Here is a 264,594-nt window from a genome sequence, read left to right on the forward strand (position 1 = left end):
GCCGACCACGTCACAAGTGAATTTCAGATGTAGTTTGCCACAAGACTGACCATTTTCAATGTATAGTACACTTTGACCCACACAGGGCGAGGTTGCGTAGGGGAGGTCGACGAATCTACAGCTGACCTCCTCACAAGTGAATTTCAGATGTAGTTTGCCACAAGACTGACCATTTCCAATGTATAGTACACTTTGACCCACACAGGGCGAGGTTGCGTAGGGGAGGTCGACGAATCTACAGCCGACCTCGTCACAAGTGAATTTCAGATGTAGTTTGCCACAAGACTCACCATTTCCAATGTATAGTACACTTTGACCCACACAGGGCGAGGTTGCGTAGGGGAGGTCGATGAATCTACAGCTGACCTCGTCACAAGTGAATTTCAGATGTAGTTTGCCACAAGACTGACCATTTCCAATGTATAGTACACTTTGACCCACACAGGGCGAGGTTGCGTAGGGGAGGTCGATGAATCTACAGCTGACCTCGTCACAAGTGAATATCAGATGTAGTTTGCCACAAGACTCACCATTTCCAATGTATAGTACACTTTGACCCACACAGGGCGAGGTTGCGTAGGGGAGGTCGACGAATCTACAGCCGACCTCGTCACAAGTGAATTTCAGATGTAGTTTGCCACAAGACTGAGCATTTCCGATGTATAGTACACTTTGACCCACACAGGGCGAGGTTGCGTAGGGGAGGTCGACGAATCTACAGCCGACCTCGTCACAAGTGAATTTCAGATGTAGTTTGCCACAAGACTGACCATTTCCAATGTATAGTACACTTTGACCCACACAGGGCGAGGTTGCGTAGGGGAGGTCGACGAATCTACAGCTGACCTCCTCACAAGTGAATTTCAGATGTAGTTTGCCACAAGACTGACCATTTCCAATGTATAGTACACTTTGACCCACACAGGGCGAGGTTGCGTAGGGGAGGTCGACGAATCTACAGCCGACCTCGTCACAGAACCGAGAAAACCTGTGGTTTAGACCTGCCACTCGTCCCCAAACCAGGGGCCCCAATCCGCCCTCAAACGACGCTTTTAAGAGACCTCACGATTAAGGCTCCGCCAGTCTCCGAAAAGACCTGAGAATCGTATCAGACGTCGTTGGTGAAGCCGTGAGCTACGATCTACAGCAGATTGCAACCTGTACTGTCATTTGTTTCAGAGATGGCCTTTTCCACCTGGTGGAAAATTCTTTTCGGAGTACACACCAAGTGCTCATTCGCTTCGTTTCCCTCTCGTGTCGTTATTTCCCTAAGCGAGACCATTGTATGGACCCCATTACGTGAGGTGCACACTTCCCCAGCAGCGTCCCATACGTGCATTTTTGGGGCTGTAGACTGGTTCAAGTCAACCTACTACGCGAAAAACGCTGGCTATTCACGCGACGAATCAACGCAAGCGACCTAGACTGCAATAACGCACTAAACTGGTAGGAGAATGTCTGATTTCTTGTAAAGTTCTTCACTCGAATTAACAACTTCTGAGAGCTCAAAGTTCCTATTTACTAAGTAACTGTTGTTGTCTTACGAAGCTTTCAAAAAAATTATGTTAGTACTGTTCTGAATTACAGGTTCAATTGTTCGTTTTATGAAATGTCACTTGTTTCCACAACGATATTTTATCCAAATTAACGTTTATACAGCATTTCGCAGTTAGAGGACAGAGTCGTTGTTAAGAGTTTCTGTCCTGGCAGTGTTTGTAGCCCTTAGAACGACGACGACGAAAATGCTGACGTTGTTAGTTTCGACTCTGGCTGGGAAGAACAAAAGATGGCAAGGGGTATATTTCCAACTAACGAAGGAATTGAGGTCCGAAGATACGAAGAAATTTCGGAATTTCATGAGAGTGGACGTGGCCTGTCATGACAAGCTGCTATTGATGATACAAGAAGTAATTTGCTCAAGTGACACAATGATGCAAGAGTCAATTTCACCTTGTTGGTAGGAAGAATTAAACCATTTCTTACCGATTATTCGGGAAGATTCTGTCGCCGACTATATCCAATTTCACCTTCCTAGCACGCTGAAATAAATCAAAAGAAGCAATCAAATTAAACGTGAACTTTCGTCAGTTAATATGAGCGGTTCTAGGCGCTTCGGTCTGGCAACGCGTGACAGCTACGGTCGCAGGTTCGAATCCTTCCTCGGGCATGGACGTGTGTGATATCCTTAGGTTTGTTAGGTTTAAGTAGTTCTAAGGGACTGATGACCTCAGCTCTTAAGTCCCATAGTGCTCAGAGCCATTTGTAACATGTTTTAATCCGTTTAGTGCTTGTTTGATATGTGCCACTTCTATAATATGAAGCAATCAAAACAAAGAACGCTTTTAGCAAACAGTTCGCAATTCGCAGCAACCATTTTAAGCTAGTCGACGATGACCGACACAGCTTGCAGCTATTCACGAACAGTGGCCAACTCCTTTGTCTCCCAACACCCACAGGAACTACCCGTGTCTACAGGTGAAGTTAGCTCCTTCGAGTTTCTATTTGCAACACCTGCAAAAGTCAAATTGAGTTATACAACAGTAAAGCTTATGGCGGCGTGGAGTAAAATTAAAACGCTAACGCTAATGCTATAAAAAATGCGCAAACAGGTATAAATAGGTAATAAACACTATTCAGCACAAACAAATAAACAAATACTGCTGCCTTCTTTACAGAACAATCTAAGATACAGGGTTTAAGTTAAACTATGTGCCTAAACAGGTAAGCTACTGTTACTGGATCTGTTCTCAACTCGGCGGCTGGAGCTTTGCCTTCATCACAATTCCTCTAAAATTGATGGACTGGAGTAAATGTTCCAAGTTCATCTTTTAATTAGGGTTCTGGTGACTATCGCTTCAACCAACCATAGATTCTGTCTTCGATTTCTTGGCGAACATTTTGTCTCTGACAGCTGTAATTGTTAACCGTTTGAGTACTAGCGTTTTGTGCCTAAAACCTCCATTTCATTAAACTATTTTTAAGTGCCGGTGCCTGAACCCACCAATTATACTGCAAAACAGAGACACCTAGTGCTACACTAAGGTCCTTCTACGAAAGTCTTGCACGGCAGCAGTCACCTACAGTGTTCAGAGCAAAAGGCGGCATGGAGACTGAGACCTGATTGGGGACGAGGTCATTGACAGTGAAAGTAAATAAATGTATCTGAACTTATTATAAAGTAAATTTGAGTTTGTTCTACTGGTTTTATGAGTGGTTTTGAAATGAAACCACTCGAGCACAAATTATTTACTATATAAATTATTTATTAAACTGCAGGCCCATTTTTACTTGTTATTTAGGACTATAATTTGATTTAGGCACTATGCGTTCTTGGATGTTTAGAGGTGTGGGATTGTGTCTAGGAAAAATGCAAAATTGCTTTCAAATATGTCTCATGAAATAATGGGTCCAGTGGTTCAAAAGTGAAACCACAACCTCAAAACAATTGATTGTTTACTTTTTGCCAACCTTCTCCTGCATCCGTAGCTCACTATGATGATAAACGTCAATTTTGTGAAAATTTTTAAACCTTGCTCCAAAATGAAACCACATCCTTAAAATAATTGACTGTTTTGTTTTTGCCAATTTCTTCTTGCATTTGTTGCTTAATATGATGGATGGCAGTGATAAGAGTCGAGGGACATGAAAGGGAAGCAGTGGTTGGGAAGGGAGTGAGACAGGGCTGTAGTCTCTCCCCGATGTTATTCAATCTGTATATTGAGCAAGCAGTGAAGGAAACAAAAGAGAAATACGGAGTACGTATTAAAGTCCATGGAGTAGAAATAAAAACTTTGAGGTTCGCCGATGACATCGTAAGTCTGTCAGAGACAGCAAAGGACTTGGAAGAGCAGTTGAACGGAATGGATAGTGTCTTGAAAGGAGGATATAAGATGACCATCAACAAAAGCAAAACGATGATAATGGAATGTAGTCGAATTAAGTCGGGTGATGCTGAGGGAATTAGATTAGGAAGTGAGACACTTAAAGTAGTAAAGGAGTTTTGCTATTTGGGGAGCAAAATAACTGATGATTGTCGAAGTAGAGAGGATATAAAATGTAGACTGGCAATGGCAAGGAAAGCGTTTCTGCAGAAAAGGAATTTGTTAACATCGAGTATAGATTTAAGTGTCAGGAAGACATTTCTGAAAGTATCTGTATGGAGTGTAGCCATGTATGGAAGTGAAACATGGACGACAAATAGTTTGGACAAGAAGAGAATAGAAGCTTTCGAAATGTGGTGCTACTGAAGAATGCTGACGATTAGATGGGTAGGTCACATAACTAATGAGGAAGTATTGAATAGGATTGGGGAGAAGAGAAGTTTGTGGCACAACTTGACCAGAAAAAGGGATCTTTTGGTAGGACATGTTCTGAGGCATCAAGGGATCATCAATTTAGTATTGGACGGCAGCGTGGGGGGTAAAAATCGTAGAGGGAGACCAAGAGATGACTACACTACGCAGATTCAGAAGGATGTAGGTTGCAGTGGGTACTGGGAGATGAAGAGGCTTGCACAGGATAGAGTAGCATGGAGAGCTGCATCAAACCAGTCTCAGGACTGAAGACCACAACAACAACAACATGATGATAAACTCCAGTTTTGTAAAAAGAAATTAAATTTTTATATTATTAGGGCTCAAAGTGTTAATCACTCTCTCCACCGCATGGTGAAATTTAAGGAGATGGTGTAGGATTATGTGATAGAAGATTTATCAATAGACGCCTGTCGATCTGGCCGCGAAATATGGCCTTCCACAAATACAATGTGAATACTACTGGTGGAGAAGCAATTGCACCCCTATCCTAAACAACGTGTGCACGTACTGGGGCCAAATGACTTTGTACCGAGAATAAAGTTATTTTCAAGGATTATATTATAATGTAAGCACAGAAACTAGTGGTCGTCACTTTTAATGGTTACTATGAGCTTAAATTGTTGTTATGGTACAGAAGTGTCTTATGTCAACAAAAACTAAAGATTGATTTATGATCATTAGTTGCTTATCACGAAGTATTCAGTTTAAGGCCATCTACTTAATTTTGATCGTAAACATTTAGAACTCCATCAGTGTCAGTGATCTCACTTTATTTGGAGTATGAAGAAGTAAATAACAGCACTTGTTTGCGCTTCTGATTTAATGGATTGGATAACTCCGAAACGGTGGCGGTGGGTTTACACGTAATAAACTGCGCTAAGCAGGTGTTTCCAAGCGCTTAAAACAACTCTGCCCGATTTACAAGCGACAGACCAGTACACGAGAACTCAAAATAAAGCAGAATTAAAAACTCAAAGTCGACACATTATTCACAATTAAACAAAATACAAATGGAGTCTAAATTAACATTGGTGTTTGCGGGAGCGTTATTAGCACAGACTTCCACTTACATTTCAAGTAATTACGACTGGAGCACCAACTCTAAAAGGTAAAAAAGTTCCCACACTTCATTATCTGTTGAAATGTTAGCTCCCTCGCCAGTTGGTGGAACGAATTTATTCTTCACAGTCTCAGCACGAAATACGACAGTATTTCCTCCGAGACTGCATATCGGCATTGAACAATGTTTAATTAAACCAATATTGACAATTTCGATTGTACAAGGGTGGTTTGATAAGTCTAGTAAATTTCCATGAAGGATGGAACAATTTTGTTGTGTCTTCATGGTGGGTAAGCTTGATTATTCCAAGGATGCTATAAAAAAATTGCAAAAGCTTACAGTTCATCGCTGACAGCCGTCTGAATTGCTCAATGTGTCGACTGCGATTGAAAATGCAGAAAACCGAGCTTCGTCCTTCAGTAAAACATTTTCATGAAGGATTCGACTGCAGGACAAATCAAAACAAAATTCGTTGAAGGTCACGTGGACTCTGCACCATCACTGAAGAACATTTACGTTTGGGTCAATGAATTTAAAAGTGCTGGAACAAGTACCGAAGACGAAGCGCGCTCCGGCCGTCCAGGTGACGTCACCACGTTATGGTAATGCAAGACCGCCGAGTATAAAATCCCGAGATTGCTGAGACTGTACGTTTCTCAACTAAGCGAGTGTATAGTGTCTTGTACAGCGAATTCGGCATGGAGAAGATGTGTGAGAGATGGGTACCTCGACTGCTCACAGTCGACCAAAAACGCATCAGGCACCGAATTTCACCACAATGTCCAGCGAAGTTTAATTGCAATTCGGAAGTTCTTTTCCTCCCGTATGTGATTTTTGATAAAACCTGGATCAATCATAACGCACCAGAGTCAAAACGGTAGTCATGACAATGGAAAAAGGCTGGTGAAAGAGCACCGGAGAAGGCAAAGACCATTATTTCAGGTAGTAAGGTGATGGCCATAGTTTTTTTCGGATTTCCAAGGAATAATCTTCATGAACTACTTTGAAAAGGTAGAACCATGACTGGACCCTATTCCGCTTCGTTGCTGGATCGTTTGAAACTTGCTTTCGCTGTAAAAAGAGTAAGGATGGCACGCAAAAAAGTGCTCTTTCACCAGGGTCAAGCAACATCCCACACATGGGCGGGAAAATTGGCATAAGTACATGAATTGGGCTTTGAATTGGTTTACCAACCACCCAGTTCACCAGCTTAACCCAAGTGACTTCTACTTATCCCCTAAACTGGTACTTTGGCTTGCTGGGAAGAGATTTTCGTCAAATGAGGAAGTGCTAGCTGCAGTCAACGAGAATTTTTCAGAGTTTAATAGAAATTATTTTTCGGATCGGATGGAAAAGCTGGGGAAATGGTGGACCAAAAGCTTATGCCTCAAATGACACAATGTCGAAAAGTAAGGTGAGTTGTTTACGAACCCTCGTACAGCCATTTCCAAGCAATCAAGTCATGGACTCGTGTCATATGATATCCAAATAACAATCAGAACAAATGACCATGTGACATGTCACGAAACTGGTAAACATGTAAGACCGGGCGCCCACCGAAACGGAAAAAAAGTAACGTGAAACACGGCGTGCAGCTACATTCCAATGATGTAGCATGCGTGTGACACGATGCCAAGAGAAGCATTTTAGGGTTTTTCATGTGGCAGCGTGTGTACTTTGAACGTGGTGTTCTCACTGACTTCAGTTAATTAATGTTAATCATCGAAGTCTAAAAGACTATGTTAGGTACAGCATTAATGGCGTGCTAATATGTACCGAAATTGTGCTTTTAAATTGGTTAATATGTATCCCGAAATATTTCAGTCTTTGTAGAGAATGAGCAAGATGATTTTATAAGGTGAGTAGAAAAAGGACACCAGCTTCAGAGTCACAGGGAATGCGAGGAGTGGTTACCACACTAGATGAGGAAGGTCTGTAGAATATTCTAGTTAGTGTCGAAGTTCTGAGTTTTGGAAACTTAAATACATTGTGACGTGACTATAATCAAAGTGATAGTGCAAGCATTTTGTGTATTACATTCATAACTTCGTACATATTCATGATTACGTATAAAACAGATTGTAGACCAGCCTATTGAGAACTCACGTCAGACTCAAGGAAACCAACATACACCTACAAGTAATGCTATGGAGTTGTGAAATTATGTAGTTTCGTCCTTAGCCCAAGTGGACCATCGCCTTGGCAGGAAAAAGTATGTATGTAGCTACACACCAAAAGGACATGATATTGCATTACATCCACTAATTAGCATAGATACTTGCAGAATACTTTACAGGAAGCCATGTTAGGTATTTAGTTTCTTTCTCTTCCACAAATAAAGTGAATGAATTTCAATTACTATACCTGTCTCTGAAATTTCACTTGCAGTCTTCTCCCACTCATCTTGAGCGTTCCCTTTGCTGTATTCAGCACTACTGTGATCGTAAATACATTCTAAGACAAAAAAACGACGTGCCACGAAGGAATTATCCGAATGGGGCGGAAATCAGTAGATGTGATGTGCATGTACAGACAAACGAATGATTACAATTTCAGAAAAAATTGGATGGTTTATTCAGGAGAAAGAGCTTCATGAATCGAACAAGTCAGTAACGTGTTGGGGCCACCTCTGCCCCTTATACAAGCGGTTATTCGGCTTTCCATTGATTGACAGAGTTGTTGGATGTCCTCCTGAGAGATATCATGCCAGCTTCTGTCCATTTGGTGCGTTAGATCGCCAAAGTTCCTAGCTGGTTGGACAGCCCTACCCATAATGGTCCAAACGTCCTCAGTTGAGAAGAGATTCGGAGACCAACCAAGGTTGGGTTTGGCAAGCATGAAGACAAGCAGTAGAAACTCTCGCCTTGTGCCAGCGGGCATTGTCATGCTGAAATGTAGGCCTAGGACGTCTTGTCATGAGAGGCAGCAAAACGGGATGTAGAGCGTCGTTGACGTACCGCTGTGCTGCAAGGATGCCACCATGATAGTAAATGGCACACTAAACAGTCACTTCTGGTTGTCAGAGTCGTATGGCAGGTAACAGTCAGGTTATCATCCGACAGCTGTCTGCGCCATATGCAGACACGTTTTCACTGGTCATCGGAGCTCAGTTGAAAGGGGGACTCATCACTGTAGACAGTTCTATTCCAGTCAACGAGATTCCAGGTCGAAGACGTGTCTGGAGCGCCCTGGATAGCAGTAGGATACCAACCTAACTGTCGCCCGCCATATGACCTACAAGTAGCAGTGATGTCATGAGGAGAAATTTCTTTTCATAGCAGGACCCCTTTGATTGTCATTCGTGACACCCTTACAGTACAGCAGTACGTCGACAACATTCTACGATACATTTTGCTGGCCCTCATGGCAAGCCTTCCGAGGCTTACATTCCAGCACGATAACGCCCACCTGCAAACGGAGAGAGTTTGTACTTCATGTCTTCGTACTTGCCAAACCCTACCTCGACCAGCAAAGTGACTGGATCTCTCCCCAACTGAGAACGTTTTGAGCATTAAGGGTATGGCCTTCCAATTCGCTCAGAATTCTGATGACCTAAGGCGCCAATTGGACATAGTTTGGCATAATATCCCTCAGGAAGACATCCAACAAGTCTAATAATCAATGCCAAGCCGAATGACTGCTTGCATGAGGACCAGAGGTGGAACAAGAAATGTTGACTTGCTCAATTTGTGAAGCTCTTTCTTTTCAATAAAAGATGTAATTTTTCTGAAATTGTACATCACATCTGCCAATTTCCGTCGCATTCGGATAATTCTTTCGAGGTGCATTGGTTTTCGGGTTTTTTTCGGGTATATGTTGGTATTTCTCCACAAGACCAACAAAGTGAATATTGAACTGAGAATCGTCTCTCATTTTCCTCTGTACAGAAACAATTGCACAAACCAAAGCATAAACGATAGTAAACTGCAGGGGCGATTCTAGAAATCGGTCAAGGGAGGGGCTAATGGTTGGTAGGGGGTTCGAGGGGAATGGAATATCGCTTAACAAAAGCAGGGTGGGGGTCTTCCAACCGACAAATTGGTAAAACTTGGTTTTGCTTAAAGTAATTTTTGGTAACCGTTTTGGAGTTCAGGGTAAAAAATGTGTATTCATAAATAATAAGTTAAATGATATTTATTGGTTTAGATAGGAAGCTATTTGGTGCTGTTATTCTTTTGTTAAAATGTGTTTGAAATACATTGCAACCTATATTACTACAGAATTACAACAAAAAATATGTGATTGAATCTGTTGGAGTAATATATTCACTGATTTCTGAAAACATTTTATCCTGTGTAATACGATAATCCATTCGGGGAGGGGGGGGGGGTATAGCCTCCATAGTCACCCCCTTGCCACCGCCCCTGGTAAACTGTCATTAACACAGAGATGGCAGTTGGCAAAAGCCAACGTCCATTCACTTGGTACTGGCGAGCCATGCCTTACGACTCGCTTACATGGCGTCAGTCCTACAGACCGATCTCTCTGAGACAGCGTCCGACCGCAGTTGCATTATGTTACAAATCTAGCGTCACGCCATGTGCCGTATCAGTTGCCACGTCACTCGAGTGGGCGCCCTGCCTAACGACAACTGAGCACAACAATTGATCTCACTTGTGCTGATGAACAAACAATCGTTGCAGAGTGCCAGAAAAACCATATTCAAATATGCTGCTTGCAGTGCTTCCAACAAGTGTTGAAGTGTGTGTGTGGCGAAATGTTCACGCATCAAATACTATGAACAAGGTTTTTGTAACAGACGTCCAGTTGGGTTCAGATCTGAATAACTTCAAAATAAAACTCCAGACCACAACGATACGCCATCGTCTTTTGTTATTATATGCATAATTCTGAACCATTCAGTCTTTAAAAGTTCTCTTGTGTGTCACTCGTTCAGATGGCACTCTGTAGTGTACTAGATACATTTATACTCCACAAATCACTATGAACTGCAATGCGGAGGGTACGTTCTATTGCACAAGTTATCAGGGCTTTCTCTCGTTCCATTCACGTAGAGATCACGGGACGAATGCTCTCGAAACTTTCTCAGTATATTTTCTGGGATAGTTTGTGTCTGTCTTCAAGTGTCTGTCAGTTCAGTTCTTTCACGATCTCCTTAATTCTCACGTCGACCAAACCTGTGACCATTCATGCTACCCTGATTCGTGTCTGTTCAGTATTGTCTGTTAGTCCTACTTGGTATCGGTTCCAGATACTTGAACAACATTCTACGATGGATCGTACGAGCCTATTGTATGCAATCCCCTTGGTAGACCAAATGAAGGTTAGTTTTCTACATCTACATCCACGGGGATACTCTGCAAATCACACTTATGTGCTAGGCAGAGGGCTCATCGAACCACCATCACAGTAATCTTCTATTGTTCCACTCTTGAATAGTGCTCGGAAGAAACGAACACCTACATCTTTTCGTGGGAGCTCCAGTTTCTCTTATTTTTTAGGATGATCGTTTCTCCCTAAGTAAGTCAGCGTCGACGAGATTTTCCGCATTCGAAGGAGAAAGTTGGTGACTGAAATTTCGTGAGAAGATCCCGCCGTAACGAGGACGCCTTTGTTTTAATATTACCCACCTCAAATCATGTCCGTGACATTCCCTCCCCTATTTCTGGATAATACAAAATGTACTGCTCTTCTTTTAACTTTCTCAATGTACTTAAATTAAACCTATCTGGTAAGGGACCCACACCGTGTAGCAATATTCCAAAAGAAGGTGGACAAACGTAGTGTACGCAATGTCTTTAGAAGATCTGTTGCATTTTCTAAATGTTCTGTCAATAAAACACAGTCTTTTGTTCACCTTCCTCATAACGTTTTCTATGTTTCTTTCCAATTTACGTGGTTCTTAATAGTAACTCCTAGGTATTTAGTTGATATTACGGCTTTTAGATTTGGCTGATTTATCGCGTAACCAACGTTTAACAGGATTCGTGTGGATGATCTCATACTTTTCACTATTTGGAGTCAATTGCCAATTTTCGTACCATACAAATATCTTTTCTAAATCGTTTTGCAGCTCGTTTCGATCTTCAGACGAACCACAGTCTTCCGTCTGCTTTACACACAACAGAGTTCATGTAATCGTTCCATTTCATATTGTTACACCCTTGTATTTGTATTATTTGACTGGTTCCAAGTGTGACTCAATGATATTACAGTCATAAGATACCATGTATTGTTGTTCTGTGAAGTGCGCAATTTTACACTCCATTTTTGAACACTTAACGCAAGTTGTCAGCCACCATATCACTTTGAAATCTTATCAATATCTGATTGGATATTTGTACAGCATCTTTCAGAAGGTACTTCAACGTCATTCATATCTATGAAAAGTCTGAGGCTCTTTTACTATTAATATTGTTCGATAGGTCATTAATATAGAAAATGAACAGCAAAGGTCCCAACACACTTCAGCACAAAAGCAGTAACAAACAATTTCAAGTCTTTTCTGAAACATTGTGATGGATTAAAACTGTGTTCTAGACCACAACACACACTCAGCTAATTACATTTCAGGAGCAGTGCTCTGACCAATTGAATTTTCCAAGCATGAGTTATGACTGCCTCTTGCACCACAACTGCTTCAAAATCCCATATGCAATACGGTTTGCAATACTGTATGATATATTCACCCACTTACTGCTAAGCCTCGGCTGCAATTCTTGTAATGCTTACACTGCATTACTTAAAAACTAAAAGAGCTGTAACATTACCTATTATGTGTCTCGGCACCACTTTCAGCTAATCCATCTTGACTTATCAAGCACCAGCAGGTGGGTGTGAGTGCAGTTGCATCTCTTAGCATTTAAATCTAACAGAAAGGAAATGGCAAAGAGGGGAGAAACATCGTAAACTTGGTAATCTACGTTTATATTCACTTATAAGATTTAACTAACTAGAATTTTCCTAAAATGTAAAGTTACTACCGCCCTATTTAAATTCTTTAAGTATGGAAGCTGATTACAGATGACTACTGTGGGCTGTCACTTATTGTCACAAGGTTTTTTTAAACGAGTACTCACGCCACTGCCATTCTAAAAAAAAAAAAAAAATCGCCTCCATAATCTTTTATGTTCTCTCACTGAGTTGCTCCCATTCAGATTTAAATGAAAGTTACAACAGAGAAAAGTATGTATTGTTAGCTTTGGCCGCAGTGTACCCACTCATAAACAAAATTCATGACCATTTGTTCTAGCCACTCAGGTATCACGCCGTATGGAAAGCATAGTAGAGGAGTATATGCTCCGAGCCAAAGTACTCATGTCAGCATCAGCATTCAAGGAATCGGTGACATCAGCATCCTCGGAATCACTGATGTCAGCATCCAGTGCTCACGCTGTCATACACTTATACACTGAAGAGCGAGAGAAACTGGTACTGCTGCCTAATATGGTCTACGGCCCTCACGAGCACGCACAAGTGCCGCAACACAATGTGGCATGGTCTCGACTAATGCCTCAAGTTGTGCTGGAGAGAATTGATACTTTTAATCCTGCAGGGCTGTCCATGCACCCGTAAGAGTACGAGGGGGTGGAGAGCTCTTCTGAACACCAGGTTGCAAGGCATCCTAGATATGCATAATGTTCATGTCTGGGGAGTTTGGTGGCCAGTGGAAGTGTTTAAACTCAGAAGAGTGTTCATGGAGTCACTGTGTAGCTATTCTGGACCTGTGGGATGTCACGTTGTCCTGCAGGAATTGCCCAAGGCCGTCGGAATTCACAGTGGACATGAATAAATGCAGGTGATCAGACGGGATGCTTATGTACATGTCGCATGTCAGAGCCATATCTCGACATATCAGGGGTCCCATACCACTCCAACTGCACGCGCCCCACACCATTACAGAGTCTACACCAGCTTGAACAGTCCCTTGCTGACATCAGGGTCCACGGATTCATGAGGTTGTCTCGATACCCGTACATGTCCATCTGGTCAATACAATCTGAAACGAGACTCGTCTGATCAGGCAACATGTTTCCAGTCATCAACAGTCCAGTGTCGGTGTTGATGGGTCTAGGTGAGGCGTAAAACTTCGTGTCGTGCAGTCCTCAAGGGTTCACGAGTGGGTGTTCAGCTCTGAAAGCCCATATTGATGATGTTTCGTTGAATGGTTTGTACGCTGGCCCAGCATTGAAATCTACAGCAATATGTGGAAGGGCTGCACTTCTGTCACGTTGAATGATTCTCTTCAGTCATCGTTGGTCCCATTCTTGCAGGATCTTTTTCCGGCCGCAGTGATACCAGAGATTTGACATTTTGCCGGATTCCTGATGTTCATGGTACGCTCATGAAATGGTCACATGCGAAAATCCCAACTTCATCGCTACCTCGGAGATGCTGTGTCCCATTGCTCGAGTGCCGACAATAACACCAAGTTCAGGCTCACTTAAATCTTGATGGCGTGCCGTTGTACCAGCAGTAACTGATCTACAACTGTGCCATACTATTTACATACCTCTGTATTTTAATACGCATGCCTTTATCAGTGTCTTTGGCGCTTCAGTGTATCTTGCTGAAAACAGCATTAGTATTGCTGGAACTCTGACGTCATTGCATCCAGACAGTTGCGCCACGGCCATGACATCACATCACTGCCCTGTAAAAGTCACCCCTACAGTGCATACCCAGCCACCTGCGGCGCCCTCCCTCCCCCTCCACAAAAAAATGGTTCAAATGGCTCTGAGCACTATGGGACTTAACATCTGAGGTCATCAGTCCCCTAGAACTTACAACTACTCAAACCTAACTAACCTAAGGACATCACACACATCCATGCCCGAGGCAGGATTCGAGCCTGCGACCGTAGCAGTCGCGCGGTTCCAAACTGAAGCGCCTAGAACCGCTCCGCCACACCGGCCAGCTCCCCTCCACAACAACTCCGTGCCACGGGAGCGTGCTAATTAATTTGTGCGTGGTTCTGTTTAAACAGGCAAATGGCATTAAATATGTGTGAAACGCTGTGGGACCCCAAGGCGCTAATGGCGTGCAAATTCAGCCTCCCAGCCTTCGAGCAATTTTAATTTTCACAGTTTGACTGCATGAGTGCCTCATTTTCTGTCTGATTTTGTTAAGCATGAAGCGCTGCCAGCAGCAGCAGCTATCAGCTGGGACGAAGAAGTCTGGCAGTAAATATTTTTCAATTCTTAGTGGTTATTATTAGCAAAATCCACCAGTCTGGATGTGCATGTCACAAAAGTCCAACACACCATGAGGGTAACAGATAAATGTTGTACTACTTCCACGCGTGATAAAGCACTATTGCATGTATATTTTACAGACACAATGACCTATTGTGATAAATTAATACCGTTTGGAAAAACTCTTTATGCATTATACATTTAATATGTTTATACTTACGTTTCGTCGTTATTGTTAATTATTATGATGTGGTACTGGAGCAGGACATGGATGTGTTCTGAAATGAACTATTGCTCATCAGTGGCAGCCACTGTCCACAGGATGTCTTCCCAACTTTTCAGACTTGTTGTTTGACTGTGCAGTGGCACAGCCTCAACAGCAACTGTCCACTGCCCAAAGAGTCCCTAATCCAATGCTGGTAGAACTGCTCCACTAGGACACAGAGGTGTTACACGACCTACTATTGCCTGAGACACAGCTAAGCCTTCTGCGTCAAGTTTATTTGGATGGTCAAGCAGTCAGGAGGAATGCAGCATGTCACTGCCCTCTAAACTTCACCCCTGCAGCGCATACCCAGCCACCTGCGGCTGACAAAGATTGGTTGTTACTGTCATTGTCAGCGGTAACTCAATATAGCCCAAAACTGTTTTTATTTTCAGCCCTATCAATCAATAACAGCACACACACTTGCAGTTTCGCTTGCAGCAGGACAATATTGTAATTGTCAACTGTTGCAAATTTTTCAGTTGGTAGGAAATTCGTAGTATTAGTTATACACTTGGAGGTTTGGTAGGGTGCCAAATCTAGAAATTCGTAAATTGGCTGCACAACTGGAAAGGTTGCCAAATCCAGAAACTGATAAAAATTGGTTGTCAAATTGGCAATTTGGTATGATGCCAAATCTGCAAATTGGTATACTCTGTATAATTGGTAAACTAGCGCCATGCCTGTTCATACCTCACATGCTCTCCAACTGCACCACAAGTACACCATGCACATGCCTCAATGACACCACAGATACATCATGTATACAATGTACATATACCACACATACACCACACATATGCCATAGATATTTCATACATATACCATGACAGATACTTTGACAGCGTGAAATAATGATGTCATAGTACTGTCCGCAAAAAACATTTTTCTAGTCGCACTCAAACTGGAAATTGGTAAAATTGGCTGTAAAATTGGCAATTTGATAGGACACCACATTGGAAGTTATTAAGATTGGTACAAGAGAGCAAAAAGCAGATGTACCAGCCAAAAAAAGAATTGGCAGGTATGTAAATACAGAGTGTCCTTAATTAAAGTTCCATATTCAAAACGCTGTAGGGAAAGAACCACTGCTCAGAATGACATCAAATTTGAACAGAAATTTTTGACAGAGATGGAAACGACGTGAAACAAAAAAATTCACCAATAGTTTTACCAATAGATGGCGCTGTAAGCATCAGAACATTCACACCAACAGACGTGCGGTAAATGGCTTGTAACAAATCTTGGGATAAAGTGATATATTTGTTCTGCACAAGTACTTCCTAAACACAGGTAGAGGGGGGTTGAATAATTAATGACTGTCTACCTGAGCACATGTACCTGGTTTTCCTACAGAGGCTGCTCTCATCTCCTTGCACTGCCTATGTCTATGGTCCTTAATAATTATTATCTAACATGATGCAGAGCCATTAAACACACAACGCCAACTTTGGTAGAATCCAGTATATTCCGTTAAACACACACACACACACAGGGTTGGGCTGCACTGTTCACAATTAACATTACTCCACAAATGACGTAGCCAGTATCTGCATTCCACTCACGCAAATTTTCTGATGTACTTGGGTTATTGTTTATACCATTCACATACTTGCAGCACAGAACACACAAGAAATTCACTGAAACTTCCTGGCAGATTAAAACTGTGTGCCCGACCGAGACTCGAACTCGGGACCTTTGCCTTTCGCGGGCAAGTGCTCTACCAACTGAGCTACCGAAGCACGACTCACATCCGGTACTCACAGCTTTACTTCTGCCAGTATCAGTCTCCTACCTTCCAAACTTTACAGAAGCTCTTCTGGCAAACATGCAGAACTAGCACTCCTGAAAGAAAGGATACTGTGGAGACATGGCTTAGCCACAGCCTGGGGGATGTTTCCAGAATGAGATTTTCACTCTGCAGCGGAGTGTGCGCTGATATGAAACTTCCTGGCAGATTAAAACTGTGTGCCCGACCGAGACTCGAACTCGGGACCTTTGCCTTTCGCGGGCAAGTGCTCTACCAACTGAGCTACCGAAGCACAACTCACGTCCGGTACTCACAGCTTTACTTCTGCCAGTATCCGTCTCCTACCTTCCAAACTTTACAGAAGCTCTTCTGCGAACCTTGCAGAACTAGCACTCCTGAAAGAAAGGATATTGCGGAGACATGGCTTAGCCACAGCCTGGGGGATGTTTCCAGAATGAGATTTTCACTCTGCAGCGGAGTGTGCGCTGATATGAAACTTCCTGGCAGATTAAAACTGTGTGCCCGACCGAGACTCGAACTCGGGACCTTTGCCTTTCGCGGGCAAGTGCTCTACCAACTGAGCTACCGAAGCACGACTCACATCCGGTACTCACAGCTTTACTTCTGCCAGTATCCGTCTCCTACCTTCCAAACTTTACAGAAGCTCTTCTGCGAACCTTGCAGAACTAGCACTCCTGAAAGAAAGGATATTGCGGAGACATGGCTTAGCCACAGCCTGGGGGATGTTTCCAGAATGAGATTTTCACTCTGCAGCGGAGTGTGCGCTGATATGAAACTTCCTGGCAGATTAAAACTGTGTGCCCGACCGAGACTCGAACTCGGGACCTTTGCCTTTCGCGGGCAAGTGCTCTACCAACTGAGCTACCGAAGCACGACTCACGTCCGGTACTCACAGCTTTACTTCTGCCAGTATCCGTCTCCTACCTTCCAAACTTTACAGAAGCTCTTCTGCGAACCTTGCAGAACTAGCACTCCTGAAAGAAAGGATATTGCGGAGACATGGCTTAGCCACAGCCTGGGGGATGTTTCCAGAATGAGATTTTCACTCTGCAGCGGAGTGTGCGCTGATATGAAACTTCCTGGCAGATTAAAACTGTGTGCCCGACCGAGACTCGAACTCGGGACCTTTGCCTTTCGCGGGCATGTGCTCTACCAACTGAGCTACCGAAGCACGACTCACGCCCGGTACTCACAGCTTTACTTCTGCCAGTATCCGTCTCCTACCTTCCAAACTTTACAGAAGCTCTTCTGCGAACCTTGCAGAACTAGCACTCCTGAAAGAAAGGATATTGCGGAGACATGGCTTAGCCACAGCCTGGGGGATGTTTCCAGAATGAGATTTTCACTCTGCAGCGGAGTGTGCGCTGATATGAAACTTCCTGGCAGATTAAAACTGTGTGCCCGACCGAGACTCGAACTCGGGACCTTTGCTGTGGCTAAGCCATGTCTCCGCAATATCCTTTCTTTCAGGAGTGCTAGTTCTGCAAGGTTCGCAGAAGAGCTTCTGTAAAGTTTGGAAGGTAGGAGACGGATACTGGCAGAAGTAAAGCTGTGAGTACCGGACGTGAGTCGTGCTTCGGTAGCTCAGTCACATTCTCGCTTCGCGCGTCGGGCGACTAGGTCGTGCTCTTAGTTCCGCCTCTACCGTAGCACAGCGTGTTTTCCTCCTGTCAGTTTAGTGCCGTGTTGGTCTCCGTGCGCGTCGCATCGCTGGTTGTCGGCTGGTGTTTGGTGTTCGTGCGGCCCTTCCTGTCGCGGCGTCGTCTCTCGCCGTGATGTCCACCATGGTTCCCACGAAAGTTCCGCGTACAGGTACAGTCAGTTTTACCTTTGACAAATCCACGCGTCACGTCCAGCCCGGTTCTTTGGAGATACATGACTGGTTAGTCGATACAGTTAAGGTCACTACTGATCAGGTGCATACCGCATATTTCGACAGCGAATTATATGTGTTTTTTGTTAAGTTTCTTGACCCGCTCCAGGTTGATAGACTACTTTCTCGTCATGGTTCTCAGGTACCCTTTACGCACCGTGATGGTTCCACTAGTATGGTTCTCTTGGCAAATGCAGAAGTGATATATACGAATGTTCGGGTATTTAACCTTCCGCCCGAGGTTGACGACTCTTTTCTGAAGTCCGTTTTGCTTCCTTATGGGGACGTACGCCATATTCGAAAGGAACGCTGGTCTGCTCAGCACCGCTTACAGGTATATAGTGGTATTCGGTCGGTGGAAATGGTGGTCAAAAAACCTATTCCTTCTCACCTACAGGTATGTGGTTATAGGGTCCATATCACGTACAGTGGCCAGGAAGGAACATGTTATTATTGTAATGAAACTGGTCATTTCCGTACTAATTGTCCGCGGCGTGTGGTGGTATTAAAACCTACATACGAACAGCGTAAAAAATTGACTTTAGCTGATCTTCTCCCGCAAGGATCTCGGACTGAATCGCTCACTGTTACTGAGGGACGCAGTGATCCGTTGCCCGACAACGGCCGTGATTTTCCCCCGTTGTCCTTGAGTAGGGATGTAGCTGCCCTTAATTCCGATGTTCCCGCGCTAATTTCTCACAACAAGCGTCGGCGAACACAGGATGATGCGGCTGATGAATCTTCCTTATTGGCTCGCCCTTCCGATGGGCCTCCGGTAAAGGACTCTCTTTCTCAGTCGGAAATCGTGGATGAGGAAGCCACAGGTGCTATCACGCCTTTGCAGAAGCTCCCTGACACCTTATCTGACGTTGTTCCTGCTACCGCGGCAGCCTCTTCGGAGACGCCCGTGACGGAACCTGCTTCTGGTTGCCACGTGTCTTCTCCGGTGCTCTCTGACACTTCTCCTATTGACTCTGTTTCGCATCCCCCTTCTGGAATTTCTGTCGCCCCCTCTGGGTCACAGCCTCCTCCCATCAAACAACTGATTGATTCTCCAGAGCCAGTGGATCCCGTTGTTATTCACCAACTGTCCCACCGTGAACCCATGTCTGCGGACGAGTGGGATGTAGAGGCCTCTCTCTCGCAATCTGACACGGAATGTCTGCATGATGCTCCTCCGCAGCCGAACGCTGCAGCGTCGGCACCGCGGAGCCGCAGTCGAATCCGTAAACAGCCACGGAGAGCCGCGTCACGGCCGAAGAAAAAGCAGTGGGAAGATGAGGGTTCTGTTTCGTAGTTTTTCTCTCTGTGGTTCAGCGCTTGTTTCTGGTATGATTACTGGTATGCTGCTCCGTCAGCTGACGGCTCTCTACCGATCTTTGTTTTTCTTTCTAGGTTGAAGTTCCATGCAAGCATTTACATTTCTTACTCTGAATATTAACAGAATATGTTCTGAGCTTCGGCTCGCCGCTTTGCGACAGTTTATCTATCAGTCTGGGGCAGATGTTGTTTTTTTACAGGAAGTCCTATTCGACCAGTTTTCCATTCCTGGGTTCTCGACGTTTTTTAATGTCGCTTCCGAACTTTCTACGGGCACTGCCTTGTTTTATAGAGAAGGCATTCCGTTGATGAATTTCGAAGTACTCGACAGTGGAAGGGGGATCGGGTGCACGTTTTATGATCTCAGTTTACTCCTTCTTTATGCCCCTTCTGGTTCGGGTTGTACTACCGCACTCTCGAGTTTCTATAAAGAAGAAGTCATTTACCTGCTTCGTAAATCCCCGACAAAGATAATTTTAGGTGGGGACTTCAATTGTGTTCTACGGCCGGTAGATCAGTCTCCTAATTTTAATTTCAGTAAAGAACTCGACGACCTTGTGCGCTCCTTGCACCTGCGTGACGTGTGGGTTTCTCGCTATCCTACACTTGTGCGACATACCTACTTTACTCCCACGTCTAGCAGTCGCCTCGATCGCTTTTACCTTTCCGATTCCTTGTGTGGGCAACTTCTGGCTGTTGATGTGATACCAGCCTGTTTTACTGATCATTGCGCTGTAGCCGTTACGTTTAATTACGAGCGACAACCGGTAAAATTGTTTCGTCCTCCTTGGATGCTCAATATCGCGTATTTGCAAGATACCTCCCTTGGTATCGTCCTGGAGGACATTTGGACTCGTTGTTCTCGTACTATGGACCGGTACCCGTCTATCGTGGCATGGTGGACACTGTATGCAAAACCACACATCCGTAGGGCTCTCATGCGTTTTGGGGCTGCGAAGGTGGCAGAAGATCGACGAACGCAAGAATTTTACTATTCTGTCTTACGTCAACTGTACGATAGTGCTACGCATGCTGCCCTCCGGGTTACTGATATACAGCGCATCAAAGCCAAATTGCTGCAGCTCAAACGCATTCAAATGGAGGGCCAGCGGACGAGGTCTCAACCACGTTCCTTTCTACAAGAGGAACTGACGTCACTCTACCATCTAGTCCGTTTACGGTCGCGCCGGAAACGTGGGTGCCTTGCCTCCCTCACAACCGCTGACGGCCGCGTGTTCACCTCTCACCGTGACATTTCTGACTTCGTTTACACCTATTTTACTGATCTGTACGATACTCATGTCCCGGCGGAAACCTCTCTTGACGACTTTACCTCCTTGCTGCCTCGCGTCGTCACTCCTCAATTAAACGACGCCTTTCTGCGTCCCTTTCAGAAGGATGACATATATGATGTTGTTGCAGGATCGCAGTCCCGCAAGTCGCCTGGATTAGATGGTATTCCTAAGGAGTTCTATGTTCAATTTTGGCCGCTCATTGGTGACACCTTAACGTCAATGGTAAATGAAGTGATGCGGGGTGTCTCACTTCCTGCTCCTTTTCAGGAAGGCAGAATGGTCCTCCTCCCGAAATCCACAGGTCGACCTGCAATTGATTCCCTCCGTCCTATTACTCTCCTTAACTTTGATTATAAACTTGTCGCTCGAGCAATTAATATCCGTCTCTCTAAGCTGCTCGATACCATTATTGCCGCCCACCAAAGCTGTGTGCCTGGACGCACGATACTGACTTCCGTTCTCGAATGTCGCGATGTAATCTCGGTGGCGGCTGCCGCTAATATCCCAGGGGCTTTGCTTTTTCTTGATTTCCAAAAAGCGTTCGATCGCGTCAGCCATGATTTTTTATCGAGAGTGCTCACCGCTGTCGGCTTTAATAATGATGCTCGACAAGTCTTAACTAATCTTTTTACCGGTTTCAGTGTCTCGGTGATTGTGAACGGTCACCCTACCCCCCGGATATCGATCAGACGGGGGTTACCCCAGGGAAGCCCCTTATCCATGTCACTTTTTGTTCTATCCTTAGAGCCCTTACTTCGCCATTTCACCACGCACTTACGTGGCTGGAATATATTGGGGGCAATTTTTGCAGTCCGTGCATACGCCGATGACGTCATGGTTTTAGTACGACATGCCGAGGATATACCGCGGCTTAAGGATACCTTGGATTCATTTTGTGGTCTTGCTGGTGCTCGCATTAATGGTCGCAAATGCACGTTCCTGCCGTTGAGAGGCTTTGATCATGTCGTCATTCCTTGGGCGACGGTTGTCGATCGCCATAAGACCTTGGGGATCATAGTGGATCGTAATCCGATCAAAATGGCGGCACTAAATTGGCGTGAGGTTACGAGTCGTGTTCACGGGGCGATCCTTGAACATGACCGCCGTTCCCTTAGCCTCCTTCACAAGGCACGGGTTTTAGAGACCTATGTCTTCAGTAAAATATACTACGTTGCGCAGGTCTTCCCGCTTCCCGCGATGATGGCCCGCAGGCTGAAACAGCAGTCTAGTCGATTTCTGTGGCGCCGCCATGTCTTCCGTGTCCGGTATGAAGTTGTGGCCAGGCCTCGGAAGCTTGGAGGATTGGGTCTTTCAGATATCAAAGTGAAGACGTCCATCTTATTTGCCCGCCGCAATGTTTTAACCTGTACGCGGGCTCCGCATTCAGTCACCTCTCGTTTACTTTCCCGCCTCCGGCCGGCCAGTCTGACCCCTCCTGTTGATGTTGGACGGATTAATCCTAAATTGCGGCACATTCGTGAATACTTTGTACTTGTCAGTATTCTGGGTGCTGATATACTTTCTATGACGCATATTACTACCAACATGCTACAAATCCGTTGGGGTACAGCATGTTTCCCTTCTTCTGTTGAACTTGCTTCCCCGTCAACGTCATGGAAAACGGTCTGGTCTCATCTTAGTCTTCCCATTTTGCCGATGGAGATTGTTTCAACGTGGTATAAGGTCATTTACCGTCTGATACCTACTGGTGATCGTCTTTTTCGTATTGGCCTTCGTCCGACTGATCAGTGTGAGGAATGTCATCAAACTGACACCTTACTTCACAGGCTAGTTGCTTGCGGACGGGATCATTGGCTCTGGGTCCGCCGTCAATTAGCTTTTCTTACTAGAGGGCCTGAAACCGCATTCCCAGACGACATCTTCTTACATCCGGACATCTCTTATTTTCCTCAGACGAAAACGAACACGATTGTCTGGCTCTTGGGTTACTATGTCCATTACGTCATTGAAGGCGGTAATGACCCAGATCCCCGCGTTTTTCACCATTATTTGTCAACTGCGCATTGGAAATGGCAGCGGTTACCACAATACCGAACGCTTTTTGCGAATATGCTTTTTCTTGTGTTTAACCGTCAAGGGGTTGGTTAAGTTCCCCTGTGATTCCTGTTTCTTCCCTGAGTTCGAGTCCCCTCCCTTGTTGTATTTTTTCGTAATTTTTTTTTCTCTCTCTCTTTTGCATGTATATATATACACACCCAAAATTCATACGGGTGGGGTAACGGGTTGGTCTTCCCCTTCAGAAGAAATGTTTTATTTGTGTTTCACCTAATTTGTTGATTTTCTTTTTGCAGCTAATATTAAATGATGATTTGACTATGGTTGTCTGAATTCTCGTGAAATATACCAAGTCAATCTGATAATAAAAAAAAAAAAAGTTGGTAGAGCACTTGCCCGCGAAAGGCAAAGGTCCCGAGTTCGAGTCTCGGTCGGGCACACAGTTTTAATCTGCCAGGAAGTTTCATATCAGCGCACACTCCGCTGCAGAGTGAAAATCTCATTCTGGAAACATCCCCCAGGCTGTGGCTAAGCCATGTCTCCGCAATATCCTTTCTTTCAGGAGTGCTAGTTCTGCAAGGTTCGCAGAAGAGCTTCTGTAAAGTTTGGAAGGTAGGAGACGGATACTGGCAGAAGTAAAGCTGTGAGTACCGGATGTGAGTCGTGCTTCGGTAGCTCAGTTGGTAGAGCACTTGCCCGCGAAAGGCAAAGGTCCCGAGTTCGAGTCTCGGTCGGGCACACAGTTTTAATCTGCCAGGAAGTTTCATATCAGCGCACACTCCGCTGCAGAGTGAAAATCTCATTCTGGAAACATCCCCCAGGCTGTGGCTAAGCCATGTCTCCACAGTATCCTTTCTTTCAGGAGTGCTAGTTCTGCATGTTTGCCAGAAGAGCTTCTGTAAAGTTTGGAAGGTAGGAGACGGATACTGGCAGAAGTAAAGCTGTGAGTACCAGACGTGAGTTGTGCTTCGGTAGCTCAGTTGGTAGAGCACTTGCCCGCGAAAGGCAAAGGTCCCGAGTTCGAGTCTCGGTCGGGCACACAGTTTTAATCTGCCAGGAAGTTTCATATCAGCGCACACTCCGCTGCAGAGTGAAAATCTCATTCTGGAAGAAATTCACTGTTCAGAAGGTGTTTCATAAGTCAACGCAGACCACAGTTCTTCCTGCCAGAACTAAAAAATTCCGTTATTTATTACACGACCGTGTGCATGACCAAACAGCAACACAGATGTTTCAAATAGTCAGTATGTAATATCCGAAATGAGGAATAACCTATGCTCGTGATATTCAGATAGTCCAACCACGCCGGCCACGGTGGCCGAGTGGGTCTAGGCGCTTCAGTCCGGAACCGCGCGACTGCTACGGTCGCAGGTTCGATACCTGCCTCGGGCATGGATGTGTGTTATTCCTTAGGTTAGTTAGGTTTAAGTAGTTCTAAGTTCTAGGGGATTGATGACCTCAGATGTTAAGTCCCATAGTGCTCCGAGCCATTTTTTAGTCCAACCACACATGTTGCTATTAGAGTCAGTCCAGTCTACATTATCTTCCCATAACAATTCCGATGCGGTTGGTTACTGACCTCCCAACATGGCACATGGGAACGCAAATTGTCATCTTTTAGATAAATATTAATACTGAGTGATGAACGCTGATATGAAATGTAAAACTTGCGTCACAAACATTTTTCATTACATCACAATTACTTAAGAAATGCCTGGTGCAGTCACGGCATCAACACAGCACGAAGCCCACACCCCATGGCAACCAAGCTCCGACTCTTCATGCACTCCACCCTCGCTAGAAAGGCGGTTATAGATAAGTCAGTAATACAACAATATGATTGCATTCCTACATAGAAATGTTTAACAATCCTGGAAGAAAACTGCAAAAAACAAGAAAAGAAGACCGTCTAACAGTGGGTGGAGTGGGGTGTAGAGGTGTGAAATACCCCTCCCTCGAGTACTGCCGTGGTTAAATGATGACGACATACCAACACCTTGACACCTAAACTAAACATCAAGAAACATAATATCACAATACATACGAAGGAAATCAAATACATGTACCAGCCTGCCTAATGTGCATCCCATTACAAGAGGGTATAATTACAAGCACAAAGATAAAGAAAGCAAACGCAGTGGAATACAATATTATTTAAGTTTCTGGAAAAGAAAATACAGATGCATAAACGCTATGTAAGACCCAGTCATCTAATATACCTTTGATACTGAATAGGAAGAAAAAGTTATACACTTACACAACAGCACTTGGCCATCCACACAAGAAAACTTCCATTACTCAAAGAACTGCTAGAGAGAAAGGTGGGGAGGGGTTCATGCACTGCAGTGCTGCCAGCTCGCAGATGTAGACTGCCACTGTCACAGCATACAGTTCTCACAACACCCAGCCACTAGACTGCTATCATTGCCTGACAGTAATACGTGCACATCGTACATGAAACAAGTGTAACAGTGACCTGTCAGTGCTACCTTACTCCTAAGCTACTCATGATACATACAGCTTATACCTACCACTAGTAGCCATAGCACCATACTCATTAATATGAAACAAAAACACATGAACTCAAGTAGCTTTAGAAAACTTAAAAGTGGCCTGTGCATACTGAAAATATTGTGCTCATCAGAAATATGCCTTATTTTCTCAAACCCCAGTAGTAACTAAAATACTAAGAAAACTTACTAATGAAATTAAAACACCATCAATCTGTCTCGCTCTCGCGCGACTGCTACGGTCGCAAGTTCGAATCCTGCCTCGGGCATGGATGTGTGTGGTGTCCTTAGGTTAGTTAGGTTTAAGTAGTTCTAAGTTCTAGGGCACTGATGACCACAGATGTTGAGTCCCATAGTGCTCAAAGCCATTTCAACCATTTTTGTCTCACTCTCAAAGAAAATACACACATGCAACAGACACCATTAAATACACAATACATAGATAGAATATCAGATTACTCAGCAATGTTAAAACTAATCACTGTTATCCACTATCACTGTAGTTGAGTGTCCTCACGTATCTCTAAACACACAAACTGTTCACACAAGAATCAACAAACTTCTAAATACTAATCAAAGGCTGTCAGTGTGCTTAAGTAGCCAATTACATTATTACATACATTCCAGAATTAAGTCACTTTACATGAGCCAAAAGCATTTGTCGCTAATACTGCTCGCAATGGCATGGTTTGATGTTCACCATGTGCTGTTTACCCTCACATTTACTAGATTTCGCATCTTTCAACTAGACAGTGTTTGGACACTCGGTGTCTTTACACTCAATGTCTTTACGATATGGACCCTTGTAATCACGATGAAACTTCTGTATCTCTTCATTCACCTTGGTTGAATGCATATGAGTCATAATTAATACTGGATCCCCTATCTTAAATTTGATGGGTCACACTATCGTACCATGGCACTCCTTTCTCTGTTGAACATTCTCTCACAAACGGCTCTGAGCACTATGGGACTTAACATCTGAGGGCATCAGTCCCCTAGAACTTGGAGCTACTTAAACCTGACTAACCTAAGGACAACACACACATCCACGCCCGAGGCAGGATTCGAAGCTGTGACCGTAGCAGTCGCGCGGTTCCTGACTGAAGCGCCTAGAACCGCTCGGTCACCGCGGCCGGAGAACATTCTCACATAACCGTTCCATAGCCAACTCGTAATTTTCATCCCATGTTCGTTCCGCGGCTGGGGAGCTACTCAAAATCTCCGAAAATATACTTTCAGGCAGCTGGTTAAATATAATTTCGCACGGGGTGAATACTGCTGCATGAGGCATTTACATTTTCATGTTTACTCCCTAATTCGCAATTAAGTACCTGGAAGAGTGTTCATCAAATCACTTTTAAGCTGCTTCTCCATCGTCCAACTCTCGAACAATGCGCTGGAAAAATGAAGCCTTCGTTCTCTCTGTCAAGCTTTGATTTCTCTTATTTCATTATGATGATTATTTCTCCCTACGTAGGTGGGCGCTAACAAAATATTTTCACACTCGAGGAGAAGGCTGGTGATTGAGATTTCATTGGAAGATCCTGCTGCAGCAAAAAAATGCCTTTGTTTTAATCACTACCATCCCAATTTCTGTATCATATCCATTCCACTCTCTCCCCTATTTCGTGAGAACACAAAAACATCCGCCCTTATTTGTTTTTGATATTGTCTGACAATCCTATCTTATGTGGACCCCAAACTGCACAGCAATACTCTAAAAGATGGCACTCTGTTAATCACTCCCTCAAAGTCTTCTATGTATTCCATCCACTTACTGAGCTTGTGCAGGTAATATGTACGAATTACGACATCACCAATCCATTTTTCTCCATTTTTGTACCACAATTAATGATTTGTTATATTGACTAGTCGATCGTTAAATGATTTTCATGCTGAACATCTTGATTACCTCCTACACTGCTTCAACTCGACTGCGGGAACACATTTGGCCAAATGAAAAATGGTTCATGTTCTCTCACCTGCAGTTTTTATTCTTTATCATCCCTGGCTCACTCGAGAAAACCTGCTTATGCCTCTTCAGGAACTCATTCAGACTTCCTATGTGCAACCTCAACAAGAAGTTCAAGATCCATTGCTTCTTACACAGTACTGTCGAGTCTGTCTTTGCAATACTCCGTTGTGTGAACTGCAAATCAGTTAAACAACATAGCTCAGTCGTTCTTCTATCTTCCCTAACATTAATTCTTCCTTCAAAGTCGATAACTGCTTCCTTTCCTTTCTGTTGCACTTCTACACAACCTCTCTCAAAATTCAAGCTAGCTTCCTGCTCCGTTAACCAATCAACACACAAAACTATGGGCAATGCTAACAAATGCCAATACATTACGAAATTCACCATTAAGCCTCATTGTGACCAAGATTTACTCCTCAATTACTGTGCTTTTTGCACCCGTAGCACCCGCAGTGCAAATTCTAAGCACTGGAAAATTTGGTATCTCTCTTCCCTGCTCTAACAATTTCGTATAGCTTCTGGCACACAGAATAGACATGGCTTCCTGCGCCGACCACAACATCTATCCAGGCTCCAAAAATATCTGCTTCTACTACAGACTGTATAATTTCATTATACTCATTATCATATACCCACATTAAATCATCAATTATGCCATTTTTGGCGCCTCCCTTGCATACTGACATGACTGCTGGCCGTATGTCATTTGTTCCCGGCCGGGCCACATCAGGAATGTCGCCTAGTTTACCGTATTTCCAACACACCGCACCATGTCATGGTCATTGTTTACATTTTATCCCCTGTCAACTCACTCGGTCTCCTCAATTGTTACTCACTCCATGTTCCAGTAGCCATAACCGCCATGTTGTCCTCAGTAGGCTCTGCGACCTCAAAAACTGCGTTCAAATCTTCCGCCAATCTCTCGATTCCAACGCTGGCCGTTACACAATTTATCATTGCGCGATCACATACTAGTTTCTTTCGCCTTTCCATCTATCACGTTTACCTTCTTCTGTGCCTTGTTGTTCATACAACAAATCTAGTTGTCCCCAGGCTGACGTTATCACTTCTACATCATCCTTAGGAATCGCTAGTAATTTCTCCTGAATTGCTACCGGTAGTTTACACCTGAATAATTATACTATTCCCTCTGTCTTGATCGGTCAGTCTAAGAACATGTTTCTTACTTAATAATACTGAAATAACTTCTTTAGGTGCTAGTAACGCCCTTTATCAAACCTCCTACCTTGATATAAGCTGTTTGGAATATTATTATTCTTTCGTGGAGACCAGGACTGTTTTAAAAATTCATTTTTGAAGCCCTCATACTTATCCCACTTATGTCCAATCTTCATCTCCAGTTACCCTCTTCACCCTTTATTCTCGATGCAACGAGGCGTATCTTCCGCTGTTCATCCCGTAATTCAGGTAGCAAACCATTAAATTGGTCTAAATAGTTTCTCGGATGCCATTTTCTGTTTGAATCAAAATGTCTAAAATTCCCAATACTAAGGAAGACCTCATCATCTTGTACACCAACTATGCTGCATCTTGTTATGTCTCCGCTGCATAATAACGACTTCATTTTTAACCTGTTTTTCAACCAGTGATTGTGACTTACTCACATCATTACATACTTGTTCTACATGATCTACGTAAGCATCTTTGTTCAGCACAACGGCTTGCACCTTATATTTACACTCCTGCACTTCCCCATCCGGTCTCTCAAAATGTTCGTCATAAGCTGCAACCTTCCCTCTGAGCTACTGATTTACTTCACTGTCTTCAGATTCGACCTTCTCAGAACGTTTTGAATAATCTTCGGCCTGCTCATCTGCGCAAGCTATAAATGTGTCGATCTTTGATTACGCTCATCACCCATCTTCTTTATAGCTGTAATATTCTGTTCCATTTGCTTACTATTCTCTCCTGTTTTCTTAGCAATCTCTTCAAATTCCTTCTTCAGCATTTCCATCAGTATTGCGAACATGTCAGACTCAGACGTACATTCATCTCGTCTGGGTGTACCCAGAATAGATGACCATTCTTCACCTGGACTCCTCATGTCCGACAACAAAACTACAGTCTCCTATACAAGAATCTTCCAACATTTACTTGCATGATGTTTCGCCCCTATCGGATTATTTTCGTCCGACAAATCTACATCTACGTCCCTGATCATCGCAGCTGCATAGATTTCATTATCTGACATTCTGAACTAAAATATGTCACATGAGCAAGAAAATGAAGTATGGTTGGAAAACTAAATCACAGTAACCCTCTTGCAGCCCGCCCGGTTAGCTGTGCGATCTAACGCAATGCTTTCGGCGCGGGAAGGCGTGTCGGTCCCCGACACGAACCCGCCTGGCGGGTTAGTGTCGAGGTCCGGTGTGCCGGCCAGTCTGTGGATGGTTTTTAAGGCGGTTTTCCACCTGCCTCGGCGAATGCGGGCTGGTTCCCCTTATTCCATCTCATTTATTCTTATTTATACTATGTCAGCGATTGCTGCACAAACACTTTCTCCGCGTACGCGTACACCATAATTACTCTACCACGCAAACATTGGGGCTACACTCGTCTGGTGGGAGACGTTCCCGGGGAGGTCCACTGGGGGCCGAACCGCACAATAACCCTGGGTTCGGTGTGGAGCGGCGGTGGGGTGAGTAGACTGCTGTAGCCTGTTGTGGAGTTGTGTACCACTGACTGCTACGGCGGGGACGTAGCCTCTCCGTCGTTTCTAGATCTCCAGTTCCATACAATGCAATCCTCCTACACAGTACAAAAATCAGAAAAAGTCAATTTCAGTGCTGTAACTGTTCAACGCCGCATTTTGTAGTGAGAAATTTGTTGGTTGGTTTAAAAGGAGCGGGAGGGGGGGGGGGGGGGGGGGAGGGACCAAACTGCTAGGTCATCGGTCCGGCTGAGAAACACGCCAGATACAAACAGAATCAAATGTCACAGAAATTTAGCTATATCTACACAATGTATTCAACTCTGATTTCGCGTTGTGTTAACAAATTAGTGTGGGCTACAACGTAGTGACTGGGCAACGACATTCACATCAATGTACTGGCTGACAAATGTAAATATATAACATCAGTATTATAAGCTGCCTCAACTATATTCAGTTATCACTATTTGCATTTTAGTGAAATTACCTAAATAAGATCTGTATTGCCTCTCAGTTACGCTCCGGTGCTTCAATAGTGCGAGGGGATTGCACCACTGTGTAACATTTCCACTATTGTCTTCTCAGCAGCGTGTGCAACCCTGACAATGCACCAGCTCAAGACGTCGCAGTGTTGATCAGTACTTACACCCGCTAGCCGTCCAGCAAAATGCAGCAGCGTAGTTGTTCGCCAAGCCATAGATGCTCTCCTGTCGCAGGTGACGTAGCATACAGTAGCAGACTTCTTCCCGAACACAGGTTCTTTGTACTGTTCTCTTAATACACAAGTAGGATCGCTGTTACTTAAACTCCTTAGTCTGCACCATGCACAGTCTGTCTGACGACACACAACAATCCGAAATTGTTCACTGTTTGCGTTCATTGTTTAAAGTTCTTTACAGTTTCAGTTTAAATAATCTGCATGTTATCAAAATTCAAATGGTTCAAATGGCTCTGAGCACTATGGGACTTAATATCTGAGGTCATCACTCCCCTAGAACTTAGAACTACTTAAACCTAACTAACCTAAGGACATCACAAACATCCATGCCCGAGGCGGATTCGAACCTGCGACGTAGCGGTCGCGCGGTTCCAAGCTGTAGCGCCTAGAACCGCTCGGCCACTCCGACCGGCTTGTTGTGAAGTACTGACGTTATTGTTGAAGTAATATTATACCATTCACATACTTGCAACACAAAACACACATGAAATTCACTGTTCAAAAGGTGTTCTATAAGTCGATGCAAACCATAGTTCTTCCAGTCAGTACTAAGCAATTACTCCATTCATTACACAAGCATGTGTATGATCGAATCGTGATGCAGATGTTTCAAATAGTCAGTGTGCAATATTCAAAACGAGAAAGTACCTACGCTGGTGAAATTCAGACAGCCCAATCATACATGTTACTTTCACGTAGAACTCGTAATTAAAGTCAGTCCAGTCCAAGTTATCTTCCTGAAACCATCCCAATGCGGTTGATTATTGACCTCCCAACTCAATAAAAAAGAACGAAAATCGTCACACCTGGATTAACATTAATATTTAGGGGTGAACACTGATATGAGATGTACAACCTGGCGACAAACATTTTTAATTACATCACAATAACTTGGGAAATGCATGATGCAGCCACAGCATCAACAGGGCAACCAAGCCATGACTCTTCATAAGCTCTGCCCTCGTCAGAGAGGTGACTATCGATATACCTTAGGTACAACAGTATGCTTACAGGCTGTTCCTCAGTCTCCGTCCGAGACGCCCAACGAGACTGTCTCCATGAAGGATCGTGTGCTTCTGGTAAATCTCTTTTACAAGAACGGTAACTGCGCACCAGTAGTCCTGCAGAAGTTCTGGAGATTTAAGGTTATGAAAAAAGGAATTGACCCCATGTCTGCTAAGGGTCTGGAGAAAATGATTACAAAATTCGAAATAACAGGTTTTTATGAAGTATAACATGGCAGGGGGAGGAAAGTAGTTAATCCGACGTGTGTCGAAGATGTGGCCACAGCATTGCAGGAGTGGTCGAATGGTGGTGTGCAAACATGCAGTGCAAGGAAAATTCCCCGAACGTTGTACGAGCCTGGAACCACGGAGCATCAAATCCTTTGAAACCTCCTGCGTTGCTATCAGTACAAATTCAATACGCGGAGTTGCATAATGTGGGCAGTAGAAAATGTGCATGCACATCAACCGGTACCACTTCATTCTGCAAAGGTGACTGTGTGGTGTGGGTTGAGAGTATCGTTTATCACAGAGCCTCATTTTTTCGAGGAGACGGGTCCTGCGGATATTGTTACCTCCACCGTCACTGGTAAAAACCATAGAGTAAATATCTCTGGAGTGAGCATTCACATGCGCAGAACAGATTTTTTGATGTCAACATACATTGCCGGCCTGGTCACGTGTTCTCAGGACGTCGTGTATGTGTCCGTACAGCGCCCTGTATATTTCGAATGTCTCTACATCCCTAGTACAGACGGATTCTTTTCGCACGTGTCGTGGATTATTTATATACGTTGCGCAGACATTTTAACAGTATCCATTTGATACCGGGAATAAACCAGCTACGTAACTTTTAAGGGCAAGGATATTGCATTCTGCTTCTTTGGAATAGGTGTCACAGTTCAGATGCACTCGATTTTTGGTAGTTTTCGGTATGATATGGCACTTTATAGTATTACAGAGCCTGAAGTACATTTTTGCAGTGATAGTCTTGCAAAACGACTTGAGAGTACACTAGTACTTTTGCAAGTGCCCCAAAAACCCCGAATTTGCCAACATTAGCGATTCGTCCTTTTTTCTGCTATTTCTGCGTATTTATTTTCTTGTTTTTGCGACCTAAGGCACAATTTTTCTTACTGGTGACACTTTGAAGTGCCGGCCGGCGTGGCCGAGCGGTTCTAGGCGCTACAGTCTGGAACCGCGCGACCGCTACGGTGGCAGGTTCGACCCGTGCCTCGGGCATGGATGTGTGTGATGTCCTTAGGTTAGTTAGGTTTAAGTAGTTCTAAGTTCTAGGGGACTGATGGCCTTAGAAGTTAAGTCCCATAGTGCTCAGAGCCATGTTTGAACACTTTGAAGTGTTTATTTAACGCATTTTACGTACTTGCTCCCAGTTTATTAAATAAATAGTAGACTGAGTAAGTAGGGAGAAAGAAGGCGATCGGAGAATAAATGTACTGTAAAGCAAATACTGTTGGTCATGCAACAGTCAACCCATATAACACCATTAAGGAAAGTGGAAACTGACACAAATGAAAGAGTTTGGGGACATGTTTGCTAATATTTTACGCTTCTTAATGAAATGGTGAAGAAAATAAATTTAAGGCAAAATACACGAAAGAGGATGATTGTGTACTTTGATTAGCTACACTATCGTGTTTTTTATTTGATTTGTGCAGAAAATGTATTTAAGCTGAATGCAGAAATTGGTAGTAGGTTATGTGGAAAATTAAAAATAGTTGTTATAGCATCTACCTTCAGCCACACACGTCAAACTTTTTCTCTGTCTAAACATTCCTCTTCAAAGTGTTTTAAACATACTTCGGAATATTTTGTGGGGACAAAATTACTCCTCTTTATTCTCTGTAGCCACATCTTTACTCGCTGTTCATCCTTCGGGAAACTAAAATATAAATCACACAGAATCATTCTCCATATCATAGACACTCTTAACATGGTCCCCTTTATACTTTATACTTTATACTTTATAGTAAACAAAAATGTTTGGACACACATATTATACGAAGACAATTACAGACTCCCACTCTATTGAATTTATCTGTCTCCCGTCTTTCAAACCTATACACATAATCGACAAGTCACTGATAAATGCATGGAGGATAGTATTTGCTGAAACAACTAACCATGCCCTTTTTCTGTTCCACTAGCAAATTTACGAGAGGAATCGATTGTTTGTAAGCTTTCGTACTAGCCGTAATATCTATTATATAGTCATAAAATCGTAGACAAATAGGTCTACAGAATCAAGCCTTAATTATAATGCGTCTCGAAATTTTTAAACATGAAAAGTTACTATCCCTCCTTTCACATATTTTTCTTAGCATCCGTAGCAACAACAGTAATTAACCACAACTATTACACTATCAACAAACGGTGAAAACACAACAAAAACTCTTGATATTATAAACTTCAAACTCTGCGGAAAGCACACACACACAGCGAAGTCCCGAAAACACGTGACTATCCTGGTTTAATGTTGACAACATGCACAGAACTCAATGCTCACTCCAGAGATATTTACTCTATGGTAAAAACTATAAGTCTTTTGCATACCAACATCACTCCAAGCCCAGAGCAGTGTTGATATGTGTGTGTAGAAATATTTTTATGCAAGATGGCGCTCCTGTTCAAACTGTATAGCAAGTGAAGAGTCTGCTGCAGAGGCATCTTGGAAATGCCACAATTATCAGCCGCCGTCGTCGTCCCCCTCCTCCCCCCCCCCCCCCCCCCTACAATCTGGCCGTCCAGATCGCCCAATTTTAATCTGTGTGACTTCTGGCTGTGTGGTTATCCGAAGGATGTTGAATTCAGTGCTCCAATTACGAACGTAGCTGAACTGAAGCCATCCATTGCGCAAAGCATTCTGAACGTGACCCAAAACACTCTGGCCTGTTGTGGAACCTGCTGTTTCTCAACTTCAATATGTGGCAGAAAACGGTGGACAATATACTGAACATATCTTTTGCCAATCTCTCGACAATTAGAGGCCAATGTCATTCTGTTTTTGGTGTCGTGTTTGGCCCCAATACACTCCGCTGCAGAGTGAAAATCTCATTCTGGAAACATCCCCCAGGCTGTGGCTAAGCCATGTCTCCGCAATATCCTTTCTTTCAGGAGTGCTAGTTCTTCAAGGTTCGCAGGAGAGCTTCTGTAAAGTTTGGAAGGTAGGAGACGGATACTGGCAGAAGTAAAGCTGTGAGTATCGGGCGTGAGTCGTGCTTCGGTAGCTCAGATGGTAGAGCACTTGCCCGCGAAAGGCAAAGGTCCCGAGTTCGAGTCTCGGTCGGGCACACAGTTTTAATCTGCCAGGAAGTTTCAATTAAAAACAGATCTCATTTTGCTTTTTATGCGGTTTTTGACCCCAGGACGATTAAAAACCGATTTTCGTCATCCGATGTGGTACAATCTTGTTATGGAGGATGTGCTTACCTAACAATAAAAAAAAAAGTGTGTCATATGTTATGGGACTTAACTGCTAAGGTCATCAGTCCCTAAGCTTACACACTACTTAACCTAAATTATCCTAAGGACAAACACACACACTCATGCCCGAAGGAAGACTCGAATCTCCGCCGGGACCAACCGCACAGTCAATGACTGCAGCGCTTCAGACCGCTCAGCTAAGCCCGCGCGGCCCTAAGAAGCAGTGCCAGAACTGTTAACTGCCGAACTTGTGCAATCATGTACATTGAGTAGTACGGATCAAACAATTTCCAGCTCAAACAATAGCCAGCGTATTGCGATTCATATGTCATTTTTAGCCAACCCCATTTACATAAGACCCTTACGATGTCACTCTCAGTAGTGGTTCTATTTCTACACCGTTTTGAAACTGGAACTTTCATTAAGGACTCCCTTTATATCTGTTTTGGCAGATGCGTATTTACAATAAATGTTCGAGTGCTGTGTACTGAAAACCGCTGGCGTCCACATGTGCTGCAGTAAGAGACAATTTTTTTAAAAAAAAGGTGAGGTGAGATACTTTGACACTGTAGTGTGCGTGACATCTTAATATACTCCGCAAATTTGCGGTAAATATTAATGTATGATGATTAGATATGAAAGTGTGTGTAAATTCCATACAAAAGGTGTTAATGTGTATGTCTGTGTCAAATATGGAGGTAAAAAAAAGAAGGGAGATGGCAATACAGGCTTACGCTGAACGTTGTTTTGAAGCCAGGGTAGGCACGGCCTGCCGCCGTTTTAAGTAGCCCAAAACATTATTAGACTACTGTTTACGCTTGCTGCTTGTTCATTATTTCTGTCGTGTGCGCGAAACAACTATTTTAAACAATAAAAATTGTAGAGCTTATCTGAATAACATAGTGTCATGAAGAAATTTCGAATGTTTTTGTGTTCTTCAATGCATATTTGCTCTAGTAATACGAGACATTTGGCCTAGTTAACGTAAATTATTTTTGTTGCTACATTTCGGATAACCATAAACAGAAGAAAGTGATGTGAAAAGCATACTTTCGTAATCCACTTTTACTGTATTTGTGTCAATAGCCAGGCCCGGATCTATCGGGGTGCTAACCATCGTATCTGCCCAGGCAGCAATTTTGGGAGGGCGCCAAACTCATATTTTTGTAGGAAAAACCTTTTTTCACAAAGTGTCTAGCATCCAGCGCACGTTGGTCTACCGATTATTCATATTATTTTGAAACGCGTCCCTGTTGGTTTTTGACCATTTTTGAACATGTTCTAAGTTGATTTCTGAACGAATCATACGCTGGTTTTGAATGCGTACGTAGTATACGCGATGTCTCTGCCAGGGGAACCCCCTTCGCATCTAGAAACAGAAAAGTCTCCTGCAGACAGAAGGTGACGGTGCTATACGCGTTGAGCTGAATAAATCCGAACGGCTGAATGCCAATTGCGGTTCGTTTATGTTGTTGATTGGGTGTGCGAATGATCAGCGTTGTTATAATTATTCTCGGTGTAAAAAGTTACATGTTACCTCCTCGGTGAAAAATATTACATACACTCCTGGAAATGGAAAAAAGAACACATTGACACCGGTGTGTCAGACCCACCATATTTGCTCCGGACACTGTGAGAGGGCTGTACAAGCAATGATCACACGCACGGCACAGCGGACACACCAGGAACCGCGGTGTTGGCCGTCGAATGGCGGGCGCTAGCTGCGCAGCATTTGTGCACCGCCGCCGTCAGTGTCAGCCAGTTTGCCGTGGCATACGGAGCTCCATCGCAGTCTTTAACACTGGTAGCATGCCGCGACAGCGTGGACGTGAACCGTATGTGCAGTTGACGGACTTTGAGCGAGGGCGTATAGTGGGCATGCGGGAGGCCGGGTGGACGTACCGCCGAATTGCTCAACACGTGGGGCGTAGGTCTCCACAGTACATCGATGTTGTCGCCAGTGGTCGGCGGAAGGTGCACGTGCCCGTCGACCAGGGACCGGACCGCAGCGACGCACGGATGCACGCCAAGACCGTAGGATCCTACGCAGTGCCGTAGGGGACCGCACCGCCACTTCCCAGCAAATTAGGGGCACTGTTGCTCCTGGGGTATCGGCGAGGACCATTCGCAACCGTCTCCATGAAGCTGGGCTACGGTCCCGCACACCGTTAGGCCGTCTTCCGCTCACGCCCCAACATCGTGCAGCACGCCTGCAGTGGTGTCGCGACAGGCGTGAATGGAGGGACGAATGGAGACGTGTCGTCTTCAGCGATGAGAGTCGCTTCTGCCTTGGTGCCAATGATGGTCGTATACGTGTTTGGGGCCGTGCAGGTGAGCGCCACAATCAGGACTGCATACGACCGAGGCACACAGGGCCAACACCCGGCATCATGGTGTGGGGAGCGATCTCCTACACTGGCCGTACACCTCTGGTGATCGTCGAGGGGACACTGAATAGTGCACGGTACATCCAAACCGTTATCGAACCCATCGCTCTACCATTCCTAGACCGGCAAGGGAACTTGTTGTTCCAACAGGACAATGCACGTCCGCATGTATCCCGTGCCATCCAACGTGCTCTAGAAGGTGTAAGTCAACTACCCTGGCCAGCAAGATCTCCGGATCTGTCCCCCATTGAGCATGTTTGGGACTGGATGAAGCGTCGTTTCACGCGGTCTGCACGTCCAGCACGAACGCTGGTCCAACTGAGGCGTCAGGTGGAAATGGCATGGCAAGCCGTTCCACAGTACTACATCCAGCATCTCTACGATCGTCTCCATGGGAGAATAGCAGCTTGCATTGCTGCGAAAAGTGGATATACACTGTACTAGTGCCGACATTGTGCATGCTCTGTTGCCTGTGTCTATGTGCCTGTGGTTCTGTCAGTGTGATCATGTGATGTATCTGACCCCAGGAATGTGTCAATAAAGTTGCCCCTTCCTGGGACAATGAATTCACGGTGTTCTTATTTCAATTTCCAGGAGTGTATTACCTTCTCGGTGTATCCAAGGAAATGAAATTTTGACAGGAAATTTTTGCCAGATCGCTACACTAGTAGCTGCCAGTAGCATAGGCCGTGGTTAGCAAACGCTTAAGTTCTCTACCCAGAATAGTGCGGGAAACATGTTTTACGAACACGTAATAACGCCTAACCGGAGAATAAACGCGGGATAACTAAACTGGTGATTCTGGCAGGCTTACTCAACTTAACTGGAGAATAAGTTTTGTGAAAAACAGGAATAGCCACAGAATTAGTGATGATAAGATTTTTTGCCACAACAATGAAGGAGAAGAAATGGGGGTATCAGACAAATTATATGGAAGAACACGACGAGTCCAAATTTATATGAAAATTTCGTAATACTAGTTTTCGATCTGATGCATGAGAAACTGGAGCAAATGAATGAATTGTGAAACTTCTACCTACGATAAAACTTTTTGCTTGTAGGACAACTAATAGGTATTTTATATTGGTGCTTCGTGAATTATATTCTGTCGTGTTATTTATGTAAATGAGGTAGATAGAAATGACCATTTGTGCCAAAACAGTCTCGCTTATTTAGCGTGTGTTACAACTCCTGCCACATTAGTAAGGCCTATTTCGTTTTATCTAGCAGACAGTGACAAAATAGACGTAATGAAATAGGGAAACCACGTCAGTCTTGGGTGCTGTTCGTATTAACAGCTTTTTCAGTATTAGACAACGACATTTTCAATTTTCATGTTGTAAAAAGTTTGACGAATTTAGATGAGGTAACGGAAAGGAAAGCACTCCGTGTAAAGCTGTAGCAAGATTAGAGAGAAAAGTGCTGGGACCTAAGGATTTAAGAAATGTGTACCGTCTTGTTTGTCTCTTGTCTTTACTGGTTTTATGTTTCCTACATTTAATTGTATCTCACACAAAAGAGAAAGTTATTAGCTAATAAGCGATGAAGTGTGCAAATTTCCTGACGAGTTATTTTCTGTCAGTTACAAATAATTCCACCCAGCATTAATTGTGAGTTTTTTTAATGGTGGGGGGAGGATGTCAAACCGGCCGACTTGGAACGGGAAAGTCACCACAGGCCATTTTAATTTCCACTGTCCTGAATATAGACTTGATGGCTTCCATTACAGAATATACGCGTTTGAATTCCACAAAGCGAAATACAGTGGTGTGCGGAAGACCAAATAACATGTCTTACATTTCCTTCAACATATATGTTTTATATATCAAACTGTTCAGTAAGATGTGCCATGCAAAATGAACATATCTTTCGGAAATATCGTAGACCCCGGGCTGCCTATAAGTGAAACTGGAGCTCCAAACCCAACGCTTGTTTGCTTAGTGGCATCAGTACTGCTCCTTGTTAGTTATACACTACTGGCCATTAAAATTGCTACACCACGAAGATGGCGTGCTACAGGCGCGAAATTTAACCGACAGGAAGAAGATGGTGTGATATGCAAATGATTAGCTTTTCAGAGCATTCATACAAGATTGGCGCCGGTGGCGACACCTACAACGTGCTGACATGAGGAACGTTTCCAACCCATTTCTCACACACAAACAGCAGTTGACTGGCGTTGTCTGGTGAAACGTTGTTGTGATGCCTCGTGTAAGGAGGAGAAATGCGTACCATCACGTTTCCGACTTTGATAAAGGTCGGATTGTAGCCTATCGCAATTGCGGTTTATCGTATCGCGACATTGCTGCTCGCGTTGGTCGAGATCCAATGACAGTTAGCAGAATATGGAATCGGTGGGTTCAAGAGGGTAATACGGAAAGCCGTCCTCGATCCCAACGGCCTCGTATCACTACCATTCGAAATGACAGGCATCTTATCCGCATGGCTGTAACGGACCGTGCAGCCACGTCTCGATCCCTCAGTCAACAGATGGGAACGTCTGCAAGACAACAACCATCTGCACGAACAGTTCGACGACGTTTGCAGCAGCATGAACTATCAACTCGGAGACCATGGCTGCGGTTACCCTTGACGCTGCATCACAGACAGGAGGGCCTGCGATGTCGTACTCAACGACGAATCTGAGTGCACGAATTGCAAAACGTTATTTTTTCGGATGAATCCAGGCTCTGTTTACAGCATCATGATGGTCGCATCCGTGTTTGGCGACATCGCGGTGAACGGATATTAGAATCGTGTATTCGTGATCGCCGTACTAGTGTATCACCAGGAGTGATGGTATGGGGTGCCATTGGGGTCTCGGTCACCTCTTGTTCGCAATGACGGCACTTTGAACACTAGACGTTACATTTGAGTTGTGTCACAACTCGTGGCTCTATCCTTCATTTGATCCCTGCGAAACCCTACATTTCAGCAGAATAATGCACGACCGCGTGTTGCAGGTCCTGTACGGGCCTTTCTGGATACAGAAAATGTTCGACTGCTGCCCTTGCCAGTACATTCTCCAGATCTCTCACCAATTGAAAACGTCTGGTCAATGGTGGCCGAGCAACTGGCTCGTCACAATACGCCAGTCACTACCCTTGATGAAGTGTGGTATCGTGTTGAAGCTGCATGGGCAGCTGTACCTGTACACGCCATCCAAGCTCTATTTGACTCAATGCCTAGGCGTAGCAAGGCCGTTATTACGGCCAGATGTGGTTGTTCTGGGTACTGATTTCTCAGGATCCATGCACCCAAATTGCGTGAAAATGTAATCACATGTCAGTTCTATAATATATTTGTCCAATGAATACCCCCGTTCATTATTTGTATTTCTTCTTGGTGTAGCAATTTTAATGGTCAGTAGTATAATTTCAGGTTTCAACTCGTATGCACGGCATTTTTAGTGTTCACGTTTGCAAAAACTTATGTACGTGTTCTCTGCTAGCCCCTTCACGTGTGCATTGAGGAAAGAAGCAAGCCATTCTATCGTATGCTGTGCAAGTCAACAAAGTGAATGATTATTGAAATGCCAAAGAAAAAGAACTGCATAGAGGTGTACCGCCATCCAAAATGGAGTTCCTGTTTTATTAGACTGTCAATGCATTAGTCTTGCACTGGTTCACCCATTTTATCACTCTGAAATCTTACCTGTCGTTGTTGTTGTGGTCTTCAGGCCTGAGACTTGTTTGATGCAGCTCTCCATGCTACTCTATCCTGTGCAACCTTCTTCACCTCCCAGTATCTACTGCAACCTACACTCTACTGAATCTGCTTAGTGTATTCATCCGTTGGTCTCCCTCTACGATTTTTACCCTCCAATACTAAATTGGTGATCCCTTGATGCCTCAGAACATGCCCTCCCAACCGATCCCTTCTTCTAGTCGAGCCACAAACTCCACTTCTCCCCAATCCTATTCAGTATCTGATTAGTTATCGGATTTTCCCCTCTAATCTTCAGCATTCTTCTGTAGCACCACATTTCGAAAGCTTCTATTCTCTTCTTGTCCAAACTATTTATCGTCCATATTTCACTTCCATACATGGCTACACTCCATACAACTGCTTTCAGAATCGACTTCCTGACCCATAAATCTATACTCGATGTTAACAAATTTCTCTTCTTCAAAAAAGCTTTCCTTGCCATTGCCAGTCTACATTTTATATCCTCTCTACTTCGACCGTCATCAGTTGTTTTGCTCCCCAAATAGCAAAACTCCTTTACTACTTTAAGTGTCTCATTTCCTAATATAATTTCCTCAGCATCAACCGACTTAATTCGACTACATTCTATTATCCTTGTTTCGCTTTTGTTGATGTTCATCTTGTATCCTCCTTTCAAGACACTTTCCATTCCGTTCAACTGCTCTTCCAGGTCCTTTGCTGTCTCCATTAGAATTACGATGTCATCGGCAAACCTCAAAGTTTTATTTCTTCTCCATGGATTTTAGTCCCTACTCTGAATTTTTCTTTTGTTTCCTTTACTGCTTGCTCAATATATAGACTGAATAACATCGAGGATAGACTAAAAACCTGTCTTCACTCCCTTCCCAACTGCTGCTTCTCTTTCATGTCCCTTGAGTCTTATAACCGCCATCTGGTTTCTATACAAATTGTAAATAGCCTTTTTCTCCCTGTACTTGATCCCTGCCACCTTCAGAATTTGAAAGAGAGTATTCCAGTCAACATTATCAAAAGCTTTCTCTAAGTCTACAAATGCTTGAAATGTAGGTTTGCATTCCCTTAATCTATCTTCTAAAATAAGTCGTAGGGTCAGTATTGCCTCACATGTTCCAACACTTCTACGGAATCCAAACTGATCTGCCCTGAGTTCGGCTCCTACGAGTTTTTCCACTTGTCTGTAAAGAATTTGTGTTAGTATTTTGCACGTGTGACTTATTAAACTGATCATTCGGTACTTTACACATCTGTCAACACCTGCTTTCTTTGGGATTCGTATAATTATATTATTCTTGAAGTCTGAGGCTCACCAGATGGTAGAGTTTTGTCAGGATTGACTCTCCCAAGGCTTCCAGAATGAGATTTTCACTCTGCAGCAGTGCGCTGATATGAAACTTCCTAGCAGATTAAAACTGTGTGCCCGACCGAGACTCGAACTCGGGACCTTTGCCTTTCGCGGGCAAGTGCTCTCAGGTAGGAGATGAGATAATGGCAGAAGTAAAGCTGTGAGGACTGGGCGTGAGTCGTGCTTCGGTAGCTCAGTTTGTAGAGCACTTGCCCGCGAAAGGCAAAGGTCCCGAGTTCGAGTCTCGGTCGGGCACACAGTTTTAATCTGCCAGGAAGTTTCTCCCAAGGCTGTCAGTAGTTCTAATGGAATGTTGTCTACTCCAGGGGCCTTGTTTCGACTTAGGTTTTTCAGTGCTCTCTCAAACTCTTCACACAGCATCATATCCTCCATTTCATCTTCATCTACATCCTCTTCCATTTCCATAATATTGTCCTCAAGGACATCGCCTTTGTATAGACCCTCTATATACTCCTTCCACCTTTCTGCTTTCCCTTCTTTTCTTAGAACTGGGTTTCCATCTGAGCTTTTGGTATTTATACAAGTGGCTCTCTTTTCTCCAAAGGTCTCTTTAATTTTCCTGTAGGCAGTATCTATCTTACCCCTAGTGAGATAATCCTCTACATCCTTACATTTGTCCTCTAGCCTTCCCTGGTTAGCAATTTTGCACTTCCTGTCGACCTCATTTTTGAGATGTTTGTATTCCTTTTTGCCTGCTTCATTTACTGCATTTTTGTATTTTCTCCATTCGTCAATTAAATTCAATATCTCTTCTGTTACCAAAGGATTTCTATTAACCCTGCTGCCTTCACTACTTCATCCCTCAAAGCTACTCATTCTTCTTCTATTGTATTTCTTTCCGCCATTCCTGTCTATTGTTCCCGAATGTCCTCCCTCACACTCTGTACAACCTTCGGTCTAGTCAGTTTATCCAGGTCCCATCTCCATAAATTCCCCCCTTTTTGCAGTTTCTTCAGTTTTAATCTAAAGTTCATAACCAATAAATTGTGGTCAGAGTCCACATCTGCCCCTTCTTCCATGTATACAACGTCCTTTCATGATTCTTGAACCAAGTGTTAGCTATGATTAAGTTGTGCTCTGTGCAAAATTCCACCAGTCAGCTTTCTCTTTCATTTCTTACCCCTATTCCATATTCACCTACTATGTTTCCTTCTCTTCCTTTTCCTACTATCGAATTCCAGTCACACATGACTATTAAATTTTCGTCTCCCTTCACTTCCTGAATAATTTCTTTTGTCTCACCATACATTTCTTCAATTTCTTCATCATCTGCTGAGCTAATTGGCATACAAACTTGTACTACTGTAGTAGGCGTGGGCATCGTGTCTATCTTGGCCACAATAATGCGTTCAAAATGCTGTTTGTAGTAGCTTACCCGCACTCCTATTTTTTTTATTCATTGTTAAACCTACTCCTGCATTACCCCTATTTGATTTTGTATTTATAACTCTGTATTCACCTGACCATAAGTCTTGTTCCTCCTGCCACCGAACATCACTGATACCCACTGATCTAACTTTAACTTATTGAAACGTCCCCTTAGAAAAATTATACATGACTGTGCTTAAATGGACACACAATAATTTTAGCACAACATAATCTAACTTTCAAAAATCACTATAAAGAATGGCCCTGACTAACATTAACCTATACATTTCACAAATCACTTCCCTCACAAAAATCTTGGTCACTCCAACTGCTGCAATACAGCGAGCACCTCTACTGCCAGCTAAATAAAAGATTCAAACTACGGAAGGCACTAACTACTGATAGGCATAGTTAGCGAATGAAAGATTTTAATAGAGAACAAACAATGTATTTACCTTAGTAGTCATAATATATATAGTACTTCATGACATCCAGTCTTACAAATTACAAAACTCCGCCATCTCTCTCCCCACGTCCACCACTACTGGCAGCTCACCTCCAACTGCGCAACGCTACGTGCTGTTAACATCCAGCTGCCCAACACTACAATGGCGAGTATTACAACAATGCCAACCAACCACTGACTGCACACAGCACAACCAGTGATTTTTCATACAGAGCGCTATGTGGCGTTACCAATAAAAAAATCTAGACAGCCTATTTACATAGCCCCCCTGCTCCCCACAAAAAATTTTAAAAATTGTTTTGGGCAATGGCCAATAATGATTTGATAAAATTTTTCATAATTACAATAACAAAGACATCAAATGCACACACTTATTGATACAATGTTGGTAAAAAGCTAAAATTTTCTCACAGTCCATAAAGACAGCACTGATCATTCATCACAGTAAAATTGCAGTGTTTTTCTCAAAGTCTGAGCAATAAAAGAAATTGCACTTGGAAGTAGTGGATTTCCATGCAGTCTTGAAGAAGTAGTGTTGTCCTTCCAACCAAAGACAGTGCTGACTCTTGACATGCAGACAGGTAATGGGCCACAGCAGGGTCAGTCGACGTTGAAGACTATCGGTAGGTAGGTCATCACAGAGCAGACCCACTGTGGTCCTGGTAGAGATTACTGTTGGTGGGCCACCAGAGGTGCAGACCCATTGCAGTCCTTGTAGAAATAGTGGCATTGTGGATCATCAAAGGTGCTGACCCACTGCAGTCCTTGTAGAAATAATGGTACTGGTGGGTCATCAAAGGAGCACATTCAGTGTAGTCCTTGTAGAGACGGCCAGCAGCCATCTGTTGCAACTATGCAGGTGTACAAGCACCATTGAAGAGTCTTGCAGAGAATACAGCAAGTCCATAAACCACCACTTGTCCACTCACAAAGAATTTGTTTGAAATGTCCTTAGAACCAGCAATTCTGTTATCCAGTCCCTTGCTGAATTATTAACACAAGTCCAAACACTATCAGTCCCTGCTTCTCACATATTGTCCATATACTATGGCCAACAGAAACGTGTGCAGTGAAATGTAACTTACAAGTTGCTTAATTTGATGAACTGGTGTCAATTACAATTTTATAACATAAGAATACAATAACAAAGGTACAAAATACATCATTAAAAACATAATAATACAGATAACATTTGTAGTAAAACAGGCTTTACAAAAGAATAGAAATAAACATGCATATCAGTGTTACCAAAATTATGACATAAGTACATACATAAAGATCAGAATAACTTTTGAAACATAAACTTCACACACGAGCAACAAAACAGAACAGATAAATAATGTCTAAACATGTTTACAAAGTAAATAACATATTATCAGAAAGATTCTACAACGTAACACAAAGACAGGAAAAAAAAATTCACATAGCATAATAACACAAAATATGGGACAGGGTTTGTTTTCAGTGTGACATTAGATACTGCAGTCCAACCAAAAACTTCCTTCTGTAGATCTTTCGTTGTATCTCAACATTTGTTTCCACCAAAAATATCCTGTCCAAGCATGCTTTCTGTATTTTGTTCACATCCTCTTTTAAAAATAGTTTTTCTCCACTGTACACTACTTTTTTGGCCAAATCATTTTCTTATAACTTCTCAATGCATTTCTTCCAATTCCTCATAGTTAGTTTCTTATATAGTCTACCCCCTCTTAAGCTAACTTAAACCTACTGAGCTCAGATGCTAAACTAAGGGACGAGGCAATGCAACAGCACAAAACAATTAATACAAACAGCAATGAAAAAAATTGAAGTTGTCAAAGCAGGCAGCAATATTACAACTAATATAAGGCAATCAAAAAAATGGAAGTTGTCAAAGCAAGCAGCAATATTACGACTAATATAAGGCAATGAGCAGCAAACAAGAAAAATAAGTCAGTCGTAAAACTAGCTTAACAGAGTAATACAAAGTGAAATTTAGTAGCACTATGCCTGGCAAACAGCAGCGCAACAAATGCAATAACTTATATCTAAACATGACAAAGCTCAAGCAGAAAAATATTACAGTAAAGACAACAATGCAGATAAGGGAAATGTATATTCACATCTTAATGTCTATGTCATTAAAGTGGTGCACCACAAAAGCTAATTCTACAAAAAATTACCAAGTAGTTGAAAAGAAAATTAAGTATGCACTGACTGTTATTAATCCCTTCTTATTGTTCTTTCTTTTCGAAGTGCTCCTTTTTCGAAGAACGTGGATCATAAAATGATTATTTAATAGACCTGTTGACAGAAAGTGTTCACATTAGCAAATGCATTTAACTTTATTTTATAAAACCAATGCTGCAACACAGCTGGAAACGAGATATCAAATGAAATAAGCAACTATGAAAGGCAAAGCATAAAAATATCATTCAATAGTCATGTGACATTTCATAAGTTAGTACAAATTCTCTCAACTCTCGTAGAAAACGCTTGTCATTATCAGGTGTGTAGATGTAAATAAGTATCTTTTCCAAGTAATGAGCGTGTCGTTTTTGCGATGCTTTCTACAAAGGAATGTAAATAGCGAGGATAATGGCCTCTTTCTTTTCCTTGTGCCTCTGAAAGGCACACACTAATGGCTTGTTTCCAGGTGGCTGTCGCGTAGCTGGGTGCCCACGAAGCATTATGTGCACGTGGTCACTTAACTTTCTTACCGAAATATTCACGACACCAGTTTCCGCTACAGTGGCAGTCTCATATAAACATTTCACAGGTCAAGAATTTGCGTTATTGATCTGTAGAAACAAAATCCTATTGATATAACAGTGTCCAAAAAATTTTCGTCGTCATTGTAATACATTCACGCATTTACATACATTTCATAACTCTTAAAGTACGATTCTAGGTTTACAACAACCTTTTTCACAAACCAGAGTCCCTAACCACTACTCATTATTCCTTGCTTTATTACACATATACATATTCGTAGACACTTCTTCAATATTTCATCATAATAAATACGTAGCATAATCAAATTCCTCATATAGCATCAGCTTATTGATTATAAACATACCGCAACAGCGTAATACACATCGTCATCATAACATCATAAAACCTCAGCCAAATCTCAAAATCGTCGTAGCTTCCTCCAATAATTTCAAAACCTAAAAAAAATTCTCTGCTCTTGTCAAAAGTGTCATCTGCTTCAAACGTACTTTAAAAATCATGATCCCATACCAAATACATCATTCAAAGCTCTCATAGTATCACAATGGTTCCGAAAAAATATGAACAGTTCACAAAGTAGAGACAAAATACAGTTTCATAAGTGTCAAGTTATCCAACTGTGTAATTGTGTAAACATGTGTCACTGATGTAGTAAAAAAAAAAATGTTTGTCTCTCATTTAAATTATCAGATATCTGTGTAATTTGTGTGTTAGAGAAATATGGTACCGATGTGTAAAGCTGTATAAGCAAATACCATATTAGCTAGGGCTCCTTGTGCTTGCCAAACACATGGTACACAAAGTAAGCAGGTAGCCCCCAGAGGATTAATGTAATTATATCCTCAGGTGTTACAGATTACAGCAACGGAATGAAATGTATCACGGAAAACTTTCTTTGTAATTCAAATATGTTGAAAAATTAATGGTTTAAGTACAAACTTAATCACTCAAATGCGTGTCCTTTAGCGCTAAATGTGCGTCTTGCTGTACGACAATCTCTGTGGAAGTGTCGTAGTTATTGTCCTCCGAAAGCTAAGTTCTGCAGAAGTCAATGTAGTTACCTCATGATAAACGAAAGTGAAATGCTTTGCGTATAGATATCTTAGTTATTACGCTTATTGCCGTGATGAAGTAAGTACTGTACTGTACGTATTGTTGTGCTACAGAAAAGGCTGTCTCATTGTAGCTATACCACAAACGTTACCACTAAAACATGATTTACTTTCCAGAATAATACAGAAAAACTGTGCAGATATAAAACAGATACAGTGCAAAAGCAACATTGTAAATTGTCACTCATTAGTAGCGTCGTGATAAAATCGTGTAGGTGTCACATAAACTAACCACTGAGTCAACTGGTATCTCACAGAAAGTACTTTAAATCCAGAATGTATTTTCAAGTAAACCAAAATGTTGCATTAAAATCTCATTAGCAGTACTGGTAAATGTTCTAAGTATGTCACAGCCTTATAGTCGTTACGTAATCGTGCACCTAACAAGCAAGAATGTACACGCACAATAACACTGTGACGTCTGTTCACTATAACAATGCATTCGTAATTTCTGTTTAAATAAGTTATCTTGGTTCTTGACTGGATATTTAACTTAAAACATGATTGCATGTTAACAGATTCTAAGTCTGACAAATTGTACTAGTAGCGTGAAGTGAAAAATTTTATGGCAAAGACAAAGTTAAAAAGCAGATTATCTTTCAATAAACGGTTTTACATGTGAAATGTGGTGTAAACCTTTACTCTTCCTAGTACGCAGAGTTTCAACTTCAACGCAATTATCATGTGGTATACGTCGGATTCTGTAAGGTCCATAGTAAACTAGAAAGAATTTGTGACTCAAGTGTTTCTTCTTTTGTGACAATGAATGAGCTTTAATGAGAACTTTCTGACCAATACATAATTTCTTTGCATTTGCTTTACCGTGTAATTTTCTCCTTTTGTCTGCAGCAGAATTTATATTTTTAATAGCCAAATCAATTATGTCTTTGTGTCGAAGTTTACGTGTATTCGGAAACGGTACAAGCTCTCTGATTCTGTTCGGTGGTTCTTTATTCTTCAGTACAAGAACAGGTGGTAAAGCAGTGGAGTCATGAGGCATTTCATTCAGCACGTTTTGAAATAAGTGTAAATATCTGTCCCAATGCTGATGCTTTCTGTGACAAAGTCTGCAAAGCTTATTGATTTCTTTCATAATCCGTTCAGACGGGTTACAATGTGGTGAGTACAACGAAATAAAAACAGATTTGATTTTATGGTTACGAAGCATGCGTGACCAAACAGCAGATCTGAATTGCGGTCCGTTATTTGAAATGACTTTACTAACATGTCCAACTTCACGTAAGAAATTTTCAACAAAGGCGTTGGATACAGACCATCCAGTGGCTTTACGTAACGGAGTGAAAAAAACAAATTTTGAAGTAAATTCAACAGCGACCAGAACCTACGAAAATCCATTAGATGTTCTGACAAGCGGTACCAAGAGATCAACAGCAGCGAATTCTTTTAATTTAGAAGGAATGATAGGAAACAATGGAGCACGATGCGAGGCAGTAGATGGTTTCGCCTTTTGACAAAGTTTACAAATAGACCAGACTCTTCGAATTCTCTTTTCCATAACTAGTCGTTCGAAGAATATGATAACACTTTCGTGGACCAAAATAAGCATAGCTGAAATGAATGTACCAATGAGCTTATTAACGAAATCGTTTGGAATGCAAAGTACCCATAGCTTGTCATCAACAGTGCAGCGTTTGAACAGTATGTTGTTCCTAACCAGATAATAATTCCGAATCTGTGTTTTTGTCTTTTCATGCCATTTACTTTTGATGTCTTTCCAAATCGGATCTTTCATCTTGTTCATGAGCAATGTCCTTTAAAGATGTGGTGATGAAGTTTTCCAAGGCGACTTTCTGAATGTAAAGAATACTGAAATTTTTATCGAGGTTGCTTTCTGTGATACTTTTCTCGAGCCCAGCCGGTGCGCGTGACAGTGCGTCCGCAACAATGTTCTCCTTGCCGGGAATGTTGACTATTGTGAAGTGGAATTCTTGCATAAACAATGCCCAACGTTTTAACCTGTCATGATTTAATTTTGAAGACATAAGAAATTGTAATGCACGATGATCACAGTATACTTTTACGTGATTATCATAAAGAAAGAAACGGAATTTGTTAAATGCCCAAATTAAATGCCCTAATTCAGTAACGGAATAATTTTTTGCAGATTTTGTTAGCACTCGGCTAGCAAAAGCAATGGTTTTCTGAACAGTAATGTCATTTTCTGTGGCTTCTTGAAATAAATGGGCACCAAGACCGACTTTAGAAGAATCCGTGCTAAGGTAAAAATCTTGTGAGAGATCTGGATGAGCTAGTATTGGCGCGTTAAGTAGCGATTCTTTCAAAGAATTGAATTCCAACTGTGCTTGTTCGTCCCAGTTCCAAATAGTATTTTTTCCAGTGAGAGAACAAAGTTTTGGTGTAACTAGAATTTGCATATTCAGAAAACGACGGTAAAAATTTACGAGACCTAGAAAACGGGGGACTTGTTTTTTTGTGGATGGAACTGGAACGCCTCTGATTGCTTCTAACTTTTCAGGATCCGGCTGAATGCCTTCAGAAGAAATAATATGTCCCAAAAACTTCACTTTTGTCCTACCGAATTCAGACTTTTCCAAGTTAACTGTAATTCCAGTTTCTGCAAAAATACGTAACACGCTGTTGAGGATACGATTATGTTGTTCCCATGAGGCTTCTGCTATCAGAATATCGTCGACACATAAGGTGATGTGACGTTTTAAGAACTCAGGTAATATGGAATTTAGCCCGCGAATGAATGCTGCCGAAGAAATGTTCAAGCCAAAAGGAAGTTTCCGAAACTGATATCAAACGCCAAAACAAAGGAAAGCTGTGAATATTCTACATTCTGGATGAAGTTCGATCTGATAAAAGCTGGATCTGAGATCAATGGAAGACAATACTTTCACACCATTAAAATTTTGAAGAAGTTCTTCCAACGTTTGCGGCCTGTCTGTTTCAGGAATAATGATAGTATTGATTTGTCTCGAATGTAAGACAAGCCTGATCGACCCATTTTTCTTCTCAACAACATGTAATGGATTGTTGTATGAACTTACTGCAGGCTCAATAATGCCCTCGTCAAGCATAGATTGTATTTCTGTTCTAACACGTTCCCTATAATGTGCTGGAATTACCTATGGTCTAACACAAAATTTAGTATGCTCACGAACACGAAATTGGTACTGAAATCCCTTGATTGTTCCTGTTTTGTGGGTAAAAACTGTGGAATGTGCTTGTCAAATCTCAAAAAGGTCCTGCCTATCAGTGTCATTACAATTATCAATTTTTTTAATTTTATTCTGAATTAACTCATTGGTTTCAAATATGCCGTCGATATCATCCCTGTCAGTACTTGCAGAGTGATTGTTAGTGTCTAGTTCCGTAGAAAATTCCGAACTGTTGTCTAACAGAAGGTAAAGCCGATTAATTTCCTCGTCATGGTTTGAGAGCCAATCTTCAAATCTCAAAGCTATTGACTTACCTTCTTTCTCTAAACTTATTTCGGCATCGTGAAAGTTTAAGATTGCTTTGTATTCATTCAAGAAGTCTACTCCCAGTAGAATTTCAGTCGACAATAATGGAACAACAAGAAAGTTCATAGAGAAGCCGTGGCTTTGACAAAAGAATTCTAAGTTGGTCTGTTGACGTACATCTACACTTTTTCCAATGACTGCACCTTGTAATTTAATCTTGCGTAACGGAAGCGTGGGGCAATCGTTCGATTTGTTGCATTTGCTAAAAGCTGTTTCACTAATTACTGAAATGGGACTGCCTGAGTCAAGTACTGCCGTAAATTTTACGTCATTTACAGTAATGTGAATCACAGTATAAGCAATGTTGTTATGTTTTACGTCGTGTTCCTGGAGTAATATGTCCCTAATGTCTTCCATTTTTACGTAATTACTAGCTACGGCAGCTGCGTCGTCAGTTTCATGCGTACGTTTTGTGGCTGCCAGCGGTATGAGTCATTGCCTATTGTGTCTTTGTTATTGGGATTTGGAGACCTAACTTCTACAAATTCACCTTGTCGAGAGGGCCCTGCTCTGTTTGAATCCCGCCAGTTCTGCTGCAATTCAGGTCTGTCGTTACGATCATATCGTCTGTCGTCATGTCGGTAGATTCCACAGTTTCTTTCTTGTCTGTCACGTGGTGGAGAATTTCTCCCTGAATCGTAACTGCGCGCTGGACCGTTGCGTCTTAACTTATTCTGTCTAGCTTGATAATAATTATTTTGGTTTCCATATTCTCTGTTTCTCTGATTGTCTCTGTGATAGTCATTACCGCGGAGAGGTGATCCTTCCCTGTAATTATTACTACTCTGCCAACGGCTGTCATACGGTTGGTGTCTGTTTTGGTCACGATTTACGTTGTACAAATAGCCTTGTCGTGTATTATTTCTGTCATCGCGGAATTGTGACAGGTGTGACCTGTAATTGTTGTGCTCCTGTTTTCGCGTTCCGCGATTGTCAGTGTCAATTTCCAATTCTTGTAACAGTCTCTGAAAAGCTTCAATGTCCTCTTTGCAACGTCCTGCCAAAATAATATGTCGTAAATGTTCAGGCAATTTGTTTAAGCAAATGCGGATGAGTTCTGAGGGGCTGTATGGGTTTGAAAGATATTGTTTCGTATGTAACATGTCTTCAAAATATTTCACAAGACTGGAAAATTCAGATTGTTCGAAATGTTTCATCACAATGATGCTATGTTTTACTTGATCTTGTGTAGCTTGAGACCAATATGCTGAGAGTAAGGCATGATAAAATTCTCCTTCACTGTGACAATCGTGAATGACCGATCGCATTCTTACAGCTGATTCATTCTCCAAGTAGCCACACATAAATTCTAATCTGTGCTCTAATGACCAGTTGGGAGGAAAACAATGAGAGAATTGATGGAGCCACGCTTGTGGATGAATGTCGTTGCCAGAATTCTTAAATGTTTTGAATTTACGTGCAGTAATGAACAGCTTATAGTCAAAATCATCGTGTCGGCGAGTAGCATATCGGTCATTGTTACGTCGTGTCGGCGGTTCCATCTCAAAATTCGGTGCACCTTGCCAATTTCTTTCATGATTTCCGAAATGCCCTGTGTTATTATTTTGTGGCTTTTCCGTATTTCTAAGTTCCTCTTCCCGTGTTGTAGCGCGAGTGTCCTCTGAAATATGTAATTTTTGTATTACCTGCGTCAACTGATCTTGTACTTCCCGGATTTCTCTTTTGTATTGCGTATTAATTTGATTCTGATTTTGTTTGAATTTCTTAATTTGTTCATACTCTTCTGTGTCAATGATGGCTACAGGTCTTGTGTCATTCAGATCATCATCTACCTTTGCAGATAAATTACTGAACAAATCCGAAAGTTCGGCTACTTTCTCCGATAGTGAACACATTTCCTCAGTGTGTTTTTCTGAACCAAGTTTCAGAGTGTCCATTTGTGTTGAAATCGAATCTACTGTGTCCTTTAAGTTTTCCTGAGTTCTTGCAAGTTGCGTAACCGAATCGTTGGATGCAACTGAGACTATTTTAGCTTGCAAGGTGTCGTGATTTTCACGAACAATAGTTTGCAGTTCTTTTATGGCTGCTTCGTGATTCTGTAATGTATTTTCATGCCGCGAAAAAATAGGTTGAAAATGCTCACAAATTTGTGTTTTTACGTCATTACAGATTTTTTGACATTTCGATTCAATGTTATGTAACTCAGTAGTTCACGTATTTGTTCAAGTGTGGTGTCTAACATCCGAAGATTTTGTTCCATTGTGTCTAACTTTTGAACCTTTTGCTGTGTTTGTCTCTGATTTTATTCCATTTGTTGCATTAATTGCAATAATAATGTATTAGTGTCGGGAATCTGTTCCTCTATGCTTTTCGGCAGTGCATTTGCACCGGCAACATTCCCATTCTGACAAGCAGAAAATGTGTCTTGACTTATTTGAGAAAACGGTGAGAACGCAAAACCTGAATGTACAGTATTTGCAAGATTGTGTCTTATCATTTCGGATTCCTGACGCGAGCTGTTGCCGACCGATCGATCGATAATGCTTCCCTGTTCACTAATTGTTTCACTGCCTACACCATTATTTGCAGCCCGCTCCATTTCCCTATGCACTATTACCAAATTACTACTTTGAACATTAGTTAATTCATTACATGGTGGCGCTAACACACTGCTTTCCTCTTCACTGTCATTTCTCATTGTACTTTTGAGCCTAGTATTACGTTTTTCACACGCCATTATTGTCACAATATTCCATACGACAACACAGAAAAACACAATTTGAAGAGCAAAAATAAGAGAACACATTAACATAGCAAATAATATCTAGTTAATTGCAGGCGCAACTGCGAAATACTTGGTGCAACTCTACATGCATGCCACAACTTTTTACTGTACAACAATGAAAGACTACAACTACAAAGGACATTCTCTCTACAATCACGCGCTAGCAATAAACAAAATCTACACTAATTACACAAACTACAAGGAGAAAATCAGAAGATTCCACTGAGGTATCCTCGGCTAAGGGTCGACATATGAAACGTCCCCTTAGAAAAATTATACATGACTGTGCTTAAACTGACACACAATAATTTTAGCACAACACAATCTGACTTTCAAAAATCCCTACAAAGAATGGCCCTGACTAACATTAACCTATACATTTCACAAATCACTTACCTCACAAAAATCTTGGTTACTCCAATTACTGCAATACAGGGAGCACCACTACTGCCAGCTAAATAAAATATTCAAACTACGGAAGGCACTAACTACTGATAGGCATAGTTAGCGAATGAAAGATTTTAATAGAGAACAAACAATGTATTTACCTTAGTAGTCATAATATATATAGTACTTCATGACATCCAGTCTTACAAATTACAAAACTCCGCCATCTCTCTCCCCACGTCCACCACTACTGGCGGCTCACCTTCAACTGCGCAACGCTACGTGCTGTTAACATCCAGCCGCCCAACACTACAATGGCGAGTATTACAACAATGCCAACCAGCCACTGACTGCAGACAGCACAGCCAGTGATTTTTCATACAGAGCGCTATGTGGCGTTACCAATAAAAAAATCTAAACAGCCTACTTACACTATCCATTTCTCTTTTTAAATTTTCATACCTACCTGCCCGATTAAGGGATCTGATATTCCACGCTCCGATCCTTAGAATGCCAGTTTTCTTTCTCCTGGTAACAATATCCTCCTGAGTAGTCCCTGCCCAGAGGTCCGAATGGTGGACTATTTTACCTCCGGTATACTTTACCCAAGAGGACGCCATCATCATTTAACCATACAGTAAAGCTGCATGCCCTCGGGAAAAATTACGGCTGTAGTTCCCCTTGCTTTGAGTCGTTCACAGTACCATCACAGCGAGGCCGTTTTGGTTAGTGTTACAAGGCCAGATAAGTCAATCATCCAGACTGTTGCCCCTGCAACTACTGAAAAGGCTGCTGCCCCTCTTCAGAAACCATATGTTTGTCTGGCCTCTCAACAGATACCCCTCCATTGTGGCTGCACCAATGGTATAGCTGTCTGTATCACTGAGACACGCAAGCCTCCCCACTAACGGCAAGGTCCATGATTTATGGGGCGGGGGGGGGGGGGGGGGGCGGTGTTCTGGGATTACAACTCGATTCTGTAGTATGCCCTTTCCAACTCAATTTATTATTATGGGATTACAACTCGATAATAAATTTAGTTGGGAAGGGCGTACTACAGAATTGCTGAAGCGGCTAAACCCGCTTGTATTTACAATGTGAATGACGTCAAATGTAGAAAGCATAAATATTAAACAACTTTGTATAATTTCATTCAATTATGCCATATGGGATCATATTTTGGGGTAACCTGTCAAACCAAGCAAAAGTTTTCAGAGAGCAAAGTGTATAATTATCTTAACAGGCACTGTTAGACAATTTTATATAAAAATGTCTGTTACATTTCAGTTCCGACATCACCTGGTAACACCAGTCAAGATTAGGTATTTTGTGTATGATTGCATAACTATATTTCATTCTGGTAGTGTATTAATGCTGTAAATATTAGCCAGTTCCAGGTTACTTTAAGTATTCACATGTCTTGACAATTTCTGACAAATTATTATAATCACGCGTTCTATGTTTTTTTTTTTATGTTATACTTTCTGAAATGTTCCACAGCCACAAGAATCATCTCATTTTTGGGTCCACAGAATGAAAACTCAATCTAATCTACTTGAATAGCTCACTTTGCGCATAGCACAGTTGTGACATGAGGCATTACACTTGTTCAGCCTATGAATAGAAACATGAGACACAGACATAAGAACAGCATTGGTTGGCTTACCTATAAAGCCTTGTGGTATATCTTCTCATTCCTTCTCATACTCATCCCTTGCACTCACATTATAAGCTTGGAATGAACCTTTTCTGTGCACTGTCTACTTCATCACTCAAAAGCGGACAAGTTGGACTTGTATATATTTAGGCAATTGCTTTAGGTTTCTTAATTTCCAAACATCATAATAACTATGGCCACTAAACGCAAGCTATGATGTGAGATTGTAAGGTGCAGAGGAATTGAAGCTTTCAACCAAATAGTTTATTTATGATTGTGTGATCAAGATTATGAATCATTTTTCTTTCCAATATTTTTCAGCAGAAACAATAATTTTTACCAAAGACTAACTTTAGCAACACATACACTTCTGCATTATTTGCATAAAAATATTTGTATAGAGAGCAATGCAAAAATCGCTGCACGTTTGACAGTGTTTCCCTTCCCCTCCTGCCTACCTCACATGGAGCCCTCCTAACCCCTGCAGACACGCCCATGTCACCTGGAAACGCTTGTTCCTGCAGGACAGGCTATACAGTAACCAGTTGGAGCCTAAGAAGCAGTTGTGATTGGCTGGCACCTGGCCCCTACCATTCAACTCGCTGAAACGTTAATCACAGAGTAATTTTAATCAGCTTAAGATAAATATAATTCTAAATCTCAGAATAATCTTTCTTCTCAACTTTACTAAAACGCTCAACTATACATGCTTGTTCATTTATACATCAAGCTAGTACAGCATTTTCCTATTAATCAAATGAGCCCCTTTCTTTATATATATATATAAATTTCTTACCAATCAAATAATGGAAAATCTTATACCCTCTAGGGGTGTGGGACTATATCACTGAGTAATGAAGGCACATAGAACTTCTAAGGTTTTTTAATCACACAAACACAGTAAATTTTAACATTTATTTTCAACTACGATACATTAATACAGGCGAAGTGTTTCAATTGAGTATGCTTTGTTACTACACTGTCGCTTTTTCAATGGTTTTCCTGCTTTCAGCCTATGGAGAATTGCTGCTGATGTCTCAAGATCCTTCATGCAGCTCAACTGTAACAAAATACATATAGAGAGCTTAGTTTGTAATAAAATGATTTCTTGAATCAGTTACAGTTAACAGCTATTTGCTTCAACTAAAATACGTGATACTGACAATGATCAATAATAATAATAATAAACAGCAACATTATGGGAGACAACTGGTTCAACAATTCTTTTACTGGAAGGTGAGGCAGGTACAAAACACAACAGCTAAAGTACAGAAGCTCAGATGGTGGAAAGGAGGATAAGGCAGTTCCAACTACTAAAAAGAGATATTAGGGGGACCAAAATGTAATGTCTTTTTTTTTCTGCATAAAATTCGAACACATAAAGTGCTAACAAGTCTTTATTTTTAATCAGTTATTTAATCACTCTCATTATGAATAACCTTTTGCCATCTAGTATGCAAATTTTCAATTCCAGATCAATAAAAATCCATTAGTTTTTGAGAAAAGTATCTGAAGATAACATTTTGGGCATCAATCACGTTTCACATTTTTTGTCACTTATAAAATGTTGTTGCTAATGGAATAAATGAAAACCCAATGGCGCAAAACTGGGCAAATGTGGTAGGCGAGGCAAAACTTCCCAACCCAGTTCATTAATTTTTTCCAGGACTTGTTCTGCACAGTGAGCTCTTGCATTATTAAGCTGCAAAATAATGCCTTTTCTGTTGACAACTGATGGGTACTTTAATTAAAGACTGATTTACTCAATCCAGTTGTTCACAGTAAAGGTCTGCATCACCGTTTGTCCAGGTTTCAGCACCTCAAGATGAACCATCACGTGAATAATCCACCAAACGCACAAAAGTGCCTTTTGAGGTGTAAACTCTGTTTAGCTGCACTTTGTGGTGGTTCATTCACTTACTGCCACTGCCTTTTGCATTTTATATGATCACAGAAGACACATTTTTCATCACCAGTGATCAAGCAATGAGAAAAAAATGCTTATGTGATCTTCCACTGGAGCAATATGTTGCACATGGTGCATCAGCTAGTTTTGGTTGTCTTTACCAATCTGCTGCAAATGTTCTTGGATGGTCAACCAAGGCTGCCTCCACTTCTGCTCATAACATGTTACTGTTTAATGCTGTTGACCTTTCTGGTCGATACAAGCCTGAAAGATCAACATTACCAGACTCTAACTTCAAAAAATCACCTCAAATGCACTTGGATAAACATCATAAATGTTTTTGTTTGCCTGTTGTTTACTACTCTTATGAAACTAAAAAACATACAATGCTACATATGTACCTCTTCTGGTGTTTGGCTGACCATTTCACCATCAATTGCAAAAAAATTTAAGACTCAATTATTTATACATAAAAAGTCACTAACTTTATAATGTCTTTGGCATGACTTTGAGGCACACAATGAGCAGATAAATGAGAATCAAATATTGACAAGTGCACAAACAATATTACTTTCTGGTCCACCTAACACAAGATGCACAGAGTACTAGTAAAAAATTCTTGGGAACTGATGGATAAATAACACAAGTTTAAATCTGGAAAAATCTACAGTGCAAATAGAAATGGTTAGTGTAAGCACATGTAAAAAAAAAAATTATAAAAAGGCTAAAACAGAGACAAAAAGGTAATAAAAAAGAAGAAGAAACCAAACAGTGAAATAGGAATTGACAAGATGGGAAGGAAAAAGACGATGGCAAGTTACTAGTTTAGCATCCTCAGACAATAAACTCCAGGATGGAATATCAACAATATAAGGAAAAGATAGATTGCTGTTTACTGTAAAGATGAGATGCTGAGCTGCAGACAGGCACAATAAAAAGACATTTACACATCATCTTTCAGCCAAACTCTTCTTCAGAAAAGGAAAAACGCACACACATTCATTCACACAAGCAACCACAACTCATGAACACATGACCACCATCTTCCGCAGCTCAGACTGGAACAGTACAGTCAAATAGAACAGAAGCAGCAATCTGGAGAGAGTGGAGAAGGGATAGCATGGTACGGGTGGTGGTGGAGGAGGGGGGGGATGCCATCTGGTGGAATATGCAAGAATTAGAGTGCCAACAGGTGCAGTGTCGGGAGACTGTGAAGTGGGAAGAATGGAGACCAAAAATGGGGGGGGGGGGGGGGGGGTAAGGGGTGAGATGGGTCAGTGCGTTGGCAGAGTGCAGCTCACAAAAAGGGTGAGGGGATGAGAACAGAGAGAAGTTGATAAGACAGAGGTGTGGAAACTGTTGGGTGGAATGTGTGGAGACGATAGGTTACTGTACATTGAAGCACTGAAGCCAGGACAGTGGAGAACACAAATTATCCTATACTCAGCCTAAAGTAACCTACTGTCCCTACACACTCCACCCAACAGTTTCTACCCCCTTCTGGCCTATCACCTTGCTCACTCTCCGACAATGCACCCCCTCCCCTCCCCAATCTCCTACCCCCCCCCCCCCCCACTCCTGTCCTTTCTCGCACCCCATTCCTTTTTCCCCTCCACACCTACCTGTCCCACAGCCTCCCAACATTGCTCTTGTTAGCAGTCCAGTCCTTCCTATCCCTTCCCCTTCCACTTCCATGGCCCCTCCAGATTGCTGCTTCCATTCCACATGACAACTACATTCTGGTCTGAGATGGCAGTCACTTGTGTGTGTGTGTGTGTGTGTGTGTGTGTGAGCGCGCGCACGCTGTAACATTACAGGACATATTGGGACATATTGAAGTATTCGATACTGTAGACTTTTAGGGGATGTCGATACAGATATGCAAAATGTAAAGGGAAACTTTAGTGATGTTTCAATATTGTACTGTGTCAATATTAGGACATTTTGCACAGAAAGAACAAAAATAGAATTAATGTAAATATATATTAGTGTTAGTAACCTATTTTTATTCAATTTTGTAATTATATTTCATTTTGTAAAAGAAAGACTCACTGTTTGCTGTAGCTATAATTAATTGTATAAATTATCAGTTTTGAGCTAAATTATTTCGTATAATATGGACAAGATACTTTTAAAAACTCACCAGCTAAAGAGAAAGTCTGTAAATGAACGTTTAATGCACACTTCTGGAACTTTCTATGGAGAAATTCTATATTATGATCGCAAAAATACGAAAACTTGTGAAAACTGTTTCATAACCTAATTTCGAAAGACTATTTGTATCAACAAAAATTTGCTAAAAAGATTTATTTACGTTTTGAAACACGATTTAAATCATTTTACATATAAATAGTTGTTCTAAATCACTCAAGAAATATCCAGAATCAAATGTCAAGATATTTCTGGAAACATCGGTACAAATCTGGTGAAGGTTATCCAGAAGCTGGTAGAAAAATGTTATAAAATCTATTTGGAAATTATGCTTGTAAGAATTTATATGTACTGATCCTTTTACTTACTTTAATCTGTACTAAAATTCTGTAATGTCTAATTTAGTTTTAAGTCGTGAATTGCTATTGTATTGTAAACAAAACGTTGTCAAAGACTCTCATTGTTTGGAAAGATATTAATACCCCTAGGAGTTGTCAGTGGCCAGTTCGGATATGCAGTGCGGTTAGCTCTGAGAGTCAGTTGTGGAGTCTGTGAAGTCTATCAATTCTGTTTGTAAATAAACGTCTGTAATGAAGAATTACTTGTTGTCGTCAATATGAACTCAAGACCTTTTGCACGAAGCAGACACCTCCTAATGCAACGTTTTAATTTGGTTGAGGAAGCTGGGATCGCTATAAGTGCAAACAAATTGAAGTGGAACGTTTTAATTTGGTGTTGAGGAGCTGAAATGTTATAACGCGCACACGCGCGCTTGCTTGTGCAAATGTGAGCACTGTAATTATGTCTCTGGCTTGTTTCTTTATGAACACCCCTAATAATTTCACTTCAAAATCTGTAATCCCTCCCTTAGCAAAACCCCATCTTATTATAGCTGAAATATCCATGGACACTACAGCTCATACCAGCTCTAGTTCTCAGCAACACCTTCACAGGTAGGAACACCTGCTGAGTCTAGCCCAAAAATTAACCTTTCAGGCCATAACCTCCCACAATTCTGACCTCCCCTCTATCACTGTTAACCAGTCTGAAATGGTAGTGTCCTCTTTATTCATTATCTTTCCCAACAACCTATCCATCTTGAATTATATTGAGTTCTATCTTCATCCTATTCCTCTTCTAATAACATTTCAATAGATCAAACCATTATCAATGATGTAGGTGTGGCAGTGTGAGGTAAATCAGTTGTCATGCAGTACCTGCTGTTGCCAACTTTAAACTCAGCTTTTCCTGTGCCCCTCTGCTCTTCCTGCCCTATCCTTTGTTTCAGACATTCTTCACTCTTCCCATCCTAGCCTCTGTTAATTGTATTTTTAACCCCTTCTTTGACCTCCTGTTCCTTCCTTGCTACCCCCTCCCCTTTTCTCTTCTTCCTCATTCCTCCTCTTCCCCTCAATCATTCCCAAATATTCTTTCTTCCAGGGCACTGTTTTTGTGTTCCCCTCTCCCCCAGTTACCTCCAATTTTGCAGCCCTCTTCAAATCTTATTATTCCCACTGTTCCTACCTTCCCACCTTCCTCAATCTGAAACACTACTTACAGTCATGATGCAGCATCATAAATAAGCCTTGACACTGATTAACTTCCATTTAAATTACGTAACTGATCAAAGATATTTGTGACTTTAATGAACAAAGTAACTATAGTGGAAGTTGCACTGCATGAATACTAGAGAATAGTAACACATCATTTTTCTTTAAGTTGGTAAAAATGGGCCAAATAAAACAGAAATGTGTATGTTTGTACTTTCAAAGATTTTGCTCTGAAAAAGGAACTGTAATTCCACAGTTCTAAAAGCAATTAACTTCATATCTGCCTAATCACAATCAACACTTCATCTAACAGTCAAGTGCTGGTATACCATCATAATCCTGTTCAAAGCCTAAGAGCCACTTAATTATGCATGTATGTGTGCATGAAGTATACACAAGTTCAAATATCTTTTCAGTTGATCTAATAACGTATAATATACAACTCAAAATGATACAGTCACGCACATCAGATATGAGCCAACCATTTTGCTACTGCTACATTATGCATTATTTGCTCAAAGTCTCATGAATTAGACAAACAGCTACTGGACTCACATTTTCAATGACAATCTGATGGAAGGCGGCAAGTAACTGGGAAACCTGGTTGTCTCTGCTGAGCAGCAGCTGCTGATAGTGAGCATCAAGCACTGCGCACGACCAGTTCAGCAGCCGAACATCAGTCACGTCTTGCTGCAGCTGGTAAACTAAATGACGCAGCAAAAGTAGCACCTCATCCAGTGGAAGAGTGCGCAGATGTGCTGTCAGTTTTGCATCACTCACATGAGCATTCAGAGCTAATTGCAAGAGATGTGCCCTACCAGGAGGACTTAATGGCTTTATCTTCATAATTTTGTTGGTTCCAGTGTCTGCATTATCATCCAGAACACCTGCAGCAACATAAAAAAAAGATATAAGCAATTCATTGAAAGAGCTAGTTACAAATCCAAATTCCAGTGGCATATAAGACTCACTGTATTTATAGTATAATAATTATTTTAAGCTACACAAAAGGGATTTCAATGTATTTCTTAGTTTCAAAATATAAGCCATGTAGCAAAAGTTGCATTTACAATATTGAACACAGTAAACAATAAACCAGATTCTGAACACTATTAGGCACATTTATTTTCACAGTCAAGAACTGGAAACAGAAAGAGCCACGCATGTAAATCAGAATCATAAATGTTATTCACCATATAGCAGAAATGCTGAGTCACAGATAGGCACAACAAAAAGACTCTCACAATTAAAGTTTTCGGCCATTAAGACCTTCATCAACAATAGATGACTGACACGCACACGCGCACGCACACACGAGAGAGAGAGAGAGAGAGAGAGAGAGAGAGAGAGAGAGAGAGAGAGAGAGAGAGAGAGAGAGTCACGCAAACTCTACTCGCGCACACGATTGCAGTCTCAGTCAACTGAAACCATACTCGAGCGGCAGCACCACTGCATGATGAGAGTGGCAACTGGGTGGGGGTAAAGAGGAGGCTTGGGTTAGGAGGGGAAGAGATAGTATGTTTGGGGTGGCAGACAGTGAAGTGCTGCAAGTTAGATGGAGGGCAGGGAAGAGATGGCGAGGGGGGGGGGGGGGGGGGAGGGAAGTAGTGGAAAAGGGGAGAAACAAAAAGATTCCAATGTGCCTTGCTGTGCTCTACAGTTTTATGTTATTTTTGTGAGATATAACAACACTACAGTGCTCATTTTTCGAACACTTAGTTTAGTAGGTGTTACAAATCGAGTTACATGCCAAATCTATGGATTTCAAATGCCTATTTACACACCTGAGCAGACTTCGGTATTAACTTTGTGTCTGAATAAAATTGTGTGTGTCAGATAAATTCACTTTCTAAAACTTGGTTCAAAAACTTTACATAAAACTTAAATTTGTTTCTCGTGTTAACTGTATCAATACTCATGAACAACTCAGGATATATTGTGTATTGTTGTATAGTGAATGCAGTGAAAGACATGGTTTGTGGTACAGCATCAGTTGTAATCTACATTTGAGCTTTGTACAGTTTTAACAGTAGTATTCCAGTTTAAAAAATAAATAAAAATTATAAAACATCCACTCCAAATTTCAGTGTCCAGCTATGTAAATAATGCATACTTTTGAAAGATACAAATATTGTGCATAACATATTTCATAGTGAATCAATACTTGTGATTAACAGTTACTGTAGCACAGTAACAAAGCAAAGTGGGCTTATCCTACTCACTCTTATACCACTCCTACGCCAAAATTACTTTATTTTTCCTTTTCTCATCTCTTTTCATTAGAAGAACATATATGATAGCTACATGAAATAACTTATTTCTTACTCAAGCAGCATTTCATTAAATTTCATTGTTCATTGTTTGATTTACTGATTGCTGGTGACAATAATATATTTAGTTCTGAAGGAACGATTTAGGTTCCCTTCTATGATCCTGAGGGGCATACATGACTATACAGGCACACTAATTGCTAGGGATAACAATAAATAATGGGCCCTTTTGGAAAAGCCACATGAGCTGATTCAGGGATATTATTCCTAAAAGCTAACAACTACAGCACAACAGAGGGCCCTTCACTCGTGGTGGAGCCTTTGAACAGGACGCTTCACTGATTGCTGGTTTTCAGTGTTGCTACAGATGGAGGCAAATGGAAAGCGTCACCACAGTTCTAATGGAAACTTTTTTTTTTAAGACATATTCTTGGTTTCCAATGATTCCAAACTGCCTGCATGTCAAATTTCAGTGCTGCTTGGAAACTGTTTGTTTCGTGTTTGACATAGCTCACTTAAAAGCCCACTTTCTCCGATTTTCAGAACTTATACATATGCAAAACTTTTGTGCCATCATTGTGTATTTCAATTTTCTGTTTCCAAAACTGTATGCTTTCACTTACTCAACCAGTCAGTTTGTTAATTATTCAAATTAGGAGACTCAACATTTTTGAGACTTCTTAGTGAATCTTGGGAATTCCCATGCACATTAAAACACTCTCATAAATGGTACCTATTTTTTTTATTTTCTAATTAAACAGCTATTGGTCAATCAATCTTACTTCACTGGCTACTGCACTGTTGTCACTTTTACTTTCGTCTTTCATGTTAACATTTTAAAATGGAATAGCTTAGTATTTTACCAGTCTGTTTTTTTTACGTAAATGCATGTCTATAGGTAGGTGTTGCGCACATAGCTGTAGTTACTCTCTAGTTGGTATTGAGCCACTACAGTCACTATGTCAGTATTTGGCAGTTAAAAATGTATGTAGTTTATGGGCATTCAACAGAGTGGTTACCATCAGTTAAATGTGTACTATATTTATCTGAGTTTAAGACAACCCCCCATTTTTTTTTAAGAGGCTCCTTCAGAAATTTTTATTTTTAACATGTTCTGACTACTCAAAATTACAAACTGTTTTACCGATATAAAGTATTTGCCTAAAAAATTTAACATTATACCTAATCAAAACCAATGTCATTTATTGATTGTCTGCATTTTGATAACACAAGGAGAATAAAATAAGCAAAAAAAAAAAGGTCTACGTCAATTTTTACCTTCGCCCTTTTCTAACTACAGTGTCCTGTGGTGGGATGGTGCATGCAGAAAAAAGGAAGGCACCCAGGGAACATTGCACAATGGAGGAAGTTTATTTGACAGGAAAGCAGGCAAGAAAACATGAACAACGGAAAACAGAATCTCTATGAAATAAAATAAGAGATTGTCCTGATCTAACAGAATAACTGCCACTCATTCAATAAAGCTCCAGGAAGGGATGAGAGAAAGCACACAGTCTGGGATCACAGTTCACTCAGATGCAGTCAGGTTCGGAATTGGTCATGATCAAAATTGTTGGTTGCACTCCCACTGTCTTGGTGCTATTGCATTGCATCACTGACTCATCACAGTACATGGATTCAGAGTTGAGTTCAGACTCAGCATCAGACTGCTGGAGAGGTGCAAGCAGCGGTCCTATAGAGGCCACCCGACATGTGGATACTAGGAAGTGTTCAGCACAATGTATCTTTGCAGATGTGAGATAATGCCGGCTGTGTTTGGTGACTGTAGTGCCCTTGTTACCACAGCAGTTGTCACAGTGCAGTGGTGCTGTACCAGCTGCAGGCATCTGGCAGGGTGGCAGTCCAAAGAGCGATGCTATGTGGCATGTGTGCAGGGTCATCAGGCACCAGCTAGACAATGCATTCCTCTTCCTTTTGGAGAGAGATGGTGAAGCCATCTCAACATGTAGACAGTGACCACGGTAGAGGCAACAACCACAGACTATCTAATTCAGTAATCTGTTGCACCCTTATTTTTAGTCATCATCATCATCTTCATTCGTAAGCATACTGGAATTCCTACTCATCCTACAGTATGCCATCTTCTGAGCCATCCACAACATTGGCTATGCAGTACTTTCTGAGGACCCACTGGCCCAGCATGGGTATTGAGAGTTTCTGTGACTTCCCACCTGGAGCGAAGGCTTGGTCTCCTTGGCAAAGCCACTCATTGTAAAGCTGTCTGTCACAAGTGAGCCTTAAAAGGTCTATTCAAAACAACATCCATTACTTGAAGTTGTGAGGTAATTATTACCTGGCCTGTGTTGTTATTTGCTAAGAGATCCTTAACTTGCTGGGTGAGATATCCTATCAACAAATCCAGCATCAAAATTTTCCTTCTATTAAGCAAAGAAGCCTGGTTTTCTCTTCCATATAATCTTCAAACAATTTAACATCAAGTCTTGTCATGCATCCCTTTCCTTGGCATCTAAATATAAATCCTGCTGGCATTTTTTCTTTCTACATTGTTTCCCTGCAAAGAATCATATGTTGTTTTTTTTGTTGTTTTTTGTGGCGCACAACTACAATGGTCATTAGCGCCTGACTAATTTAGGAATGTACCACGAGTCACAAGGTTAAAACAGCAACTAAAAGGGACAACACTATAAAAGACGTGTTAACAGGCATAGGATTAAAAAACTACAGAATAATCAAATGTCCTGAGACAGGTGTGTCAAGTTGATAAAACGAAGAACAGCGAGCAGCAGCTCCTGGGTCATCCGCTAAAATGGCATCCAGAGTACATGGCAGGCCAAGATCAAGACGCAGCACAGTAAAATCCAGACAGGACATTAAAATGTGGCGGACCGTCAGCAATTGCCCACATGGACAGAATGGCGCCGGCGCTGCCGTCAGCAGATGGCGATGGCTGAACCGACAGTGTCCAATTCATAGCCGGGCCAAAACGACCTCCTCCCGCCGAGAAGGACGTGAGAAGGACGTCCAAGCTGCGAGAAGAGGTTTCAAGACCCGAAGTTTGTTGTCCCTAAGTGCAGCCCAATCGGCATGCCACAGCGATAAAATGCGCCGACAAATGACCGTCTGATGAAGGGACACAACAAGAAGCCGTCCGAGGCTGGAGGACCGCAGCCTTGGCCGCGGCATCTGCAGCTTCGTTCCCAGGGATACCGACATGGCCAGGAACCCACATAAAGCTAACTGGAGACCCGTCGTCCACCAGCTACTGAAGAGAGCGTTGGATCCGGTGCACGAAAGGGTGAACCGGATACGGATCACTGAGGCTCTGGATGGCGCTCAGAGAATCGGAGAAGATGACATAAGCAGAATGTCGGTGGCGGCAGACGTAAAGAACAGCCTGGTAGAGGGCAAAGAGCTCAGCTGTGAAGACCGAACAATGGCCATGTAGCCAGTATTTGAAACTTAGTGCCCCGACAATAAAAGAACACCCGACCCCGTCATTGGTCTTAGAACTATCTGTATGAATGAAGGTCATATTAATGAACTTCGAAAGAAGTTCGACAAAACAGGAGTGGTATACCGAACCGGGGGTAACCTCCTTTGGGAGCGAGCGGAGGTCAAAGTGAACGCGAACCTGAGCCTGGAGCCAAGTTGGCGTGTGGCTCTTGCCCACTCTAAAGGTTACAGGGAGTGAAAAATCAAGGTGTTGAAGAAGGCGATGAAAGCGAACTCCAGGGGGTAGCAGGGCAGAGACATACAACCCGTACTGACGGTCAAGAGAGTCGTCAAAAAAGGAACGATACAATGGGTGGTCCGGCATTGACAGTAGCCGACAGGCGTAACGACAAAGCAGTATATCGCGCCGGTAGGTGAGTGGCAATTCACCGACTAAGCACGAAGACTCTCGACGGGACTAGTATAAAACGCTCCAATCGCAAGCCGTAAACCCCGATGTTGTATGGAGTTGAGGCGGCGTAAGATGGACGGCCGTGCAGAGGAGTATACAAAGCACCCATAATCCAGCTTGGAGCGGACGATCGACCGATATAGGCGAAGTAGGACGGTTCGATCTGCTCCCCACGATGTGCCACTGCGAACACGGAGGACATTTAGAGAATGGGTACAACGGGCAGCCAAATACACTCCTGGAAATGGAAAAAAGAACACATTGACACCGGTGTGTCAGACCCACCATATGAAACTTCCTGGCAGATTAAAACTGTGTGCCCGACCGAGACTCGAACTCGGGACCTTTGCCTTTCGCGGGCAAGTGCTCTACCAACTGAGCTACCGAAGCACGACTCACGCCCGGTACTCACAGCTTTACTTCTGCCAGTATCCGTCTCCTACCTTCCAAACTTTACAGAAGCTCTTCTGGCAAACATGCAGAACTAGCACTCCTGAAAGAAAGGATACTGTGGAGACATGGCTTAGCCACAGCCTGGGGGATGTTTCCAGAATGAGATTTTCACTCTGCAGCGGAGTGTGCGCTGATATGAAACTTCCTGGCAGATTAAAACTGTGTGCCCGACCGAGACTCGAACTCGGGACCTTTGCCTTTCGCGGGCAAGTGCTCTACCAACTGAGCTACCGAAGCACGACTCACGCCCGGTACTCACAGCTTTACTTCTGCCAGTATCCGTCTCCTACCTTCCAAACTTTACAAAAGCTCTTCTGGCAAACATGCAGAACTAGCACTCCTGAAAGAAAGGATACTGTGGAGACATGGCTTAGCCACAGCCTGGGGGATGTTTCCAGAATGAGATTTTCACTCTGCAGCGGAGTGTGCGCTGATATGAAACTTCCTGGCAGATTAAAACTGTGTGCCCGACCGAGACTCGAACTCGGGACCTTTGCCTTTCGCGGGCAAGTGCTCTGCCAACTGAGCTACCGAAGCACGACTCACGCCCGGTACTCACAGCTTTACTTCTGCCAGTATCCGTCTCCTACCTTCCAAACTTTACAGAAGCTCTTCTGGCAAACATGCAGAACTAGCACTCCTGAAAGAAAGGATACTGTGGAGACATGGTTTAGCCACAGCCTGGGGGATGTTTCCAGAATGAGATTTTCACTCTGCAGCGGAGTGTGCGCTGATATGAAACTTCCTGGCAGATTAAAACTGTGTGCCCGACCGAGACTCGAACTCGGGACCTTTGCCTTTCGCGGGCAAGTGCTCTACCAACTGAGCTACCGAAGCACGACTCACGCCCGGTACTCACAGCTTTACTTCTGCCAGTATCCGTCTCCTACCTTCCAAACTTTACAGAAGCTCTTCTGGCAAACATGCAGAACTAGCACTCCTGAAAGAAAGGATACTGTGGAGACATGGCTTAGCCACAGCCTGGGGGATGTTTCCAGAATGAGATTTTCACTCTGCAGCGGAGTGTGCGCTGATATGAAACTTCCTGGCAGATTAAAACTGTGTGCCCGACCGAGACTCGAACTCGGGACCTTTGCCTTTCGCGGGCAAGTGCTCTACCAACTGAGCTACCGAAGCACGACTCACGCCCGGTACTCACAGCTTTACTTCTGCCAGTATCCGTCTCCTACCTTCCAAACTTTACAGAAGCTCTTCTGGCAAACATGCAGAACTAGCACTCCTGAAAGAAAGGATACTGTGGAGACATGGCTTAGCCACAGCCTGGGGGATGTTTCCAGAATGAGATTTTCACTCTGCAGCGGAGTGTGCGCTGATATGAAACTTCCTGGCAGATTAAAACTGTGTGCCCGACCGAGACTCGAACTCGGGACCTTTGCCTTTCGCGGGCAAGTGCTCTACCAACTGAGCTACCGAAGCACGACTCACGCCCGGTACTCACAGCTTTACTTCTGCCAGTATCCGTCTCCTACCTTCCAAACTTTACAGAAGCTCTTCTGGCAAACATGCAGAACTAGCACTCCTGAAAGAAAGGATACTGTGGAGACATGGCTTAGCCACAGCCTGGGGGATGTTTCCAGAATGAGATTTTCACTCTGCAGCGGAGTGTGCGCTGATATGAAACTTCCTGGCAGATTAAAACTGTGTGCCCGACCGAGACTCGAACTCGGGACCTTTGCCTTTCGCGGGCAAGTGCTCTACCAACTGAGCTACCGAAGCACGACTCACGCCCGGTACTCACAGCTTTACTTCTGCCAGTATCCGTCTCCTACCTTCCAAACTTTACAGAAGCTCTTCTGGCAAACATGCAGAACTAGCACTCCTGAAAGAAAGGATACTGTGGAGACATGGCTTAGCCACAGCCTGGGGGATGTTTCCAGAATGAGATTTTCACTCTGCAGCGGAGTGTGCGCTGATATGAAACTTCCTGGCAGATTAAAACTGTGTGCCCGACCGAGACTCGAACTCGGGACCTTTGCCTTTCGTGGGCAAGTGCTCTACCAACTGAGCTACCGAAGCACGACTCACGCCCGGTACTCACAGCTTTACTTCTGCCAGTATCCGTCTCCTACCTTCCAAACTTTACAGAAGCTCTTCTGGCAAACATGCAGAACTAGCACTCCTGAAAGAAAGGATACTGTGGAGACATGGCTTAGCCACAGCCTGGGGGATGTTTCCAGAATGAGATTTTCACTCTGCAGCGGAGTGTGCGCTGATATGAAACTTCCTGGCAGAAGGTAGGAGACGGATACTGGCAGAAGTAAAGCTGTGAGTACCGGGCGTGAGTCATGCTTCGGTAGCTCAGTTGGTAGAGCACTTGCCCGCGAAAGGCAAAGGTCCCGAGTTCGAGTCTCGGTCGGGCACACAGTTTTAATCTGCCAGGAAGTTTCATATCAGCGCACACTCCGCTGCAGAGTGAAAATCTCATTCTGGAAACATCCCCCAGGCTGTGGCTAAGCCATGTCTCCACAGTATCCTTTCTTTCAGGAGTGCTAGTTCTGCATGTTTGCCAGAAGAGCTTCTGTAAAGTTTGGAAGGTAGGAGACGGATACTGGCAGAAGTAAAGCTGTGAGAGCCGGGCGTGAGTCGTGCTTCGGTAGCTCAGTTGGTAGAGCACTTGCCCGCGAAAGGCAAAGGTCCCGAGTTCGAGTCTCGGTCGGGCACACAGTTTTAATCTGCCAAGAAGTTTCATATCAGCGCACACTCCGCTGCAGAGTGAAAATCTCATTCTGGAAACATCCCCCAGGCTGTGGCTAAGCCATGTCTCCACAGTATCCTTTCTTTCAGGAGTGCTAGTTCTGCATGTTTGCCAGAAGAGCTTCTGTAAAGTTTGGAAGGTAGGAGACGGATACTGGCAGAAGTAAAGCTGTGAGTACCGGGCGTGAGTCGTGCTTCGGTAGCTCAGTTGGTAGAGCACTTGCCCGCGAAAGGCAAAGATCCTGAGTTCGAGTCTCGGTCGGGCACACAGTTTTAATCTGCCAGGAAGTTTCATATCAGCGCACACTCCGCTGCAGAGTGAAAATCTCATTCTGGAAACATCCCCCAGGCTGTGGCTAAGCCATGTCTCCACAGTATCCTTTCTTTCAGGAGTGCTAGTTCTGCATGTTTGCCAGAAGAGCTTCTGTAAAGTTTGGAAGGTAGGAGACGGATACTGGCAGAAGTAAAGCTGTGAGTACCGGGCGTGAGTCGTGCTTCGGTAGCTCAGTTGGTAGAGCACTTGCCCGCGAAAGGCAAAGGTCCCGAGTTCGAGTCTCGGTCGGGCACACAGTTTTAATCTGCCAGGAAGTTTCATATCAGCGCACACTCCGCTGCAGAGTGAAAATCTCATTCTGGAAACATCCCCCAGGCTGTGGCTAAGCCATGTCTCCACAGTATCCTTTCTTTCAGGAGTGCTAGTTCTGCATGTTTGCCAGAAGAGCTTCTGTAAAGTTTGGAAGGTAGGAGACGGATACTGGCAGAAGTAAAGCTGTGAGTACCGGGCGTGAGTCGTGCTTCGGTAGCTCAGTTGGTAGAGCACTTGCCCGCGAAAGGCAAAGGTCCCGAGTTCGAGTCTCGGTCGGGCACACAGTTTTAATCTGCCAGGAAGTTTCATATCAGCGCACACTCCGCTGCAGAGTGAAAATCTCATTCTGGAAACATCCCCCAGGCTGTGGCTAAGCCATGTCTCCACATTATCCTTTCTTTCAGGAGTGCTAGTTCTGCATGTTTGCCAGAAGAGCTTCTGTAAAGTTTGGAAGGTAGGAGACGGATACTGGCAGAAGTAAAGCTGTGAGTACCGGGCGTGAGTCGTGCTTCGGTAGCTCAGTTGGTAGAGCACTTGCCCGCGAAAGGCAAAGGTCCCGAGTTCGAGTCTCGGTCGGGCACACAGTTTTAATCTGCCAGGAAGTTTCATATCAGCGCACACTCCGCTGCAGAGTGAAAATCTCATTCTGGAAACATCCCCCAGGCTGTGGCTAAGCCATGTCTCCACAGTATCCTTTCTTTCAGGAGTGCTAGTTCTGCATGTTTGCCAGAAGAGCTTCTGTAAAGTTTGGAAGGTAGGAGACGGATACTGGCAGAAGTAAAGCTGTGAGTACCGGGCGTGAGTCGTGCTTCGGTAGCTCAGTTGGTAGAGCACTTGCTCGCGAAAGGCAAAGGTCCCGAGTTCGAGTCTCGGTCGGGCACACAGTTTTAATCTGCCAGGAAGTTTCATATCAGCGCACACTCCGCTGCAGAGTGAAAATCTCATTCTGGAAACATCCCCCAGGCTGTGGCTAAGCCATGTCTCCACAGTATCCTTTCTTTCAGGAGTGCTAGTTCTGCATGTTTGCCAGAAGAGCTTCTGTAAAGTTTGGAAGGTAGGAGACGGATACTGGCAGAAGTAAAGCTGTGAGTACCGGGCGTGAGTCGTGCTTCGGTAGCTCAGTTGGTAGAGCACTTGCCCGCGAAAGGCAAAGGTCCCGAGTTCGAGTCTCTGTCGGGCACACAGTTTTAATCTGCCAGGAAGTTTCATATCAGCGCACACTCCGCTGCAGAGTGAAAATCTCATTCTGGAGACCCACCATACTTGCTCCGGACACTGCGAGAGGGCTGTACAAGCAATGATCACACGCACGGCACAGCGGACACACCAGGAACCGCGGTGTTGGCAGTCGAATGGCGCTAGCTGCGTAGCATTTGTGCACCGCCGCCGTCAGTGTCAGACAGTTTGCCATGGCATACGGAGCTCCATCGCAGTCTTTAACACTGGTAGCATGCCGCGACAGCGTGGACGTGAACCGTATGTGCAGTTGATGGACTTTGAGCGAGGGCGTATAGTGGGCATGCAGGAGGCCAGGTGGACGTACGGCCGAATTGCTCAACACATGGGGCGTGTGGTCTCCACAGTACATCGATGTTGTTGCCAGTGATCGGCGGAAGGTGCACGTGCCCGTCGACCTGGGACCGGATCGCAGCGACGCATGGATGCACGCCAAGACCGTAGGATCCTACGCAGTGCCGTAGGGGACCGCACCACCACTTCCCAGCAAATTAGGGACACTGTTGCTCCTGGGGTATCGGCGAGGACCATTCGCAACCATCTCCATGAAGCTGGGCTACGGTCCCGCACACCGTTAGGCCGTCTTCCGCTCACGCCCCAACATCGTGCAGCCGGCCTCCGGTGGTGTCGCGACAGGCGTGAGTGGAGGGACGAATGGAGACGTGTCGTCTTCAGCGATGAGAGTCGCTTCTGCCTTGGTGCCAATGATGGTCGTATGCGTGTTTGGCGCTGTGCAGGTGAGCCCCACAATCAGGACTGCATACGACCGAGGCACACAGGGCCAACACCCGGCATCATGGTGTGGGGAGCGATCTCCTACACTGGCCGTACACCACTGGTGATCGTCGAGGGGACACTGAATAGTGCACAGTACATCCAAACCGTCATCGAACCCATCGTTCTACCATTCCTAGACTGGCAAGGGAACTTGCTGTTCCAACAGGACAATGCACGTCCGCATGTATCCCGTGCCACCCAACGTGCTCTAGAAGGTGTAAGTCAACTACCCTGGCCAGCAAGATCTCCGGATCTGTCCCCCATTGAGCATGTTTGGGACTGGATGAAGCGTCGTCTCACGCCGTCTGCACGTCCAGCACGAACACTGGTCCAACTGAGGCGCCAGGTGGAAATGGCATGGCAAGCCGTTCCACAGGACTACATCCAGCATCTCTACGATCGTCTCCATGGGAGAATAGCAGCCTGCATTGCTGCGAAAGGTGGATATACACTGTACTAGTGCCGACATTGTGCATGCTCTGTTGCCTGTGTCTATGTGCCTGTGGTTCTGTCAGCGTGATCGTGTGATGTATCTGACCCCAGGAATGTGTCAATAAAGTTTCCCCTTCCTGGGACAATGAATCCACGGTGTTCTTATTTCAATTTCCAGGAGTGTATGACACATGTGGAGACCAACTAAGTTTCCTGTCAAATGTAAGACCTAAAAATTTTGTTGTCTCCACGAATGGGAGAGCAACGGGGCCGAGTTGTAAGGACGGTGGGAGAAACTCTTTGTAGCGCCAGAAGTTAATACAGACCGTTTTCTCGGCAGAAAAACGGAAGCCATTGGCGACACTCCAGGAGTAAAGACGGTCAAGAGAACGCTGAAGACAGCGCTCCAGGAAACATGTACGCTGCGCGCTGCAATAGATGGTAAAATCGTCCATGAAAAGGGAGCCTGATACATCATCTGGGAGGCAATCCATTATTGGATTGATCGCTATGGCAAAGAGAGCGACGCTCAAAACGGAGCCCTGTGGCACCCCATTCTCCTGGCGAAAGGTGTCTGACAGGACAGAACTCACACGTACCCTGAACTGTCGATCCATTAAAAAGGAACGAATAAATAGAGGGAGGCGACCGCGAAAGCCCCATGTATGCATGGTGCGGAGAATGCCCGCCCTCCAACAGGTGTCGTAAGCCTTTTCCAAATCAAAGAACACAGCTGCGGTCGGGCGCTTCTGCAAGAAGTTGTTCATAATGAAGGTCGACAAGGCAATCAGATGGTCAACAGCAAAGCAGCGCCTACGAAATCCACATTGGTAAGTAGGCGTCGAGATTCGAGCAGCCAAACCAACCGAGAGTTAACCATTCGCTCCATCACCTTACAAACACAGCTGGTAAGCGAGATGGGTCGATAACTGGAAGGCAAGTGCTTGTCCTTCCCCAGCTTAGGAATCGGTACAACAATAGACTCGCGCCAGCAAGCGGGAACATCTCCCTCAATCCAGATGAGACTGTAAGTACGAAGAAGGAAACCTTTACCCGCAGAAGAAAGGTTCTTCAGCATCTGAATATGAATAGAATCAGGCCCCGGAGCGGAGGACCGTGACCGGGCAAGTGCATTTTCGAGTTCCCGCATGGTGAATGGGGCATTGTAACTTTCACAATTCGAGGAGTGGAAGTTACGTGGCCGAGCCTCCTCTGCCTGTTTTCATGGGAGGAAGGCAGGAGGGTAATGAGTGGAGCTCGAAACCTCTGCGAAAAAGCGGCCGAAGGCATTGGAGTAAAACTGTTGAAGGTGCCTGTGAAAGCAGCCCAGCTGGTTTTCTTGCTTTCTTTAAAAATACGAAGACACTGCACACGTAATCGCTTATAATTGATACAATTTGCCACTGTAGGGTGGCGTTTAAAGGTGCGTAAAGCATGTCGACGAGCATGTAAGGCGTCTCTACATGCTGCGGTCCACCCGGGGACCGGTACGCGGTGTGGAGAAGAAGTAGTGTGAGGGATGGAATATTCAGCAGCAGTGAGAATGACTTCCGTGAGGTGTGCGGCCTGACTATCGCAGCTCGTGAAGGTTTGATCCTGAAAGGTCGGCGTGGAAGAGAAGAGCCCCCAGTCTGCTTTGGAGATGTTCCAACTAGTTGAGCACGGAGAGGGGGTATGATGCAGGAGATGGATAACACACGGGAAGTGGTCGCTCGAATATGTATCAAAAGCGCATACCACTCAAACCGGCGTGCAAGTTGGGTAGTACATACAGAGAGGTCTAAATGGGAATAAGTGTGAGAGGTGTCTGAAAGGAAAGTAGGGGCACCAGTATTGAGGCAGACAAGATTGAGCTGGTTGAAAACGTCTGCTAACAGGGAGCCCCTCGGACAGGATGCTGGAGCATTGAAGTCTACAGTTAACAAAAATGGTGCAGGTAGCTGAGCAATAATTTGCAGCATGTCTGCCCTGGTAACAGCAGACGACGATGGAGTGTAAACGGTACAAATGGAAAATGGAAAAGTGGGGAGAGTAATGCGGACGGCAACTGCCTGCAGGCCGGTGTGCAATGTGATGGGATCATAGGAGATATCATCCCGGACCAGCAACATAACCCCTCCATGAGGCGGAATACCTGCCACAGGGGTAAGTCAAAACGCACAGAGGTGTAGTGTGCCAAGGCAATTTGATCGCATGGGCGTAGCTTCGTTTCCTGGAGGGCTACGACGAGAGGACGGTGCAGGTGGAGCAACAATTTCAAGTCCTCTAGGTTGGAGCGAATGCTGCGAATATTCCAGTGAATAAGTGCCATCGTGAGAAGATGAAGATGCAAGAAGGGGTCATCTCGAAGGCCGCTGAGGGCCCGGCTTCGAGCGAGCACTGCCGCTGCTAGCAGGAGGCGGACAGTCATCGTCCATTTGTTCTATAGGTTCATCGGCCATCTTGTGAAGATGGCCGGGAGGGGTAGCTTCCTCCGCTGGTGAACGGCCAGGTGTTCGGCTACCAGCGGTGCAGCCAGGCGAAACGGATGACAGCTTGGGGCGGCAACCGCTGGGTGGCGCAGGAGGAGAAATGCGCCGTGGCAGGGAAGGAGAACTGTGCGTCCTATGAGCCTTCTTGGAAGGTCGTTTTGTGGAAGGATTGGTCGATGGCTGAGAGTTCGAGGTACGTAGAAGGTCTACACGAGACGGTTCCTTCTTGAAGGCCCATGCATCTGACTTCTGGGTCTTCGTCCTGGCAGAAGCTGATAAAGATGCTTGTGTCGGAGGGGCGACGGGAAGAAGAGGAGATGTTGACCGGGCGACCTTAGCACTGGCCGAACGGACGACCGTAGTGCTGAAGGTCAGATCACATGTCTACGTCGCCACCTCCCTGGTAGTCCGAGGAGAGGTGAGGACAGTACTGTACTTCCCCGCTGGGAGCAAAGTGGGCTTCCTACTAGCAAATAGCTTGCGAGCAGCCGAGGTGGAGACTTTCTCTTTGACCCGAATTTCTTGGATACAGCGTTCTTCCTTGTAGATGGGACAGTCGCGGGAAGACGCTTCATGGTCACCATGACAGTTCACACAACGAGGAGACGGAGGTGGACAGTCACCCTCATGGGCATCCCTGCCACAAGTCACACATGTAGCAGCATTGGAACAAGACTAGCGAGTGTGATTAAAACGCAGACACTGGTAGCAGCGCGTAGGTGTCGGGACATAGGGGCGAACAGAAATAACCTCATAGCCCCCTTTGATGCGCAACGGCAGCTGAACACTATCAAAGGTCAAGAAAAGTGTCCGGGTCAGTACAAGGTCATTGTTGACCTTTTTCATGACCCTATGGACAGCCGTCACGCCCTGCTCAGCGAGGAAAGACTGAATCTCCTCATCAGTCAATCCGTCGAGTGATCTAGTATATACCACACCACGAGATGAATTCAAAGTGCGGTGAGCCTCCACCTGGACAGGGAACGTGTACAGGAGTGTGGCCCGAAGCAGTTTTTGTGCCTGAAAGGCACTCTCAGTTTCTAGTAACAAGGTACCATTACGCAACCTGGTACAAGACTTGACCGAGCCAGCTATGGCATCTATGCCCTTCTGGATAACGAAAGGGTTGACAGAGGAAAAATCCCTTCCATCCTCAGATCGAGAAACCAAGAGGAACTGTGGGGCAAGCGGTAGTACTTTTGTCACTGGTGGCTGGTCAAGTTTCCGTTTGTGGGCAGAAGTCGAGAGAGGAGAAGAAGAAGAAGAGAAATCCATTGCGGAGGAATCCCCCATGATTGCCAGCGTCTCCGATGGCGTGCTCCTTCCTTATGGGGACCCTCTCAGAGGGCACTCCCGCCTTAGGTGATTGTTCACACCTCAGGTCACACCTCCCGAGAAACGGACGGAGGGACCAATTGGCATGGTCGTAAGGTGTCAGCTCAGGCAATGACCCCTCCCTGGGCCTGTCCTTTACCAGGGGGTACGTGCATGTCTTACTTGTCTACCCAGGGCGGGGAATTACACGTTACCCCATCACCGGCTACGCGTGCGAATGCGCGGGTCGGCCTTCAGGCACGCACAGGGAGGAAGGAAGCAGAGGAAAAAGAAAGGAGAGAGGAAAAAGAAAGGAGAGAGGGAAAGAAAGGACAGACTGTTTCAAACGCCGAAGCGGAGACCAGAGAAGGAGAAGAAGGCAAGGAGAAGCGTAAGTAAGACAGTGAGATGGAGAAGAACGAAGAAAGAAACCAACCAAAGGAAGAAAGAAACCAGAAGAAGTGAAAAACCAAAATGAACGCAAATATAGGTCATGAAACCGTCCGGCTCCGGACGCAGGCGCTAACTACCCCCTTGAGGGGGAGGGGGTCCTTTTAGTCGCCTCTTACGACAGGCAGGAATACCTCGGGCCTATTCTAACCCCCGGACCCGCAGGGGGTAGAATCATAAGTGGGAAGCTTCCTCTCAACCGCTAGTGCCCTCAGCCTTCTCATTGTGAGAAATTCTGGTAGGAACACTTAATGTCCTTCACTTTGACAGCAGTATTTGAGGCATATCAAAATAAACTGGTGTCAGACTGGCCCATGTGGCTTAGCTAATAGTCATCCATGTTCTTAGATTGATGATCTGTATTACTACGTGGCTACGGACACCTAGACCCAGTTGCAGGTTGGTCATCTAACAGCTTCCAGTACTTCACATAAATAAGGGCTGAAGTAAAAAATTTAAAGTACTGACATGATCTATTTCTTAAGGGGATTAATCTTACATTAATCGTTTAGCATTATAAGTCAAATATTAATTCATAAAATCAAATATTGAACTTGGAAACTTTGTATATTCATCAAGTATTTGTCAATGAGAACACTTACTGACTTCCAACAACCCTTACACATAATTTCACACCTTTTCAAAACTTTTACCTCTTACACCATCCACAAAATACATTTTTGCTGTTCACGCTGTAAAACTTCAGCATGTCATGACATTCTAATCTCTACTTCCTCACTACCAGCTCTATTCACAACACAATATGCAAATGGTATACATACTCCACACAATGTGCCTGCAAAATTATCACACCACATGTTACAAAGTTCAGAAAATACGGCATCATCAAATAAGAAGTTGGGGGGGGGGGGGGGGGGGGCGGAGTTTACTGGTATGAGGCTGATATGCAATATGTTTTTCATCAAACGGCTATGGGAAGTCACTGAGCTAGAGCTAGTCTGCATTGTAACATAAGCCCCACTCTCTTCACCATCCTCCCTGATCAGCCAGCACTTGCTTTAAATTCCATAACATATGCAGTCAGAAAATTCCTCTATATCTCCAGTGCCAATAACTGTTCAGCTTGGGATGGATGGGCTGGTCCTTCCCAAATGCTTCTAAATGGGCTTGAAAATACTAGGCTGTGCTCTAGGGTGAGTGATTTTTTCCTGAAAGCTGATGTTTTACAACATCTGTTGGTAAGAAACTTCTGGAACTTCTTACAGCAAGGGGCACCTTTCAGGAGCACTTCTAGTGGGAGCAGAGCATGGCCAATGAAGAGGCCAGCATGCTGCTCCTGACTCTGACATGCTGAAAGGGTTACATATTAAAGAATTCAGTGGTGCATAATATTATTCTCGGGAGTGCAGCCGGATCATAAAGTCTTCTGTCCACAATATTTCTCCGCTCCAACTGGTCGCCATCTTCAGGTGAGAGTGCTGGTGCGCCAATCTCGCTGGAAATAACTTCCCAGTGCCAGTGGCGGCCACTATATAGGCCACAGGAGGCCCACAACGCGTGCGCGAGAAGGTGCCGTAACTGCCCCCTAGCACAAATAAGCATGCATGGGCCGCCAGTGGTGGAAACAGGCAAAATCGAGATATCGCTATAAAAAACTGAAAAATTTAAAAATTTTATTCCGACTATCGAAACACAGACCATAGTTTTTTAATGTCTGATAACACCGGCCCCAAGTCTTACTTAAAAGATAACTCTTGTCACTATTAATAAGATTATGAGATAAACAAATCTCTATGAATTCTTTTAAAACACAGTCCCAATAGCGAGATGTAGGGGCAACCATTTGTGTCTTGTCATACAGCATTCTGTGTCCCTCGGTGAGACAGTGCTCCACCACTGCAGATTTCTCAGGTTGGAGCAACCATGTGTGCCGCTGGTGCTCAACACATCAGTCCTGAATGGTCCGGATTGTCTGACCAATATAAGCCTTCCCACAGTGGCAAGGGATCTTGTACACACCAGGCTTCCTCAAACCCAAGTCATCCTTAACAGAGCCAAGAAGTGCTCTAATCTTGGCTGGCAGATGACAAATACGTTTGATATGATATCTTTTCAGAATTCTTTCTATCTTCCAGGAAATGCTAGCAGCAAAAGGCAGAAAAGCCACAGATTTGCAGGTATCTTATGGTGGTTCAGGTGAAGGTCCAAACTGGAAAGCATGGCAGATCTGTTTATCTGTATAGCCATTCTGCTTGAACACAACCTTAAGATGGTACAGTTCTTGTGTCAAGCTTTCTCCACCTGAAATGGCATAAGCACTTCTCGCTAACTTGATGCTAGGATGCACGGAATTAAAACGATCTAGGAGGCGGTCAAGAGCTTCTCTCCCATGATGCCACACCATAAATGTATTGTCAATGTACCTCCAGAAACAGGTTGGTTTTAAAGACACTGTCTTCAGCGCCATGTCCTCAAAATCTTCCATAAAAAGATTGGCGAGTATTGGGGACAATGGGCTCCCCATAGTTTACCATGGAGGTGGAAAGTGATCGAAAGCTTCCATTTCTCGATGTTCTGGTGTACAGAAAGGATGATGGGACACAGTGTTTATCGAAAGCCTACGCACACAGACCATTACCTGCATGCTTCTAACTGTCATCCATCGTTCCAGCGTACGGGGGTCCTGCAGACGTTGGCGAGAAGAGCTTATGCCATTTCAGATGGAGAAAGCTTGACACAAGAACTGGACCATCTTAAGGTTGTGTTCAAGCAGAATGGCTATACAGATAAACAGATCCGCCGTGCTTTCCAGTTTGGACCTTCATCTGAACCACCAGAAGATACCTGCAAATCGGTGGCTTTTCTGCCTTTTGCTGGGAGCGTTTCCTGGAAGATAGAAAGAATTCTGAAAAGATATCATATCAAACGTATTTTTCATCTGCCAGCCAAGATTAGAGCACTTCTTGGCTCTGTTAAGGATGACTTGGGTCTGAGGAAGCCTGGTGTGTACAAGATCCCTTGCCACTGTGGGAAGGCTTATATTGGTCAGACAATCCGGACCATTCAGGACCAAAGTGTTGAGCACCAGCGGCACACATGGTTGCTTCAACCTGAGAAATCTGCAGTGGTGGAGCACTGTCTCACCGAGGGACACAGAATGCTGTATGACAAGACACAAATGGTTGCCCCTGCATCTCGCTATTGGGACTGTGTTTTAAAAGAATCCATAGAGATTTGTTTATCTCATAATCTTAATAGAGACAAGGGTTATCTTTTAAGTAAGACTTGGGGCCGGTGTTATCAGACATTAAAAAACTATGGTCTGTGTTTCGATAGTCGGAATAAAATTTTTAAATTTTTCAGTTTTTTATAGCGATACCTCGATTTCACCTGTTTCCACCACTGGCGGCATGGTATGCTTATTTTCGCTAAAGGGCAGTTACGGCACCTTCTCACACACGCGTTGTGGGCCTTCTGCGGCCTATATAGGGGCCGCCGCTTGCATTGGGAAGTCATTTCCAGCGAGATTGTGCACCAGCACTCTCACCTGAAGATGGCGACCAGTTGGAGCGGAAATATTGTGTCATGAAGACTTTATGAGCCGGCTGCACACCCGAGAAGAATATTATCAATTATTACACCGGGAAAGCCTTCGTAGTCACATTCAGTGGTGCACTTTGGAGCTCATGCAGGCATGTATCAGTCCTTTGGGGGGGGGGGGGGGGGGGGGGGAAATTGAGGTAGCCCTCTGTGATGGAGCTTGTGTGTTTTGAAGTGGTTAACATTTTGCAGGTCAGGAGTTAGTGATCCTCCATAGTCAGCTAGGTGTTTTTCCTGTATGGAAAGCCTACAATGCATTTGAAAATGTGTACCTGTGCAAAGAGCATGAATTCTGCTGAAGCACTTTCATGACTTTTGCAGCAAATGTTGGGGTTTAGTGAGTGTGTACATGTTCAGTAGAAAGAAGCATCATAGCACAGTGTGGAGCCATTAGCCAGCTGGAGATACTTTTGGATAAAAGGAAGAGATTTGGCTAGGTTTAACTGAATTACATTTGTTTCCTTGGAAATTTCAGCTTGGTATTTCTGTGATCTTTTCTGCTGATTTTGAACTAAACTCTTTGTTTTGTTGTGGTACAGGTTATTGGTGGAAGTTGCTAGGAGGGAGTTAGAGGCAGTGTATGAACTGTTAGCACTGTGCGTACTCCAGTCCAGTGGTCAGATCCAGGCAGCTTCCATAGATATATATACCCTGTGCCCTAATGTCCCATCCATTGCAAAAGGCACCAGAAAATCCAGTTCATGCTTGAAGTAGAGGATAATGGTGGAATTCCATTCCTAGACATGGAAGTATACAAGACAATGGATGGCACATGTGGCACAGAGTATACCAGAAGCCAACATATACTTGTAAGTACTTACATGCACAATCCAATCACACCAAGCACAGAATAACTCAGTCATCCATTCCCTGACTACCTGCATGCAGCACCTATGTGATCCACACAATGTTAACGTCTGAGCTCAAAAGGCTATAAATGTGTATTTACCTTCTTGGTAAATACATGAAATTAATTCGCAGTTGCAAATATGGACAACCATCAACTGTATGGTGAAACAATGACAATGAAAATCCGGGTCGGATTGGAACTCAGACTTGGATTTCCCATTTATTGCAAATAGCTGGCTTACCATTAGGCTATCTGAGCATAACTAACAGCAAGATACATGGCTGACAACATATGGAATTTTGGGTCTGGCCATGAGTTGTGTTTGGATAGCCTAATGGTAACGTGACTGCTCATGATAAGCAGGAAATCCGGGCTTGAGTCCCAGTCCAGCATGGATTTTTATTGTCTTCGTTCCATTATACAGCTGATGGTTGTCCATATTTGCAACTGTGAATTAATTTCATATATTTCAAAGCAGATATGGTCGCTGCAGCGCTTGTTCCACTAACAATGCATCGTAATTTGGAATAACACTGACACTGTAATATCCTATTCTTAGTAAATCGTTACAACTCTAAATCAATTCACACAGCCATGGGAAAAAAATGAATGCAAGATGGGCAGGAAATCATCAAACTGCAGCAAGCATTGTACTTACCCTATGTGAAGAATGTGACTAACCAGACAGGTAAATACCTCTGTTGTGTTGGTGTCTAATCTGCCTTCAACAGCAGCTCCACCAAGGACAAGGTAGATGTTCTGCACACTGCAGATGTGTACAAGGTGGAATGGGAGTGTGGAGAAGTATACAGTGGTGAAACCTGCAGGCCAGCAGCAACATGCATACGGGAGCACAAGCGCTATATGTGACTTGGGGAGCACAACGGATCTATAGAGGCTGAACGCCAGCCAAATCATGGCAGGAAAACAAAATTTAATGAAACCTGTGTACTTTCCAAGCACCCAGGGATGGTGCAATGCAACATATGAGACACCGCTGAAATATTGAAACATCCTTAAAACACCAATAGAGAGGAGGACAGAGTCAGGCTTGCCCCATCCTGGTTGCCAGCCATTAGAGCCCAATAGGCCACAAAAACAAAATGAAACATGAGTGTTACTATAAAGTAATTGCTGCTGCACACCCTACACCCAACAGGAGGAAAACATGGCTTCAAACCTCATTTGTTGATGACTACCAATATAGTACACACTGTAAGAAGCAACAGGCAACAGCAGATTCTTACCCATTCCATCACAGTTCTTTCTTTCTATCTTTCACTTGGGCCTTTTGCCCGCAACGATGCAACGTCGACATAATTAATCAGATTTGGCAAGATTAATTTAAGGGGTGGCCAGATGCCCTTCCTGCCACCACCCCATACCCCCAGGACTGAATTAGTGTACCCCAATTGACTGTGTCTAGTGTAATCCATGGAATAGTGCAAAAGTGTTCAGATATCTGCGAGCCGGGTACCTGAAGCGGGACATGGGGACCAGCCCAGTATTCACCAAGTGGGATGTGGAAAACTGCCCAAAAACCACATCCAGACTGGCCAGCACACTGGCCTCCATCGTTAAGCTGCTGGACGTATTCGAAACGGGGGCAGTGCGCCTACCTGAGTCCAGGAAGCACCGCATTAGCACTCACGGCTAACCAGGCGGGTACTCATTACATCGTAGTAACTAACCTATTACAATAAATTTCTCATTCCTTACATCACAAGGGACCACTTACATCAATGATTTTTTTTTTAATTATGGCCCAATGTCATCCTCAGAGAGCAGTCATGGCAAAATATAAGTTACTCTGGACATAAAAATACACCGAGGAGGAGGGCACTGTAACCATGGCAAAAACATTTGTTTCACCAGTAATACGTTTTTTAAGTGTAATAAGGTAACATACCCAGAAAACTTTTATGTCAATTGATTCTGACCATGGAAGTCTTTGCAATCATAAAAAAAATATTCTTAGTAAGTGTAAATTGGTAGACATAAATACAAGCCATTGGAACTGGAGGTGCCTTCATTCAACAGAAGAGGAAAACTGTTGTGTGAAATGATAATACTGATGGAATAAGTAAAAAGAAGTAACACAAGTGATCAGGTTCAAAAAATGGCTCTGAGCACTATGGGACTCAATATCTGTTGTCATAAGTCCCCTAGAACTTAGAACTACTTAAACCTAACTAACCTAAGGACATCACACACATCCATGCCCGAGGCAGGATTCGAACCTGCAACCGCAGCGGTCGCGCGGTTCCTCACTGAGTGCCTAGAACCACTAGACGGCCGCGGCCGGCAGTGATCAGGTCAAGAAAGACAAGTGACAGAAGAGGACAAGAGAGAAGTCAATAAGAGATGGCAACAACTGAAAAATAAAAAAAAAATATCATGACTGTGATATGTAAAATATTTGATACAATAGTACAGGAATTTGTCATGCCACATGCAGGAAGTGGTAAGTCAACTAACTGGTTTTAACATGTTATGCATTTCCTATAGCAAAATATGTGAATAAGCACTGCCATCTTAGATTGCAAATGGGTGTCCTCCAACCTGTAAATACATTTTTATTATCAAGATCTAGGGATTAGTTTCATGGCTCAAAACTGGATTTTCCATTTATTCTAACATACTTTACTCTCAGGGCTTGACAATGCAGACTGTTAATGGATTAATTAATTAATTAGTCACTGGTGTACACATCTGGATTTAACTAGCCATGGATTGGAGTCTATAGTCAGCATTTGACCATTTTCTCCAGTGAAGAATAGAAAATTGCTGCTCTATCAATCAATGTGCATTTCATCTCAACATGATCACACTTAGACAAGTACTTAACCACTATGAAAATATTAATTCATCTTCCAATTTAACCTAATAAATTAATTTCAAGTTGTGACAACACAAAATTATACTAAATGAATGCATAACTGTGAACTTTACCATTCATTAAAAATGATGTGTCCCCATCAACAGCTGGCACACCAGAATCAAAAACTGTATCATTCGCTGACAGGCAGAATGATAATACTTGCACAAGGCCATCTTCTGGTAAGTCTGTGAGGTGTCTTAAGCACCATTCTACGCTTTTAACATCTTTCTTCTGTATCAGATGAGGCAGAATTTCACAAAATATTCTGGAAACAAAATCAAACATTATGCTTAAACAACTCTGTTGTCAAGTGTAATGACAATGATACAGAACATTCTCTTTAACTTTTAATATCATGCAGTAGTATGAAACCAACAGCATTCCAGACATTAAAAATCAGAAATAAATCCTAACAGCACAGGCTTTACTGTAAAATAGTGCAACTATTAACTTTTAGTCTATTACCCACTAATGAGGAGAGTGTTTCAAAACAATGGAAACACTTGTATTTCACAACACTGCTTGTTTGTGAAGTAATATCAATGATGTTGTGTGACCAGCATTTGTTGTTGCACATGAAGAAGCAGATGTGCAGCATTGTAGGTAGTATATTACATAGGTGTCCTCGCAGCTGGACAGCTGTGTCAGCTACAACGGGAGATCTCCGACTTGTGCAGTAATACTTACAAGGGAAACTTCCCATTGCAACCCCATCAAATTTAGTCTTAAGAGGGCCCCGTGGATAGCCTGTCAAAAACTGAGCACAGATCAAGCACGAAAACAGGAAGAAAAGGAAGCAAAATTGAAACAGTGAACAGTCCAAGCCGAAGATGTGCAACATCTAGTGAATTCGAATAGCCATGGTGTCATGGTTCTGTGGTCATGCTGTTGGACTGCAAGGCGGGAGATCCGTGTTCATATCTCACTTGTGGCCCATTTTCTTCTTCTTCTTCTTCTTCTTCTTCTCAAAATTGTGAACTGTCCATCTAGTCAGTGATGTGTCTATTTGCTGTATTCAAATTTGTGTCTGCGTTGTGGTGTAACATCCATTTGCAACAACGATGTGTAAGGAAAGGGGCTCCAGATGTATGTAGCTCCTATTTGTTCTACGCAAGTACCACAAGTTACGACTCCTACGTTCTATTTTGGAAGTTTTGGCTCTTGAATTCCTCTGTAACATAATTCACATCCATATATTTGTTGTTTTTATTTCTGTGAGAGGTCTATGCAGCATTTCATCTGCTCTCACTTTTCATCACATTTCCTTGCAACAGTAGTATATTCTTATGACATGACTATATTCTATAACCAATGCATAGTACGACAATTACCAAGACTACAGAAGGAGGAGAGAAACAGCCGACAAAAAGCTCATAATTTTGTGAAAACAAAGGTGCATCAGGCAGATCTGAACATAGATTTCCCACTTTGCAGTCCAACAACATGATCACACAACCACAACACTATGGTTCTTGACTTTGATCGATGTTGTACATCTTAAGCTTGGATCATTTACTGTTTCTACTTTTCTTCTTTTCTCACAGTTCAGTACACCTTTTTCCTGTTTTCATGCTTGATCTGTATTCCATTTTTGACAGGCTATCCAATGGGCTATTTCACCACTAAACCTGAGGAAGGTGCAATGGGGAGTTTTCCTTGTCAGCACTGCTCATATATTAAGTATATTAAGAGCAACAGTGTAAAATGTAAAGGTACAACAGGTGGCCTGTATCAATACACGGTTACAGTTTGACATATTAGTCACATACAGACCATCAGGTATGGGCATATGCTGAGGCAGACAAATATGGGCCACAGAATTGGTGATAGTCCTTTGTACGGAACCATCCTAGACTTTACATGAAGTGGTTTAGCAACACTCCAAAAAACTAAAGCAATGTAGCTGGACAGGAATTTGAATACTGTTTCCTGCAAATACGAGTTCAGAGCCTTAAGCATGCTACCTTCCAAGTCTCAGTGAATAGAATCATTTAACTTTACAAGGACTGCCAAAAAGAACTGTAGATGAGATAAGATGAGGGTTTAGTACTCAGCTGATGACTAGGTCATTTGGAATGGAGCAGAGCCTCAGGCTGCATATATTGGAACAGGAATTCATCCATGACCTCTCCAACAGAACCATCCCTGTATTCAGTTTAAGTGATTTAGGGAAAACACAGAAAACCTAAACCTGAGTGGTCAACAGTGACTGGAATCGTATTCATCCTGAATGCAAACATTGCACAGTTCACTCGGTAATGAGATTATGTGAAATCTGTCAGCATCAGCAGTAATGACTTCCTGCAATTGACATCTGATATATGCCTTAGAAGATGAACAAATGCAATAAGACAGTGATCTCAAAATTTCTGATTCCCAGTAGAATATGACAACAACATACATGTGACAGTGGAACGACACATATAACAATCACTGGAAGAAAAAAATTTTGTCTCATTTTTCCTCAAACATCTTTGAACACAGTTGCACCATCCTCAGTGGATATTCTGTATTTAATCATGTTCCATTTGGACTTACAATGTTTATGAGGTATCCTCATTACTGTCATCCTCAGCTCTTTAGAATTACTGTAGCTCCTCTGCAACCTTTCCCTTTTTTCCCACGGCTGATGAGTAGTGACTAGTACCTAAATATCTATGCAGTTACTCCCTTCCACATTTGTTTTTCATTACATATATTTCTCGGATAACTGAGTTTCTTCAAATGGAGAACACAGTAACATTTTGTACTGCGTTGTTTTTTAAAAATTACAAACAATGAGCTTTTTGATCATTTAAAAAACAGCCACTAACCATTCTTAACAGGCACCATTTCTGGCTACTCAAAGATAGTCATGCACTGGTTTCTTGAAGTCCTCCAGTGTCTCACAGCACTGGATATGCTGGTGTTCTTTTACAAAACCCAAAAGATGGTAGAATGCCATGCTATGGCTGCAGGGTGGAGAAGACAAATGCTCGAATTCCTAATTTTCTCCACAGTGACATAAGCAGTATGTTGCCAAACATCGTCCTGCTGGACAATCTTCTTCCCAAGGTTTCACTGTGGAATACTTAGACGTGTCTGGATGTAAAGAACAGCATTTATTGTTTGTCTAAGTCAAACAGCCAGATGGTAATCATCTGCATCCCAAAAGACTTTCGCAGCAGATCACACTGTCCTTACTCTCTTCGCAGATGGTGAATCCTCATGGTGCCATTCTGTACTTTGTCACTGTGTTTCTGGTTCACAACAACGGAATCAGTTTTCATCACCTGTCTCAATGTTCATCACAAAATCGTCTCCTACATTTCAAAATCTCCTCAGAACACACTGGGTGAAAGTTTGTATCTGAGATTTCCAGTCTTCAGTCAGTAGAAGTAGGATTCACCTGGTATAAACTTCTTGATAAACCAAAGTTTCAAAATTTCTTAAATTGCAATCTCACTCACAGTGACGTAACTGATTAGGTAATGAGCCTATCAACTCTTTTTCTGTTGTCTACTGTGAAGGCAGTTCAAGGATGACTGCTATAGGACTCATATATTATGCTTTTGTTCCTTCCTGTCTTTGAGATGTTTCACCCAACTCCTAATCCTGCTGGCACACAAGAGCATGTCTCCAAAACCACACTGAACTCTGGGACGAATCTGAGCTGAAGATTTTTCTTCTTTAACAGGGAATTCAATGGCAGCACATTGGACTCAGACCACAATCTATTGGTTATGAACTGCAGATTAAAATTGAAGAAACTGCAAAAAGGTGGGAATTTAAGGAGATGGAACCTGGATAAGCTGACTAAACCAGAGGTTGTACAGAGTTTCAAGGAAAGCATAAGGGAACAATTGATAGCAGTGGGGGAAAGAAGTAAAGTAGAAGAAGAATGGGTAGCTCTGAGGGATGAAGTAGTGAAGGCAGCAGACGATCAAGTAGGTAAAAAGATGAGGGCTAGTAGACATCCTTGGGTAACAGAAGAAATATTGAATTTAATTGATGAAACGAGAAAATATAAAAACGCAGTAAATGAAGCAGGCATAAAGGAATACAAACGTCTCAAAAATGAGATCGACAGGAAGTGCAAAATGGCTAAGCAGGGATGGCTAGAGAACAAATGTAAGGATGTAGAGGCTTATCTCACTACGGGTAAGACAGATACTGCCTACAGGAAAATTAAAGAGACCTTTGGAGAAAAGAGAACCACTTGTATGAATACCAAGAGCTCAGATGGAAACCCAGTTCTAACCAAAGAAGGGAAAGCAGAAAGACGGAAGGAGTATATAGAGGGTCTATACATGGGCGATGTACTTAAGAACAATATTATAGAAATGGAAGAGAATGTAGATGAAGATGAAATGGGAGATGCGATACTGCGTAAAGAGTTTGACAGAGCATTGAAAGACCTGAGCCGAAACAAGGCCCTGGGGGTAGACAACATTCCATTAGAACTACTGGCGGCCTTGGGAAAGCCAGTCCTGACAAAACTACCATCTGGTGAGGAACATGTATGAGACTGGCGAAGTGCCCTCAGACTTCAAGAAGAATATAATAATTCCAATGCCAAAGAAAGCAGGTGTTGACAGATGTGAAAATTACCAAACTACCCGTTTAATAAGTCACAGTTGCAAAATACTAACGCGAGTTCTGCACAGACGAATGGAAAAACTGGTAGAAGCAGACCTCGGGGAAGATCAGTTTGGATTCCATAGAAATATTGGAACACGTGAGGCAATACTGACCTTACGACTTATCTAAGAAGAAAGATTAAGGAAAGGAAAACCTACGTTTCTAGCATTTGTAGACGTAGAGAAAGCTTTTGACAATGTTGACTGGAATACTCTCTTCCAAATTCTAAAGGTAGCAGGGGTAAAATACAGGGAGAGAAAGGCTATTTACAAATTGTACAAAATACCAGATGGCAGCTATAAGAGTCGAGGGAGATGGAAGGGAATCAGTGGTTGGGAAGGGAGTGAGACGGGGTTGTAGCCTCTCCCCAATGTTATTCAATCTGTATATTGAGCAAGCAGTGAAGGAAACAAAAGAAAAATTCAGAGTAGGTATCAAAATCCATGGAGAAGAAATAAACACTTTGAGGTTCGCCGATGACATTGTAGTTCTGTCAGAGACAGCAAAGGACTTGGAAGAGCAGTTGAACGGAATGGACATTGTCTTGAAAGGAGGATATAAGATGAACATCAACAAAAGCAAAACGAGGATAATGGAATGTAGTCGAATAAAGTTGGGTGATGCTGAGGGAATTAGATTAGGAAATGAGAGACTTAAAGTAGTAAAGGAGTTTTGCTATATGGGGAGCATAATAACTGATGATGGTCGAAGTAGAGAGGATATAAAATGTAGACTAGCAATGGCAAGGAAAGCGTTTCTGAAGAAGTGAAACATGGACGATAAATAGTTTGGACAGGAAGAGAATAGAAGCTTTCGAAATGTGGTGCTACAGAAGAATGCTGAAGATTTAATGGGTAGATCACATAAGTAATAAGGAGGTATTGAATAGAATTGGGGAGAATAGGAGTTTGTGGCACAACTTGACGAGAAGAAGGGACCTGTTGGTAGGACACATTCTGAGGCATCAAGGGATCACAAATTTAGCATTGGAGGGCAGCGTGGAGAGTAAAAATCGTAAAGGGAGACCAAGAGATAAATACACTAAGCAGATTCAGAAGGATGTAGGTTGTAGTAGGTACTGGGAGATGATGAAACTTGCACAGGATAGGGTAGCATGGAGAGCTGCATCAAACCAGTCTCTGGACGGAAGACCATAACAACAACAACAGTAGGAATGAAACACAGATCAGCTGTTTTGTAAAGATAGCCTGTAGCCAAAAGATAGAAGTTAATAGTATTATTACTTTGCCAACATTTAGTGCAAATTTTGTAAATGGCACAACTATAATTAAACATGTTGGGAACTCTACTACACAGTAAATGGTTACTCTTACTCCTTCCATTATTTGGAATATACTACTACTACTACTACTACTACTACTACTACTACTACTACTAATAATAATAATAATAATAATAATAATAATAATATCATGATGTTAAAACACTTCTTTACACAGTTAAATATCACAATGAAATACAAATATTATATTACAACACTTTTGGTTAATGCTTTAAAAAATCAAGCATATTTTATGTTGCATCAGGATCACAAAATACTTCTTCCTTAACAATTTAGTATGCTATTGTACAATACAAGGACAGTGATATAATGCCACCCAAACCTTTCACACTACGAACACCAATTCTTACAGCCTTTTCAAGGTCATAGTTTAAAATAATCTCCATCGATGTGAAAACTGTATCACCATCCAAACAGAAACTGCAACGAAACCTATGCACTCAACATGTCACAATTCTGCTGTACAAGTAGCAAATAAAAGTAGTGAAATTCATCAAACAACATTATATACAATGCTCCAAGATAATGAGAAACCTCACCTTAACAGAAAAATGCCATCTCTGTCTGACCTGATTTTCCGATTATATTCAAGGCCTCCACACAAGATGTATCTTATATCCGGAAAATGGACAGATTTGTTTGTTTTAATGAAACTATTCTTCTCAGTTTCAGGAGCATAATCCAGCATTTAAGGGCATATAAAGGAACTGATGGATCATTTTACGTAGGCTCATTTATGTGAGCTGCTTGCAGCAACATTCTTGCAAGTATTGAAAGATGAGACAGGAACAAAGTTCATCATATATCTCTATGCCACAGAAAATAATCATTCTGACACATGAGGTATTAAATTATTTATAAAAAATCTCAACAGGTGCACAATAATGTATACTCTAGGCGATTAAGTAATGACTGACATTTTGGGAAAACATTTCGACTTTTATTCTTTAATCACAAACAGTTCTACAGTAGAGAACAGTGGTGCTAGCTAGTCTAATTGGAGACCTTAATTTCCTTCCCATGTTTCACACAAATACAACTGGCAATAAGTAAACAAGAAAAATAATCACTGACTATGTATATCATTTCAGGTATTATCAGAAAAATGCTCAACATCCTGTACAACTTACAGTGCCTGTGGCCAGCCATCTGATGCAACACCTTCCAGCCTTTCACGAATATGATTCGGTGCCGTGGAGAAGATATTCTGCGTTGAATCCACACTGGAGCCAGTATCACTGGTAGTGCCCCAGTCAGCCACAATAGCTGGCCGCAATCCAGCTTCAGAAAGAAGAGGTCGTGAAGTGCCTAGTAGGGCAGCGAGGCGTTCATCACCTATGTGAAATGGCACTACCACCAGGCTAAGGCCAACAGGGAGAAGCAGTGCCGACTGCACACGCCACACCTGTGGCCGCGGGCTGAACAGTTTGAAGTGCAGTCTTGATTTTACCAGTCGGAACTGCAAATTCAGCACCAGCATAAAGGCACCTAATGAAAATAAGGGAAAAAAGCACCCAAAATCAGTGCATAGCAACGGTGATGTACATTTGTTCAGTTTTTCCCCCCTAACTTGGCGAACTGAAATACTGCATGTCCCTAAAAATATCCAATAGTGAATCGTATAATGATAACAAAAACCTTAAGGCTGTAAAGCAGCCAAAGTCAACCTGGAAAAGTTTGCACTGACTTTCAACCATTCTTCTCCTTCAGGTCTCTCTTTGAGAGAGAGAGAGAGAGAGAGAGAGAGAGAGAGAGAGAGAGAGAGTACTCTGCTGTAATGATACTGATAGTTCAATACAACATCTCTGGAACAATGATAGCAACTTTTTTACTGATTCTGGCTCTGTCTAAGGTTTGGTAGAACCCAACCTCTGCATCTGCATTCTCTTTTAGGGCATACTCCTAAAATCATCATGAGTTCCATCAGGCAGCTATAAGCAGTACCAAGCCTTAGTAACCGAAATACATACCTCATTTATTCAATGAAAATAACTGAAAAGCACTGCTTAGCGATACCCGAATTTGACTAAAATCTCACTAGAAAAGCATGTATACGGCTCCAGTGTCATTAACTGACAATCAATATTTTTTTCATAAAATCTGAAACTGTAATCTGAAGGCACAGAAAACGGTCGCTATGTTTCTGCGGTGACAAACATAACACCAAAAAAGAATTGTTGTTGTTCAAAAAGCTTAAGGGGGTGCAACCAAGTGATGTCTTCAACAACTGCCAATATTTTCATCTACATCTACATCTACATCCATACTCCGCAAGCCACCTGACGGTGTGTGGCGGAGGGTACCCTGAGTACCTCTATCGGTTCTCCCTTCTATTCCAGTCTCGTATTGTACATGGAAAGAAGGATTGTCGGTATGCTTCTGTGTGGGCTCTATTCTCTCTGATTTTATCCTCATGGTCTCTTCGCGAGATATACGTAGGAGGGAGCAATATACTGCTTGACTCTTCGGTGAAGGTATGTTCTCGAAACTTTAACAAAAGCCCATACCGAGCTACTGAGCGTCTCTCCTGCAGAGTCTTCCACTGGAGTTTATCTATCATCTCATTTTGAGAGGTACGCAGAGAGAGGGAGCAAGAGGAGATGGAAAGAGAGATGGATGAGAAGGAGCTGGCCATATAGAGGGGACAGGTGTGGGAGGTGTATAGGCAGATGGAAGATGCAGATGATTGGAAAAGAAACATGGTGAGAGGAGACAGGTGGAAGGGATTTGGAGAGGCAGGTGGAAGGGGGGACATTGTGAGGAGGCAGGTGGAGAATGAAGTGGGTGTGAGGACCCAGGTGGAAGAGGGATTGTGTGTGAGGAAGCAGTTGGAAGAGGGAAAGAGGTGTAGCAGGAGGAAAGAAGATTGGGGAGAGATTTAAATTTATCCAGATTATTCTGCTGAAACTATTTCAACAAACTCTGATATAAATATGATATTATTTGAATACAAAAAGTGTGGAAGTAAGACATATCTACTCCACCTAGGGAAGGGATGAGAAAGGAGTGATACATAAATATCTTCTACTACATGAATGAGCACTTCAGTGAGTTTTTATCAGTGTGTTTCCTCATGGTTAAATGCCAAATATACATTTAACATCCTGTGTGGAATCGTATAGTCTACTTATGTGTGCATATATGTGGTGGTGGTGGTGTTGTTGTTGTTGTTGTTGTTGTTGTTTGTGTGTGTGTGTGTGTGTGTGTGTGTGTGTGTGTGTGTGTGTGTGTGTGTGTGTGTGTGATACAGGCTGCAGGGTGCTATGAATAATCTTAATGTTCCGTGATCAATCTCATGGAGAAAGCTTTCAGAGAGAAGCATGTCGTGTGCTGACTTGGGCACGTTTGCCCTAGAGATTACAGTAGCAGAGAGGGCTGTTTTGTATTCACTCCGCATGTATCCTGATATTGTTAGTTTATTCAAGGACAAGGGCTATGCTACATTCGTGTAGGACAAGCCAGATTTTGTACAAAAGATGCAGTGTTTACTATCCAATCCAACTCAGAGCTGATCCAACAAAAAGGGCTGAGAGGAAGACTAATAACCTCCTGAATAAACATTCCCTGTTCAAAGAGATTATCCCCCGCAGTTGGTGCTCCAAAATAATGTGTAGCAAAACACATTGCTATTCTGTTGAACACACTTGTAGGTCAGTGTGTACATCACATTAAGAACGCAGCAGATTTCTTATGTCAATTATAGGGACTATGTTTGAAAGAGTCTGATATTTCAGTGAGTCTCGATGGAGTCTCCCCACTCACATTCCTCTCTCTCATTCATTAAGTGAGGTTAGGTTCAGTGTTGAATTAACTAACTTAGTTCAACATATGTTGACTCCCACTTACTTTTTATTCAATGACCTGTTCCATAAACAGACAGATGGAGTTGTGATGGAGAGCCCTTCATCACCTATTATTACTGAGCTGTTTATGGGAGATTTCGAGGAACGTGCCCTGGAGTCAGTGGCTTTGAAACCTGTAGCTTTTTGAGATATGTAGATGATACTTTTGTTGTTTGGGCTCACGGAATTGAGAATTTAAACATCTTTTGAGAACATCTTAATTCAGACCACCTAAATATTCACTTCCTTGATGGAAGTGGAAAAGGATGGCTACCTTCCATTCCTTGATGAAAAGGTTGATGGTACATTGGGACGTGTTGTTTACAGGAAGCAACTCTCACTGATTTGGATGTTTAGGCTGATAATTGTCAGCAGCTGGCTCAGCATGGAGGTGTGCTTCATACCTTAAAACACAGGGCCCATGCCATCTCAGACCCTGAAAGTTTCTCAGCTGAGTTGGCCCACCTCAAAATCACCTTTCACCTGAAAGGTTACATTGAAAGCCACAGATCAGCTGAGTGTTGTGCTGCGGACCAAACACAAATTGAGTGAGTGATGAAAAAAATAATGAGGCCACAGCCTCACGTACGTTTCATTTCCAACAGGAGTGGTTGTATTCGTAGAAAAATGATGTGAAGAATGTTTTTCAAACACTATCTAAGATAAGGGCCCCTTGAGGGTCTCTAAAGGGTGATCTTAGTTTGAATACGGCAGGTGTCTACTGAATCCCTTGAAGTTGTAACAAATCATACATTGGTTAGACCACCAAGACTGTGGAGGACTGCTGGTGAGCCTAAGCATCACACACGCTTACAACAATGAAGCAAATCTGCTATTGCAGAATATTGCCTTGGCACCAGCCATCCTAAGTAATATAACAAAACGGACAATCTGGCATGTACTTCCAGCTGTTGGGACACCAGTTTATGCAGACGTTTGCTTGAATCCTGGTCGAATTCTCCTCCCCGCTCCAACCAAACAACAGAGGGACAAAATTAATGCTACTTTATCACCTGTTACAATTAAAATTCACTATCAATGATTATCAACATTTGTCATCTAAAGATGTGTGGCGACCCTTTCAATTGTGTCTATTTTATCTTTCTGTATGTGTCCTGCTTATCGAAGATTTAAATTTTCTTGCATAACACTCTGTCACTGCATTTGTGCCTTAAAAATGGCGAGGTGTACACCTGTAAAAATATCAGCGATTGTCAAAGACTTCACCCGCCTGTATTCACAAAAGTTATTTGAATATTTTATATGTGGGAGAAACTGAAGTTTCACAATATGATTATTTGCAAACTAGTGTGTTCATAATTTCTCCTTGAAGTTTGAAGTGATTGCATTGGTATTACAATAAAATGACAGAATCTTCATGAACAAATTTTCAAGTGCTGTGGCACATCAGTCTTATATGGGAATTTTCTCCCCACTCCAATGGTGTAGCAGCGGCTAACATGCTACAGCACACTGTAAATAACACACTAAAATTATCCCATTTCTCTTCAAATTAAGCCAGAAATCAAACTAAAATTACACCATTTCTCTTCAAGGGCAAGCCACGAATCACACTAAAGTTATGCCATTTCTCCTCGAATACATGCTGGTATGCAAATAAAATGGACAAAAATATGTTTTGTAGTGCTCTCTCCAATATGACTAGAAACCAGTATGCTATGATCAAGCGCTGAAATGATCATCAGCCACACTACGATGAACTCAGAGAAGGAATCCAGCTGTCCGTTTTCCACTGGGCATGCTCTGATATGGCGTCATCCCTTCCAGTCCTACGACTACTAAGTTGCTCACAGCACAAGAGTGGTATTTCTCTTTGAAATTCCATGTAACACATTCTGATTGCATAGAAGGGTATACCTCTGTAAATATCAAGCTGTCAAACCAACAAGACAACATTTGTGGACAAGAGCAAATAGAAAAAAAAAAAAAAAAAAAAAACATATTTAAAAATGCTGAAATTTTAATATGTAAGGCATAGTTTTCTATTGCAGAATCACAAAAATCACTTGACAGTGGGCTAGAAGGCTGAAACTAGTCATGAACAAACAAAATTAATACAGCAAAAGTGAGAAATGCCACCACCTTTTAGTATGAAAGTGTTTTCTGTAGGTTGTCTACTATAGAGACACTTTTGCAGTAGATCTTTGGAGGAGAAAGTGAGATTTAAGGAGACACATAGGTTTTTTCTGGATCTAAAGCTAAAAAAAAGGAGGAAATGGGATGAGACTCACTGACCTGGCTCAAGCTATGTGTTTAGAAGCAGGTACATTGCCCTTTCAAGTTCGTAGAATATACCACTTGAGTGATCCACAGGAACAGGTAAAAAGCTCTGTAAGGATCTACATATATAGCACGAGGGATATTTGAGCAGCATATCTCATAACGGTGTGGCAACTAAGCATTTAAGACAACAGACTCACAATTTTGTGGCCCGAATTCGATTCCCACTGGTTTATTTATTTTTTCTATTTCTCGAAGTGTTACACAATTATAAAATTAAATATATTTAAAAGTTCAATTGATATACATATTATTAATAAACTGAATTTAGTTACAATTACTGCCCTTGGAAATTTAAAGCCTATAGACGACCACATATGTAAAATCAGTAAGTGGGTCAAAATCACCTATTCATTCTCTCAGTGACACACAAGAGAGAGAAGGCCAAAATACTGAATTCGGTTTTCCAAAGTTGATTCACCGTGGAAGATCTTAACACTGTTCCTCCTTCCAATCGTCGTACAAACATTGAAATAGCAGATACCGAGATAACCAATCGCAGAATTGAAAAGCAGCTATAATCGCTTAGTAGTGGAAAGGCTAGAGGACCAGATGAAATACCTATAAGATTCTGTAAAGATTACGCAAAAGAACTTGTTCCCCTTCTAGCAGTAATTTATCGTAGATCATTTGAACAACGAAAGGTATCTAATGACTGGAAAAAAGCACAGGTCATTCCCGTTTTTAAGAAAGGTCATAGGACAGATCCACACAATAACAGACCTATATCGTTGACATCAATCTGTTGTAGAATTATGGAACATGTTTCATGCTCAAGAATTATGGCGATTTTGGAAACTGAAAATCTTCTCTATAAAAGTAAACATGAATTCTGCAAACAGAGATCTTGCAAAACTCAGCTCGCTCTGTTCCTCTACGAGATCCACAGCGCAGTGGACAACAGCGCTCAGGTTGATGCCACGTTCCTTGATTTCAGTAAGGCATTTGACACCATCCCGCACTGCCCTTTAATGCAAAAAATACGAGCTTACAGAGTACCCGAGCAGAACTGTGAATTGATTCAAGACTTTCTTGCAGATAGAATGCAACAAATCACTCTTAATGGAACTAAATCAACAGATGTAAAGGTAATATCCAGAGTACCACAGGGAAGTGTGTTTACAATACATACAAATGATCTAGTAGAAAGCATCAGATGCTCTTTAAGGCTATTCGCAGATGACGCAGTTGTCTATACCAAAGGAGCAAAGCCAGAAGATAGTGAGAATTTGCAGAAGACCTGCAGAGGATTAATGAATAGTGCAGACTCTGGCAACTGGCACTGAACATAAATAAATGTAACATATGATGTAAATAAAATAGAAAGAAACTTCCACATGGGAAAAATATATTAAAAACAAAGATTCCAAGACTTACCAAGCAGTAAAGCGCCGGTAGACAGGCACAATAAAATAACACACAAACACACACACAAAAATTCGAGCTTTCGCAACCGGCAGTTGCTTCGTCAGGAAAGAGGGAAGGAGAAGGAAAGATGAAAGGATGTGAGTTTTAAGGGAGAGGGTAAGGAGTAATTGCAATCCCGGGAGCGGAAAGACTTCTGCTTGTGTCTGTATATGTGTGTGTGTGTGTGTGTGTGTGTGTGTGTGTGTGTGTGTGTGTGTGTGTGTGTGTGTGTGTGTGTGTGAGCGCGCGCGCGCGCGCTTTAGTATATACCTACCCTTTTTTGCCCCTAAGGTAAGTCGCTTGTTCGACCACTACTTGAATACTGCTCAGCTGTGGGGGATCCTTACCAGATAGGGTTGATAGAAGAGAGAGAGAAGATCCAATGGAGAGCAGCGCACTTCGTTACAGGATCATTTAGTAATCACAAAAGTGTTACGGAGATGATAGATAAACTCCAGTGGAAGACTCTACAGAAGAGATGCTCAGTAGCTCGGTACGGGCTTTCGTTAAAGTTTCGAGAACATACCTTCACCGAAGAGTCAAGCAGTATATTGCTCCCTCCTACGTATATCTCGCGAAGAGACCATGAGGATAAAATCAGAGAGATTAGAGCCTACACAGAAGCATATCGACAAACCTCCTTTCCACGAACAATACGAGACTGGAATAGAAGGGAGAACCGATAGAGGTACTCAGGGTACCCTCCGCCACACACCGTCAGGTGGCTTGCGGAGTATGGATGTGGATGTAGATGTAGAAATGTAACTCATCCATGAAAGAAGTGGCTTATAAGGCGCTTGTTTGCCCAATTCTTCAGTATTGCTCACCTATCTGGGATCCCTATCAGGTAGGACTGATAGAGGAGATAGAGAAGATCCAGCAAAGAGCGACACATTTCGTCACGGGATTGTTTACCTGGCGAGAGAGCATTACAGAGATGCTAAACAAACTCCACTGGCAGACATTACAAGAGAGTTGTTGGGAATCATGAAGAGCTTTACTATTGAAATTTCGGGATAGCACTTTTCAGGAGCAGTTGGACAACATAGTACTTCCCTCCACATACATCTCGCATATTGACAACGAGGAGAAAATTCAAGAAATTAGAGCCAATATAGAGGTTTACTGACAATCATTCTTCCCACTCACTATTTGTGAGTGCAACAGGGTTGGAGGGACCAGATAGTGGCACCGAAAGTACCCTCTGACACACACCATTAGGTGGCTTGTGGAGTATGATGTAGATGTAGATGTTGTAGCACATCGGTAAAATTTTGCACAAGCCGCCACTGTGTTGGTGTCATCAGAATTTATGAAGCATGTAGCCCATGTAAATGATTGTCATTTTTATACTCTTAATTACCGTAATTCATAATTACCCTAACAGAAATACATGCAACAATAAACATATTTACCCTGTTTCTCAGTTACAAACAACTATTATTACACTGGGGTGCACTGTGAGTGCATATTCTGAAATTCCTCATCACAATCTTGAATATGGTATGCTGTAAGTTATCACAATTCACTGTGGTCAAAAGTTATTAACTTTCAAAGTTTTTAGTGATTTGCTAACTGCTCCATCTTGCAAAAAGTGCACATGCAAACAAGTTTGACATGTCAAAATTTTCTGCGCCCATACTGTTTGATAAAATGCCTCAACAAGCACTACATCTCTAATACTTGCTGTACAAACAGCATACGTCAAAAGTATAAAGGGCATTTTGCCTGCACCTCTCTCTCTGTGGTTACCCAGTTCAAAATCTCTTTTTGCTAACAATGTGCAGGAAGGGTCTACTAGACCAGCTTTGGAACCACATTACCTGAGCATTTGCTGTCTAAACAATCTATAGGGGTCATATGCCCATGTTACTCAGCACTACTGCCCTAATCTATTATGCAAACAGTAGCACATTACATGCTGTATTCATCCGAGGAGATAAATGTAAAAGTATGTGTGTGCATATAGAAAGAAACTAAGTGGGTACTATAAAATTTCACAGGGTCATTCTCAAATTTCAGGAGCTTGCAAAGTTACAATATTAATTTTCCATCACCAATAAGTCAAACCAGCTCGTATCCATTGGAGATAACAGTACAGTATAAAAACATGATACATGATGACATACATGTCAGACATGCCAGCCTAAATATGGGACTACTAGAAGGGCAATTTTATTTTACTGTTACAGTAAACATCAGAAAGATTCTAAAGCCCAGTTTGGTGTGAGTTTTGTAGTTTATTCAAGGAAAACTCTCAGTTCTTATCTGTCAAATTATACTGAAATGCAAGTATCTTTTTAAAAATTTCTCTTTCTGTTTTAAGTGTACTCATTAGGCTTACAGCTCTTTTTGTGTCCTGTCCTTTCTCCTTCAAGAATTAATAATCATAAAAATGATCTATGATCCAAAGCATCCCCAACAGATATTTCTGCTGCCTCTCCTTTGTACTTTTGAAGCGTGCCTGATCAGTAACTCGGATGAAAGTATAAAGCAACTGACCTTATAATAACACCAAAAATGACTCGGATGACATTGAACTCAGAAATCTGCATCATATAAATGTTAATGCCAGATTATATCACTGTCAAATAGGGCCCTCTTTGCATGGGGAAATTTCATGTAACAAGCCAATTTCAGCTGCAACTGTCAGTTCACAACCTAGTGGCATTACAAAACAACACTCTTATTTTGCACAAATACGAGTTTTAAAAAAGTAAATAATAAAGAATTTGTTATTAACCCAAAATGTGTGTAAAGCTCCAGCAATGTCTCTTCAATTTAGTTTCAGACTAATTTTTGCAATTATTGGGCCCAGGTATGGAAGGTTTACAAGGGAACACACTTTGTTACGAAATAGGCCTGACCGTGTGCTTAATGCAAATACTTCATTCTTATATGTTTCCAATATTTAAGTTTCCAGTTAAAGAATGGGAAATGTCACACAGAAGTAATAACAGCACAAGTCAAATAACTTTGTTTATAGTCTCTTTAGCACGTAACACATTTCCCTAACAATGCCAAAAATCATCCAGTCTCACGTAAAATTATGTTTGTTTCACATTCACAATGAAGTAACCATTGCTACAGTGTGTTTCAACTCTAAAAACAGGTAGTCATTAATCATAACAACCTTTTTATTTTATGTTTTGATATCAATGTGTTTCTCCATCAAAATTACTGATTAATAAACACAACACTGTTTCAACCATAAATCTTGTAACTAATCCCATGTGCCTTTTTGTGAAATAGCTCAATTATTCAAACACTTTTCTCCTACAGACTGATGAAACACATTCAACTATTAATTACAATTTCTGCAAAATTCTTCATACTGATTGACCTGCAACGTCACTGCATGCGATACCAAGACAGCATGTGACCACTAACATTGGGGCACAGAACTCCAAGACAATGTACCATCAGTGAAAAGGCACACTAAGCTCCGAAAGTTCCAGAAGGCAGCAATAGGTACGGAGTATAATATTGACATATTACAACATTAAAGATAGAAGTACTCATAACAAATGTCAAGTAAATATGTGAATATGTCACTCTTAAAATGCTGGGCTTGAAATGCTCGAAATATTTTATTTTATTTACTTTTTTTAATACCTGTAATGTTAAGTTAAGAAATTATCCGCTAAACACAAACCTTCTTCACTAGGATCTGCACCATACAACATTAAATATGTGCTACTTAGTGCCTTCAGCACAACTGGATTCTTGGTGTTGACACATGAGACTGCTTGCACAAAATTTCCGGGAGACTTTATGTCCGAGGTATGGAAGATGTTCAGTGAGAATAGTTTGCCATCACTCCCTGAAAACCCAAATGTTCATTTGTTCAAGCCTTTCAATAAAAACAGTGAAACTGGTATTTATATCTTAAAACATGTCCAAATACTCACATAAAGTGAAAATGTGGCAGGAAGATGAATCCTGGACAACTGTAAAGCCTTTTAAGGTTATGTCAGGTTCATCCCTGTTTAAGTTTACTTTTTGTATTTCATTCCTGGATCCAACAACAGGTGTCACATACAAAAAGACACCATTCTGCAACAAGAATAAGCACTAAGGCAACAAACTCTTACACTACGGCACTGTTGTACAAAACATTCTCGGACTTCTTGCTGTGGCAATTCAGGGTAAATACAGTCTACTACCCTGAATTAATGTGGCCAGAAGTCCAAGGATCTTTTATACAAGAATAAGTACTAGCACAGCCTAATTGTGTTCGTGTATGTTACTCTCGTTATTTCAGAGATACAGACGTAAAATAGAACTAAAATGCATAAGAACTGTTTAGACTGCCTTGTGCTTTGTACCACAAACAATATGACAAACAATGTATTATGATATGGAATGAGTCAGTATGTAACAAATCTGATATATCAGACACATCTTCTAAGTGCATCTGTGACAACTAAAAGGACATTATAGTTATACTTATCAGTTTTCATCATATGATAGTGATAAATTAACTTCATTTCTGATTTAATACAGCACAAATATCCCCCCCCCCCCTCTCTCTCTCTCTCTCTCTCTCTCTCTCTCTCTCTCTCTCTCTCTCTCTCCACCCCCCCCCCCCCCCCCTACTCTTTGCACAATACTGAAGCTGATCATTGGTTAACATGTGTAATTTTTCCTTACAGTATCATACTTGTGAAAGTTCCAGTTACTTCTAGACAATCAATTATTGTTGACAACAACAGAATAAATGTACTGTGAAGATGATGTCGGCGTATGCAGCTACATAAAGAATTCCACAATGGACACCACGTGTTACAAACTATACTGATGTGACAAAGTCATGGGATAGCAATATGCACATATACAGATGTTCGTAATAACACAATCAGAACGGTATAAAAGGGCAATGCATTGGCAGAGCTATCACTGTACTCAGACTCAGGTCATTCATGTGAAAAGGTTTCCGATGTGATTATGGCTGCATGAGGTAATTAACAGACATTGAACACAGAACGGTAGTTGGAGAAAGACACATAAACATTCCATTTAGGAAACTGTTGGAGAATTCAATATCCGGGATATACAGTTGTGATGGTTCACCTTCTTTATTTCTTCGTTTGTTGTCCCCAGTGTCGCCGTACTGCGTTGTAATACCGGCTGAAAAATGAGGTGTGGTAGTACAGCACTGACTACTTTAAATAATGTAGCCGACAGGTACATAGTTGCATTTCACAGCAATTTACTTGCACTGTTCAAAACCTATCCCCCCTCCTGCCACCAAATAATACACAGTTATATATGCCCAGCGCACTATGGTTTTAACTTTCCATAAGCCTCATTAATAGTTTGCTGGCAAACCTCCACATACTGCTACAGTAGTTTACAATTGAACATCTACGAGCAGTAAAAACCTAACCACAAAGTTCACAGTTCTTGAAAAATAGAAAGGTACGTATGGAACAGACACTGTCATTGTTTTAACACAAGGCCTAATTGTTTTACACTTATTTCACAGATGCATTGTTGTTGATCCAACCAATACGGCCGTGAACTGACTGTCTCTGGACCAAAAATCGTGCTCTTATATACCCTCACAATAATAGGTGCTGAAACTACACATTGCTCGAAGTTAAATTCACAGAAATTACAATTAAAACTTAACTCATTTGATTAACTGAATAGATCAGAAAATTGCTTTTTTTAACTGTTTTTTCTACAACATGAGTTGGGCTGAATTATTGTTTAAATGATGCAATTAACGTATATCGTTACACAAATTATACCTTTGATAAACTGTCAATTACTTTGGAATTAATTAAGGGCTGGCTTTGCTAACATATTTTCGAATAGAGCCAAATAGAACCTTTAAGAGTAGCATTAGTTGTTTCTCCAAATATTTATAATTAGTACAGAATTTATATTTGTTTATAGATCAACAACTGAATTTAAGTTAGTCCTTCAATGTTCCTTTAAGTTAGTCCTTCAATGAAAGTATAAATTAGGAGTAGTCAAAATAAATTAGAAAATCAATTACATGCATAAAACTAAGCACAAAATTAGATCTGGTGTTACATTCCTTAAAACTGAGGGCCAACTCTTCTCTTTTATGAAAATGCAGATTATACTCATGTATGTTAATGGCAATCAGTCAACACTGATAAAAACGAATTTAAGGAGTCAGATGGCAAAACAAGAGGGTAAGTAAACATATACCTACTTGCTTTGTCACACAGTGTCAAGTCTCCCCAGAAAACCACATCTGATGCATTAACTTTCACCAAGGGCAATACTCTCTTTCAAATTCTGAATGTGGCAGGGGTAAAATACAGGGAGTGAAAAGCTATTTACATACAATTTGTACAGAAGTCAGATGGCAGTTATAAGAGTCGAGGGGCATGAAAGAGAAGCAGTGGTTGGGAAGGGAGTGAGACAGGGTTGTAGCCTTTCCCCAAGGTTATTCAATCTGTATATTGAGCAAGCAGTGAAGGAAACAAAAGAAAAATTCAGAGCAGGTATTAAAATCCATGGAGAAGAAATAAAAACTTTGAGGTTCGCCGATGACTTTGTAATTCTGTCAAGAGACAGCAAAGGACTTCGGAGAACAGTTGAACGGAATGGATAGTGTCTTGAAAGGCGGATATAAGATGAACATCAACAAAAGCAAAATGAGGATAATGGAATGTAGTCGAATTAAGTCAGGTGATGCTGAGGGAACTAGATTAGGAATTGAGACAAAGTAGTAAAGGACTTCTGCTATTTGGGGAGCAAAATAACTGATGAAGGTCAAAGTAGAGAAGATATAAAATGTAGACTGGCAATGGCAAGGAAAGTGTTTCCGAAGAAGAGAAATTTGTTAACATCGAGTATAGATTTAAGTGTCAGGAAGTCGTTTCTGAAAGTATTTGTATGGAGTGTAGCCATGTATGGAAGTGAAAACATGGACAGTAAATAGTTTGGACAGGAAGAGAATAGAAGCTTTTGAAATGTGATGCTACAGAAGAATGCTGAAGATTAGATGGGTACTAATGAGGAAGTATTGAATAGGATTAGGAGAAGAGAAGTTTGTGGCACAACTTGACTAGAAGAAGGGATAGGTTGGTAGGACATGTTTTGAGGCATCAAGGGATCACAAATTTAGCATTGGAGGGCAGCGTGGAGGGTAAAAATCGTAGAGGGAGACCAAGAGATGAATACACTAAGCAGATTCAGAAGGATGTAGGTTGCAGTAGATACTGGGAGATGAAGAAACTTGCACAGGATAGAGTAGCATGGAGAGCTGCATCAAACCAGTCTCAGGACTGATGACGACAACAACAACAACAATGCAATGGCTGATGGCCTCCACTTACAGACGAGCAGCACAGTGTGAAATAAAAGTAGAAATCAATGTGGGAGTTATGATGAACAAATCCATTAGGACAGTACGGCAAAATTTGGCATTAATGAGCTATGGCAACAGATGAGCGAGATGGGTGCCATTGCTAACAGCATGACATCGCCTGCAGTGCTTCTCTTGGGCTCTTGACCATATCGGCTGGACCCTATAATGGAATGGCCAGAGGAGTCCTGATTTCAGTTGGCAAGAGCTGATGGTAGGGTTCGAGTATGGCTGCAGACCACACGAAGCCACTGACCCAAGTTGTCAACAAGGCACTCTGCAAGTAAAGGGTGGGCAACAATGGTGTGGGCTGTGTTTACATGAAATGGACTGGGTCTTGGTTATGTTTTGCTACTCTGAGACTTTCTGCAGCCATTCATGGGCTTCGTGTTTCCAAACAACAATGGTATTTTTATAGATGATGATGTGCTATGTCACCAGGCCACAATTGTTTGCAATTGATTTGAAGAACATTCTGGACACATCAAGCGAATGATTTGGCCATCCCGATCACCCAACATGAAACCCATTGAACATGGATGGGACATAATCGAGAGGTCAGTTCATGGAGAAAATCCTGCAACGGCAGCACCTGTAAAATTATGGATGGCTACAGAGGCAACATGGCTCAATATTTCTGCAGGGGACTTTCAACAACTGCCATATTTAATTGCTGCACTATGCCAGGCAAAAGGAGTTCTGACAGGATACTAGGAGGTATCCCATGACTTTTGTCACCTCAGTGTGTTACCTGTCATTGACAAATAAACACATTCTTCCAGAATAATTTTTTTGTTTTTTGTTTTAAAACATTCAGGCATAACTTTTTTTGTTAATACTTCCTACACTGTCACACAGTTACACATCTGTGTAATATAGCACTACAAATCAATAACAACTAAGTTGTATTCATGTACTTTAATAATATTATTAATAATTTGAAATGCGCACTCATCCATTCACTCCACAAAAAAGGGGACAAAACTGAACCAAATAATTACACGGGTATCTCACTCGTGCCGGTCACATATAAAATCCTATCCAAAGTTCTCATGAAGAGATTAGAAGAACAAGCTGACCCACAAATAGGAGAATACCAGGCTGGTTTTCGCAAGGGACAATCATGCATAGAACAGATCTGGAGTTTGTAAATGATTCTCCAGATGAGAAACACCCAAAACACAGTGGTCCCTTTTGTAGATTTTAAAAAAGCCTATGACCCAATAGAGTAGCACTCTGCTACGCGCTGAAAGAATTCGGCATTGACAGAAAGACAAGAACAACCATTCAGCAAACATTAACTCTCACAGTCTCCAAGGTTAAATTTATGAGGGATATCTCTGAGCCATTTGAAGTCCAAACTGGAGTGGGACAGGGTGACAGACTTTCACCATTACTCTTGAATATCATTCTTGAAAAAATTAATAACAGATTCAATGTGAAGTGCTTAGCTTTTGCAGATGACCTTGCAATCCTCACATATAATAGAAAAGAAGCTTCTAACGCCATAGAGAAGTTACGCAAAATTGCACAAAGAACTGGCCTGCAAATTTCGTATGAGAAAACCCAGCACATAGAAAGAATGCCACAAGACAAATTGCCTATTGTGACAACCCATGGGAAAATTGTACAAGTACCACATTTTAAGTATCTGGGAGAAATCATCCAGCCATCAGGGATCAAACTAAAGGCCAATGAGGAAAGAGTAAAAAAAACTACAGAAAGCATATAAACTCACGTGGAACTATTATAACAAAAAGTCCATATCCATTAATGCAAAATTGAGGCACTACAACACTGTCATACTTCCGGTGGCCTGTATGCATCTGAAACAACACAAATAGGTGGGCAAACTAAAATCAAAGGTATAGGGAAACAAGAAAGGAAAATTCTCAGGAAAATTTTTGGCTTGATACAAGAGCAAGGAATTTGGAAGAAGAGACCAACATCAGAATTATATAAATACACAGAGAAGATTACAGATACAATTAGGAAAAGAAGAATGCAGTTCTACGGACATATCCACAGGATGAATGAAAACAGAATTTCAAAGCGAATTCTTAGTAATCAACTCAAGCAGGGGAAAAACAAAATCAAAAGAAGTTGAAGAGGATCTCAGACAAGCATACATAACAGTAAACAATGCAGAAAATAGAACTGAATTCAGGAACATAATCAAAAAACATAAATTTGACACCACAACACAGAAGAAACCAGGATGCAAATGGACAGCAGAGCAAAAGAAACACAGTGAACATACGAAGAAAATTTGGGCTCAGAAAAAACAAACAATCATCATAGAGGAATTCACGCTCTCTTTAAATGGGAATAATCAATAATAATAATAATCTCTAGAAATGGTATTATTTTCAGTTTCCTAGTACTTGAAATGAGATGGGTAATGTGTTATGAATGTCTCTTGTTATGGACCATCCTACAACCTTTAGCCCTCATTGAAAGTGCAATATTTCCTAAATACCACTTGTTTTAATAAATAACAATAATGACAATTATAGTTAAGTGGGCATTCCATATTCTTATAAGTGATAACAGGAATATTACTCCACAATACACCAATCCATTTAAACAGCCCCTTTCATCTCTAAAATCTCCTGGCATCCATGTTGGAAAAGACACTAACCTTAAACATTTTGTAATACCTATGTACTTTTGAGTTCAAGTTCTTATCAATGCACATACTCAAACTTCTGAGTTTTTAATCTGAACTGTCACATAAGCTGCATCACTTGAAGCAGGCTGTATTTTGCAAAAAGTAAACTTTGTCCCATATCACGTGCTAAGTGATGATCAAAAGTGACACTTTATTTTGAGCAACTTAATTAACACATATTGCAGTTAAGTGAGCACAGGGCTCATTTTGAGTGGAAATAACTAACTTTATATGTTTATTGTACATTTGAAATGCTATCTGTAGGCCTAATTTTTGCAGCTCATAAATAATGAAAATTTGTGTAGTGTACAGTGTGTCAATTGGTTTGCAACTGTTTTTGGGCACTAATTTTGTTTCTCAATGTGCAACAAATGTGAATGTTACCATAGGGTATTCAGTCAGGAAGTGGTGAAGATTGTGGCTTGGAGTTCCAGTGGGGTGATTGTAGAGCAGAAAGCACAGATTTGTGCCTTTCAGGCTGCATTAAATTATGTGAAATTTGAACCAGATAGGTTGAAGGGAGGAAAAAGTCTGTGGGAACTGGGGAAAAGTAAGTAGTAATGGGCAAAAGGGTGAAAAGTTATACTGCTTCTTCATTTGCATTTTAGATTCCACAATCTAATAAATTTGTTGTGTCGCCTGAAATGGTAGGAGAAGAGCCTCTCATCCAACTGTAGGTTGTAGCAGACTTTTAGCAGAAAACTGAGTGTCAATGAAAAAGAGATTATGAAAAAAAATTCTTTCTGCTAGGTAGCTGATATGATGCAGGCATTTAAGACAGATGATACAGGACAAATCAGAAGCAAAATACCAGGTCACAAGTATTTTGAAACCAACAGCAAGCCTTAGCTTGTCTCTGTCCCCTCCCTGTATCCTCCTTCGTCTCCATCTCCACCTTCTTCATCCGTCTCCCTCTCTCCTCTCCCCACCCTCTCCCTCTTTCCATATCTCTTATATGCTCTATCATCAGAACTTCTTTCATCTAGCTGTGCAGCCGCTGAATCATCTGTCGAAAGATCTGCCTCACATTATCCTGATTATCCTGTTACCCTTTCCTTGCCTCACGATCGTTTCCCACCCCCACCCCACCTCAAACTGCCCACACAAGTTCTCTCAATAACTGATAACAATCAGTCTCGCTGTGGTAGTGATCATTTGGGTATCCATGTAAGTGAATGTGTATACTTTTTGTACAAAAAGAGCAAGAGCTTGAAAGCTACGATGAACACTGTTTTCTGTTACATGTATCTATGCCTCATACATCAGCCCACTATAGGTGGGAGATTCTTTTACATATTGTTCCGTGAACGTGTAGATCCAGGAATTTCCATTATTGTTGATAATACAGATGTCTCTCTCACTTCTCCTTAATTAATAAATAATTAATAAAGTTACATATCCTCTGAAAAATAAGAGCTCATCTAAATTTGATAGTATTTTTAACAGAGGACTAAAGTGTTCCCGCATAACAACTATTGTCATTCCTAAAATATGCACTGCATCACTAACTCAGAGCATTTTTCCAGTGAGACTGAAATATACCATCGTTAAAGCTGCGTCTACAAAAAATGAAATAGGACAGTGTCAGTAACTACCAACTGGTTTCACTACTGCCATCATTTCCCAAAAAATCTGAGAAGGTTGTATCATCTACCTGAGCAACAATAATATCCTTAGCAAATCACTGTTTCAATTTCAGAACAGTTGATCAACTGGGAATGCCAGTTATATATACGAGGTTTGTTCAAAAAATTTCGCAACGTTCAGAATTTCATGCCACTGGTGTGTTGAAGCAAAATGCGGTTGGCAACCCTATACAAGCCTGTGTGTAATGTGTAACTGCTGGAAGTTTCATTGTTGTATGTCTGTTAGTTATTGTTCAGTGCTGTATTGGGTAGAACATTGTGTCGCACAGTTTGCAAATTTCAAAATGGCAGAAGCAGAGGAGCAATGCGTCTGCATTAAATTTTGTATGAAACTCAAGAAAATCTTTACAATGACACACCAAATGATTCAGGAACCCTACAGTGATGAGTGATTAAACCATACTCAGTGTTAGGAGTGGTTCACATGGCTTGAAAATGGCAGTTAAATATGACCCTCATTCAGAACACCCTCCAACAACTATCAACGATGCTCGTGTCAGGAACATAAATGAAATTGAGCATGCCAGTTGGAGATTGACTCTCCAAGAGATTACAGAGGAATGTAACATTTCAGTTGGATCATGTCATGAAATCCTGACACAGCATCTTGGAATGCATTGTGTTGTCGCCAAGTCTGTCCCATGGCTCATGAGTCAGGACCAGAACGACCTTCGCCTTGCCATCTGAGATGAGCTTTTGGATTATGCAAATGAGAGTGAGATGTTTCTTAAGAGAATTATAGCCAGTGATGAGATGTGTGTCCATGGGTCTGATGTTGAGATCGAGGTTCAATCTTCACAACAGATCGGGAGAGGATCTCCAAGACCAGAAAAAGCTAATCAGCTAAGTTAAATGTCAATGCCATGCTCATAGTTTTATTTGACTTTGAAGGATTAGTTCATCACGAGTTCTTGCCACAGGGACAAATTGTTAATCAATGGTACTATCAGGACATGCTGCGACGCATGTGAGAAAATGTGAGAACGGAAGGGCCTGAAATGTGGTGAGACAGTTTGTAGCTCTTCCATGACAATAAGGCACCCGTACATTCATTGGTTTTGGTGCATGATTAAAGCACAAAAAATTAAATCACTGTGCTGCCTCATCCTCTGTACTCTCCAGACCTGACCTAGGTGGACTTCTTTTATTTTGAAAGTTGAAAACCACACTGAAAGGACAAAGATTTGCAACTCTTGATAAGATAAAAGAAAGCTCGCAGATGGCTTTTTGCACACTCCAGCTATAAACGTGCCAAGACTGCTTCCGGAAGTGGAGACTGCATTGGGAGCAGAGTATCAAATGTCAAGAACAGTGTTTCGAAGGACACCAGGCACAATAATTAAAAGGTAAACGTAGAAAAATTTTGTGGAGAAAGTTCCAGAATTTTTTGGATAGACTTCATATATTCACCAAATTTTAGAAGCATTCCACAAGGTTCAACCTCAGACACAGGAGCACATGGGTGCATTTAATGTACATTAAAAAATAGATTAAGCTGTCAGACAAGCCTTCATCAGTGCCTCTAAAATTCAAGTGCATCTTACTCAAAATTAATATAAAATTTCCAGTGTTTGATTTAAATTCCCGGTGGTCTTAAAAATGGCCATATATTCAATGCCACAGGAAACCTATCTCCATTTGGCAACACTGGATTAAAACAGCAACAGCAGTGCACCAATGTGACGAACATGAGTTTTGCAGGGATTCACAAGCTTGCTAACAATGTCTCCTCCCCGCCTCAACAACACACACCCAGAACACTGTCTAGCCTATGGTGCATCATTACAGTCTACGTCGCCAGTGAACTTGAACTGAAAGTGATATCAGGGTTGCCACATGTTTCCCCACATGAAATTCCCTGGTATTTCCCTGAGTTCCAGACAAGTTTTAGCATTTTTCCCTGACAAATTTTGAGATCTCAAGAGTAATTTAAGACATAAATTGGCAATCTGTCTTTGCAGCTACAGTACAAGAAACAATAGTGCAAACGGGGAAATATCTTAAAAAAACTCACAAGCAGATGGCGTTTCCTGATAGGACCAAAAATCTTAAGTACTAACATCAACACATTTTGCTAATAACTGCTTTTAGATAGAGAAAGCAAGTCAAATAGTATGTGTGCTTCATTAAGACCACCGATGTTATTTTATTTCAATAAAACATAACACATTTGGTGGCAAAAATAAGCATTTCCTTGGAGTACCAAGACAAATTTAAAATACCTTCACTGGTTTCAGAAAAGAATTGTATAAGGTGGGGAAGAATTGTGTAAACAAACACTGTAGATGATTGCCAATAAAATGTTGGTTCTACTATGTTCGTTACTGTCAGTTATTACCCACTGTATTATATCTATTATTGTACAAGTATTTTATCATTTTTCTTTCAAGAAATAAATGAGTACACAGCGTACAAACTGCCAGCGACTAACACAATTTTCTTCTTCTTATCATCCATACTTTCTAACATATAAACTACATTTTAAGTGCCAAAATGTACTAGAACAAATAAAATGTCAATAAAACGCCTTGAGGTGAGACGGTCGCAATTCCTGAAATCCACTGCTGATAGCCTCTGGCCTGCTGAGGACCACGACTGTCCTGGATCCATGGATGAACCATGAAAATCCACTGCCTTACACCATACACAGACAGACCCGGCCTGTGGGCACATCAGTGATACTAGTTCTGACAGGCAGGGCCTGCACATTAGTGGGAACTGAATGGCTTCAGGCTGGCAGACCTGATCCATTACAGACAATTGTAGAAATGGCCTGCAGTTTTGGCCCACTGTGGAAATCCACTTGTGTGACGAGCTACTCACTAGCCACAGATAGCACGTCGATGAAAGGAGACGAAAGTGATCAATGCATGCAACAGATAACTCTTTCAAATACTCTGAGAATCAATAATAATGAAGATGAGTAACAACTCACCATAAAGATGGTTGCTGAGCTGCAGACAGGCACACAGAAAAGACAGTCACACTCTCACAACTAAATTTTCAGCCATAGCTTTTGTCAGAAAACCAGAACACACCACATTCACACCATCACTCACACACAACTCATGCACATGACTGCCGTCTCCAGCCCCTGCATCTACAGTCTCCAAGAATCAGGTCCAAACAAACCACTCCTCACGCCTCCCAGCCTGTCATCGGCATCTGTTAGGCTAGTGACAAGAAGTAGTGGCAACACTGACTGCAAGCTGAGGGGAGTGCTAGGAAGACGAGAAGCAGCAATAATGAGGGGGTAGGGAAGTGGCGCACGTACTCAGCTGCATCCAGCCAATGACAATGTATGACACCTCACTAAACAAACCATTTCATCTACTGAGACAAAAACAAGATTTATGCAGTGCTTTTTCAAATTTCCGTGATATTTCCCTGATTTCCCTGACATGTTTGAAATTTCTTGTTTCCAGAACCTGTGGCAACCCTGGATTTAGGTTTTCGGTACAGTAAGCTTTTGTTGGTTCTAGTTTCATAATGGGAAAAAATAAATGGTAATCATATTATGAGGGCTAAAATTGAAAGTAATAGCATACACAGAAGTAGTTGGAAACAGAGCAACTGATCAGCGTTTCGGCCGTCCACCTACAGAGGAGGTAAAAAAAAAAAATATTCACTATTGGCGGTCTAACTTAAAAAAAAAAGAGGAAGACTAAATGTGCAAACAGATGACTGAAAGAAAAAATGGCCAAAACTAGAAGATGACTATTTTCAGGGATTTGAAAGATCAGTTCAGTGTTATAGATTAAGAATTCTTTTCGTCTTGCTTTGCAATCTAATAATAAAAATAGTAAAAATGTTATTTTTTTAAAAGCTGCTTAAAAATTACAATGTGTCCTACAGTCTGTAGCATCTTAGAGTCCATAAAATATGGTACATATGAATATAAAGTGACTCATTCCATACAACTTCCGACACTTTCTTGGACGACAAGAGACTGTGCTATGTTGGGTTGCGCAGCTCACATGTCTCTTCCAGTTGACCCATACGTTGTGTGTGTAGCTGATCCTCTACTCTGGGTCATCAAATACATTGCTCTCACTGTTTAATTCTTCTCCGAAGACTGTATCAGGTTAAAGGGAATAATATTAACCAGCTCTCTATTCTTGAAATAAATCATGTACTTGTAGAATCTTTTCAGTTCAACAACAATGTATTTTCAATTCTCATCTCCAAAGTAACAATTATTCTGTACAAGCTCCAGCAAGCCAACTGCTTCCAAGATAAACGTCAGAATTGACAAAACAGCCATACAATTACATAAGTGCTGCCTCATACAAAGCCAAGACATGGAGTAAGAGTCTCTATACAATACACACTTCATCTGTCTCTGTAACAATCCTCACGACACCACAAACCACAGAACATTATACAAACACTCTTTGACGTTTTTATGTAAATTCCAAGGCACTGCTGGTAACCACTTGTCAGGGCCGCTCATCTGATGCAGCTCCTGGCTTCTCGTGAGAGCTGTCCCTCCTACACACACAGATGAGTGTTTTGGTTTTGGTTTTGGGGTGCAAAACTGCTATGGTCATTAGCTAAGTCTGTGACTTAGGAAACGGTAAAAAACAAAAATGGAAACCAGCAGCAAAGGGAACGAAACTCAAAAAATTGGAGAAACTAAAAGCAGAAGGAAAGCTTAAAAATCCACTACAAAAAGGGGTTGGTTATCCCCAAAAAGAGCTTCAAATGACTGACGTTATCTCACTAGCACTAATAAAATCGAGAACTAGATCGGTCGAGTGCGTGTCTTCTGCTAAAATGGACTATATATCAGGCGACAGCTGTAGACGGGCGCGTAACGGAGTAAAATAGGGGCACTCAATTAAAAGGTGTCTTACCGTCCACAGCTGAGAGCAGTGGGGACAGAGTGGGGGAGGATCGCCACTTAAAAGATGTCGATGGCTAAAAAAACAGTGCTCTATCCGGAGTCTGGTTAAAATTACCTCCTCCCGACGATGGGTTCGGGAGGAAGAGGTCCAAGCACAGGGAAGAGCTTTCACATCTCGCAATTTATTATGGGGAAGTGTCGACCAATGTGCATGCCATAAAAGAACAACACGATGGCATAAAACACTCTGTAGATCGGCAAAGGGAATCGATCGAATAGCTGGCCGAAGAAGAGAGACTGCAGCCTTGGCCGCTATATCGGCCGCCTCATTTCCACAGATACCAACGTGTCCTGGGATACAGAGGAACGCCAACGAGACGCCCCCCAACTGGAGCAAGTGCAGGCAGTCCTGAATCCGGAGGACCAGAGGGTGGACAGGGTAGAGAGCTTGGAGGCTGAGGAGAGAGCTGAGAGAATCTGAACAGATAGCATACTGTATCCGCTGATCGCGGCGGATGTAGTGGACAGCCTGGAGAACAGTGTAAAGCTCCACAGTATAAACCGAACACTGGTCGGGAAGCCAAAATCGATTTGGGGTGTCGCCAACAATATAGGCACTCCCTACACCTAACGATGTTTTCGAACCATCATTGTAAATAAATGTGGCTTCCTTCATTTGTGCACATAGAGCAGCAAATGCCCGACGATAAACAAGTGAAGAGGTACCATCCTTGTAAAATTGACAAAGGTCACGGAACAGGCAGATCTAGGGACGGAGAGAAGGCGGTGCTGTACCCCAAGTTGTCAAGAAGGTTTTAGGAAAGTGGAAGCTCAGATGAATGTGGTGCAGTAAAAAGGCTATCTCACCCTCATCATCAAAATATTGGGTGTTCGAGACGGTGGAAAGCCAAGTGTTCCTCGAATCACTACATTTCCCTCCCTTAGCTCGAACACGCAATATTTTACACATATTCATCATGTACATTAATATCTATCACAACACTAATTTATATTTCAATCAATATACAATATATCTCTTTTAGTCCTTGTGTACTTAATACCTAGGTTTTCCTTTTCTTGTTTTTGTTCGTTTCAACAATAACTATCTGAGCATTTCACCTGATGTTGGAGTTAGTACTTTTACATCTAGGAAATATGCTGACAGAATTTTTGATTTCCAATCACAAACTCCAGGTGGCAAAGACTACTGATTGCCTCATCCTTTAGTATAATTCTCTAAACTACCTTTTCTTTAGTACTTAACAGTCTCGTTTCCTACAGTAACGTGTCTGGAGGAAACTCTGGAGAGAAAAAAAATGAACGTGTTCTTTCTGACACTCGTAACTCCTAATAACGCTGCCAATGCAAAGAATCCAAACTTATCAGAATAATCTCTATAAAACTGTGTGACTTCTGTCATGATACTGTCCTTCCCTTTAGGCACAGTACCTATACTTTATCTCCAGGTTGATGCTATGGATGCACTACCTCTTTCCGTTTTGGTAGGTACGCCTCTTTCTTATTCCTATATTCTATGGTACAGGTCAATCCCCTTCTTGGTGCCCCTGCCCGCACAGTATATGTCAGCCTCTCTTTGGTCTGCCTATCTTCCTTTTTCTTCATTTAATAAAAGCTGGGTGCGCCCCCCCTTATCCTTTGTGAGTAGGCCCCGTGGTTCATTGCCCTAGTATACATATTTATGTGTACTGTTGCTAAATATTACCTGGCAAAATTCGGTTCTACTTCACACTTCACTCTTACCTCTGGGTACCTTATTTGATGTCCTAGCATCCTCCATAACTTCTCAACTTCTACGCTTTCAGCAGACCTCATATTATATATAATTCAATATATCATACCTTTCTTTATTCTGTACTTGCCCTACAAACCATTAGAATAAATATTCAACTGATATTCCTCAATAATTACCACCATTAGTTCCTCCCTGGCTTATGCTCATTAGTTCTTCCTTAGTTTCTGCTCTCCTTCATTTCTCACACTTCCTTGTGCAATGTAGAACTGTCTCTGTTTTTATACCTACGTATAAATATATAAGAAGTGACAAAAGATTAAAAAAAGGGATGATGCAGAACCGACATATATCAACCATATAATATGTGCATCTACTCAAATGTACTTATGTCTTTATTGCTCTCCATCCCTTGGCAGTTCTGACATTACTTCAGGTTTCTAGCCCATCATTTTCATGTTTGCGTCTAAGGGTTCAAATGGCCATGAGCACTATGGGACTTAACATCTGAGGTCATCAGTCCCCTGTCTAAGTGTAATCTTGTGCGTATGTCGATGTGTGAATGTGCAGCCTGATTCTTCGGACTACTTATGTGAAATAAGTTGAAGGTTAAGGAAACCATGGAGAATGAGAAGGACTTCAGCAATAGAAGTATATGCATATGGAAAAAGGGAAAGATAGACCAGTACTCAGATGACAAGTAAGAAAGGAAAAAAATAGAGATGGTTGCTAAGATTGAAGGAGAAAAAGAAAATAGCCTGAAAGACAGGAAAACCCTTTCCACCCCCTTCCCCAGGATCCCTACTTTGCCAGTACATGAGTGAGAAGCCAGAGGAGGTATGATGTTAAACGTCTCCTGCAGAACGGACATTCTCACCTTCACCTTTGAAGCCCCCGAAGAAAAATTTTAGCAACATCTATAGAACGACAAATGATGAAGAATCAGTCACACTTGTTCATGAGGGTTATCTGAAAGGTGAGGTGTGTGTGTGTGTGTGTGTGTGTGTGTGTGTGTGTGTGTGTGTGTGTGTAGTAGTGTAAGACATGTCTTTACCTACACTACCCACCCCTTTCAAGATTGATACAAACCCTCCTATCTACACCACATCTCATAAAAGGTATAAATGTTCTATAAAAATAGAAAATTATACACTACAATAAGATAGTTATTTCATTAGTCCCCTCATATTATATTTTTCTTAAATCTAATATTCTATTCTGTTCATTCAGTCTTTAAGTCACTCTGTTTACATAGTACCATCACATTACACATTCTACCAGAATATTATTCTGTTCATTTCATTTTACATTTACAGATCACTGTTTATTCGTGATTCTCTTAAATTAGTCACAATCTTCTTGTAGTCATATTTGGTCACTCAAATACTAAAATGATAGGATAGTTTAAGAGGTTATGAATAGATTACAGAATAATTGAAGATTTGAAGGGAATTAGATGTAGGAAAACTAATGTGGAAGCAACACCGAAAACAATTCAGGAACCGACGGTCGTCACTCTGCCCGTTAACAAAGAATGTTAATGTCCCTGGGGAACAGATGTGAGTCCGCCCGGATCCCATGGATCTGACATTAACCTCACTTGAGCAAGAGCAAACCAGTACTTCTCTTTACATTTTGAGTGAAAGTCTCCCAACAGAAAAACAATCATCACTTTACTAGGTAACACAACATCAGATAAAGTTATTCTGTTTTCAACTTTGTCATGGACAAGTTTGAATTTCTTACACAAGTTGTCTATAACCTTGTTAGTATCATTCTGTTTGGAAAAAGCAACAGTTGCAACGTTTACGGAGATTATACTCTCAGTAATTCCTCGATCTATAAATCGCTCAAATGGTTCTGCCAGATTACTTACATTTATAATGCCAAATTTGACTATTTTTTCTTTGAAATTTTGTTCTAAATTATTTACTTGCATGTTGACGCATGCAATTTGTGATTGGACTATAGGAATCAGCTTATCCTATTTCTCAACACTCTCTTTCAGGGTGCACAACCTCTGCTTTACAGCATCAAATGTAACATTGGATACACGCTGAAATGATCCTAATTTTTTGACAAGTCCCATTTCTATGTTATTACATTTATCTTCAATGTCAAATTCTAATTTTTTAGTTAAATCCTGAAATTGCCCATTCTTTCTTTGGTTAAACTCAGTGAATAGTTGTTCAATGTGAGTATTCAAAGAACTGGTTTGTTCACTCTTTAAATCCAATTTCAGATTTTCTACCTTATTATTTAAATAGTCAAATTCAGTCTTTAACAAAACTATATTAGCTGCTTGACTGTTCAAGATTCTGCTTTGGCTACTTAAAACATCACTCTGAGCATCTAATTTGATGTTCAATTGTGTATTTACTGAATCTAACTTAAGACTTTGATCACTTAGTTCTTGTCTTAAAGAAGCATTTTGAGCATTTAAATCTGCTCTTTGAGCATCTAACTTAGCATTTAGTTCTTTTCTTAATGAAGCACTCTGATCACCTTAAAGCCGCTGACTCTGCTCTCTGGGCTTACGTAAATTCACTACCTCAGACCAGTCTGGTGCCTCCTTACTCACTGTTGTAACCATGGCTATTTCTTAAGTTTCCCCAGTTTTTTGAATGCTCTCCATGTCCCTATTGATTTTCGACCTAGTGATCATCTAAAACAACTTCACCTCTGAATGTACTAGCTACAGTAATATAGTCTCTGAACAGTTTCTTTTTTTCCCCCCCTACTCAAACAATTATTACTGTTCGCTCACCCAGTGTAGAGTTTTATGCTGCGGTGAATGGCACAGGTGCCGGCAGCGTCGAACGTTGGTTCCGGTGTTGGTGTCGGCGAGTGAACACGAAGTCGGCAATGGTTAACAGCAGCCGTTGCAGTCAACATCGGTGGCTGGTTACTGCATCGACGTCAGTGGCTGGTTACTGCGTCGATGTCGGTGGCTGGTTACTGCGTCGATGTCGGTGGCTGGTTACTGCGTGTGTGAGAATTGCTTCCTCCCCACACCCAAATCATCTTAATTGAAAAGTTGACATCTTCCCTCCATTCTTTTGACATTATTACCTTCTACCATCTTATGTTATGTTGCTTTCACAAATTTCTTCCTTTGGTTCAGTAGACACAACGCAATTACTCGAAACAGTTTCTCAGTCTTGTTATGCCTGGTTGCTATGGCAACTCAAATATCTTCTTCCCATTTTTGGCTTACAATTTCCCTTTCTCTTTCAGTACTATCACTTGGTCGCCATGTCCTAACGCTTTCTTGAATGACAAGAGACAGTGCTGTGTTGGGTTGCGCAGTTCAGGTCTCTTCCAGTTGACTTGTACGCTTGTGTGCAGCCGATCCTCTTCTTTGGGTAATCAGCTAAGTCACTCTCACTGTTTAATTCTTCTCCAAAGACTGTATCAGGTTAAAGGGAATGATATTAACCAACTCTCTATTCTTGAAATCATAGAATTCATGGAACATATTTTGTGTTCAGACATAATGACCTTTCTAGACTCAGAAGCTCATCAGCAGAAAACAGCAAGGTTTTAGGAAACAGCGGTCATGCGAGACACAGCTGGCCCTCTTTGTGCACGATAATGGCTCCCAGGTTGATGCCAGATTTCCCAACTTTCGAAAGGCAGTTCCGCACTGTCGCTTTCTCCAAAAAGTGCGCACTTACAGTCTATCTGATGACATATGCAGTTGGATAGAAAGTTTTCTAACAAACAGGGAGCAGTATATTGTCCTGAATGGGGTGACAACAGAAACAAGCGTAACATCAGGTGTGCCCCAGGGCAGCGTAATAAGTCCGCTGCTTTCTACGATTTACATAAACAATATGGTTGATGGTATTAACAGCAGCATTAGACTCTTTGCCGATGGTGCTGTAGTCTATAGGAAAGTAACATCACCGAAAGTTGTGAACAAATCAATGAGGATAACCTACTGCGCATAACAAGGCAAAAATCCCCATTAACGTATGAGTACAAAAAAAATGCCCAGTCTTTGGAAGCACTGACATCCTTCAAGTATTTTGGTGTGACTATTCAAAATGATCTCAAATGGAATGATCTAGATTACACAAGTAATGGGTAAGGCGAACTCTATATTGTGGTTTATTGGTAGAATCCTGAAGCGATGCAGTCCTTCAATAAAGGAAATAGCTTACGATATGTTAGTTTGTCCAGTCTTAGAGTATTGTTCGTCTGTATGGGACACTTACAAGATGGGTCTGATTCAAGAGATTGAAAAGGTCCAAAGAAGAGCGGCAAGATTCTTGACTGGTACATTTAGCCATCGCGAGAGCGTTACATATCTCACAGAAAGTTTGAAGTGGGGCACACTTTCAATTGCATGGTGCACTAAATGGAAGGGGCTGTTCACTAAATTCCGAAATCCGACCTTCTCCGAGGATGTAGAGCACATATTATTACCACCAACTTTCAAATCGCGCAATGACCACCATTCAAAGATAAGGGAAATTAGAGCTTGTACTGAGGTGTTCAGACAGCTGTTTTTCCCTCACGCAATCCACGAGTGGAACAGAGGGGGAGGGGGGGAGTTGTAGATGTAGAAATAAATCATGTACTCATAGAATATTTTCGGTTCAACAACAATATGTTTTCAACTCTCATCCCCAAAGTAACAATTATTCCGTACAAGCTCCAGCAAGCCAACTGGTTCCAAGATAAACGTCAGTATCGACAAACCACCCATACAATTACATACATGCTGCCTCATACAAGGCCAAGACATGAAGTAAGAGTCTCTATACAATACACGCTTCATCTGTCTCTGTAACAATCCTCATGACACCACAAACCACGGAGCATTATACAAACACTTTTTTACTTTTTGATATAAATTCCAAGGCGCTACTGGCAACCACCTGTCGGGGCCGCTCATCTGACACAGCTCCTGGCTTCACGTGACAGCTGTCCCTCCTGCACACACAGATATGTGTGGAGCAGTAAAAAGGGTCTCTCACCCTTGCCTCGTCATTAAAATAACGGGTGTTCAAGATGGTGGAGAGCCATGTGTTTCTAGAATTTACCACGAAATTCTCGAAGCATTACAAACTGATGATTAACTGTACAAATGATCCCAGTAACATTAAAATAAACTAAATGAAACATTTGCTAAACTGTATTTATTTATGCAGTAGCCACCAGATTGATCACGGGAGGCGCACATCGGCACAGCGCGTCACGGTTGGTAGTTTCCGCAAAGAGAGTCCCGTCCACCAGTGGGCACGCGAGAATTCGGCCGCGACCTCTGCCAGCAGAACAACAACAACAACTCGGGCAACACGGGCTCTGCCCAGTCAGTTCGCATCGGGCATGCCTATGAGACAGTTGCCGGTCTACTCTGAAGTGCGACGGAAAACGTGAACCGTGTTACTACACAACTGGCGACGAGTAGGGTCGTTCTTTCGCGTGTTGCTTCGCTGTTCCGGTTTCGCAGCTTATCCGCGGCATGGAGGATTTAGGGCGGGTTTTGGATGAGCAGCAGACGGAGCTCATGGCCACCATGAAACAAATGCTTCCGGCATTGCTCTCCACGCCGTCTGCTCCAGCGCCGTTCCCTCTCCCTTTCCCACGTATGATGAGATGGCGGAGGCAGCATTTCCAGGCGTTTCATGTTGCCGATGTGGAGGTATGTCGTGTTCTTTTCTTGTCTTGAATATCTCCCTCACTGTATCAAGTTTTGCGGCAGCTAGCGCCGTTGCAGGAACCCTCGTCCTCGTCTTTTGATTCATTGGTTTCATTACTGTCTTCATTATCGCTGCCGCACGCATGTTGTGGCGGCTAGGATCGAGTTCTATCAATGCAAGAAGCAGCCCCATCAGTCTTACCGGGCGTGGGCCGCTACCCTGCACGGTCTTAGTCGTAAGTGTCATTTTGTCACGGAGCAGTCGCAAGAGTCGTATGCCCACGTTATGGTGCGCGACGTCATTGTTCGTTCGGCCCCCGATAGGAAGGTCCGGCAACGGGCCCTGCAGTTAGAAGACCCTTCCCTCGAGGAAGTCCTGTCCATTGCTCAATCGTATGAAGTCTCTCACGCCGCCGGTCAACAGTCGGAAGCGTGGTGCGACGTCGCGGCGGTTCAGGGCAGCGCGGTCGTGTCCACTGCGTCCGGGGTGGACGACGTGCGAGCGGTACAATCTAACCCTTACGGCCGCTCCCGCACGGCGTGTAAACAGAGTTCCGGCCGCCGGCCCGTTACCGTCCTGTGCATCATGCTATGTACACCAAGATCGGTCGGAGTGCCCCCAGCATTGGGCCGTTTGGCGCAAATGTAATAAAAAAGGACACATTGCTAAAGTTTGCCGCTCAGCCTCGAAAGAATCGAAGGAAGCAGTTACAGAGGACGTGGACGTTGACATTCAGGAAGCTTCATCAGCCCAGACTCCCGACGCATCGGCCCACAAACTCTTGGTCGAGGTGTCGGTTCGGTCGCGCCGATTACAACTGCAAGTAGATACAGGAGCGACAGTTTCTTTGTTGAATGCACAAACTTACTCCAACCTTGGGTTGCCCCCGTTGGCGCCAGTTTACCGGCGTCTACGCGGTTATGGTAAACAGTTCATTCCCCTACTGGGTCAATTCACTACCGACATGATTTACAAATCAGTCACTCGGCCTATCACTTTTATTGTTGTCAGTGATGGGAGCTCCGCTAACCTTTTTGGCTTGGATGCCTTTTAAGCTTTCGGGTTTTCTATCACTGACACCATACAGCTGATCTCCGAAGACGTTCCTTATCAATCTTTAGAATCTTTGATCTCTGACTTTCCAGATATCTTTGAGGAGGGCCTGGGCGTGTTTCAAACTTTGAAGTTAACTTAACATTGAAGGCGTCAGCTCGTCCGTGTTTTCTACGCGCGAGACAGATCGCCTTGGCTCTCCGCCCTCAGGTAAAAGAAGAGTTAGACCGGCTGACAGCCCTCGGGGTTGTTTTTCCCATTTATTGTAATGAGTGGGCTTCGCCCCCCTTCATTGTCAGGAAACCCTCGGGAAAATTATGTCTTTGTGGCGATTTCAAGGCCACCATTAATTCTTAATTGGTGGTGGACACCTATTCTTTGCCTTGTGCTGATGAATTGTTCTCCGCCATAGCGGGAGGCCAATATTTTTCGAAAATTGATCTTTCAGAGGCTTATCATCAGATACCTCTTGATGAGGACTCCAAACGGCTGGCAGTTGTTAACACCCCGTTTGGTCTTGCCTTTACCAATACCAGCGGTTGGCCTTTGGAATATACAGTGCCTCGGCGATATTCCAGCGTTATCTTGAGCACGTCACGTCGACAATCCCTCTTTGTATTAATTACCTGGACGACATAATCGTCACGGGCCGCAGCACGACAGAACACTTGCATAACCTTCGCACCCTCTTTCTCAAATTCAGGTCCGTGGGCTTGCGTTGCAACCTGTGTAAGTCAAACTTCTTCCAACCGTCCATTGAGTATGTGGGCTACACAATCTCTCGGCACGGCATCCAGCCGCTAATAAGTTTGGTCCAAGGTATTGTCGACCTTCCGCGGCCCGCTTCGCTGAAGGAGTTACAAGCTTTTTTAGGCAAGATTGCCTATTACCACTGGCTCATTCCCTGGGCTTCCACCATCGCCCGCCCCCTGTACTGCCTTCAGCGCAAGGGTATTCCTTTTGATTGGTCACCTGCATGAGAGCGAGCGTTCACCTGGTTGAAAGGCCTCCTCACGTCAGTGCCATGTTTGGCTACTTTTGACACCAATAAGCCACTGGTCCTGGCTACAGATGCTTTGCAGTATGGGCTGGGGGCAGTCCTGGCCCATCGCAACAAAGATGGTTCTTAGCAGCCACTGGTGTTTGCATCTAAAACTCTTAGTCCCGCACAGACCCATTACTTCCAGGTGGAAAAAGAGGTTTTGGCCATTGTCTACACAGTTACCAAGTTTCACCCTTTCTTGTACGGCACGAAGTTTCAGTTAATCACTGACCATAAGCTGTTAATATCGTTATTTGGCCCTGCCTCTCAGATTCCAAATAGGGCAGCCCACAGACTACAGTGCTGGGCCTTGTTCCTCTCTAAGTACTATTATGACATTCATTTTCGCCCTACCGGACATGCCAACGCAGATGCTCTTTCCAGTCTTCCGGTGGGCCTGGATCCTAAGTTTGAGCGAGAGGAGATATGTGTTTTCAATTGGATGTGGCGTCCCGCCAAGCGGTTGATGGCTTGCCGATCACTAGCTCTAGAATCACCAAGGAAGCGGCAGCTGATCCGGTTCTCCGGCAAGTAGTTCGCCTCATTCAGCAGGGGTGGCATCTCGACCTCCAGGCCGGGTCTCAGACCCTCTTCGTAATTATTTTGTTCTACGAGACCACCTCTCCTTCTTGGAAGGAGTTCTCCTTCTGGCTACCGATGATACAGCTCCTCGCGTGGTTGTTCCTGCAAGTTTGAGAAGGGAAGTCCTCATGTTATTACTTGAGGGGCACCGGGGTGTTTCCCGTACTAAAACCTTGGCTCGCAGACAAGTGTACTGGACCGGTACTGACAGAGAAATTGAGCACCTGGTGGCCGCCTGTTCCCAGTGTGCGAGCCAACAGGCATCTCCCAGGCCAGCGTTCTCTTCATGGCCACCTGCGACCCGGGCATGGGAACGTGTTCACATCGATTTTGCAGGCCCGTTTCTCAATGGCTTTTGGCTCATTGTCATTGATGCTTATTCCAGATTTCCATATGTGGTTCGCTGCTCCTCAACCACTTCAGAGGTTGTAATCCAGGCACTAGCAAAAATATTTTCTGTCGAAGGTCTGCCAGTCACCCTGGTCTCGGACAATGGACCTCAGTTTATGTCGCAGACCTTCCAGGATTTTTGTAGGCGCATCGGTATTCGGCACCTTTGCTTTCCCCCCTTTGATCCACAATCAAATGGGGAAGCCGAGCGCATGGTGTGCACATTTAAGACACAGATGAAAAAGTATGTGCACGCATTTACTGCGGAGGAGGCGTCGACGTTTTTCCTGACGGCATACCGGACCACACCTATGGGAGAACGCAGCCCTGCAGAGCTCCTCCACGGGTGCCAACCTAGGACTCTGCTGCACCTCCTTCGGCCCGGTCCTCACCAGTCTTCGCAAAACGGAGTACCCGGCTTTCCACCAGGTACGTCGGTCTGGGCACATGGGTTTGGTCGCAATCCACGTCGGATACCGGCATTGGTCCTGCGCCGAAATGGCCGCCGGCTCTATACCTTGCAGACGGGGGACCAGGAGTTACGTCATCACAAAAATCAGCTACGTCCACTTTTGGGCACCCACCCTCCGACCCCTCGGGCACCGGCTTCCCCATTGCCGGCACCTGTGTTGGTTTCTCAGGGGACGCTACCACCCCTCCTCCCTATGATTCTGCCGCACTGTGATGGCTCTCAGCCTTGGCAGCCTCCAGTAGCTCCAGCACCGGCATCGCCATCGTTAGCGATGCCCCAGCGAGAGCCGGCCCCCCTCACAGGCCCGGTTTCTCAGCAGGCTGGTTCCCCGCCACTGGGTCTTGCCCTCCCAGGATAGACCAGGATCCAGAGTTCGACAGCCTGTCTCCCGTTCTGTCCCGGGTTCCGGTGGCAGGACAATGGGGGCCCTTTCGTGTGGGTCACTTCCAGCCGTATTCTAAGGTTCTGGCTCGAGTGTTGGCAGATCCCCTAGACTCCAGCGTTCCGATGGACGTGGAGGTCATCACTCCTGCATGATGCTCCACCTTCCGACGCAATGGATCACAGTGGCTTCACCCTCCCGAAGGAGGAGGAGGAGGAGTGCAGTAGCCACCAGAAAGATCGCGGGAAGCGCACATCGCCATGGCGCATCACGGATGGTAGTTTCTGCAAATAGAGTCCCGTCCACCAGAGGGCACGCGAGAATTTGGCCGCGACCTCTGCCAGCGGAACAACAACAACAACAACAACAACAACAGCAACTGAGGCAGCACGGGCTGTGCCCAGTCAGTTCACATCGGGTATACCTATGAGACAGTTCCCGGTCTACTCTGAAATGTGACGGAAAACGTGAACCGTGTTACTACAATTTAGTTATTTATTATCTTCTCTCGTACATTATTACTGCAATGAAGGTCAGTTCTTGTGCTGTACAGGAATAATTCAGTGTGTCGTATGCCAGTTTAGTTGAACTCCTTTCACAGACTCAATCAACAATTTTTGAACACAAAGTTTTCCTTACAATGTTTATTCTTTAGATATGATCCCATTCTGAACATGCTTATTCACTAGGCATAATCCTGAAGTTTCTTACTGTAGCTCTTTGTATTTAACTGGATATTCAGAATGAAAAGTAGTTCTGAGATACATACCTAAATTTCAGTTTGTGTAGAAAAAATGGGAAGCAACAGGAGCTTTTGAAGTGATGTGCTACAAAGGGATCCAATTTTGTTCACAGGCACCTAACATTAGCCTCAATCTGAGTATCTGCATGGTTCAGACAGAAGATATCAAGTTATGAAACTTAAGGAACAACTTAATTGCTGTATTTCATTCACGTTTTATTCCCAATATATTGAGAAGCAGGTTACCGGACTATGTTTTCTGTGACTGAGGTAAACCTATTCATGGAACTACAGAGTACATTCAACATTCATTATGCAAATGCACACTATCGTACATGACTGTCAGCATTCAGGAGCAAGTTTCACGTAAGTGATTAATAATAAAAAGACTTCTTAAAAATACATTCAGTACATATAATTACCTTTACAATGAACTGTCTGTTCACCTTAGGGTTTCTAACCATTAACGAATCACAACTTAATGCCTCAACATATTCACTATGTGATCAAAAGTGTCCAGACACCTGGCTGAAAATGACTTACAAGTTCGTGGCGCCCTCCATTGGTGATGCTCGAATTCATTATGGTGTTTAGCCTTGATGTCAACTTCCACTATCGAATGCATATGTTCACTCAGGTGCTGGAAGGTTTTTTGGGGAATGGCAGCCCATTCTTCACAGAGTGCTGCACTGAGGAGAGGTATCGATGACAATCGGTGAGGCCTGGCACGAAGTGGCCGTTCCAAAACATCCCAAAGGTGTTCTATAGCATTCAGGTCAAGACTCTGTGCAAGCAAGTCCATTACAGGGATGTTATTGTCATGTAACCACTCTACCACAGGTCGTGCATTACGAACAGGTGCTTGATCATGTTGAAAGATGCTATCACCATCCCCGAACTGCTCTTCAACAGTGGCAAGCAAGAAGGTGTTTAAAACATCAATGTAGGTCTGTGCCACGATAGTGCCATGCAAAACAGAAAGGGGTGCAAACCCCCTCCATGAAAAGCACAACCTCACCATAACACCATCGTCTCTGAATTTTACTGTTGGCACTACACACGCTGGCAGATGACGTTCAACGGGCATTCGATATGCCCATTCCCTACCAATGGATTGCCACACTGTGTACCATGATTCATCACTGCACACAATGTTTTACCACTGTTCAATTGTCCAATGTTTACACTCCTTACACCAAGCGAGGCATTCGGCATTTACCGGCGTGATGTTTGGCTTATGAGCAGCTGCTCGGCCATGAAATCCAAGTTTCCTCATCTCCCACCTAACTGTCATAGTACTTGCTGTGGATCCTGATGCAGTTTGGAATTCCTGTGTGATGATCAAGATACATGTCTGCCTATTACGCATTACAACCCTCTTCTGTCAGTCAACAGACGTCAACCTGCACACTTCTGTGCTGTACGTGTCCCTTCACATTTCCACTTCACTATCACATTGGAAACAGAGGACCTAGGGATATTTAGGAGTGTGGGAATCTCGCATACAGGCGTATGACACAAGTGACATACAATCACCTAATCACGTTTGAAGTCTACGAGTTCAGCAGAGCACTCCATTCTCTCTGTCTCATGATGGCTAATGACTACTGAGGTTGCTAATATGGAGTACTTGGCAGTAGGTGGCAGCACAATGCACCTAATATGCAAAAATGCATGTTTTTGGGGGTATCCAGATGCTTCTGATCACATATTGCATGAGCCTGTAAAAGCTAAATGAAAATTGATTTTTCTTCATCCAAAGTCAATTGTGCATCCTTTGACAGATACTTACAAGGAGCAGTCCCAGCAGTAGAATTGACTTTTTGAAATAATCTATATGGTGATGTATGTTAAGGTCCATGGAATCACTCCCTGCAGTCATTCATCGTGGTGGGCCCTCATTAGCGAGTAATCAATGAAAAAAATTCAAAATTTCACTAAAAATAGTAACAATTTACAGACCAGTTGTATAGTGTAATGGTTAAGGTAATGACCTCACATGTAGAAGAGTGTGGTTTCACACTTTGTTAGGCACTTTGAAATTATTTATTTTTAAATCTTTACCGAAATTATTTTTATTTTTATTTGATTAATTGGTTTAAATGCATTTTTTTTCCATTTCCTTGTCACCACTTGTAAGTCATTGTATGAAATATATCAACTGCTTTCATTTTTCTTCCTATCAGGCTTTTTCCACTTGGATTGCCTATTAATGAGATTTCGATTACTGTTAACTTTGACTTAAAGTCTTCCATTTCATCACTTTAAATTATTGTCCATGCAACTTCATTCATTACTTCTATTTCCCATTTTGCTTGAAATTTGTTTTACTTATAGTCCCTATTTTCCTTTAAAACATCATCCAAGTTATTTTGTCCATAGTACAATAAGAATTTATATTTTAAATGTTTATATGACCATTGCAATCCAAAAAGATGTACATCTTGTAAAGAAGAATACATTCTTGATACAACTGCACAGTAGATTATTTTGTCTTTTGTTTTTTAATCGACAAATCGGCATTTTCAAATGTTTACACATTAAGACAGATAAATAACACTAATTTAATTAACATGCATAAGTATTCCAAGTGAAAAAAAATATAAGAAGAAAAAATAAGAGCAACTGAAGAAGTTAATAAGTTGATTACAACAATGTGACAAGGAAACACAAATTTTAAAAAATTGTTTGTAAACCAATTAATTGCATAAATATAGTGACAAAAATCATTTTGACAAAGATTTTTAAAAAATAAAAAAGTTTCCATTGCTTGACGAGATTCCAACCATCCACCCTAGTCAGTAACTTAAATATTATAGTACTTTTTTTTTCTTCAACCAGTCCATAAATGGTTACTATTTTTAATGTTAAACAGCATCATGTGAAATTCCAATTTTTTTATTATTATTTTTTTTTTCTGATTATCCGCAAACGAGTGTCCACCAGGATGAATGGCTCGAACATGTGATTTCTTGGACCTTAACCTAAGACACCATATAGAGTATTTTTAAAAAATCAATCCCACCCACTGCAGTTAATTTATTTTCTTTTTCATTTTGCTTAAATCATCATGTGATATCCTACTGAGACACTAAACTCCAAGCCCCTGGATCTGGAGTGTGACAAATAGTCACTAGTTACAGTCCTTTGTGAAATCTTTCAGAGTGCTCATCATGACTCACTGAAATATCAACATGCAATGCCTAAAAAGTTTACTTTACCTCTCCTTTGGATTTCTGAGAAGGAACATTGCTCTTCCTTCTGTTATTTGATGAACTAAGAAACTGGCCTTGCTACTGCTGCTAATAAACAACTTCTTTTTCTACTTCTGATGTTGTTGCATTTAATCAGTGTGTCACTTACTTGCGACTTATTTCTTCTGTATTATGATTTTAGTTTCAGTGGTGGGCACAAGCAAACCAGAAATCTATAACTTAGAACTCCAGAAACATAGAATGCCACACACTGGCAAATCATGATATTTCCAGTATTTCCTGATTATATTTTTTGACTAGGGTTGCTTTCTTACCTGGCCTTATTTTAGGTATGTGCAACAGTAATTTTATACAATTCTGAAGTGCATGTCAGATTTCCTAGTTCTAGCCAAAGGCAGAAAGTATTCAAACAACACATGGAAAAAAAAGGTTCAGATTCCACAATATCTAATCCACTCTAATAGCACTCAACAGTTAAAATGCTACATTTCACTTCAGATCAGTGCTGAAATGAACTAATAAGTTATATTTTTTTCCAAATCTGTAATAGTTAGCTTTAGTTTCCCAAAAACATAACACCAGCATCCCATCATTATTGTACAAGGAGACTATTTTGTTCTAAGTTTCAATCACACTTCAAATTAACTATGTTACTATGACTGTCATACCTTTGAGTTACGCACTAAAAAAGTGACGTAATTTCTTCCTTCAGAGGATACAATATAGGAATCTTCAATTTCTTCATCTGATGCCAAAACTGGCTTTTGGGTGTCTTCTTTCCTTTTTTGCAAAACAGCATCTAATGGTAACACACAACCATTTTTGAAAAGAACAATGGGAGGTTTTTCTTCAGAAGATGACAAAATGCAGTTTATGGGTTCCTGAAACTAAGTTGAAAAACATTTAAACATTAGTGTTTTATACCTCACACTTACAGTATTACTAAAATGAGTACCAAATTAAGAAAAGAAATTTTAATGACCCTACCTTTATTTTATTTGCTTTATCCAACCTGTCATCATTCTCTGTCCATGTCCGGATTTGGTTATAGTGAAACACACCCACATACTGTTTGTTTGCTTTGTCATATATTACAGGTGATGTCAGTCTGCTTTTTGTGCTCCAGCTACCAATCTGCTTCTGATCTTGCAACTGCAAAAGAACAACAGTCATAAAAGTAACCATTGTAGCAGTCACAGTAGGAAGAGCAATAATGCTGACAGTAGTGACCAATTTATTTTTTAACTCATGTTGGAAGTATCATTATGATGACATGTTGTTACATGTAGAAAAATATCTGAAAAACATGTCATACTTGTTCAGTCGCAATGATTAATGAAACAAATCAAATGCGTGAAACTAACTGACAAAATCTGGGTTTCAGTACAATTCACTGTCCTGCCAGATCTTTTATTTCATAGTTTGTCAGATGCACTTAGAATTGTGATTCAAAGAAGTGGGTCCCCCCTGCCTTCCCCCTTGCTGTTATAAACGCATGTTGACATGCTGAGTTAGTCTTTCATGTTAGTCCTATTAGTTGATTTCTTCTTCTTAGTGTTTCGAACAGGCCTACTTTGGACCATGCTTGTTCAACTGCTGGGCTTTAATATTTGCCCAGTACTGTCACATCCACTGCCGATGTAACTCCTTCCTTTCTTCTGGTCAGGGAGTACCTTCCCTTCAGCTTTTGCTGAAACGCTCGGGCTTTCTTCAGGGTACGTCTCACAGACTATCTGTTCTTGAGATCAGTTATTCCCAATTCTTTAATGTCCTTTTCAGTTTCTGTCAGCCAAGTGGTGTGAACCTTCTTCTTTTGCCACAAGGTGAACAGACGGTCGGTCAATCTGTTTGGAGGCAATCTTGCAAAGTGACTACAGAGAGCTACCTTTCTTTTTCTAGCACAGTCACAGACCCTCTCAATATGTTCATAGAGCTCTCAGTTATGTCACCTTCTGAATTCCCATCTTCTTCTACTGGGCCTAGGATCTTCCTGAGGATTCTCCTCTCTCTGACTTCCAATTTCTCCATCAGACCTCTCCAGTTCATGGAAAGACATTCCATGGCATACAGGGCTTCTGGTCATATGACTGATGTGTAGTGCTTAAGTTTCAGGTTGCGTGACAGGCATTTTTTGTTGTAGGTTTTCTCAGTCAGTCGATAGGCTGGTTCCAACTTGTTGACTCTCATGGATAATGTTTTTTCTGATAGGTTGGGTTCAATGCATTCACAGAGGTACTTAAACTTCTCAGTCTTTTGATGTTTCCCTGGACTAACAACATTTCTCTGTTAGCTTCTTTGATGTTGGTGAAGAACTCTGTTTTCTCCAGCGACACTTGAACACCCACTTTGGCTGCCTGTTTTCTGAGGCAGTTTACCTGCATTTTTGCCATTTCAAGAGAATCAGCAGTCAGTGCCATGTCATCTGCAAAAGCCAGGCAATCTACAATCAGCCCTTAGTTCTTACAGCCCGGGTAGACACCACTCTGAGCACCCGAATTGGTCAGTTCCTTGCACCATTCTCTCACAACCTTTTCAAGGTTGACTTATTATTTGAAGAAAGCCAGAAAAATACGGAGTGGTAGCATGGAGTTGGGTGTCCTTACAATGCCTGAGGCTTTTATATGCCTACCTTCCACCTATCTTTTATAATTGTCCCTTCAAGCATTGTTCTTAGCTTTTAGAATCAAGTAATCCATCCCCAATGGGTAATACTTTACAGAAGTGTATTACAGTGGCTGCCTTTTTGCATGTTAACGTATCACCTGATGGAGTTCTGAGCAACCAGCCCATCCTCTCCATCTTCCATTAACAATTTCGTCTTCTTTGCCCTATATAAACCTGTAGTTCCGAAAGATAGCATTACTGGTTTTTGTTTAATTTTTTTATGTATTTTTATGTGCTATACTGAGCACTGCACCTTCTGAAGGTAAGAACAGACCAGGGCATCTTTCTCATGTATGAACCAAGGTGGTTCTTATCCTCCTTTAATCTAGTATGTGTAACAAATTTCTCATTGCAATTTCCCTTTTATACTGTTATTATTTTGTTTCTCTTTCAAATTCATAATCTGGAGAAAAAAAAATTAATCTCTACCAGTATACCAATTTGTTAACTTTGGTTTATGATCCTATTGTAAGTCTGGACTATTAGCCATGGCACTTTCCTTTAAGGGAAGCTGTAACTACGAGGACACACCTTCGAGATGAGCAGTCAGTCACAAATTGGTCAGTGCTCAGCTGGGACTCTCACCTGTAATTGCTTTTCTCAAAATTTCCATGTCACAGCTGTAGGTGGTACATATGAAATGTAGGTTTTAGCTTGTAACTAAAGAAAAGAATAGAGGTTGGCTATTGGAAAATATCATCTAGCATGCTTCTTACAAGGGGAGGGCATGAATTGGGAAACTCAGATTGGAATGAGGCTTGGTTGGCTTGTAGTTACCTAAAGGGTGTTACCCTGCAAGCAGTGGTAAAACACACTGACCAGCCAAAACGATTTCAAAATTTCACCCACACTTTCTACAGGGTGTACCACTTATCTTGACCACCCTAAATAACTGTTTGTCCAGATGCGAATTACAAAATGTTTCAAGCAAATGTTCTTTAGCCATCAGAGGAACATCAATCAGCGTGATTGCCTTCATTGTAGCTTTGTTATTAACAAAGATATGAACAGCGGTATGACTTGTTTAAATGGCACCCTGTATTTTTTATTCGGTAATTCATTTCCTCTCTTAAAGACCTATTCAAAAATGTTTTACTCTGGATTCCATGCTACAGCCAACTCTCCCACGTCATCCCCTATTACAGCACATCTATATCAACACCTTTTGTTGTGGTCTTCAGTCCTAACACTGATTTGCTGCAGCCCACCACATGCAAGCATCTTCTCCAAGTAACTACTGCGACCAACATACATTTGAACCTGCTTACTGTATTCATCCCTTGGTCTTCCTCTACAGTTTTATTCCTCACACTTGCCTCCAATACTAAAATGATTCCTTGATGTCTCAGAAAGTGCAGTATTAACTGATCCTTTTCTTTTTTACTAAAGTTGTGCCATAATTATTTTTTTCTCCCCAATTTTTTCCATACTTATTCATTAGTTACACAATTTGGATGTGGGAACAATTTTATGACAAAGCTGGGATGGACATGCACATCAGAAGAAGGCACTGGTGAGGATAAAATAACTTTTTAATAATTTCTTTACTAATACATCCACCATGTGACTGGTCGGAAGTGGCTGTGGATAGGCATGAGAGAAGTAATTCTTTCATGACCCCGCCAATTCATACAGCCATTCAACTCTATTTCTGTTTACACCTAATATTTATTCTGGCACTGTAGTGGCAGGCAACACAGCACAGCATACAGTGCACACATGCTGCTAGGGAGACAGCACACTGAGCTGGCATCTCTCGTATGCTGACATTGGACTGAGAGCAGTGGTCCAGCTCCACTTGTGGCTTTCTGCAGTGTGGAAGGTTGCAATGTCCCAGCGGTGTGGCAAATGGTGTTGCCCAGAGTTGAAGTCTGGACTGATGCTGAAGAGCACAGGTGGGTGGCTGGCACAGTGTTGGCTGCCCAGACTGGGCAGAAAGGTGGAGGTTACTTGTTCACAGCCTGGCCGCGCCAGTGGTGATAGCAGCAACTCTGGTTGACACAGAGTGGGCATCACATAAAACACTGATGGGTTGGTTTGGACGTACTTAAATGCTGCTACAGCTCACTGACTTTGAGGGAGTTAGTGTCTCAGGCCAAATTATCTGGAATGAATGCAATGACTGGCTATCATAATTAGCAGTATGTCAACCTACAGTTCTTCTTAGACTCCGATCTGGACTTGTCACATGGATGACTGTGATACAGAAGCAGTAGAAGCCCACTCAAGTTCTGGGTTCTAGCACCCCAGTACTCCATCGCTGGCTTCAAGTCCCATTTAACTTATATTTTCAAAGATTACTCTCCAAATACCTTAAAAAGATGATAGACTTAAATTTATATTAAATGTTGACCAATTCCTCCTTTTCAGAACTGCTTTTCTTGCTATAGCCAGTCTGAATTTTTAATCCTATCTACTTTGGCTATAATGTTGCTGCACAAATAGCATTTACAAATCTAATTCCATCAGCATTGTCTGATTTACAAGGGGCATCCAGAAAGCAAAGAACATTTTTCCATAGCAAGATATTCTTTAATAATAACAAAGAAACTGGATATACATGTTTTGGCACATACTTTATTTAATTTTCCACATAGTTGCCTTTGACATTAAAGAACTTGTCATATCCTAGTACCAGTTTGCGTATATCATCTTCATACTATGTAGCTCACTTCCTGTTCAACCTATGTAGCTCACTTCCTGTTCAACCAGGTCATGACAGCATCCTCCATGTCTAAATCATCTGTGAAGTGTTTACCAGCAAGGTGCTCCTTCAGTTTTGGAAACAGGAAAAAGTTCGATGGTGCCAGGTCCAGAGCATAGGAAGGATGCCCAAAGATTTTGCAGCAGGATTTCTCACGCAGCTAGGCTTTTTTTCTGCTGGGCAGTATGTGAAAATGCATAGTCATGCAACAGAAGAGTTCTACACAAGAGCTTGCCTCTTTGGTGGTTGTGGATTGCCCAACACAGACATTCATGAGTAGCACAGTATGTACCACTGTTGACTGTTGTGTTGCAATGAAATTGATGAGTAGGGCCACTTCACTGTCCCAGAATACAGACGCCATCGGTTATTGAGTTGATGCAGTTTGTTTGACTTGTGTGGTTTCTGTAGTGGCTGAGGATGATGCCAACCTATAGACTGTCACTTCACTGTAGCAATGTAAAGGGAAACCTATGTATCATCTCATGTAACAATATGGTCAGTGAATGTGTTGCCACCCAGTTCACAATGCTCCACGAACACTAATGCAGCACCCTTTCTCACAGCTTTCTGGTCATCCACGAGTGTGCATGGCACTCGCTGTGTGTAGGCTTTGTGATACCCTAAGTGCTGAGTGACTATTTCATGCACTACTGAACGACAACCCTCCTGACATTGACCATGCACAACGCTAATCATGAATTTTCAGTTCCCTACAATGATGCTATCTATCTTTTGTTTGAGCGCACCTGTTAAGATGGAAGGTTGCCTTGATCTCTCTTCATCATGAAAATCTGTTCTCCCATTCTTAAACATTAAAGCTCACTTTCAGACACAGACTGCATTTGTTACGCCTTTGCCACAAATGGTAAAAAGTCTCTGGTGGATGTCACAGAGTATGTTAAGCCCAATCGACAGAAGGAAAGAGAGCTAAGAACGAGGACTTCCTCATGGAGAAACAGCCACTAAATACGCCACAGAGACAAAGGAGGTCCCAAACTAAAAGATTAAATGTCTTTCACCATATTGCTACGATGGATAAAAAGTAAAATGCGGCTGAGAACCCGAACAGCCAATAACTCAGATGGCAGACAGACACTAGAACTTTAGTGTTTAAAAAAAGGCATTTGGTCAGGAAATGGCAAACCATGAAAGGTTGATGACGACAAGCACATAGACAAGATGGAACACCACCTAACAAATGACAATGGCTATAATGACAATGTCCAATACACAATCTAGCTAAAATGATCTCTTTGTGGCGAGTGGGCCAAGAGGAAGTCAGCCAAGTCATTGGGACAGGCTTAATTCCCCAGAGCTGGTTCCCTTGAAGACAAGGCCAGTGGTCATGCCAAAGTGACACTATCTGCCAACAGACGGCAACACGGAGATGTTCGGAAGGAATGGAAGAGCTAGTGGGCCAGGGTAGGAGGACTGCAGCCTTGGTTGCAGCATCAGCAGCCTCATTTCCTGACAGTCCGACATGACCAGTGTTGTAACTGCGACCGTTCCGGTTGGGGGGTTGCCAAAAACGAAAGTGCGGTGGGAACAAATGGAAATGGTCCACGAACAAACAAAACAGATGAATGAGAAAGGATGGACAAGAACAACGACTGATGACCGAGCAAGACCCTACGAAGAACAACACGCAAGAAGCAACAGGGTCACAAGTGAAAAGCCTCATGAATCAACAACGTCCACACGGAAACAAGCAAAGTAAACACGATGTCTGTAAGCAAGATATCAAGAGACTCACACAAATATCACTGAGCGAGAGGCAGGTGCTTAAATACATGATAAGGTACGTCACTATTGGCCACTGGGAACACGTGCTCCACCGTGGCCCCCTCACATTGTATGCAAGCCAGGAGCACACGCAGCCATGGCTTACGGCTGCAGAGACCTCTAGTGGTAATCGAAGTCCACATCATCTGACATGGATTCTAAACCTGCGGCGCTCGGTACCAGAACCAGGAACTCACATAAACATAAGAGCAGCTCCCTCAAGAGCGAGCTTGTAAGTGTCAGAGAGAATGTACCACTTGAGATGACAGGTAAGCTGGGCAGTGCGGAATGAGAGGTCCAAATGGGACTAGATGTTCATGGAGTCAGAAAAGAATGTGAGTGCTCCAGTATTAAAACAAAGGATACCTCTCAGACAGTTTCTGGAAGAGTCCCAAAGGGGTGGTGTACATTAAAGTCATTGAGCAGAAAAACGGATAAGGGAATTGACCAATAAGCTGGAGGAAGTATGCCCTGGTGATACTGAATGGTGTAAGGATGTAAACATTACAAAGAGAAAAGGTGAAGCAAGGAAGGAAAATGCGAACTGCAACAGTTTGCAGATGAGTGTTTAGTGAGTTGGTTTGGCTATGAATGTCATCCCACATGAAAAGCATGACTTCCTCATACACGGGGGGAGGTGGTCAAAGCGGACCAGAAGGAAATGCGAGAGGTCAAAGAAATCAGGATGCCACAATTCTGTTTCTTGGGGGCAGAAAGCAAGCGGATGGTGTGATTCCACAAGGAGGCATAATGCTTCCTTGCCGGATGAAGTACCGCTAATATTCCATGACGCGAAAAGGGGAAGAGGGAGGAAATGAAGGGTTGTCACTGTGGTGGCTGCTGAGTGCCATCCTCCAGAGACTCACTGCTAACAGATGAAGGTGCGGGAGGATCTACAGAGGCATCAGCATTCTCTCTGAATCAGTCTGCAGATTTCAGGGCAGGAAAACAGTAGGCAGTGTGCACCAGCAAAATGGAGGTTAGCTGGGTGAGGGTATCATACGGCGACACTATTGAAATCCAGGAAGGAGAAGACCGTTTGGCTCTGAGTTTTTAGATCTTTTGCGGTTGTCAAATGAAGACTCAGATGTTTGTTGGCTGGAGGGATGTAACAAGTCTTCGGAGGAGGAGATTAGTGTTTGACGTCCCGTCTTCAACGAGGTCATTAGAGACGGAGCGCAAGCTCGGGTGAGGGAAGGATGGGGAAGGAAATCGGCCATGCCCTTTCAAAGGAACCATCCCAGCATTTGCCTGAAACGATTTAGGGAAATCACGGAAAACCTAAATCAGGATGGCTAGTGACGGGATTGAACCGTCGTCCTCCCGAATGCGAGTCCAGTGTGCTAACCACTGCGCCACCTCGCTCAGTAACAAGTCTTCGCTGAAGCGTTCCTTTTGTCCTTTCCAGCCTGCCGGTTGTGAAGCAGGTGATTTTGCCATTGGGGACAAAGTTTGGTGGCATGACGCACAGCTGGAGGAGAAGCAGACAGGAATTCTAATGTAATACCGGGCAATTTTACAACTGCAGTGCTGAATTTGTGATTGCACATGAAGGGCTTTTGACTAGCCAACACCTTGCAAGTGACAGGGTAAGGTACTTTTTCCTTCACCTGGATCTCCTGGACAGCCCGCTCATTGAGATACACAAGACATACCTGGGATGAGGCTCCATGGTCGCCATTGCAATAATACCAAGGGGAGAAGTTGGCAGTCAATCGCATTCATGAGCATCCCTGCAACAAGTAACACATTTCGCCGTGTTTTGGCAGGACACGAAATTGTGGTTGTAATGTTAACACTGGTAGTAATGCATCGGGTTTGGAATGTTAGGTGGGACCATGATGACTTCATAGCCTGCTTTGATCTTTAATAGAAGCATGTTGTTGTTGTTGTCTTCAGTCCTGAGACTGGTTTGATGCAGCTCTCCATGCTACTCTATCCTGTGCAAGCTGCTTCATCTCCCAGTACCTACTGCAACCTACATCCTTCTGAATCTGCTTAGTGTACTCATCTCTCGGTCTCCCTCTACGATTTTTACCCTCCACGCTGCCCTCCAATGCTAAATTTGTGATCCCTTGATGCCTCAAAACATGTCCTACCAACCGATCCCTTCTTCTAGTCAAGTTGTGCCACAAACTTCTCTTCTCCCCAATCCTATTCAATACCTCCTCATTAGTTACGTGATCTATCCACCTTATCTTCAGTATTCTTCTGTAGCACCACATTTCGAAAGCTTCTATTCTCTTCTTGTCCAAACTAGTTATCGTCCATGTTTCACTTCCATACATGGCTACACTCCAAACAAATACTTTCAGAAACGACTTCCTGATACATAAATCTATATTCGATGTTAACAAATTTCTCTTCTTCAGAAACGCTTTCCTTGCCATTGCCAGTCTACATTTTATATCCTCTCTACTTCGACCATCATCAGTTATTTTACTTCCTAAATAGCAAAACTCCTTTACTACTTTAAGTGTCTCATTTCCTAATCTAATTCCCTCAGCATCACCCGATTTAATTTGACTACATTCCATTATCCTCGTTTTGCTTTTGTTAATGTTCATCTTATATCCTCCTTTCAAGACACTGTCCATTCCGTTCAACTGCTCTTCCAAGTCCTTTGCCGTCTCTGACAGAATTACAATGTCATCGGCGAACCTCAAAGTTTTTACTTCGTCTCCATGAATTTTAATACCTACTCCAAATTTTTCTTTTGTTTCCTTTACTGCTTGCTCAATATACAGATTGAATAACATCGGGGAGAGGCTACAACCCTGTCTCACTCCTTTCCCAACCACTGCTTCCCTTTCACGCCCCTCGACTCTTATTACTGCCATCTGGTTTCTGTACAAATTATAAATAGCCTTTCGCTCCCTGTATTTTACCCCTGCCACCTTTAGAATTTGAAAAAGAGTATTCCAGTCAACATTGTCAAAAGCTTTCTCTAAGTCTACAAATGCTAGAAACGTAGGTTTGCCTTTTCTTAATCTTTCTTCTAAGATAAGTCGTAAGGTCAGTATTGCCTCACGTGTTCCAACATTTCGACGGAATCCAAACTGATCCTCCCCGAGGTCTGCATCTACCAGTTTCTCCATTCGTCTGTAAAGAATTCGCGTTAGTATTTTGCAGCCGTGGCTTATTAAACTGATAGTTCGGTAATTTTCACATCTGTCAGCACCTGCTTTCTTTGGGATTGGAATTATTATATTCTTCTTGAAGTCTGAGGGTATTTCGCCTGTTTCATACATCTTGCTCACCAGCTGGTAGAGTTTTGTCATGATTGGCTCTCCAAAGGCCGTCAGTAGTTCTAATGGAATGTTGTCTACTCCGGGGGCCTTGTTTCGACTCAGGTCTTTCAGTGCTCTGTCAAACTCTTCACGCAGTATCATATCTCCCATTTCGTCTTCATCTACATCCTCTTCTATTTCCATAATATTGTCCTCAAGTACATTGCCCTTGTATAAACCTTCTATATACTCCTTCCACCTTTCTGCCTTCCCTTCTTTGCTTAGAACTGGGCTGCCATCTGAGCTCTTGATATTCATACACGTGGTTCTCTTCTCTCCAAAGGTCTCTTTAATTTTCCTGTAGGCAGTATCTATCTTACCCCTAGTGAGATAAGCTTCTACATCCTTACATTTGTCCTCTAGCCATCCCTGTTTAGCCATTTTGCACTTCCTGTCGATCTCATTTTTGAGACGTTTGTATTCCTTTTTGCCTGCTTCATTTACTGCATTTTTATATTTTCTCCTTTCATCAATTAAATTCAATATTTCTTCTGTTACCCAAGGATTTCTAGCAGCCCTCGTCTTTGTACCTACTTCATCCTCTGCTGCCTTCACTACTACATCCCTCAGAGCTACCCATTCTTCTTCTACTGTATTTCTTTCCCCTATTCCTGTCAATTGTTCCCTTATGCTCTCTCTGAAACTCTGTACAACCTCTGGTTCTTTTAGTTTATCCAGGTCCCATCTCCTTAATTTCCCACATTTTTGCAGTTTCTTCAGTTTTAATCTACAGGTCATAACCAATAGATTGTGGTCAGAGTCCACATCTGCCCCTGGAAATGTCTTACAACTTAAAACCTGGTTCCTAAATCTCTGTTTTACCATTATATAATCTATCTGATACCTTTTAGTATCTCCAGGGTTCTTCCACGTATACAACCTTCTTTCATGATTCTTAAACCAAGTGTTAGCTATGATTAAGTTGTGCTCTGTGCAAAATTCTACTAGGCGGCTTCCTCTTTCATTTCTTAGCCCCAATCCATATTCACCTACTATGTTTCCTTCTCTCCCTTTTCCTACACTCGAATTCCAGTCACCCATTACTATTAAATTTTCGTCTCCCTTCACTATCTGAATAATTTCTTTTATTTCATCGTACATTTCTTCAATTTCTTCATCATCTGCAGAGCTAGTTGGCATATAAACTTGTACTACTGTAGTAGGTGTGGGCTTCGTATCTATCTTGGTCACAATAATGCGTTCACTATGCTGTTTGTAGTAGCTTACCCGCATTCCTATTTTCCTATTCATTATTAAACCTACTCCTGCATTACCCCTATTTGATTTTGTGTTTATAACCCTGTAGTCACCTGACCAGAAGTCTTGTTCCTCCTGCCACCGAACTTCACTAATTCCCACTATATCTAACTTTAACCTATCCATTTCCCTTTTTAAATTTTCTAACCTACCTGCCCGATTAAGGGACCTGACATTCCACGCTCCGATCCGAAGAACGCCAGTTTTCTTTCTCCTGATAACGACATCCTCCTGAGTAGTCCCCGCCCGGAGATCCGAATGGGGGACTATTTTACCTCCGGAATATTTTACCCAAGAGGATGCCATCATCATTTAATCATACAGTAAAGCTGCATGTCCTCGGGAAAAATTACGGCTGTAGTTTCCCCTTGCTTTCAGCCGTTCGCAGTACCAGCACAGCAAGGCCGTTTTGGTTAATGTTGCAAGGCCAGATCAGTCAATCATCCAGACTGTTGCCCCTGCAACTACTGAAAAGGCTGCTGCCCCTCTTCAGGAACCACACGTTTGTCTGGCCTCTCAACAGATACCCCTCCGTTGTGGTTGCACCTACGGTACGGCCATCTGTATCGCTGAGGCACGCAAGCCTCCCCACCAACGGCAAGGTCCATGGTTCATGGGGGGGAATAGAAGCATAACAATATCAAAATGTGAGAAAAGGAGTGCATGTAGGTACTAAGGTTACATCAACCTTTTTCATTGCCCAATGGACTGCAGTGATGCCCTGATCAGAAAAGCAAGTTTGGATCTCTCCCTCACTCATATCATTGTGCAGTAGAGCGTAAATAGCACCATATTGGTCTCGAAATGAATGGGAGAGCCTTGAAGGTACATAGCAGCAAGCAGTTGTTGGGCTTAAAAACCACAATTGGTCTCCAAAAGCAAAACTCCAGTACGCAAACAAGAGCAGGATTTCACAGGGCCTGTAAATGCATCACTACCTTTCTGAATAATAAACAGATTAACCATAGTACAGGACTGATCTCCATCAGTATTTTATAACATGAGGAACTAAGGTGCAGTTGAGAGAGTATCTGAATCTTCAGCATCATGCCATTTACATTAGTAGACATAGAAGGAGATGAAGTTGATTGACTCACTGTGAAGAATTTCTCCATGATTGCCAGTGTCCCCGACTGTGCACTCCTTCCTCCAAGAGGGACTCGCCTGCCTTAGGTGATTGTTCACAACCTGGGTCACACCTTCTGACTCCTGACACGGGGGAACTATTGGCAATTTGAGAAGGTAACAGCTAAAGCAAATAACCACTACCTGGGCCTGGGTGTACCAGGGGTTATATGCAAAACCTACCTGTCAACCCAGGACTGGGAATTACATGTTACCCAGTAACGTGTTAAGCATCAAACATGTGGGCCTGCCTTCAGGAGCACACAGCAAGCAAAAAGAAACAGAGAGGAACTGCAAACACCAAAGCAGAGGAAGGGTAGGAGACGGAGAACAACGAAAGAAAGAATGACAGTAAATAACAGATGAGGGTCTGTCCTGATGTCAAGCTATTAAAACCTCAGAACACATTCCCACAACATCCCAGACATGTTACCCCAAGGAAAGGGGAAAAAGAATAGCAGAAGGATACTCACATAGCACAAAAAAAGAAGAGGAGCTGCAAAGGCTGGGGTCCCATGGTGGCCAAGCACGAATTTACCAAACAGTGGTGAGTTCCCCAGGTGGCGAGCAAGGATAATGGAATGTAGTCGAGTTAAAATCAGATGATGCTGAGAGAATTAGATTAGGAAATGAGACACTTAAAGTAGTTGACAAGTTTTGCTATTTGCACAGCAAAATAACTAAAGATGGTTGAAGTAGAGAGGATATAAAACATAGACAGTCATTGGCAAGAAAACAATTTCTGAAGAGCAGAAATTTGTTAACATCAAATATACACCTAAGTGTTAAGAAGTCTTTCCGAAGGTTTTTGACTGGATTGTAACATGGATGATAAACAGTCCAGACAGGAAGAGAACTGAAGCTTTTAAAATGTGGTGCTACAGAAGAATGCTGAAGATTAGATGGGTAGATCATGTAACTAATGAGGAGGTACTGAATGGAACTGGGGAGGACACATTCTCAGACATCAAGGGATAACTAATTTAGTATTGGAGATGGCTCAAATGGCTCTGAGCACTTTGGGACTTAACATCTGACGTCATCAGTCCCCTAGAACTTAGAACTACTTAAACCTAAGGACATCACAAACATCCATGCCTGAGGCAGAATTTGAACCTGCAACCGTAGCAGTCGCGCGGTTATGGTCTGAAGCACCAAGAACTGCTCTGCCACTGTAGCCGGCTAGTATTGGAGAGAAGTGCGGGAGGAATAATTGGAGAGGGAGACCAAGAAATGAATACAGTAAGCAGATTCAGAAGGTTGAGACTCCAATAGCTATCTGAAGATAAGTAGGCTTGCACAGGATAAAATAGTACGGAGAACCGCTTCAAACCAATATCTAGACAGCAGACCACCACCACAGCAGCAGCAGCAGCAGCAGCAGCAGCAGCAGCAGAAGCAGAAGCAGCAACAGCAACATGCTGTTCATAATAGCTCAGCTGCATTCCTTTATTACCACTATTTGACTCTGTGTTTATAACCCTGCACTCACCAGTCAGAAGTCTTGTTCATTCTGCCACTGAATTTCAATAATTCCCAATACGTCTAACATCAACCTATCCATTACCTTTTTAAGTTCTCTGACCCACCTGCCCAATTAATGGATCTGATTTCCACACTTTGGCCCATAGAAAGCTAGTTTTGTTTTTCCTGATATCAAAATTCTCCTTAGAAAGTGGTACCTGATGATCTGAATGGGTAACTATTTTACCTCTGGACTGTTTTACTCAAGAGGATACCATCATGATGTAACAAAGTCTCAGGAAAAATAAAAGCTGTAGTTTTCCCTTGCTCTCGTCGTTTGCAGCATCAGCACAGCAAGGTCATGTTAGTTGATATTACTAGGCCGGATTAATGAATAATCCAGACTGTTGTCCTGAAACTACCAAAAAAGCAGCTGCCCTCTTCAGGAATCACATGTTTTCCTGACCTCTCTACAGACTCTCATACACTGTGGTTGCACTTACAATACAGTTGTATGTATCACTGAGGCATTCAAGCCATCCCCCATCTTAGCAAGGTCCAAGTGGGTAGGAGTGCAGAGGTGGGGGAAGGGGGTGCAGATGTGCAGATGGGGGGGGGGGGGGGGGGGGGGAAGGGGAGAAAGATTATTTCAATTAAAAAGGAAAACTATATAGCTCATATTTTATCATATTAGGTCCGATACCTTTCCATAACCAAGTGATCTTCCACTCGCTCTAAATGACAATAAACTGAGAAAAAGAACAAGTAAGAAAAAAAATGTTTTTAGTGCTCTAATATCTCACTACGCCCCCCCCCCCCCCCCCAATCATTTCTAACTTGAATCATGCATTTTGGAATGAAATCTATGTGGCAATCAGTCCACATTGCTGATACCCATGTCAAACAGCAGCTGCTGATAGAATGCAGACTTATACATTCGAGAAAAATCTTCCAATAATGTCAATTCTCTTCCACTGTACAGCATTCACACACAAGGCAGCATAACATTCTTCAACATGTTACTGTGCTGCCTGCTATCAAGAGTTCCCTCAAATCTGTGAAGTACTTCTGCTCCTCTTACAGAAATCAAATCCCATTAGGAAATTGATAGCTGCCCACTTTGTTTTGTCATTGCTACATATTCTTCACAATATTGAGGCCCTTGCGGTCTATAAACCACACTTGAATCACTGCTGTTAGTGGATATTACCTTCTCATCAGTGCCATGGTCAGATGCACCTCTGCGAATGCCATCTGGTACACACATTTTCCTTGCTGACTTCCTGTCCCATGACTGATCTCTGCAGAGGTAGTCCAGCTTCAGTCAGCCTTCAGCAAACTGTGTCATTGGAACTGGGGAAGTTGGTCTCTTGCCGCAAATGCTTTGCATTTAGGAAGGAAAGCTGTCAGCTGTTATCCACAAACACTCTGTTCTCTGTTGTGTGCTCAACCTCTTCCTGTCTGGAGCAAGAACTCTATTGGTAGTGCCTCTTTCAACATAATTCCTTCACTATGTCTCTACAAACATAAATGGTACACCACGCCTCCTGCCAGCATCTCTACTCGAAAATCCACCATCATCAATCAGAGCAAAGACTCATCTCAAAGAAAATGTTTCCAGTAAACCACTGCAACTGACTGCCTGCAATGTGATTTCTGCTTGCCAGTCGTATACTGATGCCCGAAAAGGAGCACCAGTAGTGACTAACTGAAGGAAAACGTTTTTGAAACTTTTTGCTGCTTTAAATGTACCTGTAAGGTGAAGTGGCAAGGTGCACGGTACTAGTTATACCCTTACTCATTCACTGTTGGTCGAACTAATTTGCGATTAATTTATATGGGAAAATGTAAACAATGTTTGTAAACACTTAGGTACAATAGCTATTAGCTGTAGCCATACAAATCTGAACATTTCATACACCAAACTGAAAATGATTTCATGTTTGATTCTTTTTAAGCATAGCTCGCCAAAAATTGTTTTTGTGGTTGGAAATAAGGCACCACATGTTTCACTACCTTAACTATTTGGCAAAAAATACTTTAATTATAGCAAAGCCAGTATGTAGTAAATATGTAAATACTCAGACTACAGTGCAGCCACTTCTTGGTGTGGTAGGAGCAGTAACAGATGAACTGGGAGCACTTGTGGTGGTTGGCAAGTCCAATGAGGGTTGAGGTTACTACTGAGCACCAAATTAAATGGATTTTTAGTAGCTGTTTAAGATTCTGGAGAAATTAGCGAAAAAACAGTTTGTAAAGCTTTCACATAATAATCAGAACCAGACAGGTGGCCAAAAATGTTGGTTTGATAGAAAGGATTATGTCACACCACTCAGAAACAGATTGGTGAATAATCACGGATGTGCCACAGTGTATTTGAAAATCTGACCTGGAATAGTAAATCACATCTGTATTGCTGTAATCTTACATCCATCCTTACACACCAGGTGCTGGTAGGCTAAGAGGCAGCATAATATTAGGAATCAATGCCAACATGGTCACGGGCATGGGACAGGTTGGAGTACAGAATGTAGTATTCTTTACAGCAAGTAGAAATACAAGTGGAAATAGGGCAATGGGTATGGAGAGGTAGGATAAGTCAGTGGAGGTGCTTAATGGTGGAGATGACATAGTGGATAATAAACTGCAGATGATTATCCATCAGTACAGAGCTGCACTCTGTTACTAACCAAACTAAATTGCATTTGATGCCAATGTTTGTGGGTTTCAGGAAACATGAAAAAGCTTAATAGAGCTGAAAAGGATGGAGGAGTAAGATGACAAGTTTTGGGAGGGATTGCGAATTGTAGTAGGTTTTGCTGATCACGCTAGCTTCCAGATACAGAAACAGCGAGACAATGGTTTCCATTGTGGGACTCTTATAAGGTGGCTTTTTAACAGGTCATCACTGTACTCCATATCATCAAAAAGGTGATACCTACATCTGCAATAATAAGATTAAGTTAGAGTTCATGCTGAGATTGAAGATGTTTTCTATTCAACACTTGCAAACCTTGGATTTCTGGGTAGAGAATGGTGTGCTCCATTATCTCTGGACGCCATACATCCTATAAAACACAGCATGGCCATCAACCAGCTGGCAAATTGCTCAAATAGCCAGTGCCATTATGTTCCTAGAGGCAATTCAACAACACAACTGCAGAACAATCCACCAAAAACCATAAATGCAACATGTTCTTCCCAAACCCAACCTCCTAAACCACACCAACCCATCAACTACTACTCTTCCTAAACACAATACCCAAATTAAAACAAATAATACACATCTTCTACATGAAAAAGCAACAAATAGCAACAATAATATGTCACCAACACAACCTCTTGAATGGCCAGCCTAGAACTCCTCCAGATAGAATGCCACAAGCTGTTCCACCAGCAATGCCACATACTGTATACTTATTCTTGGTCCAAGATGCATACCTTCTCCACAAACAAAGTGCTTTGCATACTTTCAATAGGACCAAACAATGTAGGAACTTAATCATAGTCAAAATGTCAGTCCACTGAATAGTTCATTGTTAATAAGGTTTCTATTAGCTGCTTCTCTGTATTAGTGTGTATCATGCCTAGTTCTACACTCCTGAAGGTTCTTCTTGGTCATGGAATGTGTGGAACATAATGAATGAAATTTTTACTTATTTGAAACTGCACTGTCTGAGTCTTTATGGTATTAAGACTAATCTTGTTTGCTCTCAACTGACCTATTAAGGCCTACAACACCAATAGCTATTGAAATTCTTATAATGTACCATGAGGACCTATCCCAACTTTGACTGAGAAAAGGAGAAAATATAAAAATGTAACAAATGAAGTCACAAAAAATGAGCTTGACAGAAAAAGGAAATTGGGAAAGCAATAATGGCTAGGGGAGAAATGTAAGAAGGCTGTAGCAGCATGCATGACTATGGGAAAGTTAAATGCCACCTATAGGAACATCAGAGAGATCTTTGGAGGAAAGAGAAGCAGCTGCATGAATATCAAGAGGTCCAATAGCAAGCCAGTACTATACTCTGATTGAAATTAGATTTTGATTGATGTTTCAGTCAGATAAATGGTGGGGGACAACCGCTCTTTCTCTGGCACCACATGATTGCTATTTTGGCTATTCTATAGGTACATGCAGCACTTTTTAAAGCATAGCCGGCTGCACAACACTGGCACCACTGCCCCCACCACTCCAATCTGTGAATCACAAAGTAATTTTAATCAGAGTATAATCAAAGAAGGGGGAGCTGAAAGATGGAAGACGTATATGAAAGGGCTGTGGGAGAGGAAAAGAACCTGAAGACAGTATTATGCAAAAGGAGAAGGAATTCAATGAATATGAGGTAGGGGATACAATAGTGTGACAAGAAACTGACAGAGCACTGAAAGATCTAAAGTGTAACAATGCCCCTGGAGCAGATGACATTCCCTGACAATTACTGAGATCCTTGGAAGAATATACCACGACAAAACTGTTCTACCAGGTATGAAAGACATATAAGGTAAGTGACACAACCTGACACTTCCAAAAGTATGTAAGAAGGCTGGTGCAGATAGGTGTGAGTATTACCAAACCATGAAATAAATAAGTCATGTTTGCAAAGTACTGGCAAATTACTGACAGAAGAACAGAAAAGTGGTAAAATGGATTCTGGTGAATTGTAGGAAAATGAAAGGCAATACTGATCGGAGATGATGAGTTGCAGATAGGCACAATAAAAAGACTCTCATAATTATAGCTTTTGGCTGTTAAGGCCTTCATCAGCAAGACAGATATAATTGCACAGACACACACACACACACACACACAGACACACACATATAATAGAAAGAAACTTCCACATGGGAAAAATATATTAAAAACAAAGATTCCAAGACTTACCAAGCGGGAAAGCGCCGGTAGATAGGCACAATGAATAAAACACACACACAGAATTTCAAGCTTTCGCAACCGGCGGCTGCTTCGTCAGGAAAGAGGGAAGGAAAAGGAAAGATGAAAGGATGTGGGTTTTAAGGGAGAGGGTAAGGAGTCATTCCAATCCCGGGAGCGGCAAGACTTACCTTAGGGGGAAAAAAGGATAGGTATATAATCGCGCGCGCGCGCGCGCCCACACACACACACACACACACACACACACACACACACACACACACACACACACAGCCATCCATACATACACATAAATACGGTGGGCAGTATGTATGGATGGATGGATATCGCGCGCACGCACACACACACACACACACACACACACACACATACACACATATCCATCCGCACATACACAGACACAAGATAGGCACAATGAATAAAACACACAAACACACACACAGAATTTCAAGCTTTCGGATGGATGTGTGTGTGTGTGTGTGTGTGTGTGTGTGTGTGTGTGTGTGTGTGTGTGTGTGTGCGAGTGTACATCTGTCCTTTTTTTCCCCTAAGGGAAGTCTTTCCGCTCCCGGGATTGGAATGACCCCTTACCCTCTCCCTTAAAACCCACATCCTTTCGTCTTTCCCTCTCCTTCCTGAAGAAGCAACCATCGGTTGCGAAAGCTAGCAATTCTGTGTGTGTGTTTGTGTGTTTTGTTCACGTGCCTGTCTGCCGGCGCTTTCCCGCTTGGTAAGTCTTGGAATCTTTGTTTTTAATATATTTTTCCCATGTGGAAGTTTCTTTCTATTATATATATATATATATATATATATATATATATATATATATATATATATATATATATGAACCTACTACGGTGTCGTAGCAGGCGGAGAGGTGATACTCCGACGTGGCGCGTCCCCGGGTGGCGGATAGGGGTGTCCTCACCGGCTTGCCGGCGGATACGAGTGAAATAAAATAGCTCTCGCGGACCAAATGTTCAACCTCTATGGTTCACAACCATAGTTGTAATTCGGAGCTTGCTCCATCCAAGGCTCAATGCCTTCGATAGTCAAATATGGACGGAAATCTTTTAAGAAAATCTCCACCGCTTGGCACTACCCAAGGAAGACTGCACTCGGATATGGTGGGCAGTCACTTAAAAGATAAGTTGGACGAGTCGGAGCATCTAGAAATACTGAAGACAGACCAAAGACAGAAACAGAAATTAAAAATGAAACAAATAAATTATTTAGCAACATTTAACATTAACTCCCTGGCACAAGTAGGAAAATTGAAAATTCTAACTAATGAACTAGACAAACAAGGGATCCTAATAGCTGGACTACAAGAGATGAGGAATTCGGACCAGGTGCCCATGGAATCTCAAGGTTATAGAATATACAAAGGCATCCCAGGAGAAAGAGTGATGAAAAATTGTCCACAATTTGGTACGGGATTCATAGTCAACTTAAAAATAATTGATTCGATAACAGATTTCCAGGCCCAATCTCCTAGGCTCTCGACGCTAACAGTAAAAGCATCAAATAAAATCTATACAATAATTAATGCCCATGCTCCCATGAATGATAAAAACAATAGGAGAAAAACCAGAGAAGAGACGGATGAATTCTGGGACCTACTAGATCAAACAGTGACAAATATAAACAAAAATCATGGTAAAATTTTAATACGTGATTTCAATGCACAACTGGGCAATGAAAAGAGATACAGAGACATAATAGGAAAATGGCCGGCTCAAAAACGAACCAATAAAAATGGTATAAGATTAGTAGAATTCTGTAGAAACCATAACATGATATCAAAATCAACCTATTTTATGAGAAAAACCAATAAACTGAAGACATGGAAACACCCATATTGGAAAAAGGGGGAATGGCAATTAGATCACGTCTGTATGAACAAAAATTACCATAAAGAAATCCAAAATGTTAAAGTACTTAGAGGTGATGTAAATAAAATAGAAAGAAACTTCCACATGGGAAAAATATATTAAAAACAAAGATTCCAAGACTTACCAAGCGGGAAAGCGCCGGCAGACAGGCACATGAACAAAACACACAAACACACACACAGAATTACGAGCTTTCGCAACTGGCAGTTGCTTCGTCAGGAAAGAGGGAAGGAGAGGGAAAAATGAAAGGATGTGTGTTTTAAGGGAGAGGGTAAGGAGTCATTCCAATCCCGGGAGCGGAAAGACTTCCCTTAGGGGAAAAAAAGGACAGGTGTACACTCGCGCACACACACACACATATCCATCCGCACATACACAGACACAAGCAGACATATTTATATGTGTGTGTGTGTGTGTGTGTGTGTGTGTGTGTGTGTGTGTGTGTGTGTGTGTGTGTGTGTGTGTGTGTGTGTGTGCGAGTGTACACCTGTCCTTTTTTTCCCCTAAGGGAAATCTTTCCGCTCCCGGGATTGGAATGACTCCTTACCCTCTCCCTTAAAACCCACATCCTTTCATTTTTCCCTCTCCTTCCCTCTTTCCTGACGAAGCAACTGCCAGTTGCGAAAGCTCGTAATTCTGTGTGTGTGTTTGTGTGTTTTGTTCATGTGCCTGTCTGCCGGCGCTTTCCCGCTTGGTAAGTCTTGGAATCTTTGTTTTTAAAGTATTTAGAGGAATAGACATGGGGTCAGACCATTACATGGTGAAAATCAAATGCAAATTCACACCTGCAAAGAAACCAAAATCCAAATTTAAAATGAGAAAAATATATGACCCTCATAAACTAATAAACAATGATCAATATAAAGAACTAACTCAAAAAAATTGAGAAAACTGATAAATTAGAAGAGATAGTCCCAAAACTAAAAGAAATAGCCGAAAAAATTGCCCCACCAAACCCAAGGAAAAAGCAGCAATGGTGGAATGAGGAATGCGATAAAGCATTTGAAAATAGACACCAAGCATGGTTAAATCATCAAAGGCAGAAAACAGAGAAATCACATGAGGAATTGACTAAACAAAGAAAACTAACTCAAACAACAATAAGAAGTACTAAAAGACAATATCAAAAGAGCATTATTCAACAAATAGAAATAGATCATAAAAAGACAAATTCAAGGGATTATTATAAAATATTTAGTAAAAAACTTCAAAAATATGAACCACCAACACTCATGCTAAAAGATACAACCGGAAAAATAGCACACAACAATAAAGATAATGCCCAAATTCTAGCAGATGCATTCGATCAACTACTGAATGGTGAAGAACCAAAAGAACGGCTTCATACAAACACAGAAATGCCCATTAAAACTTCAACAGAATACATTGGTCCACCAAACATTAATGAAGTAAATCAAGCCATTAAAGAATTGAAAAATTATAAAGCTAGTGGCGAAGACCAAACATTTGCAGAGCTGTGGAAAAATGCATCAGAATCAAGTGAAGAATCACTTCACCAAAGTTTAATTAAAATGTGGAATGATGAAACATTGCCGGAACATTGGACAATAGCAGTAATACACCCACTACACAAGAAAGGAGATAGAACTAATCCGGACAACTATAGAGTTATCTCTCTCTTGGATTGTATTTTCTAGAATAATTTATAATTGATGCAAAGGTGATCTGGAAAAAGAATTAGGGGATTACCAATGAGGATTTCGACCATGGCGCAGCAGTCCGGAACAAATCATAACACTAAAATTGGTAATGGATATTTACAAAAGAAGACAGAAACAAATGATTATAACTTTCGTGGACTTTAAAAAAGTATTTGATAGTATTCACAGACCTTCAATGTTGAAAATACTACGAAATCTTGGATTACATCCTAAACTAGTGAAGATGATAAGCTTAACTTTAACAAATACTAAATCAAAGGTGAAGTTCAGAAGTGAAATGTCTGAAACCTTCACAATTAAAACAGGACTAAGGCAAGGTGATGTATTATCACCCCTTCTGTTCAACTGTACTCTGGAATATTTAATGAGAGAATGGTATAAAGAAAATTTAAAAAATATAAAAATTGGGTACAATAAAGACAAAATTTGCCTAAATTGTTTGGGATTTGCAGATCTGGCACTACTAGCCAACAACTTTGAAGAGGCTAGGGATCAACTCACAAATCTCCAAAATATTGCAGGAAAAGTAGGATTAACAATTTCATCTGAAAAAACAAAAATAATGGCAACAGACCCTCTTGCAATAAATAGTGTACAGATGTGTGGGACTGATATAGAAATTGTAAAACAATTTAAGTACCTTGGAGGAAATATAACCTATAACTTAAATGAAAAAATGTCCTGGACAGAGAGAACTAATAAATTATCAAGAGCCCAAAAAGTATCCAGAAACACATACAACAAAAAATGTTTGTCAATAAATACAAAATTAAAACATTAAAAGACTGTTGTCCAACCAGAAATAACCTCTGGAAGTGAAACCCTGTTTAAGCTAAATCAAAAGAACAACACAGACAAAATTCTAAAAATAGAAAGAAGAATAATAAGGACATGCATCAATAAAAAGTACCAAAAAGCAGGAGAATGGCATATTGTACCAAATGCAGTAGTATATCAGGAGATAGAACCAGTAACGGATACCATGAGAAAGAAGAGAATATCATTTTTTGCCCATCTATTGAGAACACCTGAAGACAGATTAATACGCAAAATTTTGGAGAAACTCTGGAAACAAAAACAACAACCTGTCTGGATAAAGGAAATAAAAGAAGACGTGATAGAACTAGACATAACGCTGGAGGACTTGAAAATGAAATCAAAACAAGCAAATAAATTAAAAAATAGAAATATTAGATTCTTGCCAAAAATTGATAAAAGAGAAACAACTAAAAGGGTATTTTCAGAAGAGGAACGAAAACAAAGATCGGATAGAATGAAGAAATACTGGAAAGCCAAGGAGGAAAAAACAATGAGAAATCTTAGGAAGACCGGAACGAAATTGACTGAAGTGGTCCAATGAGGCCGTAAAAGCACAATAATTATATATATATATATATATATATATATATATATATATATATATAGGGAAAGCGCCGGCAGACAGGCACATGAACAAAACACACACACAGAATTACGAGCTTTCGCAACTGGCAGTTGCTTCGTCTTTCCGCTCCCGGAATGACTCCTTACCCTTTCCTGACGAAGCAACTGCCAGTTGCGAAAGCTCGTAATTCTGTGTGTGTGTTTGTGTGTTTTGTTCATGTGCCTGTCTGCCGGCGCTTTCCCGCTTGGTAAGTCTTGGAATCTTTGTTTTTAATATATTTTTCCCATGTGGAAGTTTCTTTCTGTTTTATATATATATATATATATATATATATATATATATATATATATATATATATATATTAAAAACAAAGATTCCAAGACTTACCAAGCGGGAAAACGCCAAACGCCGGCAGGCAGGCACAAGAACAAAACACACACACACAGAATTACTAGCTTTCGCAACCGACGGTTGCTTCTTCAGGAAGGAGAGGGAAAGACGAAAGGATGTGGGTTTTAAGGGAGAGGGTAAGGAGTCATTCCAATCCCGGGAGCGGAAAGACTTCCCTTAATGGGAAAAAAAGGACAGGTGTACACTTGCGCACACATACACACGCACACATATCCATCCGCACATACACAGACACAAGCAGACATATTTAGCAAAGATTCCAAGACTTACCAAGCGGGAAAGCGCCGGCAGACAGGCACAATGAACAAAACACACAAACACACACACAGAATTACTAGCTTTCGCAACCGATGGTTGCTTCTTCAGGAAGGAGAGGGAAAGATGAAAGGATGTGGGTTTTAAGGGAGAGGGTAAGGAGTCATTCCAATCCCGGGAGCGGAAAGACTTCCCTTAGGGGGAAAGAAAAGGACAGGTGTACACACACACACACACACACACACACACACACACACACACACACACACACACACACACACACACACACAAGAAGTTGTTGAAAGACAGGTGAGGTATGAACGGTGGCAACTTGAAATTAGCGGAGGTTGAGGCCTGGCGGATATCGAGAAGAGAGGATACACTGAAGGGCGAGTTCCCATCTCCGGAGTTCGGATAGGTTGGTGTTGGTGGGAAGTATCCAGATAACTCGGACGGTGTAACACTGTGCCAAGATGTGCTGGCCGTGCACCAAGGCATGTTTAGCCACAGGGTGATCCTCATTACCAACAAGCACTGTCTGCCTGTGTCCATTCATGCGAATGGACAGTTTGTTGCTGGTCATTCCCACATAGAAAGCGTCACAGTGCAGGCAGGTCAGTTGGTAAATCACGTGGGTGCTTTCATACGTGGCTCTCCCTTTGATCGTGTACACCTTCCGGGTTACATACACATACATACGGTGGGCAGTATGTATGGATGGATATGTGTGTGTGTGTGTGTGTGTGTGTGTGTGTGTGTGTGTGTGTGTGTGTGTGTGTGTGCGCGCGCGCGCGCACGAGTATATACCTATCCTTTTTCCCCCTAAGGTAAGTCTTTCCGCTCCCGAGATTGGAATGACTCCTTACCCTCTCCCTTAAAACCCACATCCTTTCATTTTTCCCTCTCCTTCCTTCCTTCCTGACGAAGCAACTGCCAGTTGCGAAAGCTCGTAATTCTGTGTGTGTGTTTGTGTGTTTTGTTCATGTGCCTGTCTGCCGGCGCTTTCCCGCTTGGTAAGTCTTGGAATCTTTGTTTTTAATATATATATATATATATATATATATATATATATATATATATATATATATATATATATATATATATATGCTCACACACATGATTGTAGTCTCAGTCAACTGAAACCACCAGAATAGCATGGAGACCTGCATCAAACGAGTCTTCAGATATGTGAGAGAACCAGCAATCACCATGATTTAACTCCAGTCAGAACTTTGTTTGTAGGGTAATATACAGCTTCATGTGTGTACAGAATCCTTTACATACAAACCAAAATGGGAGGTCATTACCAAGGTCAGAATTTTTTAAATGATTACTACTAAAAATTCTGGAATGCAGCCTTGTGTGTTTAACTGATTGTAAATGAAGTTAAAGAGTGGTACCATCACGGTAGCATAAAATTTCAATACTCTGTTGGTAACACCATCACAGACACAACAAAAACTTTTCTTTAGGAACCTAGAGAGATATATAATATCAATCAGTTTTTACCAATAACCTGTTGCTAATGTATACAATGTGTGTTTTGACAAATGTTAAGGACCTACCTTTGATAAATTACTGTTAAGAAGTATAATTTTTTCTGGCACTGTAAGGCTAAATAAATCGAAAGATGAGGAGTCATTTCATGTCAAGTCAACCCAGCTGCCAACTTGACCATCTCCAATTTTCATTAAATTTGGTGTTCACTACACATGAGGAGAGAATGAAAAATGCCCAATTTCAGCACTGTGGCACAAGTATGACAAAGGAATGAGCACCCAAATTTCTAAAAATGTGTGCAAAATTCGAAAAACACTGCTCAAACGATATACAACTTGGCCATGTTAAAAAAGAAATTAAGGTCAGTGACCTTGAATATCTCAAAACGTATCACCTTCAAAATTTCTGAGAAAGATGTACTTGCTTCTTCATTGTTACACTAAACATAGTGAAAAATCAAGTTGGGATGTCATCTGGATTAGGACATGTGAGTTAATATCTAAAGCTATGTGACACAATAAAGTAACAGAAATTTAATGCAAACTGAAACAAAATGTCACAAGTACTGAAAAAAACATGTTAACTTTTAAAAAGAGGATGTAATAGCAATGCACAGTATGGCAATATGAACAGGCCAATTGCAAGTATTTGTAACACGCAAGGTAACAGCACAATCTCTGACCTTCAATGACACGAAACATGATACAACCACCCTAGACAAATATATGGAATGCATGGAAAAAACATTCAAATATCACAACCCAATGCAATGACAAATGCATCATCAGTAGTTACCAAGCCTCAACACTGAGAAGCATCTTCTGGTGAAAGGACATACATGTGACATGTTGCTGTACTCCCATCAACCTTTGTAAAAATGTCTATCTTGTCCACAGTAAAGACGTCAGGTTTCTTGGGGTACACCATGAAGCTGAAGAGCCATGTCGATGTAGGGAGCTTTTGTAACCCCACTGGTATATTCATTAACAATAAAAACACATCCAAGCCAGCAGCTACCTTCAGACAAACATACAGCAAACACAGTGATATCAACAGGGTATGAGTATTGTGGGTCTGTGTCAGATACTCATTTTTGATACAGGGTGAAGTGGAGAAAACATTCATTTGGATTTTTTTATGGCAAGTGGAAATAACGCAGTGCAACTAGTGGGTACCAAAAATAGTGCAAATCTGTGCTAATGACTCTTGAAAGAGAGGAGCTTCCTCACCATATTCCCTTTTGGTTTTATTATGAAAGTGATACACTGTAATGTTCTTGGAAAATCATTCAAAAAGCTACCTGGGTGTCATCATCTGAGAGGTGGAGATGCACTGCAGACTGGCATGGGAAGCAAGTCTCTCAATGGTACCCCAATACCATCACAAGGTCCTCTGCCATATGATGCGGCAGGGAAATGACACTCCAAACAGACACTGAAATCACTCTGATGAAAAGATATGTTAAGCAATGGCATTGTAAAAGATGAACACACACAACACTGTCATGTTTAAGGCATTCTGATTTGTTAACAAATGAAATGTGATCAACTGCACAGGTTCCTGGATGTCATTATAAACAACAAATGGATGAATAGAGGTCTGCGCATTGTTCCAGTGAACCCCCTTAAACCTCATCCTGCATGACAAATGTATAATTCTCTGCAAAATCACAAACAACAATGTATTCGTTGTTACAAGTGTCCCTTTCAGACTGAAAAGACTGTTGGACAGCTATGAAGCTGCAGGAGCTTTTTTGAATTCTTCAGTGAGGTTTCCCAAGAAGCCATCCACAAAACAGACATGTTTGGAGAGATGTTTTGTCTGTAGGTGTCCAATGTTTGTATGTCATTTCATCAGTTCCATTTTCAACAAGCAAGTCCTATAGATTATATAATGAAAGATTGTGCACTTGGGCAGTTCTCACATTTTGACATATAACATTTTGGCTATGCAGGATTACAAATGCTCTTGGACAGACAGTGTTTGTATGCATTAAGGTGACAGTTGACATCACCTGTCCAACATGAGCTTCACACTTTCATGAATACTGCAAAGACGAACACTATAGGTACTGGTTGTACCAGCCAGAACACCATTCTTGGGTCATAACTGGCAAACTTTGGATAATGCTACTTTCAGCTTTAACTCTGGATGCCCTGATAAAAATCATTAGGTTTTCCTACAGCAGTCATTTTTGTTTATGAACCCTGGAACCATTTCCCTTGACAGAAGCAAAAACCTTCTTCTCGGGCACATAGCGGCTTATATCCACTCTGTTGTAAAATTCTATGTGAAAGCCCACAAAATGTTCACTTAGGTCTCAGATTAGGAGTTCCTAAGATACTACATTCTTTGACCAATTATTAAATAGTTTGAGGCTTCAAATTCATTTTCAATCATTCGGATGCTCTCACTTTTCGGAAGAAGCATCAATATTTGATTCTTCTCACTGTTTGAAGTGCTATTACTAAATTATTCTTTCAGTTGCATTATACATTGAAGTGCCAATGAAACTGGTATAGGGACGTATATTCAAATACAGAGATATGTAAACAGGCAGGATAGGGCGCTGTGGTTGGCAATGCCTATATATGGCAACAAGTGTCTGGCACAGTTTGATACATCGGTTCCTGCTGCTACAATGGCAGGTTTTTCAAGATTTAAGCGAATTTGAACATGGTGTTATAATTGGTGCATAAGGTAATGATGAAGTGGAGATTTTTCCCATGTGACCATTTCACAAGTGTACCATGATTATACATGGAAGAATCCTGGAGATACTAAAAGGTATCAGATAGATTATATAATGGTAAGACAGAGATTTAGGAATCAGGTTTTAAATTGTAGGACATTTCCAGGGGCAGATGTGGACTCTGACCACAATTTATTGGTTATGAACTGTAGATTAAAACTGAAGAAACTGCAAAAAGGGGGGAATTTATGGAGATGGAACCTGGATAAACTGACTAAACCAGAGGTTGTACAGACTTTCAAGGAGAGCATAAAGGAACAACTGACAGGAATGGGGGAAAGAAATACAGTAGAAGAAGAATGGGTAGCTCTGAGGGATGAAGTAGTGAAGGCAGGAGAGGATAAAGTAGGTAAAAAGATGAGGGCTAGTAGAAATCTTTGGGTAACAGAAGAAATATTGAATTTAATTGATGAAAGGAGAAAATATAAAAATGCAGTAAATGAAGCAGGCAAAAAGGAATTCAAACGTCTCAAAAATGAGATCGACAGGAAGTGCAAAATGGCTAAGCAGGGATGGCTAGAGGACAAATGTAAGGATGTAGAAGCTTATCTCACTAGGGGTAAGATAGATACTGCCTACAGGAAAATTAAAGAGACCTTTGGAGAGAAGAGAACCACGTGTATGAATATCAAGAGCTCAGATGGCAGCCCAGTTCTAAGCAAAGAAGGGAAGGCAGAAAGGTGGAAGGAGTATATAGAAGGTTTATACAAGGGCAATGTACTTGAGGACAATATTATGGAAATAGAAGAGGATGTAGATGAAGACGAAATGGGAGATATGATACTGCGTGAAGAGTTTGACAGAGCACTGAAAGACCTGAGTCGAAACAAGGCCCCCGGAGTAGACAACATTCCATTAGAACTACTGACGGCCTTTGGAGAGCCAATCATGACAAAACTCTACCAGCTGGTGAGCAAGATGTATGAAACAGGCGAAATACCCTCAGACTTCAAGAAGAATATAATAATTCCAATCCCAAAGAAAGCAGGTGCTGACAGATGTGAAAATTACCGAACTATCAGTTTAATAAGTCACAGCTGCAAAATACTAACGCGAATTCTTTACAGACGAATGGAAAAACTGGTAGATGCGGACCTCGGGGAGGATCAGTTTGGATTCCGTAGAAATGTTGGAACATGTGAGGCAATACTGACCTTACGACTTATCTTAGAAGAAAGATTAAGAAAAGGCAAACCTACATTTCCATCATTTGTAGACTTAGAGAAAGCTTTTGACAATGTTGACTGGAATACTCTTTTTCAATTTCTAAAGGTGGCAGGGGTAAAATACAGGGAGCGAAAAGCTATTTACAATTTTTACAGAAACCAGATGGCAGACATAAGAGTCGAGGGGCATGAAAGGGAAGCAGTGGTTGGGAAACGAGTGAGACAGGGTTGTAGCTTCTCCCCGATGTTATTCAATCTGTATACTGAGCAAGCAGTAAAGGAAACAAAAGAAAAATTTGGAGTATGTATTAAAATTCATGGAGAAGAAGTAAGAACTTTGAGGTTCGCCGATGACATTGTAATTCTGTCAGAGACGGCAAAGGACTTGGAAGAGCAGTTGAACGGAATGGACAGTGTCTTGAAGGAGGATATAAGATGAACATTGATAAAAGCAAAACAAGGATAATGGAATGTAGTCGAATTAAGTCGGGTGATGCTGAGGGAATTAGATTAGGAAATGAGACTCTTAAAGCAGTAAAGGAGTTTTGCTATTTAGGAGTAAAATAACTGATGATGGTCGAAGTAGAGAGGATATAAAATGTAGACTGGCAATGGCAAGGAAAGTGTTTCTGAAGAAGAGAAATTGGTTAACATCGAGTATAGATTTAAGTGTCAGGAAGTCTTTTCTAAAAGTATTTGTATGGAGTGTAGCCATGTATGGAAGTGAAACATTGACGATAAATAGTTTGGACAAGAAGAGAATAGAAGCTTTCAAAATGTGATGCTACAGAAGAATGCTGAAGACTAGATGGGCAGATCACATAACTAATGAGGAAGTACTGAATAGGATTGGGGAGAAGAGAAGTTTGTGGCACAACTTGACTAGAAGAAGGGATTGGTTGGTAGGACATGTTTTGAGGCATCAAGGGATCACAAATTTAGCATTGGAGGGCAGCGTGGAGGGTAAAAATCGTAGAGGGAGACCAAGGGATGAATACACTAAGCAAATTCAGAAGGATGTAGGTTGCAGTAGGTACTGGGAGATGAAGAAGCTTGCACAGGATAGAGTAGCATGGAGAGCTGCATCAAACCAGTCTCAGGACTGAAGACGACGACGACGACGACGACGACGACAACAACAACAACAACAACAACAACAACAACAGTGATTATCAGGAATTCAACAAAACATCAAATCTCTGACATCTCTGTGGCTGGTAAAAACTCCTGCAAGAACAGGGCAACAATGACTGAAGAGAATCATTCAGTATGACAGAAGTGCAACCCTTCCGCAAATTGCTGTAGATTTCAATGCTGGACCATCAGCTAGCGGCAGAGTGTGAACCATTCAACAAAACATCATTGATATGGGCTTTCAGAGCCTGAGGCCCATTCATGTACTTCATGTCTGCTCGGCATGAAGCTTTACACCTCGCCTGGGCCCATCGACACCGACATTGGACTGTTGATGACTGGAAACATGTTGACTAGTCAGACTAGTCTCATTTAAAATTGTATACAGTGGATGGATGTGTACGGGTAGGGAGACAAACTCATGAATCCATGGACCCTGCATGTCAGCAGGGGACTATTCAAGCTGGTGGAGCTCTGTAATGGTGTGGGACATGTGCAGTTAGGGTGATATGGGACCCCCGATACCTCTAGATATGACTCTGACAGGTGACGTAAGCATACTGCCTGATCACTCACATCCATTCATGTCCATTGTGCATTCCAATGGATTTGGTCAATTCCAGCAACACAATGTGACACCCCACACGACCATAATTGCTACAATCTCCCTCGACATGAACATTATTGAGAATATCTGGGATGTCTTGCAACGTTCTGTTCAGAAGAGATCTACATCCCCTCATACTCTTACAGATTTATGGACAGCCCTGCAGGATTCATGGTGTCAGTTCCCTCCAGCACTACTCCAACATTAGTCGAGTCCATGCCATGTCATGTTGCAGCACTTCTGTGTGGTCACTGGGGCCCTACATAAGATTAGGTAGGTGTACCAGTTTCTTTGCCTCTTCAATGGGATTTCAGATTCCATAATATTGTTTCACCCTCTGCTTTTTCTCGTATTTATTTAGGAATACTTCAGACACTTTCTCGACCTTATTCTCTGCATATGTTTTCTCTTTGTCTCTTCTTTTCCACTGGTGTCTCATCAATGATACCAGACTATTAGTTAACTCAACTACATCATCATCATGGTCAATAGATGTGTGTGAGGAGTTACGCTGAGTTGTGAATCCTGTATCTTTCCACATAGTAGGTGTCAATTTTTTACTGCACCTATCACACATTTTGTGGTCTGTCATTATGCTACCAATCATATCAACATTTGTTCTCGGCATATTACAAGTGCTTGCTATTGGCCTGTTCATATTGTTACCTTACTGTTTATTGCTATCACACAGTCTTTTTCAAAAGTTGACATGTTTTTCGGTACTTTAAATTATTCTGTTGCAGTTTGCATTCAATTTTTATTGCTTTATTGTGTCATACTACTGAAGAAATAAATTAATATCTCCAAATTCAAATGTCATCCTAACTTGATTTTTTAATATGTTGTGTGATGTAATATGAAGGTGCAAATATATTTTTTCAGACATTTTGTAGGTGATATGTTCTGAGTTATTCAAGGTCACTGACCTTTATTATGTACATTATTTGAATATGGTAATGTTGGATACCTTTTTAAAGCTTGTTCTTAGCCGTTTCCAAAATTATCTGAAAGTGCTTCTATTTCTCTTAGAACAGACATTACAGCCATTTTTGTATGCAATGTTTGTCACAGTTTCCACACATTTTTAGACCTTTGGGTGGCCATTACTTTTGCCATACTTGTGCTACTGATTAACCAGATATATGTACAGTATTTAACAACCATTTTCTGACCATTGCTGGTGAATTAAATAAAAATTTAGTTTCTACAGGGAATCATAACTTTCTTGGCAAATGCCTTTCTGAGATAGATGTCTGAAATACTCCTCTGCGATACAGACAAGGGGGAGACTGAGTCAATAATTAAATCACTGAAGACTAAAGACTCACAGTTACGATGGCGTGCCTATAAGAATATTTAAGTACTGTGAAATATTTTTAAGTGCTTTATCTGAAAACTACCTTGAGCAGTTAAACAGAGAACTGACTCGTGGCGATAACATATTAGACCTTCTGGTGACAAACAGACCCGAACTATTTGAATCAGTTAATGCAGAACAGGGAATCAGCGATCATAAAGCGGTTACTGCATCGATGATTTCAGCCGTAAATAGAAATATTAAAAAAGGTAGGAAGATTTTTCTGTTTAGCAAAAGTGAGGAAAAGCAGATTACAGAGTACCTGACGACTCAACACAAAAGTTTTGTCTCAAGCACAGATAGTGTTGAGGATCAGTGGACAAAGTTCAAAACCATAGTACAATATGCGTTAGATGAGTATGTGCCAAGCAAGATCGTAAGAGATGGGAAAGAGCCACCGTGGTACAACAACCGAGTTAGAAAACTGCTGCGGAAGCAAAGGGAACTTCACAGCAAACATAAACATAGCCAAAGCCTTGCAGACAAACAAAAAATACGCGAAGCGAAATGTAGTGTGAGGAGGGCTATGCGAGAGGCTTTCAATGAATTCGAAAGTAAAGTTCTATGTACTGACTTGGCAGAAAATCCTAAGAAATTTTGGTCCTATGTCAAAGCGGTAGGTGGATCAAAACAAAATGTCCAGACACTCTGTGACCAAAATGGTACTGAAACAGAGGATGACAGACTAAAGGCCGAAATACTAAATGTCTTCTTCCAAAGCTGTTTCACAGAGGAAGACTGCACTGTGCTTCCTTCTCTAGATTGTCGCACAGTTGACAAAATGGTAGATATCGAAATAGACAACAGAGGGATAGAGAAACAATTAAAATCGCTCAAAAGAGGAAAGGCCGCTGGTCCTGATGGGATACCAGTTCGATTTTACACAGAGTACGCGAAGGAACTTGCCTCCCTTCTTGCAGCGGTGTACCGTAGGTCTCTAGAAGAGCGTAGCGTTCCAAAGGATTGGAAAAGGGCACAGGTCATCCCCGTTTTCAAGAAGGGACGTCGAACAGATGTGCAGTACTATAGACCTATATCTCTAACGTCGATCAGTTGCAGAATTTTGGAACACGTATTATGTTCGAGTATAATGTCTTTTCTGGAGACTAGAAATCTACTCTGTAGGAATCAGCATGGGTTTCGAAAAAGACGGTCGTGTGAAACCCAGCTCGCGCTATTCGTCCACGAGACTCAAAGGGCCTTAGACACGGGTTCACAGGTAGATGCCGTGTTTTCTTGACTTCCGCAAGGCGTTTGACACAGTTCCCCACAGTCATTTAATGAACAAAGTAAGAGCATATGGACTATCAGATCAATTGTGTGATTGGATTGAAGAGTTCCTAGATAACAGAATGCAGCATGTCATTCTCTATGGAGAGAAGTCTTCCGAAGTAAGAGTGATTTCAGGTGTGCCGCAGGGGAGTGTCATAGGACCGTTGCTATTCACAATATACATAAATGACCTGGTGGATGACATCGGAAGTTCACTGAGGCTTTTTGCAGATGATGCTGTGGTGTATCGAGAGGTTGCAACAATGGAAAATTGTACTGAAATGCAGGTGGATCTGCAGCGAATTGACGCATGGTGCACGGAATGGCAATTGAATCTCAATGTAGACAAGTGTAATGTGATGCGAATACATAGAAAGATAGGTCCCTTATCATTTAGCTACAAAATAGCAGGTCAGCAACTGGAAGCAGTTAATTCCATAAATTATCTGGGAGTACGCATTAGGAGTGATTTAAAATGGAATGATCATATAAAGTTGATCGTCGGTAAAGCAGATGCCAGACTGAGATTCACTGGAAGAATCCTAAGGAAATGCAATCCGACAACAAAGGAAGTAGGTTACACTAAGCTTGTGCGCCCACTGCTTGAATACTGCTCAGCAGTGTGGGATCCGCACCAGATAGGGTTGATAGAAGAGATAGAGAAGATCCAACGGAGAGCAGCGCGCTTCGTTACGGGATCATTTAGTAATCGCGAAAGCGTTACGGAGATGATAGATAAACTCCAGTGGAAGACTCTGCAGGAGAGACGCTCAGTAGCTCGGTACAGGCTTTTGTTAAAGTTTCGAGAACATACCTTCACCGAAGAATCAAGCAGTATATTGCTCCCTTCTACGTATATCTCGCGAAGAGACCATGAGGATAAAATCAGAGAGATTAGAGCCCACACAGAAGCATACCGACAATCCTCCTTTCCACGTACAATACAATACTGGAATAGAAGGGAGAACCGATAGAGGTACTCAGGGTACCCTCCGCCACACACTGTCAGGTGGCTTGCGGAGTATGGATGTAGATGTGCTGCACATGTTAGCCCTGTATTTAGCCACATTTGTAATTTTTCCTTTAGGATGGTCAGTTTCCTGATTAAAGTACTCAGTAGTAAAACTTCTCTATAAAAAGGGAGAAAGAGATAATGTAGACAATTTTAGACCATTTCTATGCCATCAGTGTTTGCTAAAGTTATTGAAAAGGCTGTGTATGTAAGGATAATTGATCATTTTATATCACACGATTTGCTATCAAATGTACGGTTTGGCTTTAGAAGTTGTTTAACAACTGAAAATGCTATATTTTCTTTTCTCTGTAAGGTACTGGATGGGTTAAACAAAAGGTTTCGAACGCTAGGCAGATTTTTTGATTTAACTAAGGTTTTTGATTGTGTTAATCACAAAATATTGCTTCAGAAGTTGGACCATTATGAAATATGGGGAGTAGCTCACAATTGGTTCACCTCTTACTTTAGGAACAGACAGTAAAAGGTCATTATTCACAATATTGAGAATGGCTGTGAGGTGGGGTCTGAGTGGGGTATGGTTGGGGTATGGTCAAATGGGGGTTGTCCCAGGGATCAGTGTTGGGGCCACTCCTGTTCCTCATTTATGTAAATTATATGACCTCTAGTATTACGGGTAACTCTAAAATATTTCTGTTTGCTGATGACACAAGCTTGGTAGCAAAGGATGTTGTGTGCAACACTGGCTCATTTTCAAATAGTGCAGTACATGACCTAAGTTAATGGCTTGTAGAAAATAAACTAACACTAAATCATAGTAAGACTCAGTTTTTACAGTTTCTAACACACAATTCAACAAAACCTGTCACCTTAATTTCACAGAATGGGCATATGATTAGTGAAACTTACAGGTCAAATTTCTAGGTGTTCAGATAGATAGTAAACTGTCGTGGAAAGCCCACCTTCAGGATCTTGTCCAAAGTCTTAATGCTGCCATTTGTACTATTCAACAGTATGTGAAGTGGGTGACTGTTCGACACGAACATTAGTCTACTTTGCTTATGTTCATTAGCTTATGTCATATGGTATTATATTTTGGGGCAACTCTTCCCATTCTAAAAGGATATTTTTGGCCCAGAAACAGGCAGTTCAGGCAATAAGCGATGTAAGTTCACAAACCTCTTGTTGATCCCGGTTCACGATTCTGGGCATTTTAAGATCACAATATTAGCTTATTCCCAAGAATAAGCAGCTTTCACACAGTTAATAGTCGGCACAAATCAAAACCTGTATTTGGACCGGACTTCCTTAACCACCTTGAGCAGAATGGTGTGCAGTGTACTTCTGCATCCATTTTCAATAAGCTACCACTCAAATTCAAAAATCTTAGCAGTAATACACACGCTTTCAAATCAAAACTGAAGAGTTTCCTCACATGTCACTCCTTCTATTCTGTCGAGGAATTTTTTTTAAAATTAAGCTGATTCTTGTTGTATTGTGACTGTGTTTACTTAAACTTATGGACTGACTTTTTTAAGGTTCATAAGCATTTTATTTTTATCCATTATTACTTTTATGTTGTAATTTCATGTACTGACATGTCCCATGACCTTGGAGGTTTGCTTCTCAATTTGGTCCTATGAAACTTGAAATGCAAATAAATAAATAAATAAATAAATACAAATCTGAAAAATGCCATTTTTCATTCTCTCCTAATATGCAATGAGCACACAATTGATAAAAATCAGAGATTGTCAGCTGTGTTAATTTAACATAGAATGATTCCTATTCTTCCAGTTTGCTTCTGCACAGTGCCAGAAAAATTGTACCTAATAGTAATTTATGAAATGCAGCTCGTCAAAATTTATCAAAATAAGTGTCGTGTACAGTCCGTAGTAAGCCCTAGTCAAAAAAGATTGACATTACATATCTCCCTAGGTTCATAAACGAACATTGAGGTTAATGCTTTCAGTACATCATAATTCCTGTTGTAGGTGGCTGAGAATGCTGTTTTATTTGCCTTGCTGTTATTGTTTCACATTTCTTTGTTTTTATGAAGTTCCTTTTGATTACGTGAACCACAGCTACTTGATAATGGTACATGTAACTACCTAATTCACAAAAAATTAATTTGAAAAAAAAAAGAAAGAAAGAAATATGTAAAATGAAAGTAACAAAACATGAAAACAAATGGATTTGTCATATGAATAAGTAATGTTTTACAACAATGGATGACAGTGGTTCTATTCATATAAAGTATGATACAGCATGTTTGGTGGAACATTGGTTTTAGACAGTTTAAAACAGATGAAGATGACAAAACATCAAGAAAGTTTACTGTGACAGTCTATCTACACATACGGAAATTAATGACACTACGTAAAGGGCACAGTCATTTAAAAGAAAAATACATACCTATGCACAGACAAGAAGAGAATAGAAGCTTTCGAAATGTGGTGCTACAGAAGAATGCTGAAGATTAGATGGGTAGATCACATAACTAATGAGGAGGTATTGAATAGAATTGGGGAGAAGATGAGTTTGTGGCACAACTTGACAAGAAGAAGGGACCGGTTGGTAGGACATGTTCTGAGGCATCAAGGGATCACAAATTTAGCGTTGGAGGGCAGCGTGGAGGGTAAAAATTGTAGAGGGAGACCAAGAGATGAATACACTAAGCAGATTCAGAAGGATATAGGTTGCAGTAAGTACTGGGAGACGCAGAAGCTTGCACAGGATAGAGTAGCATGGAGAGCTGCATCAAACCAGTCTCAGGACTAAAGACAACAACAACAACAACATGCACAACAAACTATGAACACGTGAAGCACCTGCTCTGCTTCTTTATGGGTCAGCTTTGTTTGGCTTTTATTTCTGTTTTGAGTCGGCACTAACACGTCAGGTCTTGAAAACAACATGACCCGTCAGTATATACTTTGAGATGCAATCTCATATACTACGTACTTTGTGCATGTGATGGTTCTGTTTGTAGCTATACCATATATAGTGTCAACTGTACAATGTTATTCATATGTATACAGTTCATAGTATTCTACCACCACACACTCAGTTCAACAACAGAACTGCACAAGACAGCATTTAATCCATGCATATATGTTACACACTTGTTGACAATTCGCAGGGACACATTTCTAATTCTATGTCAAGACAGACAGAAGTGCACACACATAACTACGCAGTAAATGTCATCTTTTAGGCTACTAGGCTGTTACTAAACTCAGAACATACATTTAATAGTGACTGAATTACTGCATAATGGTGAGTCATATGAAACTTAACAGAGATACCAAATACAATATGTAAACTGGTGTTTAGTACAGTACATGATTGCCATTCAAACTATGAACGTAATTCTGCTTTCCACTATAAGAAGGCAGTTCAGCACACTCCCATGAAAAATTGCTTGGCAGGTTACGGTACGAAACAGACGGTGTCAAGGAAGGAAGACAGGGCTAAAAGTCCAGTAGATTAAGAGGTCATTAGTGGCGGAATACAAATTACGTTTGGTATACGAAACCGGCATTGCTCTTTCGAAGGGAACATCTAGTAAGAAGGATTTGTCTGTTGACTTACATAGTAAAAACTAAATCATGAGGAAAGTGTGAACAGAAAACAATGCTAGATTCGAACCGCTTTGGTTTCTCAACCATTGTGTTTCACAGTACTTACCTTATATCTTATAACGATATTTCTCCCAAGTGTCACAAGCACAGTTCCGGGCTGGGAATCGTCTGTTACACCAAGTAAACTACTTTCGTCAATCAGTGGGCAAAGCCCATACGCAACACCTAATTTTGCCATTAATCACATGCTCTACACTCAGAATACGTAAACAAACCCACCGTGGTTTACTTACAGTAAACACTTAAATAATATCTTATGATGCTCTGCGCAAAGTTTCTTGCTAAATGGGCATGGCTGCCAATGGCTAGGCAGTGAATTTAAGCCGGGTTCACACATGCAACTAGTGGATTTCTGTAGTTGCACCGTTCATAAGGACGCCACAAATTCTGCGTAGTAGCACAGCTTTCCACATGGCGTCAACAGAAATCTAATGGGTGATTATTAATGTTATGGTGCAGCTTATAGCATTAGATTTTTGGAGAAATTTAATATATATCGAAAGGATAAGGAAATGGAAGTGGCATATTTGTTGCAGTTGACAAGACACTCAAATCCACCGAGAAATAAACTGAAGCTACATGTGAGACTGTTTGGGCAAGACTCAGTATCAAGAGCGGGCATAAAATAATAACTGGCTACTTCTATAGCCCACCAGACTCATCTCCTGATGTAAACGAAAAATTAATGAAAACTGCAATCCACTTGTACGTAAGTTCCCTAAGCATACTGTAATCATCCGTGGAGACATCAGTCATCCAACAATTAATTGGAAAAATGACAGTTTTGTTAATGGTCGGTGTATTAAGAAGTATTGCTAATGGTCGGAGTATTAAGACATCCTGTAAAAAATTTGACTCAATGCCTTTTCTGAAAAATATTCAGAAAAGACAGTTAGGAACCCACCACACGATGAAACAATATTGGATTTATGTCAACAAACAGAGCTGATATCTTTGAGGGTGTCCACAGTGAATATGGTATCTGTGCTGCTGTTGTGATAATAATGATTGCCAAAGTACGAAAGACAACTAAAATAAGCAGATTATACATATATTCAGTGAACTAGATTTTTAAAGAATCAGTAATGTCACATGTCAATGAGGAACTTAAACTTTCAGCACAGAACAGGATCATGTAGAGGAAGTATGGCTCAGGTTTAAAAGATTTGTTGGCCATGCTTTGGATAGAAATGTACCAAATGGAACTTCTAAACAGAGATTACTGTACAATAGATGGAAATCAAAGTGTAGGGCCATAGATAGAGAGTAATGTAGAATGAAACTTATTTGACTGTCAAGAGAGCAATGCGTGATGCCTTAAGTGACTACCACAGCAGAATATTGTCAAATGATATTTCACAAAACCCCAGCAAATAAGCCACGAACAGAAATTGAGGGTAGCGAAGCAAAGGCTGAATTTATTAACTCCGCTTTCAATGATCCTTTACAAAGAAAAGCCAAGAGAACTGTCCCAACTTAATCCTCGAACCACTGAAAAGGTGAATAAAATAAGTATTAATCCCTATGAGTGGCGTTGCAAAACTGTTAAAACTGATCAAAGCTCCAGGGCCCAATGAAATCCCTATCAGATTCTATATTGAATTTGAGGCTTAGTTATAGCCCATCTTCTAACTATAATCTATCATAGATCACTTGAACAAAAAACCGTGCCTAGGTCTTGGAAAAAAGCACAAATCACACCCGTCTACAAGAAGGGTAGTAGAAGTGATCCCCAAAACTACTGTCCAGGACCTTGACATCAATTTGTTGTAGAATCTTAAAACATATTCTGAGCTCAAATATAATGAGGTATGTTGAACAGAATGGCCTCCTCAATACCAGTCAGCATGGATTCCAAAAACATTAATCACATGAAAGCTACCTCGCACTTTTCTTACATGACACACTGAAGCTTTGGATCAAGGCAATCAGGGAGCTGCAGTATTTCTCGATAACAGAAATTATTGTCAAAAGTAGGATCATGTGGGGCATCAAGTGAAATCTGTAATTGGGTTGAGGACTTTTTGGTAGGGAGGATGCAGCATATTATCTTGGATCGAGAGTCATTGTCAGATGTAGATGCAACTTCGAGTGTGTCCCATGGATGTGTGCTGGGACTTTCGCTGTTCATGTTGCATATCAATCATCCCGCAGTCAATATTAATTGTAACTTCAGGAATTTTGTAGATGACACAGTAATCTGTGATGAAGTAATGTCTGAAAGAAGCTGCACAAATATTCAGTTAGATCTTGGTAAGATTTCAAAGTGGTGCAAAGATTGCCAATTTTCTTTAAATGTTCAGAAATGTAAGACTGTGCACTTCAGCAAACGAACAAAGCAAGAGCCCATACTGCTTTCTCTATTATCGAGTATCTGGCCAGACATTCTGTTATTGCCATCGGACATCCACCATATTCGCCCGATCTTTCGCCTTGCTATTTTCCCTTGTATACGCGAGTGAAAAGGCGACTAAAAGAAAAGCTTCATTAAAATACTGCAGACATCTAATGGGCTGTAACAAATAAACTCACAAGCATCACAGTTGAAAGTTTCACTGCTTGTTTCAAAGATCTGCAGAAACGTTGGCAACTGTGTATAGATAACCAAGAGGACTACTTTCACGGGAGCGAGGGTCATTACTTGGTAAGGGAAACTTTCAATCTTTTTAAAACCTATTCTGGAACTTTTCTGACAAAAGGAGTGTTGAAAAGAGAAGCAGCTGTGTGGACATCAAGAGATCAGATGGAAAACCAGTACTAAACATAGAACGTAAAGCTGGAAGGTTGAAGGAGTATATAGAGGGTATACATAAGGAAGATGAACTTGAAGGCAATATTATACAAATGGAAGGGAACGTAGATGAAGATGAAATGGGAGATATGATGCTGCGAGAAAAATTTGACAGAGTACTGAAAGACCTAAATCGAAATAAGGCCGTAGATTGGACAACGTCCCATCAGAACTTCTTCGCTCTGCGACCAAATGCAGCCCTATATGGACATCGGAATTTGCACAGCAACGTTGTGTGGTTTAATTCATCACCCAACCTGTCACAGTTCCACAACCAGAATAGAGTTTACTGTCCTTAAACGTATTTACCACAATCATAGCATTACTGATGACAGTTCAAAGTTCGTCACTTTCCTGTGTCAACTCGGATAGCATGCAGACCTTATTAGTGATGTTACATTCTCACCCCCAACTATCAGCAAATACGACGTGGTGAAGACTGTTCTCATGCAACGTCTTACCTGAACACCAGAAGAGCAACTACATCGAGCTATCTCTGACAAACATTTAGACAGTTAATTGATGTGACACTAATGCCATACCACACTTTGTAGACTGTATGATTGTAAAATTAACTTCTCAGTTACAATTAGCAGTGATCAGCTATGCCTTAGTAAGGCTACAGGCCAGGACTCAAGGCAGCCAGCAGCCAAACAGTACCAAGCTCTCAGAGACAGCTCTGAGGATATGTCATTCTCACCCATGTGAGTAACGACCTTCACTCAGCTAACAAATACGACTAGCTGACAGGTATACTTTAACTGCTGACAAAAAGATGTGAACACACCAATGATGATTCCAAGTACATTTCGGTGGTAAAGCTCATAACTGCACAGCTCCCTGAAACCACCGTAAAAGAAAGGCCGGTCCACAATAGGGGACCAGACAGTCACAAGAAGTCATGTCACCTGCCACCTCAACATGTAAGTCAATCTCGCTACACATAACCTTTGTACAACAGACTCTACATCTTGGCCCACACTTCTAGTTAATATTTTCTCGTCCACAGAGAATCTGAGGTTAGCATTATTCCAGGTGTTGCACCACCGGCAGGAAAAAATTTACCTCCCTTCCAGCTCTGTGCAGCAAATGCTACATACATCATACCTAAGGGACCACGCCTCAAACATTGGACTTTGGTTTTCTCTTGGAAATTTTCATTGCTGATGTTAACGAACCACTATTGGGAGCTGACTTTCTACGACATCTTCAGTTATCTCCTAATTTGTCTCTTGGAACTCTTTTGCCTCACAGTAGCGGACGTTCTTTCACCGTATTTACCTGTGTTCCACCATCCACGAAACAACCAGTGACTACAGAACTCAGCTGCAAAACTGTCATTTCAGTTGACACATGCAATTACTATCGATAGATTATTCAAGACTGCCTCTCATTGGCTCCGGAATTACAACATACTACCCAGCAATATTTTCATATATGACAGGAACCAATCCGCCTGATTAAAGAAAACCTCACAATATGTGAAAAAATTCGCTCATAAGCAGATGAGCTCACTACCACGCATATATATCTGGAACAGCTCACTCAGAAACATCCTCACCATATCACCATCCTGCTTCTCTCTTCGCAAATGAGCTAGAGGTTTCGGGATAGACTCTAGCACACTCACACACCACTGGAGCAGCTTGCAATAGCTTTATCAACGACTGTACAGGTCACTCAAGTGCATTCTTCTTCTGGTGTCCGTACACCTGCAGTATGTGTTTTCAACACCTTACATAATCTCCATGAGTGTTCCAACAGAGCATGACCAGTAATGGTACAGTTCATAAAATAAACTCCACACTGGGTCTGCCAGTCCGGCCTTGGGCCTCATCCACTCAGCTCATACCCAAGAATAACAGCACTTTTAGACTGTGCAACGACTATTAGGCGCTCAACTCCCACATAATACCCTTTCCCAAATATTCAGGAGTTTGTACTTTATTTGGCAGGTGCTTCAGTGTTTAGTGTATTCGATAGTAAGAATGCATATTTATAGATCCATATGAACCTCATGATGTGCCATTGACGGCTATCATCACCCTTTTCAGACTGTATGAATTTCTTTATATACCGTATGGTCTTACAACTGCAGCAAAAACTGGCAAAGATTTATAGACAGTGGTATTTTTAAATTCCCCTTCTGCTACATTTACTTGGATGACACTTAAGTTTTCTCTACTTCGTGAGAGAAGCACGAAGACCATCTCAAACTAATTTCCGACACTTTACACAAACTTGGCATCATCATCATCATCAGTGATTATAAATGTTGGCTGAGTCAGTCTCAAGTTATCTTTTTTTGGTCATTTGGTTTCCTGCAATGGCACACAGCCTACATCTCAATGTGCTGAGTTCATTCATCATCTGCCATGACCACAGATCTTTCATGATTTACGCCAGTTTCTTAGCACAATAAACTTTTATCGAAGACAGCAGCCTAAGGGAACTGCCACAAAGACAGCTTTTACAGACGCACTAGCAGTCAAACACACCCCAGGCAACAAGCATTTGACAAAATTAAAGACGGTCTTTCCAAGGATATTACACTGGCTCACTCAATATCTATTGTCAACTCACTATCAGCACAGACATGAGCAAATTTGTGACTGGTGCTGTCTTCCAACAGTCAATAGCAGGAACACAATGACCACTGTGTTTCTTCTCAATAAAGCCGACAGACTGATAACATAACTGGCCAGCCTAAGATAAAGAACTGTTGGATATGTTTTTATCAATGTGGTACTTTAAAGATAACATTGAGGGCGGACTTTTAGAAGTTTATATCCATCATCACCTCCTAGTGGATGCTATTCGAAATCCCGCAAAAGACTGTAGTCCTCAGCACTTTCGCCATCTGGACTTCACAGTTTGGAATTCACAATAGATGTCCAAAAAGTGCATGGTGTAGACAGTTTTGTAGCTGATTTCGTTTCGCAAGTAAGCACTCTTTCAATAGATACTGAATCTGATAAACTTGCAACAGTTACATGAACTTGTGCATAGCAACACAATGGCATTGTGCACAGAAAGCCAGGACGTTCTAGCCCTATGTGATGTCTCTCAAAGCCGCCTTTATCAACTGGTACCACGCATCATAAGATGAGCCATATTCAATAAACCACATGGACTTCCACATCTTAGAATTCATGCCATAACCAAGTTTGTCACTGACCACTTAGTCAGGCCAAATGTCGAGAAAAACTGTAAATGATGGAGGCAGGCATGCACTGCCTGTCAGGATGGCATGCACAGCTACGATTCGGTGGATACTCTATTCCTAAGGGCCGTTTTCAGCGCGTCCATTTAGATCTTATTGGGCTCCTTCCCAATTCAAATGGATATTGAAATATTCTTTCAGCGATTGACAGAGTAACACGTTGGATTGAGACTACACCAATTTTGAAAGAGCTGCAAAAGTATTTATCATCCAATGGATTTCTGGTTTCGGATGCTAACCATAAAAACAACAGAACAAGGCACTTTCGAGTCAGCACTTTTTACTGAACTTCGTCATGTATGCAGTGCTTTCGCTCAAAAACAACTTACCATACACAAAGAAATGGTCTTATAGATCGCTGGTACCATACTTTAGAAACCGCTTTCATGTGCCAAGAAGGGAAATGGACAGAGACGTCCTCCCATGGGTTCTTCTATATGTGTGTATGACTTATCAAGATAATCTCTCTGCAACTCCTTTGCAGAGAAACCCTCTCTCTTCTAGCGGATTTCATGGAACCTTCGCAACTGCCTACATGCAATGTATTGCTGCAACTTATCTGCAAAATCAAATGCATACCCAAAGATACCATCACCACAAGTGCATAGACCCCAGAAACTCTTGGCCTCTCCAGGACAATGACAACATAAAGCTGCGCTAAGATCTGTTCAACTGGCACTACACCCACCCCACTCAGGTACTCACAAAGTAATTAGATGGACGAGAGGCGACAATATCTTTGACATTCCGATGCACGGTAGACCAACCATTGTTACAGTCAACAGACTGAAAATGGCATCACCATGCATGATGCTACTGAGACGCCTAGAAACAAAAGTAATCACATATATAATACTCCACATGTTAATCTAGATGACAATGTAATTATAGTGTGAGGAGATCTCAGACTAGTGGACAACTTTCTTCTCATGGCAGAACAACAAGATCGGCAATGCGTCCATGATGGTACAGAAACATTCTCCCAACAATGCCAGCTCTGGTTGGAGATCAATCTGGCTTCCATCACTTACCCATATTCTATGAATAGATTTCTCACAATCATAGCTGCTAAAGGACACCCCCCCAGCCCTAACTTCTGTCATCAGAAAAAGACACATCCACTGCACTGACCCTGCGACCCCTCTCGCCTCAGCCTCCACCACCAACCTTCACTCTCTTTTTGGCCGACTTCATCAGCTACCGCTTCAACTCGTGCAGTACCACCTATTTTGACCCACCTCTTCTCTTTTGATTACTACCAGCCATGCCCCCACTACCTTCTTATTGCAGTGAGAAATGGTCCATGCATGCCTCTGCTTCTGCAGCCAGTCAAACCACTAGTGGTCATGCACACCTGTGTGAAGTTGAACACCAGCATATTCCACACGCCCCCCCCCCTTCTCGCGCCGACTGAGTATTGCAAGGAGGAAATTCTTTGGACAGCACTGCAGCTCTGCTGTAGCGACAATCTCTGACACAGTCAGCTCTATACTTGTGTTGTGTACGCTTGTATTTTCTATATATCTCTATCAGTTAATAAAGCGTAAATATTTGGAATTTGTGATCTGCTTTATGCCATCTGGGGTATCTCTACCTACAAGGTCCGTTCAAAAAAATTCTGGAGCTTTGTCCACAACATTTGTATACACTTATCTTTCACATATTATGCATGGTCTTTTCCGAAACAGATACGTTGTTCCCAACGGCGTTTCCACTTCCGGAAGCAGTCTTGGTATGCCTCTTGTTGGATTGACCAAAGCGCCGCCTGCGAATTTTTTTATATCGTCTATAGTTGCAAATCTTCGTCCTTTCAGTGAGGTTTTCAACTCTGGAAATAAAAAAAAATCTCCACGGGGGCCAGGTCTAGTGAGTATGAAGGATTAGGCAGCACAGAGATTTCGCTTTTTGTGCAACAGTCACGCACTAAACGGGATGAATGTGCGAGTGCATTATCGTGATGGGAGAGCACATTTTCTTACATGCATCGCAACACATCCCGATAGTGCCATTGATTAACAGTTTGTCACTGTAGCACGAATTCATGATGAACCAATCCTTCAAAGTCAAAGAAAACTAAGAAAAGTATCAGCATGGCTTTGACATTTGACCTGACTTGAAGAGCTTTCCCCAACCCTTGGTCTCAACATCACAACCGTAGATCCGTATCTCATTACCAGTTATGATTCTCTTAAGGGACATCTCGTTCTCATTTGCGCGATGCAAAAGCTCTTCACAGATTGTGAGGCGAACGCCTTTTAGGTCTTGACTCATGAGCCGTGGGACGAACTTAAAGCAACAAGATACATTCCAAGATGTGTCAGGATTTCATGATAATCCTACCGAAATGTTACATTCTTCTGCAGTCTCTCAGACAGTCAGGCTTCAATTGGCATGTATGGTTTTGTTGACACCCTTGACAAGAGCGTCGTCAGTAGACGTAACAGGGCGTCCTGAACGAGGGTCATCTTTTAACTTGTGTTCGGCAATTTGTGAACTGTGTGAATCATTCCGAGTATGGCTTAAGCACTCATCACTGTAGGCTTTCTGTATCATTTGGCGTGTCGCTGTAAATGTTTTCTTGAGTACACGCAAAATTTAAAGCACATGCGTTGTTCCTCTAACACTGCTATCTCGAATTTCGCAAAACTGTTCAACACAATGTTCTACTCAATGCAGCACTGAACAATACGTAACACACATACAACAATGAAACTTGCGGCAGACACACATTAAACACAGGCGTGTGCAGAGATGCCAACCGCATTTCGCTCCAACACATCATAGGCACGGAATTGTGGGTGCTCCAGAATTTTGGAACAGACCTCGTATATTTTCACTACATCTGTAATTATCCTTTGCTGAGAATCACAGAATGAAACAAACTCGAAGTCAAATAGCAACTCTACCTTTTTATAAGAAGCATAAAATGACCGAGTAAGGCCAATTCATACTTGCCGTCACGTCACAACAAGACATTCTACAGTGGATTTCAAATGGCAGTATTCGCACAACAGACGGTCATGTCGCGTCACATCACTCCACGTTACTGTCTTGGTTTTTAGGGATGAAAGTTTTGACGCTGCCGTCGTCTGCTAACATCGGAAGTTAACGTTCTTTCACCATACTCACTAATGTTATAATAGTAAACATGGTGTTTTTGTGTCTTCTTAATCTTTATTTTATTATTTTGCTTTGTTTTCGTGCCAAATTGCAAATGTTCTCTGGCCACATTATATTTTACAATTGATTGTTCTTCCATAAGCGACATCAGATATCTGAAAGCGAAAAATTATTTAGGTTTTACAATAACAGGACAGAGTTGACGCCTACTGTGTGTAAATAAGAACGTACTTGATGAACCAGTTTTCATTAAGCAACATTTTCAGGGAAGAAGCTCTAAAAAAAAGGGGAAATATACACTTTTTATGACGACATACTTACGTAAGAAGCAAAAGATACTGTATAAGGTAAATAAGCTCTCTCTCTCTCTCTCTCTCTCTATATATATATATATATATATATATATATATATATATATATATATATATATATATAATGCTTGAGGTGTTTGTACATATATCTTTTCGCTAGCAAAAAGATATTTATGTTTTGAAATTTGTTAATGTTGTTTCTCTTCTTACTAGACAAAATGGATCAACAACATACGTTATGAAATTTGCTTTAGCCGTTAATAAGCTTTATCATTGTTAATGTTAATTCCTCAATTCCGAACTGTCATGGAAATAAAAGAAAGAAAGGTGATGGCGCTATAGACTTTCGCTATACATTGTTTCAAAGACGGAGTAGGTGGGGCCAGCCGGCAGCATACGTAGCTGACGACTGTTTCTTGTCCACTATTTCCTTCGTGTGGACACACCAACTTTGTTAAATACTAAAAATTACAGTGCTTGCATGAATAACATAATTCCATGACGGTAATTTTGAATGGGTTTCTGCTCTTAAATTTATATTTGCTCTAGTTATGCGACACATTTTCCCTTGTTAATTTTACTTGCTTTTTCTTGATATATTTCGAATAACGAAGAGGAGAAAGAATCGTTTGAAAAGCATGCTTTCGTAATCCATTTATTTCCATTTTTACTGTATTTGTTTCGACTGCAAATGAAGCTGAAACTCCGAAACCAATGCTCGTTTACTCACTGGTACTGCCTTTTGTTCGTTACAGTTTCAACTTTCGACTCGTATTCACAATATTTTTAATGTTCCTGTTTGCAAAAAAATTTACCTATGTGTTCTTATCTTGTTCATAGACGTGTGGCATGAGGGAAAGAAGCGAGGCATGCTTCCGTATCTTGTGCATCTCAACGAAATTCCGCTACGGCACCCAGAGCGAGGGTATCTCTGCTGCTGCGTGTCGCTACCGCTGTCTGGAGACGAGTTCAGTGGGCGTGTGCACCTAGCAAAGTTGGGCTGTTTGCTGTCATAACAGCGAAAGCAAATTGTCGTGCCAGTGTGTGTGAACCATGCGCAAAGGAAGACGCGGAAAGCAGAACAGGACAATTGAGACCAGAGACGCATCGGTGACGTACTTGAGGGTCGACTGAGAGTGAAACCATGGAAGACGAACCAGGCATCTCCGATAGCCACCAGCTCATAGGCGACACCCCCGCCATCTCCAAAGAAGAAGGGTAGAGTATATGTTATCACACAGTCATAGAGCAGACCATCTACGATAGAGATGTTCCGACTCCACCTCTTTTTCCAGTATAGGCGGGATGAATGGTTGGACTTCCTCGGTACACTCGAAGACGCTGTGAAGGGAGGAATCAGCTCCAAATATGTGGACAATGACGATGTTATAGAGATTCGGTCTGAACTCTGGGCCGACTAACAGACTCTCAAGTCTTTTCTTGGCCTGTACATAGTTCCAGCAGTGGAGAAGATGCTACAAAAGAAGAAATGGTAGCAATCAAGGTGCTCCACAAGGGGGCCGCCACGGCTGTGTAATGAAAAAACAGTCTGCAGAGGGCTTCAGAGTGCTGGGTTTGGAGATGTGGCCATATGGGTACACAACAAAATCAACAAAAAGAAGCTCTTCATCTTGGCTGTAGACATAGCTAAGAACCAGCAAAGAAGAAAGGAAACCAAACAAGTCTATGAGCTGAACAACCTCACAGGCTTCAATGTGAAAGTGGAGCCTCTCCTGGCGAGACACTGCCACAGTGCTGTTCTCCTCTTGCTTCTCTCGCTTTATTTCTGAGGTTTGCCTTGTGGTTGTCATGCATCATAGTTCTTGTCAGGTGAGTGCATTAGCAAGCTTGCCAGTCTTGCTTGTCCATGGAAGGCCAACGACCAACCGACATGTGCCCAATGCTGGGGACCACATATCGCAAGCTGTCCTGGCTGTTGAATCTTTGCTGGTTGCAAAAACGCCAGCGACCTGCTATAGAAGAAGATGACATCCCAGGAGAGCTCAGCAGACATTGGACAAGCCAAGAGGAGACGCCGAAGTAGGCGAAAACGTGGCAAGAAAGCGACTTCGCCTCAACAGCAGAACAGAAGTGAAGCAGAAGCAGCCTCTACTCTTGCACAGCTGGCTAACCCCACCGTTAGTGAGAGAGATGAGGAGGGAGGGGGAAGCTGGCTGCGTGTGGCAGAACAGAGGCAGTCAACACTGGACTGCTGCCATGAAGACCAAGCCATAATGGGAGAAGGTGGTGCAACAACCAACTGCAAGCAAGACGTATGGAGCACTGATTTTGATGCAGGAAGTTGTAACCCAGTTGCTAATGGTGCTCCACGTGAATATGGAAGCCAACTGTCGCCTGCTACGGGGGACCTTCAGCAACCAGCCACAAAGGGAGGCGGGAGCCACTCAGACCAGCGAGCATGCAGCCACAACGATGTCCACGCAAATGGGGGACCACGCAGTATGCCAAATAAAATCACAGGTGGCCCAGACGACCATGCTGAAGACCCAATTCAAGATGGTTGCCAATCATGCCATCCAGATGATAGATATCGCCTGCAAGCCATGCAAAAGGAACAGATGACACAACCAAAGTGAGCAGGCTTACCTGAGAACAACTACGAGGCATGACAATCACCAAGGTAAACCTCACAAATGATGCAAGAGAAGCAAGAAGAGAAAAACACTGTTAACCTCCAGAGGAGGCAAGTTGCCGAGAAAGCTAGACAAACAGTTTATGCTACAAAGAGAGGACACATGGGAATACAAATAGAACACAAGCCAACCTACTCCAGAAGATGTCATTAGTTTCCTGCAAAAGACATTTCCTAAACATAACAGCTTTAAGCTAAGAAGCTTGATACCAAGGGGTTTAATAACAATTTTGAAGTTAGTGTTGACATTGAGCTAAGAGATAAAGTAATGAATATCGCTATATGGCCCAAAAATGTTAAGTTAAAGCATTTTTTATTCCGAAGAATGGCCAATATCCCTGTGAAATAGGCCCCTCTATGATAAACAGTTACCAGGAGTAACTGAGTGAAAGCAGATCATACACCACACAGAAAATCACTGCCATAGCTATAAGCAGTGCCACTGTATAATTTCTTAGGACTAAACTTGATGTGCTGTCATTCTTTATAGAAGAAGTGAAGCCAGATGTGCTGTGTCTATGTGAAAAACTGGTAAGTACATGGTACAAAACAACTGCTTACTTTGGTACTGTAACTATATATGCCAACAACAAATTCAGTAATAAAGAAACTGATTTGAAAAGCTACTCTTTAGACCTAGATTTAGAGTTGATGTCTTTGGAGTTCATAGATCTTAATATAATTGTTGTTTCAGGATACCATTCTAGAAATGGCAACTTCGAAATTTTTCTTCGTCAAATGGAATCTTGGCTGCACTGCTTAATGTGCTAGAAATAAAAAATTGGATTGTGTCGTGATTTCAGGGTAAACTTTGGTAAAGAGAGCACTAAGGAGAGAGAATTTATGAAACTATTAGCGAGTTATTGGCTATTTTTAGTGTGGTGGGTAATGATATTATGGCAAAATAATAAATTTAACACCACTTTATCATAATAATATATTCATTCACTTTGTAGTCACAAAATACAACAACACAGAACAGAACTACTGATATCTCGAACCACCACACAGCCCCCCCTCTGGGAGTGCGGAGCACGGTGTAGGAGCAAAAGAAGAAGGGAATTGCATTGAGAACGGAGTGGGATCTGAATAGGAGGGGAAGGGAGGGACTGTGAACGGTCACATACAGACAGAATGACAACTGACCAACTGACAGTATGGCATCCTCGTCGCTGAAATCTCGAATGGTGCTGCTGACAAAATTTTCGGGTAAATGAATAGCTCGGCCAAGCTTGAGGTTAACATCCTTAGATTTACATGCATGAGAAGGTGCACAAAAACAAACAAATAATCATTATGACATTGCACTGAGATGACGTCCACAAGGAATGCCTGTAATACATTTGGCTTTGCAGCCATCATATTCAGGTACAAGAAGTTCTTCTTAGAACGGTCGGAAAGGCAGCAGTTGCAAGATGATGTGATGTGGTGTGAGGTACTGATCACAGATGGTTTGTTCGGTACGGGTATCATGAGAAAGACCGCCTAAATTATGGTCCCTCTCCGTGGCTGGCTGCTGCATTTGGAAGTTGTGCGCCAAAATGACAATCTCCTGTTATCAATACTGCTACTGGTAGTAGTAGCTTTATTCATCCATAGATCTCTTTTTACATGGATATAGGACATGTCTAAGTATTTAAAAATTTAAATTAATTTTAAATAAGCTAATTCAGATACACATATATTTACAGACTTCTGCTTATAGACAATCATTAAATTTACTCCAGGTTTACAACACTTTTTTTTTATTAAATAATGTAATGCCACATTGTTCACTCGTATCTCACTACCACACAATACACACATTGTTTCATAACATTTCACTCACTACACACACACACACACACACACACACACACACACACACACACACACACACACACACACACACACACACACACACACACTGATGATCTCTGAGCCATTTTCTGTACTGCAACTTCCCATTTGCTATCCTGAAAAACTGAGTCAGCATCCCTCCATAATGAGTGAGATGTTGAGCTCAGAAAGAGGAAGAGGTGTTAGTATTGTGCTATGTATAGCTTGGGGGGTAAGTATTTCTAGAAAGGAAAAAAAAACATAAAGTAAAGCTGTTATGTGGAGTGTTGGATATTTTATTATCATTATTATTATTATTTATTTGTATAAAATTTTTATCAAACCCCTGCTTTGTTTTAGCTAAGTAATCCTTCAACGTATAAAATGTATTGCATAACAGGTACTTTTTAGCTGCCTTTTTAAAGAAGTGTATTTTGGCAATTTCTTTAATCTCTTTTGGTGATTTATTGCACAGTTTTATTCCTTGGTAGAAAATGCTATTTTGAGTTTTATGTTTATTTTTTCTTGGTAAATGTAAGTTGAGTCTACCTCTTGTTGCTTGGTCATGGCCAGAGCTGTTTGTGCAGTAATTACCAATGTTATTTTTGATGTGTACAACTGGATGGTAAATGAATTCACATGGAGCAGTTAAAATCCCACGGGGTTCTGAACAGATCTTTACGGTGAGCTCGACTAGCCTTTTTGGTTATTATTCTTATGGCTCTTTTCTGGAGTTTGAAAAATGTGTACATATTTTGTGCATTTGTTCCCCAAAAAATAATTCCATAGCTAAGAATTGAATGTACATATGAATAATATGTAACTAAAAGACACTGCATGTTACACACTGATGATAGGATTCTAAGTGCATAACATGCTAATGACATTCTGTTTGCAAGTACCTTTGTGTGTTCACACCACTTCAACTGAGAATCAATATTCATATCTAGAAATTTTGCATTTGTTACACAGTGTATAGAGGTGCCATCTACATTTAATTTAACATTGTTATTTTTCCTCTTCAAACTGAATTTCATGGCATTCGTTTTCTTTATGTTCAATGTAACTTTATTACTTATTGACCAATCATAAACTTCCTTGAGACTTTCATTTGCTTTTTCGGCAAGGAGTTCTCTTGAAACTTCCTGGCAGATTAAAACTGTGTGCTGGACCGAGCCTCTAGCGTGGGACCTTTGCCTTTCGTGGGCAAGTGCTGTACCAACGAAAGGCAAAGGTCCCGAGTTCGAGTCTCGGTCTGGCACACAGTTTTTATCTGTCAGGATGTTTCATATCAGCGCACACTCCGCTGCAGAGTGAAAAACTCATTCTGGAAGGAATTCTCTTGTTTTCTCAGTGACTATAATATTGCTATATGTATATGTATGTTTGTGTATGTATATGTATGTATATCAGGAATAGTATTGGTCCTAATATGCTACCTTGCAGAACCCCTATATTAATGTATTTTGGTTCTGATAAGTGTTTGGACAAACTAAAGAGCGTATTTACTTGTATCTCATATTTAAAGTATCGCTCAATAGCATGCTATCATTCCATTATTTCACAAGTGTTAATAACCAGCAGAATAATAAACAACTGCAAAACGAATGGGCAGACAAAGCACTTCGGTGATCTACGGATTGCACCTAACGTGGATGGTGGGCAAAGTGGTTCAGCTTTGAGATCAGAGCTGGTTCAGCAGTCTTGGGGACAGACATGTTGTTTGCTGCAACATCAGTTACGACTTAACTTGCAATGTCTAGTTTGTGAATAGAGCTGGTTTGGCAGTGTCAGAGGACAGACATGTTGTTTGCCATGGTCAGTGTTAGTTAAGACTTTATTAGCAATCTATAGTTGTCTGGTACATATAGTTGAAAACAGTGTGACAGTAATTATGGCGATAAGCAGTTTATTAATTTGTTGAAGAAAACAAATTATTTGTGACTCTAAAGTGGAATGTAATTGTACAGTTTTTCATGTTCTGCTAATAAGAAGTGACTGGCATCCCATAAAAACAAACTGATTGGAAACAATCATTTCTTAAATAACAGTTTCTCAATGAGAGTATCTTACAACCTCAACATAATGGATTCACGATGTATGTGCTGTTTTCTGCACAGGGGACAACCACTATAGAAGACTGCAGGTTGGTGAACTTTTATTAGAACTTATGCATTTCACTCAGGGTAGCGGAAGCAAATAGGCATGTCACATGTACTGCAATCTTAGTACAAATGAGATCAGGAGCATGTCATCTGCGACAACATGGAGGAGGTATCAAAAAGAGAAATACTTTTTACAAAAGTACATATAAATGTCACTTCTCTCTAACTCTCTCTTTTTTAACTTGGTGTATATAGCCTCTCTGGTGCAGAAAATCTTTGAAGTCGCAGTTCTTGGACATTATGAGGCTAGATTTTATTAGCAAGAACTGTAAACCGACTTTAGACGAAAAAATTCGGCAATTATGTCGCAAAATTATTGCACTGTATGATAAACATGCTCCTCAACGCACTGTTAAGGTAAAGAGAGCTCCCGCTCCGTGGCTCACCACTGCATTACGTCAGTTAATGAATAAACGTGATGCTGCACATAGGGCCTTCAAGCGTAACCCAACTCCCGAGGCGTACGAAGCTTATAGGAAACTCCGAAACAGAACCAAGCAAAGTGTGAGAAATGCCAAAATCAGACATGCCCGCTCTGTCGTATGCGGCATATCAAAACCTGCTGCACTGTGGAAAAAGCTGCGCAGTTTCGGTATAGGGAAGCGAAGATCTGACGCTGTTTATCAAGCGTCTGCAGAAGAATTAAACGATTTCTTCTCAACAGCTGCAAACTGCCACGCAGCGACAAATTACCAGCCCCAAGATATCAATCTCTCGAGAGACAAGTTTTTCCTAAAACATGTCACTACCGGCACAGTACACAAGGCAATTATGAGAATCTCTTCCGAGGCAGTAGGAAGTGATGGAGTGAGCATTGGCATGATTAAGAACGTCGTAGACACTATTATTCCAGTTATCACAGACATCTTCAACCTGTCTCTTGTCAGTAGTACATATCCTACTGAGTGGAAGCAAAGTTTAATTAAGCCTATACCCAAGACTGACAACCCTAAGTCGCCAGGTGACTACAGGCCGATCAGCATACTACCTGCAATTTCTAAAGCCCTAGAGCACATCGTCCATGAACAACTGATGGATTACCTCAACACTCATAACATCCATGACGAATATCAGTCAGGCTTTCGAAAGCACCATAGTACAGCAACCGCATTAATCAAAGTAACTGATGACATTAAACATGCTATGGACAGACGTGAAGCTACTATCCTAACACTGCTTGACTTTAGCAAGGCTTTTGACACAGTTGACTTCGATATATTACTAATTAAAATGAAACAGCTGAATTTCTCAAACAGCGCAATACAATGGTTCGACAGCTACCTCAAAAACAGAAGTCAACAAGTCATTTGTGGGTCGGAAAAGTCATCATGGAAAAGCGTGCGCTCTGGAGTTCCCCAAGGCTCCGTCCTTGGTCCACTACTCTTCTCACTGTACATTAATGATATTTCTTCAGTGATTCACTCCTGCAACTACCATCTTTATGCCGACGACATCCAACTGTACATAAGTGCAAGCCCCAAAAACATTGCTGGCGCAGTAGCGAGTATGAACGCAGATCTTTGTTCTGTTTCTCGATGGGCACAGAACCTAGGTCTGAAACTAAACCCCAAGAAATCCCAGGTCATACTTATATCTCATCCAAAGTTAATCAGCCGGTACTTTCGCGAAACAGTCCCTAAAATACTCCTCAATGGTACCCAACTACCATACCAAAAAACAGTAAAAGACCTTGGAATAATCTTGGATGAACACCTAAACTGGGAAGAACAAACAGTCACAGCTTGCCGGAAATCGCTCTCCTCCCTACATGCAATTCAAAAGTTTAGAAAAATATTTCCAACCCATGTTAAACAAAAATTAGTCCAAACACTAGTCTTGCCTAATCTTTACTACTGCGATGTAGTTCAACACGGCACAAATAGTGAAAATTCTAGATGCCTCGAGCTAGTGATGAATGCTTGCGTTAGATACGTGTGCAATATTCGGTTGTATGATCATATCAGTCCTTCATACTCCCAGCTAGGTTGGATACGCCCACATACGGCACGCGATCTCCACACGATGTGCTTACTTCATCGATTTCTTAGCCACTGGTGCCCCCAATACTTATCTTCTCACATTAAACACCTATCGTCATTCCACAATCGCAACACCAGATCAGATACGTCTATCATCTTGGCTGTACCTTTACATAACACAAAATCTTTCTCCGTGTCATTCTCCATCTCAGCCATACGACTATGGAACGCGCTCCCCTGTGATCTGCGTCTTATCCAGAACTACTCAACATTCAAGAGGGAACTCAAAGCTTACATATTAGGGACGGTATAACCACCATTCTTGTGCCCCTCCCATCTCTTTCTTTCTCCTCTCCATCACAGCTTCGAATTTTACCGTTCTATTTCTCTTCCTCTAACCTATCTACCTCTTATATATCTCTTTCACCCCATTCTATCGTCTTATGTCTCTGCTCGATGAGAATAACTCACAAGCTGCAAGAACATAACGAGAAAATTCCCAACTAACTATGGGACTGACATTCAGAAAAGAAAAGTATGTTTACTTTCATATACATAGTCATTATTATTATTATTATTACTATTATTATTATTATTATTACTATTATTATTATTATTATTATTATTATTATTGATTGTTATAATTATTTTTTATTGTTATAATTATCATTATACTACTGTTATAATATCTATTTTTTTCTTTAACATCAATACAGCATAATAGGCTATATGTCCTTAATGTTAAGTAGAAACTGTAACTCGTTCAACCTGAGTATGCCTGGTTAGGTGTAAGAGAGGGCCTGAAGGCCCTAATCTTGCCAGGTAAAATAAATGCATAAATAAATAAATAAACTGTAACTAACCAGTGAAACTTGTAAGGTCTGTGACTCATGTTGACTGTAAATGAACAGAGGACTGCATCAGAACTGTGATAAGTAGGCTTTAAACTGTGTTTGAACTGGCTGAAACTTTACTTTGAACTATAGTATCTGATGCTGCAAAATCAAATATTCATTTACAATGAAGGTAGTATCGGTGTAAAGCAGGAATGGAATGTGCGAAAGTGCAACGAGAATAAAAGTTAGCATTGTGTGTGCGGACCATGGGATTATGTTATTAATCATCACTTCAAGATTCTTCATACTACGAGGTGGCACAATGTGCAGGGCAGCATCAGATAGTCATATATAACAGGTGCGGTGGCAGCGCAGCCAGTTGTGCAACTCACAGTTACGAGAATCAGTGGCAGTACGTCGAGGAAGAAAAAAAGTGTAAGTGTTACACCTACATATAGCTGTCGTAGATTTGTAATTTGAACATTAATATTAGGACGTTTGGGGAAAGGGAAATAAAATACGCTCTGAGAAGTGGAGAAAGAGTTCAGTCTCACAGTAGTAGTAATGAAATGGTAGGATGGATACAGATAAATGGTGGTCAAGTCAGATATGGGTTTGGTGATATGTCGAAAGTAGTCACAAATAACCAACGTGAAAATGTAAATTCAAACTTTGGTGATGAGTCCCGAACAGCGAATTCAGTAACCAGTAATCACACTGAGAATTCTGAAGTAGCCACGACTTATTTGACTGAAAATGTAGAGTTAACCAATAATGAGAGCAGTGGAAACGTTGATTTAGTGGCAAACAATGACTATGTAAACCCAGGATTTGTGGTACCTAGCCAAAACGAAACAATTCATTGGAATGACGATACCAGAGGTAATGCCTTTGACATTGACATTACTAATGAGCCAATAGATGAGCTACATACATTAAGTCATGGTGCAGAATCAGCTGACATATTACCAACTCAGGATGATGATCAAGATATGATGTCTAAAAAAATATTAATTTTGCGAGAACAAAAAAGGAATAAAAAATACAAAATAAAATAGAGAAATTGAATAAGCAATTACGTAAAACACTAAAAGGAAATAAGAATGAATTAAGTAATAAAACAGATAAAGGGTTACAAGAAAATAAGGAGGAGTTAAGCAATAAAATAGATAAGGGGTTAAAAGAAGTCAGTGTAGCAATAGCTGAAATCAACAATAAATTCGATGCTATGGAACCAAAGGTTATAAATCTTTAAGGTAAAACTGGGGAATGTTGCAGGAAAATGGATTATAAAACAAAAGATTAGGGTAAAAAGTTGAAAGTCTGTAAGTCAGACAAAAATCAAATGGTTGACCATGAAATCAAAAAATTAAATAAGATTAGCAGGATCAAAATGGGAAGACAGAAACAACAGTTAATGAAGTTTGTAATGTAAGAAAAGAGCAAAGCAAAGCTATCAAAGCATGTCCGGATAACCACACAATACTATGAAATAATTTACAAAGTATCAAAAATGACCATAAAATACTTAGTTGTAATATTTCACACGTAGAATCCTCTTGTAAAGGCAACACAAATGCTATTAAGGGCAAATTAAGAGAACTGGAGCAGAAAGTACTCCCTGAGATGCAAGACAAAATAGAAAATAAAGTTAAGGAAAAAGTAGAAATTTGGTGTGAACAAGAAGGAAAGAAAGGTGTTGTCTTTTTAAGTGACAAGGCAAATTGCACTAATGCTTATAAATTCCAACATTTCTCTAGTAAGGGAACTAAACGCCCAGTAGCCTTCGTTAGGCAGTTTCATGGCATCATTCCTGAAAACATGAAAGAACAGCAAAAAATTAAATTCGCGGCCAGTAGGTTAGAAGGAGAAGCAATATCGTAGGGAACTGGGATCAGTAACAGATGTAAAACATAAAAAAATTCATGCAAGCATTTTTGAATCAGTACTGGTCCACTAGCACACAAAACAGTGTTAGAAACGAAATCTTTGAGAGCAGAAGCTTTGCAAATAGTGATTGAAGCAACTACAAAAAATGTTTCCGACATTACTGGGAAAAGAATCAATAATTAACCAACCCATTAATAGAATCTGACCTAATAGAAATTATTCTATTTAAATTCCCAGTATCAGTACAAGAGAAGTTAATTAATGTAAATAAAAGTAATATCAATCTCCTAATGCATGTGCTGGAGCAATTAGACTCATTGTCCAGCAATAGGCAACTACCAGAAGGCTGGAGAAAGAAAAGGTGCAGACAGACCCCATAATGACAGAGAGCAAAGCCAAAACAGAGGTCTGAATCGATATGACGAATGGCGTGACTGAGAGGCAAACAGACAACTGCATCATAGCCGCAGCCCATCCAGAAGAGGGACACGCACTTTTCCAAGGGGTACAAACAGAGGAGGCTATTACGGTGGGAACAGGGAATATTACGACAATCAAAATAGGGAACATACTCAGGTAAGAGGTAGGAATCATACAGAGCTGGTAAATTAGTAGACAGTTTAGATCTGGTCCAATCGTGAATGGCAAAATGTAATGGACCATTAGTAAGTTTCTTAGGATTTGACGAAAGGGATGAAATAAAAAATGCACTCATGGATGAAGATAGGCAGGAATTAAGGGAAAGGTACCAACCAACAACTGAAATTGAAATACAAAACACAAAAACAATTGCTATCCCAGATACAAATAGCGAAATTAGTGCTGCCTCTAGCAATTTATATGAAGAAATAAAGAAGGATAGAGATGTTCCTGAGTTATCAGTACAAGGAGTTAAAGTGGTCACAGCCTCTGGATCTAGAAGTAAATTGATAGAGAAGCAGTTCTTAACAGATGTCAAAATGCAAAACAGATAATTTTTCGGTGAATTCCATGGTAGTTCCCAGCCTACACATCAATTTGTTTTGGGGGACAGATTGGTTAATTGATAATAGGGCAATACCAGATGTTTCAGAGAGTGCAATGAGGATAAAGGATGAACAAGAGTAACAAATATTTAAATTTAGTGGAAATAGAGCTACACAAAATATAGGTGATTTTGTGAGACTACAAATCATAAGGGAACAGATGTACTGGAACTACGAACCAGAAGAAAGCTTATGTTTGTACATGGGGGTGGCCCCAGATGAAGAGGTAAGTATAGAGGTTACAGTCAACGAAAAAGTCACGTGTATTGAGGGATCGAGTAAGGTAGAGGCACACGAACTGGAAAAAGACTACTACGGCATCAAAAAGCATTTTCAAAGAAACCAGTGTGCACGAAAGACTATGAATATGCTTTCCACGTGAAACCACATCATCCATTTAGGTTTAAACCGTATTCCATTCCGTTGGCAAAAAGAGAAGCAGTAGATAAAGGAATGGAGAAAATGATTGAATGGAGCATTATCAAACTATCTCAGAGTAATTATTGCAGTTAACTTGTAAAAGAAAGATGGCTTAGTATGCAAAACTTTGGATCCTAGAGCCTTAAACAAAGTAATTTTTCCAAAGATCGATAGGCCTGAGACATTAGATGAGCTTGTGCAGAAGTTCATTGGCGTCAAGATACTAACAGGTATAGACTTGACAACAGCTTCTGGCAAGTCCCACTAGTAGAAAACTGTGGAAAGTTTACTGCATTTGTTTATGAGGGATGAAGATACCAATTCAGAGCATTGCCATTTGACTTGAAGATCTTGACGGCTGCTTTTATATGTATGCCAGATAAGGTGCTGGGAGAGCAGCTATTGAACAAAATTACAGTATATATTGACGACTTGTTGATTTCTGCCAAAACATGGATGGAATACAATGACATATTGAGCCAAGTGTTACGTAACTTTGAGAAGAAGAATATTAATGTAAGTCTGGACTGATCCGAATTTGGTAAAGGGGAAATTAAGTTCCTAGGGCATGTTATATGAGCTGAAGATATTTAAGCCAATTTGTATTGTTTCATGGAACTGTACTGGAGCTGTATGCTGTGAGTAGAGGCATACTCCTGTTATCCAAGCTTCCGGGAGGCTGTTGTGTGGGATAGATCTGGAAACAACTACAGATTCGGCCATTTCATGAACTCAGGAACGACCACGATGCCTTCATCGAGCTCTGCAGATTGATAGATTTGCAGTGCGGAATTTTCGGCTAGCGGTGGCTCGGGGTTAAGAGAAGTCGAAAGCAGTGAGCAAAACTACATCGGGAAACTGAAACAGATTTTCAGTTGGGAGCAACATACTAAGGAACTGCTAACGAGCCTAAGCAAGTCTATGTTTGCAATGCGAATGATGTCAGACATAGGAGACATAAATATTAAAAAACTGGCACATTTTGCTCATTTTCACTCCATTATGTCATATGGTATCATATTTTGGGGTAACTCCACAAACAGAAAAAAATTTTGGAGTACAGAATCGTATAATAAGAGTAATGAGTAGTGTAAATCCAAGAACATCATGTGAAAACATATTCAAAGAAGTGGGCATATTAACTGTAGCTTCTCAGTATATTTATTCCTTAATGAAGTTTGTTGTAAATAAAACATCTCTTTTTCCAACTAACTGCTTAGTATACAGTATCAATACTAGGAAAAAGAATAATATGCATAAAGATTTAAAATCACTTACTCTTGCCCAGAAATGAGTCCAGTATTCAGCAACGCATATTTTCAATAAGTTACCAGCAACCATCAAGAGTTTAGTTTCAGACAGGGCACAATTTAAACATAATTTAAAAGAATTTTTTGTGCCAAACTCCTTCTATTCCATCCATGAGTTTCTCAAAAAGTGCAGTAGAACATTTTAATGAAAATGTACTATACTTTAATACTTGACAATACTTGGTTGTAACACCCAAGTAACTACCTACAGTGCGAATGATGGATGTATGGAAAGTATATGTAAGTGTTAAGTCTGTAAATAGTGGAAGTTTAATTTTAAATCTTGTACATAATCTGGCTGTTCTTAACTGAGGATCACTGAAATGAATAATGAATTAATTTTTGAGAAAATTTGGCTGTGATAGCCAAGAAACTAGTGAATGTCGGAATGATGGATTTAATGAAAGTAGATGTAAGTATTAAACCTGTAAATATTAGAAGTTTAAATTTAATTCATGTACATAATTTTACTGTTTATTGACTGAGGATCATTAAAATTAATGAAACTCAAGTTTTTCTAATTACATTTTTGTAATGTGTTTATCTGACATGTTCCACACCCAGGAGGATTCCCTCTTTTATGGGTCTATGGAGTGAATAATTAATCTAATCTAATCTAATCTAATCTAATGCTGAGATCAGAGATGGAGGAATCGACTGACAATTGTTGACCTTAACACCACTTTGGAAAGTCTGGAGTTTCACAATGCAAGACCATATAATGTACAGCAAAAACATCAGTATAGGCTGCTGTTGTGGGCTGCTTACGTATGTTCTGGTGAAAGGTGTGAGTGTAATGTTCTTCCATCTACATGTATTTGTGAAATGTATAGATGTTGTGTTTAATTATATTTGTAACCATGTGAAGCAGACATCTTTATTGACGCATTCAAATATAATTAAGTGCAGAACGGCATGATGCTGACATAATAGCAAGGAAAAGTGTAAAGAATGCTTCATCATATTGATTGGATTGGATAGTTTGGGGGAAGAGACCAAACAGCAAGGTCATCGGTCTCATCGGATTAGGGAAGGAAGTTGGCAGTGCCCTTTCAAAGGAACCATCCCGGCATTTGCCTGGAGTGATTTAGGGAAATCACGTTTCATCGTATTGAAAGGATGGCAATGCGCCGATAGTAATTTTGTAGCAGTGTAACTTCTGGAGAAATATTTTGTAGAATTTAATGGATAGCAATATGCCGATAGTAATAGTATAGCATTTGGTCATTTTAAAGAACTGCAGTGCGCCAAAAGTGAATAACAATGTAACTTCTTATGAGTAATACTTCATTGAATTTAATGGACTGCAAGATGTTTGTCCTAGTCAAGTTTCAGTTGTGACTCAAACTTGGGTAGGATACAGTGGACTGCTTTAGAGAATGCTAGATTGTAAATTAAGAAAAAGGCTGGAAACAACATAACGATGCAGAATGATGCTACTTGGAAAATCTTTACTGTTTAATTAATATAGAAAGTGTTACTAAAGATTCATGATTTTTGGATATATGGTTATAAACGAATTTATTGAGGGTGACAATTAGTTTTTTTCTAATCACAAAATACTTAAGTCTATGATTATATAAGTTGATTAATAATCTGCAAATGAAAAATTATAGAGTAGATTCAACTTCTGAAAAACAATAAAAAATTACAAGTATAGTGGAGTGGTATGGCTCTTGAGAGATGATAGCTAAAAAAATTCTAAAATTTGAGTAAAACTTTACTTATTTCCCAAACTGGTTGTTATCTGCCAGAACATACCAATTTTTGGAAATGGGATATGTAATATTTCTGGCTTTTCAGCCTTCATATTCAGGTACAAGAAGCACTTCTTAGAGCAGTTGAGAAGGCAGCAGTTGCAAGATGATGTAATGTGGTGTGAGGTGCCTATGACAGATGGTTTGTACAGTAAGGGCATCATGGAAAAGACTGCATAAATTGTGGCCCCTCTCCACGATTAGCTGCTGCATTCAGAAGTAGTGTGACAAATTGGCGATCTTCTGTTATTAATACCAGACAAATTAAAGAGCATATTTACTTTTATCTCATATTTAAAGCCTATCACAACATCTCTCAATAACGTGGTACCATTCCTTTACTTCACAAGTATTAATAACCAGCAGAATAATAAACAATTGCAAAACAAAAGGGCAGACGAAGCACTTCAGTGATCTTCAGATTGTGTCTAACTTGGATGGCAGGCAAAGAGGTTCAGCTATGAAATCAGAGCTGGTTCGGCAGTCTCAGAGGACAATAATGTTGTCTGCCACAGTATCAGTTAAAACTTAATCTGCAGTGTCTAGTCTGTGAATAAAGATGGTTTAGCAGTGTCGGAGGACAGACAGATTGCCTGCTGCGGTCGGTGTTAGTTAAGATTTTATTAGGAATCTATGGTTATCTGGTACATCTAGTTGAGAACAGTGTGACAGTAATTACAGAGATACATGTTCCGTAATTTGTTGAAGAATAGAAATTATTTGTGGCTCTAAAGTGAAATGTAATTGTGCAGTTTCTCGTGTTCTGCTAATAAGAAGCGAGTGGCAGCCCATATAACTAAATTGATTGGAAATTTAGTCATTTCTTCTATAACAGTTCCTCAATGAGAGTTTCTTATAGCCTCAAGATAACGGATTCATGATCTGTGTACTGTTTTCTGCACAGGGGACAACAGCTATAGAAGACTGCAGGTTGGTGAACATTTATTAGAACTTATACATTCCACTCATGGCAGTGGAAGCAAATAGGCATGTCGTGTGGACTGCAATCTTAGTACAAATGAGATCAGTGACACGTCATCTGTGGTAACACAGAGAAGGTATGAAGAAGAGATATCCTTTTGAGGAAAGGGATTTGTCATACACATGTATAAATATCACTTCTCTCCAACTCTCATTTTTGCAATTTGCCATATGCCAAGAGGTCGACAGTAAATGTGGTCACAGTTGAGCACAGTGTTGGAGGTGAGAAGAAGGATGCTCCAAGTTCGTTGCATTCATAACTGTCACTGGAGGGAGACACGAGCGCTAACACTGGCTTCACAAGATGTGAAGGAGGGTGGGAGGAAAGTTCCTGCTGAACACTCACTAGAAACCGATTCACTTGTCGTGTTGACAAGTGGAGGAAGCATTGAGCCCTCATTGTTGAAGAAGTATTCAGTGAGGATGCATGCCTGTTTAGCTCTATGTTGAGAGACCATTTGTGATATGCCATTTAGCAGGATGGTCACAGTGTTTGTAGTATGGTCAAGAACCAGGTGTGGTCCTGAACAGGGTGGAGTAAGAGCCAAATGAACGGTATCATCTCGCAACAGAATAAAGTCACAGCCTACAAGTTTCATGCATAAAAAAACTGATGGACGACTATGTGCTCGTGGTTGCGGTATGAGCTTACGCGAGATATGAGAGCGAACGTGCTCGACTAGGGAAGGTAGCCTCTCTTCATGAAGAGGAGTAGTGTCCTCGACAAATTCTGCCAGGAGTATCAGAAGAAGAAGAAGGCTCTCTGTTAGAGAGGCCTTTGAATCGTCTTTATATCCTGTGCAAACGCCCAGCAGTACCCACGGACTTGTATCCGACCTAGAGTCAGAGTGGCACATTAATACTGCCTTTAGTGTGTGGTGCCAGTGCTCCACTACCCATTACTTCGAGGGTGGTATATGTTGTAGGTAAACGCTTAGCACCACATAAGACAAACAATTGTTTGAAGAATAGAGATTCGAATTGCCTGCCCTGATCTGTGGTGATGGATGCAGGGCAGCAGAAACAGGAGAGTCAGCAGATAGTGAATGCTCAAGCCACGGTATCTGCCGAAATGTCGTTCAAAGGAACCGCTTCTACCCAGTGCGTCATGCGGTCAGTGACTGACAAAACGTAACTGAGGCCATTAGAAGAGGGCAGGGGGCCTACAAGGTCCGCATAAAATTGTTTGAAACATCCCTTCGGTAAGTCAAAATGTCCCAGAGCTTTGGATGTGCATGTGGACCAACTTCGGGATGTTGGCAAGATACGTGGGTTTGTGCCCACTCGTGACAGTCTTTCTTGATGTGTGCCGAAACTAAACATTCAGTTACTAGGCATACTGTTTCTCTGATGTTTGGATGAGCTAGACTGTGCGGCAAAGAGAAAATGGCCTGTCAAAGGGGAACTGGTGTGAGTGGTCATGGTATGTTAGTCAAAGTATCACAAAGAATCGGTTGTGTGACGCTAGGGAAAAGGTGTGGTTGAACGTGGAGAGAGTTGGAGAGCTAGCGACTGTACCTCCGGATCAGTAGTTTGTAGCCACGTGAGCTCCATGGGATCAAACAGGTTCGTAATAGTATTAATGCGTGACATGTAGTCTACTACGATGTTACCTGCATCTCTGATAAAATATATGTCTTTTGTATATTGGCTGAAGAAAACCATATACCTGAAGCGATGCGGAGGGAGATCATTAGCAGGGTTATGCATTGCGTCAACCAGGGGACGGGAATCCGAGTAAACGGTGACGTCACGTGCTTCAGAATCCCCTCAGAAATAGCGTACGGCTTCATAAATGGCCAGTTGCTCCCTGTCGGATGCCGACCATTTCCGTTGAGAGCCAGATAGTTGTTTTGAAAAGAAACGTAGTGCTTCAGAGCCATTGTAAATGTGTTGCTGCAGTATGGCACTGATTGCCATGTCTCTAGCGTCTGTACGGAATGAGATAGGTGTGTTGGCACTGGGATGGGCTAGTTGACTGCATTAACTAGGGCCGTTTATAGGTCACTGAAGGCACGTGTCATGCCCTGGGTCCACGTAAGCTTGCAATCGCCCAAGGTGTGTTTGTCCTGCAAGGCCTCAGTTAGAGGAGACTGCGGGTAGGCGGCATGAGGCATGTGGTGCCTGAAAAAATTGATCATGCCCAAGAAGCGACCCAGGCCACAAAAAGTGGCAGGTGGTGGTAAGTCCATAATGTGAGCGACACATTCAGATGTGGGGTGTATGTCTTCAGAGTTCTCTATGTGTCCCAGGAATGTAACTTCTGGCTGATGCAGTTAGGATTTGTCTTGGTTCATCTACACGCTGTTGTCTGAAAGCATGTGAAGTACCTGAGAAAGATATTGCTAATATTCATTAGCAGAGGCGCAGAAAATTAAAATGTCAAGGTAAGCATAATAAAATGGGAACTGGCGAAATAATGAATCTACAAAACGTTGCCAGGTCTGAGCTGCATTTTTAAGTCCATAAGGCACATAGAAATATTTTAACAAGCCAAATGGGATTATAATGGTTGTTTAGGAATATCGTCTTTGTGCAGTGGAATCTGATGATATGCTTTACGATAGTCAATGATGGTGAAATGCTGAGCACCATGGAAATGGTCCAAATCGCTGGACTCACAGAAAATGTGTAACACAGGGTCACCAGTGTGGCGAAATAATAATGTTTAATACAATTTTATCGTAATGGTATACTTTATTCACTATGTGATAGTAAAATGTAACAACACAGAACAAAACTAGACATCAAGTGAGTTCAAAGATCATCATAAACAGAGATCATACAGATCAATGTATCAAATTGCCACAGTAGCAAACCATCTACCAATCAGAGGTGGTGGCCCCCTTGACACTGTGATCACAAATCTAAAGACGTGAGACTATGAGAGCACTGTAGCTGACCTAATAATCTCTGACCACAGTGCATTAGTTATGGAACTATGTACAAAAAGAGGTAAAAATGAACTAATTGTTACCTGGCATTCTAATTATAAATATGTAAGGAAACACTAAATACTTTTCAGGCAGCCATATATGCAGTAAAGTAGCAGCGTGGATTGCAAGAAATGGCAGGAACTGATGTATTTGAAGAGTTCTTCGAGACATCAAAGCTGAATTTGACTATATATCTATCCAAAGAAAACCAAAAATTATCCAGCAAAAATAGTAGCGGCTTTGGTCAAGAATACCATCATACGGGCCGGGAGAGCAGTGTGCTGACCCACGCCCCTCCTACCTGCATCCTCCATGAGGATGACACGGCGGTCGGATGGTCCCAGTAGGCCACTCGTGGACTGAAAAAGCATGGTATACCGATGAATTGAAAAAAATTAAAATGCGTGGTACTGCTATTACATAATCAATACAAAACAGTAACAAATCCCAGGACAAAGGAAGTGATCCACAGCAGATATTTACAAGCAAAATGTCATTATAGAAAGGATGGAGAAGAAGCCAGAAAGAAAGCAATGATAGGTTCATCAAAGGAGCTCTTACTCATGCATTGAAGTCTGGGACCTGATCAATGAACACAAGAAGAAAACCATCTCTCCCTTAAGGTTGCATACTCCAGAAGTTTTGAACAGTTTTTTCACTACCATTATGGGAAACACTGTATGTGCAGCTCCAGACCTCAATATAGACCCTGCAGCTGTCGTAATAGATGACAAAAGATGCACCATGATGAAATGGAGAGAGTTACAAAAAAATGAAGTGATAAAGATTGACCAATCTTATGAACCTTCCGATAGTTGGTATGTATAAAGGACATCTAATAATATCCTCAAGAAATTATTTATCGAATTGCTGAACCATTAACTGTTATAATTAATAAGTGTTTCGCTTCTGGTATATTTCCAGACATTCTTAAACTTGCACGAACAGTGCCAATTTATAAAAAGGGTGACTCAGCCATGGTAGCAAGCTTCAGACCAGTCTCAATCACTCCAGTCTTCACTAAAGTCATTGAGACTCTACTGAATGACCAGATCTCAAATTACATTGAAGTTAATGACTTCTTCACAGATACACAGCATGGTTCCTAGGAAGGCAAATCTACAACAAGAGCAGCACTAGACCTGGTTACTTGGATAAAGCAGTGTTTTGAGAAAAAAGAATCTGTAGTACTGACACTTTGTGACCTTAGTTAGGTATTTGACTGCATTTTTCATAAGGTACTCATAAACAATCTCAATAAATATGGAGTTGGAGGCACCGTTATGGCAAACTTCAAATTTTATTTAGAAAACAGAAGACAGACTGTATCAGTCCAAGGAGCACTATCATGTGAAAAGAAGTTGGAATATGGCAAACATAGTGATCAGTAATGGGCCCCTCCTGTTCCTAGAATTTGTAACTGATTTAAGCTCTCATGGACAGTACTTGTAGTTCACGGAAGACACAAATCTTCACTCAAAATGCATTGATGCCAGGAAGGCTGAAGAAGTATATGCTTTGTTTGATGCTATTAAGGAATAGTTTGTTATAAATAAAATGAAAATAAATGAATAAAAACGCAAAAATTGGTATGTAGCTCCACTGACAAAGGATATCCAGAAAGTGCAGAAACTGTGAAGCTTCTGTGGTTCATGGTGGATAGTAAATTCATGAAACAACCACCAATATGGGTGGTGTCCACAATTATAACACATGCAATAACGACAACATAGACATTCCAAGCTGTTGACTCTCCATGACAGAGGACAGTTTTCAACAAGTAGCTATTAAAATGTTCAACCATCTAAATACCAAAATTCAGGCATTGGGCTTGGTGAAATTTTGAGGAAAGATGTCACAAAAGGTACATCCTAAACCACTGTACAGTTTAAATGGGTTCTTTGATGGTGAAACAGCAAACTGTACTCCCTAAACAGTGCACTGCCATACGAAATGAAATGAACATGTACTTGTTGAAAAGTTCTTACTTGATACGTCATCAAGTGTTACGCTATACTAACTCAAATTTGTTTCTGAATACTTATTCTAATTTGTTCTTGTATTATAATGCTTGTGTTATCTTAAGCTTGTAATAGTGACACAGTCTATCCCAACTTGACTGGCAAACAATGTAGCTATGATAATAAATAGAAATGGTAATAAAGGAAGTGTATGATTATTGAAATGTCAAAAAAAAGAGCTGCGTGTTGGTAAACCTCCATGCAGAATAGAGTTCTTGTTTTATTAAACTGCCAGTGCATTAGCTTTACTGTGGCTTACGCATCTTCTCATTTTGAAATTTCTCGTATGGTGCATCATTCAGTGTGTGACCAACAATAGCTGGTTACAGTGCAAAAAAAGATATAATTTTTTAAAACATATTCCAGCATTGTGCCACCCTGGGGATTCGGGGGTTAGAATAGGCCCAAGGTATTCTTGCCTGTTGTAAGAGACGACTAAAAGGAGTCTGACCCATTTTGGCCCTATACGTTCAGGTCCCAGTTTCTGGTTTGACCTGCCACTTTCCAAATTCAACAGAAGTGCAGGCCATATTGGGAAGGATGCCTTATGTGGTGCACAAGTTATCCTTAATGACCTTAGATTTGATACTCTGAACCTCTTTTTGTCACAGGATTGCATCTCAACCTGTACTTCAACTATTTCCGCTGTATATCATCTTCTTCTGTTATCACCTGTCCTCTTTCACCCCCATAACAATATTGGATTGCTCTGCACCCAATATCCAGCACTTGGTGGTAGCCCCCTGACAACACCCATTTCTGATGCCTGACCAGTAAAATTCCCATGCATGCCAAGGGGTAGATGCCTGTCTTCATGGGGTATCTGGACTCTCAGCAATGGCCATCATGCCAAGTGGCCTTTGCTGTGGCTGGGTGGCGCCCATCGGGACAGCCCCTGATCAGAGTGGGTGGCACCAGGGCGGATGACCCACATTGAAGCGGACTACATCATCTTTTGCTGGGCGCCAAGTGACCCCATTAGTCTCTAAGAAAGAAAAGGTTGATTTCAATGCTAACAAGTATGACCTTAAATTGTTCTCCTCCATAGCAACATCTTGGGAGGAATGTAGGGCTTCAGAGCGACATGATCCTTATTCACCATGTTACTTAGTTTGCAGCAGAACTGATGGGTACTCCTTTCTGGAAACAAAGCCTCTGTTTTTTGCTGAACACCTGGAGGATAAGTTTGGGGAAGTGACAGCACTATCCAAAATGTGCAATGGGTCGGTCTTAATTCAGACGGCACCCCAACCCAGTCCCAGGCATTACTCGCCCATGCCAACCTCTGTGATATTCCTGTTTCAGTCACTCCCCACAAAAGCCTCAAAAAGGTGCAGGGAATTATTTTCATCGTGACCTCCTGTTACAGTCTGATGATGAGGTGCATGCAATTTAGAACAGAGAGGTGTTCATTTCGTCTCGCACGTTTACAGGGGACCCAAAGACAATAGAGTTGCCAGTGGTGCCTTCATCTTGGCCTCTGAGGGTGATTCATTACCTGAAAAGGTCACGGTGATGGTTTACCAATGTGATGGAAATTCGGGCACATGTCGTCCCGGTGATTCTGGTGTCCACTGAGGACCAAAATCTCGCCGACACCTCAGGTGAAATGGTACTAGACGCCAACACTCAGCCAGTGGCGACAGGTGATGCTGAAGCCTATTTTGCTTCCTAAGTCACACCATGCCACCCCAGTCGACACAAAGCGTCCTTCTCCAGTGGAACGGTGGTGGTTTTCTCTACCATCTGGCTGAGTTACATCAACTCTTAAGCAGTATACCTACCTTCTGCATTGTACTTCAAGAGAGCTGGTTTCCAGCAATGCGGACCCCTGGCAATCATGGCTACCACAGGTACTACAAAAACTGTCCTGCCTGTGACAGACTGTTAGGTGGAGTATGTATTTTCGTCCTAACCTCTGTCTGTAGTGAACCTATGCCCCTTCAAATACCTTTAGAAGCTGTGGCTGTCAGTGCGAGGACAACATAATCTGTAACATCTACCTCCCTCCAGATGGTGAATCACCACCACATGTTTTGGCTGCACTCATTTCGCAACGCCCCCCACCTTTTCTGCTTCTGGGTGATTTTATCGCCCATAGCCCTTTGCTGGCTGGAACCCAGGTTAACGGCATTGGCAAAGATGTTGAAGACCGACTAACTCACCTCGACATTTGCCTCCTAAATACAGGTGTCCCCACACATTTCAGTGTGGCATATGACACATATACGGCCATTGATCTCTCGGTTTGCAGTCCTGGCCTTCTCCCATCTATCCACTGGAGAGCAGATGACGACTTGTGTGGTAGTTGAATTGCCCTCTCTGTTTATTGATTGGATAGCCACTGAATTGCTATTTATTTATTTAATGGGATAATAATAACTATTAAAAGGTGGCTATTTTATTTAAGCACTATTTTTACTCTTTCGATGGTTGCGAGTCAGCGATAGTGCAATGCTGCTCGCTTTGGAGAATACACATTTTATAAGAATTATTTGGTCCAGGAAACACTTTTGAGATCACGGTTGCGATTTAGACGGTATTCGCGGAATTGTGCTGATTAAAAGTTATCGTTTCCGAAAGATGCATGTTCGATTAAAGCTGTGTGCTCTTTTGCGCGTATAATGAAAATATTCATAACACGTCGTGTAACAAAAAGAAACATACGAATCACAACCGTGATCAAACGAAAAAAATATATAATAACATAAATGTTCTTCGCTGTTATTCAGGACAGGCTCAGATTAGACCTTGCAATTTTTAGTTACAGGAAATCACAAGACGTTACACTTTAGAGATATTTGTTTTGAATAACTTGTATTTACCTTCTCTCTCTCTCTCTCTCTCTCTCCTCTTTTTACAGCCTTTATACCTTCACATCGATTAAGGAACTTTTCCTTCTCTACCTTAACAATCATATATAGTTTCGTAGTACAAGCAATGCTAATTTATTCCGTGCACTAGAAAGTCTTTGATACACTGAGCACAAAAATGAAAATAATAAAATTATAATTACATTTTTAATATCATGAATTCTTCTTCAAATCATGAAAATAAGGTTTGACATCATCGTAATATTAATTTTCATCGTTGTAGCACTACATTGCCCCCTTTGGATGTACAGTCACACTTGTTTGTGTTCTTTCACTTGGAAGCATGTGCTTTATTTACTTTTAAGTCTCAGGGATTTTGAGTTATGCTCCCCCATTCAGCCAAAGGCCAATGGGAAAACCCCCGGAAAAAAACCACGGCGGAGTGAGCACATCTTCCATACCCTCTTTTTTTAATTTTCAATATTTGAATATTCACTTCGTATGACATTTAATAATGGTACCATTTCGTGACAGTGTTTCTGATGACGATGGCTGGCGACTTGGTGTACTGCAACACCGATGTCTCGCCCTATCAGGTAAGTGTGCGAAGGACTGCGATGACGTGGCAGGGTGCGGCAAGGGATGACGGATGATGTCGCTGCAGTATGCTGTCCTCACCGACACGTGTGCTCAGAATCCCAGCATACAGTCACATGAAATTCAAACAGCAGTATCAGTTCCTTAAATTAACATCTAAATTACATCATATTTCACGCTCTCTTTCACTCAACAAGAAGAATGTGGTTTTTTTTGTGAGGTGTTCGACTGTTTGTGAGTTTATTTATCATGATGCAAGTCCATTCGTCCTTCCGACGTAGCTGACTATCTGCAATTAGAGGTTCATGTAATTATGTTCCAACATTGATACAGTTCAGCAACGGGTTTAATGATATAGTCAGTAGCAGCTCCCAACACTGTTACGACTCACCACTGTTGCTGACTGATCGATAAAAACACTTGCTCTTGAGTTTTAGTTTGCCTGGAATTTTACGTCCACGTATCTGATCCCAATAACACTCTGAATACTTGGCATTACTAAACACTCGTGGCACAAAATTTGAAAACGAAATCATGGTAACACAACGCACTCACTGAGCGTCCACTTTTGTGTTAAATTCCACTATTCCGCCAGTGAAATAAAGTTCGTACGCGCAGAGGATAATGTTCACAGGAAGTCTTTGTTCATAGGTCATCTACGACATGTTCACTCCACCATGTAGTCACTTGATCACAGTTATCAAGTCTGACAAGGTAAAGTCCTTGTGCTACCCATAAGAATGTCTTTACACTGTCTAGTTACATAATGATAAATTACTGAATGATTGTACATATCAAATGAAGTACATAATTGTAGTCATTTACAATATAAAAGCAAATCCTAAGTCATATATTTTCTCGAAAAGGTGCTCCTGGACTTACAAAGAATTGTGCGGTAATAAACACAAGTCTGTATATGTTTGTCTGTGTAATGATCTGTTCAGTCATGGACAACATCTTGTTCGACCTGGTTTATAGCTCATGCTCGTCCGAGCACTAACTTACGGTGGAAAATTTGTTAAACCTATATGTAACTCACGTAAACTTTACATGTTGTAAGTGTATCCTGTACACAGTCTGGAAGAAAAAAAACATAACCTGCTCACCCTAGTGAGTTCAAAATCATTAACAATCAACAAAATGAAACGTTTATTTTCTAAAGTCACTATATCCAATTGTTGTGTGAAACATGCAGTTCTGTTCGCTGTTCGTAGTTTCACACACATAAGTTCCTGAAAGTTTACTAAATCTCAACAAGTTTGTATTACGTTTGATTAAGTGTCTTAGGATGGAATCATCTTGAAGCAATTCTTCTTCTCCTTGCTGCAGCTCGGCGTCCTCTTCTCCGTCGAACTGGAGCTGAAATTTTCTTACAACTAATTGGTATTCTGAGAGTCTCTTCCTCCAAGCAGTACTGATGCTTCCAATGTTGTATGTTCCTATTCTCCCACACGCCACATCGCAGTGTGTCCATGAAATACTTATACACTAGTCCATTAATTAATAATTGTCACTTAGCCTACTCGCACTGTACTTGAGTCTTTGATGTTTGACTTCACCTCTTTACGACTAATCCGGCGAGCGTCGAGAACCAACCTTACGCTTCCATCGGATTTCATTACCGGTAAAAGTGGGTTACTATATGGTGATAACGAGGTCTCAATAATTCCCCATTCCAGCATTGGTCTAATTTCTTTTGTTACTGCTTCCCTTTTCGCGCTGGGTATTGAGTACGTTTGATGACAATAAATTTCATGGGGAAACACTTGCATGCCGTACACGTAACCTTTAATGAGTCCAGGTTTTTTCAAAAATACTTTACGAAAATTAGTAAGTGTGTCTAATAATTGCTTTTGTTGCAGACTGTCAAGATCAGAGGATTGTTGTACTTTTTCTATTATTTCAGAGGGGTGGATATTCTCCTCGTCCTTCACATCTTCCATGACCGGGAATGTACTGCAATTGAAACTATCTTGAAGCCGCCATAAATGTGAGCGAATCGGTTCTATCTTTAAAATCTGACAATATTTGCCATGCATGAATCTTTGTGTTGTTTTCATGTATCAGTTGTGTTCCTGCTCGTTGTAACACCACAGGTAGTTCCTTCTGTGTAACAGTACTAATTTGTTTGTCTTTGTCATTTAGCTATGTGTTGAATGTGGTCACAACGCGTTCTTCTTGTTCTTTACATTTTTGTTGTATTACGTTTTGATTATCAACCGTAAGCCTTATAATGTTCCTTTCAGTGATTGTGAATTTGTCAGTGCCCTTGCCAACGGTCATGACACATAGCCTGCCCTAGATCGCATCCATTCGCAAATACTGAAACATTTGTTATCGGATTCCCATCGCCACCTCCTTGCTGTCTTCAACCGCTTTTGGAGCGATGGCGAATTCCCATCGCAATAGCAGGAAAGTATCATCATTCCAGTCATAAAGCCCGGAAAGAACTCACTAGATGTTGACAGCTATCGTCCCATCAGCCTCACCAACGTTCTGTGCAAGCTGCTTGAACATATGGTGAGCTAGCGGTTGTGTTGGCTTCTTGAGTCTCGGGATCTTCTGGCTCTGTCCCCTGTCCCGGGGCGGTTTCCGCCAAGGACGCTCAACCATTGACAACTTGGTGTACCTGGAGTCTGCCATTCGATCAGCCTTTTCCTGGTGACAGAACCTTATTGCCGTCTTTTTCGACCTCACGAAGGGCTGCGACACCACTTGGCGACATCACATCCGCGCTACGCTGCATGGTTGGGGTCTCTGGGGCCCACTCCTGATTTTTATACTGAACTTTTTGTCAAACTGCACTTTCAGAGTTCGCATCAGTGCTTCCCATAATGCACCCCACATACAAGAGAATGAGCTCCTGCAGGGCTCTGTCCTGAGTGTCCCACTCTTTTTAATTGCTGTCAATGGTCTCACATTAGCAGTAGGATCTTCAGTTTCTCCCCTCCTATATGCTAACGATGTTTGTATCTCGTTCTGCTCCTCTTCTACTGTTGCAATTGAATGCTGGTTGCAGAGAGCTATAAGGAAGGTGCAGTCGTAGGCCCTCACTCATGGCTTTCAGTTTTCGGCCGTCAAAACTTGTATGATGCACTTCTGCCATCGTCATACTGTCCACCCCCATCCAGAACTTAACCTCTATGACCAACTACTAGATTCAGTGGAGACTTAGCGCTTTCTGGGGGTGGTCTTTGACGCCCACTTAAGTTGGCTCCCCCGTCTTCATCAGCTTAAGGACAAGTGGTGGCAGCACCTTAATCTTATTCGATGCCTGAGCCACACCGACTGGGGTGCTGATCATCGTACACTGCTGCAGCTGTACCAAGCCCTCGTACAGCCCTGTGTTGATTACGGGAGCATGGTGTAGGGCTCAGCAGCCCATTCTGTACTGAGTCTACTAGACGCTATCCACCACTGTGCAGTTGGCCTCGCAATGGTGGCCTTCTGATCCAGTCCCCTGAATGGCCTCCTGGTTGAAACTGGCATTCCTCCATTGCAGGTCCAGTGCCAACTATTGCTCGCAAATTATGCTGCACACATACATAGTTCGCCTCGCCATCCACATTCCATCCTTTTCCCCAACACAACAGTCCGTCTTCCGCAATGGCGATGCAGAAATGAGAATCCCTTTATTGTCTGTGTTTGGTCACTTCTTCATGAACTCGACGCTTCCCCCTTACCACATTTCCTGCAGGCCCACTTCCGTACACCTCCATGGTCCACACCTCGGACACAGCTTTGACTGGACCTATTGCAAGACCCCAAGCGTTCAGCACCACCTGAGCCTCTCGGTCGTCATTTTATCTCTCTTCTTAGTGAATTTGAGGGCTCAGAAATAATCTGCACCGATGGATCTATAGCCGACAGTCTTGTAGGCTACGCTTACACTCACATTGGCCATATTGAACAACACTCCTTGCCGGATGGCTGCAGCATTTTCACTGCAGAGTTAGTTGAAATGTATCGCAATCTCGATCATATCCGCTCCTGCTACGGTGAGTCCTTCGTCATTTGTAGTGACTCCCTAAGCAGCCTACAAGCTCTCGACCAGTGCTTCCCAACGCATCCTTTGGTACTGTTAATACAGGAATCTCTTTATGTCCTCTGCACCAGTGGATGCTTAGTGACCTTCATTTGGATCCAACGCCATGTCGATATACCGGGCAATATACACTTCTGGAAATTGAAATAAGAACACCGTGAATTCATTGTCCCAGGAAGGGGAAACTTTATTGACACATTCCTGGGGTCAGATACATCACATGATCACACTGACAGAACCACACGCACATAGACACAGGCAACAGAGCATGCACAATGTCGGCACTAGTACAGTGTATATTCACCTTTCGCAACAATGCAGGCTGCTATTCTCCCATGGAGACAATCGTAGAGATGCTGGATGTAGTCCTGTGGAACGGCTTGCCATGCCATTTCCACCTGGCGCCTCAGTTGGACCAGCGTTCGTGCTGGACGTGCAGACCGCGTGAGACGACGCTTCATCCAGTCCCAAACATGCTCAATGGGGGACAGATCCGGAGATCTTGCTGGCCAGGGTAGTTGACTTACACCTTCTAGAGCACGTTGGGTGGCACGGGATACATGTGGACGTGCATTGTCCTGTTGGAACAGCAAGTTCCCTTGCCGGTCTAGGAATGGTAGAACGATGGGTTCGATGACGGTTTGGATGTACCGTGCACTATTCAGTGTCCCCTCGACGATCACCAGAGGTGTACGGCCAGTGTAGGAGATCGCTCCCCACACCATGATGCCAGGTGTTGGCCCTGTGTGCCTCGGTCGTATGCAGTCCTGATTGTGGCGCTCACCTGCACGGCGCCAAACACGAATACGACCATCATAGGCACCAAGGCAGAAGCGACTCTCATCGCTGAAGACGACACGTCCCTCCATTCACGCCTGTCGCGACACTACTGGAGGCGGGCTGCACGATGTTGGGGCGTGAGCGGAAGACGGCCTAACGGTGTGCGGGACCGTAGCCCAGCTTCATGGAGACGGTTGCGAATGGTCCTCGCAGGAGCAACAGTGTCCCTAATTTGCTGGGAAGTGGCGGTACGGTCCCCTACAGCACTGCGTAGGATCCTACGGTCTTGGCGTGCATCCGTGCGTCGCTGCGGTCCGGTCCCAGGTCGACGGGCACGTGCACCTTCTGCTGACCACTGGGGACAACATCGATGTACTGTGGAGACCTCACGCCCCACGTGTTGAGCAATTCGGCGGTACGTCCATCCGGCCTCCCGCATGCCCACTATACGCCCTCGCTCAAAGTCCGGCAACTGCACATACGGTTCACGTCCACGCTGTCGCGTCATGCTACCAGTGTTAAAGACTGCGATGGAGCTCCGTATGCCACGGCAAACTGGCTGACACTGACGGCGGCGGTGCACAAATGCTGCGCAGCTAGCGACATTCGACGGCCAACACCGCGGTTCCTGGTGTGTCCGCTGTGCCATGCGTGTGATCATTGCTTGTACAGCCCTCTCGCAGTGTCCGGAGCAAGTATGGTGGGTCTGTCACACCGGTGTCAATGTGTTCTTTTTTCCATTTCCAGGAGTGTATTTGCTGACCGCCTGGTCAAACAGGCCACCAGTAAACTATTTCTGGAGATTGGCCTACCAGGGACCAATTTGCGAGCGGTGTTCCACCACAAAGTTTCTGTGACATGAGGTACTGAATGGCGCACCCTGAGTACCCCAAATAAACTCCCTGCTATCAAGGAGACGACAAATGTGTGGCAGTCATCCATGTGAGCCACTCGCAGGGAAACTGTTGTCTTTTGCCAGCTCCACATTGGTCATACTTGGCTAACACATGGTTACCTCCCCCGTCGCGAGGACCACCTCGGTGTCACTGTGGCTCCCTTCTGACTGTCGCCCACTTCTTGCTGGACTGCCCAATTTCAGCTGCTCTGTGGCGTACTTTTATCCTTCCCAGCACCCTACCTTCGGTGTTGGTTGACAATGCCTCAACAGCACATATAGTTTTACGTTTTATTCGTGAGGGTTTTTTTATTGTGCCATCTAAGGGTAAACATTTGATCTTCTCTCTGCGGTCTCCCTCCTCCCTCCATTTTAACTCTGTCGCCATTTCTTTGTATTTGTTTGTCTTTTTCTGCATCTTTTCCCTAAATATGTTCATCTCGACTTGTCTTTATGGGGTGGACTTTTTAATGTGTTGCAGAGTGGCTGGCTCATCCTCTTTTATTCATGTGATCAGCCAGCCCAGACCTTCTGCTCTGTGGTTTTAATCCCTTCTACTTTTGCTTGTGGTGTACATTTTCCCTGTGTTGGGTGTTCATTCTGTTCGTTGTATTTTTGGATGTGCCTCCCCATTCTTTTCTCCCTTTTACTTTCCCATGCGTACTTTGGGTATTGTTTTATATTGAGCCTTGTTTCCATCAGGAAAAAGGGACTAATGACCCTGTAGTTTGGTCCCTTTATACCCCAAACTAGCGAACCAGCACTGTGCAATACCATAAATGTGATTAAGGGAATGGTCTCAAACGCTTAGACCCCTGAAAATGGATATTTTCCTCCAACATGTATGTAAGTCATTCTTTTAGTAAAGAGAGCTTACCATGTGTAACATACAGGCGTACCTTTCTAGCAGTAGCCTATTTACTGCTTTTCTTGGAATATTTCTCACCAGTAACTCTGTCTTTATCAGGAATAACCAAACATATCACAACTAGAATATATGTCTACATTGATAATCTGCTTCATTTCACTTTTGAACTACATTTTGAGGTTTTAAAGGCATATAAGTCTATACTATGCTTCGTCACATACAAACAGTTAGTTATTTAGTTCGTTTCATGTTTCATACATCATTTACATAATAAATTATAATGGTATGGAATGAGTCATATTATATTAACATCAATTTTTTTATAAATAAGCCTCCATCCTTTATTCGCTTTTCTGTTTTTTAATCTAAGACAGGCAGATATTAGTGATTCCTATCCATCACCATGTACAAATTACAGTACTAGGTAGCCTTCTGTGGAATAGGAGGAGATGTCAAAGAGAAACATTTTCAGTTTGTGTGTATGTATATTGAACCCCTAGTGGTTCACAACCCCACAACAGACTACAGCAGTCCACTCACCCCACTGCCGCCCCACACCAAACCCGGATTTTGTGCGGTTCTGCCCCCAGTGGACACCCCTGCGGGAATGTCTCATACCAGACAAGTGTAACCCCAAACGTTTGTGTGGTAGAATAATTATGGTGTATGTGTACATGGAGACAGAGTTTGTGCAGCAATTGCTGACATAGTGTAACTGTGGTTGAATATGGAGAACCAGCTAGCATTCATTGAGGCAGATGGGAAACCACCTAAAACCATCCACAGGCTGGCCGACACACCGAACCTGAACACTAATCAATCGGATGGATTCGTGACGGGGACCGGCATGTTCTGCTGCTTGGGAAGCAGCATGTTCAACCGCACAGCTAGCTGAGTGGGCTTTTCTGTTTAGTTTCAACTTTTATTTTGCTGTCTATCAAACATTTTATATCACTGGGTAATTGAGCAGAACTTTTGGTTGCAGCGCTGTGAGCACTTGCTTGTGCTAAAGGGATTTATGGTATGAGATGTTGCACCAACGATCAGCGTGGTCAAGTAGCTGTGTGTCGTGCAGGACGAGAACATTGATACAGTGTGGAAAAGATGGAGCATTTGCAGTCTGGAAGGCAATGAGAAACAGAGGAAAGAATAAAAGTAAACAGTGCAACAATAATTATTGTATATAAAAGAAAATATTGAATTAACTGCTCCACTTATGAATGCAATGTGACTCCTTTAAACTTTAGATTGGATTGATTATATTAGTACATCCATAAATGACGCAAGCTGGCATTTTTGCTGAAACAACTTTGTCTCCACACAATCAAAGCACCAGAATCTATTTGGGATATGACTACAAAAGTTGATAGATATCCCCAATGGTCGAAATTTGGTACAGACACTTTAGAGTGACATCATGGGAACTCTGGTGAACCATGGAGGTGTCAATGTGGTGAACCTAGTGTTTCGGGATATGTAAGATGGTGGATATTGGATTCAAGTTTGTGAGATAATGACAGTTCCCTTCGTTTTTACCTCTGACTTTTTACGTTATGGGTGGTATCAAATAACCTCACTTTCACCTTTCAGTGCTGGGGTTAAGCAAACTGACATGCAATGTGAATACACCTTGATGTTATGGTGACATGACGAGACGTGATGGTCCGTTGATGTCTAGTGTGAATCAGCCTTCACCTCGACGATATAGAATACCGAGCTCATTTTTATAAAATCACAGAGCAAGGCCGTGTACAGGATGTATGCACATAACTGCTCTATGGTGTTCTCACTTTATGAATATTGAAAACAAGATCATCAACAACACTCAACATAGCAAGCTCATTTTTGTCAATACTCCCACTCTCGTTGTACTGAGTTTGCCTTTGAGATCAATGATAGTGCTTTCCTATTTGACATGAATTTTACCTTACCTGAAGGTCTCATTAACAAATCTGTCAACTGTTTATCAGAACAAGCAGAACAAACTTCAATCTCAATGTCTTTAAATGTGCTTATGTAAATGAAGGTGTTCAACATTTTCATATTTGGTTTGTTTTGGGTTAGAGGGTCTCAGGAAACCCCAGAAGTGGGCAGGTAAAACACAGTAAGGTAGTTGTAGAAACGATTGGTATTGTAGTTGTAAATTGTTGTAGCTGTGTTGGGAAAGAACCAGAGCTCCAAGCGCTAATAGAAAGCACTGAAGCTCAAATAGATGTAGGGAGAGAGACCTGGCTAAAGCCGGAAATAAATTCAGTTGGTTTTTTTCAAACGATCTAACAATATTCAGAAAGGATATATTAGATACAGCTGGTGGTGGAGTATTTATTGCTGTCAGAGGTAGTTTGCCTTGTAGCGAAATTGAAGTAGATAGTTCGTGTGAAATAGTATGATTGGAGGTTATACCTGACAATCGGACTAAACTATTAATTGGATCGTTTTACCGACCCCTCGACTCAGAAGGTATAGTTGCTGAACAGTTCAAAGAAAACTTGAGTCTCATTTCAAACAAGTATCCCGCTCATACAATTATAGTCGATGGTGACTTTAATCTACCCTCGATATGCTGGAAAAATTACACGACTAAAGCTGACGGCAGGCATAAAAAGTCATCCGAAATTGTACTGAATGCTTTGTCAGAAAATTATTTTGAACAATTAGTTCATGAGCCCACTCGAAGCATAAATGGTTGCGAAAGCTTACTCAACCTTTTAGAAACAAATAATCCGGGACAAATAGTGAGTATTGTGACGAATCCAGAGATTAGCGACCACAAGGCGGCTGCTGCTAGGCTCAATACCGCAACCCCAACAACCATCAAACCATCAGAAAGAAACGCAAAGTATATCTATTTAAAAAAAACTGATAAAAATGCTCTTAACGCCTTTTAAAGATACAGTCTTCACTCCTTCAGATCTACGGGTAGAAAAGTTGTGGAATATTTTCAAAGAGAAAGTATCGACAGCAATAGAGAGATATATACCACAGAAATTAATAAGTGATGGGAGTGATCCCCCATGGAACACAAAACGAGTCAGATCGTTGTTGCAGAAGCAACGGAAAAGGCATGTCAAATTTAAAAGAACGCAAAATCCCGAAGATTGGCTAAAGTTTACAGAAGTTCGAAATATGGCGCGTACTTCAATGCTAGATGCTTTTAATAATTTCCGCAACGAAATCCTGTATCGCAATTTGTCGGAGAACTCAAAGAGATTCTGGTCATACATAAAGCACACCAGTGGCAAGACGCACTGCGCGATAACAACGGTGAAGTCACTGATGACAGTACCACGAAAGAAGGCGAAGTAAATATTCCTGAATTCCAATCAAGAACAACTGCCGAGATGAGAAACATAGAAGTAGATATCCTCGGAGTAACGAAGCAATTTAAATCACTTAATAAAGGCAAGGTCTCCAGTCCAGATTGTATACCGGTCGGGTTCCTCACAGAGTATGCTGATAAAATAGCTCCATACTTAGCAGTTATATACAACTGTACCTAAAGACTAGAAAATTGCTCAAGCCACATCAATATCCAAAAAGGGAAGTAGGAGTAATCCGCTGAATTATAGGCCTATATCACTAACATCGATCTGCAGTAGGGTTTTGGAACATATACTGTTATACGTGGAAGAACCCTGGAGATACTAAAAGGTATCAGATAGATTATATAATGGTAAGACAGAGATTTAGGAACCAGGTTTTAAGTTGTAAGACATTTCCAGGGGCAGATGTGGACTCTGACCACAATCTATTGGTAGATTAAAACTGAAGAAACTGCAAAAATGTGAGAAATTAAGGAGATGGGACCTGGATAAACTGAAAGAACCAGAGGTTGTACAGAGTTTCAGAGAGAGCATAAGGGAACAATTGACAGGAATAGGGGAAAGAAATACAGTAGAAGAAGAATGGGTAGCTCTGAGGGATGTAGTAGTGAAGGCAGCAGAGGATAAAGTAGGTAAAAAGACGAGGGCTGCTAGATATCCTTGGGTAACAGAAGAAATATTGAATTTAATTGATGAAAGGAGAAAATATGAAAATGCAGTAAATGAAGCAGGCAAAAAGGAATACAAACGTCTCAAAAATGAGATCGACAGGAAGTGCAAAATGGCTAAACAGGGATGGCTAGAGGACAAATGTAAGGATGTAGAAGCTTATCTCACTAGGGGTAAGATAGATACTGCCTACAGGAAAATTAGAGAGACCTTTGGAGAGAAGAGAACCACGTGTATGAATATCAAGAGCTCAGATGGCAGCCCAGTTCTAAGCAAAGAAGGGAAGGCAGAAAGGTGGAAGGAGTATATAGAAGGCTTATACAAGGGCGATGTACTTGAGGACAATATTATGGAAATAGAAGAGGATGTAGATGAAGACGAAATGGGAGATACGATACTGCGTGAAGAGTTTGACAGAGCACTGAAAGACCTGAGTCGAAACAAGGCCCCCGGAGTAGACAACATTCCATTAGAACTACTGACGGCCTTGGGAGAGCCAGTCATGACAAAACTCTACCAGCTGGTGAGCAAGATGTATGAGACAGGCGAAATACCCTCAGACTTCAAGAAGAATATAATAATTCCAATCCCAAAGAAAGCAGGTGCTGACAGATGTGAAAATTACCGAACTATCAGTTTAATAAGCCACAGCTGCAAAATACTAACGCGAATTCTTTACAGACGAATGGAAAAACTGGTAGATGCAGACCTCGGGGAGGATCAGTTTGGATTCCGTCGAAATGTTGGAACACGTGAGGCAATACTGACCTTACGACTTATCTTAGAAGAAAGATTAAGAAAAGGCAAACCTACGTTTCTAGCATTTGTAGACTTAGAGAAAGCTTTTGACAATGTTGACTGGAATACTCTTTTTCAAATTCTAAAGGTGGCAGGGGTAAAATACAGGGAGCGAAAGGCTATTTATAATTTGTACAGAAACCAGATGGCAGTAATAAGAGTCGAGGGGCATGAAAGGGAAGCAGTGGTTGGGAAAGGAGTGAGACAGGGTTGTAGCCTCTCCCCGATGTTATTCAATCTGTATATTGAGCAAGCAGTAAAGGAAACAAAAGAAAAATTTGGAGTAGGTATTAAAATTCATGGAGACGAAGTAAAAACTTTGAGGTTCGCCGATGACATTGTAATTCTGTCAGACACGTCAAAGGACTTGGAAGAGCAGTTGAACGGAATTGACAGTGTCTTGAAAGGAGGATATAAGATGACCATCAACAAAAGCAAAACGATGATAATGGAATGTAGTCGAATTAAGTCGGGTGATGCTGAGGGAATTAGATTAGGAAATGAGACACTTAAAGTAGTAAAGGAGTTTTGCTATTTAGGAAGTAAAATAACTGATGATGGTCGAAGTAGAGAGGATATAAAATGTAGACTGGCAATGGCAAGGAAAGCGTTTCTGAAGAAGAGAAATTTGTTAACATCGAATATAGATTTATGTATCAGGAAGTCGTTTCTGAAAGTATTTGTTTGGAGTGTAGCCATGTATGGAAGTGAAACATGGACGATAACTAGTTTGGACAAGACGAGAATAGAAGCTTTCTAAATGTGGTGCTACAGAAGAATACTGAAGATAAGGTGGATAGATCACGTACCTAATGAGGAGGTATTGAATAGGATTGGGGAGAAGAGAAGTTTGTGGCACAACTTGACTAGAAGAAGGGATCGGTTGGTAGGACATGTTTTGAGGCATCAAGGGATCACAAATTTAGCATTGGAGGGCAGCGTGGAGGGTAAAAATCGTAGAGGGAGACCAAGGGATGAATACACTAAGCAGATTCAGAAGGATGTAGGTTGCAGTAGGTACTGGGAGATGAAGCAGCTTGCACAGGATAGAGTAGCATGGAGAGCTGCATCAAACCAGTCTCAGGACTGAAGACAACAACAACACTGTATTCGAACATTGTGAAGTACCTTGAAGAAAACGATTTATTGACACATAGTCAGCAGTGTTTCAGAAAATATCGTTCTTGTGAAACACAACTAGCACTTTATACTCATGAAGTAATAAGCGCTGTTGACAGGGGATGTCAAATTTATTACATGTTTTTAGATTTCCAGAAGGCTTTCGACACCGTTCCTCACAAGCGTCATCTAACCAATTGCGTGCCTTCAGAGTATCGCCTCAGTTGTGCGAGTGGACTCGCCATTTCCTGTCAGAAATGTCGCAGTTCGTAGTATAGATGGAAAGTCATCGAGTAAAACAGAAGTAATATCCGGCGTTCCCCAGGGAAGTATTATAGGCCCTCTATTGTTCCTGATTTATATTAACGACATAAGAGACAATCTGAGTATCCATCTTAGATTGTTTGCAGATGGTGCTGTCATTTACCGTCTTGTAAAGTCATCAGATGATCAAAACGACTTGCAAAATGATTTAGGTAAGATATCTGTATGGTGCGAGAAGTGGCAATTGACCCTGAATAAAGAGAAGTGTGAAGTTATTCAAATGAGTACTAAAAGAAATCAGCTAAATTTCGACTACGCGATAAGTCACACAAATCTGAAGGCTGTAAATTCAACTAAATACTTAGGGATTACAATTACAAATAACCTAAATTGGAACGATCACATAGATAATATTGTGGGTAGAGCAAACCAAAGACTGCGATTCATTGGCAGAACACTTAGAAGGTGCAACAGGTCTACTAAAGAGACTGCTTACACCATGCTTGTCCGCCCTATTCTGGAGTATTGCTGGGCGGCGTGGGATCCGCATCAGGTGGGACAGACGGATGACATCCAAAAAGTACAAAGAAGGGCAGTTCGTTTTGTATTATCGCGAAATAGGGGAGATAGTGTCACAGACATGATACGTGAATTGGAGTGGCAATCATTAAAACAAAGGCGTTTTTTGTTGCGACGGGATCTTCTCATGAAATTTCAATCACCAGTTTTCACCTCCAGTTGAGAAAACATTCTGTTAGTACCCAGATACATTGGGAGAAATGATCACCACGATAAAATAAGAGAAATCAGGGCTCGCACAGAAAAATTTAAGTGCTCGTTTTCCCCACGTGCCGTTCGAGAGTGGAACGGTAGAGAGAGACAGCTTGAAGGTGGTTCATTGAACACTCTGCCAGGCACTTTATTGTGAATGGCAGAGTAATCACTTAGATGTTGATGTTTGTAATGTCCTGTGTTTTTAATCAAGCAAATAGCACTTTCATTGTTGACATATAACGAAGTTCATTGAGGAAAACCACACAACCAAACAATTACAGTAGCAGACTCTGATACTGCTACATATTTGACCTCCAACAGCATGCCAGCGATCAAGACACGAATTATGTAGAATCCTACTCACCCCCTCATGGCAAACATGGTGTCTGGCTGTGAGACAGTTGCTGCAAATATAAAGCTGCCAACTGCCTGTTGATATTGCTTATTCTCTGTCTCCTTTACCGCGTATTGGCTCACAGGAGATTGTCCACTGTGCATCGTGATACCAGGTTCAACAAGAGTAGAGTTCACTTTCGAATCATCCATGTAGGACTTGTGAAGTTGACTACTGGTGCACCCTAACTGACTTACGTTGATTTCTTTTACAGAACCAATCCCATACCAAATAATATACAAACAAAATACAATAACAGATTAAACAGCCAATAAAGCATGAACTTCATAACTTACAGAACTTAAAAACATTTATACACTTCCAAAGTTCATTACTATCATGGAGCAAATTTTTATAAGGCCAAATCTCACGCCATTTGAGACAGATTCCTTGTAGTCTTCCTTTAGTTCTGCTTCAGTATAATTTCAGTAGTGTAGCGGCACCACCGTATAGCATAGGGAAAGTTAGTTTTGTGCGATATTCTGAGCACAAATTACAGCCAGGTGCACACCGAATTGCAGTAAGTTACACTGACCAGCGGTTGCGAAGTGGAGTGGAGGCCACAGGACCGTCGAACTGTAGAAAAGAGTAAACGCAGCAGTTCGCATGGCGCAAGCTACAGGCAGAAGGGGCCCACTGCTGCAACCAGGGTGTGGAGCGTACGTGACTTGGAGTGATGCGTTATCAAACAGAGGTGCGCAGTTGAGTATAAATAGGTGTTGCTTTCTAACGAGATTCATTCAAGTGTGGCAGCTCTCCTGGTCGGTGGGTCGTGTCACTCTACCGGGCTACACGTAGCAACAGATGGGGCGACAGCGTCCCAGTCCATGATGGGTCATTGGTTCGACCCTCTGAGGCCAACGCAAGGTCTATAATAAAGACATGGGTAAATCATATTACCTGCCGTCCATGCCTTTCGTTCTGAGGACTAGGAATAATCCTAAAATAAATGAATTCGAATCTGTATCAGTGTGGGTTAAGGGTGCTGACCATTGTAAAAAAAATTAAACTTTTTGGTGATCTCACCCATTATTACAGAAATTAAATAAAATCTTCTCTTCCCTAATCCTTACCAAAAAAATCATTAATTATAATGTTGCATCAGCCTCATAGGAGATACTCTACGTGAGCGATGTTCTTGGTCATTTTGCAACTGCTTATCACTCTGTGTTTACAAACATGACAAGCCAAGTGAGACGTGGTCAACTAGCAAGGCTACTGCATGTGTACAGGATATCCACCCGACTTCGGCCTCAGAATATTTCTGACCAGTAGCGTCAGCTGAGAACCTGTAGTAGTACATCTCGAACCAGGGGCTCAAGGAGGCAACAGTTTTCTCTATATAAGTAATCAAACTGATAAGAAGGCATCAGCCGCTGTGGTGCATACCTCTCATTGGGCTTGTCATGTTTGTAAACACAGAGTGATAAGCGGTTGCGTGACAACCAAGTTCATCATTCACACTGAGTACCTCGTATGAGGCTGCTGCAATATTATAATTAATAATTTTTTTATAAGGATTAGGGAAGAGAAAGATTTTATTTAATTTATGTAATAATGGGTGAGATCACCAACAAGTTTATTTTTTTGCAATGGTCAGCACCTTTAACCCACGCTGACACAGATTCGGGTTCATTTATTTTACAGTGATTCCTGGCACTCAGAACAAAAGGCATGGATAACACGTAATATGATTTACCCATGTCTTTATTGCAGACCTCTATGACATGAAATGTCTCCTACGCGACGAAGTCACAGCTGTTAAAACTTTCCAGCCCTGGAACTTTATCAGCTTTAGGCCCACGTATGAGGGCTATGGTTACCCATCCATTACCTTGCTGCAGGTTATCACTGTTGCTAATAGTAAAGTTGAGAACTCCACCAGAACACTGATGGATCATGCAGGATGACTTGTGCACCTACATAGTTGGAGGTATTAATATCAGTACTGTCTATTGCTTTATAAACTGTAGGGTGGGTACGTGTTCTTCTCCTATAATATCACTGCATCTTCTGTGTGGGCGGTCCAATGCTGTTGCTCGAGCGGCTGCACGAAGACTGACGCCTTCTTACCAGATTGATTACTTATATCGAGAAAACTGCTGCCTCCTTGAACCGCTGGTTCGAGATGTACTACTACAGGTTCTCGGCTGATGCTACTGTAGAGAAATTTTCTGAGTCCGAAGTCGGGCGAATATCCCGTATGCATGCAGTAGCCTTACTAGCTGCATGCGTCTCATTTGGCTTGTCATGTTTGTAAACACAGAGTGATAAGCTGTTGCGTAACGACCAAGGTCATCGCTCAGGTAGAGTATCTTGTATGAGGCTGATGCAATAATATAATTAATAATTTTCTGGTAAGGATTAGGGAACAGAAAGATTGTATTTAATTTCTGTAATAATGGGTGAGATCACCAACAAGTTTAATTTTTTTACAATGGCAAGCGTCCCAGTCCAGGGCGGGTCGTTGGTTCGACCCACTGAGGCCGACGCGGGGTCTGGAACCAGCCAGGGTGGGCCACTCTTCGGCTCGCTACCACGAGCAGTCATCTCGGATCCCGACACACGCTGGAGACTTTGGTGGTGAGGGTCGCCAAGGAAGAAGCAGCAGCGAGGTCAGCCTACAGCTCCCGGCGGAGCAGCGCGGAGTGAATGGGGATGTTGGTCGCTGAGTCGGCTGCTGGCGAAGTCATCCTGACTTAACTGGAACTCTACAGCTAGCGAACAAGGCTGGCGCAACACAGCGTTGCATTGCACAGGTCGCTGGGGCAATGGCCTCAGCATTGCGGGGCCTGTGGCGCGGACAGAGGTGAACAAAGCACTATAGTAGAAACAAATAAATCATTTGAAAAGCTAGGATGAGTTTTAATACAGCACCTCCTGGCACCCATCCACTACATTTGGTGTCAGAATAGTGGACGTCGTTTGTCCAGTACGATGTCTGAGCCCACCGCCTGCAGTACAGTCACAAGATGTGGTGAGTGCTGTCAAAATTGTTCTTTTGAGTATTGCACGTGTTCTTTCTGTTTTGTTTTATGTGTATGGCTCCTGGCAAGCCACATTTTAGATGTTTGCGTGGGCATAGTATTTTTTGTTGTCAGAGTAAGTGTTAGTATGTCTAGGGAGTAACTTTGTTTTGTGGCGTTTAATCACTTTTGGTGTTACTTTGAGCATGATGCTCTCTTAGTATGATGATACAGAGTTGTAGGAAGTCAGATTGTTCTTGTACTTAGTCCCGAAACAAAACAACTAACTGAGAATGAACGCAATACAATGGCACAGTCAAGGACTCAAGGTGTGTCGGAACCAGAAGCGGTACTGATTTTCATGGAAAAGATAGCACAATTGACTGCTGACAATATGCAACTGAGAAATGAATTAACATCTAGAAGTGAGGTGGGAAACCACATCTGATCAGTCATTGTTGCCTAGGGAGCAGGAGATTGATCCAGCCGCCATGAGTTTGATTATTCCGTTTTCTGGCAAGACATCTGAGAACGGTGATGAATGGTTGTTCTGATGAACAGCTGTTACATGTAGCCAAGATTAGATTAACGGGTGAAGCAAAAACATATGTAAGGTGTTCTGAGGCCTTAAGGAAGGCAGGACAGTTTAAGCAGTTCAAGGAAGGACTTTTACAAATGTACAAGAAACAGAATAGCGCTCGGTACTTTAGGGAGAAGTTAAGTACAATGACAAAGAGACAGGGGGAGACGGTGGAGAAATTTGCGGACTGGATAAGGTGTAAGTAGGCCGTTTAGGTTTTTTTATTGGTAACGCCGCCGCCAGGTAGCGCTCTGTATAAAAATCACTGGCTGTGCCGTGTGCAGTCTGTGGCTGGTTTGCATTGTTGTCTGCCATTGTAGTGTTGGGCAGCGGCAGCTGGATGCTAACAGCGCGTAGCGTTGCGCAGTTGGAGGTGAGCCGCCAGCAGTGGTGGATGTGGGTAGAGAGATGGCGGAGTTTTGAAATTTGTAAGAATTGGTGTCATGAAGTGATATATATATTATGACTACTAAGGTAAATACATTGTTTGTTCTCTATTAAAATCTTTCATTTGCTAACTATATCTATCAGTAGTTAGTGCCTTCCGTAGTTTGAATCTTTTATTTAGCTGGCAGTAGTGGCGCTCGCTGTATTGCAGTAGCTTGAATAACAAAGATTTTTGTGAGGTAAGTGATTTGTGAAACGTATAGGTTAATGTTAGTCAGGGCCATTCTTTCGTAGGGATTTTTGGAAGTCAGATTGTGTTGCACTAAAAATATTGTGTGTCAGTTTAAGCACAGTCTTGTAATAATTTTTCAAAGGAAAGGGCAGGGTTTGTTTTACTGCAGTATTTTGCAAACAAAACTTTCTTTACTTCTCAGAGATCTCCCTTCGTTCTTCATTATTTCCAAAAAGTCCTATCTATACCTACTTTCTGTACTTTTCTCATATAACCTCTCAGTGCATTTCTTCAAATCCATCGCAATTCATTCTCTTATATAGGCTACCCCCTCTTAAGCTAACTTAAATCTACTGAGCTCAGACGCTTAACTAAGGGACGAGGCAATGCAGCAGCACAAAACAGTTAATACAAACAGCAATGAAAAAAAAAGTGCAGGTAAGCAAAGCAGGCAGCAATAAATGTAATAACTTATATCTAAACATGACAAACCCACAAGCAAAAAAAAAAATAGTACACTGAAGACAACAACGCAGATAAGAGAAATGTATATTCACATCTTAATGTCTATGTAATTAAAATGGTGCACCACTACTTATTCAATGAAATAAATTACCAAGTACTTGAAAAGAAAATTATGTATGCAGTTCCTGTGAAGGGCAATGTCTTTTTGTGCTCCCTCATTTTTTTGGAAGTATATCACGAAGTTATTCTTTACTGGGTCTGTAGGCATAAAATATTTATATTAGTACATCTATAAAATTTTACTTTAACCAATGCTGCAGGGCAGCTAGAAACTAGATATTCAACAAAATAGGCAAAGCAAGCGTGAAACGTCATTCAGAATACTGGCAAGTGATCTTTCAAAGAACACAAATTCTGGTCATATGTAAAGGTTGTTAGTGGCACCACAATTAGTGTTCAGTCCACAATGAATGAGAAAGGAACTTAAATTGAAGAGATCAAAGCAAAAGCTGAAACGTCATTCGCTAGCCATAAGGCATTTCATAATGCAGTAAACAATCCTCCAACTAGCAAGACAATAGACGTGAAATGTTTCTCATCATTTCATTTCAGTAAATATCATAAATTAAGAGCTCCACAGTGTAATCATATGTTTTCACGTTTGGGCGTGTCGTATTTGCGATGCTTTCTACAAAGGAATGAATGTCAATAGCGAGGATAATGGCCTCTTTTTTTTACCTTTGTCTCTGAAAGGCACACACTAATGGCTCTCTTTTTGTCAGGTGGTTGTCCAGCAGCTGGGTGCCCACGACGCATTACGTGCAGGTGGTCACTTAACTGTCTTATCGAAATATTTACGACACCAGTTTCCGCTACAGTGGCAGTCTCATATAAAAAAAATTCACAGGTCAAGAATTTGCGTTACACATCAGTAGAAACAAAATCCTATTGATATAACAGTGTCCAAAACATTTTCGTCGGCATTGTAATACATTCACGCATTTACATACATTTCATAACTCTTAAAGTACGATTCTTGGTTTCCAACAACCTTTTTCACAAACCAGAGTCCCTAACCTCTACTCATTATTTCTTACCTTATTCGTCGACACTTCTTCAATATTCCATCATAACAGATAAGTAGCATAATCAAATAACTCATATAGCATCAGCTTATTGATCATAAACATACCGCAACAGCATAATACACATAGTCATCGTAATAATAACATCATAACACCTCAGTCAACTCTCTAAATCGTCGTAGCTTCCTCCAATAATTTCAAAACCTAAAAAAAATTCTCTGCTCATGTCAAAAGCGTCAACTACCTCAAACGTACTTTAAAAATCATGATCCCATACCAAATACATCATTCAAAGCTCTCATAGTATAACAATGGTTAAGAAAAAATATGAACAGTTCACAAAGTACAGGCAAATACAATTTCATAAGTGTGATGTTATCCAACGGTGTAATTACGTAAACATCTGTCACTGATGAAGTAAAATAAATGTTTGTCTCTCTCAGTTAAATGACCAGATAGCTGTGTAATTTATGTTTTAGAGAAATATGGTACCGATGTGTAAAGTTGTATAAGTAAATACCATATTAGATAGGGCTCCTTGTGCTTGCCAAACACATGGTACACAAAGTAAGCGTGTACCCCCCTGAGGATTAATGTAATTATATCCTCAGATGTGACAGGTTACAGCAATGGAATGAAATGTATCACGGAAAACCTTTGTATCATTGTATTTCAAATATCTTTAAAAATAAATGTTTTAAGTACAAAATTAATCACTCAAACACGTGTACTGTAGCGCTAAACTGTGCGTCATGTTGTAAGATAATCTCTGTGGAAGTGTCTTAGTTATCGTCCTCCGATAGCTAAGTTCTGCAGAAGTCAATGTACTGACCTCATGATAAACAAAAGTGAAATACTTTGGGTATAGATATCTTAGTTATTACGCTTATTGCCGTGATGAAGAAAGTACTGTGCTGTAACGTATTGTTGTGCTACGGAAAAGACTGTCTCCTTGTAGCTATACCACAAAAGTTACTACTAAAACATGTTTTACTTTCCAGAAAAATTCAGAAAAACTGTGCAGATATAAAACAGATAAACTGCAAAAGCAACATTGTAAATTGTCACTCATTAGTAGCGTCGTGATAAAATCGTGTAGCTGTCACATAAACTAACCACTGAGTCATCTGGTATCTCACAAAAAGTACTTTAAATCCAGAATGTATTTTCAAGTAAACCAAAATGATGCATTAAAATCTCATTAGCAATACTGGTAAATGTTCTAAGTATGTGAGCCTTACAGTCGTTACGTAATCGTGCAACTAACAAGCAAGAATGTACACACGCAATAACACTGTGATGTCTGTTCACTATAACAATGCACTCGTCAATACTGTCTAAATATGTTCCGTAGGTTCTAGACTGGACAGTAAACTTCAAACATTATTGCATGTTAACAGTTTCTCAGTGTGACAAAGCATACTAGAAATGTGAAGTGAAATGTTTTATGACAAAGACAAAGTTAAAAATGGTTCAAATGGCTCTGAGCACTATGGGACTCAACTGCTGTGGTCATTAGTCCCCTAGAACTTAGAACTACTTAAACCTAACTAACCTAAGGACATCACACACATCCATGCCCGAGGCAGGATTCGAACCTGCGACCGTAGCAGTCGCACGGTTCCGGACTGCGTGCCAGAACCGCGCGACCACCGTGGCCGGCTCAAAGTTAAAAAGCAGATTATCTTTCAATAAACGGTTTTACATGTGAAATGTGGTGTAAACCTCTGCTCTTCCTAGTACGCAGAGTTTCAACTTCAACGCAATTATCATGTGGTATACGTCGGATTCTGTAAGGTCCATTGTAAACTAGAAAGAATTTGTGACTCAAGTGTTTCTTCTTATGTGACAATGGATGAGCTTTAATGAGAACTTTCTGACCAATATATAATTTCTTTGCATTTGCTTTACCGTGTAATTTTCTCCTTTTGTCTGCAGCAGAATTTATATTTTTAATAGCCAAATCAATTATGTCTTTGTGTCGAAGTTTACGTGTATTCGGAAAAGGTACAAGCTCTCTGATTCTGTTCGGTGGTTCTTTATTCTTTAGTACAGGAACAGATGGTAAAGCAGTGGAGTCATGAGGCATTTCATTCAGCACGTTTTGAAATAAGTGTAAATATCTGTCCCAATGCTGATGCTTTCTGTGACAATAAAGTCTGCAAAGCTTATTGATTTCTTTCATAATCCGTTCAGACGGGTTACAATGTGGTGAGTACAATGAAATAAAAACAGATTTGATTTTATGGTTACGAAGCATGCGTGACCAAACAGCAGATCTGAATTGCGGTCCGTGATCTGAAATTACTTTACTAACGTGTCCAACTTCACGTAAGAAATTTCTAACAAAGGCGTTGGATACAGGCCGTCCAGTGGCTTTACGTAACGGAGTGAAAGAAACAATTGAAGTAAGTTCAACAGCGACTAGAACGTACGAAAATCCATTAGATGTTCTGACAAGCGGTCCCAAGAGATCAACAGCAGCAAATTCTTTTAATTTAGAAGGAATGATAGGAAACAATGGAGCACGATGAGAGACAGTAGATGGTTTCGCCTTTTGACAAAGTTTACAAATAGACAAGACTCTTCGAATTCTCTTTTCCATATTGTTAAAATAACAAGTCGTTCGAAGAATATGATAACATTTCCGTGGACCAAAATGTGCATAGCTGAAATGAATGTACCAAATGAGCTTATTAACAAAATCGTCTGGAATGCAAAGTACTCATAGCTTGTCATCAACAGCGCATCGTTTGAACAGTATGTTGTTTCTAACCAGATAATAATGCCGAATCTGTGTGTGTGTCTTTTCATGCCATTTACTTTTGATGTCTTTCCAAATCGGATCTTTCATCTTGTTCATGAGCAATGTCCTTTAAAGATGTGGTGATGAAGTTTTCAAAGGCGACTTCCTGAATGTAAAGAATACTGAAATTTTTCTCGAGGTTGCTTTCTGTGTTACTTTTCTCAAGCCCAGCCGGTGCGCGTGACAGTGCGTCCGCAACAATGTTCTCCTTGCCGGGAATGTAGACTATTGTGAAGTGGAATTCTTGCAGAAACAATGCCCAACGTTTTAACCTATCATGATTTAATTTTGAAGACATAAGAAATTGTAATGCACGATGGTCACTGTATACTTTTACGTGCTTACCATAAAGAAAGAAACGGAATTTCTTAAATGCCCAAACGATAGCTAAAGCTTCTAATTCAGTAACGAAATAATTTTTTTCAGATCTTGTTATCACTCGGCTAGCAAAAGCAATGGTTTTCTGAACAGTAATGTCATTTTCTGTGGCTTCTTGAAATAAATGGGCACCAAGACCGACTTTAGAAGAATCCGTGCTAAGGCAAAAATCTTGTGAGAGATCTGGATGAGCTAGTATTGGCGCGTTAAGTAACTATTCTTTCAAAGAATTGAATTCCAACTATGGTTGTTCCTCCCAGTTCCAAATAGTATTTTTTCCAGTGAGAGAACAAAGTTTTGGTGTAACTAGAATTTGCATATTCAGAAAACGACGATAAAAATTTACGAGACCTAGAAAACTGCGGACTTGTTTTTTTGTGGATGGAACTGGAATGGCTCTGATTGCTTCTAACTTTTCAGGATCCGGCTGAATGCCTTCAGAAGAAATAATATGTCCCAAAAACTTCACTTTTGTCCTACCGAATTCAGACTTTTCCAAGTTAACTGTAATTCCAGATTCTGCAAAAATATGTAACACGCTGTTGAGGATGCGATTATGTTGTTCCCATGAGGAGAATATCGTCCACATATAAGGTGATGTGACGTTTTAAGAGCTCAGGTAATATGGAATTTAGCCCGCGAATGAATGCTGCCGAGGAAATGTTCAAACCAAAAGGAAGTTTCCGAAACTGATAACAAAACGCCGAAACAAAGGAAAGCTGTGTATTTTCTACATTCTGGATGAAGTTCGATCTGATAAAAGCTGGATCTGAGATCAATGGAAGACAACACTTTTACACCATTAAAATTTTGAAGAAGTTCTTCCAACGTTTGCGGCCTGTCTGTTCCAGGAATAATGATAGTATTGATTTGTCTCGAATTTAAGACAAGCCTGATCGATCCATTTTTCTTCTCAACAACATGTAATGGATTGTTGTATGAGCTTACTGCAGGCTCAATAATGCCCTCGTCAAGCATAGATTGTATTTCTGTTCTAACACGGTCCCTATAATGTGCTGGAATTACGTATGGTTAAACACAAAATTTAGTATGCTCACGAACACGAAATTGGTATTGAAATCCCTTGCTTGTTCCTGTTTTGTGATTAAAAACTGTGGAATGTGCTTGTAAAATCTCAAAAAGGTCCTGCCTATCAGTGTCATTACAATTATCATTTTTTTTAATTTTATTCTGAATTAACTCATTGGTTTCAAATATGCCGTCGATATCATCCCTGTCAGTACTTGGAGAGTGATTGTTAGTGTCTAGTTCCGTAGAAAATTCCGAACTGTTGTCTAACAGAAGGTAAAGCCGATTAATTTCCTCGTCATGGTTTGAGAGCCAATCTTCAAATTTCAAAGCTATTGACTTACCTTCTTTCTCTAAACGTATTTCAGCATCGTGAAAGTTTAAGATTGCTTTGTATTCATTCAAAAAGTCTTCTCCCAGTATAATTTCCGTCGACAACAATGGAACAATAAGAAAGTTCATAGAGAAGCTGTGGCCTTGACAAAAGAATTCTAAGTTGGTTTGTTGGCGTACATCTACACTTTTTCCAATGACTGCACCTTGTAATTTAATCTTGCGTAACGGAAGTGTGGGGCAATCGTTCGATTTATTGCATTTGCTAAAAGCTGTTTCACTAATTACTGAAATGGGACTGCCTGAGTCAAGTACTGCCGTAAATTATACGTCATTTACAGTAATGTGAATCACAGGATATGCAATGTTGTTATGTTTTACGTCGTGTTCCTGGAGTAATATGTCCCTAATGTCTTCCATTTTAACGTAATTACTAGCTACGGCAGCTGCGTCGACAGTTTCATAAGTACGTTTTGTGGCTGCCAGCGGTATGAGTCATTGCCTATTGTGTCTTTGTTGGCGCGCGTCGTTATTGGGATTGGAAGACCTAACCTCTACAAATTCACCTTGTCGAGAGGGCCCTGCTCTGTTTGAATCCCACCAGTTCTGCTGCAATTCAGGTCTGTCGTTACGATCATATCGTCTGTCGTCATGTCGGTAGATTCCATAGTTTCTTTCTTGTCGGTCACGTGGTGGAGAATTTCTCTCTGAATCGTAACTGCGCGCTAGACCGTTGCGTCTTAAGTTATTCTGTCTCCCTTGATAATAATTATTTTGGTTTCCATATTGTCTGTTTCTCTGATTGTCTCTGTGATAGTCACTACTGCTGAGAGGTAATTATTACTACTCTGCCAACGGTTGTCATACGGGTGGTGTCTGTTTTGGTCACGATTTGTGTTGTGAGAATAGCCTTGTCGTGTCCAGTTATTATTTCTTTCATCGCGGAATTGCGACGGATGTGACCTGTAATTGTTGTGTTCCTGTTTTCGCGTTCCGCGATTGTCAGTGTCAATTTCTAATTCTTGTAAGAGTCCCTGAAAAGCTTCAATGTCGTCTTTGTAACGGCCTGCCAAAATAATATGCCGTAAATGTTCAGGCAATTTGATTAAGCAAATGCGGATGAGTTCTGACAGGCTGTATGGGTTTGAAAGATACTGGTTCTTATGTAACATGTATCCAAAATATTTCACAAGACTTGAAAATTCAGATTTTGTTCCATTGTGTCTAACTTTTGAAGCTTTTGCTGTGTTTGTCTCTGCTTTTGTTCCATTGTGTCTAACTTTTGAAGCTTTTGCTGTGTCAAAGGGAAATTAATGAATATACTTATGAGTTGGATCAGAGCGATGAAGCGAATAATGTTCTGTTGCAGGAGGCGGACCAAAGGGCACTTGCTGTATTTTAGAGAGGGTTACCGGCGCATATGTCAAGGAAAGTGCGTGAAGGGACTCCGAAAGATTTGCATTCAGCCATTTAGCTCGCAATTCAGTGTGAGGAAATAGACGTGGCAACAGGAGTATGCCAGAGGCAAACAGTATTTGCAGCGGGTATAAAATGTCATAAGTGTGGTCGTATGGGACATGTGCAGAGGCAATGTACCCAGTCACCAAGGTACCAGCAGCGTGGAGGGTGGAGAAACGGAGATAGGAGAGGTGGACAAGCATTGAACGACAGAGGGGGCTCAAGACTCACCTAAAGGAGCTCCCGCTTCATTTCAATTTTACGAATACGTATGCAGAGATGGAATGTTCAGTAGTATGATCCATAGGAACTAAAAAGTTTAGGATTTTGTTAGACACAGGGGCTCAACTCTCAGTGGCTACTAAGAATACAATGGGACGAAGGAAGTTAGAGCCACCACGTTATAGGTAGAGTGCAGTGGGGGATAAGGAGGTCACGCCTTTGGGGTCAGTGACAGTTGACTTTCGCATAGAGGAAGTCCAATTTAATGCATGCGTGGAGGTAGTACCATGGGTGAGCGAGGGCTACAACATGATCCTAGGAGTAGATTTCTTGCTTCAACATCATGCCAAAATTGACCTTGGACAACGAACTGTGTAACTTGGTGGAATGTTGTTTCCGCTAGGGGAAACTGTTGTCAACAACCCATTGAACCAAAATCTTCATTATCCTCCAATAGTTCAATAACACATTCTGTACCCATAGGTAGATTCGACTCCACACTTACCCAAAGCGACTTCCCGGTGCCATTAGACACACACTCATGCGAATTAAGTCTTAATGCTAATGTACGCAGTTCAATTGCTTTGTTCATTACAATGAACGCCCCTCGCGACAGCTGTTTCGTGAAACGTAGTGTTGTACGCGTACAGGAGGGGAACAACGGGTGAGTAGTTCCCGTGAACGTGGGTAATTGCAGCGCTGTACGTATGAATTTGAGGTAAGGAGTTTTAGAAGCAAATTTGGATGTGCCAGATGATGAAGACTGGTGTTCGATAGGTAGGCGAAGCGATCAACCACTAACTGCCGATAGAACTGCAATGCGTGAGAAAATTAAGCATTTGAAAGGAGGAGAAAGGGAGCATATGGAAGAATTATTGTGGGAATTTAAGGATTTGTTTTTTCCACAAGGGCCGTTACCAGCAACTCCATTAGTCCAACATTGGATACCAACAGGGAATGAAACACCTGTTTACCGTAAACCATACAGTATACCGAGGTATTTGCGGCCGATTGTGGAGGATTTTATTGATCAGCAGCTTGCGGACGGTATTATAGAGCATAGTAGTAGTTCCTGGAGAGCAGGCATTGTCGATGTGCCTAAAAATTCTGCGAATGGAACTAAGAAATACAGGTTCTGCTGTGACTATCGATACCTCAATAATAAGACAGTAATTGACGCAAACCCCATTCCAAACATATCGGAGACTTTGGATCACTTAGGACAGTGCCAGTACTTTCCTACGATTTGACAAGTGGTTACGATTTGACAAGTGGTTATCACCAGTTAGAGGTGGCTGCTTTCTCTACACCTGGAGGCCATTACCAGCACATTAAAATGCCATTCGCTTTGAAAAACGCTCCGGCCACGTTTCAGAGGTTGCTAGACAGTGTATTGAGGGGTTTGAAACCATAGCAGTGTCTTGTCTATTTGGATGACATTATAGTGTTTTCAAGTAGTATGGAGCAACATAGACAGCGTTTAAGGGAAGTCTTTATGAGGTCAAGAGCAGCTCATTTGACGTTGAGCCTGGAGAAGTGTCATTTCGCGTTAGAAGAAGTAAAATATTTGGGTCATATTACCAGTAAGGACGGAGTGCGAAGAGATCCGAGGTTGGTACAGGCTGTAAAGGATTTTCGGGAACCGAAGACAGTTAAGGAATTGCAGTCATTCATCGGAATTTGCAATTTCTATCGAAAGCTCGTGAAGGGTTTTGCAGATTTAGCACAGCCGTTGACGCGATTGTTATGGAAGGGTGTGAAATTTGAGTGGACAGAAGAGTGTCAGAAAGCGTTTGACAAACTGAAAGAAGTGTTAAAATCAAGTCCGGTTCTTGTGTTTCCAAGCCGGATGCAATTATTTTTAGGCAGGGGGAAAGGAACAGACTGTCCCAGGGACATCGTGGAACCAAAATTGAACTTGCAATTGGATCTTCTCCACGTACGAGAATTTGATAGTAGTAGCAAGTTGTTTTGAGCAAGGAGTGTTTACGGAAGCGAAACGTGTAGAGCTCGAAGGAAATGGAATTTTAAGCAATGGAACTAAGTGTTACATAATAGGACCAACCTTCCATCTGCCAGCGTCACACAATTGAGTGTTACGCAGCCACAGCTGTACTGGCCAGAAATCGCTTTAGAGTTTTGTCAAGGCAGAATGTGACCTTGTTAAATCAAACTCTGGAGCCAGGTCTGTTGAGATCCGTAAACCAGTTCGTTGTAAGCAAGAGGAGCGCATATCAGGCGAACAGCTTGTTCTACATGTCGCGCAGTATAGGGAAAGGCAACGGCAAATAACGATCATTTTGAGCACTTCTGTGCCAAGTGTCATCGCAGCCTTAACTTTGTTATGTGTTGTTTTCATTCTGCTCAGGCAGAGAGCCAATTCCCAGAGGGATCCAAGGATAGACCAAGTCCCAGTGGATTGGATACCGAGGGCGTGAGACGAGTAGGTAAGGGGTTGTGCCAGAAGTGGTCGTCCAGTAAGCAATTTTTTCGTTTTGTTTTATGTCGTGGTTTTAAGGCGGCACTACAACAGATTTAAGTTTTCTGGTAGTAAGTAAGTATGTTGTAAGTGCCAATCCAAACAAGTTTAAGAGTTAGTTAAAGGACGACCCGGGGACTGGGTCTTTCTGAAGAGGGGAATGATGTAGCGGCACCGCCGTTTAGGATAGGGAAAGTTAGCTTTGTGCGATATTCTGATCACAAGTTTCAGGCCGGATTGCAGGAAGTTACACTGAGCAGCGATTGTGAAGTGGAATGGAGGCCACAGGGCCGTCGAAACATTGAAAAGAGTAAATGCAGCGGTTGGCATGGCGCAGGCTATAGGCAGATGGGGCCCACTGGCGTAACCACGGTGTGGGGGCGTATGTGATTCGGAGCGATGCACCGAGCGAGGTGGCGCAGTGGTTAGCACACTGGACTCGCATTCGGGAGGACGACGGTTCAGTCCCGTCTCCGGCCATCCTGATTTAGGTTTTCCGTGATTTCCCTGAATCGTTTCAGGCAAATGCCGGGATGGATCCTTTGAAAGGGCACGGCCGATTTCCTTCTACATCCTTCCATAACCCGAGCTTGCGCTCCGTCTCTAATGACCTACATCTACATCTACATTCATACTCCGCAAGCCACCCAACGGTGTGTGGCGGAGGGCACTTTACGTGCCACTGTCATTACCTCCCTTTTCTGTTCCAGTCGCGTATGGTTCGCGGGAAGAAAGACTGTCTGAAAGCCTCCGTGCGCGCTCGAATCTCTCTAATTTTACATTCGTGATCTCCACGGGAGGTATAAGTAGGGGGAAGCAGTATATTCTATACCTCATCCAGAAACGCACCCTCTCGAAACCTGGCGAGCAAGCTACACCGCGATGCAGAGCGCCTCTCTTGCAGAGTCTGCCACTTGAGTTTGCTAAACATCCTTGTAACGCTATCACGGTTGCCAAATAACCCTGTGACGAAACGCGCCGCTCTTCTTTGGATCCTCTCTCCCTCCTCCGTCAACCCGATCTGGTACGGATCCCACACTGATGAGCAATACTCAAGTATAGGTCGAACGAGTGTTGTGTAAGCCACCTCCTTTGTTGATGGACTACATTTTCTAAGGACTCTCCCAATGAATATCAACCTGGTACCCGCCTTACCAACAATTAATTTTATATGATCATTCCATTTCAAATCGTTCCGCACGCATACTCCCAGATATTTAACAGAAGTAACTGCTACCAGTGTTTGTTCCGCTATCATATAATCATACAATAAAGGATCCTTCTTTCTATGTATTCGCAATACATTACATTTGTCTCTGTTAAGGGTCAGTTGCCACTCCCTACACCAAGTGCCTATCCGATGCAGATCTTCCTGCATTTCGCTACAATTTTCTAATGCTGCAACTTCTCTGTATACTACAGCATCATCCGCGAAAAGCCGCATAGAACTTCCGACACTATCTACTAGGTCATTTATATATATTGTGAAAAGCAATGGTCCCATAACACTCCCCTGTGGCACGCCAGAGGTTACTTTAACGTCTGTAGACGTCTCTCCATTGATAACAACATGCTGTGTTCTGTTTGCTAAAAACTCTTCAATCCAGCCACACAGCTAGTCTGATATTCCGTAGGCTCTTACTTTGTTTATCAGGCGACAGTGCGGAACTGTATCGAACGCCTTCCGGAAGTCTAGGAAAATAGCATCTACCTGGGAGCCTGTATCTAATAATTTCTGGGTCTCATGAGCAAATAAAGCGAGTTGGGTCTCACACGATCGCTGTTTCCGGAATCCATGTTGATTTCTACAGAGTAAAAAATTCAAATGACTCTGAGCACTATGGGACTTAACATCTATGGTCCTCAGTCCCCTAGAACTTAGAACTACTTAAACCTAACTAACCTAAGGACATCACACAACACCCAGCCATCACGAGGCAGAGAAAATCCCTGAACCCGCCGGGAATCGAACCCGGGAACCCGGGCGTGGGAAGCGAGGACGCTACCGCACGACCACGAGATGCGGGCTCTACAGAGTAGATTCTGGGTTTCCAAAAACGACATGATACTCGAGCAAAAAACATGTTCTAAAATTCTACAACAGATCGACGTCAGAGATATAGGTCTATAGTTTTGCGCATCTGCTCGGTGACCCTTTTTGAAGACTGGGCTACCTGTGCTCTTTTCCAATCATTTGGAACCTTCCGTTCCTCTAGAGAGTTGCGGTACACGGCTGTTAGAAGGGAGACAAGTTCTTTCGCGTACTCTGTGTAGAATCGAATTGGTATTCCGTCAGGTCCAGTGGACTTTCCTCTGTTGAGTGATTTCAGTTGCTTTTCTATTCCTTGGACACGATTCATTCAAGTGTGGCAGCTCTCCTGGATGGCGGGGCGTGTCACTCCGTCGGTCTACAGGCAGCAACAAATGCGGCGACAGCGTCCCAGTCCACGGCGGGTCATTGGTTCGACCCTCTGAGGCCGACGCGAGGTCCGCAGCCAGCCAGGGCAGGCCACTCTTCGGCTCGCTACCGCGGGCAGTCATCTCGACTCCCGACACACGCCGGAGACTATGCTGGCGAGGGCCGCGGATTCGGACGCCGCATCGTGGGCGGTCATTGCCAGCCAAGGAAGAAGCAGCAGCAGGGCCAGTCTACGGCTTCCGGCGGAGCAGTGCGTAGTCAATGGGGACGGTGGCTGCTGAGTCGGCTGCTAGCGCAGCCATCCTGACGTAATTGGGACTCTACAGCTGGCGAACAAGGCCGGCACGACACAGCATTGCATTGTACAGGTCGCTGGGGCAGTGTCGGCAGTATTGCGGGGCCTGTGACACGGACCGAGGTGAATGAAGCACTGTAGTGGAAACAAATAAATCATTTGAAAAGCTTGGACGAGTTTTAATACGGCACCTTCTGGCACCCATCTCCTACAATAGCATCTTGGAATCAGTTATGTATACAGTTGAGCCTCAGGACCCATTTGTGATTTTTCTGCATTTTGTTTAATTACAGCTAAGAGGGCATATTTCATTGATATGAGCCGTATGTGTTAAAATGTGCAGTTTTGGTTCAGCTGCAAAACATTGGTGGTTATATGAATTATTTTGTGATGTATATACTTAATTAAGAGTGAAACAACCGCAAACCGTTTAATAAGTATTGCATTCCATTCTACTTCTGAAAGATACAGTAACTATTAAGCTCTTCGTATGTCTGCACAAGTTGCCTGTGTATGAACGTAATTAGAGATTATATGATGGCTGGACATAACAAGCAGGATTTTAGTGAAGCAATTAAAGATTACTGAACTACCATTTCAAACTTCCAAAGGAGATTTTTGATTCTTCATTTTAACCATAGATCCTACAACATCTAATTTTAGGTGGTGATTCAGTGAATGTGCCTGCCTATCAACGTATTTTACAGCAAAAGGTAGGCCTAGTAACATGACAAGTTATGTTTAATGAGTTACTGTCTGAAAGAAGCTGCACAAATATTTAGTCATATCTTGATAAGATTTCAAAGTGGTGCAAAGATTGGTAACTTACTTTAAACGTTCAGAAATGTAAAACTGTGCATGTTACAAAACGAAATTGTAGTATCCTTTGACTATAATATCAAAGAGTCAAACTTCACACAGACAACTCATACTTGGGTGTAACAATTTGTAGGGATATGAAATGGAAAGATCACATGCTCTCAGTTCTAGGTAATGAGGTTACAGACTGCAGTTTATTGATACAATACTAGGGAAAAGCAATCGGTCTACAAAGGAGACTGAATGCAAAACTCATGTGACCATCCTTTAAAACTAGTGAACTGTTAGGGATCCATACCAAATAGGACTAACAGAGGATACTGAATGAGTATGTGGCAAGTGTTAACCACAGCAAAGCATAATCACTGGTTTTGTATTCTCCTCTAGCTTGACTTTATTGACATGTCTATCTTCTTGGACACTTCCGCACCATGCTTTGTAAAGTTTCATGTTGTATTGTGTTCTCATGTTGAATAAATCGACTCAAATCATTACTCAGTTGACTATTGCTAGTGTAGTCTACATCATAACCACATCCTGACTGTGTTCATTGTTCGTTTTGTCTCCATAAAATTTTTTTGATTGGCAGTGTAGTTTTTGCTATAACCTTTAATCACCAATAATTGCGTGGATATTCAAACACACTCACTTAGAAACAATAGCTGGTTACATGATAACAACTCAGTATCTCTTATTAGACTGCCGTGCCGTGATATGCGGCCGGCGCCGTTCGTAGCTAGGCGACGCTCCCGCGATCAGCCGAGTTACGGAGCGCCTCTATCGCCGTTTGCGCCTACTGTCGTGGCGGCACTGTTAAATGTCGTGGTACTGTCACAACACTTTTCCCCCGAGAAGATCCCGCGGAGAGACACGAGAGTATGGTCGGAAATGTCCAGGACGGAAGCTCGTGCGTGGAACGTGCCACGTGGACGAGATGATGGGTAAAACTCCGGAGCAGCATCCATAGGTGTCGTGGACCTGGGGGTGTGCTCCAGCGAGATGGGTCCCGGAGAAAGCGGCGTCGCGACTGAGGCCGGTTCCGGCGTACTCGGAAGTGGTAGCGACGTCGGCTGCATCAACACGTACGGTAGGTCGGCAGCAGCGACAGGACTGGCTTCTCAGGCTGGTGGAGGCGAAGGAAGGGGCGGTGGCACCGGCGTGGCCACCACTCGTGGGCGCATCTGGTCGTAATGGCGAACAACCGTGCCGTCGTCCGTATGTATTTCACAAAGCCGGCGGCCGCGAAGAGCCTTGACCACCCCTGGAATCCATTTAGGGCGAGATCCATACCCTCGTGCCCACACGTCGGCGCCCACCGATTATTTTCCCGCACTAGGAGACACAGCACAGGGCCTGACAAGGTGAAGCAGGTGCGGTAGAGTGCGCGGTTGGCGGCCATGCAAGAGTTCAGCAGGGCTGCGATCACCCAGAGGCGTGAAGCGATAAGAACTCAGAAATTGCAGCAGAGCGTCATCTGTGGAAAAATCACTAAGGAATTTTTTCATCTGGCTTCTGAAAGTGCGGACAAGGCGCTCGACCTCCCCATTAGATTGTGGATGGAAGGGCGGTGCTGTAACGTGATGAATCCCTTGTCCAGTACAAAAATCACGGAAGGCCTGCGAAGAGAACTGAGGCCCATTGTCCTTGACGATCGTGGATGGAAGACCTTCTAGCGCAAAGATATTGGACAAAGCCAGCGTCGTCGCCGCAGTGGTGGGCGATGGACTTCGAACAACAAACGGAAACTTCGAGAAGGCGTCAATCAACAATAGCCAATAAATACCGAGGAAGGGGCCAGCAAAGTCAGCGTGCACCCGTTCCCATGGCTGCGCCGGATCAGGCCACGGAGAGGGCATTGTACGACGTGCAGCCAGTTGTTGAGCACACTGACCACATGCAGCAACCATGTGGGCGAAGTCCGAATCAATACCGGGCCAATAAACGTGCCTGCAGGCCATGTACTTAGTCCGAGAAATACCCCAATGGCCTTCATGCAACAGTTTGAGAACATCTTTGCGAAGAGAAGCTGGGACGACGACCCGTGGAGATGCGCCATCCGTGGCCAAAAGAACAACACCATCACGAACAGACAGACGAAGGGCAAGGCATGGTAGTTGCAAAGGGGATCCGATGCCCGGCCCTTGGTCGTCCTGTCCGGCCAACCTCGTTGAACAAAACCGATCACCTGACGCAGGACCGGGTCCCGCGCAGTAGCCGACGCGACCTGTGAACCTGTAAGTGGAAAACCCTCGACCGCACAACGTTCTTCCTCATCAATGTGGAAAGAGAGTATTTCATCACGATCGAAAACCGGGTCGGGGCCCATCGGCAATCGCGACAATGCGTCTGCATTGGCGTGCTGGGCCATGGGGCGATAGTGAATCTCATAGAGAAAACGAGACAAGTATAAGGCCCAACGCTGCAGGCGGTGAGTTGCCTTATCCGGAAGCGACGCCGATGGGCCGAACAGAGAGTGGTCGGTGATGAGGTGAAACTTAGAACCATACAAAAAAACACAGAACTTTTTTAGAGCATAAATGATAGCGAGCGCCTCCTTTTCGATTTGAGAGTAACGCTGTTGTGCAGCGTTGAGGGTCTTGGAAGCATAGGCGATGGGTCGTTCCGACCCATCCTCTTACCGATGGGCGAGAACAGCCCCTAGGCCATATTGTGACGCGTCAGTCGCCAGAACCAAGTGCTGATCCGGACGGAATGTGGCAAGACAAGGCGTCGACTGCAAATGAGCCTTCAGGCAGACAAAAGCCTGCTCACACTCGTCGGAGCAACAGAAAGCGACGTTTTTGCGTAACAGCCGATGCAGAGGATGAGCTACCGCCGCCGCGGAGGGAATGAATTTGTGATAATAAGCAATCTTGCCTAGAAACGCCTGAAGTTCTTTGACCATAGACGGTCGGGGTAGAGCGTTAATGGCCGCAACGTGCTGACGTAGAGGACATATACCCTCACGGGACAAGTGGAAACCAAGGTACACAATGGAGGGTTGGAAGAACTGTGACTTGTCCAGATTGCACCTCAACCCAGCCGAATGCAATACCCGAAACAGTGAACGCAAATTACGAAGGTGCTCCTCAGTGGAGGCCCCGTGACAACAATGTCATCCAGATAGTTTATGCAACCGGGAATGGAAGCCATGAGCTGTTCCAAAAACCGCTGAAAAATGGCCGGCGCGCTAGCGACGCCAAATGGTAACCGCTGGCACTGATACAACCCACAAGGAGTGTTGATGACGAGAAATTCCTTGGAAGAAGCATCCAACGGCAACTGATGGTACGCCTCCGATAAGTCAAGTTTGGAAAAGAACTGGCCCCCAGCGAGCTTGGTAAATAACTCCTCAGGACGGGGAAGAGGATAAGTGTCAATGAGGCTCTGAGCGTTGACAGTGGCTTTAAAATCACCACACAATCGCAGACTCCCGTTTGGTTTAGAAACCACCACGATTGGCGATGCCCATTCGCTGGAGGTAACAGGAAGGATAATCCCTGAAGCTGTTAACCTGTCTATCTCAGTCTTGACAGGTGCACGCAACGCCACCGGAATAGGGCGTTCCCGGAAAAACTTAGGGTGAGCTGTAGGTTTAAGAGTAATGTGGGCTTCAAAATCCTTGGCACGACCCAGACCTGCAGAGAACACAGACGAAAATTCAGAACACAATCCATCCAGATTTTGATACGGAATATCCTCAGATATGAGGTGCACGTCATCATCAATGGAGAACCCGAACGACTGGAAAGCATCATAACCGAACAGGTTTTCAGTGTCCGCATGATCCACCACATAAAACGTGAGGGGCCTAACAGCAGACTTGTAGGCAGTGGAAGCATCAAGAAGGAAGTGAGGAACGAACCTGCTTCTGTGGTTGCTGTTTTCGCTGCGAGCGTTGCGGCCCAACGCGACGTTGTTTAGGCGAGTGAACTACCGCCACATCTTCGTTCTCCTGTGAAACAGGCAAATTGTCCATGTCGAAAGTTGACTGTACAGCGTCTACAGCACACAACGCGTTGATTTGCGCGCCAGCAGCGTGAGACACTTCAAAGGATTGAGCGACGCTTAGAACTTCCGACAACGACGGGTTTGGCAGTTATAGGGCACGTTGCCGAACTTCTTTATCAGGAGCAAGCCGTAGAATAGCATCCCTAACCATTGAATCAGCATAAGACTCATGATGAGTGTCCGTGACAAACTGACATTTCCTACTCAGACCGTGTAGTTGCGCCGCCCAAGCCCGGTAAGATTGATGGGGCTGTTTACGACACCGGTAGAACGCCACGCGGGCGGCAACGACATGGGTGTTTTTTCGGTAATAGTTAGACAATAAGTCACACATTTATTGGAAGGACAGAGAGGCAGGTTCCCGCTGAGGGGCTAAATGAGATAGCAGCTGATAGATCCGTGGGGAAATCCAAGATACAAATAACGACTTACACATAGGAGCGTCGACAATGCCGAAAGCCAAGAAGTGTTGCCGCAAACGCTTCTCATAATCCTCCCAGTCTTCAGCGGCTTCCTCGTAAGGAGGGAATGGAGGCGGAGAAGAGGAAGACAGACGATGAGTAAGCGACGTCGACAACGCCTGAATAGCAGCCGTCAGCTGCGTTTGTTGTTCAATGAGCGCTTGCATAAGCTATTCCATGTCTGCCCCGTCACGAACACACAAATCCACAGCGTAGTGAAAATATCCCATCCTCGTCGCCAAAAAGTGCTATAACCTTTAATCACCAATAATTGCGTGGATATTCAAGCACACTCACTTAGAAACAATAGCTGGTTACATGATAACAAGTCAGTATATCTTATTAGACTGCCGTGCCGTGACATGCGGCCGGCGCCGTACGTAGCTAGGTGGCGCTCCCGCGTTCAGCCGAGTTGTGGAGCGCCTCTATCGCCGTTTGCGCGTACTCTCGTGGCGGCACTATTAAATGTCGTGGCACTGTCACAATAGTTTTATTATGTACTGTGGACCTTCTGCCATTACCAACACATTTACAAGTGCTCCACAAGTCATTTCACTTCAAGATTGTGAAACCGAGTGCAACATAAAGTGCAAACAACTGTTAAAATGGAACATGAATGTGTACCCATCGTTTCGCCATATCCGCATGGCCTAATCTATACGACTTCCCAACAGCATGATTTTGGCATTTCAATTGCACAACTCATGTGTGATTTGGACCTGATCTTACTGCACAGTGCAGCTTCAGTGTGTGTTTCTCCCCGGAACAGACATTTTGTGACTGGGGTCCCACAAATTGTCACACACCACATACTGTGGTTGGGGCAACTTGTACCCTGCACAAACCTTCCGTTAGCATCCCGTTTCCATTATCTGCAGTCACGGCTGTGCAATACATGCCAGACAACCGCATTTCTGTGCATCACCTCCCCCCACAATGAGGCCTCGGTGATGCACCACATACCACATTTGCTGCTCTCACACTTTCACCTCACATGCACCTGGTGACACTAATAGCCTCAGCTGCACTGCCGATTCTGCACCCGTTCCATGCCCTACACTTCATTATGACCAAACTAAGACCTCAGGCTATGCACCTCGTAATGTGTTCGCATGCTCACTGCTGCCACATCTGACAATGGTGCCACTTCCTACCATGCAAGCCAACCTTGTCTTCATGCCCACTACTCTTCTCGGCAAGCACTACACCATTGTAGCCTAGGGCGATAAACCCACTGGACAACCTGCTGTACACAATTGAGATTTCATCTCTCAATGCCAGCCTGGCTACTGCCAACATTAGCCTGTTTACTCACACCACCTGGTCAGGGATTAGCTGCCAAAGTTGCCTCCACTCTCAACAGACAACCCATGCACTTGGGTTGCTCTCGTTGAGAATTTATTCAGCTTGCATGGTATATTGGATGATGATTCTCACTTTGTGTACCTAATCACATATTTCCATGAATGCAAGAACCTAATCAGTGACTTGTCATAAATACTCTGTCACAAAGAACACAGTTATTGAATGCCTTCTCTGTGCTCCATCAGAAGCGCTTCACCAAATTATACATGTAGAGTCCCTGTGGGACAGGACTCCTTCACAGTTGTGGTGCTGTCTTCATGCCCTCGTTGATGGTGCCTACATGCCAGATTTGGTTGTATAGACAATCGGGCTTATTAAACTTCCGTCTGAATTGCAGCTTCATCTGCTGTCACATGTGTCTGAACCTCTAGGCTCCAGATTGCATCTCGCCGACCAAGCTTACACCTTGTGTATTGTGTGTATTGAAGTATATTGTGTGTATTGAACTGGGGACCTAGAAACGATGAAGAGACTATGTCCCCACCGTAGCCCTCAGTGGTTCACAATGCCTCAACAGACTACAGCAGTCCGCTCACCCCACCGTTACCCACACTGAACCCAGGGTTATTGGGCAGTTCAGCCCCCAATGAACACCCTCCCCCACCCCCCTGGGAATGTCTCATACCAGACAAGTCTAACCTCAAACATTTGTGTGGTACAGTAATTATGGTGTACACAACATGGAGATAGTGTTTGTGCAGCAATTGCTGACATTGTGTAAATGAGGCTGAATAAATGGAACCAGCCCGCATTTGCCGAGGCAAATGGAAAACCCCCTTAAAAGTCATCCACAACGAACAAACAATGAACGAACACACAGTGTATGTGTGCTCCCTCTCCCATGCGATATACCTTTTGAGGAGGTCAAAAGGTGTATTGAGTGACCAATATCTCATAACATTATATTATGCCCTATTCAATAGCCACATCAATTATGGCCTACTGTTATGGGGACATTCTGCAAGTTGTAAGGATGTGATAATTCTACAGAAAAAAGCTCTCAGAATAATCACATCAAGCAAAAAACAGGAGCACTGCAGGCCTATACTCAAGCAGTTAGGAATTATGACAGTCTTCAGCCAGCATGTGTTTTTATGTCTCATCAGCATGAATGAAAACCAAGGAGTCTTCAGCATGAGGCAAGATATACACAATAACAATACCCGTAACAAGAGGAGCATCAACATACCCAGGTGTTTACTGACGGGAACACAAGACAGCTTTCATTCGGTAATGCCGTGAAGAATAATGTTCTGTGGTAACTCAACTTTAAGAAAGAGAGTGTTCATTGCTCAAAAATAATATGTAGTACTCACCCATGATCATCTTGTAGACATCTGTTTAATGAGTTGGGCATTTTGACTACTGCCTTGGAGAATTTTATTCCATCGTGAATTTTGTTGTAAATAATCCACTACAGTTCAAAAAGAACAATGATGCACATAATTTCAACACAGGAGGAAAAAATGAGATGCATTACTCCATGTTAAGGTTGTTTTTAGCATAAAAAAGTGTTCAAACCCTGCCACCAAAATTTTTGATCACTTCCCCAGCAATATAAAATGTCTGACAGATAGCAAAGCTAAATTTGAAAAAAAAGAAACTGAAAAAATTTCTCTGTAACAACTCTTTCTATAATTCAGAATAATGTGGGGTAGGAATTGTTAACAACCAACATTACTAAAAAAAAAAGGAGATGATCATCAAGTAGCCATATTTACATATGCATGTGTAATGTGAATAAAAAATGGCTCATTCTACAACATTAAGATTAATTGTACAAACAATCCATAGAAAATGAAACTAACACATATGTCAAGTTATCAGTACTATTCCTACAGGAAGATTTTGTATCATTATGTCAAGCAAGATTGCCATTTAACCCAAAAAGGCCGGCAGCTCCTGTATGTTTTGAGAATATGGGAGAGATTCAATGGCTGAAATGTTGCAGTCAGTGGGCTGAATCCTGTCTTTCTCAAGCAAATATCTAAGACATTCCACTTGCTCCTGAAAAGAACTGGCATTTGTGTTGGCGGCACTTGAGCCCTTCCTCACTCAACATGGTAAAGAACATGCAGTGGTTGTGCAGGTGGTCCTGGTGCATAGCACTCCTAACAGTTACTTCAGCTAGGTAATTGCTGGGATGGATTTGGTTACCTGTTGAAAGTGTCTCTCAAATACACTCCTGGAAATTGAAATAAGAACACCGTGAATTCATTGTCCCAGGAAGGGGAAACTTTATTGACACATTCCTGGGGTCAGATACATCACATGATCACACTGACAGAACCACAGGCACATAGACACAGGCAACAGAGCATGCACAATGTCGGCACTAGTACAGTGTATATCCACCTTTCGCAGCAATGCAGGCTGCTATTCTCCCATGGAGACGATCGTAGAGGTGCTGGATGTAGTCCTGTGGAACGGCTTGCCATGCCATTTCCACCTGGCGCCTCAGTTGGACCAGCGTTCGTGCTGGACGTGCAGACCGCGTGAGACGACGCTTCATCCAGTCCCAAACATGCTCAATGGGGGACAGATCCGGAGATCTTGCTGGTCAGGGTAGTTGACTTACACCTTCTAGAGCACGTTGGGTGGCACGGGATACATGCGGACGTGCATTGTCCTGTTGGAGCAGCAAGTTCCCTTGCCGGTCTAGGAATGGTAGAACGATGGGTTCGATGACGGTTTGGATGTACCGTGCACTATTCAGTAGCCTCTCGACGATCACCAGAGGTGTACGGCCAGTGTAGGAGATCGCTCCCCACGCCATGATGCCAGGTGTTGGCCCTGTGTGCCTCGGTCGTATGTAGTCCTGATTGTGGCGCTCACCTGCACCGCGCCAAACACGCATACTACCATCATTGGCACCAAGGCAGAAGCTACTCTCATCGCTGAAGACGACACGTCTCCATTCGTCCCTCCATTCACGCCTGTCGCGACACCACTGGAGGCAGGCTGCACGATGTTGGGGCGTGAGCGGAAGACTGCCTAACGGTGTGCGGGACCGTAGCCCAGCTTCATGGAGACGGTTGCGAATGGTCCTCGCTGATACCCCAGGAGCAACAGTGTCCCTAATTTGCTGGGAAGTGGCGGTGCGGTCCACTACGGCACTGCGTAGGATCCTACTGTCTTGGCGTGCATCCGTGCGTCGCTGCGGTCCGGTCCCAGGTCGACGGGCATGTGCACCTTCCGCCGACCACTGGCGACAACATTGATGTACTGTGGAGACCTCACGCCCCACATGTTGAGCAATTGGGCGGTACGTCCACCCGGCCTCCCACATGCCCACTATACGCCCTCGCTCAGAGTCCGTCAACTGCACATACGGTCCACGTCCATGCTGTCGCGGCATGCTACCAGTGTTAAAGACTGCGATGGAGCTCCGTATGCCACGGCAAACTGGCTGACACTGACGGCGGCGGTGCACAAATGCTGCGCAGCTAGCGCCATTCGACGGCCAACACCGCGGTTCCTGGTGTGTCAGCTGTGCCGTGCATGTGATCATTGCTTGTACAGCCCTCTCGCAGTGTCCGGAGCAAGTATGGTGGGTCTGACACACCGGTGTCAATGTGTTCTTTTTTCCATTTCCAGGAGTGTATTTCCAGAGTAGAACAGACCCCAAAGGGCAAAGGTGGAGGTCCTCCAGATGTGATATGGAGCAGGTTTCCACGTGCGCCTGAGCATTAATTGATCCAAACTCCCCATAGAGCCGGGGGAAGCTATTTGGTTTCTTAACCACTACACTACCAAGGGTACGGCCCAAGCAGTAGTTCAATTACCCCATCTTCGTGAAGGTGGTCTAGGTAAAGCTTAAAAGCTTTCTGTAGGGAGACTGGAAATGGATGTACCCAAAAGAAATGGGGCACTGCATCTGGCTGTAGAGAAATATGCACCTCAAAATTGGTGGTGCACCCCAGGCCTGGTTCGAGTAGAGATGTAAAAAAGCCAAAAAGGTCATCAAGTTCCTGGAGGGGAACCATGTCTGAGACGACCTGAACTTTCCCTGTGATGGGGAAATCAAACGGTGAGAAGGCGTGACATTCAGGCCGAAAATGCTCCTAGCTGAATGATTACTGACAACAAACATTGTTCTTGGGCATTTAACCCTCTTGTATGCTGCCATAGTTGTGAATTGCAACTGAGCTGTCACCATATGCAACCAACTTGCTGGAGGGACATGCCAGCAATGGGTAAAGCAGATGAGCATATGTTGGGAGGTTAACCAGGGAAACCGTCTCTCCTATATCTACTTGGAAGCAGACATCTTGATGTGCAGTCGTGAACAACTCAGTGGTGTGAGGATTTCACTAACCAACAATGACCAAGAGGTCATACACTGTCGTTTGACTCAAGTGTGGAGTAGGGTTTCACTGTCCTGATGCTTGACGGCAGACAGTTTGGAGATGCCCATTCTTTCTACAATGGTTGCAGTGTGCCCAGTGATCTGGACAGTCTGCACATTGGTACATCATGAAACAGTCATGACATGGTGGAAGTCATCACTGCTTATGCTGATGCAGTATGACTGGCTACTCAGAGGCCATTGACATATCCAAAAGTGACAAATCACACTGCTGCTGGCAGCCAATTTTGTCCAGTTGGTGGTGGTTACCTGTGGATGAGCCATAAAGCATTCATTTGCTGTATTTATGATCTCAAAAGAGTGCATGATTTTCAAAACTGTCCAGTTTGAGGTCTGTGATGTGCACTTCCAGACTGGGGGCCAATTGGATCACCAATCAAGGAATCTGCATATGAGGATTTATAACAAAAATGTCTCCAGGAAAGCCCAAAAATTGAAGACTGACTATTTTAGAGCATAAAAAGAGACCCAAAAAACAGTGAATTGCTGTTTCAGCCACTGCAAATGTGTCTGCTTATCTTCTTTGGTGTCATTAAATGGAGGGAACATGGGTAGGTGGGACTCTGCCTGGGAAGTGACCGCAGCCTGTATGGATTTTAAAACCTGAAACAGTAAGCATTCTGACAAAACCTGGATTTCCGGATGTAACAAGTGGGTTTGCTGTTTACAAGAGCAGCAGTTACTGTTCCTGTTCCCCAACCGTCATGTCTATAAGACACTGTTAACCTTTTCTTTTTCCTCATCAGAAATTACAGTAACCGGAATTGGATATGACTGGGAGACACTGACCGAACAGCCAACGGATCAACAACGAGTTGCCGAAAACCATGGAAAGACAACAGCGATGGAATGACAACATGACAGGAAAACAAGTTCGGACAGTCCAAATTGAGAGCCTAGATGTAGCAGCATCAGGAAGCAAAGCAAAAAATGATGAATACAACAAAGAATACGAGAGTGCAGTCAGAACACAACTGAGGTCCGGGCCCCTGCACAGCTAGGTAATAATGTGTCTGTGAGTTATAATAGACTGGGGGTGGGGGTGGGGAGCATGGCCCACGTATAACACTGTCCACGTGTTCTGGTGGACTTCCAGATTCATCGGGCCAGGATATCACGTTAACAAAGAAGGAAAACCAGTGTGCAAAGAAAAAGTGGTTTTGAAAGTATGGAAAAATACATTTAAAATCTACATGGAGGACAAAGTGAAACAGTGGAGAATCCAGGGTGGAATGTAACAATATTATGGAAAGGAAAGTTCCTACTCACTATATAGTGAAGATGCTAAGTCTCACATAGGCACAACAAAATGACTCTCACAATATAAGCTTGGTAAAGCTCTTGGGATAAATGGCATCATGATGAAAACGATCAGAGTCATAGGGCCTATCAGAACTCAGTGACTGTATCAAACAGAAAATAAGGATCAAGATAGCATCACAATTATTAACAACACCAAGGATTTCAGCCTGGAAGAAAATTGAGAACAAGACAGAATCACAAATAAGAGAAGAACAACATGAATTTTGGCCTAGAAGATCAACAACAGATGTCATATTTGTCACTAGACAGAAAGCAGGAAATTAATGGGAATTTGAGAAAGATATCATAGTTGCATTTATATACAAGGTGGTCCATTGATAGTGTCGGGCCAAATACCTCACAAAATAAGCATCAATTGAAAAAAGTACAACGAATGAAACTCGTCTACCTTGAAGGGGGAAACCAAATGGCACTGCCATAGGTCAAACGGATATCAACTGCGTTTTTTAAAATAAGAACCCCCATTTTTTATTACATACTCGTGTAGTACGTAAAGAAATATGAATGTTTTAGTTGGACCCCTTTTTTCGCTTTGTGGTAGATGGCGCTGTAATAGTCACAAATGTATAAGTACGTGGTATCACATAACATTCTGCCATTGCAGACTATATTTGCTTCATGATACATTGTCCGTGTTAAAGTGGACTGTTTACCAATTGCGGAAAAGGCCGATATTGTGATGATGTATGGCTATTGTGATCAAAGTGCCCAACAGGCTTGTGTTATGTATGCTGCTCGGTATCCTGGACGACATCATCCAAGTGTCTGGACCATTCGCCGGATAGTTACATTATTTAAGGAAACGGGATGTGTTCAGCCACATGTGAAACGTCAATCACGACCTGCAAAAAATGATGATGTCCAAGTAGGTGTTTTAGCTGCTGTCGCGACTAATCCGCACATCAGTAACAGACAAATTGCGCGAGAAGTGGGAATCTCAAAAAGGTCAGTGTTGAGAATGCTACATCAACATCGATTGCACCCATACAATATTTCTATGCACCAGGAATTGCATGGCGACGACTTTAAACATTGTATACAGTTCTGCCACTGGGCACAAGAAAAATTACGGGACGATGACAGAGTTTTTGCATGTGTTATATTTAGCGACAAAGCGTCATTCACCAAAAGCGGTACCATAAACTGGCATAATATGCACTATTGGGCAACGGAAAATCCACAATGGCTGCAACAAGTGGAACATCAGAGACCTTGGCTGGTTAATGAATGGTGCCGCATTATGGGAGGAAGGATAATTGGCCAACGATTTAACGATGGCAATCTAAATAGTGCAATGTATGCTGATTTCCTACATAATGTTCTACCAATGTTATTACAAGATGTTTCACTGCATGACAGAATGGTGATGTACTTCCAACATGATGGATGTCCAGCACATAGCTCACATGCGGTTGAAGCAGTACTGAATAGCATATTTAATGACAGATGGATTGGTCGTTGAAGCACCATAACATGGCCCGCATGTTCACAGTATCTGGCATCCCCGGATTTCTTTCTGTGGGAAAAGTTTAAGGATATCTGCTATTGTGATTCACTGACAATGCCTGAAAACATGCGTCAGCGCATTGTCATTGCATGTGCGAACATTATGGAAGGCGAACTACTCGCTGTTGAGAGGAATGTTGTTACACATATTGCCAAATTCATTGAGATTGACGGACATTTTGAGCATTTATTGCATTAATGTGGTATTTACAGGAAATCACGCTATAACAGTATGCGTATAAAGGTACATGTATCACATTGGAACAACCAAAATAAAATGTTCAAACGTACCTATGTTCTGTATTTTAATTTTAAAAGCCTACCTGTTACCAACTGTTTGTCTAAAATTGTGAGCCATATGTTTGTGACTATTACAGCGCCATTTATCACAAAGCGAAAAAGTGGACCAACTAGAACATTTATATTTCTTTATGTACTACACAAATATGTAATAAAAAATGGGGGTTCCTATTTTAAAAAACACAGTTATATCCATTTGACCTATGGTAGCGCCATCTAATGGGCCAACCATAGCGCCATCTGGTTTCCCCCTTCACGTAGACAAGTTTAGTTCTTTGTAGTTTTTTCATTTGACACTTATTTCGTGAGATATTTGGCCCGGTCACGATCAATGGACCACCCTGTTTATGAACAATAGCTTATGACACTATTAGAAAGTAAGTGATGTGTCAATGTGCAAACAGACTGGAAGTATCAGACAGAATGCAATTCCCAAGTCAGAATTTGAAACACAGATAATAAATGCCTGAATTTGTTATAATAGACGGCAAAATATCAGAACCTTTTAGAACAGATAGAGTGGTTCAAGAAGGGAATGCGCTCTCACTAGTGCTCTTCAGTACAGCCATGGGCAACTTGAGGAAAGTTCAGCAAAAGTCAACAAGAGATGAGCTGCAAATCATATCATATGCAGATAATGTGATGATATGGAAAGACGGGCAGAAATTGAAAGAACAATTAAATACCCGACAGAAAGTAACTGAAGAAGCAGGCACTGAAATAAACTTAACTAAAAGTGAGGTAACGAAAAATGGCAATAGAAATGAAAAAGAAAGCTATTACAGAAATACTTTCAAATATGTATAAAGGAGATAAGCAAACCTGGTAAGCAAACATCAAGTAAGAAATTTCAGACAGGATAGAAAATTGCTCAATATCTTGTTATTGTGCGAAAGATATACACTGTGTGATCAAAACTATCTGGCCACCCACAAAAACATACATTTTTCATATTAGGTGTAGTTTGCTGCCACCTACTGCTAGGTACTTCATATCAGTGACTTCAGTAGTCATTAGACACCGTGAAAGAGCAGAATGGGGCACTCTGCAGAGTTCAGGGACTTCGAACATGGTCAGGTGATTGGGTGTCACTTGTGTTATACGTCTGTACACGAGATTTCCACACTCATAAACATCCCTAGGTTCACTGTGTTCAATGTGATAGTGATGTGGAGACGTGAAGGGACATGTAAATCTACATCTACATCTACATGACTACTCTGCAATTCACATTTAAGTGCTTGGCAGAGAGTTCATCGAACCACAATCATACTATCTCTTTACTATTCCACTCCCGAACAGCGAGCGGGAAAAACGAACACCTAAACCTTTCTGTTCGAGCTCTGATTTCTCTTATTTTATTTTGATGATCATTCCTACCTATGTAGGTTGGGCTCAACAAAATATTTTCGCATTCGGAAGAGAAAGTTGGTGACTGAAATTTCGTAAAAAGGTCTCGCCGCGACGAAAAACGTCTATGCTGTAATTACTTCCATCCCAACTCGTGTATCATATCTGCCACACTCTCTCCCCTATAACGCGATAATACAAAACGAGCTGCCCTTCTTTGCACCCTCTCGATGTCCTCCGTCAATCCCACCTGGTAAGGATCCCACACCGCGCAGCAATATTCTAACAGAGGACGAACGAGTGTAGTGTAAGCTGTCTCTTTAGTGGACTTGTTGCATCTTCTAAGTGTCCTGCCAATGAAACGCAACCTTTGGCTCGCCTTCTCGACAATATTATCTATGTGGTCCTTCCAACTGAAGTTGTTCGTAATTTTAACACCCAGGTACTTAGTTGAATTGACAGCCTTGAGAATTGTACTATTTATCGAGTAATCGAATTCCAACGGATTTCTTTTGGAACTCATGTGGATCATCTCACACTTTTCGTTATTTAGCGTCAACTGCCACCTGACACACCATACAGCAATCTTTTCTAAATCGCTTTGCAGCTGATACTGGTCTTTGGATGACCTTACTAGACGGTAAATTACAGCATCATCTGCGAACAGTCTAAGAGAACTGCTCAGATTGTCACCCAGGTCATTCATATAGATCAGGAACAGTAGAGGTCCCAGGACGCTTCCCTGGGGAACACCTGATATCACTTCAGTTTTACTCGATGATTTGCCGTCTATTACTACGAACTGCGACCTTCCTGACAGGAAATCACGAATCCAGTCGCACAACTGAGACGATACCCCATAGCTCCGCAGCTTGATTAGAAGTCGCTTGTGAGGAACGGTGTCAAAAGCTTTCCGGAAATCTAGAAATACGGAATCAACTTGAGATCCCCTGTCGATAGCGGCCATTACTTTGTGCGAATAAAGAGGTAGCTGCGTTGCACAAGAGCAATGTTTTCTGAAGCCATGCTGATTACGTGTCAATAGATCGTTCCCTTCGAGGTGATTCATAATGTTTGAATACAGTATATGCTCCAAAACCCTACTGCAAACCGACGTCGATGATATAGGTCTGTAGTTAAATGGATTACTCCTACTACCCTTCTTGAACACTGGTGCGACCTGCGCAATTTTCCAATCTGTAGGTACAGATCTATCGGTGAGCGAGCGGTTGTATATGAGTGCTAAGTAGGGAGCTATAGTATCAGCGTAATCTGAAAGGAACCTAATCGGTATACAATCTGGACCTGAAGACTTGCCCGTATCAAGCGATTTGAGTTGCTTCGCAACCCCTAAGGTATCTACTTCTAAGAAACTCATGCTAGCAGATGTTCGTGTTTCAAATTCTGGAATATTCCATTCGTCTTCCCTGGTGAAGGAATTTCGGAAAACTGCGTTCAATAACTCCGCTTTAGCGGCACAGTCGTCGATAACAGTACCATCGGCACTGCGCAGCGAAGGTATTGACTGCGTCTTGCCGCTTGTGTACTTTACATACGACCAGAATTTCTTCGGATTTTCTGCCAAATTTCGAGACAATGTTTCGTTGTGGAACCTATTAAAGGCATCTCGCATCGAAGTACGTGCCAAATTTCGCGCGTCTGTAAATTTTAGCCCATCTTCAGGATTTCGCGTTCTTCTGAACTTCGCATGCTTTTTCCGTTGCCTCTCCAACAGCGTTCGGACCTTTTTTTGTGTACCACGGGGGATCCGTTCCGTCTCTTACCAATTTATGAGGTATGAATATCTCAATTGATGTTGCTACTATATCTTTGAATTTGAGCCACATCTCGTCTACATTCGCATAGTCAGTTCGGAAGGAATGGAAATTGTCTTTTAGGAAGGCTTCTAGTGGCACTTTATCCGCTTTTTTAAATAAAATTATTTTGCGTTTGTTTCTGATGGATTTGGAAGAAATGGTATTGAGCCTAGCTACAATGACCTTGTGATCACTAATCCCTGTATCAGTCATGATGCTCTCTACCAGCTCTGGATTGTTTGTGGCCAAGAGGTCAAGTGTGTTTTCGCAACCATTTACAATTCGCGTGGGTTCGTGGACTAACTGCTCGAAATAATTTTCGGAGAATGCATTTAGGACAATCTCGGAAGACGTTTTCTGCCTACCACCGGTTTTGAACAAGTATTTTTGCCAACATACCGAGGGTAGGTTGAAGTCCCCACCAACTATAACCGTATGAGTGGGGTATTTATTTGTTACGAGACTCAAACTTTCTCTGAACTGTTCCGCAACTGTATCATCGGAGTCTGGGGGTCGGTAGAAGGAGCCAATTATTAACTTAATTCGGCTGTTAAGTATAACCTCCACCCACACCAATTCGCACGGAGTATCTACTTCGACTTCACTACAAGATAAACCACTACTGACAGACACAAACACTCCACCACCAATTCTGCCTAATCTATCTTTCCTGAACACCGTCTGAGACTTCGTAAAAATTTCTGCAGAACTTATTTCAGGCTTTAGCCAGCTTTCTGTACCTATAACGATATCAGCTTCTGTGCTTTCTATTAGCGCTTGAAGCTCAGGGACTTTTCCAGCGCAACTACAACAATTTACAACTAAAATTCCGACTGTTCCTTGATCCAAGCACGTCCTGTAATTGCCAAGCACCCTTTGACATTGCAGCCCATCCCGCACTTTCCCGAGGCCTTCTAACCTAAAAAACCGCCCAGTCCACGCCACACAGCCTCCGCTACCCGTGTAGCCGCCAGCTGAGTGTAGTGAACTCCTGACCTATTCAGCGGAACCCGAAACCCCACCACCCTATGGCGCAAGTCTAGGAATCTGCAGCCAATACGGTCGCAAAACCGTCTGAGCCTCTGATTCAGACCCTCCACCCGGCTCTGCACCAAAGGTCCGCAGTCGGTTCTGTCAACGATGCTGCAGATGGTGAGCTCTGCCTTCATCTCGTAAGCAAGACCGGCAGCCTTCACCAAATCAGATAGCCGCTGGAATCCAGAGAGAATTTCCTCAGATCCAAAGCGACACACGTCATTAGTGCTGACATGTGCCACCACCTGCAGCTGGCTGCACCCTGTGCTCTTCATGGCATCCGGAAGGACCCTTTCCACATCAGGAATGACTCCTCCCGGAATGCACACAGAGTGCACACTGGATTTCTTCCCCTCCTTAGCCGCCGTATCCCTAAGGGGCCCCATTACGCACCTAACATTGGAGCTCCCAACTACCAGTAAGCCCACCCTCTGCGATTGCCCGGACCTTGAAGGCTGAGAATGATCCTCTGAAACAGGGCAGGCGGCTGCATCTGGCTCAGCCAGAGACAGTGCCTGAAACCGGTTTGTCAGACGCACCGGGGAGGCTTTCTGATCAGCCTCCGGGGACGCCTTTCGCTGCCTGCCACGCCTTGTACAGCAGAAAGTGTACAGGCTGACCTCGTCTGTTGACTGGCATAGATTGCCAACATTTGAAGAGGGTCGTAAAGTGTAATCTATACAGACAATGATACAGCAATTCCAAACTGCATCAGCATCCACTGCAAGTCCTATGACAGTCGGGAGGAGAGAAAACTTGGATTTCATGGTCGAGTGGCTGCTCATAAACCACACAACACCAATGCCAAACGATGCCTCGCTTGGTGTAAGGACCACAGGATGACTGCACAGTGGGAATACATTGTGTTGAGTGACGAGTCATGGTACACAATGTGGCAATCTGATGGCAGGGTGTGGGTATGGTGAATACCCAATGAACGCCTTCTGCCAGTGTGTGTAGCGCCAACAGTAAAATTCAGAGGCGGTGGTGTTATGGTGTGGTCGCACTTTTCATGGAAGGGGCTTGCACTCCTTGTTGTTTTGCGTGGCACTATCATAGCACAGGTCCACTCTGTTGTTTTAAGCACCTTCTTGCTTCCACTGTTGAAGAGCAATTTGGGGATGGCGATAGCATCTTTCAACATGATCAAGCACCTGTTCGTAATGCACAACCTATGGCAGAGTGATTGCACGACAATAACATCCCTGTAATGGACTCGCCTGCACAGAGTTTTGACCTGAATCCTACAGAACACCTTTGGGATGTTTTGGAATGCTGACTTCATGCCAGGCCTTACCGATCGACATCGATACTGCTCCTCAGTGCAGCATCCCTTGAAGAATTGGTTGCCATTTCCCAGGACACCTTCCAGCACCTGATTGAACGTATGCCTGCGAGAGTGGAAACTATCATCAAAGCTAAGGGTGGGCCAACACCATATTGGATTCTAGTATTACTGATAGAGGGCGCCATGCGTTTGTAAGTCATTTCCAGCCAGGTGTCTGGATACTTTTGATCACATAGTGTACAGTGTACTATCAGTTATCTGCAGTAATTGGCGACTTTAAAACCACAGATAATCGAATTCTGTGGATAGTCCGCAATTAATGTACAGGGTAATGTATTACAGTTGCTCAAACACAAAAATTAATTACAATGTCATAAATAAAATCACTTAACTAATGCTTATATTAAGTTCTACTTTCTTCCTCATATTATGTGTGAAAATACAGTACTTACAAAGAATAGATCGCAAGCAAATTTCACAATACACTACACTACTTTGAAACAAAACAGCCTTGAAGTGATTTCTCTATCAATGAGGTAGCTTGTCTTTTACATATGGCACTACAAATTTTATGCAACACCAATTTGGCTGAAAGGGGAGTATCTTCTTGCTGTTCCTGGTAGTCAAGTAACCCTTCAGCCCAATGAATCACTGACACATGACTTATTATTACTGTTTCTGGAATTAGAAGAATGCTGTCATCTTCATCACTGTTTTTCACCTCCTCAGTTTTCACTTGCACTCGCTGAACAATAGCACTGTCAGTCAACACCTGACGACCTGGCTTTGCGCGGTTCATATCACACCATTCATAAATATTCTCTTTGTCAACTGGGAGTACTTTTCAAAACAGCTGCCATCATTGGTAATGATCAGTTTTCTTTGTCATCACAGTTATTGATTTCACCAATTTTAAAAATGATGTTTTTCCATGACTTGCATATGGTCGATTGTTTTACCTTACATTGAGCCTTCAACACTTCATAAATTTTGTCCAGCAAAACACGGCTTTTTAGCTTTACCTATTACACCAAAGCTCGACTTTATGTGATCCCATACCATTAAAACAACACAACACAGTTATCCTTTCATTGTTTGATTTATAACCAGGCACAGTACAATCTGTCTCGAAAGCTAAAGTCTTAGTTGGTAGACACTTCCAAAACAGCCAGGTCTCATCCACACTGCATATTTGCTCCAGCTCTGAATTTTCTCTTGCAATGAACGCCTGGAAATCATTACAAAATTCAGAAGCAGCCATATTATCTGCACTAACTGTTCTCCTTGTATGGCAATCTCCCAGATATCGTGATACTGTCTATCTTGTTAGCCTCTGGGAAATGCATTAAAATCGCCTTGAATCCCCAAGGTTTTGAAGAAAAATCTGGGCCATTTTGATGCATATTTGGCCCCATAATTGTCTGCCCTTTGCTTTTTTCTGGTGAAATTATTCCAAGATTAGTTTATCCAGTTCTGCGTATGTATACATTTTCATAGCCCTCTGCCCTGTCAAACCTTCAGATGAGTCGGAACTGGTAGTTAATGGAGTTTTTTTCTTTATTTTTCCGAATATCACAGATTGTAGTTTCAAACAATGGAAAATGTAACAATACGAGAGAAGGGAAGTTGCTACTCACCATATAGCGGAGATATTGAGCTGGGATAGGCACAATAAAAAGTTCACACAGTCATAGCTTTTGGCCATCTCACTGAAGCTTTCACTGACCTTAATTATCCTCCCATCCTTGTACAAAAACAAATCTCCCATGCCTTATCTTTCCAGTCTCCGACCACCTCCCAAAGTCCCACAGTCCGGCCACAGAGGAGCATTCCCCTCGTAACTCGGTACCATCCAGGAGTGGAGCAACTTAATTACATTCTCCGCCAGGGTTTCGACTACCTCTCGTTGTGCCCTGAAATGAGAAATGTCCTACCCACTACCCTTCCCACCCCTCCTACCGTGATATTCCGCCGTCCACTGAACCTACACAATATACACGTCCATCCTTACACAACCCCTACTCCCAATCCCTTACCTTATGGCTCATACCCCTGTAACAGACCTAGATGCAAGACCTGTCCCATACATCCTCCTACCACCAACTACTCCAATCCGATCACTAACATTACCAATCACATCAAAGGCAGGGCTACCTGTGAAACCAGTCGTGATATACAAGCTAAGGTGCAACCACTGTGCTGCATTCTATGTAGGCATGACAACCAACAAGCTGTCCGTCACCATGAACGGCCACCGACAAACTGTGGCCAAAAAACAAATGGATCACCCAGTAGCTGAACACGCTGCCAAACATGATGCCCCTCATCTGAATGACTGCTTCACAGCCTGTACCATATGGATCCTTCTCACCAACACCAGCTTTTCTGAATTGCGCAGGTGGGAACTTTCCCTGCAATACATCCTACGTTCCCGTAACCCTCCTGGCCTCAACCTTCGTTAGCCACTGTCCTCGCCCATCCAGCCCCCTCCCTGTTCCCATTCCACTACTACACAGCCATCATTTCACCGCCTCACCCAGTCTTTTAATTTCTTTTATTTTTATTTCTCTCCTTTCCACTACCTACCCCCTCCCACCTCCGCAACACTCTCCTACCCCCCGTCTAAACTGCAACACTTCACTGTCCGCCACTCCAACCATACTATCCCTTCCCCTTCCCGCCTCCTCCTTACCCCCACCCAGTCGCCACTCCCATCATGCACTGGTGCTGCTGATCACAGTGTAGTTTCAGCTGTCTGAGACTGCAGATGTGTTTGGAAGTTGCGTTTGCGTGAGTATGTGTGTGTGTATGAGTGTCTACTACTGACAGAGACCTTAAAGGCCGAAAGCTATGATTGTGTGAACTTTTTATTGTGCCTATTGTGGCTCAGCATCTCCGCAATGTGGTGAGTAGCAACTTTCCTTCTCTCAGATCATAGTTTCACTCCTATTATAAATCAGTGGCAGATTCCATGTATGAATACAGCCTTCTTCAAGTTTGTGTATTATTTCCAATTTATCATCAGCACAAAACATCTTTCACTTTTCAGACATTGTTTGGCACTAAGAGAAACCACATGACAATTGACCGCAACAATCAAGGCTGTCACGTGTTCAAGCAGCACATTGTACACAAAACTTGTGTTGTAACCTGTCACTACTGATGCTAAAAGAAAAATTTTCAGCAGAAAAAAAATAATAAAATAAAAAATAAAAAAATGGGTGGGGCGTGCCGGAATAGGCCATGAATAACTGAGAGTTTTCTGTAACTAGGAACTGGAAAAAGCTTGCCAACACAGATCATATTATGTATATATTTTAAGCTGGACTGGGCAAAGGAAGATGTGAGTAGAATACAGGCAGAAGAGATCTAGAATGGACAGAATCTAGGAAAAGGCCAATTGGAAGACCATGAATGAGATGGAGATGATGTGAATCGAAGAGGACTATAATGAAATAAAATGTTGAATGTTAGATTGTGGGGGGAAAGAAATAATTGAAAGAGGCCTTGTGAGCAACCAGCACAAGCAGAAACATTTCAGGAGGAAAAAGGAGAATATATTAGTATACAACAACTCCCCTATATAGTGGCCCTGTCACAGCTGCAAATACAAAATAGGCTAATCCCAAAGGGCGCAGAGGCATTTTAGCTAACATTGTACCCATGCTTGTAACTTAGCACGGCGGGACCATCCTACTTCTTCTTGTACCAACTCTTGATGTCAATATAATTTCTTTCTTTGATTCTGATTTGTGGAGAGCAGATTTGAAATAGTTACACAAAATAATTAACTTCATATTTGGGATTTATAATATCAGATTTAATTATTCAGAAAAATGTTCTTTTATCACCAACAATAATATTGTAGATAATTTATCTGGAAATGTATGTGAAGACAGCAACTGTTCTTGAAAGAACAGAATACTGTTGATGACCATGCAGCTTTTCACTGGAATAAATGATGACTAACTGAAAACCCTCAGTTGCCGACAGGTGTTGTTGATATACCTCGATGTGGACAGTTGAAAATGTGTACCCCAACAAGGACTCAAACCCGGGATCTCCTGCTTACATGGCAGACGCTCTACCCATCTGAGCCACAGATGAATAGCGCGACTGCAGGGACTTATCCCTTGCACGCTCCCCTTGAGACACACATTCCCAACTGTCCACAATTCTACATATGTAATGTACCTTATGGACATTTGCCCATTCACTCATTACTTGCGCATGCTTTCGCGATTCTCGTAAGAGTTTGGGCAACCTGTGCGCGTTCGCACAGACGAAGGTCAATGGCTGGGTAGCCTTTAACTATGTATGAATGTGTTTCACTAAGAACACATGGATATGAAATTTGCAGTGAGCCAGATGTTTCCTTCTACATTCATTTAGTTTGTGTAAAAGCCCTCATTTTCTTCATCACAGGCATTTTCCCCCAAAAAACTTCCAATTAAAAAAATTATTCTTAACCAATGACCTTGAGCTACAGAAAGTTTGCATCATACCAAGTGTAACAAGTCATTTGCAAAACCAAGTATAACGTATATGGACTGTGGATATTTTTGATTCCAGAAATGCCTACGTCAATTCAGTTTGTTAAGTGTAAGGCCATTGGCTGGTGGAATACTACTGCCCCCAAACCCTTGGCTCCTGGGTTGTATCACTGTAATAGACCTAGATGCAAGACCTGTTGCATATATCCTCCCCCACCACCACCACCTACTCCAGTCCCATCACAGACAGCACCTATCCCATCAAAGGCAGGGCAACCTGTGAAACCAATCGAGTAACCTACAAGCTAAGCTGCAACTACTGGCTGCATTCTACACAGGCACAAGAACCAACATGCTGTTCACCCACAACAAACTCTGGCCCAGAACAGATAAATCACCCCGTTGCAGAGCATGTCACCCAACATGACTTCCATTTCAATGACTCCTACAGTCTGTGCCATTTGCATCCTTCCCACCATCAGCTTTCCTGGATTCCACATGTGGTCTACTGCCTGTCGAATCTTTGGAACAGTTCTGAAGCAAATGCCACGAAGTGGTTCCTTCTTCTTCGGAATCAAATCACAGTCACAAGGAGAGTACAGCAGATGGTACAGTACTTACCAGTCCCATTGACCAAACAGAGCAGCCACAGCTTGTGCTGTATGTGCCCGCACATTGTCTTGCAAAATGATGGATGGGTTGCACAGAATGTATCACTGCTTCTTTTGCAAAGCTGGTTGCAGGTGATGCTCCAAAAACGAACAGTAAAACTGTGCATTGACAGTCTGATATGGTGGAACATAATGCATTAGGATAACACCATCACAGTTGTACACGAGAATCACCATAACCTTAGACTGCTCCATTCACACCATCAACAGAACCGGCCTCCTGCATTGCTGGCAACATGTTTTACACAACACTGGTGACTACTTTGAAGGACAATAACGGTGAAAACATGTAACTCTTTCATATCAGTTGTGAATAAATAGTTGCCACTATTAAGTTCCAACCCTCGTATATCCTACACATTCCAGTAACCCACCTGGCCTCAACCTTCATTAGCCATTGTCTTTACTCGTCAAGCACCTTCCCTTTTCCCATTCTACCTCTACTCAGCACCTCTATCCTACCACAGATCCTCAGTCTCTCCTATTCCACTAACAACACCTAGCTGCCCTAATCCTACCCTCTATCCAACTCGTCCCTGTACACTCCACAACCTACCATTTGACCATCCCCCCCCCCTCCTCTTCTCTGCTATCCCTCTCCATCCCCACTACAGCCCCTCTCATCATGCACTGCTGTTTGCAGTATGGTTTCAGCTGACAAAAATTGTGGTCATGGTCTTGTGTGTGAGAATTGCATTTGTGTGTGTTGTCTATTTTCAACAAGGGCCTGGTTAGTTGAAAGGTCACTTCTGGGAGTCCTTTTGTTGTGCCTACCTATGACTCATCCTCTCCACTGTATGGTAAGCCGCAACTATCCTTTTCACAGGAAAAACGCCTAATACAATGGAGAATTCCTTGTCATGCACTTCAGTGGTTTGCAGAATATACATAGGTGTTACAGATATCACACATAAAGGCTACTTCACAGGGCGCATTGTCTGAGAGTACATGTTTTGGGTTTCATGCAGAGAGAATTTTGCTGTGGCATGGATAACAAGCACTTCATAGTGTGAGATTGAAATGGTGCAGAACCTGTAAATCTGTTTCAAAGTTAAGTATACAGGAAAGTACAATTCTCACAGGCAAAACAGCTCAGTTCACTTAGGGCTCACCAAGGAACTGGTAGTACACGGATCAAATGCAATCTTATGCCAAGCTGTAATGAACTGTTGCCAATAAGCAAGCTGAAAGAACATTTGAGTGCAAAAAGATTTTCCAGCAATGAAGATATTCACACAGCATTCCAAAATGGCTCTGCAAATATTGAGGAATTTAATTATTGGTGGACTTTTTCTATCTCAGTTAAGAAACACTTGATTAAATTGAAAAATAGTGTCATGGAATTATGATACCTTGAAGTATAGTGGAGCATTCTATAAAAGTGTACAGCGTTTCTCATAATAATGTGTAACTTACTTTTAAGTTCCCTTGTAGATGTCGAAGACAAGCAACACCAAAGAGGCAGGCAATAGAGAGAGATGAGGTGACAACATGTTTTGGGAAATTAATCAGCAGTCACTTTGAAAGCAAAATAGTTTGCATACAGGTTTTTAAGTTACCAAGTTTCTTTTCAGAATCATACCAGTTGCACACTTGGGAGTATAAACGCAAGCACACATCAGAAAAAGACTGACAATTTACAAATGTTCTGTAATTGTACATGAATCCATAACAGCCAACCAGATGCAACAACAGGTTATTTTATTCAACATTTGACCATGGGTTAGAAGGATGTAAACCAGTCTTCAAAAATACATGTGACTGAAGTTTCACTTTAGGAAAAAAAAATTGAAGCAGACTGACAATCCCATGAAATTAGTCAGTTCAATTCACTGTATACACTATTACATATGCTGACCTCTATGATGAGCTTGCCAAGCAAGACCAGTTGAAATCTATAAATTAAACCAATCGAAATAAGGTGGTGTTATATGCTGCACATTGATGTGGATTTTAACTATTTTTAAATTTCATTTCAAGGCCAACAGCCCTGCAGCGTAAGTTACCTGACAGGAACAAGTGTTACCAAAGTTGAGCACTCTCAGGCTTGGCTAGCATTTGGACTCGTCAACATCCTGGTCTGTCGCGCAAGTGCTCTTAGCAAGCAGGGTGCATTCAGCTGTTGTGGGGCCAATTGAGGGGCTAGTGACAAGTTGGGAGTTTTGTGTGTTTGTCAAGCCCTGATCATAGGGAACAAATGCCAGATAACTTCACTTCATTATTTGTTTGTTTTGAGTGTGAAATTTCAGTTTTATTTCTGATTATTGAGAATCCTGCGGAAGACTTTCATCCTGCTTCGTAAAATTTCCTAAAACTCACCAACATAATACTGATGTTGAGGTCTGAAATTTTAATTGATAGATGAAAGGTACTGTGAATTACATCTTTTGTGCATTACGATGCGATTTTATTGCAGTTCTAATCTTTGTATGCCCTTAGTACATGAACAGCCATTCTGGAAAAGCTGAAATCTATATACCAGGCATATAACCAATTTAGGCAAAACCTAGTGTAGCTAGTCAGTTCTTGAACTTACCACCATTGACACTATTTCCTTTGTTTCAAATACAAATGCAACAGTTTACATAGAAGCAAACTATTCCAGAATGTTTTGTCTTAGATGTTAGGCCATACATACCTACAACTGATTTTAGAATTTTTTTCATTGTAGGGTGTTTAAGCACAAGATTGATCCTCAACTGAATTATCCAGACCATGTATTTGAATTTCACACTGTCTATGAAGAGCAGTAATCACTGGAAGATGGTGCACACCAGAACATTTATCCAGCATAATCAGAGGTAGTTTTGTTTTTGCTGTTACTGCTACATTGACACATATAATTAGTTTAAAGTTTATATTCCTGTATCACATACTTTTCTTTTGCCATCTAACATGGTGCAAGGTTATTCAGTTTGCTTCCCTCTCTGCTTTGCTATCTCTAGGTGACATTCAGAACTGTACCTTCACCACCGTGGAATGCTACTCATGTGGAACACTGCTCCACCCATCTTCATTACTACCAATTGCAAACATTTAATTTAATTTGAAGTTAGTTTATCATAATTACTGTGCTGTGTATTTGATGAAACAGTGCTTCAGTTACATAAAATTCACTACCATTTCCATTCATAAATTTGCCATTTACCTTAAGTGGGATATAACTGCCTGTAATGTTTACAAACTACAGCAGCAACCTATTTTGGTACTGAGATATGAAAGAACATTTAACATGTACAAAGAATTGTGGGCACATTGGATAGGAACACTCATCCATATAAAACAGTACTTCGCATTTATGTATTATTACT

At 42.1% G+C, this 264,594-nt stretch overlaps 1 protein-coding gene across 1 annotated transcript; it reads right to left on the reverse strand.

Moving 5' to 3' along the window:
• Positions 1–57,660: 57,660 nt before the first annotated feature.
• Positions 57,661–171,690, reverse strand: LOC126355122 (nucleolar protein 11). The gene is made up of 9 exons (XM_050005303.1): positions 170,813–171,690; positions 132,536–132,700; positions 132,217–132,435; positions 103,667–103,811; positions 103,411–103,578; positions 93,336–93,693; positions 86,354–86,547; positions 62,956–63,287; positions 57,661–57,853 (listed from the first exon to the last, which is right to left on the reverse strand). The coding sequence occupies exons 1-9, from the start codon at positions 170,942–170,944 to the stop codon at positions 57,728–57,730; spliced, it is 1,839 nt and encodes a 612-aa protein (XP_049861260.1). The 5' UTR covers positions 170,945–171,690; the 3' UTR covers positions 57,661–57,727.
• Between the last annotated feature and the right edge of the window lie 92,904 nt (positions 171,691–264,594).

The sequence above is a fragment of the Schistocerca gregaria genome, chromosome 3 (assembly GCF_023897955.1).
Source record: "Schistocerca gregaria isolate iqSchGreg1 chromosome 3, iqSchGreg1.2, whole genome shotgun sequence".
Taxonomy (NCBI): domain Eukaryota; kingdom Metazoa; phylum Arthropoda; class Insecta; order Orthoptera; family Acrididae; genus Schistocerca; species Schistocerca gregaria.

Excerpts from the sequence above, each read along its gene's own strand:
- LOC126355122 (XM_050005303.1), bottom strand. The coding sequence starts at position 170,944 with ATGGCAAAATTAGGTGTTGCGTATGGGCTTTGCCCACTGATTGACGAA. Across the intron at positions 132,701-170,812 it reads ATATCGTTATAAGATATAAG|TTGCAAGATCAGAAGCAGAT; the intron begins GTAAGTACTGTG and ends GTTCTTTTGCAG. Across the intron at positions 132,436-132,535 it reads ATAAAGCAAATAAAATAAAG|TTTCAGGAACCCATAAACTG; the intron begins GTAGGGTCATTA and ends TTTTCAACTTAG.